Source organism: Neodiprion pinetum, chromosome 4, assembly GCF_021155775.2.
Source record: "Neodiprion pinetum isolate iyNeoPine1 chromosome 4, iyNeoPine1.2, whole genome shotgun sequence".
Classification (NCBI taxonomy): domain Eukaryota; kingdom Metazoa; phylum Arthropoda; class Insecta; order Hymenoptera; family Diprionidae; genus Neodiprion; species Neodiprion pinetum.
In genome coordinates, this window is record NC_060235.2 from 30029295 (window position 1) to 30269101 (window position 239807).

Here is a 239807-nt window from a genome sequence, read left to right on the forward strand (position 1 = left end):
ACCCACCCCGCCTCCTCCTCGTCCACCTGGTCCTCCTTCTCGTCCAGCTCGTCCTCCTCCTCGTCCACCTCCGACCACCTCGGGTAATACCTGGAATAGTAATGAATATTTTTAGTATAGGAACACATCAAAAATATTGTGTAAGGATTATTGTAATTAATCAATTAATTAATAATATAATAAATTCCACAAGATTGTTCATAGCTACTGAATATGTGATTGCACGAAAAATGAATTGAAATAATCTATTGTAAATGTGACAAGTTTGTAATATTTCAGATGAAATATAATTACAATTGCCATCAAATATTATAAAAGTGTTTTACTCACCCAGCAACCTTATCCTGGAAGTCGAGAAATTGTATTAGCGGACTGACAGCTACCGAATTTGGGGTTGCGCGAAAAACGAATTGAAATAATTTATTGTAAACATGAACCCGGAACCATGGAGCGCTTATCCTGGAAGTCGAGAAATTTTATTAGCGGACTGACAGCTACCGAATTTGGAGTTGTGCGAAAAACGAATTGAAATAATTTATTGTAAACATGAACCAGGAACCACGGAGCGCTTATCCTGGAAGTCGAGAAATTTTATTAGCGGACTGACAGCTACCGAATTTGGGGTTGCGCGAAAAACGAATTGAAATAATTTATTGTAAACATGAACCCGGAACCATGGAGCGCTTATCCTGGAAGTCGAGAAATTTTATTAGCGGACTGACAGCTACCGAATATGGGCTTGCGCGAAAAACGAATTGAAATAATTTATTGTAAACATGAACCAGGAACCACGGAGCGCTTATCCTGGAAGTCGAGAAATTTTATTAGCGGACTGACAGCTACCGAATTTGGGGTTGCGCGAAAAACGAATTGAAATAATTTATTGTAAACATGAACCAGGAACCACGGAGCGCTTATCCTGGAAGTCGAGAAATTTTATTAGCGGACTGACAGCTACCGAATTTGGAGTTGCGCGAAAAACGAATTGAAATAATTTATTGTAAACATGAACCAGGAACCACGGAGCGCTTATCCTGGAAGTCGAGAAATTTTATTAGCGGACTGACAGCTACCGAATTTGGGGTTGCGCGAAAAACGAATTGAAATAATTTATTGTAAACATGAACCAGGAACCACGGAGCGCTTATCCTGGAAGTCGAGAAATTTTATTAGCGGACTGACAGCTACCGAATTTGGAGTTGTGCGAAAAACGAATTGAAATAATTTATTGTAAACATGAACCAGGAACCACGGAGCGCTTATCCTGGAAGTCGAGAAATTTTATTAGCGGACTGACAGCTACCGAATTTGGGGCTGCGCGAAAAACGAATTGAAATAATTTATTGTGAACATGAACCAGGAACCACGGAGCGCTTATCCTGGAAGTCGAGAAATTTTATTAGCGGACTGACAGCTACCGAATTTGGGGTTGCGCGAAAAACGAATTGAAATAATTTATTGTAAACATGAACCAGGAACCACGGAGCGCTTATCCTGGAAGTCGAGAAATTTTATTAGCGGACTGACAGCTACCGAATATGGGCTTGCGCGAAAAACGAATTGAAATAATTTATTGTAAACATGAACCAGGAACCACGGAGCGCTTATCCTGGAAGTCGAGAAATTTTATTAGCGGACTGACAGCTACCGAATTTGGGGTTGCGCGAAAAACGAATTAAAATAATTTATTGTAAACATGAACCAGGAACCACGGAGCGCTTATCCTGGAAGTCGAGAAATTTTATTAGCGGACTGACAGCTACCGAATTTGGGGTTGCGCGAAAAACGAATTGAAATAATTTATTGTAAACATGAACCAGGAACCACGGAGCGCTTATCCTGGAAGTCGAGAAATTTTATTAGCGGACTGACAGCTACCGAATTTGGGGTTGCGCGAAAAACGAATTGAAATAATTTATTGTAAACATGAACCAGGAACCACGGAGCGCTTATCCTGGAAGTCGAGAAATTTTATCAGCGGACTGACATCTACCGAATTTGGGGTTGCGCGAAAAACGAATTGAAATAATTTATTGTAAACATGAACCAGGAACCACGGAGCGCTTATCCTGGAAGTCGAGTTTCACCGCGTGGCGGACCCGGAGCGCGGGATTCGAGAGGTTGAGAACCCGGTACTCGAAATACGTAGCGGACCCGAAGCGCGGGATCCGGGAGGTTGAGAACCCGGTACTCGAAATTTGCGGAGCGCGACTCTCATCCGTCCGCTCTACTGCGCGGTTGTTTCCAGACTGAGGAATTCGGCTAGCTGATTTTGAATTGGTGACGTCACTTTCTGAACGTCCGACATCCGAACTATGGTTTCGAACTTTGATACTATGTATGATGATGTATGATGTACGATGTATGATGTATGATGTATGAGGTATGATGATATGATATGATGTATAATGATTTTAGCTTTCACATTTCATACAAGAAATACGCACTTTATCTCTCCTGCCGATTCCAGACTCAAGCGGCCAGGCCCTTCGATGGTCAGCCGTTGACTGAAGATATATTCTTCAGTGAACGGGTCGGCTAATAACGCTGCCGTTCTGCGACAGTTGGATGATGAAAAATTTCGCTCGTATCTTTCAAATGTGTGTTAAAATACACTCGAAGTGTTAAGAAGCTTCGTTCTTTCTCTCCCTATCACCTTTCTAGGTCTTTAAACCACTACGCAGCGTTAAATACCGTCTCATATACGAAGCATCCGTTTCATCTCGTTCAAAATTAGCGCATCCGTGATGTATTACAGTTACTCTGAATTTTTTTCCACCCGAATACTTTTCGAAAAACAATTCTGCTCCTCTACCCAACGCAGATACTTCACTTGCGACCAGCTAAAACAACGTTTCGATTCTATGCCTACGAAAATTCAAGATCGAGAGAGCAAATGAAAAGTTGTTGGAATAATTATGAATACTAATGTTATGGAATACATCGAGCGCGCGTCGAATAGAATCCCATTTCGAAATGAATAATTCTTCTCTTTTCATATCATAGCTAATCTGGTAATATAGCTAAATAGGATGGTCGGAGGTGTTCGGAAATGTTAGGAGGTGGTCGGCGCTGGCAAAAGGTGATAGGGGGTGGTCGAAAGTGGCCATTGATGGTCGTAGGTGGCAGGGGGAGGTAGGAGGTGTTCGAAAATGGTAGGACATTGCAAAAGTTAAAGTCGACGATGATCCTGTGCATCAATTTTATCGTATATTTTATAAATTATTCCTAAATACATTGAAACATATGTATTTGTAATGAAATATCATGCAATGGGCTGTGTAAACTATAAACTATAATTTCTATCGAATAGCTGCTTTTATGTCAACAGGGCTTTGAGACTCAGTTCAGTTCGTCCTCCTCCTCGTCCACCCCCAAGCACCTCCAACAATCGCTAACCACCTCGAACAACCACCGATAACCACCTCGGGTTGTACCTGAAATAGCAATAAATATTTTCAGTATCAGAACATATCAAAAATATTACGTGAGGATTAATATTTAAAAAGTGCTGGAATAAATTTTTTCTGGCACTATTCGGACGCAATTTTGCGAGACGAATCGATTTAGCGCAGTCCCGATACGCTGCGATCAACGCATCAAAAGTTACAGCCAAAAAACGAAAACCAGTGATTTCGACATTTTTCAGCAGGTGCTTTTTCCTTCGTGATTTCTATCCTGTTGATCCCACGCTGTTTTCGCTGCGTTTTCTGAGTTCCTGGGGGTCCAATTGGTCAGGAAAGGGTCATACAAATCGAATCGGAGAATACAAGTTTTTCAGTCAAAAAAATAGGCATAAAGTAAGGCTAACCCCTTGGCAATTTTGTCAATCAATTATTACGGCCAAAAAATCAAAGATTTCGATTCGACTTTCCCTGCTTCTGGTCCAACGCTTTTCTTGGTGCCAGCTTTGCATTCTTGAGGGGCGAATAAGTGGAAAAAGCCTCCTGCAAAACGATTCTGAGACAGACAGTTTTTGAGCTTCGAAAACCGCAAAACGCAAGGCTAACCCGATTGCATTCTGATAATTCCGAAATCCATTCGCAGCTCTGTACTCTTAAGGTCGCATAAAACGTCACGGCGAACAGAATTCCTGCGTTTTGTCGCACTCAGATATCGTGCTCTTTTCTGATATATAGTCAGCCATCGTTTTTTCCACCGACGACACATCAAAACCGGTTATATGTCAATCAAAAAACCGACAAACAAAAAAAAAACTCACAATAGTGTATAGGTAGGAATCGAAGAGTACATAGTTGAAAAGAGCAATCAATACGATGACAGAAATCTGCAAATAAACAGTATTATTCGGATTTTTTCAATATATATATATTTCGTATTCAAAATATAATAATAAACATTACACATGATGCTAGCTCATATTGTGGCAGTCAGCATTGACTGGCACTTACAGTGGTACTGTGTAATAAACTAGTTAATTAAACGTCTAACGTCCAGTAAAAGCGGATGCGAGATCTGAGCTAGGTAACATACATTTAACAAAAGTCGTAATTTTTTAATACATTATGAAAATAGACGAGTTTGGTCGTGATAAATATAAAAGTACTTCTCAATAGCGCATTTTCTTTCGTTTCATGAACTACTAGATGTAATATAGTTTCGGTCATTCACGTAAGTTGAATAATGCTAATTGTAAGCTGCTAAATGATCGATTCATTGTTGTGAAGAATAAATCTATGATATCGTATGGTCCAATTAGTAATGGTCGGTGTCTTATCTTGATCAAGATAACGAAACGAATATGTAAGTAAAAAGTTGAGTGACTGGTTGAATATTGCATCTGCTTATAACTAGACGTTAGCCTCAGAGTTTCTTACATCTTAGGCGTACAATATTATAATACATAGTCATTTAGTTACATAATTATATCCAAAGTAATAAGGTAGGCAAGCAGAAGCCCACACGATTTTCAAAAGCCCCAAAAAATGAATTATTATACATAACTATACAGTGGCAAGAAAAAACAACACTCAAATCGTCTTACTTACTAGAATTATGTAATCATCACAGTGATAAACGAAAATATATATATATATGTATGTATGTATATATTTATATATACTTTTTGTTTAGGTTTATTCTCAATTAATAATTAGTTAATCAGTTTTCAAGGAGCGTCTTTCAGTGGCACTTCATACACTTTTCAACACTTTGTTCTTCACTGATTCCTGATACATGTATATTTGTTTGCTTCATTTTATTTCATTTATTTAAATTTCTTACCTTATATATCTTAAAATTATCCATCCCAGTTGGGCACAAATTATTTTACATTATGCTCGTCCTCCGATATTCTCAGTTTCATGTATACAGTCACAATTATTATGGAATATAATACCGTCAAATCGACGATTGGTTCATTTTACAAAAGCATAGAGGTATACACATAATATTTTCGAGTAATCCCATGTTTCAAAAAATCACAATGGTAATGACAAATTACAACTTCGTAGGATAAGGTCACGAAAATTTCATTTTTTAACAATCGGAACTGCTTGGGCACCGATTTAGGGAGGCATTTACAGATACATTCAATACCTACATTTATTGAAATTTGAGTTGGTCACCGACTTAAAACATTCAATTGTGATTTCAACGCATTGTAATTATTGATGACTGATAATTATGGACTAAGAATTTCGGAATCCAGAGCATCAATAGAAAAATGTACAGTTCATATTAAAAAAGTAGTTTAGATTTAGTTTAACATCAACATTTTTGGCTGCGCTGCTTGGATTTATACAATAAATGCCACAGAATTATTGAATATCATATAATTGCACTCTGCTATCTTTTTATTTGTTCGCATGATAATTGTATGTAGCATATAGCTCGATGATATCGTCTGATCGCAGATTTATATTTCAATATTCACCATTATGCGAAATTATTAGGTAGCTATTAGTTTCAAAAAAGAACTGATTGTGTCTCAATTCGAAGAGGAATAGTTAGATCTTGAATATTTGAATTTAGGACATAGAAATTAACATAATGTCATTGGTTACAGAAAGTGCAACGATATCGATATGAATAGACATATTATCGATACAGTAGTTGTATATTCAATAATTTCGTGATCAAATTCTAAAGCAGCGTATTTTATAAGTACAGTACACTCCTCGAAATTCGTATAAACAGCACATGTCAAAAGTGCAACATTGTCAATAAGGCCATTTGGCTCAGTTGGCAATGTTAGAAATTTAGTTTTTCAAGAATATCTTGAAAAAAGAAACATTTCACTGAAACTGCGCGCACCAATCCACGTATCTAGTTGCCAAGTACCAGAGGGCAGCATATACTTCTTTTAAAATATTTTTAATAACAGTCTTTATACAATTTTTATTAAATTATTATATCTAGCTAAAGAATAAAAACTGTTTTTTCATTTGTCATTTATATAATCAGTAACTAATTTAATAGTTTAAACCTTAAATTCATATATCAATTTTCACTCGCGAATTAACCAGATAAAATATTGATTACTTATACCCTGATCATATTTACAGCGGCTTGGCGATCGAATATACACCAACAATTTTTCATTTATTTATTATTATTATTAGTATGTTTTTCATATGCCCAACGTATTTTAGGCTAGTAAAAATTAGTTGCCGTATTTTCTCTCTTTTTTTTTTGTTTCGTATAAGATTTACAGGTTATTTGAAATATTCAAATTCTATTTATCATTTAAACGAAAGTAGTGTGTAAATATTTATTTAAATTTTGCAATTGCAAACATTGTTTTACGGGAACTGGTTTCAGACAAGCAGATGCCATGCCTATGTTACTGCCTCACATTAATACTTCGAATAATCTTCAATAGATCGACTGTGAATTATTATACCACGACAGGTTTTCCGGTGTCACAAAACACCCAACTTGTATCATGTATGATAAACACAATGTTCAATTAGCTTGTTGGTCGTAGGACCGCTTTAGTTGTTTTACAATTTATTATTATCTGTTCAGAAGTTGATTACGTAATATTTAGTTGTAAAAAGAAGGATTATTTAGGATCACCGCACATCATCTTGAGAGCAAAGTACATAGCAAAGCAGCGCCTGCTGACAACACCAACGATACTCTCGATAAGGATGACGAAGAAGCTGTACTGGATGCTGCTTTGGTCAAATCTTCACAGACACCTGTTTTGAATAGAAGTAAGTATATTATCAACAGGTGTAATACATTATTAAAAAAATTCAACTCAACATTTAGACCCAGTAGGCCCACTTTATGTTTTTGTTATTTGTTACATTTATGTTAATAAATATGACACAAATCATTATAATTTCAATATTTATATTGTCATATGAACACTGAATTAGTACTTTACTTTTTTTTTCACTTAGTAATAGATTAAAAAATGGTTAAATCAACCCAAAAATTTGAGTGAACCTGCTGGTACATTTTTTCTAACCGTATATCTACCCGTAGGTGAATCGAATCAAAGAAACAATACCTTGACTGGTCAGACGGTAAGTCCATTGCTCGGCTAAGCTTCTTTGGCAAGTATGAGAGCGTGCGGAGAGCCGAAACTCTTGTTCGTGATGATCTCCACTGCTGCTGCCTCGTCCCGTCATTTTTGACGGAACGTCACTCGTTTGCATTGAGAAACAGTATGTTTGGCCTTGTCCCGACGTTAGCTTACTGTTTCTAAGCGACGCGATAGTGTACCATGTTCCATTTTCCTCCCAACTGCCGTGACACAGGAACGCTGTGCGGAGGTAAGTAAAAACATACATTTACATACATCTGTCCCAACAGAATGTAAAATATAGAATGGGGGACATAGACTTTTACATTTTCCCCTATCGATAGCAGTGCCAGGCTGTCGAGAGTTTAACGAAAGTTTTGGTTTGAATGTCAAGAAAATTTTTGGAATATTTCAGAGGCTTGGGATGTTCTAGCATTGGTTTAATACACTGTCGAAACAAACGTTTCTCACCATCTTTTTCTGTTTCGCAAGAGTTGTCAATGCTCATTTCATTCTGACTAGTAGAACTGCAGCCGATTTCAACGGCTCCATTTTTACACTCGTCTTCTTCGCCCTCATCTTGCCAAGTCCGTCTTTCAGCAGTTCGCATGGGTTTCATTGAACGACGTTGTCGTCGCGATGGCGATGGCAGCATTTCTGACAACCCATAATCAATTATGGTGTATCTACCCGGGTGAGGACATTTTCTTTGATGAAGCATTGATGCTGAAACAAAAGAGGAAAGCATGTATACATATCTCTCTATTTACCTAAAAGCTTGTTGATTCTATAGAATGGCGTGACAAGTTTGTCCCGATAATAACTATAAAAGAGACTAATCCTCATGTAGAGATAAAGACAAAGGGTCCATTATTATGAAATATGCAAGGGCTGCGTCGAGTGATGGTATATTTTAATAAAAAAAAATACTCACTAACTAGCGTTGTATAAGGCATTGTCGAAGGATCCCAAGACTCGCAGGCTTCTTCTGGCATGATTGCTTTGTGATCTAAAAAGAAAGTATAGTCATGTTGATATTATAGACAAAGTAAGTGATAGGAAGACGATGGTGAATATTTCTGTGGTTTTTATTACATATAAATACTGTTGCGTATAACAGTAGTACCTGATTGCTGAATTTCAATTATATGACCGTCCCTCTTATGAAACATCATGCAAACGTATCCGCTGTCACTGTAAAATAAAACACAAAGACTAATAAAACCGTTAGGTTATCTAAAATAAACATAGAATCAAACTCTTTCCTCGAACTGTTATTCTCATCGTTCTAAAGCACATCTCTAATCTCCAAGAATTTGTTGTACGTACCAATGAATGGTGCGAATCGACGAACAATGGTACAAATTTACAATCGAGACTAGGAGGAGATACTGAAAATTAACACTTAGCGTGATACCTTCTTGATTGCTAACGCTATGAGAATTTTTTTTTTTTAATTAAGCTTAGTGGAAGGTGCTACGTCATTTTTGCCTACCATCCGCTTGATATGTGAGCAACCAGCTTCACGGTGTATCCTTGCATATTGTCATTGGGATATAATTTCTGCAAGTTATGACAGACTATTTTTTCCTCGTGAAAACTGTCGTCGTTGTTGTCCTGCGCTCTTACTTTCAACGTTGCATTTCTAGCTGTGAAGTGATAAGTCTTTGATCCGTTCAGCGAGTGCCAATCGTGATGCTGCGTCACCCACGACGGATACGTACATCTATTGTGCCCCTTATCCACTGTAGAAGTAAAAAAAATATGAAAATCCTCACCACGTAAGAAGAGGTATCTTATATTGCATTAGCTTTGATATTCTACAACGATCTTAAGAATTGCGGATAATAAATTGAAGAGTTTTATCAATTAAGAGAGTCATAAGTCGCGCTTTCAAAGTGTTTCTGTAATTTATTGTGAAAGTATTCGTGGATTAATTGCAATAACGGATGAGTTATGGTTATATCAATGGAGCCATACATGCGTGTAATCACTCTGTACTACATTATTGTTTATTCGTTAATCGCTCATTCCGATATATGATAACCATGTGGACTTTGTTCACCTTTGGTCAGTTTTATGGTCCGCGCTCCTTCAGCGACGGACGTCAATCCGTTACAAGTTGCATCCTCGGATTGAGCTAGGTCGTAAACCACTTTTCCTTGGTGATGCGGAGTTTTTTCGTAGAGGAAGCATCTGAAACGTGTTAATAATGAAAATTCAGGCTTTCCATTGAATGGATGTATCAGTTGACGAGTGAATTCACTAATTGATATGCAAATTTTGCCATTTAATAACAATTATGCGTAATACGGTTAGTAAAAAATTTTTTATCGCTTTTGACAGCAATGAAATGAAATGCTACGGAATAAATATATTCAGAAGAAAAAGAGACACGGCATTCTGACTCGCTGGAATACTGGCTAAAATTGCCGTGTTATAACAGCAGACGAATCCGGTCGATGGGATGATAAAATTAATTATAGAGTGGGAAAGAACATTATTATTAATCACCTGAACATATCCTCGTTAGACGCAATAATACTCCGTCCGACGCTTTTCACCGTGCCAACCAAATATTTATTCCTACCATCCTTCCAAGTCGCCAAACACTGCAGCTCCTCCGCTAGAAATGTAAGATAAAAATAATGAAGAAACGTTCCTACATTTTGAACTTGATTATATTAGCATATGTTCGAATGTATAATGCATGGGAAAATTCTTGTGTAAAAACGATGGGAAATATACGTATACATCCGGCACTAAAAATCCCATGCATCGAGAGCCACTGTGCCATAAAAGTCCGGTAATTCAATTACTTTTATAATCCGTTTAATGGCTTCGATCCATCGATGCGTCCGTACTTTTGCCCGTCCGTCCATCCGGATATTCCGGTCTGTCTGTACGTCGGTAGCTCACCTCCGCTCGATGTTTCATCAAGCCGCGATCCGCGACTTGCAATCCGCAGAAGCCCCGCCGCTACCCTCGCGCACGCTTTGAACCATCGACTATTTTTCTCTTCAGCTTGACCGAACCGCCGCGATTATAGGCCGTCACATATTCGTTAACCGCACGTTTCCCAAATAACAACTTTTCACATTTTTTCCTTCACGGGGCGAGCATCAATTTTCGATTATTGAAGTCTTGAATTCCATCCAGCCGAATAAATTTTTTGCTCGAGTAACTGTTATCGTTACACATTTTTCTAAAGGTGCAGAATATTCTCATGAAATTTTATCCCTTTTGAAAAATCATTTACGTTAGAGGCTTCAACTTTTTTTTTTAGCAAACTACCTTTCTCCGAAATCTTTGGCGTCATTTTTTATCCGAAGTATGCAACAATAGTAAGAAAAAATTAACTGGTAAAAATCCAACAATATATTTAAAAGAGAAATCTTGCCTTTTAGGATTAACCAAAAACTTTCATCTATTCGCGCGATGGATGATGGATTTTCAAATAGTTGTAATCAATTGGCGATGATCGATAACTCGATCCTCGTTACGGAAAACCTTAAACTTTGTTAATTTCGCTGACAAATTTTACTAGTGAAGAAACCTCGAAATTTCTCATGAAATATTTATAAAGCGGCTGAATATTTATTATCTCCATTTGTCGAAGCTATAACCGATCATTATACCGCCGGTTCCCTTAAAGATTCAAACGAGAAGAAAAGGTTAACCAGCAGCTGTTCGATCCCGCGGGACATTGTTACAGATGAGGGTTTTCGTTGATTGAGAATATCCGTTATCCCTTCAAGTTCTGTAGAGCGGGGTACAAATTGCGGCTAGCTAACAACTCGCAACTGGAGAGAGTGAGTGTACACAGATCGATGCGGTTGTGCCGGAAGTAGACAGGTGGCCATTACAATTAATAATCTTTGGCGTCGCACGTTTACCATGATGAATGGGTTTGCGACAGAGACACGCAGGTTTTATCGACTTATCTGCGTGAGCAGGCAGAGCCCTATAATCGAAAAAATTGCTCCCCTCTTGTCGCGCCTCGAGTAAATTTCCGCTAGCGAGGTGAATATTCTGGAGCCGTTAAAAAACATCATGAGTAACCGTGAAAATAAAGAATACGTATGAGTCCGTGGTCAGCGAAAGCGCGAACCTTTCGAATCGCGGTGATCCGAATCACCGGACTCGAAATGCACCCTCGGCCGTAAGGAAACGCATAAAGACACGCAGCGTATCAATATTTACGGCTAAAACTGCGATATCTCGGCAGATTTTATACTCGGTCTGCCGTAAAGCATGTTTTTGTCAAAACATCCCGTGTACGAGTCCTGATGAAAATCTGACGAAACTATTTCTCGTATCTACTTGAACTCGCGATAAAGAAAACCCAGAAAACAAGTCATGCGTGGTTGTGCTGATTAGTCAATCACGGGAATGCACTCTATTAAAATCCGTTAACGTTTCAATTTCATTTCACTGAAAACAAAGCCAAGGCATCTGCTCGTAAATCGATGATAGGTACATAAAGAGTCGCGTGAGGCGATCGGCCCATTTTCAGAAAATTGCTCACCAGAAAAAGTAATAGTTATTGTTTCTGGAATACAGAAAATAAAACTTGCAATGTTTCAGTGACCATCTTCCACGTGGATCCATATCGCAGCTTAGATTTATGTACGTATAATAATAAAAATAATCTCAAATACAAAATGACGTTAACGCGATATTTGCAATTTTGCTATTTTAACGATTCGTGGAAATTTAAGGTCGATGAATCTCTAGAATGTCAAAATAATTAAAATAACCACTTTGGCCAGTTTTATGTTCCATGAAAATGTATAAAAAGATAATATTATAACTTGATTACAATTACAAGAAAAGACAATCACTTACAAAGGCGATTGTTTCGAATAATAATTGTCTCTTCCGATCCGCACGATTATAAGGATAGTTTTCTACAATCGTTCGAATTTCTCATTTGTGTAAAAAAAAATTGAAATTAAAATCGTAGTTTTATATTACCTAATTAGAAATAACATCAAGTTTTCCTTCTTCTTTTTTTGAAATATTACATTCAGATTCTCCGTCCAACAATGTGCTATGCACTGTGTATCAGTGTAGCTGTTTCCAAATGTGAAGTATAAAAGTTAGAATGAATCGTTTTACAGGCTGTTCATTTTTACGTCATCAAAATCGTCATCATTTTCGCCTCCTTGAAATAAACGTAAAAGTTTGTCGTAAACGTTTAACCCTGATAAAATATTTCCCCGCAATTTAGAGACTTGGGGATTCGAAGGCCTCACCAGCTGTGCGGAAACGTTATCGAAGAACATTAGGTACAGCACTACTATACACCTGTGATATGCGGGATATAATAATTGCGGTTAGTATGGGAAAACGCGTCTCTGTCACGAGATTTTTAGATGGTGGCGCGTTGTTCGCGGTCGTTCGTAAAAAAAAGTCGTTTCTCGTTGATCGTTGTCGTTGGTTAGCTACATCACTGCCGGATATTACCCTGCATATACCGACGGATATCGAGGCTTACCTACCCTTGGACCACATAATCCGGGTGCGTCATAGACAGGCAACTATAACATCCCGCAGATCCGTATACCCCGGACACTCACACCGCGAAGAACTCAAGTTTTATTAAACGTGGATGGCTTCCGACAAACGCGACGTTATCCGCGGACCAGGGTTAGGGATATCCGCACATACATCGGGTCGTCCGCCTCGCGACGTTTCTCGGTGTTCGGAAGGCCCCGTCACTATGGAACGGTGTTTGTACGAAACTTGATTTTAAGACCGTTTCATTTTTATCGACCCCTCACAAGTTTTATCTCGGCGTCAAGGGGGCGTAAGAAAGCGTACTTCGGGCACCCAGGTTTCGCCGAAGTATCGTTAAAGCGGCCGCGGCCAGCTCGGCAAAGTGGAATCTCGCCGGTTATATCCTTGCCCGTATAGCGTTCTCTTATAGCGCAATACCCACAAGCCACCACCACCCCGCTCCGAATAACCTAACGTAACTGAAATCGTCTCCACGGCATGTATACTCACTGCTACTTTCCGTCCTCTCGACATCCGGACACGCCTGATACTTCAACAACAGTTTACTCTCGTCCGTACAACTTTCCGCGTGGCTTACTGGATTCGTACACTCCCCGAGTCCTCGGCTGTACGAAAACTTGAATGGCGCCCCCGTGAAAGGGCAGGCGATCGGCCTCGAATCCAGTCGGAACATCGAGATCAGGCTCTCGTCCGACGATATCGAGTTGCACATTTCCTCCAGAGGTGCCAGAGACCTGCACCATAATTCTGCAACAAAAGAAGATACAATTACTTTTCAACGAACATCATTTTACATGTTTTACTCACAGTCAGATATCATACCGTGGTGATAAAAGTTGCGATCACCGCTGGAAACGTTTGTCATTACGTTTCAGGCAACAAATACACTCCACGCATTTAGAATTACAACAACTATCACATCGCTATCCGCTTCTATTTACGTAGAAAAATCCTGACTTCCTCTCAAAGTACATTGCCCGATTAAAAAGAATAGTTAACAATTTGTGTCGCACGACGCAATAAACCCGGCTGTCTGTACGTGTATGTATTACGATCAGCGGCGCAGGGTGTAAACTTATGGGGTTTGCGGGGGTGATAGGTGTGCGCAATACTCGTAATTGCCCAAGCGGGGTTTTGAAACCGAGGGTAGAAAATGCGACAATGATTTGACTATAAATTTGATACACCGCCCAAGTATTCCTGCACCATTATGTTATACGATTTTTTCACAAGCCCGGTCGAAACTTTTATCACCATAAATTGTCCAGATCTGCTGCTACACGGCTATATTTACACAGAGAATGATATTCGGTCGCAATTCTGTCTGGTAGTTCCAAAGGCGCTGATCGAGTAACACGTAGCTGATTCTGTAACCGGATACAATAGGATAAAAACTCTTGTAGATCATCTACTGTGTAGACTCGGACATTACGGCCATAATGCCAGTGAATTACAAGGTGTAAAATACTGCTGTGCAGGTAGCGTTGATTGCAGAGGAACAAACGTAATTATCGTCAGCGAATGACTGCGTCGTTGACTCGCCATCAAAGACTAGAGGCGAAGGGGATGGCGACGCGATCGAGCCGAAGATTATCTTGTTTACCGCCAGCTCTGAGAGGTTTTCGAGGTATGCGTCACGCCTTCGCCCTTTTGATAATTTATGCATTTCGGGATAATCTTTCTGTAAAAGATAGGAGCTGGCTGCTGCTTCAGTCCCGGCAGAAGAACACCGCCCCCTGCCTTGCGCCCCACGCAGGCAAGTTGGTGCGCGGTGAATGGGAGGCGGTGGGAGACGAGAGGCGGAGAGGCGGAAGGACGACGGAGGACGGAAGATCGTTATAAGAGCAGCATGCCCCAACTGGGTTACGGGGAAGCTTAGCGCTAATAAGAAATTAGTAAAACAAAGACACGACCCTAACAACCGCCATTTTGTACCCTTTATCTTCCCGTGCCATCCCCAGCGCTCGCCATTCTTTTCCAAGATGAATAACTCTGCCGCCAGTGTCTCGCTCCGCCTTGTCCGACGAAGCTGGCAAAGGCTTATCTCTCTTATACTCCTAGGAACCGAAAGATGTTTTTCAGTTTCGAAATACCTCAAATCCCCCCTTCCGCGGAAGAGTAATCCGGCAACGAGGATCCCGTGAGACTTTGTATGCACGCCCGAGGGATTGAGCCGCCTAATTTGAAGATGAGCGATGTCTGGAAAGCAGTTACAGTACGAATCACTTCATGATCATACTCAGTGCTGAACGTTTCACTACGGAAATCGCAGCTTTCGACTATGTCAAATTCAGTCAGGAGCTTCTTGCTCGTTTCCTAAAATGGCGAGGCAACAATAGGCAGTACCTATTAGACCAGGATTGAATGTTGGAAAATTGTTACTTGTACCGTCCAGAACATCGAGGCTATACACCTATACTTGCATAGACCTTTTTCCCGAATATTCCAAAGGCGTCTTTCAACCTCAACACTAAGCTGAGAATAATTTAAAAACTGTTTCGGAGACATTATGAACATTTGCCAATGCTACACATACCGTAACGATAATCAACCAATCGGATAAACTGAATTGATTGTTCTTTTCACCGCAGCACAAATAATGGTATATCTCAAAGGCATACGCAAAGCTTTCTGTATCAGCAACTGATTGTAGCAAAAGAAGAATCTGAGCAAACAACGGTGGTGAAAATCTGCCATTGTTTCTGTTTGAAGCTGCGGCTATGATTACTTGGCTGGCGGATGGTATCCGAGTAAAGTGAGTGCATGAGGAGGGGGTGGAGGTTCGAAGCTCGGGGTCCTTTGAAATGTAAATGCTAATTGAAACGTAAAAGTTTGCGACCTATATCGGCTGCCAACTCGACTGTTCTAACTTGCGCCAGTCATCCGAGATGCACAGCGCCGCAGCCATTTCCTACAAATCTTTTTCTTTTCTCTTGCATAATGTCTTCCACCTGTAGGTGTACCGCCTTCATCTTCCACCGCTATTTCTCCGGTTATAACGTAACGGGAGAATAACGGTAGCTTTGCCTCGGGACAGAGTGTACCTAAATCGTGCACGCTCAGTTCAGCTAGCTTTTTAGCTAGGGGTGGTAATGTGGAAGGCACTAACACGAAATTCAACTGTGATCGAATCCTTCATACTCTCGACACGGCGTCCTTCGGGCAAAGCCGAGTAAATACAGGTACAACTTATGTAATACGTATTGAACCCTTCAAGTCGAACTTGGCCAGTAATACCGGTTCGTCCGAAACTTCGTGCGACTGTGGATTTTGTGCACCGGTTCTGGTAGTAGCCGAAGTTCTACACCTATTCGCGTGTCTTTCAGGGAAAATGCCGGCCGAGAATTTAATAAGCGGGAAAAAGTGGTTGCAATTAACGAGAATTGAGGCGAGGCGGATGAGGAGGTTCTCTGGATATCCGCTACCCACTCATGCACCGAATTCACGTTCGGTGAATACTAAAGCTTCCTGACCATCCGCGTATGCTTTGCGTGTTTGCAACTCTGACATAACCGGGACCGGGTAGATGAAACCTTTGACCCCGGTAAGGTATAGTTCAAAACGGAAAATTCGGAAGGAATAAATGAAAAGCGCAATTGTTTCGCGTTCTTACAGCTCATATTTGGGCCGACTATAATGCGTATAAAAAATGTACGAAATTTTGCATACAAAAAATCAGAGAAGTGAAAGATTTTACTTATTTTTTATTCTCTCATAGTCATTAATGCTTTCAAGCGAGGCAAGACTGGACTCAACGTATTTCTTTCGTGAAATTACGTCAATATGGGGTCTGAATGAATCGGTTTCAACGTCTTCCAAATATGGACTGGAAAAATTCAAATGTGTTTTCTTTTTTCGAGCAAAACACTTTTCCTCTCAGAGACGGTTCGAACAACCGATTCTAAACTAATTCGACCCTGAGAATCGCAAAAAAGATATTGAGAGCATTGTCGGACCAATAGATGAGAAAATACGAAGAAAATACGGAAGAATTTCACGCTTTTTGACCGTAACTTTTGATCCATACGTCGGTTATCTGCGTAGCTATTCAGCTTTTACATTACCGTATAACCAGCGTTGCTGTCATTGTAAGATAAGAACACTCGATATTTCCACCGCCTGTAGCAGCATCGGCATTTCGAATGGCAATAAGTGCAAGGTGGCAGCTCTCAATGACGTATTAAATCAGATATTTGCAATAGTTTTTATTGATGTTCAGTAATACGAAGAATGAGCATTAAAGTAAGATTAACTATGCTTGCCAGGCATTCCTGAACGTTGTTGAGTGAAATGAGAAGAACTTCATCGTCTCTTAAATGGAAAACATCGTGGACGAGGTGAAGTACTGCTGCGGTTAAGGTAAAGCAGTCTCGGGAAATCGTCAATTTTATTATCTTCGCGAATTTTTAATATGGTGTAAAATTTTGTATAGCAAAGTTTTATTTCGAGCGAATATCGCGTGAATACGTGAGAGGCGCGGGAGAGGAAGTTAAGTTATGCACGGCAGGGAGTTTGGCTGGCGTTGCCATCCAGCGCCACCCCGGGAGGCAAGAAATTATGCCCAAGTGCATAAATTATCAAAAGATCCCTACGCCTAGCATAAATCCTGGAGCCGCGGCAGACCACGCGGCTGCCATGCCATGCCCTTGTTGGATCAATTGGCGATGCCTAAATAAATTTAGGAGCCCCAGGGGTCTCGACTAATCATTCGGGATTAGGACCCGCTAATGAGAAGACAAAGGCTTTATTCCATCGCTAAATTCGATACGGGCTTACGTCGCCTCTATTACAGCGTCAACGAGTAGATACGTGTACACGTTGTAATTCAGGCCGCCTTTTCGAACACCAGATAATGACTCAAGTCGCCGAATGTATAACCAGCATGAATCAGAGATTGTAGACTTGATTTATAATTCCCACGGCTCTTCGTCGCGACTAGTCTACATAATACCTACGGCCTTTTTGCGAAGATGTCAAACGCTACCGGCGATTTGACGAGTCGTGAATTGTTTGTTGAACATTTGTCATCGCCAAAGACCGCCGTTGAAGCAGCGTTGTCGCGACGCCTCGGGTATCAGCTGAATTGCATTCCCCGTGGAATTCCTTCTGTTTTCGTACCCTATTATATACATCTATACCAGACTTCGGCAGACTCCGCTTCGGGGCAAAGTCCACAGGACTCGAATTCTTAATATTATATCTTGTCTATGTCTACCCGAGACATATATTCAATAAAACGTGCCAGTATTCCGTCAGGGCTCGGTGCTTCTTTGAGTGGGCAGAAATTCTGTAAACGAAATCAGCTCGTTTACTATGATCAGTGTTGTAAGTTAATTGACGATGATCCGTCGATGATAAAAATCAGACTTTTGGTACGGAGGCTCGTGAGGGGCGTATACTTTGAAGCCTGACGGCTACTCACGATCCAGCAAGCATCGCGGCATATTTAGGTATATCGGGCCTTTGGTAACAGCGCTGATTTCACGCTTTTTCCCCTACATCCTTCAACCCTCGAGGACTTTGGCGGTGAATCCGATTATAAACGATGGCAGAGTGCCCGGAAGATGGAGTGGGAAGGGTAATCCCAGTCCTTGGAAAGAATAAAACCGTGGCCGTCACTGCAGTTTTGAGAGTACGTGCGTGAAAATTATCAGCGAATACGAATAACGAATAAGTATGAAAATTTTCTCATCACTCGAGCTTTACAAAAGTGGGAAAATAATCATAAATTACTCGCAATACAAGGGTATCAAACAATCCCAGGAAATGTGTTATCAATATTATTTTTACACTCGGTATCCATGTATGGTACACGTAACGTAAGCCCGGGAGAATGAAACTCAGTTTTGCCGAGTAAGGTAGGGTAAAAGGCCCCACAGGCGTGAAATAATAATGAATATACGTGTTATTTGAGTATGGAAGATCGATGACAAAGACCAGGCAGCCCGAACGGGGGGCATGAGAGGGGGCGGCTTTGACGCAGGGACGCAAGAGGCAAGTAATCAAATATTCCGTTTCACAGGCACGCGAGTTCGTAGTATTCGTTTTATAAACGTAATTATCACGATTTCACGAGCTTGTATTCACATCACACGTGAATAGCTGCTTGTATTGTAGTGCCTATACATATAGTTTTGGGCAAACAGAAAACTGTGTCAACATCGTTCATTTCCATCAGCGATCATATGTATATTCTTCACACATTGTGAACTGATTTTCATGACAGATCAATCGTGCGGATTCTTGCAGAAGCAGAAAATCTGTTCAACCACTACATCGGTAAAATATGATGAGCACAATGATGTGCGTAATGAGATTGCACGTATAACAATTAATTTTTCATCAGTCGATTCAACGAACTGCGGGACTGTAAATTTAAAAGAATATTCTCGATGCTATTATTCAATTTCGTATATAGGTTATTTTACGCCGCACAATCCCTTGGCCAAAAAAAAGTATCGAAATGATTTTCGTGGCAATTGAAATGCTATCTGCAACCGTGAAAAAAAAAGAAATGTTTTTTTTTTTTTTTCAAAATTCATCCTAACCAGCGTATGATCAATTTTCCCCGCAGTCTCCCCTATCATAAATCACACGAAACATGCAATACGCATGTGTGTACGTATCAAGTTGGGACACCGCACGCTACAACCTACCCCTCACTGAATTTTTCCACTCCGAGCAGGTGCACAAGAGAGGATTCGTGTTTCTCTCACTCTACACGTTTGCTCACATTTTCGTTCATACCTATATCTTCTCGCCGTTGTTGCCGAATCGCATTTGGGCTTCGGCATATCAGAGACGAATCGCGAATGAATTTTAGAAAAATTTGCATATCGCAGCGACACGTTCCTCTTCACCTGAAAACTAGTCCATTTTCTTCAAACAATATAAATTTCCGAATAACGACCGAGCAGAACGAACCTTCATAATTTTCACATTCCCACAGCACAGGCTTACAAAATCGTAATACATCTGTAAAGTGTAAAAAGGGCGATGCACGTGATGAGGTGCGACTTTATTTTTCACGGCGAGAGATTTGATCTCGCCTGGAATATGGCATACGGCCAAGGAATGCGTGTAAGAGCGCAACGATAAATTATCGGTTCTACGTATGTATCGGCAGTGATCCGAAGAGGGGCGCAAAAGCGCAGGAGGGCAATCCGGGGAACACGGCAATAAAAGCGACGGGAATCAATTATAAGAAGGCCGAAGGTGGCTAGAGGCTTGATCAGCAAGACTCTCGTCACATTTACTATCTTCACCCCCATTCCTATATATCCCGAGTTTCACCCCTCCGAAACCGGCCCATTCGCGGCCAAACGGTCTCGCTCCCACTCAGGCGAGATGTCGGTGCCTCTCGCTACAGCGTTCCCAGCCCTCTTCAGTCTTCGCTTCTCTAACCCGCCCTTAGCGCTAGCCGATCAGCAATAAAGGGTAGATACGCTGAAAGACTATAATCTCACCCGGCTATTCCCGAAAGTTGATCACAGCTCCGGCGCAAGGGTCGCTCACCCTGCGTGTGTGTGCTGCCTCTATACGTGCCCGAGTCGATATTCGTGTTTTTTCCTCCACGCGGGTAGGTGTAAAAAGCTCTGCGAAATTCGATTCGCGCGTCTAGCGGTATGCATTTATTCACTACAGCTTCTGCACGTCCACATTAAACATGAATACAACTATAATGATTAACGCGGCGCAGTAAACGCATTTCTGATTAAAATTGTAATCGTGGTAGTTATTTCCTTTTCCATCAAAAGAATCGATAGTAAGTAAATCACTTTTCCACATTTCTAAGCACCGTTTCAACGCTCATTCGTAGTTCGATTGTTGAAATTTTGAGGGAACGTAAAGATTTACCATATAGTTGAGCTGTGGAGGCTGAGAAAATGTTTTCATTTTGTGAACTTGGACTTGGGATATAACGCGGAACGCAATCATCGAATTGGCGATGAGTAATAGCGGTGGACCGGAATTGAAACAAAAATTGATTTATGAATCATTGTCGTTCGTAGCATGTGAATCCCGTGAGTGATAAAGGTATTAATTAAATTCCGTGTTCTACCTGTGTCGCATGTGTAATGCGTATATGTTATATAAATGTATACATGTATAATACAGACGGACTGCAACGCGGGAGAGAACCACCTCTGCATCTGAACGTGATTCACGCGTGTACATGGGCGTGACTATTCGACGCCGGTCGACCGAGCCGAACCTGAACGTGAACCTAAACCCTGAACCCTAAACCCGAAACGAAACTCGCCTAACCTACCTAACGAATTTATGGGCGGAAATGGCAGCGTATACGCAAATGCTCGATACAACCGCGGTCACCGGGGGGTCGCTGCTGCTGGGGTGGCACGGCAGTGCCAAAAACCTATTATAAATTAATTTGACCGAGTTTGCGGGAGGCTACGAGTGGAATGTGTGCGAAGAGTGAACGCGTCGCCACCTAGGTAGGTACCTCACGACTCTTTCGCTCGTACCCCGCGCATAACTCATTAGAGCCCAGAATTTGAAGGCATAAGTCCCTAATTAATTGACAACTACAAGCTACTCTCAAGTCGTTTATATGAATTACACCCCGCTCTGGCATGAATATATGTGTGTGGGTAATGCCGAGAGTGCGTACGCAAACATTAGGTTATTTGTTTCTTGCAGGATTCTCTCCGACCAGCTCACGGTAGACGAGAGAGAGTTCAGGGTAGAACACTGTAGGCATACTTATTAATTGGGAAAACGCGCGCAGCAGCAAGCCTTGAAAATTGATACTTCCACCCCCGAAGAGTAGAGAGCGTCACGTAGCTCGTCTCCTTGGCTTCATCCTGTAATACATAATGGCGGGACATTATAACCTCGTAGTTAAGAGCTTTCCAAAGGTATACGACTGGGTATTGGTGTGCGTGTAATACTTGGCTCGTTTCAACAAGGGACGTAATTTTTCGAAATTCCATCAGGCCATCGGAAACTCGATACCGAGAGGCGGAGAGAAAGAGAGGGAAAGAGAGAGAGAGAGAGTGAGGCTAGCGCGATTTCTTCCGTTGTTTCTGTAGAGTATGCAGAGCGCCGGCGGTAATTCGATCCTCCCCATTTCATTTTTAAATTACCCCATCCTTCCACGTTTTAAATACCCCCGGACAGGCAGGACTCGACTTTAATCTTGACATTTCATTCCAATTGCGATCGTCTCCCGGATTCTTTGGGGGGCGGCGTGTTTAATACCAACAGCCATGCAGAGGCGTGCACGCGTGTATTCTGCATCGTCCACGTGAAACCGGAAACCTGTGATTGCGGTTTAATAACACTCTAATTAGTGCTTACATTATTGCAGTGTAATACGCGGACGCGGGTTTCCCCTCGTGCAACATCAATTCGACTAATTCAACCGGCGTATATAAATTGCTCTGTGAGAACCGCGCTTCGCGAGGTTTTCTTAGAGAACCGCCATGTAAACCGCAACCGCCGCTCTTGCTGCAGTTCTTTCCAGGTTTTACTGGCTCGAGCATGAGGCGAACAGGACTAACCTGCTGTAATTTTTCGCAGTACACCGACAATTTTCCAACCGCCTCTTCACTTCACCCACAGGTGACTCACTCGTGCGACTAGCAGTGATGGTTACGAACGTCGCTCGAGTGTCGAGCAACTTTCGGACCCTCTGATGCATTGGGTTTTAAAGAAGAGACCGTATCCAAAAATTAATCAATTTCGTGTAAATAATCGATCGGAGCTGCGTTTGCGACACAAACGTTACTTGAAATCTTTTTTACTGGGCACGTATAAATCATATTTACATCTAAGTACTCAAAGCTATGTTTTTTACTTCGAAGGGCTTGACTGCAAGAATAGACCAGCTCAGGGAGCGAATACGCATTGGATAAAATTGAACTAGTGTCCACATGTTGGTAGTACCCGAGGAACTTGTCACTCCACTCAACGCAGCATTGACGTTTTTGTGGGCTATCCTGGGAACTAGCCACGTGTGAAAGATGTTCCGAGTACATACTTAATTATTTTTCGTCACGAATAGGGCGTATATCAGATAGGAAACTTTTCCCTCCTTTATTCGAGCGTTATTCGTATATTTACGCCGAACCCAACAGATTGGTTGTTTGATATAGACGTACAAGGTTTCGAAGCGTGCTTGAAGATCCATTTATTAGACAAACTGTAGTAACGAGATGGTAATCATATTTCTTCTGGTATGGAACGAAATACGGTGTTATTTATTCTAATTTCTCTCTTCCCGTAACGACGAATAAATATCATATTACAGATATGCAAGAAATTTGTGTGTTGAGTATTTTTGTCGGAACTCTGAGGCAAGCTTCTCTAAAGGTAGCTTACCCGACTGAAAATTATTTGTCCGAATATTGAAATTTTGGTACTGAAATTAACACGCTTTTGTATACCTAGATGGTTGATTTTACGTTTCGTATGCGTCGTGTCGATTCTCTGAAACCTGCGTTACGCTGTTTCCGTTATTTCAGTGAAGCGACGTCGTGAAATACGAGTAGAAGTAACACTCGATTCAACTCCTTTCGACTTGGAATATTCTTTGTGTTTCTCAACACACCATCGAAACGTAAAAGCAAACAACAAAATCTGTACGATATTCGTAAATATCACCTATTGGACATTCAAATTCTCTCGAATACGGAATCTCTGTTTGACGTGGATGAAAAGAAAATGGATGTCTACTCGCGGGGTGAGATTTTGAAAGAATGCTCTCCTCGGTCTATCTCTCTGATGAAAAGGGTCAGTGGCTACTGAGCAGCGAATGAGTGACCGGCGCGGCGGCCCTTCGACGAAAGATCGAGGGGGAGATAAGAGCGAAACCGAAAAAAGTCTGAAAGAGAAAGAGAGTGAAGTGAAACGGTCAGCGAGCGGAGAGGGTGCCGCAGAGGAGGCTTGGCGGTGATACGGAGGGCGAGAGAAAGGAGGATCCACGCCGCGCGAACGCGAGATACCAATCAGTAATCTAGTTTTTGTCTCCACGGATTCTACGACGTCGAGCGTAACGCACCTATCCACGTACGTATGTGTCTTACGCGTGTCCGGCGTTCACACGGCATCGCGTTATGCGCGGAATATCAAAGCCAGAAAGGCCGTCGTCGATCGTAATAGAGGATACTATCTCGCCCCGAAAATCTCCAACCAAAGTGTCCGAGAAGGGCCGATACAACGCGACGGTTTGCGCCTTGGATCACGAATAATACAACAGCGCGAGCGTCGATTTTTGTGTCCCACGTCCGGTCAATCACTGTCGGTCAATCATCGTCAGCCGCTCGAACAATCCTCCGATATAGATTTTTTCCTTCTTTATTTTTTGCTTTTCCGTACTCGTTAGAAATACTCTTGTGTCTTCGGCGTCTTTTGGCGAGCTCGCCTCGTGCGTCGGTAAACAAATAATGTGAGCATGTGCGCAACTCACCTCCATCCGTTCCCGCTGCTACCCACGCTCCCGATCATTATTTATGGTAATCCCACAACGTGATACCGGAATGACATACACGCGTGTATTTTGTCTCGCGTTGGATTAGGCGGGGCTCCGGGATAAGGGCGGGGTGCTACGTTTCGGCTGAATCATTGCGCAATAAAGCCTAATAGCGATAATAATCACGGTACCCGATGACAAAGGGGGATAGAGAAGGAGAGATCGTCACCCGGCTCGCACCCTGCGTGCGGTGAAAAATACACCGCCACCCACGATTCCTCCGTTTCACCGCAGGTACCGAGGAGCGTGCGGTCGGGTTTATTGAAAAAATAAAAACCCAGAAAAATGAAAAAATACTCGTTGCGGGATGAAAACGGGAATGAATCGGTAAGGTGTAGAGAAACCGATAGCCAGTCCGAGGCTCGCTCATTGTCAGATAATATTTCCGTGGTTACGCTCCGGCGAACGAATCAAAAGCCGATATTAACGACCTGCGGCATTCGAGGTGCACGGGGACGCTCCAATAATCTTCGATGACACCGCGCATTTCCAGATTTAATAACGCATAACGGTTGGACTCGAGGTTCGTTCGAACAGAAATCAACGTGTTGCGAATTCTAGTTGATATTAGGCACCTCCGGTGCCGAGGAAAACTTGATAAGGCCTGCGGCGAGGGATTCTAGTCGCGGAAGTTGGCGGGGTGTATTTTCTTAATGGTTTCGATGCAATTTATAGTTTGCAGTATTCGAAAGACTATCCATTACCAGGCTCAGAATGAACGATATTTCCACATAGTTCGCCGATCGTCGAACTTATAGATCGGTGAAAATGATTCAACCGACTTTACAATCGAGAGCTTATTCGTTACCTTTAACGTGTCTAAAAATCGCGTAGAATCCGATACAAATTTCACGATAGAAACGACGCGGAAGATAAAAATCGCAGAGTCGAATTGCGGTGCAGCTACGGTATACATCTGTTACTTATACGTATCCAGCGAACCTTCGTTTCGATAACTTTCGAGCGCCCAGGGTCAATTTCCGGCCGCTAAAAGGTACTGGTATCGACCTCGAGGAAACGTATTAGGAAATATAGGTATATGGTGCAAGGTGTTACGCGACGAACGCGTATGAGTATCCTCCAAGTGGACAGAATGCGCGCGGTATACGAAGCAATTGATGCCGATTGACGTGGAGTTGATTTCAAGGTGTACGCAATCGAAGGACGACGAGCAGAAAGCCGGGATTCATTGTTGCGCGCGGAATGTGTGAATATAGCGGTAGAATGCAGAGAAGGCGGAAGGGAAACATTGAAACGTTCACTCATCTGGGAAGTGAAACAGCCAGACAGGGAGACAAGGAGAGACAGAGAGCGATCCTTGCGCAATCTGCGTTATCATTGCCTCCACGCGTGCACGCAGCCACATTAACCGGGGAATGTCGAGAGGCAGGATAATAGTTGGGTTAGGTTTATAGGGCGGTGGAAACCGCGAAATACCAGCATTCATTATGATGGCTCATTTCTGCGGCCCTCTCACTCTCGGAATTACCATCCTAGGTCGGCGCGCCCCGCGTCGCTATCCTGCCGCCGGTTTCCCACTTTCCGGGTCCCGCGTCGTGCCATGGATTCCGAATTAGTTGAACCGGACAAGAAAGTTCGGAGCCCGATCGACCGGGAACTCGGGAGTCATTTCCGGGCCGACGAGTATTCGCCTCGTTACCTTTTACAGATTGATTTTAGCCCCCGACGAGCGATTAGGATCGTGAGACGGTATAACAACTCATTTTCCTCACTGCATCGTGATTCGTGAAAAAGGCCAAGAGGGGTTGGATTTTTCGACCCCACCGCCGGATCGGGGAGAGCTATTTTTCCCTCGGACGATCAGACACTGCCTGAAAGTACAACGCCCCGTGTCTAGAATGAAATTATAATACCGAGGAATCTAGAAATTTCAGAGAAGTCATCTAAGCTCGGAGGCGGAGGAGACGACGCCGACGGTGAGGACGAGGACCATACCGTACGCGTGTCACGAAATTCGTTAAAGGTGGGAGGAAACGGGTCCGCAGCTATCATCCCTCAGGACTTTACCCTGAGAATTCGCTCGCCTGGAAAATGACATTTCTGATTTAACATAATAACGCGTCAAGGGTTCAGAGGTGACGCTTAACTTACTTGATGCTCCCTCGTACGGCGTCGACTGTACCGCGTACTTCCACAAAGAGGAAACTCGGCACGGGGTGCAGCGTCTACTTATATTCCGACACACGCGAACACTCGTGCAGGCAACGGTGCTAAATTGAAAAAAAGAAATCTACGCTTCGTTCCGAATTAAGCCAGGCAGCAATTCGAAGTGTATGAGAATAACATGAAGAAACGAAGCAAGCACGCAGCGTTAAGTGCATCACAATTTTAAGATGTGCCGCACGTACACCTCCTATGTACCGTTGCCGCGTATAATAATTCAGCAAGCCAGTGTATGCAAATTTTGATAAACATTTTAATTAACGTCGGAACTAATAAGCTTCGGTCTTGCGAGGCGTCGAGCGGCTTACCCAAGCCTCACACTCACTTCTGTCTTGCGATATGAAAAATACGAGTAGTAATAAAGAAGCCGTTTGCCGCATTACGTTTTTCTTCAACGGGCGATGAAATATAGCGAGAGAATCGTACAGTCACAGACGCCGGAAAAAAAAACGCTGGCAATCGTTGAGGCCAACATTGAAGATCAAACTCTTTGAGACGATATTTTTCAACTCGAAGTTGAAAACTCGCGGGTTCTCAGTATCTGAGCGAAACTTATCCCGTAGGATTAATTCGAACCTTATTTCTCAAAGATTATAGTCGAAAACGTTGACCCAGTTTTCGGCAACAAGTTATACTTACACTGGCATTTTTAATTATTTGGATAAGCCATTCAGCTGCACGACGAGCTGCTTGTAACGATTGAATGCCGCGTTAATTACTTCACGGTGACAATGCCGGATGCTCAGAGCTTCATTATGTACGGTTGTCGGGACCCGAAATTAGATATAAATATATTACGAGGGGAGTAGAAAGAAACAACGAGAGAGCGAGACTGGAGCGAAGATAAGGAAGACGAAAGTCAAAGCTTGGCATCCGCGATCCTGAGGGTTAGGTTTATTACGGCCGTTCAAATTTCAGAACCCTTTAATTTCATCTGGGTAGCATTCCTCTAAACTTCTATGAGTGAATAAATTCGAACCTGCGGCCATGCACGGGGAGATTTACGCGGTAGTAAATCGTCTGGACGCTAAGAAGCACCAAGAGGGTTGCGTACGCAGGGGTAGCTGCGGGCCTTTGCCCGGATTTAATCTAAATCGACTGTGAAAGAAACCCAAGTATGGTACAAGGTATTCCTCGACCCGTTTCTTGGCAATCAGTGCCTCCTCGTTCCCGCTCTTATCACGCGAAGCGGCGAGACGGCGTTCGGTGGAAAAGCTTCCACTTGACTAGCTGTAAATCAAGTCTCATCACCGTCCTAAGGAGGACGATTAACCAGGATATAATTATACTCGCAAATGAATTGAATCGCGTCAAGCTCTCCGAACTAAGGCGGTCCAATTATAAACTGGTGTGGTCACGGTAAACGATTCGAGTCAAGATCGACAAAGTAATAACGAAACGATGAATGGAAAAAGATGATCGCAGGCCGGGGGTACAACAGGTGTTCCGAAGCGGATTGCAAATCATCTTGCATCACTTACGCTTCAAGTGCACTTCGTCGAAAAAAGGTTCCGTTCCACTTTTGACGAGGAGTTCGGAAGGCCCGCAGCGGTACCTAATTCCTAAATTATTATTTTTCCTCCGACTCTTCTGGTTTCCCATCCCATTTCCTTCCTGACAAGCCTTCGAGTTAAAGTTTCGAGATCGGCCATATGGCACTCGCGTGTAAAGTTTGAACGAACAAGGTTCGGCAGCAGTTCATAATCCAGCCGGGGTTACAACGTTTCTAGAGTGTTGTGTGTGTCAGGGAAGCGATGCGGCTACACAATGGACGTCAGTTCTAGTTACGGTACGCTCGTCAACCTCGAGTAACAGCTCGATGGGTCCGAAAGCGCCTTCATGACGATCTGGCCGCGGAGGAGGGTCCGCGGGACCCTGCAAAGAGGATGCCTCCCCGCCATTGTCTAGGTTCACGGGTGCGTGGCGATGCGGGGAAACGACGATACGCTGACCACAATGGATACGCATACCTCGGCTGCACGTGAGCTTCCAGTTCGTCCGATATTCCGTCGCAGCGAGGAAAATTTTCCAAAAAAATCAAACGCCCTGCTACCCCGTTTTCTTTGTCTTCGAGCACACCCCGGTGTCCGGTCACAAATTTATAATCCATGAAAAGGTGTCGCGGAAAGGTTTCACATTTCATTGTAAAAAATTCGCACCCAACAGTCGGTATATTACATCACCGAGCGGAGTAGTTAAATTGCCTCGGTCAATTAGAAGTAAAATTGTACGAGGAGTTGTTGCGAGAGAGTGTCGGTGAACCGGGTAAACATTGTTTTATCGTCGATAAGGCACACCTATGTTGATAATGCATTAGCGTCGATAAGAGCGGAATAAGGGCGGTTGCAGCTAGGCTAGGTGCGAGTCGCATGCATCGTCCGGGATATTACGCGTCGTATGTACATATAAATGCGCTCGATGGCTGGGGTCGTAGCACGCGGAGGAATATAACGCCTTGACAAAGTCAACCGCTTGTACGTTACACGGCCTCTATAACTCTCGACGTGGGCTTAGTTCTCGGTTAGAAAACGAGTGAAACAACAAAGTCTTAGTTACGATCTGGGTGGAACCAGAAGAGGTCGACAACCCCCCGGGTTCATACTACTTGGGAAATAATCCTATCAGGAGTCAGGACTTCCGTCTCTGGAGTTAGCCGATGCTGGAATAGCACCGAGCGGGCGCAACTTCAACGGGGGAAAAGAGTTTTAAAGAAGCCCTCTTCGAACTCGCCTTACGGAATACGGTGCTCTGGTTGACGGGTAATCAAAGACCATGGATCAATGAAAATGGCCAAGACGGACGAACGAACATCGCGGTTACTAACGTGTATCATAATCAGTTACTCACCCTCTCGGAATTGTATCACGTTCTCGTGACGTTCGTTGATGATCATGCAGCGGTAGCAGTTCTCCTCCCTGAAACGTGAAATTTGAACAATCCGTTTACATACAGCACTTTTCACGGAACGGTGTACGAGAATTTCCACGAGAAGCATTCTATTGGTGTTCTCAATCTGCTGCGCAGTGTGCTAAGGTGATGAAATTTTAACACAGCGATATACGCTGAGCTTCGTCGTACGTGGCGACAATAGAAGGCACATATATGCAAGTGGGTGAAATTTGTATTATGTCAGTTTTCTCTGGACAGGTTAGTGTAAATAATAGAAGCAGATTAAAAAAAATTTGTTCGTTGTGAAATTTGATTCTGTACGTCTGTATGAAAGATACACTAGATATCTCAATCGTTGCATTATGATAAATTACTGGACTGCAACATATTGACTTCTACGTGAGACATTAGAATCATGACAAGCATTACTTACGCCTCATGAATGATGTACATGTCATTTCTATTCTCGTGACACGTCCTGTTGTTCAGTATTGTCGAATTCACGAAAACTGGTTCAGGTTTACCAGTCTGAAACCAAAGGCCGCTCCAACTGGCTGGGAACTCGCATAATCCTGTAACAAAAAATTTTTTTTCTCTGGTCAGATGTATATGCGGAAAGAAAAGTGCTCAGTAATGGAAGAAAAAGGTGAGGCAAAAAACGTCGAGGTGCAATAAAATGGGGCTTTCTCGACAGCGAGTGCTGATTCATAATTTCAACACAGACAAAAAAAATTGTTGCGCACTATTGTTATCCGGATTTTAACGTAAAAATTCATTCCCCACTTCACTGAGATCCTCCAAGAGGTGAAAAGGCAGCCTTGTTCCCCTTATGGGACCTTATAGTCGTCGCGTGAAAAGGACTCTACTGTCTCGAGTTGAAGTTTTTTCGAGTTCTTGAGCGTCTGATGTAGACCGCCTGGGCAAAACGAAGTCTTGCGGAGCCGGCACAAGTGCTAAGAATACTAAATATAGTTTATTATGAGGGAGGAATGGTTGGTTGGATCAACGGTATTGCTTACGACTCAATTATATTTTAAGCCAGTGTCTAAATTGCGCCTTTGAACGTGTGGCTCGCCTTGATTACTGCCATTTGGCGCAAGACATAGTGTCACGTATGCCTGGATGTCTGTATTTTCAAACCCCCTGAAAGTTGTGACGCGGTGCTCGGGATCATCCCACCATTGGCGCGAGAATTCCGGCATTTACAAATTCCTCGATTTCGGATGCAGGGCAAAGTCCTTCAGGGATCGCGATCGATGCTGTAAAAGATGTCTTCGCGGATTGAAGAGCTCGCGTGTGAAACAAGTTGCGGCCTACACGTAGCCTCAGGCCTTGTGATCTGGCAAACTGGATTAGGAATTACGGTATCGTTCTTGTTCGCCTGCGAACGGTTCAACGAGTAACTCTTGTACCGCCACCCGGATTAAGCGACTGCGATGTGTTCTTCGGAGGAGATTTTGCGCGTCTATACATTACGCCCCTATTCGACAAACTTCGAATTTTCCAATTGTTTAATTATTATTATAAGAGTATATATGTATAATAAACACACACACACACACACACATATACACAGGACGCCTCCTTTATCCTCGACGCTTACAAAACTTTTCAGCAGTCGGAGGAGGAGGATGATGCGAAGTTTTCTCGATTCCAAAAGCTTTCAACTTTCTACATGAAAATTATAAGGAACGCTCTGCGCCTTCTACGGATTACGCGTCTAGAAGTTAATTTACGACAAAGGGAAAATATCGACTTCGTATACCGTGTTTTAGGTGCCTATGTGCCGGTGTATTTCGTTATACAAAGACTGTTCGATATCGTTGAATAAACAATCGGCGTAAACTTGACTTTAGATATACTTTTATACGCTCAAATTCAATAGCCATCTGTCTAACTGCGTTGATTCACGCGTATATCAGAAATACGCCAAGCGAGATAATCGCGGCGCGACATCGCGTACGTCGGGTGGCTACCGCAGCGTAATGCTTGATCCAATTTGCTACACTTGCCACAAAACATCTGCTTTCGTTATTGACGCTATGCAACGTCTTGTTTAGCAGGTTACCGCATTTGTTGTTGACGTTACGCGCCTACGTTATTAAGAAAGCTATAATTGGCCGAGCCGCGACTCGGACACTAATCTCTCTAACTAGACTTACCGCCGACTCAACGTCACGTACTTATCAACTATTACGCTGCCTAACGCACGCGAATCTTATATAGGCACGCACGCCTGCGCGGTAATAAACTGTTTAAATTTCAGAAGCGTAAGACGGCGTAGCGAACACAACAACAATTCCGTGCTAGCTGATATGATTGCCGAGTTAAGTAGTTGAATTATAAACTTAATCGAGGTCGAGGTTTTCCATACGTATCTATAAATTTTCTGTGATTTATCATAGTCAACGGCGAACAACGGATGATATCGGTGTAATCTCAAATCAGGTTACATCATTTTGTCCAAACGGAAATTCAGCTTCTCGCGATCTTTTCTTATAAAATTCACGACGTAGATGAAGATGTTATTCCAAGATCTTGCAATTAACGCTCAAGTGAACGAAAGTTTCACAAATTGTGAAATGCTGGGTCCCACGTCACCTTGGTCTGCTCTCATACTCGTTGTCAACCGATCTCGTCCCTGACTTACGTAATTCACGAAACTCTATACCTTAGCTCGAAAGATGATATTTTCGAAACTGTAACACACTGCGTAACCCTGTCCAACCTTCTGAAATATATCTTGTCGAAATTTTTATACCTTGTCCACCTTGACTACATTCAGCCAATTCTATATTTCTCCTCGTATCGGCATCGGTATCGGTACGTAAATTCCCGAAAACGAAGAAACGAGGAAAAAACGAATGAAATCCAGGTATGCGGAGTTGTTGTCCGAGCCAATTAGCGTTTCCTCGTGTCTTACTGACTCTGAACGTACACGCGGTTACCGAGGGAAAGCCGAACGGTGCATGTCTGGACTCGACTGTACATATACGGTCCTGAGGTGGAGAACGCGGGGGAAGCCGGGCGTGTATCCCTCGGGATAACATGTCCCACGTAATAAAGGATCACCCGTAGCGACGGAAGGATGCCATAATGATAGCCGAAACATAATTACAAGCAGTAGAATCCGCGTGGGTACCTATACATATAGGTACATGCGTGTTACACGTATGTGTATCTCCAGCGGTTTATACATGTTGACCCGCAAGTCCGCCGCGGACGGCGAGTGGCGGGTTCGACCTCAAGCCAGACTCGCCGGTTGTTTAGTCATTTTCTCTCAATTACGACCAGTCGCTGTTTGTAACGAGTAATTGAAATCTCGCCGGGAGCAGTTCGACCCTTCAACCCGTGGTGAATTACGATTCCGGCTGTCAAGCTGTGCCGCTAAATTTTAAAGCTATGTACCCGAATATAATTATTGTCCCGCCTAGAAATTCCGATAACTTCAACACCCTCCTCGGTTAAGATCAATTAAAGTCAAACTTTGCATTTCTTGTATTTTCAATGTTATCGTTAGCCAAGGTAAATTTTTATCGCTAAATATGCCGGACATCGTCTTCAAAGTCGTGTATATATTTTCGTCGACCAAGTCAAAGCGAATACATATTCATCCATTCTGGTGAAATTTCGTTCGCAAGTTCAGTTAATTAAGTCGAGTGAATAATGTGTGAAGCAAAGAATAATGGTAAAGAACATTGATCGAAGTGAAAAAAAAATATACCATGATAATTGAGACGCGCTCCTTTTCGGAAAGGTGCAAAATGAGCTAGGCGAAATCAACTGCAGTAGATCAGCAAAAGTGATAATCCGAGATAGATTATTAAATCGTTAAAGAATTTCCCTCGTACCCAGAGAATTCCCTCTCTTTCATCGGAGTTAACGTACCGTTTGACAAGGGTCTAACATAAGAGACACGGCTATACACAGAAGCAGAAGAGTAACGAGTTCATGACTATGGGACCGGGGCATCGGGCACGCGCGATGCTATTAAGAAATCGTCGTCGGGAAGAAGGACGGAGCTGACAATAGGTCAGAGAGAAGGAGTTCGAGACTCGACGACGATGTCGACGAGGCTTTGGGACACCGAGTGAAGGAGTGATCGTTATATTTGGGGCGGCCGTGCCGGGACGAACGCTTGTCGCGGGGCAATCTAAATGCAGTTGGTTCCAATATAGTCGTTCCGATGAGTCCCCGATAAATTCGTTCCGGGAACGAGGCTGCGCCCTCGTCATGGCGCGTTAGGCGAACACGCGACAGATAACAGACGTTTGGAGACGAGCCTTTCAACTTCGCCGAATTTCAAATTCGTCCCCAACACCCGGGAATCCCGGTTAAAAATATAAACGTCATCCCGGTTTTACGTCCTTTATTTCCGATTCATCATAAAGCACCGGCTATTTCCGCACCCGCTGCAGTCTTCGTTTGTTTATTCAATTTCAAACGCTTTTATTCACGCTGCCGTCACCGTTGAATCAAAGGTTTCTGGTACCTACTGTCAAAAAAAAAAAAACATTCGTCAGATGGAAGGAAACTTTTCACAACAATTGCTGCAATTGATACCAACTTCATCATTACCTCGTGGAATGATATAACTTTAAGCATTCACTTCCGAGAATAGTTATATCGCGTGCGGATGATTTTTGTAGCGTGTTATTATTACATATACCTTGTGAGAAATAACGTTGCATAACTAAAAGTTTTTCAAAATTATTTGCATTGTATACATGCGTACAATATCGACAGGTAAAACTTTACTCGTTATAGTTTCGCGTAATAGGACTTTCGAGAGAAGAAAAACTTCGTCGATAGTTGAAATAATGAATAACTCGGACGTCGAAGACCGATTGTCTGACACAAGGGGAGCTACCGTACAATAATGAGCGCTGAAAAGAGCGTCTCAATTTTTTGTGCTTGATTCTATGACTTTTGTCCTGCCGTTTTGCTCAGAGATGGGCAGCCTGTAAGTACATTTGTACTTAAAATAACCTTAGTAATTACGAAGTACATTATACTTATGTATTCGATATCGTCTAAATATCGAGTTTTCATGTACTTCGCACTTTGTGGAATATAAAATACTGAGTGCAAATATATTTCGCACTTTTTGAAACAGACGATGCTAAGTACAAGTGTATTTTGTATTTCGTGAAATGGAAAATACCACGTACCAATGTATTTTGTACTTTGTGAAATAGGAAATGCTAATTAAAGTCGATGCAAAGACTTACATGCTGATTCGGCATTTTGTGACATTCCTAAATACCTGAAGAATACTTTGTATGAGAAAATTATCACGTGTTAATTCAAAATAGTAAAAAATAGTTGCAACGTAAATTTTTGAGAAAGAATTTGTTTATTTTCGGAAACATATAACAGTAAAAACAATATTATATACATCAATAAAACATCTGCTAGCATGACCGATACAACCGCGTAAATTTAAAATGATAAAATCACGTATACTAATGTTTAAAAGAGAAAAATACAATTTCCTATTTCTCGATTTATATACTCTGTACTTACAGAGCATTGACGAGTATTATAAGTACCTCAATATTGTTGTACTTTGAAATTACTCGAATTATAAATAAAAAGTACATCAGTACTCATTGTCAGTACTTATTGCATTGCTCGATACAAAATCCATTTGTACCGTCTGTAATTGATAATTTGATCAGTACTAAGTAATTTTTACTTCTGTACTTTAGACTCAAAAAATACAAATATATCCATCCCTGGTTTTGATACCTCGTCTGCGTTTCGCCAAGTAGAATAGTTCGAAATCAAGTGATTTCATTTCGTCTCAATCGATAAACTAAAACGCCGATTTACCAAATCAGAAAGATCAAAGAATTCGATTTATAAGCGTGGGCTTCTTTGAAAAGAGGGATCTCGCGTTCGTCGAAGGATATATTATAATACAAGCTCTGCACACTGCACCCCTCGTAAAGTTGTACAAATAAAAATATCTTTTTTATCGTGGAATCCCGAGGCTGTATCGGATATTGTGAAACGTAGAGATTGTGGTTGAAAAAAAAAATGGATCATTTTCGTACCAGACTGATTTCCACATAGACATAGCCGTAAAGCGAATGTTTTCGGTAAAAATGGGTGTAAACGCGATTCGAGTATTTGCAAAATCCGCGTATTCAATCAAACCCCCGGCATGACTTTACCGAAACGTTTCGCCGACCGTTTTCGGTAATTCACCCCTGAATTAGCTCGGGTATATACGTCCATCGAAAAGAGCCCACCTCACCCGGCTCGGTACGCATGCGATTGAAATCAACACGCAATCCTCCTCCGTGGTCTGTATTAAACACGACACCCCGTGTATATCCCTCGTGTATCCGTGTAATACACGCGATACCGTTAATTAGGAGACAATGCAACATGGCAGACACTAGCCACACATACCGGGACGCGGGTACGGCGTGGAATGGTTTCGAGATGAATCCGCCCGTCCATCCGTCCGTCTGTCCGGCGGTTCGCGGAGCCGGAGGGCAGATGCGGTCCTTTCGTGGGAACGAACCGTGCTGTCCCCCCCCGGGTTGCCTTAGGGCCAGTATTATCCCTCCGTCCCGGAGTGATGAGTGGGATGAGGCGCGTTATCGCGTGATACGTTATATAAATTACGAAACATACATTTTCTCTGTTGCGAAACTGTGGACAAGGGTCATTCCGAAGGTTCATTAATTTGATTTAATTCTTCACCTTCCCGTCCCCCGTTACGCACGAACAATTCCACTCCAGGATTTCTCGTTTTATACATATGATTACAAAAATGAAACTAACGATCCCCCACCCCCCTTCGTCATTTCCCCCATCAAAAAAAAAAATTATCGCGCTTACTACGCTGGTCCGAATTCTCTGCAATTCGAGGATTAATGCCGCGTACAGAACGCACTCGGAGAGTTTTCACATTCCGAAAAATATAGAGGGTGAAATAATGGAATGTCTAAACAGTCTGCTGAAGAATCAAAAAAAAAAACAGTCAATTCACTGGAAACTGGAAAATTCTTGCCCGATGAAATGTCTCGTGAGCTGATTCGCAAGTTTTCAAGAAACTTTTCAGAATCACGTAGGTATACGAATAATTTTGTCAGGTTCAATAAGGAAAGGAAAAATATGAGAAGAAATGCCAGCCATAAGTTAATGTTCATCCTTCAAATCTAGGTATCTGGTCTCTTTTCTGACGATAATTTTTCACACGTTTGACAAGGGCACTTATCGATCGTCGCTTCTGTTCATAATATTTGCAACAAAGTATTTAACGTCGAATTGACGTGAAGCCGGATAATCGAAGGGGAAAATCCGTGGCGATTGATTGCGATTTCTTTTTCGTCGAGAACCAATTTCAAGTAAATTCGAATAATGCAACGGCGAATCGTTCCTACGAGAGGTAGGCTTTGGTATTCAAGAAGCGAACGCCGCCCCTCCTCCGCCCCGCTATAGAGCCATCTAATCGCGATATCCAGCCTCATCCGACGAGAGGGGTGGTCGTCCTGCATCCGTGCTAATGAAGACAGACTTACCGCGGGAATCGACGTCTCGCACTACGAGTCACTCGTGAATTAAGATCGGAAAAGAAGTTTGAACTCCGACTCGGCCGGGTCACGACATGCTGGAATTTCCATATTTCGATCGAGTTGCATTATTCATAACGATAATAGCGAGCTATAATTCTTCTTGAAATACTCCGTTCCGCGATAGCGAGCAGGGCAGGGACGTGATGGATTTGAAAAATTTCCTCAAGAGTTGAAAACAATTTTTCCACAACCGTTCCGTGCAACAACGCTACGCTATATGCGATATATTATCGTGCATATTATGTACAACAACTCAAGTGATACTTATCGATATACCGCGTTGAGAGCGGAAGAAAGTTGCACCATAACGTTTTCTTCAAATTTGCTCCAGTGTTTTCGAGAATTTTCGCTCAAAAGCCCGAGTTGTCTGACGACCTGTCGATGTTATACGAAAATTCTCAAGCGTAGTTAAAAAATCTGTACACTTCGATAAAATCCCAAATCCAAAAGGTCGCGTCGAGACGATATTCGCAGAGCGTCGCGGCCTCGCGTCCTCGGTATCCTTAATTCGACCCGTATATCGCGGTTTGAAATTTCCACCGCAAGATAGGCTCATCAGGGACGCGGATAGAGGGATAGTCGCCAACGAAATTTGTCAAATAACCAAATTAGAGGGTATATAGAATATTCAGCTTGTCTATGATCACTTGGTGCAAACACACTGAGGCTAGAGTCGGTTTTACAGTTGCACGAGAAAGCTACATCGTGTGGCCGGGGGTTCGTTGTGCGGGCGTTCGCTCTAATATGTATATTATACACGCGTCGTCTCCAATCAAGCCAGTATTCACGTGAAATTCATGAAATTATAGTCACGTGCCAGACAGCCATGCAGGCAGCCGCAACCGGAGCTTGTGTATCGTTCCGAGTTTCACTCCACTCTGCAGATGGATACAACGTATAATGGCGAGATCGTAAGTGGATTGCGACGTTTGTAATTTCTCCTTTGTCAAATTATCCGCATCTAACAAGATGACGGAGGTTATACTAGACTTGGCCAAAAAAAAACGAACAATTTTTTTTTAATGCCGGGTCGATCATCAATTGCCGACGCTGCAAAAATTGGTTCTGGCACTTTCCTTCCCGTCCAACTCACTTGGGAAAACTTGCGGATTCCCACTCCTCTCCGTTCTCCTCGCAGAGTTCATCAATTTAATTACTTCCATTTCTTCAAAATATCATTTGATTCTCAGCCTCGATCGTCCCCTCTTTCTTCTACAAAACAAAGCCGATCTCCGATGTGATTCATGTGAACTCTGAATATATTGTATACGGTGTGCAAAATAATTCGGTCGTTGCGATAGAAAAATCATATTCTCATATTAACCATCCGCAGGTTTTTCTACTGGAGATCAAGGATGTCTCTGTTGAAAATCTCGGTAAGAAAGAACCTAAGTGATTGATACTAGTATCTTTCAAAGTCGTGAAAATATTCTTTCTAAACAGTTAGTCAATGGCAACACGAAAGAGGGTTCGTAATCGTAAACAGAAGTCGTGAAGCGTTGTCGTTTATTTTCACGCCTTCATCCGATACGGCAAATGGACATAATGAATCCGATGAAACAGATTAGAAGTAAAAAGCGGCAGGTTAGGCGCCTGGTTGTAATTGGAGGTAAATTGAAAACAGGAAGTGGGAGAATCCCGAGAATTTATGTCCCTCGAATCCCTCCCTCCTCCTTTCGGTATATGGGAGAGTGAGTAGTTATACGTTTCTCGTTTCTCGTTTCTCGTTTCTCGTAGGCTTGGCCCGGCGTCGGTAGGTCAGACGGACAGGTCCGGATAGCCGTGATACAAGCCTATCACCCCTTCCCTAATGTATTCACCCTTTCAACCCCTGTAGACAGTTGTATGCCCACGACAGAATGGCCATTTGTTGGGCACACGCCTCAACCCCAAAGTAGATACGTACACAAGATCATACGACCAGATATTGGAGCGGCCAAAGGAATTCGAATACACCGACACTTCTCCGTGTCAAATTAGCGTTCACAGATTAGCCAGGAGATTTTCTGTTCTTCAAACTTTTTGATCTCGTAGTTTTGCAGCAGCTACGAAATGCGGGTGTCACTTTTGCGTCTCCATTATTCCAACTTGAGAGTTATGCTTTCAAATAGCTTTTCAAGTCTTTCCTTAAACTCCGGTGAAGTGAATTACACCTTTAAAAAAGTAACAAGAAGATAAGTCGAAACTCAACTTAAGGCGGTTCCAAACTGTTGATAAATCTGCATCGCTTAAACGTGAGCGTTGTAACAAACACTTCCAGTCAGTATCTTCTCTGCTTTTTTCTCAGTTCGAAAGAAAGAAGAAAAGAAAGAAGAATTCGTTGAAAAACCTTCATGTGAGCATAGATTTTCACTGAACCCAACCCAACCCAACGCAGCCAAAACCAATCGATTGGACAAGGATTGTTTAGCTTTCCCTCGCTGAATGGGTGCCATGGTAATTTGGAGCCTCGTTTCTTTCCTCCGTCTCGATTCACCCAAAGTACATTACGAATGCACGCCTCACGCAGTTCTGAATTTACAAATCCCGTACACATGCGAGTCGCCGTCACCGAGTGAATATTAAACGTGCGGCACGCGTCGCTCCGCGTAACGCTGTTACGCATTTTTTAAACCATTCAATTCGAAGCTCAAGGGCTATCGCACACGTGCTGATGCACTTCGCCCACAGTTTGTACTGCCTACCGCAGCCTCTGGTTTGTTAGCGGTCTTGTTTGAGGTTTCAAACCAAGCTGATTAATTCTCATTACGCATCCTTGTTCAGTTTCTGTATACAAATTAACGTTACTGGCAACTAGCCATTGTCAACGCGACTGGCGTAACTCGGCCTTGAGACATGTGAAAAAATACACTGCAGTCAGCAATGTGATTATTTTCAAATAAGATCCATTTTCGGATCGAACAATAAAACTCGGTGACGCGATAAATAAGATCCAAACTTTGTATCATTTTGGTTTACGTAGAGAAAAGTTATCGAAAGTCATTTATTTTCACACGATAGAGTCGTCGTTTCTAGGGAGTTGAAAACCCTTGAGAGCGATGGTAATTTCTTCATTTTTGCACATTGTATAGCTATTGTGAATAAATTTTAATGATCATTGAACAAAGCTTGCTGATTTTATACAATAATCTTAGAAATAAAGGTCAGCAGAAAGTAATAAAAGCGTGATTGAATACGAAGTGTAAAAAAAAACCTCGCAATATCGAAATAGCGAAAGGGCGATGCATGTCAATGTAGCATAGGTTGTTTTTTCCTTGCTCTTTCCCTTCTTCGGTCGCCCCTGCAGAATTTTCGTTTTGCGCGAAGCAATTCGTCGGACACGCCCCGAACCGGGTAGAAAATTACTCTGCCGAGTCGGAGAACCGCGTTGAGTCAGACCCTGAGCAATGAAATATCTAGGAACCGATTCTAGCCGGCAGCAGTTTCACTTAGCGACCCCCAAGGCCAAGGGGACCTCCACCTCCCCGTCCCACGGCGTTATGTTCTATTACGCACTATTTTTCACACACGCAGGCGTGCATGCACGCAACGATTAGACCTATCAATCCTCGACAGTTTCGCCTGGGGAGTGGGAGGCACTGAGAAGTGGAAACACGGCAGTCAAGGGTTCGGGATACGATACGCAATGTCAGACGGAACGAGGGTTTGGGAAATCCAAGGAAACCACCTAAGGGAATTGGGTGCCAATTAGAAATGTCTGCCGGATCGATAATTTTCTCTCTATATGCCGCTGCTGTTGCTCCTGCGCCAGTCACACGCAGTTCAGACTCTGCTTTAATTACCCCTCGACGACACCTGTGGCTCTTCATCATCGTTACGAAACTCGTAAAACAGTTTTTTTCCCTCCTCTCTCTGGAAAAACCATCGCAGGGACACAAATTAGAGTACCGAAAGAAAGATAACATGTTTAAAATTGAAGACTAACGTTTTGTCGACCGAATCGGATAGTGTTTGTTTATTAGAGATGCGATTGTACGATACATGTAATACTGCATGTATGAAGATAATAAAAAAAACTCTATTCGATCAGCACAGTTGTTTGATCAATTAATTTTGTTTAAGTGGAAAAAATGTTTCATCTTTGTGACAACGGTACTGTTTTTCGATCAGACACAATTTATCCGCTTGACAGTTGATTGGCGGATAGTTGTTGACCAGAACTAACGAAGACGTAGAATCAGTTACTAATAGCGTCAGATTCTTTGATCCCGATGTTTTGTTTATCCCAGCTACAGGATAATCAGTCCGAACTCAGCGTTCCTTCATCCTGTCTCAAGTTACGCGTCGCACTCTCCAATTAAACGGTAATCACAAACAAAAATAAATCTCATCGTTTGGGGGATAAAATTCTATCGAAACTTGAACTGACAAAAGCAATTCTATCTCATTCGAAGAAACAAATCCAAGTTTATTTCAAGTACGAATATGTGAAGGCTGATCGTACCGATTTTGTTGAGTCTAGAGAAACTTTGTAGGCAGTTCATTTTACGATCGCAGATGCTGGCTCGCGGCGGAGCGAAGGTTCGGTGATGAACGTCAAAGAAACGGATCCCCGATCTTAATCCAATTGTAAGACGTTGGAAGTTACACATCAGCTGCAATAATTCCTGTTGCGTTTTTCGGGACACCCCCTATAGAAACTGCGCAAGAGGCTGTGCGACGCCGTGCGAGCGGGGAGCGTGGAACACAGTCAAGCAATAATAGCATACTAAGGGTGAGTCTTGTAGGCGAAGACCAAGGGCTGGAAATGCTGGCAGGCCTGAGTAACGGGTATAAGAAACGTCAGAGCCGCACGAACGAGCGTTGGATTGTTTAACAAGCGTTGGCGTCGAGGAAAAACGTCCGTCGACACTGAGCGGGGAATCGAATTACTTCGGAAAATAATGGACGCAACGTTGACAACAGAAGCTTGACGAGATTGGAAATTTTTCGAAAGAGTACCGCAGTAGCAAGTCATCCGAACAAAATGGAACGCTCGAACGCGGAACCTCCAGGGCGATTCATCATTCAGAAGTTTATCGACACCTCTGCCAGACGAGGTGTTTGACGTGTTTTGGTGAATTCAGGTTAGTTCGTAGCCTTCGCTATCCGCCCGCCCACCGCCGCCGCCAATACTCGAGGCCAGAAAACTCGAGACTGATCGAGATTGATGCTCCGGATCAGAGAAGTTCGTGGGCAAAATTAGAAACAAAGCCCGGAAGGCGAAAAGCTACCCGGTGGATCGACTGCTTTGCGGATGCCTCGCGGGTGTCGCTGATTAACACTAATCAATGGAAATCGGTGAATCAATGGAAGTGATTAAAGGTCATACCGTTCGTTACTTTCCGCAGAGCAAATTAGATTCAATACGATAAATCTGTTTACGCGGTGGGGTTGCCAATTCCTTGGATAGTCCTTCCCAATCTCCTCTAATCCTTTGTACGGGCGGAAAATTGCTTCTGTAATGTTCGATTGAAGTCTTCTTTATTTCCAGTCCCACACGCCCCCAGTTTAACACGCTCGCGGTCTAATAAATAAGTTTCGCGTTGCGGTGTAAAAATGTTTCGATATAATTTATAATTGCCTCTTTGAATTGTAAAAGAAATTCATCATCGTGAGCAGAGAACGATACTTTTCCAAGTGTCAGTCTCTGTACCCAGGTGTGAAAACCGTTCCAGAAATGAGGTAGCGAACTAGAGTGGAAATACAGTTTTTTTAGTAAAGCAGAGGAAGGAGGAGGACGAGAAAAACAAGCTGAAAAAAGCCGACAAAAAAATTATTCTGACCTGTAAATTGAACGGTTCATCTATCTAACGGTTGGCCAGCCGAGCGGCTTACTTATACGTATGCGCGTTTAGTCTCGCTGCACGCATGGTGCACCCGAAGCAGTTCACGCACCACGTACCGAGCACATACACACTTTGGTAGGGGAAAAAGCTTGAAGCAGGATTTCCACGCAATTAAACAGCTGTTTACAAATAAATCCCAAAGTTTCGCTCGCTCCCTAGAGAGAAAACGCTATTGTCAGCAGCAGCAGTTCCCTTGTTGTTTTTCAAACACTGTAGTGAAATGAAAAATAGAATAAAAAAAGTGGATTAAAAATTTGCTACGGATCGCTGCGACGTTCGTTTCATATCGAAGCTTATACTTCGACCGACGCTTTCCGTATTATGTTTAGTATTCACTGTAGAACAAGATCACAACACTAATCTGTCTGGAGTACCTGGACAATTTAGAATTTCATTCGAATCTCAGACTTTCAAAAACTTGCCTTTGTTAGAGGAAGAAGTCGTAGCTTTTTGTTTGAAAGTCCCTCTGTACGGTGTTTCAGTGAAACCGCAGAGTTGTAAAACGTTGGGAAGAAATAAATGAGAAATGAGAAGTAGGAGTGTTGAGACGCATACCAAAGGTACGGTTAAAAGTATCTCGAACTACGGCATACTTGGGCGTTCACTGTTCTCGGAATAATGCATATGGCGTTGGCGAACCGTCGCGTGTTGGAACTCGGAACGGAGCCTGTGAAACGGGCCTAATCGGGCGACAAGTTCGAGATATCACTGGGGGTTGGAGCAGAGGCGTTACACGAGGTGCTCGGTTCTTCTTGCACCCGCGGCACTTATCTCCGCAAGCCCGTCGCCCGTTGCGAGTGTACGTTGCCTCACCGCGGAATTGAGTTATACCAACGGATTATAGTTGACCGGTTTCGTCCTGCCTGCGCGAGGAATTGCCTCAGCTCCATCCGCTCCAAACTTAATTACTTTTCGAGCTTTCATCCTTTTTAAAAAGTTATTGGACCTGGACGGTTCGGTGGTAGACAACGGGAGGTTGACGTCAATTAGGCGCAACCCGTCCAGCTCTTCCGGCTTGCGACCCACCGTCGCTGCCTCGTCTGTTGCGAGCGTAATTAAGCCGAATGTCCGGCGCAGATGCCCCCGAACACCGGTCCATCCCTTGGTTCCCGCACTGATAAGTGCCCACCGAAACAAGCGCTGCACTCGACTCGCACGAACACAATTGCTCTGTTCCTCGCATTATCCGCATCGTAGAGTTTTCTTCATTCCTTCGTTCTCGTCGCAGCGGGCGCGGAACGAGTGGAGAGTTTGCAATCGTCGTTGATGGCCAGCGGCAGGGTCGATACTGATGAGAAATATGGCTTTGGCGGTAGTGTTTGCGATTCGGTTCTGCAGAAATCGATATCAGAGGCCATCTCGCGAGAATAAGCGACGTCGGAACTCCGCGGAAGGTATTCTCAAAGGGCAATATGGTCCCAGGGGAAAAGTCCCTGGTGCAGGTATAAGGTAGCCGGGAAGTGACTCTCCGGCTCAAGGAGAACTCGGAAAGAAAACTATAGGAAAGGGGTTTCCCTTCCTACCCTCCCCCACCTGATACAAAGAACAAACGGGACCGTATCGAAGGAACTTTGCCATTCCGGAAGGGTCTCGAACCCTGGTAGAGGGAACGAGAAAAAGGGGGTAAAAGAGATCCAGGAAAAACTTACTTCAGCCCCGCTCGCTGCCTTGACTCGGTTTTCGGCAACACGTGCTGCTAAGTGGTCGCTTCCTAAACCAGCCTCCGTCCGCTCCTCGCGACTGATTTCCTCCCTGGCGCCTATGATGGAACGCACGAGTGCCTCCCTCGCGAAAAGTGTGACTCCAACCAGAACCGTGTTCCCGTTGTAATTATCTCGAGCCGAGAATTCGACGTGTAATTGGGCTTCGGAAAGCAGAGATGATAGATCGAAAGAATGGAAATGTATTGTTAGATGTGTAGTGGCAGTTCGTTAATGATGCTCATTTATCAAAATAAAAATCAGCACGAGTTATTCGGTGGACAGATTAGGCCGGCATGTTGGTATCAAATCCCAAACAGGCTTCCTTGCAGACTTAGTAAACATATTCAGGGTGAATACTCAACTGTATACGACATTCCGGTTACATGAGCTTTTTGATGACCAGCGTCAATTTGAAGAATTAGTAGTTAGAAGCTCCTCCATACAAATGAATAATCGACCACGTCTGAAATGTGGACGGTTTAAAATAGCTTGCAATCACCGATGTCTACAATGTTTAATTATCAATGAGGTTACTCAACAGGGTTTCCAGATAATCGATGACTAGACGAATCGCTGCCATTGGATTGAATTTCATCGACCAGGTTTGAAACCGGCCGAAAAACAAAATCCTCTTCCAGACATTCCCGCGGTCGTGGTATATCTACTTTCGCTATTTCGTGTATCTCCTTTTTGGATGTGGACTGAAGCAAAGTGACTTTTGACTCTCCAGGGACGGAAAGTGAGAGACGAGAGAATCTCATAACATTGCAGCGCAGCTCTTCAAAGTAGTGTACGTTGATCTTTTGCTGGGCAGAGCATCTGGCTCCCCGAATTACGCAACTACAGAACGTGGAATTTCACCAGCCACAGCTGGATATGCATTACCCACCCTCGTCGATTCGCGAAAGATGAAAGACGAAACAATTGGGTTGTTTTGAAAGCAATCTCCATTTTTGATTTGTATAGTATGCACAGAATCAGAAAGTAACGGTATATACCTATGGCACACTTTCGTATGATCCGTAAATTCTTCGTATTCTGGATGAATTCTGGGAATTTATCAGACTATTTCGATTCATACTTTCCATAAGGAGTTTCTCGTGCCCCTTCGAGTTTTGGCGTGATTTTTGAATGATTCTACGCAGCTTCGACTATACATCAGCATGGATACACTCGCCCCGATTGCAGGCGAGACTTGACAGGCCTGGTAGAACTCTGAAAGGTACGAGGCGAGTTTTTCCGCCGCTACTTTTCCTCCCTCTTCGACTCCGGTGAGTGCCTCTAGAGAGTACGAGCCTCGTCGAGCCAAGGGGAGCTTCTTAAAATTCTTTTTTGTGGCTTCTTTTATTTTTATATTTCATATATTTTTTTATTTCTGCCATGCTAAAAGCTCATATGAACTGCTATTTGAAGACGGATACGAACGGTGCGCACGACATGTTCAGATGAAAGCGCGTCTAATACGCCTACTAGCAGCAGGTGTAGATGTTATACCGGTCAGTCCAAGTTCACGGTTAGAGAGGTTAAGGAGTTTCGTATTTTAATTAACAACGTTAAACGAGCACTTCAAGTGCCCTATGCCAGGAATTAAGCAAGAGCCGATCAAAGTACAGAGTGAAGCACTCGACTGATCGTGAAAGGCGGATTTCACCTGGAAGATTAATGATCCGATTGACTTCGACACCCTGATTTGTAACTTGACGTGACGACATATTGGATTTATTGGATTTCTCGATACCACCAGGATGACCCGAGTTTAACGTAACTCTGCGGGATTAAAAATAACCGCCGCGTCACGTACGGAGAGAAACTCCTCGAGTTTCCGGGGACTTATAAGAAGAGCGAGCGGTACTAGAGGTCACCATACTGGATGAACGGTCGTTGAGGCAAACAGGAGCCTCGTGGAAAATGGTACTTTGGTGTTTATTGAAACACGGGATATCGGAAAACGGTGGCGATATTGGCATGCACCCCACGAAATTCCGCAAGCCCCAGCGACCCAACGACGACGAGCGATCGAACACTCGTGCCCACGTGTAAGGAAGGCGAGGGTGAAGAGAGGCGGTTGGGGCGGAGAGGAATCCTTCCAGGACGAGGAGGAGAGCCACCCCTGCCCCCTCTGCAGGACTCCGTGAACGTAATCCCGAAGCGAGTTCTCGCAGCGCCAGATCCCAGCTGCAACGGTGCCGTTTTCAATTGTTTTTTCCCCGTCTTCCCGTTCCCGGCAGACATTCGATTATTTTTTGTCACGACTATGCCGGGTTGTTGGATGCCTTTGCATGCGGAATTGATCGGCCGGGATCAGTTGTCGTTGAACGACGTCATTGTCGTCTCGACGATGCACGCCGCGAAGACGTTCCTCCTTGGTGTAGGCGAGAGTTTGCCTCAGCTGCTCGGGATGTCGGGGAAGCTAGAAAGCGGTGGCTTGCCAAGGAGGCGGTGGTGGTTTCTCTACGTCATTCTTTCGTATCATCCGACGGAAATATTGTGATTTATTGTGGATCTAAGGCTTTGCGACGTGGAAAAAATAGGATTTGATAAGCTCCTCGATACTGTCCTCGTAAATCTTGGAAAGAAGAATATATGACGTATGCTCAACCAACTCTCGTATTCGAATTGACGCCCGGAGACTTAGGCACAGGCTTACCAGAGTTATGTCCCACTATATTCTCTCTACTATGTTTCCACAGAATGCGTGTTTTGCTTTAGAGATATTCAAAAATGGAAATACACCCACAACAACTATTTCGAACAAATAGCCGTGATGTTCTCAAGCGTGCCAGGAATTGACAAAAATTCAGCACTGGCAGACCCATCGAGGGAACAGAATAGGAACAGAAAATCACTTCTACTTTAGTTCAAATCAACGAACCCTGACAACAAGAAGAAACCACTCAAGTTATCAACGTGCGCAAGCCTATATCACCATTTGACATTTGCGATCAAAACAGAACATCCACGATATTCCTCTATATTTCTGTCATACGCATTAAAAGCTTAGCAAACGGCTTATATCGAGCAATATATATAGACAGTGCCGTTTGATTCCCGTAGGGACTTGGCCGACTTCCAGAAACGAATACGTACAAAAAAGAAAACGAGGCAAAGAAAGAAAAATTTCCTCTCTCTCAGCGGGGTGATATTTTTTCCTTCACTTAACGAGCCCGCGATATCGTGCTCATCGTTTGTTAACTAGGTATGTTCGGACGGGCGAACATCCCCCCAAAATTCCGGGTAGATATACATCGTACAGCAGGGGCAGCAGGTATTTAACAAGGTATTCTCCGAGCAAAGAAGACAGTAGCGAAGAAGTCGCGCGGAAGAGAGAACCAAGTTTCGTTGCTCCTCTTTCAGCGGAACGAAGAAAGAAAAATGTAAGAAACCGGAGGTAAAAAGCTTAAGCGGCGATAAAGTACCTCCCCCCCTCCCATCCCCCCCACCCCGCCCCTTACTTGTGAAAATTAAAAACAAGTAAACACATTACGCTCTTCGAGTTACCGCTGGCTCTGTTTTTCCTTTCACTCCACCTTCACCTCCATCTCCAGTTGCTGCTGCTCCTCCTCCTCCTCCTCCTCCTCCTCCTCTGTTTCTTCTCCACTCGGTATTCTCGATTGTACTGCAAGCTCGAAAACGAAACGCAAAGGGCGTAAGAAGCGGCAGCTTCGTTGCAGTGGGCGAGACTGAGAGACAATGAGAAATATTATCCCTTTTGCTTTTGTCATTCATTCCGGGATGAAACAAAAGGCATCCACCACGTCGTCGTCGCCATGTTGGCAGCAAAGTGGATCGAAAACAAAAGCCCGGTGCACCCACGGGATGACGACGACGACGACGACGACGACGACGACTACGGAATCGCGAGAGTAGGTACACACAGAAGGAACTCGACTTTCCAACGAAGGCACAGAGACACCGCCTGCCCTGCACTTCCACATGCGCCATTGTTGCTACACGGCGCGAATGTGTTTAAGCGTCCGCAAGGCGTATAGAAGAGGTAGGGAGAGGAGGATTTACACTAGTAAGAAAACAAGGTTTGCACCCCGTTAAGGAAGCTGTCCGCGGTGCATTCGCGAGTGGAAGCAATTGCAAGCATAATGCTGCATGCGAACCGTTGCGAGGTGAATTTTCTCCGTCAATGACGTGCTTCGTTCCAAGGGGATTTTGATGAATGACATTCAAACGCATCTACAGATTGTAAAATGCTCTTTACGGATCATTCTATAAGTCTACTCTTTCATAAGAATTGATTTCTCGTAGTTGTATTGCGTGTGACTGTATTTTTCGCAAGGAGATTGTGGTGAGGTTAAATGTAATTTATGGCCAAACATGTATCGAAGTTTAAAGGGAAATCGTTAATTCTCAATGAGAATCTAGAACGCTAAAATTTTGATACTCCGTCGTACATAGCATAAGCTTCATGACTTCACGAACAATTAATAACTTGAATTTTGAAGAAATCTATTCGTCATGAGTATGCAGGTAGCTACGGCTATCTTGGTTCAAATTCTACATATTTTAGTCTTGTCGCCAAAAAATCAAAAAAATCGTTCCATTGTCATTGTTCCTTTTCACACGTTGGTGGGTATACGGGGGTGGACTTCGCGCTACACAGAAGAAACGCAAAGAGCCATTCGTTCTAGTAGGTGACGTTATCGTTTTACCGGTTTAAAATTCACCCCTCCCTTCTCCTCTCGGCGGGCACGGGCGGCTTGTGTAGCTACGAATAAATCCTGAGATATTGCTAGGTAATACTGTCGCCCGCGTTCCACTACATTTCACTGGCTGTATCGGTTCACGGAAGGGGGTTCAGAAACTGTCGGAAGGAAGAGAGGAGAAAGAGAGGAGAGGAGAGGAACGGAGCGGAGTTAGGATGAAATGAGGGAAGAGTACCGACGAGACGAGACGGAAGTTTACCAGACGAGAGACACGCTTAGGTTAGGTTAAAGAGGCTGCCGCCTCGCTTCACCCTCTTCGGGGGAACTTGGTGCCAGCTTACTTTTGTGTTAAACTCGAATGCGTTGGCTAAACTTTCCGAGGTGTTCCGTAAATACGAAATTCTCCTCCTTCCGTTCTCCTCATGATTTCGCTTCTTCTTCTTCTATACTTCTTCTTTGCTTCCACTTCTCCTTCTTCCTCTTCTTCTTCCTGTTCCGAAGACGACGCAACGGTGTGTTTGTCCCTTAAGCGCTGACTCAATTCCTCCTTGGATCGCGCGAACAATTCCATCAGCTACCTTCCTTTCTTCTTCTTTCGTCCGCGATATTATTTACCAGGCACATGATCTATGGCTGATGGACTCAACTCGACTCGACAAGAACATTGTTACCGGCCCGATCTGGCCGAAAACTACCCCTCTTGATGAATCCATCAATCCCCGACCCACTCCGCCAATTACTCGGTCTACCAGATTTCACCCAGCCAGCTTTCTTTTCTTTGCCCCCCTCCCTTCCAAATTATCGTTAGACCATAATTACCCGATGTAGTTACAGTACGTCGATCCGCCAGCCAGTTCTAGGCCAGCCTAGGTTAGATTAAAGAATACCGTGCTTTCACTATCACCAACTTTTTTTTGATCAGCATACATTGCACGTGCTGTGTTCCAAAGAATTTATCAAAACGATAAATCATTTCAAATGAATTTCTAATCCCATTTACTCATCACAGTTCAACACATACGCATATACACTTAAGATTCAGATGCTAATCAATCTTGGACATTTGTCACACGCATTTTTACACTCATAAAAAATTACTCAAGGATTTCCAAGGATGAACCGGTTTCGCTGTTCATTATCTCACTGCAGGTGTTAGAAAATTGCGAATATTCACAACTTCAAAGATTCATGGTACACTTGCTACAGGTGAAAAGTTAAGCGGCTATTGTCGCACGCTTCGCATAGAGAGGCTGATTTTTCATGCGCAAAAGAAGAACCTGGAAGACAAATCGCGTCAACCAATCGCGCGAATTCAGCATAAGCATCTTTGGCGAATCCTTCAGGTGTGATTTCAACATTTGCTACAGCACAATGCGGTTCATCTCCTGTTTGTACAAATGACGTTGACCAGAATTCCTCGGTAGATCTTATCGAAGTATTAGACCTCGTTTCAAACCTTTTCTCACTTTTTAGAATTGTGTAGAAACATACACAATTATAATATCGTATTCCATGCAGTAGCAATGTAGGTGTGTACATTTTTTCGTATCCTTGCTACACAGGCAGACAATCCCACGCAATTTCACCGTGTTTCGCATCGATGACTGTAAGGGTGCGCGTCATCCCAGATACCCTGCAGCGGACAATGAGACGTTTACCCCTTAATTAGGGGCGGTTTGTGCTTCCGGTTGAAAATTAAAAGAAGAAGAAGAAAAAAAAAAAAAGAAACAAGAAGCAAAAAAGATACCGGGCCGGAAGACTGAGATAAAAGCGATTATTTCCTTACTCGGTAATCTATCGTCGTCCCCCGCAACCGTCGGCTCCTGGTTTCACACTGAAATCCTCTGCGTTGTCTATAGACAGTCGACACAACCGTGTTACCCCATATTTCTCGACTTTTTTTTTCTTCCTCCTTCCATTCACCTCGCTTTTTGTTTCAACGTACACAGCGTATATATATTTTTCCCTCCCCTTCCCAATTATAATAAATTAGCCGAGGGCTGACTGCGCGGCGTACAGAGGTAATTCTGGAAAAAGAAGAACCGAGTGTGTCAGTCAGTTGGTCGGTATATAAGGTGTATAGATACAGGCGCACCCGAGCAATTTAGTCCAAAGCAACGCCTGCTTTTTCATTTTGTTTTTACCATTTCATACGATTTTCCAGTATCCGCTGTTCATTTCGTTACGGTATACGTACGTACGTATAATACAGGATAATTAAGCACAACGTTCGTCGCTCTTCTTCGTCTCCGCGATCTTTCGTGATATAAAAATACCACTGTGCCCTGATCCCGTTTATGACACGGGACAAACAACCCATTTCCTCTTCGTAATCCTCGGGATCTTCACAATTCGAGATCTCGCCTAAGCTTACGCTCGACAGTCTCGGGCTACACTGCCTTCTTATACCTCCACGGCGCGTATGTCGGGCAGGAAAGCACTTAGAACGCTGTTTCGAGAACGGAACGGCGAAGAGGACGGAGAAATATCTCGCCCTCTCACTCGGAGTCCACAACACCTATCTGCCGTATAGCGATGCACCGCGTTATTTTTAGTCCGGCTAACTAATGCCGCGGCTTATTTGCCCCGCTGTCATCCAATATTTTCACTGATTAACTCTGTTTACAGCTACGTCGCCAGCGTTTAGTGTCCAATTTATATTTATTTTTTTCCCGCACAATGACCGCGGCGTAAATTAACGAAACTTAAGACCGCGATCCGGAGGTCTCGAGATGATAATTTATCTATAACCGGTGCGAGGGCAACACCGTCGTATCGAAATACGATTGCAGTGTTAATCACACCGAGGTTCTACCGCTCTGACTCGCGATAAAAATAAGAATGGTCCAGAATGAGCTGAAAGCTTGATTGACGATACGTCAGGCTTACAGCACGACAAATAAATGAAGAAAACTAGAAGTTGGTTCGGTTGAATTTTGTTTAAAGAGTATTTCCTTGTTATTCTGAGAGAAAAATTGAAAAAATTTAAAACTGCGTTATATCAATTTCGATAGATTTAATTTTCATCCTGCCAGAATGTATAAAATTTAGATGAAATTCACAGGATTGAAATTGTTTGCAATGTTGAAGAGATACCGTTCCGATTAAATTCACCTTAACAGACTCGACTCGGGAGTTTTTGACTCTTTGTTTTATTACTTTCCAGATTCGTAATTTTTTCATTCGATCTCGACGCCGGATTTATTGTATTAAAAAAAGTTTCGTTGCAAAGTCAAAGGTTTGCGAGCGGGAGACGCTCGACGCGTCAGGGATTAATTTGGAAAATCGGTTCTCTGCGTGGATGGCGTTGGCGGCGTTGAAATAATTCCAAGCGAAATAATTCAACGAGACGTATACACGAATCCACGAAACGAAACAATCGTTCGAGTGGCGTTCAACAATGCTTTTAGGGGTTGCCTAAGCCGCGCATTGTTCGTTCGCGGGGTGCAAGCAAGGGGCTCCTGTCGCTTCTCGGTCCACTGCACGCGATCGCGTTCGCACGTTTCAAGACGTGGGTACCACGCGCCGGGTACGCGAATCACCCCCAACGAAACCAGGAATGAAAAATAATAATAACAACAACAACAACAGCAACAGCAACAACAACGACGAGGACGACGACTATGGCATAAAGAGCAACCGCAATAATAGCAATAACAATAACGGTAGTAATATAATATTTTAATTGTCTCCTCCTCCTCCTTTATTTCCGGAAGAGAAAAAGGATACGGAGGGAGGAGAATGGAGGTGCTGTGACAGCAGAAGAAGCAGAAGAAGCAAAAGAAGGAAAACCGATTGTTCACAATATCCCGAGAGAATAACGACCAGAGAGGTATGTATAAGGAGGGCAGGTCGGTACCAATATAGGTATATCGTCGCAGTGCGAGACGCAGATTCGCAACTCGCACGACGAGATTTATATCTTCCTATTAACTGTACATAAGCGCGAAATAATCTACGTTTAGTAATTTGTCACGTGCGGTTGGTGTACGCAATTCGTTACCGCGCCGCGGCAGCGCAGCTCTTCCTCCGACTGTTCCTAACCTCTGAAAACAAATGTCTTCGTTAAGGGGGTACGCGAGCTAGCTACCTGATTGTGCACTTTGAAAAAGGCATATTCGACGATTCTTTCGAGTTTTATCGTAGACAAGAAAACTATCTCGATTACAGTTTGACTAACCGGTGATCGTCGTAACTCAAGAGCGAGCCAAAATGAAAGCTCAATTACACCACCGTACGCTGCATATCATTTGGACGGATTAAATCACATGTGAGGATAATCGCGGTAAGATTGTATAAATACTAATTTAGGTACACCTTCACTTGGCTAACCGTTGCGAATTTTTACAGGTAAGGCAGGGAATTTTGAAGCGAATCAATCCTGGTTACAGTCCTCCGAGCGAATGAGCTTAGGGTTTCAACTCCATCGTCCTCCTGGTCACTGACGGAGTATACGATATCGATAAAAGTATCCGGCGCAAACGACTCCAGAGCTGTGTGCACGATGGTAGACTTTTAGAGATATTCATCCATTCTGGGTGACGGCGTACAGGCCGAGATCCAACTGATCCTCCTCGATCCCCCGCAGCATTTTTTAGGTCTGCTTTTTCTTCTTGTCAGTTTATATGGAAAGATATCCCGACTTGAAAATGAAGCTTGAAAATTCCCGACAAAAATCAACGGTATATTGAAATTCGGTGATGGTCCGTTGTTTCTCCTTTATTTTTTTCTCAAGTAACGAAATTACGTTTCTCACAATATTAGCGTATACCTACGACAGCACTTTCTTCTTCGCAGTGAATTATTTCAATTTCTATAATATTACAAAAACAATTCTTTACACACCGCAATTTATCATATATATTTTGCTAGAAGAACGATTGATAGTACTTGTCGATTCGGAATGATGGATTTTACAAAACACGAAATATTCTAAGCAGAAGCATTGTATACGGGCAGACTTGAAAAATCGTTATACGAAAAGTAATTAAGCAATATTCACATAAAATATACACACGTGTATATATACGGTAATTGAAACAGGCAAAATTTCATCCACAGAATTTGAAAAGTTCGTTGAAGGCATTCGCAGTGTGGGTATGCACAATACATCCACGTCAGTCGTCACGTAGCGTGCAATGTAAATTGTTCAATCACAACAAGCTCAACTCCGTAAGCTCGCCCCCCCCCCCCCCCCCCCCCCCAGGCCGCGGTTGGGTCGTTCCGGATTTTCCATTCGTTCGCTGCGTGGAACTTCGGTCCCGGGAAAATATTAAATATTTTTTATAGAAAACCAATCCGTTTAGGGGAAGGGCGGTTAAGTTTGTCGGAGACTTAGTCGTCGAGCACCTCTCTCTCTCGAGAGAGAGAGAGAGACTCGAAAATATTGTCTCGCGTGTACGTGTATTACAATATTATATTATACATGTATCTGCGAGACACGATATTACAGCAGATGGTGCAGCTGCTCGTTTTATACGCTTGTTAGTACGTCGTACTTTCGTACGTAGATCGATGGTGTAGTACAGTAATTTTTCTCTTTTTTTCCCCTTCTTCTTTTCCACTTTTTTTCGATACCCTGTTTTTACCAGGATTACGCGAGTTTGATCGACCGAATACCTCGTCGTTTCGCTCATCCATGCTCACTTGTTGGTTGTTTGCTTCAAATAATCTTGCTGGAAAATTACACCTGATGATATCACCAGGTCAATGTCCTTACGCGAATACATTGGGGAGGGGAAAAAGAATTAATGGGGAATTAGTGTTTCCTTTTTCAATTCTTCTTTGTTACAAAGTACGTATAAAGAATCGATTTCATCCGTTTGGTGGAACAATTTTTCGATTCATTTTCTGTCAACCTAGATTCGTTTTCCAGCTTCTTGTACCTCGTGAGGAAATCAAGAGTAGATCATACGTCGGCTCAAATTGTCAGATGCGACGGTTGTTAGGAATCTCGTTACATTTCCTCAAACCGAGCATATAACAATCCAAGAACCGACAGGAGTTTATAGCAGAGGCCTCGACAGCAGAGCATGTAGGTCAAATTTCGTTTTACAGAATCTTTCTCTCCAGTATTCCCATCCGCGGTCAGATTTAATCCGAGAAAACTGTCGCACACGGCCACGCAGGCTGTGCACAGCCAAAGAGAAAAAGATAAATAAATGAAATTGTTTTCGCGTACTTAATTAATAGTCCAAGTTGTGCGACAAAAGATTAGACGCTAGTAACCGAAGACAATTCTTTAACCCGAACTGGTTTTCGTTCTTCTCTTCTCTTTCCTCTTCTTCTTCCTCTGCCCGGCATGCACATTAGCATATAAATACAATTCTGATACCCCCATATACAGGTGGAAGCGAGGCAAGACTTTCGTCCCGCGAGGCAAGCGCGAGGAGGGTACTTAATCTAAACTTAAACTTGGCCAGTTAAAATGTGTTCTAGAGGCTGGAAATCCGCGTCCCTTGCACTTTCCACTTTCCAGGTATAGGGTATACGTGTAATCGCAGGCAGTAACCCACATTCGAAGAAGCCGAAGCGCGGAGCGATACCGAAAACAACCCTCGAAGAAAGTCTCACGAGCGCAGGGCGGCGGTAGAAAATTCTATCCTCGGCAATGTTTCAGAGCATCGTCCCCGCGGCTGAGTTATGCGTCCTGCTTGACCCGGGCAATTTTTCAACGGACGACGATTTTTTCGAAAGGTCGGGTCGTTTGTAACACCCGGGCGAGAAGGCGCTGCGCCAAACTCACGTCTAGCCACTGACGTCTCAATACATCACGCATACACTTTCTGTTTATTCTTCATATTTCACGCGTTCGGCTCGGAATATCGCGCCTCTCTCTCCGCCGCCAGCCCCCGGGGTTCTATTCCCCATTATCTATGTATACATACCCGTTTCTACAGAGAGAGAGAGAGAGAGAGAGAGAGAGGGAGAGAGAGTCGCGAGCTGAACGCCAATAACGGAAACCCGGAAAGATGACGGGAGGCATTTTTTCGGTAGGTCAATTTGTAGGCAGCCAGTGAATCGTGTTTTTTCAATCACACGTGATATAACTTACACTAATACACTGTACGTAAATATGACCAAGAGTTAAACGGAGAGAATTGATGAACTCGGGATTCCGGGGCTTTAACAAATCTGAAAATAAGGAAGTTGCGTCGATTACCGATCTCGGCACCGAGTGTCTCGCTTGTCAGGAGGAGTATGACGATCCATCATCCGGATACTCGATCCTGGATACGAAAGTTGCGAACAACGGTTGGATCGAGTATTCTCCGTGTCGAAGCTGTCAACGTGAAAATTCAAGTTTATAGAAAACATTAGCTATGCGGTCACTGTAGTCACTGTTGCTGTGATACTAGAATAATCCAGATCAATTTTGAAAAAATTTAATAAAATGAATTTGCACACCATTTCCATAGTATACCTCTTATATATGTATATAATTACATACATTACACACCTAATATTTGAAAACATAGATGTCTTCTGAATATTTCTTCGAAGTGAGCCCGCAGTATGAAATGCCGAATCGAAAGACATCATCAACGTTCACCGCCCTCCTCTGTACATATATGCGTGCCGCTTTTCAGTAGGTACATACTCCAAGCCCCTCGACACCCTTTACACCCTTCTTCTCCGCATTACACTCTCTTAGCTACCTTCGGGGCTGACGACGCGACGCTAACCGGTGATGAAATTGAGCCTGGAGGGGCGTCGAGTGTGGACTCAATGCAGTGTCTTCCTTACGGACTCAATTAAGATGGCGGTTTTATAGAGCCCGACTACTTCCCGGTATCAGCGGTTTGATAATATCTAAAGGGACTGTGGGAGGACCTGAGGGCGCGGGGATCAATGCCTCGCGTATGTTCGACGGTCAGGACAATGATGATGCTAATTGAGCGGTGAGAGTCACTTGGTCGCTGTACCTTATACACGTGGTGCTGATTAGACGATTACTTAAGAAAACTGCACGGGAATGACTACCTGTTCTTGAAGCTGTGTATACCGCTTGATCCATTTTAACGAGCAAATACTTCATCTAAACACACACGAAATCGACGCTTCTGTCATTAATTTACATGCCGAGATTCAGAAAACTACGATTCATGTTTGCAAAAGTTATTACAGGTTTGAAGTTCAAGAACGTCCGACTATTTCAATACAATATGTACGATATTTTATAATTTTACACGGCATATTAATTTGCAGGTAAATTATCGGTTTAGTTTGTACAATTGAAATAAAAATAAATCTGGAATACAATTATGGTTGAAGGTATGATCAGAAGCTTATAAACCCCTTCGTATTACCCCTTTAACGTAGAATAAGTCTCGACGCAGTTCACAGACTGTTGCAATATTCTCATGTCAGTTGTTAATTACCTACAGCTTTGATATAAAATGTTTTTTTTTCTTGAACCGATGTATACGATACGCTTGCTTGACTTTTTTCTCTGATTTATCTAGCTTACGTAGATTCATTTTTTCGCATCCTCAACCACTGTATGCAGCAAAGATTTATTGAAACGTGACTAATTGCCGAGAGTCGAACGGAATAACTAATTAGCGCTCCGGAAGAGGAAGCTGCAGCTAACTCGCTCGGCTTAATCTTCTCATTGTTAATATTACAAAACAAGATAGGTATTACAGTAGTCGGACACAATGCGAAACGTCGTAATCCGACGAGAAGTGTTTATTCAATTGCCGCATTCTCAACCCCTTCCGCGTTCTAGTCGGTCCCGTCAACGAACGACGTCCAACAAAAATAGCCAAAATCCAAATCCCGTTCGCATTGTCGGAGAGGCGCATTTTATACGCAGAATAAACACCGGGCAGCCGTCATCGTCGCAATGCCTTACAACGCGCGCATTACGGACACACCAATGGTGGTAGATTTTTATCTAAATCGCATTACCAAAATCGGGTATAGAGGTTTCGAGGGTGCAACGAGGGGCTCTGCAGGGTCAAACGACGATTTCAACCTAACCAAACACAATCAACGCCCGTGTAAAGCGACGAACTCTACCTGCCGCGAGCTGTAAATTCTTCTTTCCGTCTTTCGTTTTGCCGCCTGCTGCATTCCCTCTGCATACCGTCGGCCACGCACGTACGACGAATATTTATAATGGGTGGAACCAACGCGTGCAGCGAGACAGGGGCACCACCTGTAGGAGAGCGCGTAGAAATGTTTATTTAATTTTATGGAGGGATTGTTTTCCGAGCCCTTAGGTGTCGGAACCGAACCTCCCGGTCCCGCAGGGCTAAACTAGCCAGCTGTCGCTCGCTCCGGCGCTTTCGAGTCGGCCGGCAAGGCAGGTAGATATAAACCGAATACCATCGTCTCTGGGGAAGATCGAAACTACCCGGGGCTGCAGCAGCCCCTTCTGCACTGATCTCTGCGATCAGGAAATTTTCCCGCTCTATTCACCCAGGTATGTACATATTAAACGATCTCACCGATTGCAACGGCACATCCTGATGTCGAAGCGCATTCACGCTTCGTGACCAGACCAAATCAAAGATTGAAACAGCGTCGGAACGGAAGAATTTGTTAAACGAACATTCCGTGTGATGAGGGAAAAATTTTAAGGAAAAACAAGCGCACGATTTCGACGTAAATATAAGGAGCGATTAGTTGAACACGTTTTTGAGTTTCATCACTCCTTTCCGTTTTATCGACGTACTTTGTATTAAACTGGATAAAATCTATTTACAAAATGTAGAAACGAGCCTTCCCGTTTTACAAATCAGCCCAAACTGTACGAGACTGGATTTAATTTCGTGTGTAAGAGAAGTCCGGAACCGAGGTAGCGACGTGGAATTATCATGAAATGGAAGTACGGAGTGCTCCGGTATTTGTTTCGAGTAATTAGCGTGTGCGGTATAATTTGTCCGGTTGATACTTAATTAAAAGGGTGAAGAGATTATCGGCGAGGTAAGGTGTCTCCGAGTTTCGTTTTAAATTAAAAATAAAATGATAAAATAAAAAGTAAAAGTATAATTCAAAGAAGATCCTTGCCTTTCCTTCGCCCGTTCCTTCCTGTGTACGCTCTATTTATTATTTAATTATTTTCTGCACAGGCTCAGGTGTGTCTGCGTGCTTCGCGTCTTTAACGTTGACACCGCAGCCATAGTTTGCTACCGCAAGAAAGGGGACCGTCCGTTTTATTGGTAGAATTAAGAGCCTTATAGCGGCTTATACTTTAATTAAGAACCAGTCTTCTTATTTAGTCCACCGGTTTTATTGGCCCAGGGGATATTTACTGCAACGACCCTTATACCGCGATCAATTTTACTTTTCGCACGACAATTTCCAATACGGCAACCGGTACGTGTAAGAATATTACACCTAGGTAGCACAGCGTGCGCCTGAAAATGGGGATAGATGAATCGTACCTCTTCATATGTTAAAGAAAAAAGATCAGAGTGAAAAACTTACAGCTTCCTGGGTGACGGATAAAAAAAATGTTGCGCAAAGAAGGTCCAAATCTGCTTTGCTGCATCTATACGTACCTGAAACAGAAAAGAGAAGCAATATTTTAGCCGACTGTATTTTTATTTTAAAAATGTGAAATTAACACTCATTTGCAGCACATATTTTACGCGGTAATGTCGCGTACACTCGTAAGCCGATAAAGATCAGTGTCAACGGTTTTGTACAAGGCATCGATTTCCTCTTTTTTTCTTCAATCCTCTATTTTGCCTCATTTTAATTCAATTTCGGGGCACCCATTAGCGACATCTGTCCAACGTTCAATCGAGTCAATCGGCCTAATTGAAAGTGCTCTAATAAAGCTCGAGTGACGGGTTGATTGAAATTTAGAGCGCCAGTCTTTGGGACTTGGCGCTGCTGTAGCGGTCGACGGGGGATTAAGATCGGTGCAGCGTGGCTATAAAGACGGAGGGAAGAAGGAAACATTTTTACCATCCGTTTTAAGAGCGACGAGAGAGAGAGCATCTTCTAAGAGCATCCTAAAGTGCTGAGAGAATTATATTTCTATCTATTTCCCGCATTACGCCGCCGGCAGGCACTTATATAACGAAAGTTTGGTCGTCGTTTTCTCTCAAACGAGATAACAAATTTGAATCTGATTTTATACGACGAGTTTGACTCAACGAGAACCGCGAGAGTGTAAGCGAACGTCGGGGGAATTCAATAAACAAGGCGATAAATCTCAAGTAGCCTGGCTAATAAGATATCAGATTATATGGTACATGCCTTCGTTTATAAATGTATATACTTATAGGTGTGCGTACAGCGAGCGAAGATGTTCTGACAAACAGAATAAAAGGAGGTAGGGAAGAAAACGAAAACCGAAAGAGAAGTTTAAAAAGAATGACAGAGAGTGGGAGGGTGAGGATGAGGGTGAGAGGGAGAGAGCAACGGTTTAAGTAAAACAAACGTTCTTGAGTTTCTCGTGGCAGACAGTTAATTATTTCTCTCTCGTCTTGGAAAATGCGAGAGGTGGAGGAAATCGCCCCCGCCTGCTGCCTGGACTATGGCCCACGTTGTATGCCGGGAAGAAGGAAGAAGACGAAGAAGAATTAGAATCCTGATATACCGCGAGCATGGAGACGAAAAATAAACGCTGCGAGGAAAATCGAGAAAATCAACGACCCAGAACTGGCTTGACGCAATTTAATATGCGCTTGAAACAAATCAAGCTAACGTGAAAATTTTATTATACCTATAGACACGCTGTTGCTGGTTGTGCTGCTGCAGCTGGTTTTTGATTTATTAAAATGTGCGGCGGTCGTTTTAAAACATTGACCTCGGTATTTTCTTGTCCTTTTTCGTCGTCTACCGAGCGCAATGTAGACTAAAATTTCAAAAAAAGGTTCCCAAGGAATTCTCAGTTTTGTTTTTTTCAATGAACTGGCATAACTTTTTCAGGAATAATATTAATTTTGTAATTGTTTATTCGTTATACAGATTGCTCAAACGATGCTCTTCATTTCGTAGAATCATTAACACAATATAATGATGCACTATAACGCTATTCCTCTGAGTTTCGTTGAGCATGATATTACGAAGGTTAAAAAAGAAAAAAAAAAAAATGTACAATCGATTAAAAACTTCTGAGAGATTCGCAGACATATCCTGTACCTCGTAAATTTCACTAGAAAATTATAATCCCACCTCGACTGAATGAGCGAAAAGCAGACGCAACGAGATGATTTGAGGATTTGAAAGAATTCGAAATTAGAATATCCGCTGGAACGCAGCTGAACTGACCCGAGTAGAGTCAACTATATGTATCTGGCGAAAGAACCGAAGACCGTAAAGCTTCCGTCTCGTTCGTCTTTTCCCGAAGTTTCGCGAGCTGCGGCAGGAGGTAAAAGTGAGGCAATTTTGTAATTACTTTTTCTCTCAGACGGTCGTTTTTCCCCCGAGCATTAGGTGCGTATGTACATACTTTAAATACGGCCATACCGAAGGCTACTTGGCGGTGTTCGTTGAGTGAAGAGATGTCGCACTCTGACAGTTCCGCCTGGTTCCCAAGGTAGGTACGTGGTATATATACTCACGGAAGAATTCCTCCGAATTGCTGCCTATACTAATTTTCTCTATCGTTGTACATATATAATGTATGTATAAATGTGTATGTACCAAAGTAAGAGGACTTGCTCGCCCCGGCCTTTTAACCCCGTTACCAGCGCGTCGTTCCAAGCTTCAAAGGCAGCACGTCGTTAGTTTCGAGTGATGCGAAACTCTCTACATTTCAATTTTTCCCAAGTCACGCGATATGCCGAAATTCCTCCGAGCCGCGGAGCGATCGGGGCCGCGAATAAGGAGGAAAGTGGCAAGTGGCCAGCTGCGCCCTCCTCTTCGGAGGGCGGAAAATGTACAAAGAACGACCCGGAGGACTTAGTCCGAGTCGATCGTCGGCGGGAGCCCGTAGAAAAGTCTGCGGCGAGGGGAGAGAAGAGATTCCGTGGGATTTAGTGGTTGGGACACCTGGGTGCATTGAGCGAACGAATTCAGCCCGCCTCGTCTCGCCCTTGGGGGTTCTTAATCCTGGCCGACGATGCACTCTCGGACGTTATTTCTTCATTTAGCAACCGCCTGCCCCCCGCCGGCTTAATTCACTTCATTGTAAGCAACGAGAGACCGTATAATACACTCGGTCGCGTCTATTGCAACCACGGAAATAAACTTCCACGTTCCAGCACGCTTCGCTTACTTCGGCGGTTTCACGCGCTCGCGCCTTTCTTCTCCTGCTTCTATTCGGTTGTCCGGAATCTAGAATCATCCGTGCGATTTTTTGGAAATGCTTTTTTTGGTGACAACTGCACCGACTGAAATACAGCTTCCATGGCTTTGACTTGATCGAATCACGTATCGGAAGACCGATTCAAAAGCCATTCTCATATGGCGAATGCACGTATTCTAAAAAGAGAATTAAAAAAAAAAAAAAAAATCTGACTATCAGCACCCAAAATCGTGAGAGAAGTATGCGTCAGAGAGGTAAGAACAAAGTTTGCCCGTGACCAAGCATCGAGTTAGCAGGAAGCAGCAGCCATAGAGAATCGATATACCTACCCGCGGGGTGCAGCAGAGCGATTCGGCTCTCGAAAAAGCGCGTACACCCGGCTTCCGACCGGGGCATTTTTAATCCCGTTCCGAAACCGTCTGTTTTCGACTTATCGTTCGGAGTCCCCGAGGCGATGAGCGCTCTGCGCCAAAGCTCGGGCCGTACCTCTCCGGCTACGGATTTTCCAGCATCGAATTTTTCATCGTAGATTTTTGGTGAATGCCCCTTAATTTGAGTAGCAGCGCCAGGTTCGCGAGGCGAACAGACCGTCGAACAGGGCGAGGAAGTGAGAAGGAAGCATGACGGAAGGGTGTTTAGCCTCGAGCTGGGGCCGCTCTCTCGTTCTCCGTTAGAGAGCCACCGAGGGGTTGAGAGGGTTCTTGAATATGAAACATTGCAAAGCCGTATCCACCCGCCCACATCCCGAAGCCCGACTCCCCCGAAACCCTTCCGCGAAAACGGGAGCGCACATCGACTGTTAAACGCGCTTCAAAGCATCACGATAAGCTGTCGCTTTTCATTTCTCAAACGATAGATGTCGCGGATGCTTGACCTCGCTGCCGCTTTAAAAACGGAGGGTGATCAGTCAGCAGAGAAATTTTTATCGTTCGCGTATACGTTACGGATGCGTTGACACGTTTTTTTACATCCTTACTCTCGCGCCAATCGCTTCACGTCCGACTCACAGTCGGAGGAACGCGTCGTCGTCCCTTTAAAGGTCCGCAGACGCGGAGTTAAGTATCTCCAGGTGAGGCCCCTTTTTTCGGGGCTTGTGTTTCACTCTTTTCTCCCATCACCTGTCATGATTTGCACTTTCTGCTTTCGAAGGCCGGGTGCACAAAATGAAGATGTAACAGAGAGTGAACTTGCAGGTGAAAGGTTCTAACCCCGTGTCCAGGTTCAATCCCGATGTGTTCGATACTCGTAACTTCGATATTATATGACCAGGTTTTATCGGAAGGCTCGAACAGTTGTTAAAAATTTGACGATAATAAATTTCAACGAGTGTTTCTAAGGCAGCGTAAGACCAGAAAAATATGAGTTTCATGGTTGTTAAACCTGAAATATTCATTACAGAGCACATCAGAGATAAACCGTCGAGTATTTGGCTCGAATGGTTTCACGTGACACGGTAGCTACATCAGTTATATCTTTGCAAAGGCTGACAATTGACGGTCGTTAGATTATAAATCCTGGGCCATAACCCGAAAACTAGATATTAATCGTGATATTCGGAACACAATTGGCAATAACTCATGTTTGAGTATTTCAAGAAAGAACAAGCGGACCGCCTCAAACAAGTGATCCTCGGTGATAAAGTAAGGACAGTGAAGCACTAAAAACCAGCTACTTTACGGCGATTGCCACCTTTTGTGCAAAGCGTTGCACGCAATCGCCTCGCCTTGTCCTTTCTGAAGGTTCCTCGTGACCCGTGCCGCACAATTTCAAAATCCCCGTCATAAACTGCCCCTCTTTTTGCTCACCCACCGTCGCAGCAGCGTCATGCTTCGAATGAGCCCCGAAAGAATTGCACGGGACAACCGGCCGGGCGTTTTATTTACTTTGCCTGGCGTAGTAATATAATGGGTGGGTTCGCCTAGGTGAGTAGGCACCTAGGCCGCGTACCCTACAAACTACCAGATGGCTACAAATTATTCGCACGATGCAATTGCGCAGTGGCAGACCCTCTCAATAATGCATTTGCCTAGCCCAACATTAACTATAGGGGTTAATCTATTGTTAACGAAGGATAGTTATAATTCCATCAGCGAATAATTTTATACGCCTAGCAAAATTTACCAGCCTCGTCTTATATGATCCGGTTATGCGAACATTACCGGAGGGCGAATAAAATTTTTTTTACGGTTCTGAAATCATCATCGTTATCATCGTTACTGACATTAGTTATCCATCTAACGGTTTGAAAATTACCCGATGGCTATTACCGTCCAGGCATACCATACGTATCGCTGAATATGATTCGTCTGATTATTCGTAAGTCAGTTTTCCGACGACGAATTTTTTCGATTCCGAATAATCCATTATTTCGGATAATAAACACGCGTTGTTTGATGAAATCATTCAAGTTTATATTCGTGATACAGTAATCGGACTGTAATTTTCCTACGCAATAAATCATTTTCTTAATTCCTTTCATAATTCACTCGTAACACAGATAACATATCTAATTGTTCAAACACGTTTCTATTGGAGTAAAAACTTAACATACGCGTAACTGATTGCACGTGATCTCCAAGATCACCATATGTATGTGTATCATGTATACACAAATTGATACACAAGTGACCCTGAATCGTTTTCAACGTTGAAGCATTAATCACAGAGTCATTGAAAAGCTTCGCTTCATAATGAAACATTATTGTTACACCGGGCTTCAGGATGGGGTACAACAATGCGAAAGAACAAAACGTCGACGGGGAGAAATCCCGAAAGTCAAACTACCAACAGTTAAAAACGTAGAAAGACCGTAAATACGAAAAGATGACTTGAGGGAAAATATGATTTGAGAACGTAAAAATGTATAAATAAATTTGTACCGGCATTTTTTTTTTTTTTGATTTTTTTGAGAATGACCAAGATTACGAAGGGCAAAATACTGAATTGCGAAAATACCGAAGAGTCAAAAAGTCGACTTCGAAATGTCAGACTAGTGCCTTTGTCGAAAATCTACGAATCCGAGTTTATCAATAATGACTGACCAGACTCGAAAGGTCGCAATTCCGAAACTCACTAAAGACAGAATGGTTGAAATACCGAAAAATTGGATGAAGTCAGGAACCCATGTATTCTCTGCGACGCCAGACGTACCCGATAGCCGGTGTCTAGTGCCATCTAGCATAAGTCTACATAACTGTGACAACCGTAATTCGGCCTTTCGGCTTTCTGGTAGTTTTGCATTTTACAGATGGTAATTTTGCTCTTTCTGAACTTTGATTGTCGACAACTAATTTTTACCGTCTTGCGGTTGTCGAAGTATCAGCTACTTTTAATTTCGGAACTTCCATTTTTCTGTGCTTTGGTCATTCGGAATGCCGACTGTCCTGAAATACTTTTTCGGATAAGAGAGCGTTGCGTTAAATGAACTTTCGGGAAACCAGTTATTTTAATGGGTGATTTATCGAAAATCTCAATTCCGTTACGCTGATCATTCGTTGTTTTAAAATTCGTATCTCAAAAATTTCGCGTTGTCGACCATTCTCCTTTTTGGCCTTTCGGAGTTTTCACCCCCACCTGGGCTTTATTGTTATTGAAATTGAACAATTACCGGAACTGAATAGCGAGTAATGAAGATAATTGAATAACTCCGCGGGCAGCTGCGGTGAAAAGTATCGAGTTTGCTGCTTATTGACAAAACCGCAACCGAGCGATAAGATCTTACGCTGCATTGTAGTCTAGGTAGAATTGTCCGTTCCCTGAACGAGCGATAAAGGGTCACTCTCGAACACGCCTCGGCAGATAGGATCAGAGCAGGTGAGGAGGGCGCTCAGCGCACGTAGTGGTCAGCGTGTTCCGGGTAGAATTCTCGTAAGAGAAAGCCGATGCACGGAGGAAGGAAGGATGTGGACGATATGACAAAGGAGCGAAGACCTATTCGAGTAAACGTGCCGGACGGCCAAAGACAGCCACAGCCATTCCAGCAATGTTACACAATTCGTGGCGTCGGCAGCAGTACATATACGGTGTAAATTGTAAAACGAAAACGGTGCGTGCGTAATTCGTGTCAGGATGATACCCCTGGCGATAAATTTCGACGCGTTTCCGGTTTCTATATCGCTGGAAAATCTTCCATTATACAACGCTCGAGTCGACCGGCAGCAGCTGACTATTGCCCCTCGAGAAAGTTCAACTCCAGGGTACGAGCGTTTACTCTTGTATCCGCCCATAAGACAAGCAGGTACTACACGAATATTTTCAAGCTATCCTCCTCGCCGCGCTTACGTACGCGTGTCGACACGAATTCCCGTCTTCGTCCTTTTGCTGCAGAGACAAGATCAGCTGGACGTAATTCGAAAGAGAAAAGCCTGGCAGGGCGGTGTTGACACAGAGGGTAGCGTCGAGGCGGACATGCAGAAGCCTTTCGCTCGGCGTAACCCCAACCTTCGCGGCTATTACATGCTTTATCCTTTTTCTCTTTTTTGCCAGTACGACGGCATAACTTATTTCGTCTTGAATTTACGGCCGTGATCTCAGATAAATGTGTGTCAAGATGCGTCGCGTGTGGAGTCGGGGGGAATGCGTGCTACTTCTCTGCCTGTATATTTCGCGCGGCGACCTTCATTTCGATATATTTATGTAACGGCCCGGTGTCCCAGCCATCTTGATGATGTGGGTATCTTTCATAATGCGTAGATTAACGACACACGGCTGCCTTCGCCGGGCAGTGACTTCGCGGTAGATGACTAAAAATTTCCTATTCAAACGACGAAAAAAGAAAGGAAGTGTGAAAAGGACGAAACCGGTCCGAAGCCTTATCACACCTCTGTCTCGTTTCGAACATTCCGTGTCCATGAAGCACGGTGTCGGAGGATTCGATCTAACGTTGCAAACGTGAGACCGAGAAACGCGAGTCGTTGCCTGATTCGTCGAGGCTAGCAACGTAGATATGAAAATTTGATTCGACGAAGGAAAGAAGGGTAGACGCGGAGAGTAGAAGAAGTTGGGTTTCGTTACACCGGTAGTAGGACCTTGGACTCGGGAATCGTTTCCTGGTGTAAGGGAGCTAAATTTCTAGTCGACTGCCACCCTGTTATCGCGAACCAGAGATTTAATGGAGCAATAATACTTAGGTATCGGTAATCGATAAAACGAGCCAAGTCACGTGATCACCCATACTTCTCTGTCCGCTTAACGACCACCAGGACAATTCGAACGTTCGCCATGAGCCGCGACGTGGAACCGAGAGACCGAGAGACCGAGAGCCTGCAACGGAGACTGCGGAGCACACCGACGTCGGAAACGATCTCATATTGTTCGACGTTTCTCATTCCACGATTCTTATCAACGAGTGGCAGCTCGCCCCATTAGCGGCAGACAGCAGGCAACAGGATACGCGGACATTGCGGTTCGGAAGGAAAATACCCGACGAACTTTACCGCGTCCACGTGAAATCGACAAGAGACTCGAACACGCGGCAGCAACATGCGTAAGATGGACTAGTGAGCAACCGAAACGACGCTTATGGAGGAATTTACGCTAGGGTAGCTCGAATTCAACGATCAGTGCCCCAAAGGTGGAAGCACAATATGAGGGACGTCAGGGGCTCCAAACTTTGAGTATCCAGATATGTACTCGATTACGTTGCACGTCTGAACTACATCCTGCACGAATAAATGGGAGGTTTGAATTTTTCATTTTCAAGGATTTTCGAACCCCCTACCACCGAAATTTGTATTCACCCGTTAAAACACCCGAGCGAGTCGATTTGTCGCTGTACACCATTCAAGAAATTATGCGTCCTTTTTATGGCGGTTAATTCGAGACCAGTTATCGCTGCGATGCATCTCGAATACGAAAGCGGATCGTTGCGTTCCGTTCGACATACGAGGACTACCGCACCACCGCATGCATATTCAAAAGTGGTACCGGCTACGCCGCGTCCCGACCCGTCGTGTTGCCAAAATATTTACACTGCCCATTTTTATATTTCTCTTTCACGAAACGTGCCAATTTGGAAAACTCTTTCATTAGCTTACTTAATCTTCCATTCCCGCTTCTGTACATACTCGTTGCGTTAGATTCATTTGAATTTTCATTCGTGCCAACTTTTTCCCGCAACAAGTAGATACTAATCGCTTACAATTTCCAAACGCGCGTAGAATCTCGCTTCAATACTCGAAGCGACGATACGATTTTTTGTTTGCCTAGAAGAAACGTTGTCGGGTAAACGTAAATTTAGTTGACGTGCAAGTATATAGCCACCAAGTGCTAGTCACACATACAAACATATTTGGACCAACTTTATACTCGGAACTTTAAAAGCTGATTATACGAACATAATTTTCAAGCTTTTCCAACTTTACGGCACGTCACATGACAGCTTAGGAACTGTAGGTATACCCAATTTTCCCCTCTATAAATTTTCGCACAATTTAAGACAGTACTGTCTTATACTGTTGACGATGCACCCCAAATAATTACTCCGCAAACTTTCCTCGCAACGTTTAAACTCGTTAAGACAACGCTAGCAAAAAGCTGTCATTTATGTACGGCGTACATTATAGAGCGAGAAGAAGGCGTCGAAAGTTACCGCTACGCATGGTCCCGGCACAAATGGCGCCCACAGCATACCTAATGAATCATATACACCACCGTTTCATTACTCGACCCCTTTCACGTCGAAAATACTCCACATTTAAAAGCCGCGATGAGTGTTCCAACCTTCGACCCGGACGGTGGGTGTATAAAACCGTGAATTAATTCGAAATCCTAACCCCCCCCCCCCCCCCCCCCCCCTCCCCCCCAGGAACCGGATGCCGGGATCTTCGTCACGGCTCCGATGGCAGCTAGCGTTAAGCGACGCGGAGCCTGGTGCAGGCGGCCGCTTGACCACACCTTGAGGTGTAGGCAGTAGCCCCGCCATTGTCTTACGAGACACGGAGAAACGCGATTCTTTTCTCCTGCCGCCCGGCATTGTTCGAGATGTGACACCTACTGCCCACGAGTTTGAAATATCATCGCAGTCGGTACCCGTGGGATGGAAGATGGGGTTGATTACGAACGAGCGTTTAAAATCTTCAATCCGACACATCTTGACACCGGGAATGAATTACAACCGGGAAGATTTCAATCTGAAAATTATCATCGCGACGTTGGAGTGAAGAAGAGTCCCCAAGGTTTTTCTAACCCTGTCCCGGTGAGTCGCAGTTGGCGAGAAATTAACCGATGTCCGGGCTTTCAGCGGCCGAATCTTCTCGATGCGAAGTCGTTGAGGCGTGTTATGAAAGAAAGCGAGCCATATAACCACAACCCTTACCCTCTGAATAAGGCACGGGATCCCTAAGAGCGCGGTTAGAGCACCTAGGGGTGTTTATAGTTCGTAATTTGAATGATAATGATCGAGGGCGCGGAATCGGGACAGATAAAAATCGACCCTGTCCTCGTATGTGGTTGTACGTAGGGCAGAGGGCCTATTGCTCGACGGGGGAAGCGGAAGGGAAGTCACAACCGCGACCTAAGAAGGACAGTGCGTGACTACGGGGTTCGTAACCGGGTGGGTCATACAATATTCACTTCGGCTCATTCCATCCCAGCAGACGTCAAAAACATGTCCCAGCAACCACCTCGGCTCGATCTATGTGGCGGTCTTATGTACGTATATGTATGTATATGTATATACAGTTATATACCGTATGTACGAAAGATCTCGACTGCCACCCGCGGCGCAGTAAAGCCGGCCCCAATGTTTTTCGCAATTATTCTCTCTTTTACGGTGCATTGTGTCGGGCTTGCGGAATATAAACTGACAAAACTAAACGTCTCCCGGTACGCACCGTCGTAATTACTCATCGTTTGGTGCCGCATTGTTTTGCCAGACGGACGATAAGCGCGAACATTACGACGCCGGCGAAACGGCTCCTTCGTCGTCATCGTCATAGTCTCGTTGCGTACACAGACGGGAGTGAAAATTTCACCGCTTATAAATTGGTTCCAAACATCTCCGTTATGAATAAAGTATCGCGATCGTATTTCGACAATGGTATACCGAACATCTCCGTTCCGTGACATCTTAATACCGTCTGTAGCCGGGATCTGACCGCTCCTCGGAGAGGCACGTTTCATTGGTCATCGGTTCACGTGCGGAAATGGCTGTCGGTCGAATCGAGATTTCCCTGCGTAGCATCGCTCCCCAGGGTGTGATCTGCGCCGACCTGACGAAGGGTCGGTACCGAACCAGACTTGACCAGTGGATGGAGGGAGGTCGGGACGGAGGGAAGCGGATGAGGTTAAGGCGGAGAGCAGACATCCTTATACGTGCAGGACTCCACACCGGGAGTGGAGTGTTAAATTATGAGATGAGAATCCGTAGCTGCCGCGGTGCCTGTAATATATCCTCCGAAAATTCGCGGACCCGAGACATCCGTTCCCAAGATCTTGTCGGCGGGGAGTTTCACGGTCAAAGTTACCATCACGTAGCAATCTCGAACCGGATAAATCCGGCAGCTCTCTGACCACCTCGAGGAGGAAATGCTTCTTCGCGCAGGAAGCTGTACACCGCGTAATTCATTCGGGGCAAACGAGAGCCAAGTCGAGTAATATCGATTCGAGAAACCCGGCGCGTGGGGGAGGGGCTGTTAACTTTAGCTGTACATAGGGTCAAAGGTTGAGATCACGACTCGTTGCACTTGTTGCGGGATGAAAAGAAATCGAAGAAAACCGGTACCTACGCTGTAAGAAAAATGCGGCGTGGACGTACTTTTGTAGACTACAATTTGGTGTGTCTATATGATACTATCTCTGACGTCAATCGAACAATATCTTACGTTGACACTTCGTATCGACTACAAAATTTCTCGTACAAAAGTTTACCCCGATCAATTTTGATCAGTTTTAACCATATAATTTTTTACAATGCAGTGCATAGCAGTGAGTGGATCTAACCGAAAGCCCATCAGTTACACCTACTACCTTGTAACACGCGGATCACCCACGGCTGGTGAAAAAGTCCGCTCGTATCTGGCAGTCACTTCTGTTTTTTTCAATCATTGTTAAAACCATCGAGAAAGAAGTAATCAATCATGTCGGGGCGGATGATACATTGGGTAAAAAAAAAAGAAAGGTTGTCATGTCGACGTAGTGGGAGCACAATGAATGACGAGGTTTGATCGTACGTTGCACGGGTGGGCTTGCGTAAGAACGAAGCCACAGATGAATTTTCTTCGAAATCACCGCCCCATATTCCATGGAGAGTGAAAAATTCGTTCCGGAGACAAACCGATCGCCGTAATTACTCTACCTACGTCAGACTGGAACAAGTATTGGATTTCGTTGAAGCGAAAGCAGCAATATCGTACCGCTTCGCAATCTCAGCTTCGTCCTCAACGTTCAATCGGTCGACGACATATTCTGTGCACACAATCCACCTTATTGTAATTAGCACGGCCCTCGATCCGATTGTAGAGATAAATTGACCACGCACAAAGAAGAAGCAGCTACACCGCGTGACGAATAAGGTGCCGTAAGAGGCGGTAGTCTGTAACCTTCGCTACGCTGTGACGTATGGATAACGGTATGCGAGAATTGAAAGTGTTATACGCGCAGATGCCAAGGCGTTTCGAAGGAAAGAAATAATTCTCTGCATCGCAGCACCGAAGAAGACGAAAATGATCTCGTCAGGGTTTACGAGACACGTGTAGAGAGTTTGCTTTATTTTCATCCCATTCTTTGACGTCGCGGATTCCCCCACCAGGGAACAATAACTGTCTGGTAGAATTCATCAAGCTAACCCAATCACTCCCGATATTTTCGTTGGGCTCTCTTCTCTCTCTTCTCTTTCTCTCTCCATCCCACTCATGTCGCGGCGGTTGCCTCCCAGTTTCCAAATCGATCCTCGGTCTTCACGAGACCCTCTTCCTTTCCCTCCACCGACTCCCTTCCTATATCCCGTTCCGCCTCCCCCGTCCTCGTTCGTTCGTCAGTCGGGACATTGTGGTTTTTTTCTCTTTGTCGACAGCCGAGATCAGGAAATATCGAGTCTCTGGTAGAGAGTCCGTAGTCTTTTCCTTCCTCGCCCGATCTTTCCCCGACCACATTCCGTACAGCTCCGTTCGTTCGTTGGGTATACACTCGATGAATTACGATCAAGATTTTGACCGATGTCGTTTGAATAATTCACCATTTCTCTACCCGAGGCAAATATTTTCCTCCAGCCATTACTTCCCTTACTTCGCGACGATTATTCTCTGACCCGACATCACGTTCCGTTGTCGAAGTGTAGCCGGATTGGATGCTGCAGTTACACGGCCTCGAAAGGTATAACATGAAAGAGTGACTCTCTCCAGATGTCAAAGGCGATCGGGGAACATCTGTCGAGTCATTCGATTCTTTGTGATCGCGCCAATCAACCGGTTTATCGCTTTCGAGTAACGAGCAGGCGGACGACAGGTCGTGGAATCCCGGACGCCGATAGATGAAACAAACAAGCGTGTTCGAAACTGTCACACGTCAACGCGGCGCGTCAAACCGTCCGTTCGAACGTTGTAAGCATCGAAATTATTTCGATAACAATTTTTCAAGAACAAGTAGTTCTTTGTACAGCCGTTTTATTTATAAGCTGGTCTCATTCGCGTTTTCGTTCATGTACACGTACCTATGAATGTTTCTTCGCGTCGACTTTGCGCGGCCTCGTATAATCCGATCTTTGTCGTCTGCAGCTATCGAGGAAGAAAAACAGCGACAGATAGAGGGAAATAAAAGATAAAGGAGGGCAGAAATACCGCGTGAAATCGTCGACACGGAGAACGAGGAAAAAGCTAACCCCTTGTCCTCGGTGCTATCGGAATACGGTTTACATAACGATACGGTGACAAGATCAACGGTTCTAACACGAGGAGGCAAACCCATTCCTACATGCGCGACTGATAGAGCGAGCACGTGAGGAAGAGAGGGGAATAGGAGAGCAAAGAGGCGACCAGCTGCGGTGGGGATATCGAAGCTAATCTAAAATTGAGACAAATCTCCCTTATCTCTGTCCCCGTTTATCATTGATTTATTTATTTCGATTATAATTTGTTTCTGGCTCGTGGCATCGGCATCGTGTCGTCTTTCCTACTTTTCGTCCCCCCCTGCAGCAGCGGGTCAATCGGTTGAACCCCGAGAAATTGAGAAATAGCTTCCATCTCTCGCACAGCCAGCTGTTGTTAGGAAGTAAAAGTTCACGAGTTCAAACACGAGAAGAGTGTCGGCAACAAATATTCGGTCTCGTTTGATCCCCTCCTCGAAATTGTTGAGTGAGAAGTCTGACGACGACTAAAATGGACCGCGGATCGTATCGATCTAAAATTTTCCGAACAGTCCTAAATGGCTTGTGAAAAATATTTTTCACCCACCTTCCCACATTGCGAGGTACTTCAAAACGATATTGGGCTAAATCAAGGATAAATAAAATCAGAACCTTTTCCTCGTTCGAGGGAGCAGCGATGATACGGTGGAAGTGAGTCGTCAAGGAGTTTAATTATCGGTGGCAAAGACGAGTCGGTTTGATTCTCGCAGGGGGGGGGGGGGGGGGGGATCAACACCCCTGACCGAAGGGTAGGCACAGAGAAGGAAAGATCCGCCAGCTCACCATTTGTACCCGATCTACCTGAGGTTTCTATTATATCCTTTCGAAGTTCGGTTGCCTCCCCGGTCGCCACTATTTTCTCGCTGGTTTCTTGGGCGGACCGCCAGCTGGGAAAAGGTAAGGCCACTTTTTCTTTCAGAAAAGTTATACCCCGGGTTTTCCAAGGGAGCGAGGAAGATGGCAAATCCACGCAAGAGAGATCTTGTTCAAAAGGAGTGGGAACCATTCAGTCGTCATTGTTGGTCGAGTTACTCGAACCGACGCGAGGGGCGAAAAGCTCCACCGGGAGGAATTCGTAAAAATGTTTGGAAATATTAGGCGTCTCCGGCTTACGCGGAATCCGTTTTTTCTTCGTCTCCAATCACTTGAAACGTTCGACTTGAACAAAAGAGACCGCGAGAACGAGCGGACGAATAAAGAAGGAAGGAAGCGTTCGTTTCGACACTCATATTTCATTCTTCACCGTTCCAACGATCCCATCAAACGGGCATACGTATAGGTATGTACGTGTATGTAACTGTACATCTACGCGTAGACGATACGTATATTTAGCGATAAGTTTCAAGTTTCAATGTGAAACATAATAAGCGTATTACAGTCAGCGATAACGCGGAGCGTAAACCGTAAGGTATCACAACGCTAACTAGAAATACCGCCATTCGTATGCACGTCCCATTGTGCTCAGTTGCAACTCCGTTAATTATATCAACGCAAAGTTACCACTCGCTTATTATACGTGTGAGATGAAATGCAGGTATACCTTGCGATTGTGTACCCACATTGTGCGTTGCACGGCGGCGGATCGATGACGGTGTTCGAACTGGTAACAGGCGCTATTGTTCGCGAATAGAGGAAAACTAATATCCACAAGTTGTACGATCGAACGTGAAAATAGTGACAAATTGTGCTCAACGATTGAATAATTCACTGCCAATGCATCGAGCAGCCCTCAGTCTCGTTACGTTCCTACGCGTACGCAGCGCTTGACATTCAAAAATCCCCTCCATGTAGCAGTTCGGCTGATCGTGATTATTTTACCGGGTATTGGATAGATACAGCTTGACAGTGAGCGGCTAGCCTGCCGCTAGCATGTACCGTGAAATTCTCCTCCGCGGGCGAAGAGAATATAGCGTTGCTCAACCGCAGTGTTCGATGACACAGAATGAACCGGACGGTCTGGTAATGTGATCTCACAGCGATACGTGACGCCAATGCGGGATCCGTGCCAGCCATACCGTAGTGACCCTTGAGTTACCCTTTGTGAGCGTAAATCCAACCTTTGAACAAACGTAGATCTCTGTTCCCTCCCCTTTACAGTAATCCCGCTGTTGCGCTTGTCGCGCTTGTCGATGGGAAACCAAGCGGTGAGCACCTCTACAAGTGCAATGCAACCGATGGAGGGTTAACGACGCTGTTGCATCGCCAAGAAACTGTTGACGAAACAATTGATGAGGAATTTTTCGCGATATACGCGCATCGCGACTGTTGGCCAATCGATAAGTGCAGATATATGCTCCAAGTCATTCCTGATTGTCACCTGTCGACGAATAGCCGGAAACACAAGGCCGTGTAAGTTGTAAATCTACGATACACCGAGCCTTTCCTCGTAAAATAACGTGGTGAACGATCGATAATACTGCGCTACTGCAACGTGGGAATGAACGAGATAAGTTTTATCGTTGACATATAGCTGCGAGTTACTACGCACGGGAGAAAGAGAAGCACTGTCTGACGTCGGGGTGTGTGAATTTTTTTTTTTTTTTATTTCTTTGTTATCCATAAAAATATGAAACTGACGGTTTTCTTGTTACAACGATAACGCGACTGACTCGATAAAGCTTATGAGGATTCTATAATTACCCACATCCTCGTTCCATAACCACCTATGTGAAAAATTCGTAATACAAAAAACTGCTAACAATTTTCACAATTTCACGGTGCAAAATGTCAGTTAAAATAGCACAAACTATTTGTCATTAGAATGAAACATGGCTGCGGAATCACCGGAGAGCATTTATTGGCAAGATTGGAAATCCGAAATGGCGAACGGAACTTTTCACATATTGAATTTTCGCAGCTATGGAGGGGTGTAACATCATCAGGATCCGACGGTATAACAAGTCCGTGGGAAACAACTGATGCATCGTTGATGCCTGCCGCGCTACACGATTGGATTAGCCAATTGGTAACGACGTGACAAATACAGCCAAAGTGACGGTGAAATTTTATTCGAACGCCCGTCAGACACCAAGGAATGGACAACGCGGGAGATATGATCATAATACAGAAACGCGTTACCGTCCTTCGCGTCAAAGGTTCGGCGCACATGCATACCCTCTAGCATATGATGTGAACACAATGCGTATATGTATGGAATACACGAGTGACTTGTGAGTATTTCGTGACGGCTGTCTCGATTCATTTGTCGATTGTCCGGAGCGATTACATCTCCCTCCGCGTTTGTTTTGTTACCCAAATGGTGTGTGCCTGAGTAAAGCTGGTTTCGCTTTACAATCGTTCCACATAGATTAGAGGAATGATTTCCAAGTTGAGCCACGCTTACGTTTGCGCAATTTTAAAGGGACTTGACAGTGGCGGAATGGAATGAAGGGTGCGCTTCGCGGAATTTAAAAAATGGTTTGACATTCTAGCCCTGGATACAAGGATGTATCGCGACGCAGAGTACGGCTTTGAAATCTATAACGTCTCTTTTCCCGCATCTCGATCCTTCTTCATTTTTACTTCTATTTTCAAATACCGGAGCGGCATAAGACGTAGAGAAAAAAGAACAGGTTTGATTGGCCAACATTATTTTTAGTACCTAGTGGAGTTGTGGAATCCGGTTATAAATATGGAAAGGTAGAGCGACAACGATCGGCTGAGGTAGATAAAGCCTAATTTGCATTAATCTAATCAAGCAATTTGTTTTTATGAAACCAGGTCAGAGTAATGAAAAAGTTTGCGAGGCGATTAGATGCTCGTAACGGAAATCCCTTGCGGAAGGGCAAAATACGTCTAGTTTTTCGCCTGCGTAACATAAATTAGTCGTTTAACACTTTAGTCGCCTGTGAAGTACTCACGGTGTGCTCGTAAAAATACCTACAAGTCAAGTCGTCTCCTGTCGCGTATTTTATCATGCACGTGTGTACACTTCTTCGTTTTAATTTATTTATTTCCTTTTACTGGACGCTACCTTGACGAGTGATTATACCATCGTCCAACGACTAAACTTGTAATTCAGAGGTAGGATTCCGTGCGCGAGGAACTTTCATAAATGGAAAATGATTTTGTAGCAGAAAAAAAGTTTGGTGAAAAGAGAGAAAAAAAAAAATAAATAAATCCACACACCAGCGTTCAGCGATTCTCGGAAAATCTTGCAGCCCAATTCCAAAGTTCAACAAATCCTTTTGACGCAGCGTACAACATAGTCAAGCACACAAGGACTGTGCCCAATGGTCAGGATGCATATGGCGAGAATCGAGGAGACGAACAGCTAACAACGACCTGTAATTCCAGCACGGAACCCCCGCTGAGATGGGAACAATAGACGTGACGCGGATTCACGTCGCGTTTTCGAGAAGGAGCAGCGGAACCAGAACCCCCGGAGAATCCCGGAGACGTCTCTATGTCCTGCAGGTATCCCGGGGCTCTCAAATTATTATTTCGTGGCATCGAACACGAAATTGTTCGTCAAGTATGAGCACCGCCTTAGTTTCCTGCGCCGAACACCTGTGCAGTCCTGCAGATCGGACGCTTCGGGGCAAGTGCAACGATACAGATACCTTCATGAGAAATGCATGAGATGCGGCGAGAAGAAGCTCCGATTAACGATTCCCAAACGATGGGGTTTTATCGATTCACGCGGCGAACCCGATTGCCGTATATTATTTTTCCACGTCCACGTTCGTTAGACCGAATGGATAAAGAGTGGAAACATGGCAAGGAATAAGGGTTGCATGGAGTCTCGCGGGGAACTACAAAGCGATCCGCAGGTGATTCTAGAGCGGTTAGGATTTTTTTCCAGAGTCCTCTTTCCTTCTCTCCTTTCTTATTTTTCTTATTCACTTCTTCTTTTTTCACCTCCAGCTCTCTTTATAATTATTCTAATACCGCCAAAGGTTGACTCCACTGGGAACGGCGCGTCGTCCCGCTGCCCGTAAAATTTCAAGGGTTCATAAAGCTACTTGCGCTCGTTAGCTTTGCTTGGAATGCAAAGGGGGTTCCCCGACCCGGGGTGTTTCCCAACCGTTCGTTGCTGCTTTCCCTCCCCTTCCCTTTCCTTCCCTTCCCTTCCAGAAGCCCGTCTCGCCTCGTTTTGCCCTTCCACTGCATATACACGGCGGAAAGATATTATCAAGATATGAAAACCCCGATCGAGCTTAAACGCTAAAAAGAAATGGCTGTAAACGACGGAACGAGGAAACAAGGAAGGAAACTTGCGGAGACATCGTTATTCGTTGTGAACGAAATACCAAGTCGGAGAAATAATGAAGACCACCGGGCGATTTCGGCCGATATTCCTTAACGATTTTCTGACCACGTCCAAATGGCAAAATATCTGTAAGAAATTCATGACGTTCAAACAAGAATACCGCTGCGGCGATAATCATCGCGACAGTTTTACTTTTATCGAATGATTGATTAATGGTAAAATAACAACGTACCAATCCGTCACCTTAATTTCAGTCCTACAGGGAGAAAAAAATATAACGTACCGTATTGCCTGCTTACCTACCAACCTACTGGTAAATAACATTAGCTTGAATATTTTATCGGTCCGAGAAACGAAGATCAACGGAATTATTTAGTAATTATCCTATTCCGTGACCAACATTTTCGACAATTAGAGGTATCGAAATAAACCATCAACTTGTGATTACGTGAAAAAATTTTGCTCTGATTGCTCAAAGTCTGATTCAATAATGAGATAATTAATATTTCTATCGCGTGGAACAAGAATCGACAATACACCTGGTTTTGAGAATAAGGCTTTCATTCTCTGGTAATGATATCACGTTTTAAGACTATACAGAAAATGCGAAATCTGGTCGACTATTTTTTTTTTTATTTTCCACATTACTCATTTAATTCCTTTTGCCAGTATTGGAAAGGTTTCTTTTTTCGCACAAGAAGATACGTTAATAAATGAAATCTGACAAATGATCAATGCGAAGCCTTACGTACCTGAACCCCTAGCTCGTAAGAAAATAATTATAATCATATACTTTATATTCGCTGACGGTCCATTATTTAGAATGAATATTATGGAGTCGTACATAAAATGGAGATGCATTTTTTTTCGTTTTTTTTTTTATACACTTGATCAAAATTGAATGTCTTATCGATCAAATAGTCGAGCTTGAGTTTTTTCTCTATCCTCTACTTCCACTAGCCCAACGTAACTGTGCGATATAGACGGCTACTGACGTTTTACAGATCTGAGACGGTATAAAACTATAACTATTTTCTTTGATTGCGTTTTCCCTCCGACGCTAGTTGCGGATACGTTATACTTTTTTTTTCTTCTGCCGACTCAAAGCAACCCTCGACAGCCTCCGGCGTAATTCCAACTTTCTCGCAAAGAGCTTGATTTTTAGTTTTTAATTTAATCTTTTCGTTCCAGTTCCATTTCGGACCATTGCCTTTTCTCTGTCAGCTTTGGCCCGGCGCTGCTACAAAGACATGAAAAGTAGCGAAAAGCATTGTCACGCTCTCGCGTCATTCAATCTAAAGGAGCGAACGCGGTCAGAGTACCTTCTCGAAGTAAACAGCGGCTGAACAGCAAGCAAACTGACGCAAGAGACCGAGACAGATATTGCACGTATAAAAGGAACTGAAAAAACTGTGAAAGCAGCGAATGTGATTATATAAAGAAACCCGAAAGTTCCTCTAGGCGGCCGACGGTGTTCGGCTTGAAAAAATATTTTCACCAAAGTGTCTAAAAGTTTGCGAAATAAGGAACAACATGATCCGTGATCGCAGAATTCGGCTTGAAAAAGTTTTCAATAAAATAATTGAAATTTTTATTGCAACTTTTGTATCCCTACGAACTATAGAATGCTGTGAACAAGATAGCTAGATCCAGCGTTATTTTATTGAATATACTACAGAATTTGTAGACACATCCGATTGTCAGATTGGGTAAAATTGAATACCTTAAAAAGCATTTATTTTTGGCGTACCAACTTCCTTTCAACCGTGAAACTTGAAACTGTCCCAAGGAGGCCAGGAGAAACATATGCGGTACGCCTGCATGAAAGCAGGATATCATTGGCCGATTGCTTCGGCGTCACACGTACGTGTATAGTACACGACTGAAGTCATACCCGGAAAGTCGTACGATAAAGAAAAAAAAAGGGGGGGGGGGGGATTGGTATAGACTTCAAAAGCCATGCAGGGCCCGCATGCAGGCGCGAAGCCGAGCGACGTAGCTGCGTAAGCGTTTCTTCCTGGGGTTGCAGGCGTCGCGACGCCTCGGAGGATATCGAACCCCCGTTTATACCTGGGGAATATATACACGTCCCAGTGCCCCGTCAGCTATCGGCTGAGTTAAAGAACGCCGCCATCTGAATACTCGAGGCTTCCCACCGGTGACTGCATGCCGTTAAAAAAAAAAAAAAAAAAAATAATTGTCCGTCCCGACAGCCACGTGGAGTTGGAATTTAACTCAACTTGTCATTCATCTCTTCAAACCCTCTCCCGAAGTTTGGTAAAAATTTAGCCCAGAGGGTTGTTGGAAATAGATCAGGTAAATAGATCAGGGCGCAGCGCGTATAACGCGTGAATACTTTGCAAGGAAGTATCAAAACAAAACAAAAAAGGAAAGTAAGAACTTGCGTCACGCTTCCGGGAACGGGGTTAAAATAACTTTTCCTTCTCCTTCTTATTTTTCTCCACCCCGATGCGAAAGCGAGTACTTCACGTTGCACCCGGTATACCTGCAGCCGTCCATGAATTATTCACATTCGATTTATATGCCGTTTGATGCGTAGACGGAGGAGGAGAAAGAGGAGGGGTAGAAATATCGGTGCGTCGTTATCCGCGCGTCCCGACGGAAAATGTCGAGTACAGGCAAGTGGTTCCATGCTCCCGATGACACTCCGAAAACGAGTCACCGCATTTCGTCGTCTCGTCCGTTGAGTAAATAATGGCGAGGTTAACATTCATCTGCGTAAGTGGTAGGCGCTTAATTGCCAGCTCATTGAGAGCCGAAACCGACAAAGTGGAATCCACGTTGCGTCACGGCAACAACCACAGGCGTGGAATAAGAATAACGCCGCAGCGTGCAATGGTCAGTCTGCGTGACGTTCGTTGAGCTCTGCATCGTCCGATGAAACTCTGAACGTGATCGATTTCAAGGGGCGGGACGAGGGGAGAACCCGCCGGGAATGAAAGAGGAACAAGAAAGAAATTGAGGGAACAAAAAGGACAAGAATAAAGAAATAAAGAAATAAAGAAAGAAAGGGGAAAAGAGAGAGAGAGAGAGGGGCTGGGAGGGTGGAAGGGAGGGAGGGGGCAGAACACAAAAGAGAGCCGGCGAACCGACACGCCGTCAGCACGCGGGGTGCATTGTACGTCGGGTTCTGCACGTACGTGAATCTAGCCTTCCGATAATGACGACGCTTTTCTTACCGCTGCATACCTTGTATGAGATTTGGTGCGTCGTGCGAGAAGTACGTAGATGCATGTTCGAGGTGCCTATAACAATCTCCAGGCCTCTTATAACCCTCCTCCAACCATTATCGAGAGGCATTCTCGTTAAAATTCGTATTGAAATGAAATTTTTCATCTTTCTTTCCCCTGGAAGGACAATGACGCCCTCGCGAAAAAGGCATTATTATGTTAAAATGGTAAAGTAAAAAGATATAGCATTGGTCCGCGACGTTAAGGGGGAAAATCACGGTAAAATTTTCAATTTTTCGAAAAAAATTTTTTTCGCTTAAAAGGTGCTTTAGGGTCTTGAAAATAATATACGAAATGATGGAATACGGCAAAAGTGTCCGAGTGCCCAAATTTTCCATTCTGCGGTAACGCCTCTCAGGTATGCTCCGAGCGCCTTTTGTGGAGGTCGACGAAAAGCGTATCAAGATAGCGGAAAAATCTATTAGTGATGGCGCGAAACAGGCCCGACTCGACTTGAAAAGTATGCGGAAAGAAAAAGAAGAGTTCGAGATGGATTTAGAAGGTCAACTGTACGGTGCAGGCATTGCACATTAGAGATATATGAAATTTTCATACGGTTTCTCAGTGCTTAAAACTTGAAACGCGTTTTTCTCGCAACCACTTTTTTTGAGCTCGCCGAAGACATAACTCGAGCAAATCTTTACCGATCGACTTGAAATTTTGACAGTAGCTTCGAAATATCTTTCTCCGCGGAGCTACGTAGGATTTTTTATTTTATATGGCTTAGTTTTTTTTTATCGACGATTTTATGGCATTTTTTTTTGTTAAAAATTTAACTTTATTTTTAAACATGCACCATTTTGCGAAAAATCAATATATCGAAAAAATCCTACATGGCTCGCTAGCTGTTGTTATATGGAAACTAAAAAATTTTTGTTTTTTCTTCCAGGTCAAAAATTAAGGAGTCCACGTCTTCGGCCATCGACACGCTTTCAAAAATAGGCGCCTTGGGGCATATGCTGCGCAGCCGCCATTTTTAAATATTTTTTATTGAAAAAATTACATTTTATACTTTTTTAGTATTGCTATAAAGCCTACTTTACAGATTTTCGATTGATACTTTCATTCAGCCAAAATTAATTCCCGTAAATATGTCTATTTTTTTTTGTGCTACTGTGATTTCCCCCCTTAAAATAATCAGTAAATTCAGCGAAAATCAATCGAACGTTATTCTGCAGCTTCCAAAACGGACCGTTCTCTTTTTTCTATATCTCGTACTTATCTATCTACTCATGTATCTCCGTTAATCTCGCACAGTTCGTAACGGTTAATTAAATGCATGGTTTAAAAGCTGCACGAGCTGATTATATCGTGCGGTGAAGTAATCATAACGTACGCTTGAATAAAACTTTTCATTTTACCGCTTGTATAAATGCCCATTGATCGCGGGGTGGAAAGAGATCGTCGAACATATATGGATACAAAATATTTCCTGAAATTATTAGTATAGAGCTTTTTTTCTTACAGTGGCGATAGGTAAGTCGTCAGTTTTCGCGATTTCCTATATTTTCATCTTCTAAATTGTCATCAGCTGAAAACCAACAAAATCAGCGGTAAATCAAATTTATACGCAGCTTCAAGAAAATTTTACGAGTGAATTACTTGTGAATTATCTTTGTCGCGGTAATAGATAAGTAATTAATCAATTGTTCTTTTTTTTCGTATACCATGGACAAGTAAAATTGAATACACGTAATGCTATCGCACTTTGAATCATATTGCTTTCACAAAATATTAATAATACCATATTCCATGAAACAATTTTCCGTGTAAGCTTTTCAGCTACAATATTACACGGCGAATTGCAAGATCTGGTATTCCGAGAAAGAGAATTTAAAATCGTTTAAAAACAAAAGAAAAAAAGGATGAAAACAAATTAATCAAGTTCCGTGAAATACATTCACAAAGATCCATTCCTCGGATAAGATGAAAAGCGTTTGAAAATGATGCTCATGTACTCTTATCGCGGCGATTTCTTTTCAACAGGTTAAAACAGCAATTCTACGACCCAACATAACCAGATCCTGCATTCGTTAAGGCGATACAACACAGAAAACAAATGTAACCGCATCATGAGAATACGTGTCAGGGCAGAAGGAGTGAAAGGCTAAAATAGCCAGAGTAGAAAACCACGTCGTCGAATCAAGGGAATTGAATTTTAGGAACCGAATCGTAATATGCCTCGCAGAGGAATGTCGAGTGTCTGGCTGGTTATACAACACCTATACAAGTTGATACCTTCTCCGAAGACTGATATCGACACATCACAATCTCGCGCATGTGTACATGTATCATATGTATGTAATCAAGTGTACACGTTAGGGTGTCGCTTATTTAGAGTGTTGACGAATTTTTACCGGCTCACCCCCCCAGATCAACTTTAAATAATTAAAAAAAAATTGCCAAATTTTTTTGAGATATTTGCCTCGACTCTAACCCGTGCCACCAACAAGATGAATCTGTATATATTTTATTGTAACAGTAATGATATTGAAAAAAATCTGTAAATACGAGGTTTCAGTAGGCATTAGTGCTACTGTCCTGAGGAAAAATTCACATCATTACAACGGGCAATTTAGACGAATTGCACTTCCTTCGAATAATAAAAAATGAGATCTCGAGGGTCTGCAGTTCGTCTAGATTGTCTGGTATAATGATGTGAATTTTTTCTCAGATAGTAACACTAATGCCTACTGAAATCTCGCAGTTGGAGATTTTTTTTAAACATCATTATTCTCACAATAAAATATATACCGAGAATGTGTCCGAAGCAGGTGTATTTTAAATAGGGAAATCCACCCTGTTCGTGGCACGGGTTAGGTTCGAGGTAAAAATCCGAAACAATTAGGCAATTGTTTTTGATATTTTGAGATTAATTCGGGGGGTGAGCCGGAAAAAATTCGCCAATACCCTAAGTAAGGGACGTGCGACCAGGCACGTAGAAATCAACCCCTCGTATTGTGGCGGTACGGTACCTAAACTAGAGGCAAGGCTGATGTGACCCACGTATAATTGTCGATGGATGGGTTATCTCCTTGTACAGCCTTCGCGCACCGCTATTCGTAGTACATGCACGCCTTAAGGCGAAGGTTTTACGATATGTATCACGTACGTGCGGCAACAGGCTCGACGTACAGCTACGCGGTTCAAGTTGATGAGAGCCCAAAGTCTATAAAGCAAACCGAGTAAAACACACAGACTGTATTATTCTGGCAAATTCATACGGCCGCGAGAAATTCTGATTCGGTTATTTTCCCTAATTATGGATTCACGACCAGGACCGCACCGCCGGTTGTTATTACGGCACGTCTATTATTCCAGATTTATCGTCCGGCACTACCGCCCGCCAACGCTGCTGCTAACGAATAATCTAATCCGACGACCCCGTATTGTGTTTACGATTCCTAATTCAATGACTCTGGTTACCGCTAAACTAATCGCCTCTACCGTCCATCGACGCGGCGTGCGGTCCGACGCTGTCTACCGCACTGTTGAAAATTCATAGGACGACGCTGAGGAGCTGCCATTTTTTCATTACGAAATCGACATTAATTACGGCAATTTCAGATTCAAGTGATAATCGAAATTGTACAAGACAAGGTACTGCTTGCACATTTTTTAAAGCGGCACGCATGCATCCTCAAGAAGAGACAGAGAGGGGAATTAGCTATTATACGTGCCTAACCGAGTCGTCCGTAAACTGGGATACAATAACCGTCACTTTTACGTATACCTAAACGTTGCCCTTGTAACTCAGCGAAACAACCCGCAAGCCCCTTGAAACAAAGTCAGAGTATAGGGGGAAATAGCGCCACGTGCACTAGCAGCAAAAACTGCACACATAATCCGTAGGTAAGTAGGCATCGCACATCGCATGCATAATATAACGCAACACGTGCGATATATGGCGAGATTCTTGTTGCAAAGAGCGGAGAGGAATAAAAAAAAAACAAGAAATAAACTGGAAAACAACAAGGAAATAAAGGAAATTAGGAAAGCGTGTAAAGAGCAGAGCGCATAATATATGGATTGGACCGAGCCCGGGTGTCTTCGGGATCGAAATTCTTGGGGCTAATATTAAACCCTAAGGCACGCGGTGGGACGATGACTCTCGGGAGACGAGGAGCCGGGTCGCAGGTTCTTGACAATAATATATTTAATTCGCGACACCCACTTACGACCCGAGAGTTACATCCACCTCGTTCGAGGTGTAACGTGGATTATTACGCCTATATCGGCTTGATACCGGAACGGAGTGTAACGCAGGCACGCACTGTATAGGGTTACTCTTTGAAACGAAACTCAAGTTGAGAAGAGTAGTGACTCGCTCTCCCTCCTTCTCTGCCTTCCCGAAAGGCGAGAAACGTTACGCGTAATCCGAATTCGCCGTGTCAAATTAATTACTGCAACGGTTAATTATGGGACATTTATCTCTCGGCCTTACTGCTGTTACCGCCGCAGTTGCAGACCGCGGCGCGTAGGCGGGGAAATCTTAGAACCGTGGAATGTTCAGAAGGGGGGAAAAGGGTTCCTAAATGTATGTCAGATGGGGGAAGATATCCCCCTGCTTCGTCTCGCTCGCCTGCCTGCCTGCCTGCCTGCAGCCACGGAATAACCCTTATTGTAGAGATTTCGACTCCACCGCGACGCTCGTCAGTTTAATTAAATAAATTCGTTAGTCAAGCCTTTCTCAAGCATTCTTCAGCCTCGCGCCTACGTTGCAACCACCGCCACCTTTTGCCTCCGTTCTTAGAAACGAACCATCGTGATTTCCCCTGCGCGGTATTCAAATGCCAGCTTGTATACCTGCACTGCGAGTTTCAAACTTCAGAGAATAAGAAATCATACCTTGAAAAATCTTCTTCTGTGTACAGGAAATTCAAGTATTTCCTTTCTTCGCATCGCCCGCCACACGGTCGAAAATTTACACTTTCTTGCGAGATTTTTGACAGATTAAAATTGTATAAAACATATCCAATTCCAATTCGAATTCGCACCGTGGTCTAAAAACTGGGAAATCAAATAAGTACACAGGATTTGAAGAAACAGAGCTAAAAATTTACCTCCGAGGTGAAGTGACATTTTTGTTTTTTTCAACTAATGCTGGATACGCATTGCTTCCTAATAGTTCTGCGAAGAAGATTGGAAGAGATCCCGGGTGCTGACAATCAATCGGTATTTGCGTCGCACGTTAAATGATCAAGAAATCTCGATTCGCGACGATATCCTCATATTAGAAACAGTAAAGTGCAACGCATGGAAAAAGTAAAGCTAAAGCAAAAAGAGGAGCAATGAGCGTTCAAAGGATTAGTACGTCAACGGGGTGGTGCAGGTCAACGACTTTGGCGACCCTAGCTTTCGGCTGTGTACGCGTGCATACAATATACGTGTGTGTGTATTATATATATGTATGTACGTATACGTATAACCAAGGCTGGCAGGCAGTGATTCTCGACGCAGAAAAGCTTTCAGAAAGCTGCTTGGTCGGTCCGACCTTTGCGGAGAGAGGCTTTTGCTTCGGAAAGCCTTCCAAGTGCGACGTACCTTACGGTACGCAGCAGAGTTCCGCTTCATGCACGATGCGGTGCAGTTTGCGGGGAAACGACGCAAGTGTCAATTTTGTTGACAACCTACACTTCTCATTTGGATAGGAGAAAGATTCGCTGAGAAACGAAGAGACGGAGAAAAAATGAAAACGTACGGCGTATTTGAAAAGAGGAAGGTTAGAGGCTTTTCAAAAGCGTTGTGAAACCGCCGTTTGAATTAGGAATGCGAAAAGCGGCCACCACCAGCAGCGAACGATGTTTCTCGGTGGTTGGAAATGGCCGTTTTCCCGAGTGCATAAAATATGACACTGCGGGCTGTCTGACGCAGTTATAAAATCGTCCGTTTTTCACTCTAAATTTCAAATTCACTCCTTTCTAATTCTTCTTTCTACATGGTTAGGTACTTGGCCGCCGGTGGACACATACCTACACGATTTACTGCAGCTGAGTGTAACGCCGGGTAATTTCTGGTCGAGTTGGTCAGGCACGTTTCCGAACATACGCGTCTAACCAGGCGTTCTATCATTGGTTTAACGTGATGTTATTCCAACGGAAGAAGTGTGAGTCAATCCGGAGTAACGGGGTTAGTGTAGGTACAAAGCCGGGTCTGTGAACGAATCGATCAGTGCGATTGACTGTTGAATAGTTTAAGAGATACAAAAATAGCAGCTTATCCAAGTAGGTATAAATGTTCTTCGGCGCAAAATCGAATCGTTCCGCTTAGAAGAAACACGTTCCCTCGTTTCCAAACATCCACGGTAACGGTAGCGGTGCTTTTCTTCTCGCATTTTCGTCGATTCCCTCCAATTTCCTCATTCGTTAAACGTTATTAGCCCGATTTCACGAACACATGGGTATGTATTACACACGCAACAGTAATGGCATATCTGTCGGCGGAAATAGTTTAGAGAATATAATGCGCGGGGAGATTGATCGTTGGCTTTTGATTGTACGGTGATGAGACATGTCGTTGTTATCGTGATTGGAATTGTGCTGTAATCGATCAGCACAAAATGGACAGCTTAAAATACCCTGATTTCTTACACCGATCTAAAAGAACACCCCGTTATCGACAAACGCATTAAAACATTCGTACACGTCCTGTGAATTTTCGTCAATGTATCTGCTTCGTATCGAATAAAAAGACAAACAGCAACCGTTTACACTATATGTATAGACAATGCTTTTAAAGCGAATGATTTTCGAGCGAGACAACTGGAAGATTGATGCGATGTGATCGGTAACGCGTGTAGCATAACCGACGCCTAATCAAATTCTAATCTGAAAATAGCCAAGCTGGCTTGAGTGAATTTATATTTCTCGATGCAGGATCGTGCACGTGCGTCATGTGGGGCTGCGAGAAGACTAGCACAAGCATCACCGGCGAAGATACCATAAAAAGACGACCGACGGTGATCGGGCGGGAAAATTTTCGACGACGCGTACCCTAGGGGTTCGGTTAATACACTTTGGGGTAAACAGGGAACAACATGGCATCGGAATAAATGGTAAGCAATTTTACTACGAGGAGGAGGATGGCGGAACAGGATTCGGCTTCGCCTCGCCTTTACATCGCCGAGTTGTAGGACGACCCGAGTAACGATCTCCGGTTGAAGCGACACTTTCAAATATCGTTAAGTGCTCTCCGTTCGGCGAAAAAGCCTCGGCAAGGTAAGCGTGGCATTCGCGGCAGAAGGCACGGGGGAAGCATCGGGAAGAAGCGTAAGAATTCATGATTCCATTTGACAATAAATTCACCGCAGCCACGTCGTGCACGAGTAAGAGTTACGTTCGCCGTTCGTCGTTTCGGACCGTTCCTCGCACCTAGTCGAGAGAAAATATATTCCGCGGTATCCCGCCTGCGGGGAAACGGAGACAAACTACGACTCTGGTGGTTAATTTTGGAAAATTTCCAAAACAGACCGCGACAAAGGGAGGGGGAGCGAAAAGAAATTTAAATCAGAAGGAAGGAAAAAAACTTTCACACGAACGTCAGACTCTCAGTTTCGGTGCAGTCGTCTCGACTGAGATTATAACCCAAGACACATCGAGTCGACTCGCCTATAACCGAATCAGAGTCACGCCATTTGTCGGCACCTCGACGCCGTGTTTAAAACATTTCTTATTTTACTTTGCCTTTGCGACGCGACGCGATGCGATGCTGATGGTCGTGGTGGTGGTGGTGGTGGTGGTGGTGGTGGTGGTGGTGGTGCTTTGCTGTACCGTGCGTTGTAATGGACGTCGCGATAAATGTACCGGAACAGCGAAGGGGTTGACAGCGAAAGGCGTTGAGCAAAGAGGGAAAAAACCGAGAAACGGGGAGTGGAAAAAACGTATACATCCAGACGTACACGTGGTGCTTGTAAAAACAGTGGAAACACGAAGCGTGTCAACTTTTTCAAAATCATCAACCCTGCGCTATACAATACGCGTGGATCCGTTTTTAATTCTCAGCTTCCCGATACACATATACCTACTTCATCCATCAATTTATGAACCTATTAGATTGTATTCCAGGAAGCGTGAGTACCAATGTTGCGAAATGAACGACGAAAACAGGAAATGAATAATCTCCCACGAGATCGAGAGCAGCCTCAAATGTTGCGACTGCGAGTTGATATACCTACACTCAAATCTTGCGGTACGTGCACAGCAAAATACACGTTACACAGCAACGCGTAACGATATTCGCCAGACGCAAATTCTCCATCCAAGCAACTGTAAAAGAATGAGTATGAAATTATAGGAATAAAATTTTGGCACGTTGCCGAAGATGGTTTTGAAGAATAAGACTCTGAACGCAGAAAGAAAGAAAAAACTTAAAAACCACTTACGACGAAACGTTGAATGTATATTCTATGTGTATATGTGTATATATATATATATATATATATATATATATGTATATGTATGTATATGTCAGATATGATTGGCGGTGTAGTATAAATGTCGACAATTTGACAAAAGGTTTTCAAACTAGGCACCGCTCTCAACCGAAAAGACCTTTTTCAATTCTATCTTGTATGCAAGGTAAAAACGTATTTTGGCACGCAGAGAAATATTTTGAAAAGATTTTTTTGTTTAATAGAGACTAACAGAACCTGTACGTGAATCTTGACGATTGTGACATTGTGTCGTATAGAATGTAAGTTCGAAAATTTAGAAGAGACGAATTCTTAACGCATTGTGTCGTATGTCGGATGTAAAAAAACGCAACGAATCATTTGCGAGAGAATTGCTCGCTATGTACTATCGAGCACAAAGTGCATGAATGCAGCGATGTTGAAATGAATTTATAAACGGAATGCCGTGACAAAGAAACGAAAATAACCAGAATACGCAACAGAATATGGATAGGTTATAGGATACGGTATATGGAAAAATAAGTGAAGGAAAAATTGATTTCATCAATTTCCGCCTCGCGTTTTGTATATTTATTTTCCTTCAGCATCCTGCACGTAGGTATCCTTACACATACATACACGCATATGGTTGATACCGAAGTTTGCTATTTCATTGGAATCGCGTTTGTACGCATACGGCGTAAGCGTCGTACGTCCCGGACGTTCCGCGTTACTCTTCATTCAGCAGTCAGTCCGATCGTATGTCAGCTGAAAATAGGGGCATGGAAAAAGCAGCCTGGAATATGAGACAGCTACAGGACCAGCGGCGAAATTAATTTTAAAATACTTTCGGAGACGAAGCGGCGAACAGAGAGAGAAAGCAGGAGAGAAGGAGATAAGGAGTGAAAAACGGAGTGAGAGAGCGAGCAGAGACGCGGAATACAGCGAAACGGAGCGGAACAAATACAGCGACAGCTATGTGCACGCCTCTGCCGAGAAGAGTAGAGACGAAAACGGCTAGAAAGAGAGGCAAATCGGGGGGGGGATGCAAAAGCACCCGTAAAGTTAATTTAGTTGTCAGCCAGACGACTCGCGCGTTGCGTTTCGTTTGACGGGGTGGAGTACGTACGCAAAACTATTCTCATTCCTTTTGGCGAAGCAGCGCGCAACAAGAATTCGATCAACAAATAAAGTACAAATATTACAACATGAAAATTCTCGCATTCAAACAATTCTTTTAAATTTATATATTGGTTTTTATTGCCTTTAACATTCCTTTTTTTTTTTTTTTTTTTTTTTTTATATAAAATATACATCCACGTTTTAATCGCAGTCGTACTACAACGAAGACTCGTTAAATATCCACCTTTGAGAACTCCTTTTCCCTTACAGCCCGGAGAGCTGTATTTTATCGAGAGTCGACAGCCCAGTCGGAATAGCTTGTTTGCGCACTTGCAGTATTTAGTAGGTCATTAAATGGTAGAGAATTTAATCAAAACAGGCAGGTGATTGGTTATAAAAAAATTTGTATTATTTTTTGATTATAGAACCTACGCATGTAACAATGGTACAAGTTTGAGCAAAAAAACGAGCGTCATTTCGGTCAGTTTTGAATGAACTCTTCACGTAAGCGATTCTCAGTTTTTTCCTGCTGGCTTTTTCCTGCCGCCTTCGGTTCTTCTTGTTCCATAATTTTTTTCCACATCTTATTTTCGTATTTTCTTAGTTGACAACCAGCCAGTTTTATTTTACAAAGCTTTTCGGTACTGCAGAGAGGTGAACGTCGAGACGCCGCGACGAAGTCCCAACACCGAGTGTGAAATTAGAAAACAATAATAATGCCGCGTGTGTATATATAGGTACGTAGATGGTTGAGTAGGTGTACCTTTACACGTATGTAAAACACAAGTCCGCACGTCTGACCGCGGTCTATCCTCTTAGAATATACTATACGTGCTATATCCGGGCAAGATCTCGGCCGCTTGTCAGGCTGAACGCAAGCTGATTTCCTCCTTGCACAATCGGGCAGTTTGCATAACGATCACGATATTCACGATCATTAGGCATTCGTTGCAGCATTGCGAAAAGGATGTACAGGATACGTGCGAAATCTTGAACAGGCGTATAAAGCAAAGGGAGACAGTGAGAGAGAGAGAGGGAGAGAGAGAGGGGACAAGAGTGCAAGGCAGATAAGAGTCTGTGAAAAGCGTCGCAAAATGAAAAAAAAAATAAATAATCGAAAACGGACAAATATAACGACCGACGAGAATGCGTATACGTAAGGCATGTTACGTGATACACAGTCGTCAGAAAAAAGCATTTTTATCGGACGGCGTTGTATGTATCACGTATCAAACAACGTCGTGTCATAGCGTTACACACCTTTACGTGCCCGGTTCGTTTCAACATCGTTTAATTCCCAGAACTCGAGACGCGTGACTGATTGCGAAAGAGTGCACAGAGGCCGAGTTCGCTGATAAGAATGTATATACGTCTTTATACACAGTATGTATGTATGTATGTATGTAGATACGCAAGCAAAAGCTTACGATGCACATTGGTGCGTAAAAGACTTACACACCTGTAACGGATAAAACTGTACATAATCGAACAAACGATTCGCGGTAGTGGAAAAGGTATTTATACAATCAAAGTCATCCTAATCGCCGATGTATAATAGCGAGAAATGCGACTCATCTTGTAGTCCGTCTCGTACATGGTGATTTCTTTTTTCGTCTTCTAACTATTCCTGATAAAAGTTTCGAGCTCACGCATTCATTCGCCGCGTGTTTAAATTTGTGAAAACAATTAATTCTGAATCCTAATTTGGGTACCTAAGATTTGAAAACATTTATGTATTATTCATTCGTGCGATAATTACGTTTCGATCAGGGACGCAACATACCGACCTCTTTTTATCCGCTCAAATGCGCGTACGGATTGCTATACATACGCGAACACTGAGTATATAACTCGTCGCCTCGTTCCCTAGTTTAGTTTCTGGTCCAGACGACATCAGACGACACCAGACGAGAAGACGGTGGCAGGGTATATACATATTGGTATATAAGTACATAGATGTATGTAGGCTTATGCGCGTGGTGCCCAGACCATTAACGCATTCCACCCTCTTTCCTTCCCCCTCCGCTCCGTCCTTTGCTGCCGTCGTGAATCGTGAACCTCCTACGCGACGAATACGAGGTAACTGTACGTAAATCCGATTCCACGCCAAATACAAGTACATGGCTACGTATCTGAATTTTTAGCTCGAGAATATAAACAATCAAAAATATAAATAACGTTTCAAAAAAATTGAAAACTTTCTCAGTACCTTCGAGCTTTACTTCGAAACCAAGGATATGCGCTTCTTTTCACATGTCATCAGTATCGGTAGATGACATAGACTAACGATAAAACGATTTCCGGAAAGAATCAACCTTTATTCGTATAATCGGAAATTTTTTTGACCATCGTTAAAAAAATTGAAAGTTTCCAACAATAGTTAACTGAGTACTGCTACTGATGCTGCAATCCTTTTTCGAAACGATTATATTTTTTATCATAAATGTAGATACGTATTTTCAACAGGATTGACTAAGCAATGCAGATTGTTAGAAACGTGTCTTCCTTTACTCCATTTTTATCGTATTCACATCTGAATAAGAAACGATTGTTTCTTTCCCCTGACAGATACAACGTCGTACTAGCCGCAGAAGAAAAAAAAGGAGAAGCAGAAAATGGATAAGAAATAACAGAAAGCCAACGATTTCCTCTGAAGCATAATACATCGTCTTCGGTATTCCTCTTGTGGGAATGTAACGAACATTTTCTCTTCTTGCTTAAATACAGCAAGTACCAGCGATGAATATTTCAGAGAGAATACCGCTGATACAAGAAATAATCATCCGAATACGACGTATTTACGCGAATAAATTTATCGATGTCTTGGGTCATTAAATATACACATCAGCCAAAAGGACAGAACGACGTCATGCCGACAGATTCTCACCACAGCGATAACATTCTGAATATACAATATAGGGCAAAGCTAAATGGTAATTGATTAATTAGCATGGTAATACCGTTAATCAATTAATTAATATGCATCCATCGGTGATCGGAAAATTCCAGCGTTCCGGTTAATTACATTCTGTGCGGGGGACGCGCGTAAGTCGGTGAAAACTTTTCACCGTAATCATTTTTCAATTTTTCTTTCGCTTCTTTCTCTCTCTCTCCTCTTTACTATTTATCTTCGGGTTAAATAATTTTACGTAAATGTATAGGCAACCGTATAAAGTGAGCCGACATAATTAGATATGCCCATATCAAAATCAACCGTGATGGTTGAAGAGTAGATATGTATAATTTGAGACACACACACGCACACACAGAGACACACACATATATATGTTTAAATATATCAGGCGATGCATATTCATAAGGAATACGATATCACGCTGGCACAAGGTCTATGCGCGTATAGAATATACGAAAGGCAATAGACTCGTTTTCGTTGAAAATTGTGAGCGTTCAAAGGCCCTTCGTTTCATTTTCCTCCACGCGAGCTCCCCCCTCCCCCCGCTGCCGCGCATCATCCACATCAAGGAATAAAATACATCCTACACCCGGTATCCGTTCAATCTATTGACTTCCAGGTACAGGTACCCGATTATTCCCGCGATCCTTATCGATATATATAGCGGCTTATATACACACACATATATATATAAGCTATCAAGTTAGAGAGTGTTCGGTTAATTGTAGAGATGCTAATGGCTTCCATCTTCCATCTCGTCCAGTACCTTTCCGGCTCGTTAGAAAGAAATCCTCGCGTCGGGATGCGCTGAGTCGGTGCGTAAGGGCGGATAAGTTTCGTCCAAGCTACGTGTAAATGGTGTCATTGATGTTAGATAGGGCTGATGAAGTGATAGAGTGTAAAATAAACCAGAGTGAGAAGGTGAAAAGGAGAGAAGAAGAGAATAGGGAATGCCGCCGGAAGGAGGGGGAGGCAAAGGGGATGGTAAATAAAGCCAAGATTTTAACTACTGGGATCGATGGTAAACCAGCTCCAATGTGCGTTCGTATGAACGCAAGGAAACGAAAAAGGAAAAAGAAATCTCAATCGTGGCACGCAAGTCGAGTTTTGACAAGTGATTAAAACCAATTACAGAACCCTCCTAAAATCCCCAGCAACATGTAATTCACAGAAGCGTCGTGAGTAACGAACGCACGTATGGGGTATGGAATACGTATACGTGTAACAGCTTTACACCTTACTTTGCTAGGCGATTGGATAAAGGCGAGTCGATTGTACTGATATTAGCTATGGGTTTGAGTTGCGCGATGCGACATTTTATCGTTTTACGCATTCACTATTTGTGGATTTCGGATGATTTTGCCTATCATGGGCATGTCCCTGCATTACGATACAAATACTGAATAGAAAAATTTTCTTTAACAGTTACACGAACGAAGCCTGATGATAAGGATCGAGGTTTTTGACAGACAGAAGCTTCTACCGGTACGAAAGCTTCAATACATACGAAAGAACAAACTGCACGAAATTCTCTCGGGTAGCGAAATCATTTTAAATAATCGGTCAACGTAACACCATACGTGCACAGCAGGTGCATGGTGGCGGCACATATACCGCAGGGTACGGGTAAGTTGTAGGTATAAGTTATGTGAGCATGTGCGCCCATTGCATACAATCCCGACAAGAAAGCACGAGACGGGAGAGTGGACAAACAATTTTCAAGTGCGTAAAATCGCGCCATTGACACTCGAGGGTCAGAGACGAGGGTGCGGAAGGGGGCAGGAGAAGAGGATCGGGTCCACGGGTGTGCACAAACACGGTTCACGGACCGAATGACGTCGACTACACCGACTGAACGAAGGCAACTAATTAGTAAATAAACAATCATCCTAACTAACATCACCTAAACAAACAAAACGGCACCGCGAACCGGCCGCGATGGACCACAGATGAGTGACTCGAGTGATTGTAAGTGAGGTGCGTATATAGTCGAGGGTCGCCGCGAAGTTGGAAGGCGATATCCGACCAATTCGTTCGATCGTCGACGACGATGCCTGGCCTGTGAGGATGAGGCTTGCCTCGGGGGGCCGCGGCAGCCAATTAATATTCCAGCAACCAGCTGCCATAGCATCGTTTTTACCCCCGGTTAATTAACAAACAAGTATAACGCCAGCGGCTCTGAGACGGTAATTGTACGTGCAGGTATAGGTATAAGAACCCTGTGGGTGATATCGCAGAACGTTGACTCGTTGCACGCGACAGGGAAGCGTCCTGTAAATGAATTTCAATTAGAAATATATCATTTCACGTATGTTGTCCGCCAAATAACTGCAAAGCGCCCCAAATTCCGTCAGAGATGAATCGTTTGATGTCATCGGCACGCATCGGTTCGTCTCTGATCTAACCACTCGCTCTATTTCGTTTCAATTTCAACGCAAAATTCACCGCGAAACCGGTACTAATTAAATTGATAGTCAAACAAACTATTTACTCGCCGAATTTCCGCGTAATTAGCAGTGGCGGTAATTAGCAGGTTTCTAACACGGCTGATGTGCATCTCGTTTATTACATTACTGTAACTGTAACCTTGTAGATTATACTTGTTTAACTATTGTTTAACTATATTTATTAGGACCTTTGACGATGATTTTTTATATTCGGAGGAGCACCAACCGGATGTTGTATGAAGATGTGCTCCCAGGTAGAACTGTAACGGAAAAATGGCAACATCTTCGAACTTCAAATGATGCACTCATCTCTGAAAGTCGCTCGAATTCTCGTAATCCAGTTACTCGAAATCGTCCATAGAGTTCGGTCAAAGTCGTCAGAATTCAACTTGAATACGCCAGAAATTTGTTGAAGGCAGGTAGTTATCGTGACAAAACAAGAACAAGAATAACACGACAATATTTTCTAAAAGAAACCATCTTAATGCAGGGTATATATAGCCCTGTATGTGAATTCTACCATGCATGGTTGGAGCACAAGCAACGACACAAAAGAGACGCGTTCCACCCGCAACACTGACGATGAGGAATCTGCACCACCGCGGCACCGTGCTGCAGCGACATGATGTATTAAATTCACGAAGACAACGCGGCACCGAGACGCGGACAAAGAGATCAGTAGTCGTTTTTCGTTAGCGAGCTTGCCTTGGTAAATTGGTAGTAAAAAAAAAAAAATGCGTTAATCCTCTGGGCAGCTGCGGTACGCAGAAATCGCGCGTGACAAACTCCAGGCCTTCCCTGCCGCTAGCCCGCGAATATATGCCATGTGTATATGTACGTGCGTAAATATACGTATATGTAGTGTATATAAATTACAGTCTGAGAATTCAACCGAGTAACCAACCGCCCGCTTTCAAATGTCGGCGATATCATAGTCAACGAAATGAAATGAAATTAAGTGAAGAGTTGAGAAGAATATTTTGTCCGGAAGACTCGTGCATCAAAAATAATACACGACAGTTGAATCGCATGGCGTTAGGAAATTTGCAAAATTCAATTATAATATGCAAGATCCATGTTTACCAGAAGAAACTGGCTGACAAACTGATTTAAACCATCTCTGCTATCACGGTTCAATTTTCTTTGAATACGTTTTCTTACATTTTCCCAAGTCTTTTGATTTTTTAAACTCATCCTGAGGAACGCGTGCCGCGCATTGCACGGGCGCAATGTAGGCAGGGTACTACGGTGCTGTAAAAACGCGTCAACCGCTGCGGGGTGGTAATAAAATGAAATGAAGATAGAATGAAACCTAAAGAAAAATGTTGGAACTTTTAAATTCTCTTGCCGCAGGGAGGCATGGCCATATATACGAATTCTTCGGTCTTAATTTCACTTTAACGGTCCTAGGGTTATGCGGCAGTATAGGACGAATACAAGGGGCGCGAAGGGTCCGGCAGTTTTACAGGGGCGGTAAGCCAATCCAAATACGCCGGCGATTAACGCGTTGAGGATTTATTTTTGGATTTTTACTCAAGGAGACGCAGTCTCTTGGAGAAATGCCATTTGTCTCGTTACTTTTTTCGTTCCTTCCACGCTATCCAACTCGCGGTGACACGCTTGCATACGGCGCGGTTCGACCGGGGTGTTTAGACGTTTTGACTTAGCAGCGGTACAACACAGGATGCAGAAAAACTTGTTAACAAGCTAATCTACTCTCAAATGACTTCCAAATATTTTCGAAACGGCGGAAATACGAGACTCAAGAAATTCCATCATCTTCAATAGACGCCGCCAGCGTCTCCTTCATCAACCCCTACCTGCCTCCCCTCGCGTTAAAACACCGCGAAACCCACCAACGCACGAATTGCTTCTTCCCCAAATGTACGTTCCGTGTATCGGCACAATCAATGGTCTGGTCCGTGAACCAATGAACCATTATTATACTGAAACTCGTACCCCAAACTTCTCCAATTTCAATGGAATTGGAATCACACAATTCCCGTCTTAGTCAAAACCTTGTTCAGCGAAGTACATGATATCGAAAGACAAGTAGGTGTGTCTCTTGATGAATTTTGGAGAAGATATCGAACAAGAGTCTGTCTTTCATTTTTTATTCTTCCATACCAAATGATACGAATATCTTATCACCGGCGACAGCTCGACTCAAACGCGACTGATCATCTTATTATAAACTAACAATAAGCAGCACCGTATAGACCGATACAAAGGGAAGGTGCGGTAACTACCGCTACTCGAGGTAACGAAATGCCATTGGAGGGGAAATTCGGCATCGAGTGTTCCAGTTACGAAACAATTGATTAGCAGATTACGGGACCGGGCACATGGACCGATGATTATCAAAGTTGAAACTTGCGCCAAGAAAGTTGGCAAACTGTCGCGTAGTTAAGGAGAGATGGGTTATAGCTGCCATCCAGCCAGCGAGTCCCTGCAGTGCGGTGCAGTGTACCGGGTACCTAAAGGCTAAAGTTCGAACAATTAGCTCACGGATACAGTAACATCAGTTACACACCTATAACATCCCGTCGGCTATTGAAACTTTTTCCGAAATGTCCCAATTCTTATACGCAAAAATTATAAGCTCGTAAGTTCGACCTTTACCGCCGCAGTGGACGAGATTTGGTGGTTGGAATGGAGGACGACCCGAGATGCTGTCTCAAATCATCAAAAACGCGGTATAGTAAACGAGGTTCCAATCCTCGTTGAACGTAGAGGAACTGATCTGATTGTGAGATCATTTTTTTTTTAGCAAATATGATCCAAGCCAGCCTTGGGAAGTTTTCGACAGAGATAGAATGAAGAAGTTTTCAATAAATTTCAATTTCGTTGTAAAAGATTGCTTGAGGTGACGTACAATTTTTTTCGGTTTTGTCAAAGTATAAACCGAACCGGGTTCTTGTTACGACGACGACGACGACGAAGGTGTGAGACGTAAACGAAAACGACGACCGTTCTTAATTATTTTAAGACGCAGAGGAGCCAAGAATGAGAGATTTTTTTCTCTACTTTTACTTTCTCCTCTTTCTCTGTTTTCTTTTTTTTCAACATGAAGAAACAAAAAGAAAACCAAGAGGAAAGTGGGGGAAACGTTTTTGCTCCAAGTAAGCTATCCGCGTACGAGTAGAGGAAATTTTAATTGCCTTCAACCATTTGAAAGCATCGGTTTTAATGCCCGATGAGGAAATGCACGCGTCACACGATTAGGTGCGGTAAAAAATGACGGCGCCATGTGAAAGAGCAGCAATTAGTTATAGTGTCTTAATTATCCACCAAATGGGTGCAAGCGACCGCGGATCGTTTGAGAGGCTGCAATTTGAATAAAAATTCCGAGAGATCGCCCATGTAATAATAGCAAGTCGTTTTAAAAGGTTATCGTACTTACACCTGTGGCGAAAACGTAACATCCTTTCCATCATTATAAGTAACTCACCTGAAACAGAAAAAGGAAAAAACGAGATTTAAAAATCTGTGTTACATTCAACTTCGACAGGAAAGAAGAAAAACACACTATAGCGTCTGTCAAGGTTCAAGTTGAATACTATGTGAATTATGGATTTATACAAATAAAATGATGTGTCGAATCATCCTTATTGTATAGCTCACAAGGCACACACAGCGTACAATATACACAATTCATCATTCACGAGAGTTCAATTTATATTCGATTTAGTTTATTGGCAATCATGGTGAACAGCGACCCAGTGGCGTGTGCTTGGTGAAAGAGGCAAAGCATTCGAGTCTTCAAATGCCGTTCGTTTTTTTTCCGACGCGAGTATTCATCAACGACATGTTTCTCTTTCATCTGTTTGCTTCTCTCTCTCTCTCTCTCTCCCGCTTTTTTCTTTCTTTTTGAGTTCAATTCAACCACTCGATTAACACCGAGCATCACCACCGTGTACATCGAATAAAGATCGAATATTTCAAGGAAAGGTGGGGGTTGTACTATACAGAAGAGAATCGGAATGATGGATGATGTCCCGGGGAAATGTTTTGGAATGTTTGGAAAACATTAATTAAGAAGTCGTGTTGGGTTTTTCAACGCCCATTCAACGACGACGACAACCGCGCTACCTCCTCCACCTCCTCACCTCTACGAGCTGACGCGAGCACACCGTGCCCACAAATCAACTAAGCCTGACACGTCTTAATTTAGGCGCATTGCGCCCAAGCTGCACACGTGTGCACTGCCGCCTACTCTTCAAATCATCGCCCTGCGCCATGCGCAACGCAATGCGTTAGTTAGCGCCGCTTCCTCGTCTTTTTGCCATCCATAAATTGCATACCCTATCGGCGTTGCGAATGGGGCTTTAAAATAAATCGGACATGGCGTGTTGAAAACGTCAACAACCATCACGTCCGCAATAGATAGGCGCTTTAGAGTATCGTTATAAAATATCGGAGCTAGATCAAACGGTCGACTTGGCAATTTATCATTAGCCTGAAGGAACGGTAATTGGATAGGTGTGGAAAAAGGATGCCGGATAAAAAAAAAAAAAAAAAAAAATCAAGAAAACTTCGCTCGGTATTTTTCCTCTTTCTTCCCCTTTGACTTTTTCCATTTGGAGGAAGAAAGTTGGACGGTGCAAGGTCGAGACGCTGAACCACATGTCGAAAGCTCCTCGGCGCAACTGCTGCAGGGAGAATGAGGAGCAGGAAAAGGAGGAGAAGGAGAACGCGATGAGTCCAAGATTCCATGCTATAATATTTCAAACGGAGAGTTCACACATGTTCCTCGATGACAGTTCCGTAATTTACGAGGTACGATATTAGCGGGCGCCGCCACGTTTAAGCTTTCGGCCTGGCCTCATTTACCACCTAATGTAATGCAATTGCTTTCGAAAATCCGTTCGTATATGATTGCGTACGGCACGTCATATCCGTACATGAAACCGCGGTGCATATTTGTGCATAAAACTCAGCGTGGGGATCACCAGGGAGCGAAATTCGTTGTTATTTTTCATCCCGGGGAAACATCGAAGACGACGAGGAGGACGGATGAAGCACTCGCATTTCATGTGAATAATTCAGGCGCCCATAGAAATCTTGAGTACTTACTGTGTACTCTACCTGGCTTGTGCTGTAGCCCGACTGCTGATCACTTGCTCCCGCTTTCCGTTAACGGTAAAATGTAAAGGCATCCAACCCCCAGGGATCTCGTGCAATTCGAACTTCAACGTGCCGAGAAGTGTCGTTTTTTACATTCTCTTTTTTCGGTTCACATCGAGGTAGGAATACGAAACAAGGGAATAACTATGTATGCAAATTCGTCTGTTAGTTACAGATCTGGAAGGGGATGAAAATTGTTGTAAACTTTGTATAATATTAGTTAAGAAAGATAATAACATTTTCAATTCATTGAATTATCATTCATTTATTTACTTATATTTTTTCTTTCTTTCAGTTGACGAAAAGGCACGACTAATCATTGTTCCACATCTGTAATCTTCATGACTGCAGCGCAAGGTATTCTGAATTGAAAAAAAAAAAAAAAAATACATCTGCACACCTATATTAAAACGCGATTCTAAACGTTTCACCAAAACTAAACGATGTGAAAAAATGTGTGTGCATGTATGTATATACCGATTTACGCGACATGGTTAACTAGAAACTGGCTGTATATAGGTATAACGCAAGCTGCAGAGATGCTCATGGGACATCGGCGAGAGCGTTTGGTACCGCGGTAGTTATACACCCAACCGGAAATGTAATTTTATACGCGGTGACAGATATTGCTGTGCTGACAGCAGCCACCGTAGGAATAAATTTCAAGTTAAATTGGTTAGAAAAACGCTGTAGACACGAGTTAATTCTCGAATTGACATCACGGCTGCCAGACTGACAAAGGCAATTTTGCTACTCGTTATCTTCGAGCTGGTTGGAAGCTTTTGCAAAAGTCTCTCACAATTTGCAAGGTAGTGAAGACAATTGTCGAGAGCAACTGAGTCTCTGTAGTCACGTCCTTAAATATCGTCCGATTAAATAATCAACGTTAAATTTCCAATGATAAATATGAACGAGACTCTGATCAAACAGTTTCTCGAGTCTCGCGATTTTTTATTCTCTCCCACTTTTTGTTTCTTATACATCCAGCGAGGAGAATATATGCGAGTCATTCGTCGCTTGCGTATGTCGTAAAACAGCTTTATCATCTCTGCACGGTTTACTGCACGTGCGACGAATCATGCGGATACCCACTAATTGAATAGCTATAGCTATAGCTATAGCTATGACTATAACTATAACTATAACTATAACCAAGGGATAAAGATGCGTGGGTGGTTTTGAAAAACGAGTGATTCAATTTCACACCGCTAACGACCTGCTTATAGGTATATAGCTATATAGGTATATGGATATATGAGGATTTAATGGGTTGGAAATGCGGCGCCTATACATATAGTAAACCGATAGTGCAAGAACAAAGTTAGACGGGTCGACCTATAGCGACAGGTTTAACAGCTTGAGAAGATTTTTACTGCCTTGTGATTGAAAGATGCGAACGATAAAAGTATGGCTGTGTAAAGTAGGTACGCGAAAAAAAAAAACTACATAATCTTTGAACTATGTTTATCGTTTCAACTTTGAAAGAGACTTTAGGATTTTTTTTCTCACTTTTTTCCATTTCAACGCAATATAGTTTTATAATGTACAATTTCGATACGAAATATGGATATAAGTGAAAGGTGAAGGAATTTTTGTTTTTTTTTCTTCCTCATATCGATTCAAAGATGGTCGGAAACATTGAAAGTCTGCTCGAATTCAAGAGCAATTTACATAACGTAAGTCAATTCGATTCTCTCCTGCCGCCTTACATCCGATAGCTGTGTAAGAGATATACTTTGAATTGTGCCTATAGGCGTGCACCCGTGTGCATACACGTATAGATACACCGATGCATGTATACATATGTATGTATGTATACGCATATATTGCAAAAAAAAGACGCAGTCTAAAGCTCGGGACATACAGGGACGCTTGTGCCTTGAGAATAAAGCGCGTGTGACTTGTTTCTTGATCTTAGATGCTCTTCGGGGACCGGCTAAGTCACCTGGGGGAAATACGGTAGCGTAATGGGGTTCCCTTTTTATTTCTATCATTTTTGTTTTTCTCTTATACATATACATACATATATATGTATATATATATATACATAGATCTACGTGCGTGTATATATTTCTCTATTCGTTTCTTACCATTCTTTGTTCGCGAAAGTGGAAATATGAAAGAACGACACCGCATACCTAAGGATCATGGTTCCGACAACGATGCGTTACACTTTTTTGACGAATCGGAGAAGGCGATGAACGGAAACAGAAGTAAACTGGAGAGAATAAATTTACACAAGTAACCTTAGAAAGTTATAGGTGTGTAGAGAACTAGCGATAAAACTGCAGTCTTGTTTGCGAACTTATGAAAGAGTAGCTGCGGTGACTGTTGCATCCGGCGCTGATGTGAATGTACTGTCGGCTGCACCGCCGCAAAAATTTTTTCACCGCAAAATTTCACAATCAGCTCGACAGTTTAAAACTCATTCAATACAGACACCAAGCATTCATACGTGACTTATGACAGAGATATACATACATGGGGAATTCCATACGGTTTTACTCTCGAATACAACCATACGTATTTTTTGTTTCTCGATGCTAGTCTCTGAAGAGATGTCAGAAGCCGTTTATCATCGGATTTTCTGACGGATTTGAGAAATTTCAAAAATTACACAAAACTTCTTATCAAAATTATACCTGAATATTTGAAAAGCTTACAAAAAGTGTAGTATCCAATTCCTGAGCTCGAAAGTTATGAATTATTTACTACCATTACAACTCAATTTATTGTTCCAGATTTTTCGGGACGGTTTGAGATAATCTGACTGTGAGATAAAAATTATATAAAATTTTCAAAAAAAAAAGGAACTACCTTACGTAGGGTTTCTCTAAATTCGTAACGGTAGATATTGTCGAGAAACAAAAAGATACGGATCATTGTACTCCAGAGTAGCATCGTATACCTACCTTATACTATACTCTAATTGTAAGGTTACAAGAAAATTGACAATAGCGATGATTCGAGGCTCAAGACGAAATCTCATGAAATCCCCCGTACATGCATGCGAAGAAAAAAAAATTACCAAGTCTACTTTCATCCGATATTTGTTGAACCTGATCTCGTAAAGTTTAGAACTCTGTAAGGACTCATCACTCGTCGAAAAATGCGTGTAAAGAATTGGTCGAGACGGGCGTTCAAGTTGAGTAGATACATCAGGCGACCGTAGAAGGTAAGGGCAAGACATCGGAATGTCCGGACTGACTGAGTGGTTGTAAAATTTTAGTGGAAAAGTAACCGGCACGAGGGATGTTCATTTTGAAATACGAGAGGCAATAAACGTATATATCATCACGGGACGGCAATATATTTGTGCGTAGAAATGTCCGGGATGCAGTTGACGTGATCCCTGTAATCGAGGTTGACAATGAGATCTCTCGACGGTTTTTTACTGCAAGAAAACGTGGATGCTTCCCTGAGACACGGGGCTAAAGGAGAAGAAGAAAAATGGGAAGAGAATGTAAGAAAGTCCCGTGGAGAGCATCGGCGGTGCAAAAACTAAATCGAGGTATTAACTTTTCAACGCAGTCTGACCATTTCGATAAATTTCGAGGTAGGTTAGGTGACGGAGGACGCCGCGGTGAATTTACGGATAAGTTTAATTATTCAAGAGTTACCTCCGTTCCAGTAGCGCGAGTCAAACGATTCGTCGTCGAAAGTTGCGACTCCCGCGATACTCGTGAGTCGCACACCGATGCGTGTGTATTATATTACAGGCGACGACGACACGCGTGTGTCAAACAGCCCTGCACGTGGATGAATGGGCGAGAAAGCCGTCCCTCTCCTCCTTCGCCAGAGGTGCTTTTTACGCGTCCGGAAAATGCCTCTTCGGGGACCCGGGATCCCCGCTTCTTTCTCCCCCTCGATTCTTCGCGTCTTTTGCGCCGTGAGAGGCTGCTGCTACTGAGGCGGAGTTTTACATTTTTAAAACGTTTAATACGTAATAAACTGAGAAAAGCCTTGATTTCTCCGTTTACGCCTGCCACGACTGTAATCTCCTAGGGGCTGAAAACAGAGTTTTATACCCTTCCCTCTCTCTTTCCCTCAACGCCTCGTTACAGGAGAATTAGGAATCAACCGATCGCCTTTGTAGGTATAGAAAATATCTGAAGAAGTTGGAGTTGAGTATAATAGTTTTCATATTCGCCCTCACTGCACCCAAACGGCAATGGTCACATAAGTATCGCAAATATCATAGTACAGAGTATTTAATAACTGACGAAATGGCACTAAGAAGAACTCTTCGACATATATAGAAAAAAAAAAAAATAGCGACCTACGAACGAAATGCGGTAAAATGTTACAACTGACCCCGACCTTGGGGCAGTCCTTAACTCAAATCAAGTTTTAATTGAACTCGGAGGCTCAGTTTTTGATTAAATTGTTACAACGCACCTGGAAGAACTGTTACATCTAACACCGGATGATTTTTCCAACTAAACGGTCGAAATTTCGATCTTTTTCCCGAACCGAAAACTTGAAGAGCCGTGAAACCTGTCACGAAAACATTCAATCAATCATATAAAAAAAATATATTTGATATACAACATATAAATCTAGATATCTGTGTTAAACTGCAAGCGTAAAAATTTACTTTGGGCCCGAAAATATCAATTCACTACTCTAAACGCGTCTGCGTCCCGCGGTGAAGTGCGGCGTACCGATAAGCCAATTGGAACTTGTTACACACTTCGTATGTTACCGGGATACGAACGAATTTACCACACTTCGAGAGATATTCGCCATGTTATAACTGACCCCGGTCCTACTCAGCTTTGATTTGTCGAAATAACCTGATCACGTTGGTACCGCACACTGATGAAAGGCTGCAGCTTTCCCCGATGAACACTGGACGCGACGCTGGTGTTGCAGTTGTGACTGTGCGTTTCGAGCAACTGCTAACTAACAACAAGTACATCTTTGGTGAAAAAGAGGGGGACAGAGAGGACTGAGAATAACGACGGAATAGGATTATTACGCTAACAATGGCAGGGAATGAAATTTAATCGGCTCGAGCCAAATACCATAATAATTTCTATAAAAACGTATGATAGCGCTAATTGTAAGCCGCCGATGAAACGCCAGCTAGCAAACGGATCAAAATTACGCACCGTCGAAAAAATCATTTTGTTAAAATCTTCACGCGTTTCATTCCGTTTGACGTAGTCTGCAGACTCGTCGATTCGAACGACGCAGTTTTTCGCCTCTCGTCTCATCGCCGAAGTGAGCTTTACTTTCTGTAAATGCACGACGAAATTATATGTAAGCTGTTTTCTTCGGATTTTTGACGACGAAGTTACCCAAAAGTTTGAGCAGTTCGCTCATAGCGGTTGCGAATACTTTTCGTATACATGTACCGACCAATTGCAAAGAATTTGTTATTCATTTAAAAGAATTTTCTCCTAAAACGTCATTCAACAAAAAAGTTACAAATTATCTTCACTCAATAACTCGAATTATACGACCAACAATAAGAGGGGGATAGCGTTTTAAAAAACACATTACAGACGGAATACCGAAGTCTGCTTTACAAGTTATCAGTGAAAAAACGTGCCACTCAACATTTCAAGCATATCGAAAATCAACAAATTCAGTAAAGTCGATACAAATATTACCAAGGGAAAAAAAAAGCTTTCGAAAAAACAGCCGTATAGGTTGTTCTAGGATGTGTATACACTACATACGGTTCAATATGAGATGCAAAAAAGTAAAACTTAAAAAAAGAGAGACGAATGTAAGAAATACGCAGGTATACCTAAAAAGCGAGTCAAGCTGCAGATCCGTATCTTTATTTTCTCCTGCACAGGTTCTTGGCACAAAGGTGATATAAGCATGGTCTGGCAGTAGATGGCGAGTCGAGGGTAAAGAAAATCAAAAATCAAGATAGCCACGCGCTAGCGAAACGTTGAATATAGAATACCTGCGCACTGAAGTATGATGAAACTTGATAAAGCGAGGAAATGGAGAGGCGCGTGAAAACTAAGAAGATCTTCTAATCTTATTAGGCGGGCAAGTAAGCCCGAGAAAATAGTCCCGCGATCACTATGTCGCGTCACATGTACAGTTTCGGTAACGAAGCAACGTGTAACCAGAAACGTGGAGGGCGGATAGGTCGAGGCTTCACGGTCGAAAATCACTCTCCGTAAGTTCGCGATCCTTGAAATTTGAAACAAAAAGATACAGCACGTCAAGTATAACGATGAGACGCGGTCGCTTCGTTCCTCGGCTATGCCGGGGTTCCGGGAACATCAACTTTGCAAACCTCACCATCTCCCAAAATGTCGCATCTCTCTCTCTCTCTCTCTCTCTCTCTGTCAGAATTGTCAAAGTATACCTCATTTTCGAACTTCACATATTTTTCGCTTTTAGAACTTTTAGACTTCAAATAAGTTGAATTCATTTTTAATCGTTCAAACGATGTGCGAATAGTGAGATTACTTTCTGCCGAGGTTTCCTTTTTTTTCCTCTTCTTACCAATTCAGCCTACATTCAAAACTCGTTTAATTTTTCATAAAATTTCCCGCTTTGTTGCCTGGTTTACCGCGTGTTTCTCCGTGCCTACGTAACACCGCGTTGCGGTCTCTCCTCTTTTCCCTCACCCTCTCCCTTTGGCCGCAGACTCTCTGCAGGAACTAAAAACCTCCAGATCCTCGGTCGGGCAGCACCAAGCAGCGTCACATACTTTACTATATCGACCGACGCCTCTGCCCCAGAGAAACGGAGGCGGGAAAGGAGGGAAGCTAGAAGCTGGAAGCTGCAAGCTAGAAAGGGTCTCGGCTACCCTTAACCTACTCCGACCCGAGGGTCCCTCTCTCTCTCTCTCTCTCTCTCTCTCGCTCTCTCTCTCTCGCAGCCCTCGAGGCGTCACTGGGTGACCGGGACGCCGCGACGGGAGGGTTCAAGACTCGACCGAGGTGACGGAGCTGTCTGAATTCCACGCGTCGACTTTCAACTCTCGTACCTACCTACCCCCCCCCCCCCCCCCCACCACCCGGCCCTCCACCACCAACCGATCCCCGCGACGACGGCGTTTTCGCCTTCTATCAACCCCCTCCCGCCCGGTCCTCGCATGCTCTTTGTTCTCCCCGACATCCCAGCTGCGACAAGTGTCATAGGTAGTACATACTTGGATCTGAGGGTGTATTTTCATCAAGGAAAAGAGTCGTTTAGCTTGGTGAGAATTATAACTTGTCGAAATGTCAAATTAGCAATTTTACAAAAAAAAAAAAAAAAAAAAAAAAAAAAAAAAAAAAAAAAAAAAAAAAAAAACGCTTGTACCGATGCTGCGGCTGTACTGATAAGTACCGGATTATATTTGGCAAATTTTAACGTGGAGTAGTATGAAGTGAAAAAAAAAAACGACGCATATTGCGGGTATATTGTATGAAAAGGAAATTTCAGAATAAAAATTTTAAGGAAAAATATTTCGTCGATTTTTTCCCTCGTCTTCTTTGACGACGTTTAAAGTTCTACTTGACTTTAGTCTGATTGAACCCTACTCGAGATATTCTAAGAATTGATAGGTAACGCGCGGCAAAGATTTCTACTTCAGAGTCTAGGAGAGACGCCTCAATCCACTTACCGACAACTCATTTGAATAATAGACGTAAAACGATGAGGTTTTTTTTAATCCTATAAAACATGGCGTGAAGGTGTCGTGTATAAGTATTAGAAACGGAGCATCGGAGAACTCAAGATTCACTTTGTATAATGCAACTGTTTCTTCTGGCTTTTAATAAATCTTGAAAATTTTAGTGTCCAAGTCTCTCCTCAAAAAAAGAAATAAACGGTGCAGCAAAAGTTTATAAACTGCAGCTGAAGTTAGTCGAGTTGAATTTATGTGAAAGAACATCTTTTCAACTTTAGAACGAAAATTCGAAACCGATGACTTCCAAATATTCTGTAACAGCATAATGTTTGACAAATTTCGCAAAGTCGAATTAATTTTTTTATAAATTTCTGACACATATTTGCCTCGCCTCTCTGTTAGTTGTTAAAAAAAAACACTGTGTGAATTATAATGATGGATTGTAACTAAATAACATGCATTTTGTATATTTGTTTTTTTAATTGACCCTGGTAACAAAAAAAAAAAAAAAATTCCAATCGCAGGATAATTTCATTTTCTTTAACATACATGAGACAGTGAAAATTACACGTTGAGAAAATGGACATATGAAACAAAATTGCAGTTAATCAGCTTTGATGCCAGCGGTGAAATCATGAATTCGTTACGTTTTTGTTTTTAGGCTCTTCCGAGTTGTAGTTTTTCGTGAGTTTAAATTGTAAGTCACATGTTTCATCTGATCGATAGAAAATGACATACGTGTAGAGAACTCGAGACGGAATGAATTTCGACTACGGACACACACGTGTCTGGCAGTATAAATATAAATATATATTTTTATAGGTACCTAAACGTATACGGAATAGTCTCGATTTCCGTTTCACTTACGGATCTCATTGCCGAGCTGTTGAAAACAGTCAACCTGGAGTAGCGATGACAGGCATTTGGAACAAGACGTCAAGCCAAATGTGATTTAATGGACCGCTGTCACTTTGGCATGGTTGGCCAGTCGAATCACGCCCTGAACTGCGTCGGGCCGCGTGCTTTTTTCTTGATTGATAGCTCGCTGACAGATCCCATCGTTTCCATTCGATCAAAGGAATTGTAATCGCAGCTCGAGAGAGAACGAAAGAAAGAAAAAAAAAAAAAAAAGAAAGAAAGAAAGAGAGCTGCACGCCCGAAATTTTCAATATCGCTAAAATTCTTTTGCTCAATCAGAATCGTTTTAGAAATTAGAGATGAGTCGCGTCTGCGATTAGCAAGTTTCAACCTATCGATCCGATTTTTTTCGAATCCAATTATCTTTCACCGATACGATCACTGCGCCAAGTCCTATCTATGATGCTTTCTCAAAATCTTAATATCTCCGACCGATTTAGGGACTTAGAAAATTACATTTGCGTTGACAAACATACATATGCGCGCGTACGTGTGTGTGTGTGTACCTCAGAGGTGAATAAAATGTCGATCGATGTACACATGTAAGCGATAAATGGAATTCCAAACATATCTATGTGTGTATATGTGAAGCAGAAAATATTCAGGTCACACTTTTGGTCCCTGCCGATTTCGCAGTTATACTTCAACGGGGGATTTTTTTTCCTTACGCGTGTTTGGAAGAAGGTAAAAGGAAACGGAAAATAAAAATAAAGAAGGACAAGGAATAAAGAACTGTCGGCATACCTGCCGCTACACCGAGTCCCCGATTACTGATCAAAGGGAACCCGCGATTCGATTCGATTCCGTATGTACAACTTAGACAACCGAGAAATGTACCGGGAACAAAGCTTTGTCCGTCTCCATCCGTCCGTTTGTTTCTAACGAATTCTGAACCGGAATTTGTTGGCGTGTGCAATACCTTCGAAACGTATATGTTTAAAATACACCTAAACCAGCTATTATCGTACAATCGCTGAAAGGGAGAGTAAAAAAAAAAGGCAAACATGATTACAAAAACAGTGATTGATGAATACGAGAAGGTCATTTATGTATTACACGCCAAATAACGTGCATCGGAAATAATTTCAGAAAAATGTAAAAAAAAAAAAAAAACTTTTATTATTTTCATACAAAATAATAATAGAAATAAAAAAAAAAAGATATCGTAGCAAATTTGCTAAATCGTTAAAACTTAAGCCGAGTATAAAAGGATTAGGTAATCGGGTAGAGGTAAAAATAAACGAGAGACACGAAAGGGTGCGGAGAAGATAGAGGAGAATGAAATTTGAAAACACACGTAAACCACGATAAGGTTAGAAGCTTAAAGAAAGACGGAAAAAAAGTATCACGACTATCGGCACTCGATCGCTTCCTCGTAAGTGTTACATCAATTTATACAAGCTTAGTGTTGAAAGCTTTTGTCTAAAAAGGCTATTCATTTATCCGTGAGAATGAAATTGGATGGGAGATTATGATTGCCGGAGGGCTGCAAGCACCGAGAAGAATCGAAGAAAAATTTCCGTTTGCTTTCTTGTTTTCTGTTTTATTTATTTTTATTGTCTTTTTTTCCACATTTTATTTCCAACGGAAGAACAATTCGGGGATGAAAAATTCTGTCGTCGAAAGCTCGAAAAGGCAGAGAAAAAAATTCCATGTCAAGCTGCAATATACAGCGGTGTGGACAAGGACAAGGCCTAAGGCGAAAGAAGGCAATAATGGATCGTGAGTGAGGAGGAATCCCCGCCGATCCGAAAGTAGGAAGGCGGAGAGACGTAATTCGGTATTTGGTTAGACGCGCAAACAGCAGAAAGAGAATTCCAGAAGAGTGTGGCGGCGGCGGCGGCGGCTGTCAGGCGGTGAGAGAGGAGCTGAGCACAAAGTGGGGATCCCTTATTGGTTCTTTAAAGAAAACAACTCGATTTCTCGAAGCGAGAAAGAAAGGAAGAAAAACGCCTAAAAAGTTTTTCCGATCCTTGCAGAAACTGTACGCCCTCTAAGCTTTTTAGGCTGGGAGGGGTGGGGGGGCAGTTCCAACCTGTTTACACAGAGTTAGAGGCAAACCAGCGTAAGTAACTGACGATTCAACAACACTACCGTTCCTCCGGCTTCCGCCTATCCCTCCAACCCTTGGGGGTAGCAGGAAAAAAAAAATCTCTGGCCGAGGGGGAGGGATAGAAAATCTCGCCTTTAAGGGAGCGGAACGAGAATGATTTGGGGCGACGGCATGCGGTGTTTAATTGAATTTTTCATAGTTATTTTCTATCAAACGAATTTGCCGATTTTCCTATACGAGGAGAATTCAGTGGATTTTTTGTTTTAACAAGCTTTACATTATACGTACCTATCGACTTTATTAACCATTTATTTTTCGACTAAGCGATATTCGAGCCGGCTGATTGACTCTAAAATCGTTACTGTCTAACAATAAGACACAATGTTATGGCAACCTGCTTGACATCGCGCGAAGCTTCTAGGAACAAATAAAAGAAACATGGATTGGTCTGAAATAACTGAAAATCAGCATAAAATATTTTAAATTCGCAATGATTAAAATCATTGTACAAGTCATCGCGTATTTAACCAAAGTGCAAAAAATCGTTCCAAATTCCGGAAGATTTCAAATTACTTATCACTGTCTAAAACTTCGGTCGGGCTGATCAGTATACGAATCAGAAATATGGAATTCGTCCAAAATCGTGAAATCGCAATCGCAGCTGTTGCAGAGTAGTATAAAGCTGCATCTATCCAAGTGGAACTGCAGAGCAGCCGGAGCATCGAAAGAAAGACAAAACACGCTTAGCGAGGCGCGAAAGCTTTTAACTAAACACGTTAAACCCTAAAGTCCCTAAACCGTCGAGGACGCGGAAGAAAGTGTACAGACCTATACATATATACATACCTACATGTAATGCGAAGGGTGGGCCTAGTCACAGCTCGGCAACGCGATATATTATCTATCTTTGACGTTCGGTATATGTTACACGGATGCAAAGGAGCTGAGTAGAGGGAAGAAAGACGGAAAGAAGGATACAGGGATACGCGAGTCGCCAAGGCAGGGAAAAGTCTTAAATTCTTCTAATTGTTTCCCCGTTGACTTTTATCGTCTATAGAGAGAGGCATTTCGGTCGGGTCGTTTCACCTTGCCTAAACCGCGTGTCTTCGTACAGACAAGAGTTTTAGATAAAAATGTAAATGCTTATTTATTGAAACGAGGTATCCCGCCGCGCAGCGAACCGACGTACAAACGGGTAACCAACTCCCCAGGTATCGATTCGATATTGAAAATAAATAGTCTCGATCATTATACGACAACGGCAAACGAAACTGTACCTATACGCAATTATTAACGAACAGGACGGAGAAGATTAAAGAAAACGAGTATGAGAACCGTGATACAGAATATAAGGGAATGTATGAGGACTGATTACGAAGATTTAGACGGAGGATTATCTCGAGGTTCATTTCTCATTGTTTCATCATCGCGTGACCTAACCAACGAACCGACCGACTGACCAACTAATATCCCCGTGTACATCGGGCATTTAATGAACACGCCGCTTCCCGGACGTTCAGGTAAGCATCCAGCCATCTATGCTAACGAGGGTTTGAAATTCGAACTATAAAAGAATAAGAGGAAATGGACGGATAAGAAAAAAAAAAAAAAAATTGAAAAAAATATCGGGAGGGAAAAAAGCAACAACGATGGTGAAAAACAAAATGAAAATAATCACACATACAGGCACGCGCACACACGCCACGTCACGATTCACTCGGTAATTCTATCCCACCGTCAACGGTTTAGCATTTCCATCGTGCAGCGTGATGTGCCTTACAGGTATATGCACTTACACAATTCAACCATCGTCCAATTAAAACCTGCTGCTAATAAAAACACTGTGAAACAAATTACGGGAAAAAAATAAGTAAAATAAAGCATTAATTTATGTTACACACGAAGGCAGCGATACGTGATGATCTCGTCGTCGCTGCGATTGTGGTATTAAAAATTTCGAGAATATTGAAGAAAACGAAAATACCAGTTTCCACCTTGCATTCGCATTTTGTAAGAGAAAACACTGTAAAAAATTAAATACCTACTCAACTGCTGTCAAAATTTCTCAGATAAAATATCTCGTTAAGTTGAAGAAGATAAAAATTGGTGAAATCAAATTTTATTTATAGTCATAAAACAAGCTCCTTTTTGCAATGTTTAGAAACAGGTAAGGTAATAAAAATCTTGAAAAGATGTTTTGTACCGATCATGATATAATTATAAATTAATATATATATATGCCTCTTGTTATTTCTGGCTATTTACTCGTCAATTTTACAGGCCATGACTACTGCCGAGCGATTTGGCTGATCACATGATTTATTATATTAATAAAAACCCTCGCTTTAACCTGGTCAATGCGATAGAGGGTGAAGCACATAATGTCGACAAAAAATCAGATCCACAGATAGAAACATACAGAGAATGACAATGGAAACAGGGAGAAAGGAGAGAAAGAAAGTTGGTATAAAAAGTGTAGCAACAGAAAATCCTCCTTCCGTCTAAGGTATAAAAATACACCTTTTTACTCCTGTATAAGTCGGTATATATATATATATATATATATATATATATATATATATATATACTTATACCAACATGTATATATACGCGCAAGCAATACCAGAGAAGAGAGGAACCGATTTGGCCGGGATTTAAGGCGATGTTCTTTTCCCGGAGATTTATTGCGTCCATTAGTTTTATTTGGTGCATCCAAGAGAGCCGATTCTAATCCCGTATAAGGACAGAAATGGGAAGAAGAGATACAGAAACAGAGAATCAGTTCGAATGCCGGTGGACACGAAATAGGGAAGGTATGCTTGTATTGGTTGTATAACTTGGGGTAGTCGTTTTTCATTGTTAAAAAGAAACGAGCCAATGGAATTAAACGAGCGAACTGAAGACAAAATTGTTGTATCCAAATAAAACCGAACAAATGCAGTGAATAAATTTACATTCCATCGTCTTCTTCATCGTCATATATTTTCCATTCATCTTTTCCACTTCTACTCTTTTAGCCATCGAAAATCATCGACTTAGGAAAGTTGGAATTTGTGATGAAAAATTAATATGAATGTTAATCACAGGGTACTGAAATATCGTAAACGTACAGAGACTTGAACGAAGTTAATTCAATCCAATTCACTTGTTTCAACGACGACGTAATTTTCATACGTACATCTACCGTCGACGCTTTGAACTTTTTCCCCTTGTTTCAACATTTCCGTTTTCTTTTGTTTCCTCGGTAATAAACGAAGAGCGAATAAATACCTTTAGACTTTGATCTTTTGGGTTGATCTTCTCGATCATATTCATACTTGATACTTTTTTACTCTGTTTTTAATTCCCCGCTGATGTGATTTTCTTCTCCGTTTTCTTCTCGAATTAATCGAGCAAAAATTAACTCTCGGAACGGAGACGCGGAGCGGAAATAACGGCCGGGTACTTGTTGAAAACTTTTTTTAAGCTTCCAGGAAGCTGATTTTTCGTTTCAATGCGGAATCTCTCGTCAAAGTTCAGAACAATTATACTTCAAGCGCGAACAAAATCCAAAAAGCAGCTCTATACCTACAACATCTATATACCGATAACATTGCATATATCGATTGCAAAAGGCATTCTCCTTTCCTTAAGCGAAGCGTTCTAAAAATCGTACATTGGTTTGTACAGGCAAATATTGTTGAGGAACAGCAACGTGGAATGTTTTTTCTTGGCAGTATGATTAGGCACGAAACAATTAAAGTAGAGTAGAAATACTGGCAAATAAAACAAAAAAAATAGATGCAGTAAAAGTAAAAGTTTGCAACCAGGGTACAATACGTTGTTTTGTTAAATATACACTCGCACGCAAAATTGTACGTACAATTTATTTATTGACAAAATAATAACATCAAAGAAACATGATAATACGTATATATAAAAAAGAAAAACAGACGAAAACTTGTAAGGAGATTTTTCTATCCTCAACCATCAATCGTCCAGCTCATTAATTAGCGAACCATCGTCGCGCTCAATTGACCAAACGACATGTTTTGGCTGCGTAGAGACGCGTGATGAGAATACGTATGATTTACCGAACCACCGCGATAATATTACGCGCAGGAGTTTCATTATTTGCCAAAGCGTATCCCCGTGTATACGCACATGCATTAAGTTTGTGCAAGGCAAGAATCACCCCTAAAAATTACCATTCTGGTTAATCGCCCGTAGCACAGGCTTATGGTTATGGGGTAACAGGCCCATTATGTGAATCCACGGCAAGGCTGGACGGAACATGGAACATGGAACATGGAACACTGAACGCGGAACGCGGCGGCGTACGAAACGCGCAAGCCCCGTGTGGGTATAAACAGCCAGCGAACAACCCACCACCACGTGTACGGTAAGTATGCAGTGCCCACCCCGCACCTACACACATGTAAAAAAAAAAAAAAAAAACTATGCGCGTGTGTGTGCATACGACAGGCGTATATACGCTACTCCTCAATACGCCACGCGCTCGCGCAATGTAGCCGTAGGGGGTGGCGGATATGGGGTCACGTTGTATTGGCTGTCAGCTCGTATACCAGAAGCAACGGTACTAGGCACTCCTGGTATATCGGTAGGTGTGTATACATGTATAGTCGCATACTTTCATGCGTTCACATGCGGGGCGATGGAAAATATCCCCCACCAAACCGACCAAACGTGGACCTATGATTGTCATTTTTATACCCGCGTATAACAGAGTATACTACATGAAATCTATGTCTTGTAAGTATTATTGATATATAGGAATATTAGGGCGCGGAAAAGGGAACTTTTTTTTTTTTCTTTTTTATTCACACAATATCAAGTTGCTCGATACAGGATCTGACGGTTGTTTTTCTTCTCTTTGTATAATACTTGTGACTCCCTCGGTTCTGATAGTTTTTATACGAAAATTAATACGACCAACACTAGGAGGCTGGCTTGCTACGTCGAGTCAATTCAAGTCGTTTAAATTCATTCAAATCTACCTTAATAAGTTACATGAAGCCAATTGCATTTGGGTGAAATCAATCGGTAACACTTTAGAAATCCAACAAGTCACAGTAAACAAACATTCCGAAATAGACGAAACAAAGGAAAGAAATGCACTCACTTCAAAGATCGTTGTTTACGTGTGACTGTTTCTAGTATAACGAGAACGCTGCAAACCTGAGACAAGATTTGATTTTCCACCAACTCGGCTGCGTAACAATAATTGGGGCGACATTGATACCACCTCGGGTATCCTTTTTGTTTCTCGGATACCGACTCGGCAGGGTCGGCGAACGACATCCTATGAGAATAAGGACATAAGGAAGAGAAAAGGCAGATCTTTGATCTCGGCGTTTCGCCTATAAGCGCGATATTCCATTAACCGGGGGGTTGGAGGAGTGTGGGGATGCCGCATGGTTCTGGCCTTTGGCTGACGTCCACGTCACCACGTGACGACGGCACCAGTGGAAGACGTCCCGTCGACAAACTCGGTTACACGGTTATCAGCCTAATCACGGTGGATCTCATTCGATATATATGTGTGTATATATACACGTACTGACTTTGCCGTAGATAGCCGGGACCTTCCTACGTCCGCCTCTCTAGTATTCGACATCTTCTTCTTCTTCTTCTTCTTCTTCTTCTTCTTCTTCTTTTTCACCAGGGTTATACTCGGTGGGAGCAATATAGAGAGAGTCGTCAATGTAGGAAAGATTTATGGCAACAATCTGTGAGTAACGACGACCGGGGTACCCAGATCGCAATTAGTATTGTATAGCCCTTTGTATTCTACCCATCTAATTCTCTTGGTTCAAACGCAGAGCGGCACTAGTGCAATGCGCATTGTGCGACGAGGAGTATGCGTGCGTGGGAAAATCTTTCTTTGCGCTGTACAACGTTGTAAAATTGTTAGATTAAATGACTTTTATGATAATAGAGCAATGCCTTAAATTACACATAAAATGATCTACGCATATATTACGCTGATCGCGAATGAATATCTGTAGGTACCTGTAATACCCGCTGCACTGAAAAAAGACTTGGTCTGACGTTGATTCGTACGATATTTAAAGGAACGATCACGTCACATCCGGAATACACTTTTCGTTGTACGAAACGTTTCAAACTACGACCATTTCCGTTCTTAAAATGGCTATACTAGACATCTCGAGTCTTGAAAAATTGTTCAAGCTTAACGGTTACTCGTGAACATCTTGATGAAGTATAGACGCGTGCGTGTGCGTGTGTAAGTTTGTGTGTGTAAGTTTGCGCGTGCGCGTGCATGTTTGTCTTCTTGACATCGATCTGGATGCAATTTTTACAACGTACCCTTGCCGTCATTAACGTTGAATGGTGAATGTGAATGGTGGCGCTTTGTAATTTCAGGGTAAGAAATTTTATAATGTTCCTTTAACGACGATAAAATAAATCACCTTTCGGTGTGTGCACCAAAACTTGTGCAAAATCAAATTTTCAAGTTCTACATTCGTCATCCGGAAAATGTATTTGAACAGGCGATATTAATAGGATATTAATTTTCCAAATAATCCAATGAACCATTGATATCGGTTTTGATGCGCACATACACACACACGCTAAATATAATTTCAATCTGCTGCAAGCACAGTCAACCGAGCATTGCATGATTTTTTGTTAATCGATGTTGACAAAAATTATATTACACATATTCTACATGCTTCGCAATGGATTTCGATAATACACTTTGATACATTCGTGCAATTGAATTTCTTCACCAATTAATATCACTGTGCATATTATACAATACGTATACATGCATATAATATAAAAAGTTTACTCGATATTTCGTTATTTTATACACATTTTCGCCAATGCACATTTTGCGATATAAATTCGCTCATGAGAGAGAAGCGGGCGGCTTGCGAAATATAATTTCACGATGTACAGTATATTGCAAAAAACGTTCAAATAAATGGAATTAGAATACAGGTACACATTTCACATCGGTGTATACATATAATACCTACATAATATTCCATTACGCTGAAAAGCCAGCAAGTCGCTGCGAAAACAATTTGCGTAGTTTGCATGTAAGTGCCTACATAAATCGTGCTGCATTGACATTGCCGCGAAAAATATTGTCCCGTTGCAGAAAAGAAATAAAAACTTACAAAATGGATATTTGCACAAATAACGTACAACACTACGTATATAACAAGTCACCTGAGTCACAATAATGTATTAAATGTCGCAAATTGACCAATAAATTAATGATACATCGTATCCTCAATACCTGTAGAAGAGCTGACGTGGGAGGCGAGGGGCAAAAAATACACGTGCATACCATACATATTGGCCTTCGGGGGAATTCCACGGTCTGGAGCACATAGGTGGTGTATACATGAGCACGAGATATTACTAGAAATATTCTAAACATGTCCCCCGTCGAACAACCGAATATAATACTTCGGCTAATTAAAAACGGAACGATATATATTATATACGTACGTACACATATATGTCACCCCAAGAATTATATCTGACCGCAGCAAATTATGAAATTCCAAAATCTACCCCTGCATGCGAATAATATTGGTCCCTCTCGTCTCTAATTCCCTCTCTCTCTCTCTCTCTCTCTCTCTTTCTTGTCATCCCCTCATATTTATACCCACCGGACGTCGATCACTCTGCCATGACGGAACAATATTGCTGTCAATATCGCTCATAGGGGCGAAAGGAGGAATGGGGGGGGGGGGGGGGGGAGGGTGTCAAGTGAAGGCCGCTAGGAACGACGCAGACGTACGCGTAACATGCAGCGTACCTAAATGTACTTGGGCTAGGAAACATGCGTGCAACACCATGGCGCGCGGTGCACACACCATACGTGTGTACATTCGCATTGACATACGTAGGTGTATCTGTGTGCGATACAAGACCTGTGACTATTATTATCATCATCATCATCATCATCGTTGTTGTTGTTATTGTCGTTCCTATCATCATTGTCGACGGGATGCTGTCTAGCTGTCGGTGAATATGAGGACGGAAAGACCGCTATTAATTGTACGTTCGAAAGAGCCGGCCGTACGGATTTATACTCCAGCAAGCCAACCCAGCCCAACCCATAACTGGGCATATCACGCAGTACTCGCACTGCACATCGCGAGGTATACAGAACAACGGAGAAGCCTATCCGTTATCGCATTCGGAAGTATACGCGGACCGCGTTGCGTTCGAATCCTAATGGGGTTGTTGTTCGTAATGGCGTTAAAAGCTCCGAGCGTGGATTTTAACGAGCTTTTCGTTGACCTTTCCTCCTCAACCTTTTCTACTACTCGGCGACATATTACACCCCGTCGCGGCGGGATCCCGGTATTAGGTAGAAGGTATATCCAATGATTTATAGATACCCGGGAATCATTAGGGATTCCCGCCGCGGCCGAAGGGCTGCAGCCTGGACGGTTCTGCAGGACCACGCGGCGGCCACTCGACTTGTACTGCACTCAGTGGCCGTACCCTCCTTCATTCGTTCCTATCTTCCTACACCTACTCATGCAATCGTACCCATTGTGCTCTGTCGGTGCATGTTCTTTCCGGAGGGGAATTTTCACAACCTTACGTATACTTACTATACACATGGATAATTAATCAATATAAACGGCGGTTCCGTCAATGCTGCCGCTTCACGTCACTCGGCACAATTACGGTGATTAAAGCTTTTGTGTCCGACCGATTCCCAACTTTATAAGTCGATATTTATTGGTGACTCAAAGACTCGGAAATATTGGACGCTTTTCTTTACCCCCGAGAAACTTTCTCACGTTTGTCAATATGCCGCGTTATTGGAATACACAAATAACGAATTAGTAAAAACAAATATCTATAATTCAGAAACAAGGATACCACGAGCTTTGATTCTAATTTTGAATCGTTTCAGTTTAACGTTTCAAAGTTATTAGAATATCTTTTATCGTTCGTCAGACATGCATATGATATAGATGCCAGACAAATTTTAACCATCTCAATTTTGCAGTTTGCAGACACTGACAAATTACTTTTGAATACAATTTCAATGTCGAATAACTTTTAAAGGAGTGAATTTCATGAAAAATGTTAAGAGACGTTTTTTGTAGACCATCAAATTTCCCACAAAAATAATGGTTTGATCTATAAAAAAAAATATTGATTTTTCTGGTAGTTACAAAAGTCAAAAATTCAAACAAAAATTTGAAAAAACAAATCAATGTTTAAGGCACGATTACAAGGAAACGGCTCGATCTACGTCAATTTAGTAAGAGAGTTTTTTTGTAGGAAATTTAATTTCCTTCAAAAATATGGATTGTTGATATTTTTCAGATTGATAATTGACGGATTTTGGGTAAAAAAATGCGGTCACTGTTAAAAAATCAATAACTGTAACGATACACCCCTTAATATTGATATTAAGGGCTCAAACTTTCAGGATAATTTTTATTTTTCGTCATGAACAATGTGTTTACAGTACCATTAAAAAAAAATTCTTCGTTTTTTTTGGCCCAGTCTAATTAACATACATTCGAACTATTTTAGTCCAATGCCGTTATAGCGTCTTGTCATCTGGAAAAACTCTGATTACTACGAGTTTAACCTAAGAATATCTCAACGTAAGTATACCAGGCCCTATATGAGCTTGAGTGCTAAAAATAATAATCATCACAGTGAAATTCATTACATAAAACGGCTAAAAAAGCAATTTTTTTCTCTATTTGCAAAACAAAACTAACTCCCCATGATAATGAATTCATCGTAATTTATATTGAGTTATTTAAAATGCATCTGGTTCGATTTCCGAGTACTAAACAAAATCAAAGGAATATAGAAATAAATTAATCCCCCAAAAACCTTTCACCAAGTACATTAAAATTGCGGTCATTACTAAAAGCATGATCGAATCTTTACCCTTACTTTTCACATCCTTCTGAAATCACACTGCTGCCACACTGGGGTCAGACTGAGCCTAAACTTATTCAACTACGAATGATAATTGTCTGTGAACAAATAAATAGAAGCAGCGCCCTGAATCTGTAACCCTGTACGTAATCGATTCCCGCGTCGTACCAAACTGTTTTCATATATCAGACAAAGCGATGTTTCATACATCAGATCCGTTAACTAAAACTTGCGAGAAATAATGTGAATACACGAGCGCGTTGTATGTCTGATTGGTTTGGCTTGAGGTGGAAATACAATAGATTAACGAAATCGCGGTGGTTCCAGACAAAGTTTTGAATCAAGATTTTGGGACGTTAGCCAGGCAACGCCGTTGCGGGGTACCGGATATTCTTCGTTGACGTCGTCATAGCCAGGCGTCTGCATCCATATTCGTACGATAGAGTGAAGATTAAGGGTGTAGGCGACGAGGAAACCCGCTGAGTTATCCACGACTACGAGGAAAACAAAGAGGTCGGAAATCCTGGGAAAGAAAATATTTCTACGCAACGTCGTCTCGGCGAGAATTAAATCTCATCCAGCGTGACAATTGTTACACACAAGAATATATGCACGAGACGATTTATTCCCGTCGGTACGGCCTAAACTTGAGTCTTCGGAGCCGTCTGACCCATAACGGCAAATGGATACAAATACCGCGATCTGCTTTTCGAATGATTGTCCACGTGGATTATACGACAGAGAGAGAGAGAGAGAGAGAGAGAGATAACGAGGGAAGCCGAGAAGGCGGATCGGCAGCCATCCATCCTACAGAATGAGAAATAGGAAAAGACCGAGCGGCGTCTTGCGACGTTCTCGTCCTTTCCCCAGCTTTTCAGTGAGATGTGGAAGCTAGCCTGCAGGAACCCTGGATTTTTTGGCAAAGAGGTCAGCAGGCGAGAGAGGAAAGCAGGGGAGAGGAGAGGAAAGAGATTTTCTGCTATGGGAGGAGGAGGGTGAGACAAATATCGACAATCAAAGAGCACTCGTACCCCTCGACCCCCCTTATGAAGGTCCCACCCTTTTCCTATATTTCTTTCTCTGGCGAACACCTTGACACCGCAGTAAATCTGACTCTTGAACGAAGAAACAAACGAACGATCGAGTCTTGCCGTCGCCATCGGGATCTTTCCGTCGGCCCTTTGCATATGTGGAAACTTAAGTGTTTGTCTAGTTTTAAAAATTTGACATTCAATTCGTATACGTAATACGAAATGTAAAGAAAACCTGATAAATTTGTGTCGCATAATTTTAATACAGATATAATGTAAAACTTTAAATAACACAGAATGAAATACAACATTTGCACAGAAAAACGGAATAAAATTCCTGGCTGACTGTAAGTTCAGGTCTATCGACATTCGAATACTGGTGCACAAGCATTAGATACCTTAGATACAAGCGATCGGCTTTCGAATCGACTTCTCGCTCTCTCGCCCGATATTTCTCGCGTTCCACCTCGAATCCGGATTGCATTGCATTGCACTGCATACGGGTTTTACCAACCGACCAACGAATGCCTGGACGTGTAGGGCTGATTGTGAGTGTAAAAAGAATTGCTCCGCATGTGAGAACCACGGAGACTTGACAAACTACTTTAGTCGAGAGGAAAACATGGCCGGACGCCTCGGCGGGGTTAAGGACGAACGAAAAACGGTCGGTGGGGGTTGAAAGGGGGACGCGAGTCGTCGGGACGACGTTTTCTCAGACGCGCACGGAATTGCTAATACAAACAGGAACCCATATAAAGTCGTGACTCTAGCCTTGACGACCGGTGGACGGATATAATCAGAACAGACGATTTCACCATACATAAAGTCACGGTCTCCCGTAATCGTCGTATAACGATAAGTTTTCACAATAGTAAATCAGCAAGAGTCTTACTTTGAGAAAATGACGTGAAAAATGCCAACAACCAAAAACCAAAAAAAAGGCTGCATCAGAAGCGCGTTGGTTTTTTCAACGATTCAAACATTAGACAACAACAACGCGGTGAACGAGTGTGATTTTTAACAAGATTTGAATGTGTACGTAAAACTGGTCGAGATAATGCCTTTCAATGAAAAACTAAACAAAAAAATTTTAAACTCCTACACAAAACTCCAAACTCGTAACAAAATGTAACGTAGATATCATACACGTGTCAATTTGCCTCACGATGAAATTTCTTAATATTGAAAGATTTGTAAAGGTCAAAAGTTTGGCCGGAATATCCGTAATACGTAACAAGATTGTGAAGGGAGAAAGCGAGAGGAGGAAAAGAGAGTAACAATCAAGTATAAGGGAAAAGAGATGAATCCTACGCACAAAGAGGTAAAAGGTCGCCAAGTTGACCCCGTGGAGGAAAAGTTTCGTTTTTCGAATGGGGGTGTCAAAATTAATGAATTACAGCCGAGTTCAAGTTGCGTAACTGAAGACGTCTGAGAAAGGGTAGACTGACATTAACTCCTCGTTTTATCCACATACCAGCAACGCTTTGTATCGCAGGTATTCAAGTAAAGTCAGAAGCGAGAGAATTTTCAATACCGAAAAGTTGTTCAGCACGATATTTTATTACAAATGTGTATATGTACACAATACATCTTTATTAGACTGGGCCAAAAAAACGAAGAATTTTTTCTTTAATGGTACTGTAAAAACATTGTTCATGACGACAAATAAAAATTATCCTGAAAGTTTGAGCCCTTAATATTAATATTAAGGCGTGTATCGTTACAGCTATTGATTTTTTAACAGTTACCGCATTTTTTTACCCAAAATCCGTGATTTATCAATCTGAAAATTTTATCAATCCATATTTTTGAAGGAAATTAAATTTCCTACAAAAAAGCTCTCTTACTAAATTGACGTAGATCGAGCCGTTTCCTTGTAATCGTGCCTTAAACATTGATTTGTTTTTTCAAATTTTTGTTTGAATTTTTGACTTTTGTAACTATCAGAAAAATCAATATTTTCATAGATCAAACCATTATTTTTGTGGGAAATTTGATGCTCTACAAAAAAGGTCTCTCAACATTTTTCATGAAATTCACTCCTTTAAAAGTTATTCGACATTGAAATTGTACTCAAAAGTAATTTCATAATCTTTATAATCTTTATTAATCTGACGAGAGAATTGTTTCTCACCTTCCGAGAGTTAATACCTAAAGTGAAGAAAAAAATCGATGAAAACAATATCATCGAGGTGTGAGATTGCACTGAAATTTTTTTTCCAACTAGACGACCTGAAGCTAGGTGTAGGTATGCGCAAAGTATACATTTATTCAGCTTTGACGAAAAATGAAAAAAAAAAAATTTAATTCTCTCTTTTTTTAGCGTCCTATAGCCAAACTTTCCGCAGCGTGACTGTCGCGCACGATAGCGTTATAATAAGGTTTTTTAGCTTCGTACAGTGAAACTTGCTAACTGAAATACATTGTCGAGTATTAATGGCCTTAACCATAAACTGCATAAGCGTCTGTACGTCTACCTTTATGCAAGCGGTTACTTTTATCAACAGGTTACAAAGGTTGAAAGCATGTGAATATCACAATTTCTTCAACAATTATATATTATACGTAGGGAAACATGTACCTACCCAGGTCTTACAAATTTCGGGAACCATGAGCAATTCTGACAGATGAATTACAGCGTGATAAATCGTAAAAGCATTATGAGAAATTTACTGGTTTTTAAATTGCAGCCCGATTGTTATACACGCAACAAAGATAGATACGCCATGTAATACCTGACGTACATTCATAACGTACCTGTATCACGCAACCAGTCGATCTGAGAAAACATATAATCGAGTTTCTCTCCGACAACGACGGCAACTCAGCGATCTTTTAACGAAGTCGCGTGTTATACATGCCGCAGCTTCGCGTTTTTCACATTCTTTACAAAGTTGAATACTCGCGATATCCCGTCAGATCAGATGGTACGTCGTTCAAGCTGCCTTATAAACGTGTGTAACATTGGAATGTTTTAATATAACAGCAAAAATGTTAATGAAAATGTGTTACAATCAAAGAAGTACTTCAAGCTCTGAATTTTACCAGTCAATAATTGTAAGAGTGCACATCTCTCGAGTGAGTTTTAAATTCTATGAAAATTTAAGATTTTCTCCAGATCAAGGAGAGGGTTGCGCAATCTTTTCGAAACTTGGCACTCAAAGTAGGTATTGAATAATTCAAGCCACGGTTTTCACCTGAAACTTCGTCGTTCACTTTTTAAGGGAAACTCGCTGGTTTCGATTACCTCTCGGCGTCGAAAAAACACATCTCAAATATTCCATGGTAGAAAACAACGTCTCAGTTATTTCCACGAATAAAATTAATTTTCCGTTAGCTATGTGCGGTTCAAACAACTTCGAAAAATTGTATTCATGTGGTGAACATTCAGTGTTAATTAATCCCACATTGATATTTTATGAATATTGACAAATTGTTCATAAATATACATGTATAAATATGTTGGTTACTAACGTAATTATGAAGATGCATGTTGAGGAAAAATCATCATTTCGCAAGTTTAGGATTGTTTAGAATCGAGTGAACCGTGATACAGCAAAACGTACTCATCTTTTGAAATCCTGATGCTAAAGTGAATGTAAATTTGGAAAATAGTGCCTCGTAGAAAATGAACTCATTTTGTTTAACAACTCAATCTTGCTAAACAAAGAAAAATGTATATTTTTTCTTCAGAATCAAACTGTCCCCACAAGTAAAAAGGACGCGTAGTTGAAATTTATTCTTATTTGGCATACGGTATTGAAGTTTTCTTCAGATTATCTGAAAAAGGAAAACTGTCTCAAAAGTTAAAGGTAAAACAAAATAATTATAATTATAATAATACTAAAAATTCCACAAATAAAGCCACAGAGAGATGGTCAACATTGAAAGTTGATACAACAGCCGGGTTGGCATGAAATATCGCGGAACACTATTTAAAAAAAAAATCTTGGAAAAGTCTCGTGTCGTAATACAAACACTACAATCAAACGCACCAGCGCGCGCACCCGTACACACACACACACATACACACACACAAAATATGCCCTGAATTTCTGGGTGATGATCGATTCGAGAGCGAAGTAGTTCCTACGGTGCGGAATAAATTCGCCGTTACGGCCGCAATCTAACTGCGCTAGGTCAACATAGGATTAGACTCGTATCTCCCTCGCGCACTCCTGCCGAGGGTTCGTTCGAATGCAGAGAAATACGAAGAGACGTACATACACGCATGCATACATACGTGCTTAAGAGACGTGCGCATCCCACAGACGTTGTAACATTACTACAATAGACGTATGTTTTCAAAGAAAGGCGATACAGTGCATGGTTTGCATTTGTATATCCACAGACGGAATGCGAAATTCTTGCAAAACAGAAAGCACAATTTCTCCGTGGCCTACTGGCCTGCCACAATGAACCGACACCCACACGTTATACGTAATTCGAGGGGATGAAACGGGGTGGAAGGAGAGGAAAAATAATACACATTTCCCAGACCCAGCCCCAGTGCAAGGGTCGGATGCGAAAGGGTATCTATCTGCAGGAGTTGCAAGTTACCTATACGTATAAATAATACATAGGTACTTGTATCTCGACACGGACGCTGCACGAGTGTCGGCTTATATCAAGATATAGTCGAGACGTCGACGTTAAACGGAAGTAAGTTATTTAATCCTCTTCGCGATGTCGTCGTATATATTTTGCATTTTCAACTTTCTGCTTCGGTTGTTTTTTCCATTACATCTTTCTTTTCTTACACGGTTTTTTTTTTTTTTTTTTATTTAACACTTCTTCCCCCACCATTATTTTGTTTCACTTGCCAACTTTTCAATTCTTACTAGAAATATTATGCGTTTATACTCATATCTAATTTACACTCCCACGACATATATACGAATGAAAAGTTGGGGGCGCAGGCATCCGATGGAAGGGGGGAGAGACGAAGACGGATACGATGCGAAGGACGCAAGGGGTGAATTCAGGGTTGCGCGTAGGAGGGTCGACTGACTGACTGGCGTACCGAGGGATCCGAACTGCATCTCGTCTCGTCTTTCACCGATTATGAATATAACAGCGTGAAAAAATACATCATATCTACAGCTGTATCGCAGGATTGATTGATCGGATCAAGTGCAGGAAAAATGGAAGATTATCTCTTTTTATAATGGATTCATCCCCGTCTAATATTGTTAAGATCATCGCCATCACGGTTGTTACACATGCGGCGTGTGTGTAAAGAGGTTTTATTTAGACTTCTCAGCGTTCCTTCGATTAAGCGGAGATGAATGTGGTTATATTTCGACGCAAGTCGTTCCAATGATTCTATGGCGTTGCCTGTATAATACACCGCGTAAAGAATCTGTAAATATTTACGGTACCTATCGGTTGGGAAGTAATTTTGTCTCACTGATTGATTAAGCCAATTTCCGCAAAGTTTCTCGCCTCGTGGTCTGTAGACGCAAACTGTCAAGACGATACCGTATTTGTCACGAATCTACGTCGAGTTTCGATATAATTTGGTAAACGATTCGCGGAATTGCTCGAAGAAATTCAATTTGAGAATTGAGTGTAAGATCAACACGACGCGCAAGAGAATATTGAAAGGTAATATTATTATTCAACAAAAACCCTAATCATTGATAGTATAGCAGCGTTTATTGAATGAAATAAAATTGCAATCTACTCGGTTCAGCTGTGGCGTTCTCAATAAACGAAAACATGTGAGTGGAAATTGGAATAACATCATGAAAAATAATTTACCGATACTCACGGATTTGATGAATGATTTTCAGTATTTCAACATTCCTCATAATATCGAAAAAAGAAAACCATAAGATCCACAGATTGTGACAATGGGATTGTATAAATTAAAGACATAAACCTCACTTCCCCGACATCTTTCACGAGTATAAAACGTTTCTTTCCGCATGGTTTCCCCTGACTATAAGGTAGAGATTATGGGTACACACCCCATACTGAGTATTAAAATCGGCGAAAAAAAAAAAAAAACGCGAAAAGGAAAGTAGCTGGTAAGAGGCTTACTTGAATTATTATTACCATCATTATTACGATTATTGTTAGGCAAAACGAACACGTTCATAGGTATATGAAAATTAATGAATGCGCAATGCCTTCGACTCCCTTTTGATAAAAAGAGAAGAGAAAAAAAAAATCCCATCATCCCCTCGCGATACATCCCTCCGTCTGTTATACGCAGTAACTTTGATCAAAATTTCGCCCCATTGACGTATTATGGGTAAATAAATTACCAACAAACCCACCGGAATATATATACACATACACATACCTGTACATTCTGAAACTGCGATAAAACTGCAAGCGGGGCGTCCACGGAAAGCAAAAGATTTTTCGCAAAGAGTTCGCGGGTGTTTCTCTATTATTTCCGATATTATTTCCTCCCTCCCTTCCTTACAAGGCGAAATTTCGATCCCCAGAAAACTACCCTCGCCACTCGCCGAATGGGGTGGCGGCTGCCGCTTCTAGTACCCGAGGCCTTCCTGCCTTCCTGCCTCGCGATCAGCATTACACACCATCGAAAGTGACTCACCGTTTGCGAGGGGTAGGAGACCAGCCAGTAGCATCGACAGCAGCAGCTTCTGCGCCGGGGCCCTGCGATGCCCTTCACGATGCGCCGATCCCTGCATCCTGAAACACAAGTACAAAACACTCTCAGAGAGCTTGATAACTACCGGTTGCATTTTTAACGGTTCGCCAACATTTCTATTTCTCTTTCCCTCTCTTTCGTAATTATCTTCGATTGCTGCACCTATTCGACGAGGGAGTCTACAGTGCATGAGTCAACTTCGACGAGTGATGAGCGTATTGGTTCTTTCTCACGTTTTCATCACACTTTGCCAATAATCAAATAATCGTAATTATATAAACGGTGAGGTTGAATCTGAATCTTCGTCAAAAAAAGATTAAATTTTATCAGGAAAATCACGTCTCTTCTTTATATTCATCAGTATAAACTTCAAGCGACTCACAATCAGTTAAAACGGACCCTTTACGATCCTTTTCATCCCTCTTTTCGAGGCTAAAAGTTGTTTAATAGGGTATTTTGAAGTTTCTCACAATTACGGGCGGGTAGGGAGAAGGCAAAGATCGAATTTCGTGAATGCTCAAAGAGATCCACAGTGTGATATTTCTACGCGACATAATCAAGCAGTTTACATATCTCGGTCTAAAAACCACAGGTTAACCATATTTTATAAGAACAGCTTTTGATCCCGGAGAAAGAGTGTGTCACACAAAGGGTTTGTGTGGCGACCGAAACCCGGTTAGGAGAATAATAAATTCTAATTACGGCATGTAGGTACAGTGCGAGCATGGGAGGCAGGCGCTGCCACCGTGACAAGCTGGTTGTGACTAATTAAGAATCGGGAAGTTTTCCCCCGCGTCTCACACACTTCGTGTCACTTCTACGACCTACTGTAACCCACCACAACACGACGGTATAACACTGCCCGTACGTACTATCTTATCATTAATCGCAGCGCCTGCAAAAGCCCCTGAAATCCTAGCGTGCAAGCATGAGTGTTGCGCTTGTACGAACTCCACGAGAGACGGGAAGGGATACATGTCCGAAGGATCTGTTGTTTTTTTTTTTTTTTTGTCGTTCCATCACGCGGGGAGGCCAACTATTCGCGGACATTCGTAGAGAATACGAGAAACCGACCGACGATGTGGGCACACGTTATACACATATACCGATATGCGTTTCCTCGTACCGTGGTCACCCTGTCATGTGTGATGGTTGAAGATCGAAGAGGGCCATGCCGACGGTCTGCTGGGTGAACCCTGACCGAACGAAACCGTCCCCTCCGAACACGGTACGCTGTAGAAGTAGTAAGTAGGCGGAGGGTAGCAAAAAGAAGTGGAGTCCAATGGTACACGTTCCCCTTTGCAATGGAAAAGCCGGGCGAACGTCTTTCCCGGTGGAAGAAGTAAGCAAGGAAGTGAGAAAGTGAGAAAGTGAGGAAGTGAGGAAGTCAGTCAGTCAGTCAGGCAAGCGGGCACAAAGAGAAAGAGCGATGAGATCGAGATGAAGATGGAGATGCAGAGAGAGGACGTGTCCTGGGAGCTCACTCCCCGCGTCTCGACGACGAACGGACGGAGGGATTCTCCTCTTGAGGAGCAGGAGACTCGCGGGGATTCGGTCAGCGTCAAAATCGGCGGTACGTAAGATCTCTGCTGAGCGTCAGCGGTGGCGTCGGCAATGGGAGGATGTTTCGCGTCATCAAAGGTTACTGCGCGACTTTTCTCCCTTCCCTCAAAAGGCAATTCGAATATCTGGCTATTCAGAATTCCTTTGCGACTCGGTCCGCGCGGATTCAAATCTCAGAGGTCATTTCGCTGCCCTTAATCCGCCTAAGGTGGATAGATTTATTTTTCTTCGTCGTATGAGAAAAAAGACCCTTCACCTGCGCACACCGTAAACTATTTGCTACATGTACAACGTAAATGCATGCGAATGTTATACTGCAGACGTAATATTTGCGTTTTACGATCAGTACCGAGTTCGAAAACGGAACAAATTCAAACACCCCTTTCCCATTCGACATTCGGTAGTTATACTTAGTTCTCCGAGGATGCGTATAACTACACCATTGGTAACCACATTACACATCGTTCTTGTTACGAAGGTTATATCGAACGGGTCTAGGAACAATACAGCCTTCGAGATTCTATACGTGTGGCAGGTTAACGCAGTTAGACGTGTGAATGCGTTGCATAAAAAGAACCAGGATGTTGGTGTTGTAAGAATGTAATCAGTTGTGCGAATCCGAGTGGTGCGCTTTTTTTTTAGAACAAGTATTAAAGGATTGGTTAGTCTTTGACCCACGGAATCCAGTACAATTCTGACGAAACGTTGCGATCATAAGGATGGTCTGTACAATTATTAAAAAAAAAAAGATTCAATTACCCCGGTGTTAAGATTCGATGCAACGAGTTTTGCAGAAAATGAGATGGTGGGAGACTTATTGAAATTCTTTCGCGTACACAATAATGCCCTCAAGTGGCAAACTTAAAAAATAATATATAAAAATGTATCTACATGCATATATGTATGCATAACGGTAGAGTTTAAAACAAGCCCCTCGTAACCTAAATAATAAAAACCTTTTTCATTATCGTCATTCCGCGGGTCTCGTTCATTATATGTATAGACCCGTGATTAATTGAGCGGAAATGACAATTGCAATATTATTCTACACATACAAACGGTAGGCGTTTCATTTCCACGAACAATTTTAGAGCACAAACATTATAACAGTGAGACTCGTAAAAAGATAAGAATGTACACGAAGCGAGTAGTTCAAAATATTTTCAGACGCGGATGACTGACTACGGCTTCGCTAATAAAACAAACAGGTTGGGTTGGTAAAAAATAAAAAGTAAAATGTAAAAAATAAAAACCAGTAGCCTTGATACAACTATCGAGCATGACGTCGTCACCGCCGCGTGACCAAGTGGTCACAGTGCGATCGTTACAACGTGCACGTAACGTATACCACACAATAACTACGTATGTACTATCGATTGTTATCTGTGTATCCGGACATTTCGTTAGCTTTTTATCAATATAACTTGCGAAATCCCGCGGTTGGTTAATGCGTAAAATTCGCCCATCGTACCCGCGCGTACAACAACTATAGCCAATCGAAATAGCTCACTACGGCTGAACATGCTTGACGTCCTCTCGTGCATTTGCTACCGTGACGCGGGCGTTTCGCGCAACGTCCAACCTCCAATAATATTTGGCAACTATCAGTTATCGAGCGAAATTGACAGCCCGGGGTGGTCAACGAAGCCACCCCCAAAGACTCCCCCTAAACGCACGCACGCACACGCCGTGGAAAATCCAGCATGCCGAGCAGGCTAGCAATAAAGTAGAATTGTACGCTCTGTTGACTTAGGACGTAAATAGGAGGCTTAATATCTGTCACTGTGGTCACGCCCCGACATATCCTCAGGGCGAGATGAGGGGATGACGGGCGGAGGGTGGAGATATGTAACTAACTGTCAACCACGAACTGTCAAGCGTCGCCTGAATTAATATGAAATTTGGCAAGATTGCGTGAATGGTGAGTGAACGCCGGGGAAGACATCATCTGCAAGTTCAGAGCCGATCAGGAGCCGTTCGCTTGAAAATTAAATGATCAGCGATTCCAATTCATGAACATCGATTTTAGGTGACTTCGATTTTATTTTACCTTACCACATGATCTTCCTCAATGACAATTTCCAGTATCCCGATTGATTTCTATAATTATTTCCGAGCATTACAAACGTTTTCATTGTTTTCGGAATTGGATAGAATCACACGTGTACGTTACAACACCTACAACGTTAGGAACTCGTTGGAAAAGAATGAAAACCTCTTGACAGCCCGAAAATCAACGAAAGCACACGATAGGATAGAAATCAACAGAATGTCAATGTATTGAAACGATTTTACATTTACCGCAAGACTTTCGACGCTTGTCGCACAATTCTTTCAACCACGTCACGTGAGCCCGAATGATTTGGTATACGAGTTACAACGTCTTCAGTAATCTCGATCGATTCATTCCTCGTTATTTAAATTTTGAATTGAAGTTGCTTTAATTTACAATTCGACGTCCAACTGTCGAGTTTCGGACGCCTTTGAGTTGAATCGCCTCTCGTGTAGACCGGAGATTTTTTCAATCGACCCCTGACAGCCAAATAGATTCCAGTGCAAAAATGATTGAATCTTTCCCGTAGAAAAGTGCGATACTCACATTCCTCCATTGTATTTCAAACATCCTAGTACAAGCAAACATCATCGAAAAAAAAATGACTCCAATATATTCCACGTCGGAATGAAACGAATCTGTATAGTTACGCTCCTGATCGACGCTGTTGGGCTAATATTATAATCGCCTGAACTGCATCGAGTTCATAGATTATGAATTTGATCGGCGAGCGTTGAATGCGCCCCCATGTGCATGAATGCTGGCGGTACGTTGCAGCCAGTTTTCCACCAAGTTCAGGGAGCGGGATGAGGTACCATAACTTTGAAGAAACTGGTACGGTAGGAGTTGATGATGTGGTTTGCTGGAGGCGAGTCTGCGAGACTTCAAGACGCGGCTCTCTTGCTCGTTCGCTTCGCATGCCGGAGATTACAGGAGAGAAGACGTGCTGCTCGTGCTTTCGGCAGGTAGGCTGCACTTCTTGAGCCTTGGCATACCCAGCTGGCCTTCACCTCTAGGTACTAGAAAATCAGGCAGGTAGCTCCCGAGGCCCCGAGGCTGCAGCAGCGGAAGATGAAAGGGAGGAAGATGGATACGCGGATGAAATTCACCGCCTCACTTTTACCTGCGTTTCTGTTTTCACGTTTATATATATATTATTGGGTTTTTTTTTTCTTGTCCCTCCCCTCGCTGGCTATTTCAAAATTCTGAAAAATAATTTCTAGCCAAACCGGATATTACCAATTCGGAGCCGGAAGGGAGAAATCTTGCGCTTGGATACGTAATCCCGTGAGAATGGACGATGGATTCAAAAATCTTCCTGTTTTCGTCGACTTGCGTAAACGTAGAATGTACTAATTATTATGTCTACATAGAGAAGCATTTGCGCGGCACATACCTGTACTTTATTACACAGCAAGAGCAGCGAAACGACCGAACGATCTCGAGACCTTGTTATGGCCGTAAGCGCTTATTCGATTAACCTAATGAACCTGATATCTCAATTAATTAATTCAAGGATCCTGAAACCATGTCCCTTGTTCCTCCTCGTAAGTCCTACGAAGCCTGCGGCGAGAGAGTTTATATTCCTGGCAACTACAGGTACATGACGTAGATCAAGAGAAACTCGAATTCGGGTCCTAGGGATGATCTTCCCATTTTATTTTACGATCATCATTCGAATCAGCGAACGAACACGAACAAACGGTTAGAGAAAGAAAGTCACAAGGCGATTCGAGACCAAGGGTTGGATATTCGCCAAGAGATGATATCTGCGGATGTGCGACTAACTGAAATCGTTTACCGATAATAATTCTGTGTTTTCACGCCAGCCTCTCGTCTCTTTCTTTCTTTCATTCGTTCCCTACCTCTCCCTCCCTCCCTCGTACGTCTTTCTGTTCTTACGAAATATTATCATCCCGAGTTACAGCTTCGTGTAGGTAAGTTAATACGTGTTTAAATAACGAACGTAGGAGACTCGCGACGCCTTCCACCAAACCTCGAGCAACCCTACAGCCCTACACCCTCCCAAACGGGCGAACGCTCCCTGCACGATGTAGCCGGCATGCAAAGGGTACGGGAAACAGATTATATAACAGAGATACGGAGAAGAACCATTCACAAGTTCGTGTTCACCTTCATGTAAATGGAAAATGGAAAATGGAAAATGGAAAATGGAAAATGGAAATGAGAATGAGAATGAGAATGAACACGAAAATGAAAATGATAATGAAAATCATGCCTACATTCGTTTGATTATTCGAATCTGCCATCCTGCCTGCCTGCCTGCCATCTGTTTCCGCATGTATAAAACAGAACCTGTAACCTTGTATATATGTATTTCGTATACCATACTACGACTCTTATATATGCCACAAAAATTGACCTGCAGAACTACCTGCTTTCAACTAGCCACATTTGAGGGACCTTAAAAATTATCGGACACAGGACCAGAAAGATATTTACAAAGAAAAAAATCCCTCGATCCTGTTCTCTGCGATAGATGCCGTGAATAAACTTTATGTAATAACGTTGAGTAGTGAAATATTTGCCCAAGTATATGATTAATTTACAGGAAAAACACGTCTGTCTTCTGGTAGCAAAATGTTTTCGGCACAGCAAAAAAAAATAAAAATTTTGCAATTTATTAGTCAAACATTCGTCCTGTAAAAAAATACCATAGACTGACACGAAAGCTCGAGTATATTTTTAGAAACAATATTTATTCGCAATGAAAGAAACATGTTACGTACGTATTCGATGCGATCGCGATGCACCTTGACCGATCATACAAGTTTTATTTCCGTTATAGCGTTACATGTACATTGTATAACCTACACGTATACGGCACTGCTTTATAAAGTGAGACGAATGAAAGCGGAAAAATTGCAAACACGTTTTGAAGTAGGTCGGACCACGTATGCTTGACTGAGTGGGTTGCGACCCCGATGACGAGTGTAAAGAACATATCGATAGTATAACCTAACCTTATGTAATCCGATGACGAGGAATATAGGTAGAGTGTATTAATACTTATCGTTGGCCACAGTCTAGACGTGGATCGACGTAGTATAACTAAATAAAGAAAACCGTATCAATAGGACACAATTAAAAAAATTAAAAACACAATTTTTCGTTCCATAACGAATCAGTGTGCATGCATGTATATCTCAATATTCGTACGAAATTATAAAACGACCTATAATAACAATGTGTTTACCATAAAAACCGCACACGAAACCTACAAATTACAATAAGCATTTCCTGCACCGAAAAAAATGTCTAGATGTGGTTACCATGCAATGCTGAACTATAAATCATGTTTTTCAATTGGTGACAAATACACGGTTCTGGATACAGCATATGGAAAATAAATTTGTGATTGTAAGTGAAAGATCTTGTGTATTATTACGCTGTCCGGATGTAGTCACTCGCGTTATATTTTTTTGCGATCGAAGTTCTGGGTATGATAAATAATAAAAAAAATCCTATAATAGACGCATTCCAGACGCGAGATTAGGATAGTAAGCGGCACGCGGCTCTAGATGGTTTCGCTTGAATACGTAATACGGAAGATTGGGTATGCGATCATACGCGGACGCGGTGCAATTCCCTCCGAGTGTATAACGTCGGCGGTTAGTGTAATACGCTTGTACAATGACAATATAAAACCGGAAACCGAGAGGCGCGTAAGTTTCTACAACCGCTTGCATTATTTAACAAAGTACACGTGTCCGACGGTGCTTTGACAAGCTTCCATACGAACGCGCCTGTAATAAATATGAGAGATTGTCGTTCAAGCGTCCGTCCGCCGGCTAATCGCGCGAGATTACGTAAAGTTCGTCTTGTCGATTTGACGACGAATTTCTATTAAAAATGTTCGCCTCACGATTTTAGATCTCTCTGAAATTCAATCAACCCTAATAAAGCAAAAAATATTTATATCATTATATTCTCCAATTAACTGAACTCCATCAAAATCATCCTACAAGTAGCAAGAATTAACTGAGATTTTCTCATAATCCTTTCGTTACGTTAGCACCACGATATAATTCAACTTCGTCGGATTGCAGTGCCACTTTTTTTTTTTTATTTTCGTTTTCTTTTAAAATGCAAAAAAATTCTTTACGGATCTATCGCTAGAAAACTAGTTGACAAAAAAAAAAAAGTGGGAAAACATGCACGATTACACTATCGTATTGCGAAATTGTGTTCACGTTGCACTTTCATATCATGCAGGCGTAAAATATTTATTCAGCGCGCACTCAATTTTCCGTAGGCAGCCAATTGTTGTAGCCGCAGTATAACGGAAATCATCATCATTATCATATTATGACAATTTAGAAATTAAATTTGACCAGTAAATATCGATCAAAGTTCACGGTTGTGCCGTAAAATACTTTCCGCAATGTACATTTAATTATACATGAAGCGATTCAAGCTATGGCTTCGAAGAAGAATAAAAAAAAAAAAAAAAGTACAACTGGGAGCTAACTTAAACTTGCTTGATTACTATCGCTAATAAATATTGAAAAACTTGTTCGTGTATTCGCAAAGTTGTCAAAGAAAATTAGCGAACGCACCGATCGAATCTGTAAGGCAGGAATGTTGTGGATCTTATATTTGATATCGGAATCGGTTTAATAACTCCCGACAGGAAAGGAGATAGGTTGACACGGCTGATACGTCTCGGAGGCAGTTCCTTGTCCCATGTTATATACGCGATACATATATACGTACATTAGACTCACGTATATGTACGGTTGAAAGGGATAATCGAATGGCTTCGTCGCCACACGCACGAGGCGATAACACCGATCGTTTCCGGACCACGCGGACGACACCTTGATTTCTGCACTGTTTTCTCAACCCCTCGATGTCAAATTATGCTGGGATATTATAGGTATATCTGTACACAGTTACGATGTACGTATACGTACTTCACAGGCCACGTAGACTAAATTTTTACAAGTTGCGCAAGATTTTGATTGGACAAATATCGAAGAAACGAACCGGATCTGTCGTTACATAATTCGTATTCTGTGGTATGACAGCTTTCAGCTTTCAGATACTGCGAGTTATCAAACCCCCATCTGACTATATAAACATTTACATGTGTTAGGCAATATGATTTAATCCAAACAAAATACGTTTGGAAGAATTGTGGATGGTCGTAAATCGTGGCGCAAGACCCGCCTATTGTAAGTTATGTATCCCGCAAGGTAAAGGAGAGAAGATTTCGTCCCCGATAAAAGTATATTTGCACTGTCTGCCAAATAAATTATTAGTTCTTTGCATAAACCTATACCTATTGCGCGCTAAGAAAAGGCGCCTTAGAGAGAAGAAATGCGTGCACGGGTTGTCTAAAAACTTTCTTTCTGTTAGAGAATCGAGGTAGACAAAATTCTTCATACTTACCATGATACTCAAATTGTATCATGAAGTACACCGAATATGTATTTTCAAATTGTTTGTGTTACATGAAATTTAAGTAAAATTTTCTAAAAGCAATTATCGATACATTATAAATAATTTACATTCAATAATTATACCGCACAAAATTTTTTTTCTTTGTTTTTTTTTTTTTTTTATTCGAATCTCGTTGTCCTCTGCATTATTTGTCGGTTAATAAAATACAGCCAACATAACCTTTAGATTTTTATAGAATTTATATTTCTGCTCGGATCGATGTGTTAGAAAATATCCCTGAAGCTGTTGCCCGGGTCCCGAAGGGTTTATACCTAATTAACATTTATTTAATTTAAACGAATTCTCTTTTTATAATTGTCCTGCTGAGCTGCGACCGGGCGTTAAATTAACTGTCACACCGTTGACAGTGACGGCTGATTTTTATCACGTTGAAACACCCCTCAGCACCCCCCTTATTAAGAAATTCAGGTCAGGTAGCGAAGAGAAGAAAAGAAAATAAGAGAAAAAGAAAAAGAACCGAGGAAGTAGGAAAAGAGATCAACAAATTGTCGATATTGTATATCGAGCACGGTAAATAAAAAGAAGCCTTTCGAACAAATTCAACGACGAAGATATTGTACTGATACATAAGTTATATACATACATCTATATACATATATATATATACATTATACACGATACACGTTCTCTGTTTGATTTTACTTCGCTTCAATTTTTTCATCCACATCGATTTTATTTTTTTGCTACTTTTTTTCGCTCCGTTCTACTCCAATACCGAACACCGATAACCCGTATCGGGCTGCTGCCGCGGGATATATATAATCACTTTGGTTTCAAGCATCGTCTCTCTCTTACGAACGACGTCACCTTTCTCCTATGTAATTCTCGCAAACGCGTTTTCTTGTTGTGTCCAGCGACTGACTAAACAAACATTGCAGCCGCCGGGAGTATAATAAGGTACAGTACCTACGGTTGAGATTGTTGAGAGTAGTGCTCGCTCTTTGAGTTAGTTAGGATTGAGTGGCATTTAAAAATTATTACGGTAGAGGCGGGGCGCGGAGAAACGAGAAGAACCCAGCTGCAGTTGCGCGGGTACGTTGTAGAGAAAGGAAGAAACCTTAATCTTCGTGCTGCTGCTGGCTCGAGGAGAGAAAAAATAATCAACTTCTTCCTCTTTTTCTTCTTCTTCTTCTTCTTCTTCGTCTTAGATGTGCGACAGGCGATAAAATTTTGGCCGTCGTTATCCGAGGTAGCGATTTCCCTCGTCCCCCGCATTTTCGTATACAAAAGAGACGACATTGAGGGAAAAAAAGAGAGAAAGAATTTCTTTTCCTCTCGATACGTATATTTACACAGGAACACGGGCTTCAATTACATTCAATTCGGTAGGGATAAAAGGTAGGTATTAATTACTGCCGAACGAGCATGAACTTTTTTTTCTTGCTCTGCAGATACGTACGCGACATCAAGGCAAGTGCGCATAATGATACAGCTCTTTTAAACTCGAATGAAAAAACAACACGGTATACACGTATATGTATAGCGTAGAAGCTGTTCGTAGATATGTGCATAGATATACGGGTCCGAATCGTGGCAAAAGCTTATACGTAGTTTGTTTCAATTATCAATTCGCTTATCGCGCGCATGTTAATTCAAATCTTGAATACAAATTTTTTACCTACACCAACTGTTTCTTTTTCCTAATTTTACTTTGTTTTTTCATCAGTTTTAAAACTCGTATTTTCACGTTCATGTACCTACGTTGTGTGTAATGGATCGCAAAAATGTAAAATCCCACCAGCGACCAGACAGATCGCGATGTAATCTGAACGGTATGAACATGTATACAATAAAATATACGCTAAGAATGTGTCCAAAACACGTGTATTGTAAATGGGGAAATCTGGCCTCTTTGGGACGCGGGTTAGAGACGAGTTAAAAAGTGAATAAATTTGGGAATCTTGTTTGAATTATTTAAAGTTGATTTAGGGGGTGGTCCGGCAAAAATTCGTCAACATCCTAAATAACGATCACCCTAATAAACATTGCTCTCAAGCATCAAATTAATTTTTTCAATCCATTTTAGTTAATGAAAAAAAGTAACTGGCAAAAATAGGTGGGTTTTAGGGATAAATTGATGGCTTGAGAATACATTTAGGAGAATCTTCCAGTTTCAAAGTGCTTATAGGGGAAGAAGAAGAAAATAGGGTACTTTAAGGGAAGCAGGGGACCCACTGGGTAGCCTATGTTTTCGGGCAGAAATTAAATTAATGTTTCAAATTGAAGAATATTGTTCACGTAATCACGAGTTTGGACGTCTGGTGTATTTTGAATATTATATACATATGTGGGTGCGTAAGAAAGTTCTACAAGAAAAATACGTCCCTTTTGAAATTACAGGTACCTCCATACAGTCAAATTTGACCAAATCACATGCAAGTAAGTTGTTGGACGAGGAAAAGATACGACCGGAAAGAGCGTAGAACAAGGTGTGAACGTTGTCTTTCTCCTTTTATTACAATTTCACATCCACGCGTCAAAGCAATTTACATCCAGAATAAAATATAAGCGACGACTTACGGCGACGGATCAACGCTCGAGAATAAAACTATACGATTCGAAAATTACCATCGTCATTGTACGCGAACCGCGTCTGCATATTGGGATAAAAATAATCGGATTATACAAACTTATATTTTTACTCATAATTCATTCATAATAATTATGGAAAATGACGAAGATGCGACACACGTGTAATTCAATTCATGCCGCGGCTGAAAAATATTACGAATGAATGCGGTTACGTAAAGTATCTTTGAGAAATAATCATTTTCATAAGATTATCACTGCGACGTGTACGAAAATTTGGAGGTAAATATATGAAATCAGGACAATTTTTGTCGTGCACAGATATTAAAAACTTAACCACGTTCAACTTTGTGACATATTCACGAATATTTATCGTCCGCAATTGCAAGCTATTCGTGCGAAAAAAGAACGCGAGAGTATCACAAGAATGGCAGGAAAAATTGAGCAAATCGTTGTCGTAGGTAAAAGGACGCCAGGTGTTAGGCGAGAAAGGCAAGATACAACAGGCAGTGAATGGTCAGAAATTTTCTGCCGCTTCAGCCTACCTCGAAAATCCGTAGATATACCGTCCCGATTACCGGATAGATACAACCGTAGAATACAATGCTCCGTGCGGTGACGGCGAAGAGATTCGTCGGTTTATTTACCCAGGTTCCTCTCGGGGTCTTGAAATTCAAAATAGGTAATACGTACCGGCGTGAATCCCGAGGCTTACAACTCTCGAGATATGCGGAATACGTTTACCCGGGACAATAAGCATACCTGCACAAACAAGGCGGTTTAGCGCCCTTCATTTTTTCCCCCTCATCGAGCGATAATGATATCATCCCTGTGCAGGGCTTTCCTCGTATCACCGCGTAGCGGTCGAGGATAAACAGACACAAGTGGATGTTAATTCGCGAGGGAGATTCAGACTCGGTCGTCAGGTCGATATATTCGCCGTTGAAATAAAGGGAGGGGGGAGGCGGCGTTTTATGAATCAAAGGAACCGGGGGGCGTGCGACGGGACGGCAGGTGAGAGCCGCGTGCGTGCGGCCGAGATGCGAAAGAGCATGGGAGGGATAAATAAAGAAGGACCCTTTCGACTGACCTTGGCATGTTTGATTTCGTTCGATAGCCGGTGTGTAGAGCGAAGCACAGCAGCTCCGAGGGGAACACATTCACATAATGCACCGCCACAGCACCAAAAACACTTGATTTCGGGACTCGGTCGACGCGAATCGACGCTCGGATTCTACGACGTTACGTTGAGGTAATTCACGCGGGGGGACGGACGACGTGTGAAATAAAAAGGAACAAACAAACCGAAAAACACTCAACGACGGAGGAAGAGAGATCGCGAGGAGGCGAAGAAACCGACACGCGCACAGGTGGATATTGAGATTACGTGTAACGGGTATACTTTTTGACAAACGTAGAGCAGCACCACGTTTCGCGGAGAGCGTTTGAATATCCGAGCTGAGCGAGTATCCGGATTTCGGGCGAATTTGCGAGTCACTTTTTTCCCCCCCTTTATCGCGTGTCACCTGCCAGAGGTGATTTACTTTTTCTAACCTTCTCGTTTTTTTTATATTATTTCTTTTTGTTTTTGCTCTCGCCAAGGCGGAACGCCGGCTGAAATCCGAGTAATAATTAATCAGCGCCCTCGGTGATAGCCGGCGAGGAAGGGATGCTGTCGCACCGATATTCAACTGTCACTGTACTTCCAACTAAAAAACAAACGAGCGCCGCCTCGAAGGGGCTTGGTAACAATGGCGTCGTCGGGTCAGCGATCAACGAAACGGCGCAACAATGCGTACACCCGACCCTCGCGAATGCATATCCAACTCTGACAGCGACGCGAGGAGGCTGCCGCAACCAAAGGCGAAAGGGTGGGGAATCCGAGAAGAGGGGAGGGCGAGGGAGGCAGCCGGAGGAGTGGAGGGGATACGGCCGGCATCGCGGCAGGGAAGGGCGTCGCTCGATCGCCCCGAACAACGGCTTCGGCTCTCTTCGGCTGCGCTCGGGACGACCGAGTGACAAACAAACGACGCACGTGCGCCCTGATCGAGATGCTGCCATCTCGCGGACGAGCTCGGAGTCGAGGAGGACCGAGGCGCGGGAAAATGGGAACGAGAGTTCAAATTTCGAATGTTTTTTATACTTTTATTATTATGTACCTGAATGGTTAACGAAGAAATAAATGGGTCGTATTTTAATTTGTAGAATGGAAAAATATTACAGCTTGTATGAGGGATTGAAAATAACAAAGTTGAATGGCAAAGATATATTTGTGCGTAAGGCAAGATCGGAAATTTTATTTCCTGTAACATTCGCAGCTGTTACTTTTAACAAAATAGAAAAGGTACCTCGTGATTATTTCAAGTTACTGTAGAAAATGTACCTACTTATTGACACTCGAAATGAAAATTTACGATCAAGGCTAATTAAGTAGTCGATAGGTTTCGCTCGTGTTTCAAGTTTTCAGAAGATTCAGCCATACTTCCATTAGTGTCCAAAGGCAATGAATACATAAATTGTGATTATATGATATTTCATCGTTTCACACTGGATTATATTCTATTATTTCTGACATCGGATAGTCATCTGCCATTTCATACTTCTTGTCCCCTCTTTTAAAGTGAAGTGGAAAACATGGGCAAAATTATACTGGTGAAAGGTTTGTACCATCTATGACAAGAACGTACGCAGCATCTTTTCAAGTGATTGCAAGTGGTTTTGAATAATTTTATCACGTACAACCAGCAAAAGAAAGAAATCGATTTCAAATCAGTGATGGTTTTAGATAATTAATTTGTCCGTCAACTGCGAAACGTGACAGGCAAAAAGTTGATGTTCACGTAAAAATTGAAATTATTATTATTATTACATATTCATTCCAGAAGTTACTTACTCCGTGTAAACTTGACTGATATCTCCGAGACTTCCACGTTTCCAGCATCCGTGACCATCCTGAATTTGCCAACTGCGCGAAAGTTTTCACTGAAAGCGTATATTTATAAGTACAGCTATCCGTTACAATTAATTTGAATCAAATAACGTGAATCGTAAAATCCTGAAACCATATTATCAATTTATTGAACTCACAGCCCTGTTCTGTCCAGCCATTAAAAATTACCACCGGTTTTTTTCAGTGTGAATAAATAAAAGATCAGATAACAATCGAAATTGATTTGACCCGAGAGTTAAAGATTATAGAGTTAAAGAACAGCAATTTGTCGATTGCAGGTCAATTACACTCTATTAAAGGCCAAACAGCAAACTTGACCGAATGCATTAGAAAATTGCATTACGATACCACAATATTATTGATTATAAATCGCATATAATCGTAGTATCCTTCTCACAAAATACGGCATGATATTCATGGTCAAACCAATGCCGTAGGTATACAGGTATCGTTATAACCGATGCCATAGAACCGCTACGGTACAAATATTGCCACGTCGTTGAAACATTTACTCCATGGTAATAATTGCAGAAGCACTTGACGAAAAGTACAACTCTTCGACTTCTGCGGGTGTATAAATTAGGTGCAATAAATCAGTGATATGAAAATATTGAATACGCGTATAAACAATACAAGTCACGTGACAGAACATAAACCATCCGTGTCGAAAATGTTGATGATTTGAATAATTGTGATCACTGTGGTATGATACAGCAATAGTAGCAGAATTGCGCTATTGCAGTAATTCGCGAATAATGTATTGTACGATATTTGCGACGTATTGCGAAACCGGCGCTAGTCTGAAGCGAGCATTTACTACTTGATTGAAACGGGCGGTATAATTTTGTCACCCGCGGAGATGTTTATAGAACTGGTTTCGGCGTTAATATATCCTCGCGTGTTGCAGGACTAGGATGGCCTAGAGGGTCCGCATCGTTCCGGCGTAATTTCGTGGAATGCATTTACACCGGCTCTGGTACCGCGTTGCATGCACGTCCCCGCAGGTTTTCGAATGTAAATAGAACAGCGTTTCGCCTCATTAAAAGCGACGGGCGGCGTCGGCAGTCGAGGTCCAAAAAACACATAAGTAAGTGTTTTAGAGCGTCGTATATTTCGCTTGGAAGTCGACTCAACGACGTGATAGAATACCGGGGCGTCTTCATTTCAACGGGATGCCGAAGGGGGAAGAAGATTCAGATTCGCGGCAAAAACTTACTGCGAGCAAATCGGGTTCGCTCAACTCCTCGATCCGTTAATTATCTCCTTGTCAGTCGGATAAATTTTAATCAACACTGATTTCCGTACGACTTGTATACACTCATAATGCGAACGATGTCTATGGCGCAAATCACCCGCTCAAACGTTCATTCGAGAGATGAAACGGGGGGAAGGATTCGACTTGGGAATGGCTTCGAGCCGAAAAAAGAGACTGAAATACCGCAGACTCGAGAAAAGCTTCGAAATTTGACGTAATCAATGGAATAGCATTCAGACAGAGGGCGCTTTTCCTTTCACTCAGCCGCCGCTGAGTTCTTGTCGGGTAGGCGATGCTCTGCGGGGGCTTTCCTCGAAAGCCGCGTCGCTTTCAAACCGTTCTAGAAAATCGCAGAGCTCCGCGACGATGAGAATTTCATGGAAAAAAATATGTAAATAATTTGCGGAAAAAAATATAATGCGTATAACTCAAAGCTACCTCCGCTGACTGGAAATAGAATATATTGCGTGTATATTATGTCTTCGAAGAAGCTCTTCACAGTTTATACGTATTATACATTGAAATTTTGTTCAAACGCGTAGTTGAGACGCAGTTACGTTAGTTTTTTTTTTTTTTTATTTCTTTAATTCTTTTCTTACGTAGAAAAATCTAGTCCAAAGGCATGCACGTCTCGCTTTGCTGTTTCTTCGGCATGAAATTGCGGAAGCAATCTTCCGATTCGGGATGTGTCCGCGTTCGTTTGTCGAATTCGATTCTAGCGGACAACATTTTATAAAAAACTTACACTTATAAGCATACCGCATCTTCTAAACACGATACCTGCAGACCTGTGTGGGTTGTAAAGTTTGCGACCAGCGGGACAGCTTCAGGGAATTTCAACCATATACCTTTGCTGCGAGATGAAGATAAATTTAATAAATTGAAACCCTTTCAAACTCATCTTCTTATTCCTTACCTCAAATCGATTTCAATAACCTGAAGTAGAAGCAGAGATATTAAGAGTTGAAAGATAAACATCCGACGTCAAACAAACAGCAGTTTAAATTAATGCAAAAATCGAGGTGTCTAAATTAGCTGCAACGGAAGGTAAATTATCCTGAAAAATAATATTCGACTCCGTAATCAGCTTGAGAATTTTTTAACATTGATCGGATTTTACGGCAAATTTATAAACAAAACTATAGGATAAGGAATGAATTGCGCATTTGTCATTGATAACGCGAAAGAAACGATCTCATTTGAATTTACATACCCCAGAACTCCGCAGGTATAGTCTGGAATCGTATCTAGTGTTAGAAGTGCGCTGTAGGCTAGATAACAAAGATCTTTTAATTAACTTCGACCGCATGCATATAAATATGTATGTACGGTGTACACACGTATCGCATACAGACAGGAGAGATACAAGCTCGATGGAATATTAAAATGCATAAATATTGAAGTCGAAAATCCCATCGCCGAGAGCTGAGAGTATAAAATATTATGAATGATCTATCCATCTATCTTCCGGCGATATTCGTCATTCCATAAACCGAAATCCATCGTTCTTGAATATTGAGATATTGATGAACGAAATCAAACAAGTCCCTCATCTTCGTCTCGTATTTCCACTCAGCATCCCCCCGTCCGATTTCGGAATTCTTACCCGATACTCGGGCCCTAATATCACCGCTTATGGCTGCTGGGAGCGCTTCGGATTCCCGTAGAATTCACAGGACGCGGAGCGAAGGAGAAGTGAAGCTTCGCGAACGAGCAGAATTCGACGAAAACGTATTTAAAGGGTACCCTGGTCGATTTCGACGTTGTCGCATATATCTCCAAATATCAAAGTCCACGTATCTCAAACGCAAAAAAGGGCTTAACCGATAAGAAACGGCATGAAGTACACGAAATTAATATTTTGATTTCGTAGAATCCATGCATGCGCCACTTCTTCGTATCTGTGATAAATGAAATTGTTTTGGAATTATTTCTGTCTAGAATTGCGTGTAGAATGGGGCCGTTAAGCCCTTTTCCGAGTTTGAAGTACGTGGACATCGATATCAGAAGATGCACAAAACAACGTCGAAATCGACTAGGACACCCCATTGAGCATAAATAGGGCTTACCGTAATACAGGATAAAAAATCGTTTAGAAATTCTCCAGCAGGTTATTTGCCATGCCAGCGACGATCAACACAAATGAAACAACATTCCTCCAATGTACCTAATAAAAATGTAGAATATCAGGAACTTGATAAAAGATATTATAATTTGCACGTTCGAATTTTTCTCCAATTAAATTTCATCAACATTATTTTCTGGTGATTTTGTAAATGATATTATACTCTCTCTTCTCCTGACGCTTGATCGCATCTAACTCACAATCAAATCGATCGATTGATACTAACGACATGGAAAATTTTACCCATGGATCGGTGACTGCGGTCAGTTGCCCGCAGGGCTGCACATGGTGGTCGGTTCTATTGGACTTGTAGTGATCAAGAGGTAAAACACGCCGCGCCCTGAGCCCGCTACCTGCCATGGAATATGGGTGCATTTAATTGCGTTTGATAATCCGGCGACGTTATAGAGTCCGGCGGTTTGTCAGCCGAGGAAAGGTAAAGGAGAGAATAGAAAAAAAGAGTAATCGTTTGTACTTCTTCGTTGACTAGACCGGCGGGACAGACTGTGTGCTAACTGTTCCCGTAGGTTTCCTGCACGCTTATATGCAGACCCGGTAATATTTACCGTCGACTCCTGTTTGCCCACCGCTGGCATATATTTCGCCCTGACCTTTTCTGCCCCCGGCCCGCAGGGGCACCAGATTTAAATATTTAAATTCCATTTTTGAAAAATATAGCAAGGTTCGCTCACTGTTTTCCTCCAAGAATCGCCGCACGCCGGGCGTAACGAACAACTGGGGAAAAATGAATCGGGGATGAGGAACACTCGGCGATAATTCGGACTTCCTAGCCGGCAATCAAAAGTCTCTCAAAGTCTACAAAGAATCAATCTCTCCTTCTTTTCTTAACTTCAATTTCTCACACGCGTATTACTATCGAGGCGATCGTGAGAGATTCTTCAAATTTTTCCTTATTCGAAATCAAATCTGCTGAAATTTTGAGTCCGACTGGGAATTGCACGATCAGCGCTTCTCGTGAGATGCAATCGCGTTCCATACATCCACTGCGATTGTTCGTTATCATCGATCAAGTCACTTCTGCGAATGACTTCAAATATTTCACTATGACTGATTAAATTCTGCAGTTTTTTGGTAATTTCCCGTAACGTGTATGTGAGTCGATTTTTATTACACAGGAGGATGATCCCAAACTTTCCAGCTTTCATTCAAAAGGAACGTTTTCAAAAAGCAAAGAAGAATTGAAAAGTTCTTTAAATACTAATTAAAAGTAATCATCATGCGCAAATATTTTATTGTTAAATCGGCCGTTTCCTATTTTCAAGTATCAACTCTTGCATCGCATTATGTAATCATACGTAAACACGTGTCGAAGTGTCTCTATTTCTTTACGCGTACTTTTTTTTCCACCGAGAGTTAGCGAGGATCGGAACATTTTCGCCTCGTTTTTTTCTTTGCCGCCTATTCTTTTCCCCGCTCTCGAAACCGCTTTTGCAAAAAATGGTACGACAAGAGCCCGAAGCGAATGACTTCGGGATGGTATCCAGTGCCTGTACTTCACGCTTCTACGAGAGTACAATGACTAATTGTAGGCCAAGCACACACTTTCGTATCATGAAACCTCAAAGCACGCGTTTTACGAGCGCAGAAGTCTGTGTCGTAGTGCGGGAAACGCATTTAGTGCGTCGTTAAACGTCGACGCATCGGGTAAAGAGAATAGATCCACCGTTATTTTGTTTCCCTTTGCAGCGCGGGTCACAACCCTCCTCGCTTCTCAGGGGTTAATTTAGGACCGCGACCGTGTTTTCATAAATAATCAGGAAAAAGTTATCCTTCCAGACTAGACGCTATACAGACACATGTACCGGGGAAAATTCCATCCAGCATCGCAGGCCGTTGTGCATAAGCGAAACGTATCTCGGCTGGAGATGTAAATGGATGCGGTATCAATCCGAGTGCATTGCTGGATAGTCGAAGTCTCAGGATTCTGCAGAATCCCGCGATATCTCATATCCGGATATCGGCATATCTGCTGCTGCTGCGGCTGGTGAACGTCGGCGAGGAATTTCGTTGAGCAATATCCAGCTGATCGCGATGTGAACAGCCGTCGGAACTGGTTTCCGGCAATTTTGCAATTACGGTGATTTCAGCAAACTGGAAACGCAACGTTTTCGGAACCCGTGAAACGCGGTCACGCGCAGCTGAGCTCGTAACGAAGCCAGGCACACCCGCAACTTTGTGAAAAACTTTGTAAATTCTGCAATAATAGGAGCGTAAGAACCGCGGCCGCGAAATCTCGGCTAAATCTCTGGGCTCACCGTAACTCTACGGGGCTGCCTTAATTGAGCTCATCCCGATTATTTTCATTCGATTTTAACGCCCCGTCGTAACCTAGCCGGGACAATGCCGCGGGATGCGTGTATGGATGATGGCGGAGTTTACAACCTCGACTCCCTCAAGCCCGCCTCGCTGTAACGGCCTGTCCATACACCGTCTATTATCCGCATTCTGTCCCACATTGTACGTCTCGTCTTCGCTCGTCGGGCCAAAGCGTAGCCGCGCAAGCGGCGCTGAAGGGTTAAATTTACCGTGGTTGATTGCAGGGTAGAAAATAGTGCACTGTATCAATGCGTAATGGGTCAGAAGACGCGGGTTATTGGGTACCGACCATTTCACGTTTTGATCCGCCCGCCCGTTCACGCTCGTTTAAATTAAACGCGGGCCAACGACGAGGTCATGCCGTGCAAATTCCTCGTTGAGCCCATCGTCACCTCTCGCCTGAAAATCGGCCTTCCACCTCCTCCGAAACGTTATAGGTACTGTAAATTATCAACGAGGTCCGAGAATAACCTGCCGTTATCCGAAACTTCCCACATTACGGAAAAGGATACCCGCTCGCATTGCTTCGTTGGCACGTGTGGGCGTGTTATCCAACTCTTGGGTATTCCGTTCCAAACAACGAATCACACCGATTCTCACCCCATGTTTTAGGCCTCGCAATAATTCACATATGTTTATATACCTGCTCTAAATTTCACGTTAATAATCATTCCCATCACCTGGAGCGTTCGAGAATTAAAAGCAGACCAATTTTTCGACAGTACAACGTTAAACTGTGTTCTCTTGGCTCCTCTTCTCTCCGCGTGATTGAATTCACGAAAAAAACTCGGAACTTCTCAAATCGGCAATTCATTCCAGAGTGTTGAAAATTCATTGATGTGATCTCAGAAACGTAGTACGAACCGTACAATACACATCGTGAAATGAATCTAACATACGGGAACACGGTTGGTAATTTCGAGCAAATCAATTTGTATGCTCTAAAAAAACGTTTGTGATAAAAGAAAAAAAATTGATAAACGACATTGAGAAATCTTGTATGTACAAACGAGCCATAGCGTTGTAGAAGCGATTACGTTGTGCGATTTATTCGCTGAATCAATTTTCCTTCGAGTTTGAAACAGAATTAATGTAATTATAATAGATAGCTATTCGATGCATACTTATAATTTAAGTGTAGAGAATAAACTGAAAAAGTGGAAGGATGGCACGAAAATCCTTGGTTACACGCGCGTATACATAGCAACGTTGAAATTAGTATAACTCTCGCGAGGTAAACAGAACCGAAAGGAAAGTTAGATTGTCCCTAAGTATAACCAGCTGCCCAGGTTGTTTTAGCTGTATAATTAAATTTCGCCAAGTGGTTGGCTAAAGTTTCAAGAGTTTATGGTATACAGGGCTTAAGCATACCTATATACATATTCTCATATTAATTTCGCCGTTCCATTACGATATATCTACCCGGACGGCGATCGGTTTTCCAACACTCAACAATACGATAATGCGCTCACCGAGCTTGTATTACGCCGTCATCCGAACGTTGTACGAAAGTTACCGAACAATATCATTGCAATTTGTCACGTGTTACATGCAAGCATAAATTGCCTCGTGACGTTTCAATTTCCGGCCGAATCGCCTTAAGTGTGGTAAAAGAGAAAACGATAATTTAAAAACAAGGAACCAGTGAACCGCGTCACGTAGGTAAGCTCTGACCATGCTGAAAGCACCGTAAGCGCGAGCGAAGGTAACACACGCGACTCAGATGGGCTGAACCGAGTTAATGGGCCGGTGAAAAGGCAATGAGGATGTATCCGAGCGGATTGACTAAACGCTCTCCGAGATGCCTCCTCGACGATCTAATGACATTTCTATTCTAATTACGTCATTCGGGTGGAAGGGCGCGGGGTGGTGAGAAGGTGGGAGGGGAGGAGGGGGGGTGGCCTCCACGATCCATTTGAGACGCGCTGACGTTGATAGGAATTGATTATAGTTCCCCGGCCGAGGGCTTGAATTCCGGAATAAAGAGGTCACTCACCGTTCTCCCGCAACATCGATACACGCTTGAAATTCGTGGATGCGTTCTTCACTTGTGACACGGCACGAGGTTTTCTCGCCCGCTGGGTAGTTTGTCGCGTACCTCTACATACATGCCGACACGCAAAGTAACTTATGGCCTCGGAAATTGTCCCGATATACGTGAAAACGTACGGGCATTAACGGTTTTAAAAGTTTTCCTGTGTTTTGATTAAAGTCGCGATTACCCGTCTCGTGTTTCCTGTCTCTAATTCCTTGTCTTCCGGCGTAACTCGCGTCGTTGCGGTGCTCCCGAGGCTTTTTCGCGCTGCACAGGTACGTAAGCCGGAGAGATTCGCGACCCGTGGTTGTCTTATTAAAAGCCGGAATAGTCTGTTTGTTTCTCCTCACGGGTTTAGCGGAGGCTGGCGGGTAACCCTGTTATAATTCGTCGGTAGGTAACTGCCTCGATTTAGTTCCTACTTCCTTGGCGGGGGCGGCCGCCTCCAGCAAAGACGTCGCAACGACATTCAACTGTTTACCCGGCAGCCCCTAATACGCCCCGACCCAGCCCATAAGCCGCGATGCCTCGGTGCCTCAGTGCCTGAGTTTAATGTTAACGACTGTAGCTGCGGAGTTGATAGTACGTTAATTAAGAGGCCTTCGCTGCCTTCGAATCCCGACGCGGTTTGAATCATCTTGTTACCCCTACTCCGCGATATCCTCGAGGTCCGCGCGCTCCGTCCCGGTCCCTTTGACAATTTTTTTCTTTCCCTTTCCGTGCGGCTTTTTGCGGTGACGAAATAAAAATAAAATAAAATACTCGTATGGGCATATAACCATGTACGTATGTATACCTATATTCCCCGAAGAGGCGAAACCGGCCGTGCGCAGGTATTATTAATGAATTCGCAGTAGCGGCGCGTGGATTCGCCCTTCGTCAGACAGGCTCGCCGAGCCGCGCCGCTGTTATACGCATAAAGCGATGTGTCAAGAGATGAAAATCATCGCAGAGCTTTTATTCGATTTTTGTCCTCCCATTCTTCGTCGTCTCCTCCTCTTCCTCAATGGCCTCCCAGCTACATCGTTTTGTCGGATTCTGCAGGTCGCCCCGCTTTCGTACCGCGGCTCGGAAGCCATTTGAATTCATAATTGCGACCAAAACACATTTAAAATGTTAAAACGAACAATTCAAAGTAATCACGGTAAAAATGGAAGAATAACAAAAGGAAGAACTCGCTCTGACGATGGAAATGTACGGGGGGCGGAAAGAGAGTGAGGGGGGGAGAAGAGAACCACGCAGTCTGTGAGAAATATTACGTCATAATTACACTTTTGTACATATTTGATGCGACGACGAGTTGTGAATTTTCTCTTAAACCGGGCGGCGTGCGAATGAAAATCTAAGGGGAAAAGAAGAGAAGAGTGAGGGCGAATGAAGCGAATGAAAAACAGTCCAAGGTAAAAAAAAAAAAGCATTTACTGGAGTATCGAGCTTGTTTTCTGCGTGGTACGTTAAAAAATCACAGGTCAAATTTCTCAGGCGGAAGAAAGCAATTTCTGAATACCGCCATTTTTTTTTGTTTTTGTGATGTTGTCGATGTCTATTAATATTGATTTGTACTCGAGAGTCAAGGTCGGAAAATAGTTCAGCTTTGCAGCATTTGACCGGCGAAACAAACGTAGGTATATACGCCCGTTTGGCACGTTTAGATAGGAAATCTATAACATTGTTTCTGATAGAACGCTTCTCCTAAACGGTTCATAATGGAACGATGAGTTCATTCGTCGCAACAATACAGGGATTGTGTTTGTTACTCAAACAATTATTCGCGGACTGCTCCACTGTAAACAATTGCGTCCCAACAAACTGTGCGACTGGTGTAATTGATCTGATCAGAAGCTAGGAAATTCGGATATTACGCGATCCGTTTTGCGAGCAATCAAAAAGCCAGCGATTGATTCAACGGAAAACATTGCCAAAAATAGCTTGCCATGGATAGAAATTCACGAATGTATCGGTGTTTTCCATATCTTCAAATGTGAGAAAAAAATCTCTTCTTTTTTCAACGACATAAAATATTCGATCGTCTTACGCCGTCTTCGGAGTAACAACGATCTCGAATATCTCTCGAAACGAATCTCCGAACCATCGTTCCAGAAATGAATACTTTCGACCTCAGCGGTAAAATCGTAATTCCAGGTACCACGATGAAATGCCCGGGAGGATCTCGATACCTTGCAGCATAAGGTCGACCGATACAGCTTGTAACACAATATATCCTGCTCGGGATGAGAATAACGTTTGAAAAAGTATTCAAGTCGAGACGAAGAAGGAATTACTGGCCGTGGGCGGCGGTATATCCAATTCGCGTCAAAGTTCTCGAGGAGCTGTTGCCGGGCGGTGGTGGGCGGATCTTCACACAGGCGCACGTAGCTATTCGTTAATCGCATCAAAGCCGGGAGAATCTACGCGGAGTAAATATCCCTCGACGCGAGGGGTAAGCGTAAGGCAGGCATTAGAGGTATAGGATGCGCCAACACGCGTGTAGTTTCTTCATGGTATAGGTAGACAGCACGGCACCCCCAGCGGCCGAATCTGTCCACGGCACAAAGCGGGGCCCATGGGCTACTCCCCGATGCCTCCCTTTGCGTTCCCCTTGATCCCCTCGTCCGCCAGTCCCGCCGTACACAGTTCTTAACCTGCGGCCGAGGTAACCCACCCTCGCCGCAGACCGTGCAGCAAACTTTCGTATTATCAACGCCAGCCTCCGCTTTGTACCTCCTAAACGTAACTGTGTTTTATGTTCTACCGGGGCGAGACAAACAGCCGGGCAATACATCCACGGCCTCTTCTTCTTTCTCGGGCCAACGGCTCTAATTGAAGGCCGGAGTTTCCCCGCTTGGAAAATTGAAAACAGCGCCGCTGGATGGGCAAATGATGAAGCTGCCCGGAGCAGCTCACCCCTGAAGACATCAGCGTTTCTCCGCCTTTTTTCCCCTTTCCTATCGTCCCACTCGCTTATTCTTCTCCTTGGTTTCTTTTCGTTGTTCGCTTTTTCAATCGACGATTTTTAATCCATTCAACTTTACCTTGTTTCTTGCAAGAGTTGGTCGGATCAAGCTGGAGAAGTAATCCTCATCATCACACTTTATGACCAAGAATTTTCAACCGCCAATTACCCAGCGTAAAGCCAAAATCAGAGATGAGTCGAGAATGCCGCAACTCATTGTCAGTTGATCACGGTGAACTTTTTCAACGCGCTTGGCAAACAATTGGCTCTGATATACTTGATAAAAAGTGTTATGAATCCACTTACAGTCGCGTAAAATCGCGACTCGAATCCGTGTGAAATTCACTCCAAATTTGTGTATAGATCACTTCAATCAGTGCCGAGCCACTTTTTCCAGTCAGGTAGAGCTATTGGAATTAACCTTGGTCCCTGAGAAGTTACTCGAATCCGTATGAAAGGATGTGAAGTTAGTTCAAGTCTTTAGAATTGACAAGAGCACTCGAATCCTCGCGGTATTGAAGCGTAGGGCTCGATCGTGGAATGGTCGACCCTTCGCGAGTCATCGAATGACCAGATTGCTTTCGAGTTAGGCGAACCGCAGAGATAAGCGAAGATTAAATCTGGACCATCGGATTTATCTTGCCGCGGGTCCCTGCCGTATGTTTGTAGTTGGGTCCCTGTCGCCGATTTGCAGGTTCGTGCTTGAACCACCGTGAAACGCGTGGATCTTTGATGGGAGGATGCATCAGCATCAGCAATGGCAGCGACCCTCGTACGAAAATATTCAAGATACTCAGACAGAGAGGAAGAGGGGGAGGGAGAGAGGAAAATAAAGGAAAGAGACCCTCGGCTCCTGCGAGGCTATGAATATTCCCCGTTTGAATTATATGGAATATTTATCATATTTTTCTTCGATAAAGATGGCGGACAGATACACGTGAACCCCGGGTGAACTCGAGGTGCTATCAGGGCGCTTTTGGACGAGACACACAGGCGTAACACAAGACCGACGGCAATAACTTTTTGCGCACGAGGAACGCGGGACGGGAGGTTGAGTCGGTTGGAAATAGCCCGTCCAACTGTCACTTGAATATTTATTGTGTCTCCAAAACGGGCGAGTCAAGTTTCTCGTCCGCCTTATTCAAGGTAATAAGAAAATTCCTGGATTCTGATATTCTCCCGCGCGTTTTTCTCCCGCGTCGTGGTTATAAAGTCGCTCGTTTCCAGGATCGTGTATCCGAGGACGCGTGTCTAGTTTAATTATCCTGACATCCCTCGAGGCCTCCGCGGCACCGCGATGATGCCTTGAAGAGATTAGAGACGTCTAACTCTCGGCTGAACAAAATGAAGCAAGCGGAAACCACGGGTGTCACAAATTTTTGGAAAGCTCGACCTGTGCAAAGATCAGGAATCGGCCTAGGCGGTATTCGTTATTGCAACACGTCACTGGGTAAATTTTGCAGTCTGTCCGAATGTCGGATTTCAAACTGTCCTTGATGCGATTTATCTGATTTTTATGAAATCATCCGTTATGTCGGTAACGAGACAACTTCCAATCCTGCCTTCGACTGAACTCACGATTGATCACCATGTAATCGCAGGATATCAAAATCGAATCAATATCGCAGAGTTAAGCCCCAAGTCGTGTACCTTGGAAATCGTACAAAACGGAAACACCGGTAATGCTATGCAATAATACGGGCAGCTAATGTCGAGACTTGTAATACTGTGTATTACGTACATAAATGACAACCGTAATTGCAATGTAATTATGGGTTGTTCTAGACTGCAGCTATAAAAACATAGATACGTTTATTTATTACCATAAAACACGAACGATGCGTTCCCAAAAGCGTCTATTGTCGGAATTGGACCGGCCGGTACATCGACGATAAAAGGTTAACGGTGTTAGTTTGATTACTTCTGTCACCTTGTAAAAGTTTTCCGTTACGCGAGCCGCAACGCAACGCCGCATCATCTTTTCCACCCATCCTGATGTATTCCTGCATCGGATGAATAATAAGACTGTATTCGCACGTCTTCCACTATTTGAGTTGAGTAATCGGTACATTCTTCGGTTGTAAATACGAATCGATAGAGGCAAAAATTGCATTCACGATGGACATACACGCGTCCGCGTTTCGCCGCCCGCCCCGAACCGTTTTTCCCAACTGGATCGAAGGTTGCCCGATCCGCGGCTCGCTGACTACTACTAGCCGTAGAGTGAGTGAACTTTCCGTAACTTCTCGCGAGCCGACTTCTCGCCGGGATCGCGTCCCTGTGAGAAAACTCGACCACCCTCGGCACTCGGAAGTCAGGAAGTTACGGCAAGTCTACTGTGTATTCGGAGCATGATGAAAGTTAACCGTAAAGAAGAAGGCGCAGGTATTATGTTACTCACCTACAGCGGAAACTAATGAGATTTAGAAAAACTGGTAGCTCCTATCGGAGGGTTGGAGGGCGGGCGGCGAGGCGGGGGCGGTATGGTTTATCGTAATTAATTTCATTTTCGTAATTTACGCTTGGAGAACGTTGCCGGCTGGGGGGAGGCGAGGCGACGTGAGGAGAAACGGGTGAGACGAGTAAGCTCGAGCAGAACCGAGTTCTCTGTACTACGTGATCCCGTCCGTCCGCGGTAGCTGGGTAGAGGTACTCAGGTACTGGAGAAACTCAAACATAATCAGGCCTGCCCGCGGCTGTATAAGAGTTCCGTATATTAATTAAACAACTCTGTTTTTTTTTCTTTTTTTTTTTTTTTTTAACTCTTTGTTACAAAACATCCCCGCAACCCCGAAAAGAGGTACAAAAACAGAACGAAAAAAATTACCCTTGACGCGTTCGCAGGAATTTATACACATGTTTTACCGAGCTTACACCTAGGAGCATTTTTTCAACCCTTTCGGAAACGAGCGACCGATATCATCCTTTGAGAATGAACAATATAAACGATTCCAATCAAATGCAATATAACGGAGGCTTTTAAAGTTCGCTAAAGCATGATGAATAATGCCTATAAACGGATTTTTTAGATCAAAAAGAGAGTCGGAATTTCGAAACTGCCATAAACGCGCGACGGCGTCGCGGGATTCTACGGATACGCACAATTATCACCGACGTCGATTCTGCAATCACTGCAGACGTAAGCATGGAGAAGGTGACTACGAAGCAGTCGCAAAGCTTGACGGTTGAATTGTAGGGCGAAAACACGTTACGTACAACGTATAAATACAGCCCGGGTTTTTCGCCCGGAATCCCGTCGACTCGGTTGCGGGCAACCCCACGGAGTGTATATACAACAACCTTCCATCGTCACTGCCCGTCGCGTCGGAGACCAGCAATTTGAATAATGGGGCGTAATTACTAATTTTATTACCACGTACTGCATACTTTCCATAGACGTTGTTAGATAACAAGATAGGTCGAGGGGACAGGGGCGCCTGCCCGCCTTCTGCATATTAAACACCGCTGTCAAGCACCAGGCATCTGACAAACTCTTGAGCGTTGCTTCAAGGAAAGCATCGTGAATCCTGCAAAATTCAACATTCGAGATATAAAGGCGATGTACGATAGATTACGTTCAAGACGAAAAGGCCCGGATTGCAGAATATAATGTATGACGCGGAGGAAAATAAAAGTGGCATTTGCTCGGCGGCGGCTCGTTCTCAGTTAAAGAAAAAAAATCTCTAAATCCAGCGTCATTTTTACAACATGCGTATAACGTCACGGTGGCTTGACTCACTGACCGAAGCTACGTTGTACGTCGATGTGCATGAAAATTGGAACGCACGGCAAAGCGCGTAGGGCGCCTGCGTGGCCGCGGAATACACGCTTGACAAACTCGACGACAATGAGTTGCTTAAGGGGGTGCCCTGGTCGATTTCGACGTTTGCACATATATCTCCATATATCGAATTGCACGTATCTCAAACGCAAAAAAGGGCTCAACGCTCCCGTTCTATACACAATTCTGAACAAAAACACTCCAATATATTTTCATTTGACGCAGAAATAAGGAAATGGCATGAATTCTACAAATTTACTATTGCGATTTCGTAGAATCCGTGCCATTTCTTTATTTCTGCCTCAAATGAAAATCTATTGGAGTGTTTTTGTTCAGAATTTTATATGGAATAGGGCTGTTGAGCCTTTTTTGCGTTCGAGATACGCGGACTTCGATATTTGAAGACATATAGGACAACGTCGAAATCGACTAAGGCACCCCCTTAAAAGCGAGGGTATGACCTGGGATCGATATATCGAGCCGAGAATTAATAGAAATTTCATAACTTGAATACATGAGCAGCAGAGCGCCCAAGCTAATTCTTAGGGTCTCTCTAAATCTTTTGCGTGTCTTCAAATTTCTTGAAAAATTTTCATTTCCTGTATATTGTTTCAAGCCACAATCAGATTTCGGTCTGACGGTTTTCTCTCGCATTTAATAATTACATAAACAGATGAAATTCGTTACCATTGATCAATAGAGAGTTGAAATAATTTGCAAAATACAGCCAAATGTCGACGCTCGTCAAATTAACGGCCTGTTGTAGCTCATTTAAATATTCATCACGCATCGAGATAAAAATCGGACGGTACGATGTCCTATACGTTTATAGGTTAGGTTAGGTTAGGTGTATGCGCATTTTAATCAACAATTATAATACGTATCGTTAATCCGCCACGATAATTGGGGTCGTTGTCAATTGATACAAGAGCACTTTAATTATGCGTTTCATAACTTTAAATTGAGTTTCATGTTTTTCTCCCGTTGATCAAACATTTATGTATACAATAATATATTAATAATGCTTACTTCTTCGGGATAAAAATTGCCAGATGGAGGATGGAGACGCGACGGTGGAATTTCAATCACAGAATTTGTACAGATCTCGATCAAAATTGCAAAATCACGAAGCTGCGTGAATGAATCGTAAGTTGTTCCAATCGATTCTATGATTTTTGGACAGACAGACATGACGCGCAAAAAAAGAAATCCACGTCAACATTTTCGAGTGAATTGCGGAAGGAAAGTAGGAAACACGTAAGGACAATTACGGTCATTCATTTTCAAGAGTAGCAGGTGCACGTACCTCATCCTCGTGTCCAGGGTATCTCCCTTGGATATAATAACTCCGCACGATGCCGCAGGTACACTGTACCAATTACAGTACATCTGCCTAATTAACAATTATCCGACTTTCATAAAGTAGCGTCAGAGCTGGTTTTACGATGTGAGCTGCGGTGATATGCGATGTGATATGCGGTGTGCATCGCGATGTTGCAAGTACCAAACACTGAATCGAGCTTTTACCGAGAAATTTGCAATTGTGTTCCCACGCGGTAGAAACCATCACAACTTTCGAGCGGCGTTTAATTATATGAATATCTTTTCACTTACAATCGGACAAGATCTAGCCCTTGAAGATCCGATCGTCTTTGGATAACCTAATTAATAAAACGCGTAGTTGGCAAAGCGGACGAAAGGTCGCGAGCTCCGAGCCTGAAAGTTCCGTGAAATAAGTGTGGGTTGTTAGGGGAGGGGGGGAATTTCGAGGGTCATAAAGAACAATTTCGTCGGTTTGCTTAGGGCTTGCTAAAACATCGTCGAACGTGTCGGTCCTCGACACCCTGGAGCTTCAAAGTCATTCTCGTCGCGTAGTGTGTCCGAAGGTGGTGCCGCGGGGCCGAATGACGCCGGTGTTACGCTGCGAGGCCAATACCGCATGTTTGCTCTCCGAAGCGCTTTTGTTTGTATTCTATCCTAACGTTTCCGGCAATTAACTTCGAGATACTTGAGGGACCCGACCGAGGAAATTCGCGGGTATAATGGGCGCCGGGCTACACGTGTGGAAGCTTGACTGACAATGAGTGGTATCCTCTTTAAAACGCTTGTTCGCGGGATAGGACGCGATTTTTAGAATTTCATTCTCTCCGGCGGCCCGGCGGATCCCTACAGGGTTCAGCCGAGAGCGAGATTAACCCAAACTCTTGTTAGCACAGCCTGAATCGAGTCCTATGCATGAGGCCCCAAAAATTTTACGGTTTCACCTAATTACCCCGTGAATGTGTTATTAAAACCGGCAGTATAAACCAACGCCGAAGTACAATAATGGCTGGTGTACCGGTGAAAAAGATTTTCAATTTGGCCCAATTACCCCGGGGAAGCAACTTTTTTCGCACACTGCGATACAGAGCTTTCACGCATGGAAACGAATCTAGTTCGAATAGAAAGACCCTCGTGAAATCTGGAGAGAGTAAGAAAAAAACTATTCTACGGCTCGAGGAACGAGTCCCACAGCGTAGGGGTTGAGAACAAAAATATGTATAAGTATGAGCTATACGAAAATGTCGATTATCTTGCCATGGCTCCCCTGTACCAGAGCGGAACACACACACAACCCCAGGAAAACGACCATCGCGTAATAGTGTCGACCAATGTGGGTGTATCCAGGTCACGCGGTGTGTCTAAGCGCAGGTCTGGCGTGTGGTGGTCGGTACCGAAGACCCCCTGCACACCCCTCAGGAGCCGACCTTCCCTACGACTTAGCGGCGTCTGGGCTGGAACAAGTCGTTCCTACGCCGAGTTCAGCCCGCGGTGTTGTTCGCCGCTACGCATTTACACCCCTCGTGCATATTATCTTTGTTCCATGCGTTGTTCGCAAACATGTCGTAGGCAGGATGTATGTTGTATAAAAGTGCGAAACGAGAGTAAAATCAGACTGTATCGCAAGTGGAAAGTATAAGTGGGTGACTATCGTTGTGCTCGAGTCTGCACATCGCCGTGAGTGATCCATTAGAAATCAATAATCAGATGAGTCGTGTGTCAAAATGTCGGCGAACGTGAGGTGACCAGTGTTTTTGTGCAGCCTGTCCACAGCCCGATTTCGCTAGTCAATGCGGTCGTTTCTCTTCTCGGCTACCGCCGGTGTGCTTCGGCGTAATTCTCGTTTGCCCAATTTTCCAACCGCTGTATCGCTCCTCGAGGCTTCGTAGGAAAATAAAAAACGACGGACACTCGATGCGATCGATATATACCTGTGACGACGCGCGATATAATAGCGCATTTCTGTCGATGTTCGATGTAGTGATTCTATTGCGTTGCAATCTAGGCGTCCTCTTTTTCCCCGATTCGGTCAATAAATAGTCTCCGTCGCTGCATGGTGACTTTGATTTATCGCCGCTCCGTGGCGGCGATAGAATTCAGTAAACCCACCCACCAACCCGCCATCCCTCGCTACAGACGGCAATTGTGTTTTATCAATTAAGCGCCGCAGTGACTTGAACTGCAAAACCTCGCTCGTATAACAGGTAGCGGAATGAAATCGACACGCGGTACGACGCGACGCCAGGATCGATCCTTCGAGTCTTACCGATCACATATTTTGGTTTCTCTGATTGAGCTGCCGTGGATGGCAGGATGCGGCTGAACAGCACGCGGCTTCATCACGCACGGTTATTACTACTCGCATCGATTCGATATGAACTTGACAATTTTTCATTCTCAAGGAGAATTTCCACTCCGCGGATACGGGTTTTGAGGGGAATTTCCGATTCACAGGAGAAGGGAGCGGGAAAAGAGAAAGCGTGGAAAACGCGTCACTGTCTGATACGCAAATCAGCGTCTTGCCGGATTTTCATTTGCATACGAACCGTGTGCGTACAGGCATGCTTATATGACGAGGAAGAAGAAATACACTTCGTATACCTTGCGGGGGTGGGAAAGCCCCGAGTGATTGATATCGCGAGATAAATAAAAACCTTCTCGTATCATCGTGGCCTCATTTATGACGGGTGTGCTTCCTCCTCTTCGCGAGCAACGATAGGTTTCATGTCCTTCGGTCGCTGTGAGCCTTTTTGTGCGCGTATCGCTGATGTATAGGAATATACAAAGCAACGAATCAATACTCACGTTGTAACAATGCCTTAAAGAAGGACGTTTCAAGAATAAACGAGCCCTGCTCTAAAATGCTAATTTGGCGCGAAAATTAAAATAACCCAAATATTGATTTCAGGGTTATTTCGTAACAAGAGGCCCAGTCCTTCCACGCCTATGTGTCCTAATCCGTTGATTTTTTTTTCACGTTCCCCAAATAATATGCGAGATTATAGAAATGTTGTAATCAACGAAAAAAATTCTGCCGACAGACGTATGAATTTTTAACGATTCGAGTAACAACAAATGCGAGTTAACCGTAAAAATGTTTTTTCTCTTCATCCTGAGGGCGAGAATAATTAAATGTAACTTCTCTAGCACGTTTATTACGTGAAATTAGATGAGGAATCTGAATTCAGAGTTCAAAAATGAGTTAGGAATCCTCAAACAGTTTTACTCATAAAAAAGTGCCGGAGAAGTTACTTTTAATCGTTCTTACCCCCAGGAAAGGGAAAAAAGCATGTTGGCAATCGAATCGCACCTTGATTGTTTGTTATTAAATCTAGTGGAAATTAACATCTCCGTCGGAATGTCTTGTCAAATCTAATATTCGGCAGAGACCTCATACGTATATTGCAAAAATAAGGGCACCCCATTTTCTTCAACAGTAAGAAGTAAACAATTGTAGTATAATAATTAAGAAGTAGATCGAGGGCAATCAAGAAAAAGTCTGGACTTTATGAAACAGCTAACCTAAACGCGGGAACTTCGAGTTGAACTCAATAACCCCGAGAAAATCACTGGCGGTGCGTAAAGTCCGTGCATAAAATTAAGATATAAGAAAGTGCGCATGCGCCGAGAATGCCCTAATGTGTGAAATTGAGAATTTCAGTGAGCGCGTACGCCACTGTCGTTTTACCGCACTGTTTAGAAATGGGGCACTTTACGCGCGATCACAGGCTTCGAAACTCTAACTTTCCAACCATGCCACGTATTAGAAACAAAGTTTTCTGTGCCCTAAATGTCAACTACAGCAGAATCACATTTAATAAAATATCCCCAACGAAGCGTATATAAACATATCCCAACTTCACAAGGTTGGCTCCATCCTCAGTGTATTTGTAAAGAATCTACACATGCTGTATCACGAATAGTACCTATGTTGAAAAACTTCGGGAACTACGGTGGATGAATATTTCATTCACCTCTGTACCTATGAGGGAGGAAACTGGTTCACACCCCGAATGGTTGTTTTTCCCTTGTGCGAGGGATTCGCCAGTAAGTGCACAAACCGGTCACGCAGGTGTTGTTGGGCTTCCGTAGTTTCGAGAACTGTGGCTCCGCCGATGTTGTTTCCCTCCATTTTTACCGCAGTTTCCGTGTACCGATAGTTTGAGTGTTTCTCACAGTTGATCGACGATGCGTGCTCCGCGGCCGTCAGCGAGTACGCCTGATGCAGTACAAATACACGTTATACGGGGGACGATTCCGTTTCCAGGTAGCTCGCGAGGAGTTGGAAATCATATGATTGCGTGGGTCGGCAGCGATGTCGTACTTTAGAACCTGGCGGCGGTCATTGTCCTGAATAATATATTGATGGCCGTCGATAAATAGAGCCACGAGGGGCGGTCAAGTCCGGGTACATTTAACGGACAAACGACTCCGCCTCGAAAGCAATATCGGTCCAAGTCCATCTCGGCTCCTCTTTGTTCCGCGTTATATCTCGCCGGCGTTTGAGGCAAACCGGGAAAGCAGTCCCTCCGTTCTAAATTGCTTGGCAATTATTCACGAGACTGTCATTCATTTTCAATTAATTATCGTCAATCTGATGCCTATTTTATTCGTAAAAGCGCCTCTTCCCTCCAATTAATCAACGACCCGTTACTTGCAGGTTCCGACGATATAGGTATATCATACCTGCCTACCCGTGATATACCGGCGTAAGTTTACCCATCACCATTGACTCGACAGCTGCCCCGTGAAAATGTTACGCTCCTTGTCGTCTAGAGGAAATTTTGACACGAGGCACAGCTTGAAACGCATAAGCGATTTCGTTATCAAATAATACGACAACGAATTTCTCGTCGCCCTTGCTGCAGAACCGTTCCGTAGCTCAACGGGATCTCCATCGTTCTTCGAGGATACAACTCTGCCGGAAAATTTACAAAACCGAACGATTAAACACGACAAATAAACAAGTCAGAGAGGGAAAGGACAAAGCGGTGGAAATTTGAAACTGCCGAAGAGAAAGAGCCTGAAGCATGCGGTACGCGGCGCGGAAACGAGGCAGCTACCCTCGGCAAGAGTAAACGAATGTAGTTACGAAAATTGGCTTAGCTTAATTCAAAATGTCTTTCTTCGGCTGGGGTAAGAGCGGCAGCGGCACAGGCGGCGGCGGTGGCGAAAGTTCCGGTGCCGAACAACCAGGACGCAATCTGCAGGATGGACTTTTCCAGATCGCTTCTCAGGCCTGCCACATTCTGGTTCAAGTGAGTTTCCGTCGACCATCCGCATGCAGGTAGACCACAGGTGGCCATTCACCGTTTGCCACAGTTGTTTGTCCATTCCGGGTTTCGTTTTTTTTTCGTTTGCCACGATAAGGTTACATTTTATCCTCCACCCTGCACTCACTGCCGTACGAACCTTCAACTTTGCGACGGCACTGATAATGAGGGACTCGTGATGCCGGATCTTGTGCAGAGATGCCAATCTGACGCAGTGTGTATAGCGTGAAGCACGGAAGGCTGCGGTACGTGTATAATATACAAGTGGAGTAATCAAAATCTGCGATACCGAGCTCGTATATTATATACATTATAATAATACCTGCAGCCAACTTCGCGGTCTGTCTCGGTACTATAATTGGCACGACCGTCGGGTTTCTGTTTGTATAGTCAGGGGAAATGACATTTCCGCTCGTTAAGCTCGGTAACAAGAAAGTCAAAATACAGAACCTCTCTTTTCGCAACTGCACAACCAGGTCAACAATACGCACAACGTCTCGTACGGAGGGAGCAACAACGTCACCAATGTCGCTTACTCGAAACATTCAACGGCCGAAAGTTCGACCACTCTGGCGTCATCTTCCTCGGCTGTCGGCGGTTCTTCCACGAGCAGGTCGTTCCCCGGGCAATCAGTGCCCCGAAGCAAGGATCAGGACGTCGTCGTCTTGCTGCCTCAGCACAAGAGCCGGACCCCCAGGATCAGGCACAAATTATCGGTAAGCTAATTTTCAGCCTGTTACCATTGATGTCGCGGAGTACAAACGATGTTTCAGCTTTTACTAACACTCGGCACAAATTCGTGATATTTGTTAAAATTGTTGATTGTTGGCCGTTTCGACACCTTATCTAGACGCTCACATCTAGATTGTGCCGTTAATTATTCAGTCGCAATTCATTGCCAGCCACGACAGTGCTTCGTTTTTTTTTCTTCCAAAGCCCTCGAATGAAACGACCGTCTCACGAACCCATTTGACAAATTACACGTTGCGCTAATATCGGCACGTTTTATACACATATCACGCTAGAAAGGCATACCGATGAAATTTCATTGTGGATATCTAGATCTCGTAATATTCTCTCATATTGCAAGCACACAAACCTACCGTGTCATGTGTGATGAAATGACAAACGGTAATCCTGTCAAGGATTCACTTATCAAGCCGATCTACTGAAGTTGTTAAGCAGAAGAAGACATATGATTCGACTATGTAGAACCTTGTTTCTTGCAGGACGAATGAATCTTTAGACTCACGAATTATTTTGTATGTATAGTGCGGAGGTAGAGCTAGATACTGTAAGGCAAATGTCACAAATTTTGGACGTAGTAGGTTCGCGATCAGCTTTAAATCCAAAGGTTAAATTGCGCCTAAAAATCAGATAATTTGACCAAAGACACTGCGCACTGAAAATGACCCACGCTCCGTGCGTGTAGATGCAAATAGATACATCTTACCCTGTAGAATTGACGACTGCACAGCCCACGCATAAACATATGTCCCAGAGAATGCTTTGAACTACATGATAATCAACTCCTTGCGTAAGCTCCAACGATTCTTCCACATCCTGCAAACTCCTAGCGCCGTCTTTGCGCAGCCGTGTTTCTTAGGACGAAGAGGCAAGATAAAAAGCACCCAACTCTACACTTTTCATTCGTTCTGTACACTTAATTAAATTAGTTTTTCAACGCTCTACCTGCACTCGCCTGCGGCCTGGCGTGCGTTTGGCCGCGGGCCTGATTGGATGGGCTGACCATGTACGCGGTGCAGCCACTGAAACGTTCAAGGTAGAGAACAGTCTCGGACTGTTGGTCATCCCGAGCCGATAGGCGTTGCGTTGCCGACTTTCAGGCAAGACGGAATGAGATGAAGACGTGTCCTTACGTTCAAGTCCCAGGAGCTTTTCGGACAAGGCAAAGAATGCGAGAGGGGAGGAGCCGCTTCCGCTACGTCTCATTTGACTCACTCTCGACACACCGTTGAGCGTTTCGTACTGATTGGATTGCTCAGCATGTACGCGAAACGAAAGAGGGAAGAGCCACGGCGATTCACCCTTGGAGAAAGAATAAAGAAAAGAACACGAAGAAACGGGAATAAAATAGATGGAAATAAAAATCTCTTTCGCGTCTGCAGAGGATTGAACAACTCGTTGTATCCCGCGAGTTGAGCCCTGTTTTTATTTTCCGTACTCCATACTCCTCAACTCGCGGTTCATATTGAGCCGTCCCTCCGCTGTACTGAACTGTATTGTAAAATCGAAAAAAAGAGAAAAAGAAGAAGAAAAAAAACTTTACGAGGCAACGAGCAGATGGAATGGCCCTGTTTATCTTCCTATCGAGCAGCTATTGCGCCGCTGCCCACCGTACTTTTTGTTGTTATTCCCCACTTTTTCGTTGTCTGACCCGCGTTATCCTCTCTTCAACAGCTCCGTATCGATACCTACTCGAGTAAGAGTAAAAAAGTTTTTCTAAATTTTTCAACCATGCCCATAGACGAGCGTCGATCGATCCTGCACCCCAGGGTCTCGGACTATTCTTATTTCGTTCTGAGAACCGAATGCAATTCGAGTGAGCATGTCGTTTGGAAAGAAAAATAGCCGCCACCCCGACGTACAGGGACTCTCGATATGAATTGTTCTCGTCAATTCGGAACCTGAATCATTGATGCCGCGTTGACCAGTTTATTCACTTATTCATGACACATTCCGTCTCGTTTATCTATTTTTTTTTTTTTTATCTTTTTTTTGTTAATATTACGGCTAAGCACCGGTAATTTCGTGCTGATCCGCTTCTGTACACCGATCCGTGTAGACCGTCGAGTCCGGGGAAAGCGTCTTTGACATTGCGTGACGAATGCTCATTCGAAGAAAACTAATACCGCGTACGTATGTCTATGTGTGAGGTGTAATGCCTACCCTGTGCTGTAAGTCCGAGATACGAAAGTTTTCCGTGCCTGCTATATTGCATTGGCGAGAGAATTGGCGCGCAACGAAAGGATAACCAAGTCGACTGATTACACCGTCTATAACAGGAGGTGCCTTAATTCGCATCCATTCCGCATCCCATTATCGGCGTATACGTACACCTATATATGTTAGGTATGCCGAGAATAGTTCAGGACTATCGACAGTCACGCGGAATTGAGTTAGTAATTCCTAGAGCCCAAAGATTAGTTGAGCGAGTGTTTCAGCCGCCGATCCACCATTATATGAATATTCCTTCTGTCTGCAAGGCGCAGCTCACGCTTTTACTCTTCCCCCTCCCCCTTTGCCAACTCGGCTCTGTTTGATGTTCCTGGTACACGTTATTCGGATTTTCGGATCTCGCTTAAACTTCGGGCTTAAGCCGAATAGAATTTTGATGAAACTCATCATCTTTCCTCCCGCAGCTCCAACGTAAACCGAGAACGAAACACGTTCGAAAGGATCATATTTTTTTGTTCAGCCTCTGTCACTTCTTCCAACAACTTTATAGAATCTGGAACTTTTCCATTATAGGCTCACAGATTTGCTAGTACTGGTATAATATTTTCTTCCTAATCTCGACGTTCTACGACCTGGATGGAATGGTTATTACAGCGCACCAAGATTGCAGTATATTTTACGGCCTATAAACGACACCTGAATTTGCTCACCGGTAATTAAAATCTTAAAAATTTTATTACGGAGTCAGTGCGAGCGAGTGGATTGATGTAAACAGACATTTACAAAGAATACACTCGATCAAACGCTCTACCACGAAGTGAAATAAAAATAAGTAAAGAAATCTGTGATCGTGCTAACTGCGGTTATTCTCGGCAACACAAGTAGCATTAAAAGAAAAATGATTCAAGAATCGGAGGGAGGGTGAGGAAAAAATAGAGTGAAACAAGATGAAGAGGATCGAAGAAAGAAGATGAAATGAAATAGCATATTGTGTAAAAAGGAGGTAAACTCTGCCTTCTCGAGCCGAGCGTAAGCTTGCAACGTGAATCGTAGGTGAACCGAAGACAAGTATTGCAAATACGCGAGGCGAAAAGACCCTTGCTTCCTTGTAGCACACGACTCTTTATATACCTAGAGTATGTTACGCGTTTTTTCGCGAAGCACAAAATTGAGGTTAGGGTCGCGTAATGTCAGATTTGTTCGCGACAACGCATACGTGCAGTACAGAAAAGACCACTTTTAACTCGTAAGCCTTAAAAGTGGTCTTTTCAGTACTCCGAAGATACGCAGTCGCAGACTCGCTCGATCGTTATAGAAACGGGTAATTTGTGTACGGAAAACACGCACATCGAAAAACGCGTAAAACATGCTCACGTTAAAACTTACTTATCGCCTAATTGATTATCTTTGGTGAATTTGCGAAGTTGATCGATTGCAGATCTTCGCCTTTACTTTCATATTTCACGTATATAATATACGTAGGTATACGCGGCGCGTTTTTCTTTCTTTTTTTTTTTTTATATTGGAGGTATACCAACGGCTCATTGCGTGAGCGGTAGACATAAACGTGGAGAACGCGAGGATGTTATTCACACCGAAATACGTGGAAAAAAGATTGCATCTTTGGTAAGTACGGGTTCGGAGAGTGAGGGGAAAGTCGCCTTCTCCATCTGCTCATCCTTATGCCGTTGTACGTGTATACCTATATATATAACTGGGGGACGACGCGGGTAGGTACATAATGTTTTCCAGTCGGGTTCGAAGAAGTGAAGGAGGCAAGAAAGAGAAGGAAGGGGAGGTCTGGAGTGAAATTAAATTTGTTCGAAAATTATAGAAAGGGAGCAACGGCTGACATTAGGGCAATTAAAAATTCACGGGTCTAATAACTGTGCCGCGGCACGAATGTCCTTATCTTACGCTTATTACGTTCAATGATTATATATTATATATGCCTGCATTTTCATTTCCAAGTCTCCCTCAACGTTCGACCGTCGCACACCGTACTCGTTGCACGAGTTATAGATTGGAGAACTTGCCAATGGTTGTGAAACACAATGTTACGGAGTCGAAATCTCATGGGTCTCGACTTACATCACTCATCTACCCATGCGCAATGCAGGTATGGATACTCGGCGATACCCGCATACCATGTATCCTCCTCTTCTGCGAGGTCTTTGAACTCCGATCCTTTCGGCATAGCTGATTATATGAATGTCGAAAGTCGATCAAGTAACATCAGTGGGCCAGAGGTTATGTTATTGCCTTCGTTCGATTTCCATTAGCCACCTGTCGCTGGGCAATATGAGCCATTCCTGCAATGGGCATAACACCGAAGTTGGAGGTCGCGACACTTTATGAACTATCGTACCGGGGGATAGACGAAAGTTCGATACTTTTTTCCCCTTCAGATCTCTCGTCCACTCCAGTGTTCGACGACCCGATCAGTGAATCGGTATCTCCATGGTTCAAGTTTGAATCAGTCCTAATCAATTAGGTATTGACTGCGTAGATCGCATAACGAGCTGTAGCTGAAGCTAAAAATTTGATTGATTCCCACGAAAAAAAACATCTAGAATTTGACAATCGCAAGGGCCGAACAATTGCCTTCCGTAACTTAAAAATTAGAGCAGCTGAGTCTCATCCTCTGGGGTCATCAGACTTCGAGCACCGAGACTACATTCTTACGAATTATTGAATCGTGATGCCATGAGAAAACGGAAGAAGCGAAATAACGACCAGAGCCCGTTTCCAGTTTGCTGGGACAGGAGGTGCCGCTTAAGGGGCGCATGACGAGATGCAATAAATACGGGAATCGAGCCTCTGGGACATCGGGCGAAGGTCCGCGTCTAAAATTACAGGCATCTAGCATCATTAGACCGCGGCTTCATTAGAACAAATGTTGATACTAATCCCTCCGAAGAATAACACGCCAGCCCTAGTCCCACGGTGCCCGTCTCTCCCGTTCCTTTTTCCCGGCCTCACGCGTCTTCCTCATCCTTACAGCAATGCTTTCGTCCGAGTCGCAGAGCATGGCGTGACCAACCGCCGTACCACAGAAATTGAATGTTTCATTACCGACATTTTCGAGTGGTGCGCGTATTTAATGTAGTCTTCTCTGATCTTCAATTTCTTATCATAAGGTATTTTCGTAAGCGAGCAAGTCACCTTCTACTATTTTGTGTAGCTCGCAAGGATTTGCATTTACCACTTGAAAATGGGCTGTTCTATTCAAGATACACACTTCGTTGTGATGTCAGGAGCAAGTTTTCAGTGCGTGTTATACGAAATGACAGATTTTCTATTGCAGTATGACCAAGTACTTGTTTATTGAAATTGACATCATTCGTCACGAGGTGCATTCGACATGGGGAACAAAGGGCATTCGGGCGTAATAGTAAAAAAAAGAAAGGACAAATTATTAAGCCGCTATCCTACGGAGATTGGACAGTTATAAAGTCTGAAAATAATACTGGAGAAATCGGGTATAGCACTTGCTTGTTGCTTTCATACCCTACCACGTACGTACGTGGGTATAATAGGAGTTTAAATGAGGCAAACTATCGTTTTTACTGATTTACGTATTCTTCTTTACGATCGAGAAGTTAAACGTGAAATTTCTCACGATCCCGTGATGAGATTAGTACTCCCCGTTATACCTCACTGAATTTGTCTCATTACCAACAACAAACCGGTTGGATAGAAAATCTATGGTAAAATGTGGGAATGAAAAAAAGGACCGATCTTCGCAGCTCTATAAATAATTACCCACCTTGGGAATAAGAACTTATCACATGCAATAATTATGCTGATATAATAATGAGCAAAACTAGATAGAGACAGATCTCTAAATGGTTGAATTTTACAGTCCGGAAATTATGAAGAAATTTATAAAGCCGTAAGTTTATAACGATAAAGCTTCGCATAATAATCAATATCATCCTCAAAGAAAAGTTGCAGTGATTTTATCATTGAAACTGATAAAGATATGGAAACTTTTCCTAATTAATTAATTAAATTAATTACTAATTATTTCGAACTAGATTTCATCTGAATCGATCAATTCTGCTATCAAAAATCTACAATCTAATTGCGTAATTGATTTCGTCTGATTAAATCCATTCGACTAGGTTTGAAACACTGAATTCGAACTCATTACACAGTATTTGAATTCACTGTCAACAATCCTAAACATGTCTTCGAATCCGCATCAAAAATTTGATATTCCTTTTCAAAATTACGTGAATGCAAGCGGCCACGTTATCTACGATACACCTTTCTCGGCGGATCTTGCAATGCAGCATGTTATCGCGGCATTCCAAAGCTAGGTCAATTCGATTCAGCCGTTACAAGCACGATAAATGCGCTCCAAGTTTCAGATTTTCAAATACCTTACCGTGCGATTTGCAATTAGAGATCCAATTACCGTACATATATATATATACACTATACAGATATGTATTCCAAGTGATCGTATGACCCAGTTACGTATCACTATTTATATATGCTGCCCGCTTACAGATCTTTGTGCCAGCGCGAGCCAGGGCTATGCGACCTGCAAAAAAAGCTAACCGAAAACGTAAAAAGCTGTCTTCGTTCTTTTTCGAGGAACGCATGGTGTCGCAGCATGTTCGCAAAATCTGCAAAGTGGCAAGATTACCCCTCGCCGCGTAGTATATGTATAGTAAAGTATACTCAGAGACGAAAATTACATCAGCGATCATCTTGCCTTTTCGGTCGGTAGCCGCGACCCTTAGCCATTTCTACTTATGGTCCATCAACTTTTCATTCGGGGCGTTTTTTCGAATCTTTTTGCGTATTAAGTTAACGATAGTCATTTGTCTGTAGCACTGCGGTATAAAGAGTTGTGGGAGAGGGGGGGGGGGGGGGGGGAGGGTATTCGTTTCGTTGATGCCGTCGAGACGCCAAGCTCTAACTGCGTCCATAAGTGCTTCCATAAGGGTTATTTTTCCAGGCAGTTCCCGAGCTCATTAAATACCGATCTCCTCATTCGGTAACGTACTTACAGGCATACTGCAAATTTCGTAAAAAGAAAAAAATTGCCAACAATGCTAGGCTGACTCGCATTAAGAATTAACAGGATATTACGAACCGATCATTTTATGGAACGGTTCTGTTAACGGGGTGACTGATCGACTTTGTCTCTGTACGACAATGACGACTCGACTGAATTTGTCAATGGCATTGAATTTGAGGTGTTCCATTAAAAATTTGTCATCAAGGGGGATTTCGTTGCAGACCTGTCGCGTACACTACTAGCTCGTGCTAGGCATAATACAAGACTGAAGCGATAATTAACGTAACGACTCTGACGTTTTTTTCGAAATTCCCATTCTAAAATATAAATTTCCACACTCAATGCACGTCACTCACCAAATGTGATAATCTGTCGTTTCACTTTTTCGAAATCACCAGTTCCACGAAGAGTTGCAGAAAACTAGTCATGGTGGGATGAAAATGAAGACAAACCGGTCAAAGAGAATAAATAGTGAATTTAATTATTTCCTACCCACGTAACTTTGAGCTTCGGACGAAACGTTGGTGTAAGCGCGCCCGAGGATGGGCTTAATCAAGGTAATTGTCCTGCTTCGGCCTGTTCCTAACTCGTATTAAAAACGCATTAGTCTAATGGCTGTAGCTGATGCAAACTTTGAGGCAATAACGCTTATCTAGACCAGTATCCCACCCACCCCCGTCCACACCGGTTATCCACACTTACATTCACGCCGACAACTTTCGCGGAACCCTGTTGCTCAATACGTAGTATACACACATTCAACAAGAATACGAATTTTTATCTGGTGTGATCTAAGTGATCTATTTAACATTTATAGGATAGTCTAAAATCCAGTTTAGGTACCCTGATTTTTACTATGATTTAGTGTACATACAAAGAGGGCTTTTTGAATACACTGAATGCATAAAGAATGAAAAATCTTTTTCCTTGAAAATCCTTCATACCGAAGAAGTTACTTGCTGGTTGGAGAATCTATGAGTCGTTGAGAAATATATGTATGCCCCGAAAATATAAAATATGAACTATATTCGATTGAAAAATCGATTTAACTATAAAATGAAAAAAAAAAAAAAATTTCCAACTCGAATATCCATGTATAATTCACACTTTTTAACTTTTACGAAGCAGCATTGTGGCCCAAAGTGATGCTACGAAGTGTACTTGAACGACGCGCTGCTTGCCTACTATCAGGCGTCCCCGAGCGTTCCACCAAAGCTTGAAGTGTTCGATTTTTTAACATTCAAACGAATGGCCCTCCATAGGGATAAGGCTCGATGACAACTGAACATAATACACAACAATCTATCGATAATACTCTTCTCAAACGACCAGCTGCTCCCTCCCCTGCAGTAAAGTAGAAAAGACCATCAAATATGCATCATTCTTGAAAACTAGCTTTCAAACGTGACGCGTGAAGCTGGGCTAAGGCAGCGTTGCCACAAGTTCAACTTTCACGTTGCACACTTGTGTCTGTCACGTTGTGCCGTGCTACAACCTTGCACCGTGGCTGTGGCTGCGACTGCAGCCGCATATCGCATATCAGTAAGTCCAGACACGCACTTGTGTCGCATGTGATTCATTCCGCGCTTGAATTTTGCGTCCATTTCATTCAGCGTTAAAGTGAAAATGACGATTTTAAATGTCAAACGATGTAAGAAAACGCATCGAGCAGCAGAGGTGAGTACAATTCTTCATCGGTTTAATCGATTCTGAACCGACCATCTCGACCATGTATATAATCGATGTACAAAAATGATTCGCAACAATATAGTTTTAAAGCATTTCCGGCGCTGTGTGATAAAAATAAAAATTGTCGAAAGTAAGCCAACGAACATTTATTTACAGAACGACGAATCTCGCCAATATGGGAGGATAATTACACTAGTAAACGGGTGAAAAAATGAGTGAATTTTGAGGATTCACATCTCGACGACCAATTCCTCAATTCAATTGAAATTTGTTTTATTCAAGAGTATCTAAATCAAGCTTCGTCTCTTTTTTTTCATTGAAATCAATGAATAGGAATTAACCATCGTTATTGACGTGATCGCCGTGTCAGTGATATCTCAAAAACGCCTGAAACGACTTACTTTAAATTTAAAAACAGTATTTTGAGATGGTTTATTCTTTTTGCCACTGTCCTAATTTTTATTAGTTACGAATGTTTTTTGTTATATCGATAAATAGGGTCGTCATTTTTGTACGGAAATTGAATCTCAATTTCAAACAGTCGCCAGTGTGCCAGGAAAACACGAACAAAAATCGGATTGTAGCAAAGTGGATAAACCATCCAAGAATTTCATCTGCAAATTTGAAATTAGTAAATCGTTTCAGCGATTTTTGAGATATCGTAACGATACATGTTACCGAGTGAAATAGTTGACGTTGTTGTGGAACAAGAATGCATCCTGTTAATTGTTCCTAATAAAAAAAAAACTCTAAGTGAAGCTGAAACTACACATTTTTTAATAAAACGAACACCAATCGAATTTATTGATTTGTTGTCAAGATACATACTTCCAGAAGTTATTCATTTTTTCAGCCGTCTACTCATACTTCTTAGTTCTTAATAAATATAACGCGAAATTTTCAACAGATAATCGACATTCTGCGTCCGTGGCACAATCGGAACAAACATGTCAAACGTTTCTGCTCACCCGGTAAATTTTATTGCCAAACTTGGATGGCGGTGTGGCTCTGAGAATTCATTACCAGCAAATACGACATCGCCATTTCTGAGCCTCGTAACGCTCTAGTAACGACTGATGAGAATAGTTAGCAAATACACAAAACGGTGATAAATGAAATGAAGAAAAAATGCATATGTAATCGCTGTTTGTTACAGACGGTATCGGAAAATGCAAGACTGGACGTGAACTCACCGAGTGGAGGTGATGACGACCTTGAGATGTGGGATCAGTCCGGATTCATGCTGAGGGGTGATGCCGACGATCCGTTAACGAACTCCAAGTAATGCATCTGTAGAATAATACGAACATTTATAAGGCGTGTTATTTTACGTCTCCTCCCTAGAATTTTGTATCTGCCGCGACACTCCGATGTCAAATAATGACGTCACAAAGTCTTGAATTTGAATATATGATCTCGGGATCTCATTTATTCTCTCGAGTCGAAGGTACGAGGGAACAAAAATTGAAATTCAAAAAACACTTCAACGATTTTCAATTTCCATCATAAGTTTTCGTAAGGTAATTTGTTTGGCAAATAACCGTTACGTATTTCTGCATGTTTCGGATGAACGGTCTTCATTCGTGCTAGCGAATGAATAAACACTGTTTACCGACAGCAACACACTTGGTATACCGAGTAATACCGTTACCTGGTGAATAAATATCTTAATCGTCTGAAAACATTTTTCTGTACTTGTACCTACGGATACTTCAAGTTTCAACAACTGATCGTACCGCAATAATAGCGCGTGCGCAGAGTGATAAACGCGGTAAGAAGATCACGTGCAATGTGCGAGCAATCCACAGACCAAGGGTTGTTGAGATTGCTGAGGTTGTAGAGTTGTTCGCTAGGTCGCAGCACTTCTCGATAGAACGACTTCGCGCGCCTTGTTGGCTGCAGCTTGGGGAACGTGCGTGGTTTCTCAGTGGTAACCGGCTAACAGTTTGATCGCCGAAGAGCCACAGGGTAAAAGGGATGAACGCTGTCCGGATAAACAAAGTGCACCGTCGAATTTAATATCACAGACCCTTGGAAAAGTACCCAAAAAGCATGAACATGCATTAGATACATTCTGTACAAAAGCCGAGCAGCGAACAGGAAGCGTGAAATTGAAACATTTTCAATTCCGATGGTCAAGTATTATGAGAGCTTTCGAGATCACGGATTATGACTACAGAGTCAGATTTCGAAAATTCCGACCAGTATTGTATTTGAAACTGGAGTAAATGCGGTAAACAAATTATTCCAATTTTTTTATTATAATTGAATTGTATAAAAATTACGGTGGGAAAAAACTCTAAAATGGAATAATTTTTTTTAAATTCTTTTTCCATCACCCCGCAAGTTTTGAAATACAGCGTTTGAAGATGTGATAAAATTCGATCAGAATTTTCCATAATTATTTTTGCTGAGAATTTAACCGTTTATTACTCAAAAAAAGCAAGAAATAATTACTTTCAATACTTATCCCGGAGAAACGGTTCAAGAACGATCAAGATACCGTGGACACTTTTAAAGAGCATATATTCATATGCAAATCCAGCCTAATTACGAACCGATAGCAAAAGATGCAGCCGAGTAACGTATAAATGAACATGAAGACGAAAAACTTACATGTTATTTAAATGTAAAAACTTTGGCCGCCGTGGGGCAAACTTTAGGATCGCAATTGAGGGCTGTCAATTTTTTGTGATTTTTTTTGATCGATATGGAAGTGTTTAGGCCGTTGGGAGCATAGAAATTGGGAAATAACCTTTTTAAGGACCACCCTAATATACATATATATATCGCTTTTTTCATTTCTGGGGTAAAAAATATGATGACAAACTTGGTGGCGAAAAAATTGATTTAAAATCATTTGAGGGTCAGGACTGGATAGCTAGGAACAAATCCTACAAACTTGGTACCCAGTATTTTTTTCTACGACTCGAAGTATTCAAGTAATTCAGCCGTCGCCAAATTTTTGGGGCACCCCAAATAGCGGAATATGTATCTAACTTATATTGTGCGAATATCGACATTTTATATTACCTGATATGTATTGACTTGTTCTTATGCCCATAGAAAATTGCCACCACGTGTCTTCAAAATTCCTCAGTTTATAAGTTAAATATCCATTCCAAACATATAATACACTGAGCATTTATATTAACTTCTTTTTAGCGTCGTTTTTACCTGCATTCCGTGCGTCAATAAATGATTTTTGTTGCAGTACAAGAAAAAAAAAAACAATCGATTACGCAAAAGTGTACTTTTTGTACTCCGCTATAAAAAAAATTTGCAAGCTACACTTTTGTGACATAAAGTATCGTGTGTACCATGGAGGCAGTTTTTTTCACCTCGCGTATTTGCAACACTCATCATCAGCTAGCGCACGAGCTTGCCTACGACTCGTACTACTGCAAACTTACCTACGCTCGGCGCAAAAGGACTTTATACTTTGCTTCCTTGGTGCGCAATTTACTATTATTACAGCACATCGTCGCTCATTTCAAACCCGATTTATTGCAGTTTCTGTCGAGCAACAGAAACTGTATTCACTGATGGTCTGTCCTTATTAGTCCTATTCCGCCAATCCCGCGTACTTATTCCCTGAGACGTAAAATTCAGGCACACATTAGGCGAATCGGCCAGGCAACAAGATTGCATTCTCATTCCGATTTCAGATGGGGAGCTCAAGGGTGGTGCAGACCTAGCTGCATTCCTATCACTGTCATCCTAATACTTATCGTGCTCGTAGTCCTGCTTCCCCTACTCGACCACGCAGGGGACAAACACTCATCGAACTCGACGTTCGGGAACGACCCGGGATCGACTTGTATGGACAGTTGTAAGATCAATTTGGTGGAATCAATTCCGATCGGACTGGTTTATGCCAACAACTCAGTCCAGCATCGGAGCACGTACGATTCGTGGATGGAGTTGATCGCATCGGCGCAATCATCGATAGAAATCGCAGCCTTGTACTGGACGATGAGAAGACAGGATGTTTATCCCGACGATAGTGCCAAAGAGGTATAATCATAAGTCGGTGATGAAATCAGCTAACATTCCTTCTTTGCATCCGGGGTCCAAGGTTCTGAATCTCCTTCGCAGGGTGAAGACGTATTCGAAGCCTTATTGGAGGCTGGGAGAGATCGAGGACTGCGATTAAGATTCGCGCAGAATGTTCCCTCGCAACTGACTCCCAATGACGATACGGAGTATCTGGCGAAGAAGGCCAATGCCCAGGTACGTTCCAACTCTCCATGGGTGTAACGTTAGATCCGACCTTACAAAAGTGAAACGAAGGCCTCGTTTTAAGGTTTGGAGGCAGGCAAAAGGCGGAAGATAAATTATCGAAAATGTGTAGGAAGTTGCCGTTCTCTGACGAGTTTGAGAACGGCGCGCAATCAATCGCCCGTCAAACAACAGGGAAAGACTTATGGATTTCACGTCTAACGCGGGATAAACCGCGGTCTGAAAACCCGTGAAACAATCAACCATTTGTAAATTATACCAGACGTGCGGGTACAAGTTGGGCAACTTTGTCCTCCGAAGCACACTTGTGATAATCCTCACTGATACCGGGGTACATATGGGGCATTCCACCTGAAATGGACCTGGGTCTGAAACTTGACCTCTCCGATTTGGCTCGCGATTTTATAAATGTTTGGTTTGACTCTCGAGTGTTCATTTTTTTTCGAAATTTGTCGAATCCATTGAAATTAGTTACGATTTTTGCAAATGGCCATATTAATCGACACAATTTAAAAATTTGATAAAATTCTTAAAAAATACACAAATGTACAAGTAACAGCGCATCGCGGACTGACTTTTACTTTACAAAAAATATCTTTAAAGTAAAAGGAAACGCCAGTTTACCATGGGCTATTGCTTGAACATTTGTGTAAGTGCCACTGGATTTTCGTGGATTTTTTCAAATTTTAAATTGTGTCGATCAATATGGCCGTTTGCATAAAATGTAGCTAATTCCAATAGATTCGAAAGATTTCGAAAAAAAATTAGTGCTTTCGTGAGTCAAAACAATGAAATAAAAAATCGCGAGCCAAATCGGAGAGGTCGAGTTTCAGACTCAGGTCGATTTGACGTGGGTTGCCCTATATAGGGGAAGGGGGGGCAAAACGGGGTACTTATGGAAATACTAAAATTTTGTGAACGTAAATGTGTTAACTTTTCTTTTTTTTAGTTGCAAACAACGTAAATAATGTCAATTTTCAATTTTTAGTAAGAAAAAAATTTTTATTTCTTTTATTTGTATTTTTTCGCAAAAAGTATACAAGTGTTTTTTTTTTCTAGCTTTTAATAGTGTAAAATGATGCTATATGTCATTTTTGACCATTTACGAAATTTTTGGGGTACCCCACTCTGCTCGACTACCCCGTTTTGCCCCCCCCCCCCCCCCCCCTTCCCCTACATAGCTGTTGAACCTTTCGCATCGAGAACAAGTGCCGACCGATGGTCAATGCTAGAATCATAAATTTCTCAGATACTTTTTGCTGATCTTGAGATTAGTGATTAAAATTTATACCGCAAAGAAGACTGGGCGATAATCACTCAGCGTGAGGCTTCACTCATTTGAACTGTTTTTTTTTTCGCCTTTTTATTCTATTACATCTTATAGTCACATCCTCAGCCGCCGACCCACGTCAATGTTAATAGTCATACTTTATTTCGACTTCGCGTGACAGGATTTCACAATACAAATTCTGATGTAATCATAACCGAAACGGAATAAGTACAAAAACGCTAATACTCAGATCGATAAACTCGAAATGTAAAGTTACTCGAGGTTTCAGTTTCGATTACGCGAAAAATTTCATGACGCTTTTTTGCTTGAAAAACAATCAAGATATCACTTACGGTTATCATTTATCGTACGCTAAAAGCGATCAATGTCCATTTCAACAAACTTAGCAACAGGATACGAAAAAATACACGCGTGAGTCTTTCCTGACTCTGAGCATTCACGGTACGGTTAATTGCTTTTAGGATGCATAAATTATTACTGACGTTACATTATTACATTATCACTCTGCAAACAGTTACGCAGATGGTTTTATATTTATTTTTTTGCAAATCATGTAATTATCTCCGGAAAGGTTCAAATCGGCACGATTTTCAACAGGTGAGAAGTTTAGACTTTCCGAGGCTTTTGGGAGCTGGAGTTCTGCATACGAAATTGTGGATAATCGATCGTACCCACATCTACGTTGGATCCGCAAATATGGACTGGCGTTCGTTAACCCAAGTCAAAGAACTGGGATTGGTCGCTATCAACTGCTCTTGTCTGGCTAACGACATAGCAAAAATATTCGACGTGAGTGTAATTAGCACAGATATTTCGTGGTCAATTCTGCGTAAACACATTTGTACCGACGTCTTTGATTATTCATATCGTTCGTTTGTCCTGGTGTCTAGGTTTACTGGAAAATTTCCGAAGACGGCAAAATTCCTGCGGTTTGGCCAGATTCTTTGGCTACGAAAACAAACGTCAGCAACCCTATGAACTTTACCTTGGGTGGAAACAAGTACAAGGCATTCATTGCGGTAAGAGAAAGGGACGGGAGAGCGGGGGGTGACACGAAATATATTTCAATCGTTCGTTAGGTCCACGAAAAGCACGAAGAATAAGAAGTGATTTTGCGCGACTGGTAAATCAAGGTCGCTAAACCCTATTCCACACCAGAAATACGTTACACGTCTCGGTTGCCACAAGCCTGAGGGCATGTAATATTGAACCGAATATTGAGCTACAAACTGGTCATGCACGTTACTGGCAATTATGATACGGCTTGTGTGGTGAAAGACAAAAAATTACAGGATGTTATCGAGAACACCACTATAATTACGTAGCTGCGATAATTACGTACAGCAACTGGAACGTCAAATTTGTTCACGTCAATCCACAGATAGAAAGAAAATTTGTTAAACCTAGGAAATATGGCTATGAAATACGGCGAAAGAGATTTTTTGTCAAATCAAATAAATTTCGTTTTACTTGATGACACTAATTGTTGTTCTGATAACGTTTTTTTTTTATCAAATAACATTTTTGTGAATCGAGAAAACATTTCTTTCGCCAAGTTTGATGGCCATGTCTACAAAATTCCAAAAATCCCTTCCTTGTATGTATAGATCATTTGTTTCTTTCTACATAGAGCTCACCACCGCCAATGTCACCTCGAGGAAGAACGAATGATTTAGATGCGATTCTGCACTGCATCGATAAGGCTGAAAAATTTATTTACATATCGGTAATGGACTTCTTCCCGCTGACCATTTACACGCCTAAAACTAAGTACGTATACACAAAAACTTTTTTCGGCGTCGATTGCCGTTTTTTCAAACCACAGAGCATGAGTCATAACATTGATCGCTAATCTAGTCCTCGCGATGTTATAGGTTTACCAAAATGGGATAAACCCACTCTAAAGACCCCATCACTGACTTTTTTTCCTTCCAACTTTCATAAATATACCTACTTTCTTATATGCCGAAAAATATCTCCTATAGGAACTATCGACTCCTTTTGAATTTCAAGGCTGCTCCGCGCCTACCTGATGAATATTTTGGCAATATTCAGTAATGGGCACGCTTTGCCGAACTATACTTTCCGTTCTGTTACGTAAGATCGTTTACGGGTTACAATATACTGTCATCGAAAATACATGGGCCCCGCGAAACTATAAAAAACCCGACATTTTGTGTTTTCTTTCTTTTATTTTCAAAAGTCAAGTAATCATTCCAACGTGATTAAATGAAAACGTTCGCCTTCACGGCTTCATGAGTATAGGAACCGTTCTGTGAAATGCAGTCAACGAAACATTAAGCACAGGATCTATACTTAAAACTTGTTTTTTCACAGATACTGGCCAATTATTGACGATGCTTTGCGGTCAGCTGCAATTGAGCACAAGGTCCACGTCAAACTGCTGATATCTTGGTGGAAACATTCATTGCCATCCGCGGATTATTTCCTCAAGTCGTTGGCAGTTCTTACGAAGAGTTACAGAAATGTCAAAATTGAAGCAGTTAGTATATGAATATCAATTTATATTTAATATGTTCATAAAGTAACTTTCGTTTCAATTATCGAGATCATTTGTATGTCCGTGAAAATTTTTTTAAACCAACGGCAACGCAAAGCGAACGATTTTTTGTCTTTACTCCAATCATTGATCAAGGAATGTAAATAATTGGAGAACTCGTATTCAACATAAAAAAATTATAACATAATGAGAGGTGGACTATGCACTTGAAATCTCGCACACATCTGCAATCAGTGGAATTCTTGAAATCATTTGATATCACGTGACGAAACGTTTCCAGATTCATGATATCTTCTGATACTAAAATATGATTTAAAAACGTCAATTTTTATCAGTTCGTAATGTTTTTTTTTTTCACTTTAACACAATATTACTCCACGTTACATTCCTTCTTCTGAGAGCACATCTCCGCATTGCCCGTAGCATTATCGATACATATCACGACGAATTCCAAGGTATGACGAAAGTCGAGACTAAGCTGAAACGAATATTGACGTAATGATACAGAAACGAAAAAAAAAATTATACAGCTAATCACTGAAATAAAATTAAACACCGATAACTGCCCCGCAGCTGTAATTCGATACCAAGCTAATCGCTTCACTCCTGCCTTTTGTATTTTCTAGAAGAGATTCATCGTCCCGACAAATCCAATTCTTGATAAAATACCGTACATCAGAGTTAACCACAACAAATACATGGTGACGGACAGCGTCGCTTACATAGGCACAAGCAACTGGTCCGGCGATTATTTCATTTCCACAGCAGGCAAGTATCGAATAGTTCGCGTACAGTGACACTTGCGTCGTGATTTTTTACCGGGATTCTCGATAATTGTTGCAATTCGATGAAAAGCGAACTCTAATTTGTCCCACAGGGATTGGAATGGTCTTCGAAGACGTCGGTAACAAGAATGAAGAAAGCATACGACAACAGCTGGAAGAGATATTCCACAGAGATTGGAATTCCCAATACGCCCACCCCTTGAACGAGACTTACGTCGATAGGTAGACGAGGCAAAAATACACCGTGTTGGACGATCGAATGACTAATTTGACGTGTGGGAGCCGGATTCAACAATTCTATCTCTAAGACTTAAATATAGATGTAACATTCGCATATTCAACAACGTCTACAAGACATCGCGTCCCCCTGTATTTAATTGATGCGATATCGACGAGTTTTTACTGGGTCTCCAAGTTTTCAGGTCTAGAAATGCGTCTCCAGCCATTTCCAGATGGAATCCTGGGTGCGTTTGCGTGTGTGTGTGATCAATTTTTTGTCCGACGATACCACGAGAATGAAAGAATGGATTTTGGAGGATCTCGGTGTTAATCGACACCACTCTTCTTAACTTAGAAATGATCATATTTCAGATTCAATCGATCCAGTAATTTTCAATTTTTTCAAGTAGCAGAATTATAAAAAAAAAAAACATTCTATCTGACGACTTTTTCGAACTTTGCCACACATCCGAGCCAGAAGATCGTAGTTTGGCCGGTCAAGATCAGGGACATTAAAAACCTGTTCATATTTCTTGTACAATCAACCAACTGTATTTTGCCAAATCGTCATCACACCCGTTTCGAAATGGTTACCGAATTCCATACTGCAGCATGAGTAGAACCATAAAATCGTCGATCAGGTGGACGCAACCTCATCATTTGGGCATTGTTGAATGCACAAGTTATATTCTTAACTTAATCGAACAATGTGAAAAATGATTTGTTACCCATCACAGTAGATAATCTAGTAAACAAACGAGATAGATTTTAGTTAGAAATATTATACGATCGTTCAGTCGGAACACGTGAAACTCAGTTATCGGTATTAAATACTGTTATTTAAATTACATCGTTTAGGGTACTAAGTCAATGAAAACGCTGACCAAATTAACGACGTTATACATGAAATCACACAATTAGAATCCATCTACCACTTCATTCAACACTTTGCTACCTCTAAAATGAAGTAATGGCATCATTAAAATGACATCATGAAATAATTGGCAGCAATATCAAGGTTCAACTATTGACTTTTCTCCTCGCTTTTCTCATCACTTTCATCAACATGACCGTTATTCGTGTACATGTTTCTTTCTTCGGTGAAAGTATCGACTCCTAAATGCATTTCGAATTCGATACTGAGATCAAAGGACCGGAATTTCACAGGGTACTCAAAAATTTTGGTTTACATCCGAATCTGAACCCCAACATTCATAATCATAGCTACGTGGTTTATGTATGCGTAAAACTGTAATTTGACAGTGACAAGTGTGCTGTCGGTGTTAATTAATTATACGTTAAATGACGAAAACAATTTAAGTAATATTCACGTGCCTTATATTAAGTGTCTATTAATGAATTTTTCATGAACATATGAAAATTGGTGAGACGAGATTGACGTTATACGATGCTAATTGCGTAAAAATTATCGTACGTGTGTTATAATCCATCAGCCGACTAGTAAAAATATCTTTTTCATATCTATTATTTACATGATGATATTCAAGGGCGGCACATCGCAAGCAGATATTTTCCACGCATCTAGTTGTACGCAATCTGTCAAGGTATAAAGAGCAACAAATCAATCCCACGAGGAAGTGACTACAGTTTCGTTTATTATTTTTCACTTTTCATTCTATTTTTCTATCTCTTTCCCTCTCTCGAATCTTAACTAATCCTGATATTCAGGAAAAAAACGATTCAACAAAACCTAACAAGGCCATTTGTGAATATTTATTTTATATAATCATACATGTCAGACTTTGATGTTGAATTTACCTTTTTTACTCTTGAGCTAACCTAAAAAATCGCAAGAGGGGTTTCATAAAAACTGAGTAATTCAAGATGAGCATACATAGCTCTTTTATTAACATATAGAAGAATGATCTCTTCACGTTCACTGATTTTCTTATCATCAGAAATTAGGGTAATTGACAATCATAACACATTGGAGTAGAAATGAAATCGGCACTAATGAAAATTAGTGCTTACACGTGGATCCGAGCTATTCGAATATCTAAATTACTCGGATCCGTCAGTTATGAATCTTCAAATCCGAATACTTCGAGTACCCGAATGATTCGATCATCCGGGTAGTTCGGATATCCGGATAGAGTGAGTATCCGTAAACTTCGAGTCCCCGCATAGTAAGTATACCCAGAACATCTCATACAAAATTTGAAAATAAATTAGGTTCACGCCAAGTTTAAGAACTTTAAAAAACAGTTGTGTATTTTTGCAACCAAGTTTTACGAGATTGTGAGTCAAGTGTCGAATTCATACGGAATGTAGGACAATTCCACTTCTCTGTAAAGAAATTGTACTCTTGCTCCACTTCTGTGTAGAAAGTCTGTAGTAAATTGGCAAACATTTTCAAGAGTTTACATATAATAGTAGTTATAACTAACACGTAGCTGTAATACTTGTATTGGAACTAGCTTAAAAATATTCGTATCATTCGGATGGTTTAAGTGTCCAAATAAATCAAGTGCTCCAACTATTCTAATAGTTCGGATAGTTTGTACAGTATGCATACCCGGGTACTCCAGTAACTATTTGAACTATCCGTATAGTTCGGATATCCGAATTTGAAGCGTTGGATCTGGTGAATCCGGTATATTATACCTGGTAGTACGCTTTATTATTCAGGTTTGATCTTTATGACAAAAGAGTACTCACTGGAAATGATTGGATATTAATATATTGTACACCAAGGGCGAGAATTGTGTTTTTTGAGGTCGGTGAAGAAGTATGGAAAACAAAATAAATGAAGCGGACTGCGATTGACATTCATTTTGAGACTAAAGTGCACTTTTCAAAACTTTATACAAAACAAATCTTCAAGATTTCAATAAATTACACATATCTATAAAAGAGAAGCCGCTATTCATCGACTAAATCTCATAAATTTAGCCTAACACGATATAGATTTGGATTGCGTATAAACAGCATGGGCTAAGCATGGGAATATAGTATACCACCGATGTACTCTGTGACGTCAGTCACAGCGTCAGCCAATCAGGAACCGTTTAACCTGAAGCCCGTTCCTGTCGGATTGCTGCAGATTGTTTGCGAAATTGAATCGTATGCAGCAATGACTGAAGATATCTTTAGTCAACGTATACAGTACCACGTGAGCGTAGTCACGGATTTTGGCTAGACGGGTATACATTTTCAATTCCACGCAAGTTTCATATGTGTCGAGCGACTTTCCATATCATTTTTATATTCATAAAATTTCGTTTCTATCATCGTCCAAATATAGCAAGATCGACACCCGCTCTTATTTCTGTCTCCGTAAACTTCCCAATGATCCTACATAGATTGTTGTAAATTCTGCATGGAATGTTGCCTCTCCACGATATATTTACAGGATAGAGTGATATTGTTGGGTGCGAAGGTCGATGTCGAAATAAACTTTTATTTAGAAAAAATCAAAACTTTTCGATTGGACATGGCCAGCCATCCTCAGTTGAGTTCTTTTTTTCTATCGCGCGTCAAGGTGTTAGATATTTGAAAGCGTCCCAATGGAGAAGTGACTTCAAAAAAGAACTCGACTGAGGATGGCTGGCCATGCCCAACCGAAAAGTTTTGGTTTTTTTCTAAATACAATTTTATTTCGATATTCTCCTTTACACCCAGCAATATCACTCTATCCTGTTCGCTACAAAGATCAACAGCATTTCTCAAAGATATCTTCACAGTCATACAACTTTGAAGCGTATGTTTTATGTCTAGTCAGAAGGCCAGACGACGAAAATTATTCATAAGCTAACTTATCTGTAAATCGACTTTGAAATCTTCTTCATAGGTTCGAACGGGCGATTTCGACGAAGTTACAAATGTTACAAATTATATATTTCATTGAAATAGATATTAAATGAAGCTCTTCAAACGTACGTTTTAGTTTGAATTGTTAAATGTCGCAGTTAATCGTGACATGGGAGAAATATGTGATAATATTTTCGCCATACAGGCCATAGCGTTCTGTTCGCAGTAAAGAAAGGCATAAATTTGATATACTTTACCGCGCTAACGATAAGCGAATATCTGCAAAATAGATTCCACTTCTGCTGTTACGCTGTACATGCACATACATTTTTCAGGTGTATATACATATATACCTAATATACATATACTTATTAACTGTAATCGAGTAATGTATTGTACATATCATTATACCGTATCATATTATATTACATGATACAATGAAACAGCTGTATGCAATAAAATAATGTTTAAGAAATATCGAAACTTGAGCTTTTCTTGATCTCAAACAGCGTTCTATACATAGATCCTCCGTGAGCTTACTCACGCCATGCTATGTTCGAATAATACGATCGCCGTTGTAATTTCCAATGACTTACGTATGGAGCAACTTTGTCAGATTCCCAAACCACGATCGTTATTCTTATGGAACCGAGATGCGGTTAGGCTTTAACTAAGAATGATTCAAAATCTGAGGAGAATTTATGAGAAATGATTTACATATTATAGACGCGACGCCTCCATTCACAGGCTTGAAATCAGCAAATGGAATTTACATTTATAGGATGCGTAAGATAATTGATCCGTTTCTCCATAAATATTTGTATTGTCCATTTTCCAATGAATCATTGGAAATCACCAATCTTGGGAGACCGTACACTTGTTACGTTTGTTCGTTTATAAGTACGTCAGCATCCGGCAACAATGTTTCGACAACTTTTTGCAATGCGAAAATAATCTATCAATTTGAACATAATTGCATCATAATTGTATTGAAAAATATTTACGAATGTAGTAGACACAATGGTTAGCGTAAACCGTTATTTGAAAAACGTCCTTCGCGATGACCACTGCTGCTCGGAAACAAATCACGTGAATTAAAAAAATCAAACGAATTTAGTTTTCGTAGGAAATTATCTAGTGCTTCATCAAAGGATTCAATAATATATTGATTTTTTTACGGGGCTCAATGCGAAAAATTGAAGAACCCCCCCCACCCCGGCAATTTCATATAAAAAGAAACGTCGATTGCTGACCTTCGGACGATAAATCGACAGTAGACATCTGAAAGCTGGGTTTAAAAAACTCCTACTTCACGTAGATAATTAGATTGTAGAATAGCGGGAATTTTATGGCAAAAGTAGTCCTACGTTTACTTCGAATGAAAATAAATTCATCACAATCGTACGGAACCTCTTATTAATGGCCATAAAAAAAAATTAAATGTAAAAAATGAGACATTGACTAACCAAAAAGATAATGGAAAGCTCCTAAATCAGGCTATTGAGCACCTAAATCTGTTAAGGTCCTACGCACGATTACTAACTAACCTACGTAAGCGTGGAAGCCAACTGCAGAACGTATAGTTAGCGCGATAAACGGGAACTTCCAGTAGCTCACCATTACGGGTTAACCTAACTCCCTATTTAAAATGCACCAGAGCACAGAGTGCCGGTGAATTGAAATTATGATCGATAATATTAAACAAAAACATTAAGTCTGCAAACTTCTTTTTACTTCTGAGCGTGTGAAGATTTAAGCGACTCAAAATTGGGACCATAATCATGGTCCATGAGATTCATGGGGGTACCCAGACGGAACGATGCGAAGCGGAGAAACTTGTGCTGAACGCGTTTGAAAAGCAAGGAGAAAGACTGTTGGCGAGGGGACCAGTGCTGTGTATAATCATGGTGTCCTGTAAAAAGTCCGTGAAAAATTAAAGGACATTTGCAGGACATTTTCAGGTTATTCAAGGACATTCGGAAGAAATAAAAATACACGAGTGCAGAGGATAGAGAGCACTGTACACAGTCGGCGCGACCTACGATACATACGTTATTTCTACTACAACCTGTTAGTAGGGAAAACCGAAAAACGTGATTCCAGACGGGAATCCACTTTCAAAAAAAAGTCACTCAGTGAAGACAAATAAATATATCAGTCACAGCAAACCTTAAAAATAGAATATTTCCAGGACTTTTTAAGGAAAAACAGAATTCAAGGACATTTACAGCACCTCAAGGATTTCGAGTACCACTGGATACCAGGATAATAACGCCAGCGCTCTCGAATTATCGAAACTGCTTGCAACACGCATAACGTATCCTAGTATCCTAAGTGCTGCCAAGATGCAAGAAACGAAGTGGCGAATGTAAGAAAGCTCGTTATCGTAGGTGACGCCTAGATCACGTACCAAGGAGACATTCTCCAAAGGGATATTGTTAGTATGATATTGCGTACAGTGCTTAGAAATAGAACGGGTAAGGTTCACGACGTGGCATTTCGGAACGTTTAGAAACATTTCATTCAGTTTACACCTCTTCCCGATATTATTGAGATCTGGTTGAAATAAGAGAGGAGCCTCAAGCCATTTAAATACACGAAAATTTTTCACGTCACCCGCGAATAGGAGAACATTAAACTAACTCACAGCTCGAACAATGTCACTAATGGAAATATTAAAAAGCAAAGGTCCGAAATGGCAACCCTGAGTAACACCAGAGATCGCTAAAAAAGACGGCGAGACTGCGATTTCACCTTGACTGTTTACAATCGTCCTGACAGGTAGCTGCGGTTGATATAATTTTTCCCCAGAACAAAGAGCTACTTTAACTTATAACACGTCAATTCTTATCCGACAAACCGCAACGCCACTCACCTTAAGTTTAAAACCGCGGAGCGTCACGGGGATTTTTTCGTAATTATCACATATTCATGAGTATGTTTTGTTATAAAGCAGCGTGTTTTACCGGTTACACCTTCAAAACTTGTGGTAAAAACTTACGAACCAGTTAAACTATGGATTCCGCTCACTGGCAACTCTTCACTCAATACTGTCAAGATCAAGTCCGTATTATATTGAATGCGGTTAACTAACAACGACTTAAAAATAATTACATCTTGCCAGTATCATATTTGAATAGAAAATCCTTGAGTTTTGAGAGCAACGTCATTTAAATTGGGCTTAATTGATATTTTTTTCTAGGTATACGGTCAATATAACCTGCAAATAACAACTTACAACAAAGTAACCTGTGATGAAAAATATCACGGAAACGACAGAATAACCTTAATTAAAAGAACAGGTAGTTTAAAATAGCCTGCGTCAAATTAACCGCACTAATAGGAACCTTCATCAGTAGAGAATGGATATGTGTGATGGTAATGATGTAATGAAAATTCGATTATTAGATAAACCTAACGAACACGATTCAAAATACTTACTTACGACACGACACAGTCCAGAGGCGACGCGACGGAACGTATATTTCTGAGGTGTGGAGCTGAGTGTAGGTGGGAGGGTTAATTTGGACTAGCACAAAATAACACCGTTAAACTTCTCAGTCTTTCTCATACAAAGTACACTTTTATATTTCACTTTGACATACCGAAAATTGCTTTGCTGCAGTTGTTAAGGTTGATGAATTCGATTATCAGAAGATCAAGATCTAATTCTCCAGTAATATCTTGGTGAATATGGATTATAGCTGCGTCGTCCAAGTGATCTTGCAGCATCGTTGATGTTCAAGTAATTGAAACAAAATTGAATTCGTGACAACGAAAGTTTGAGAAATATCGTTGCACCGTAACTTTTGTATGATCCGAGATTTAGTAATCCGTACTGGAGCGAAACGTAATCATGTTTTGAAAAGTTAATTCTTTCAAAGTCACAGTAAAATATCGAAACCGTGATTTTTCCTCGCTCAGTGTTCCATATCAACAACGTGACTAACTTGAACTCGACAAACAAATTCGACAAACAAACTATAACCGTGCAGATCAAAATCCTGAAAAATACAAGCTTGATTCCCCCCTTTGGTACGATGTCCTAGGCAATTACCAAGTATCAATTTATAATTCCATTAAATTACCAAAGTCTTCGCTGGGTCTTCAAAACATTCGTATAATATATCCCATAAGCCGGTATTATTCACGACGTAGTGAATCGGCGTTAAAGCTAACCGAGTAGATAAAGCCCAACATCGAAGTCGCAGATCGTATCCAACCATGCGTCACGAAATACGGGATGTAGGTATACAGTCAACTGAAAATACATTTCTACGTGTGCCGAGTTGGGTAATCCCCTGTATAACGCGAAGAATCCCAAGTTGAACCTTGACGATCTTTCCACGTAATCTGACAACGATTTTCAGGAATACGATATTCAGTCGATAATTGCGAACAATTATCGTCACAGGTAATAACTGAGATTAACAATCACATTTGGCAGCTTGGGTAAAAGGTGAAATAACACGGTCGAAAATATTCTTCGATCAAAGAATTGCTTGACTGAAAATTCCAATCAGCAGCTTACATCAGATACGTTTTTATTTAAGTATGTGGAAAGATTTGAGCAGCGGTAAAAGTAAATCGCGATCAATAAATTCGAACGGATTGAAAGTTTATCGCCGTTGAATTACTTTGCGTTCTGATCGATCATAACAGTTTATGAGCCACTTCGGTGAATACCGGGACAATATGCTTCACGTCGTAGCCGAAGATTTAGTGAAAATTTAATTACCACAGCCATTAATAGGCAGGAAACAACATATTTTCAAGCTTCGTAAACTATCATCGTATCGGGTCATCTTTCGTTCTGCCGATCTCTGGATAGTTTCGCTGGACTGCGAAGTATGCCAGTGGAGGAAAGTTTTCGGTTTTCAACATGCCCGCGCTTAGATCGTATAAACTCGTTTCACATTCGATAGCAAAAAATGATAGAGTAGTCATTTTTTTCTCGCCATTGATCGCGAACCCTGCGAATTTATACGTGGTACAATTTGATCGAAAATTAAGCAGCCCGGGCAAATTGATTATCTAGTTGAATAATAAATTATCTGATAACCATCCGTTACTTTGCTTGTGATTTTTCACTAACCGCAATTAGGGGTGATTGGAATTTGATTTTTCCTGAACTGACAGGCTGCTTCCCACAGCCGCTTATGTTTCTTCGGAGATACTAACAGCATTATTTTTACACTCTTCATTTTCCTCACCATTCGTACGGATCATCATGCTCATTGTCATTCAGCTCTCAATCACTTCTGCCTTATTTTCCCCTCGTTCGTCGAGACAACGAGGAAACACCTGGTGTATTTCAATTCTCCTTATGTTATTACCATCGTACGTAAAATAACAAATTGGCGCAAACAAATGCGCAAAAATAAGCCAGCTGGAATGGTTGACATTATCATGCATAGGTACATTTGAAGGTGGTTATTAATTATTGCTGACAAACGAATTTACTGAGCTATCAGTGAAGGAGGAATGGTCCAATAGCTGATGACGAATTTGGGGAAGGTATTTTAGGCAATTTGAAAGTATAAAAAACAGTAAAAAAATCAATGTTACTGAATCTCAAATCGAGAGTCTGGAAGGGCGTTTGCGGTCATTTCGTTACTGCGCAGCAATGCAAATGAGATTAGCAATAAATTAATTCCAAAAAATATTCTTCGGGGACTTTATAAATAAAACAAAAAATTTATTTAGCATTTATAGAATCCAGAAACAAAAATCCCAGACTAGTTGGACAGTTTTGAAGTAAGACCAGACTGCCCCGAATTTGTTTTATTCATGTACGCTAAAAATATGCTTTTTAGGCATTCTGTGTTTTTTTTTTAGCAGATTTATAATAAACATCGAAAACATGTGCAAAAAGCCAGACGAATACGACGGTTATAAATAATTACCTGGCACGGATATAGGTATCGAATGAGTGCGACAAAAAAGTCTTATACGTAGACATAGGTACGAGAGAGAAAGGCACCTGCCGGCAGTTGCTGAAGCCCTGGCTCATCGGGCTGTGATTGGTTGCTGAAAGATCACGTGACTCGAGTTCAGCATGTACCTCGGGCTGTGTACACAGCATTTTGAAGCGGTTTATTCTTTTTCGAGCAATAACAATGTTTTTAGTAACTGTAATACAACAGTAAAGTAAAATTAATTTATATATTTCATCATTTTTTTCTAAAAAAAACCTATAAATTTGTTAATGAAAATCATTCGAAAAATTTATATTTCCAAACAAAGCAATTTATTTCTGTAAATTTTAAATTATTCAAACTAATTTTTGTTTCATACGTAACTTTAATTCAGACAATATTAATTCACATAGTTGAAGACAATTTTTAATATTACTTAACTGACATCAGATTCATATAAAATATCTAAACAGATATATTCGCTCTATAGAAAGGGCAGGCGTTGTTGACGAAAAGATTTGTTTAGCAATCAATTTTCAAATGCTGAATCAAAAAATTTCAAAACATCCAAAGTGGTTGAAGAATATTTTTTGGAATTAATATTCTGCTAATCTCGTATGCTGTGTAATAGCGAAATAACCGCAAACGCTCTTCCAGACTCACTGGCATGGATATAGTACCTTTTTTTAATTTCAAACTGCCTAAAATACCCTCCTCAAATTCGTCACCAGCTCTCCGACTAGATGCGAGGACTTTCATCTAGTTACCAATTCCAAAGTTCAACCGACTTAAAATTTTGTGATACATAATCAGGGAAATTTCAATGGAGACAAAATATTTATACAACAAATAGCCACAGAAATATCGGGCAAGGAAGTTACTACAATATTTTTTAGACAGGTTTAGTTCCTCAGGCGTCAACGTCTTGACGACGAAGCGCATAATTAATTGAATTATAGGTCTCACGGTGGTTCACATTATTTACTTTAATGATTGTTCCTTATAATTATTTGCCATAGACAAACTTCCGGCTCTAGAAAATTAACATGTATCAGTCATCCTACGGTAATATAACTTCTCTTCTTTTTACTTAAATGTTATTTCCGGACGAATAAGTTTCAACTTATTCTAACCAGGCAACGTAGAATTACTCTATTATAGAAACGACCAGGGTAGGAACGGTCTGTGTAGAAGTAAACTCTGACAAAGGATTTCTACACAAACCGTCCTCTATCATTCATTCACCATGATTGCCACATTATATTACCTTTGCATCCGGCCTCTCCGGAATTACGTAAGTTTTTCAAAGTCTGCATGTAAATGAAATACAATTTATGATATCAGCATCGTCAGATTGTAACGAATACATATAAGGAATAGCTAAGGTAACATAATTTAACGCAAGTATCACCACCGACGGTTCTAATATTCATGAAAAAGAAACTGAACTTCGCAGGAACTCATCGTGGTTAAAAATTTGTTTATTCTATTAAGGAGAATAAAAAAAAGTGTGAAAAAGAGGAGTAGAGCCAGACGCCTAGGCATCCCCTCCATTCGCATCCGCTTTCGGTCCCGCTGCCGCGCTGTCATTTCAACGCAAGTTCTGCAGAGCCTCCAGCAGACCAAGCTCGCTCTCATCTTTGCGAAGAGCTTGGGTGATCGTCATTCTTGAAGTGGCAGCTCAAGATCACGAATCGCTTTGGTAGCGGTTGTGCGCTAATAAGTATGCAGCAAATCGTGAGAAAACTCGTACCTAAGTCGACTGCAGAGTAATATATAATAACTTGTATACCACCTACCGGAGACGCAAATATCGCCTTTTTGTTATTCGGCTCTACTTTTAGAAATTCCTAGTAGTTTCGCTATACATTTTCACACGTTCTTGTGCAAATCCGATAATTTTCATCAAATCGTGTGAACATCGTGCAAATTTTCTTATTCCGAGTGAAGTTCGTGTAAATTTTTGTGAGCTCTTCTCTCTTCCGTCAAGGTTTCCAAAATCCCGTACGAACTTCGAATTACACGAACTCTGTACGAAAATTTTTAACAGTGTATTGGTACGAGTAAATCGCGTCGCAGAAAATCAAACAATCTTTGCTTAGACTGAAAACATTTACATATAAATTAGAAGAAGTGCTAAGAGAGTATCCGCAAACACTAGTGAAAATATTTTCAGCTCTCGTGGGCTTCCTGGTTTACTCGGGACTTCAATTTTAGGTGAGTAAAATTTTAATTCAAGTTCAGTTCGACTACTTAGAACCATGTTCCTCGTACTTCGGTGTACATGTTTCCCCAATTTTAACCGCACGTACCACTCATCCACACAATCAAAAAATATATCCATCAGTGAATCGTTTCAAATTGTTGGAAACGTTATGAGTACAAAATTTCCACGATCAACAATTTATTGCAATTATAATTGGTCAAGTGTTTTTTGCTAAACTGATGTAATTTCTCAACACATTGGATATATCGACCCTTAATAAAAATGTTCTGTTTTCGTTTTATTAGCGAGCAAACCCGTGTTTCTTTCATTTTAGTATTCCGTCTATTAATGCTGTACGAAAGGCAAATATATTTCATTAATGAAACTCAACGGCTTGAATGAATGGAATTTTTTTGACAGAATTGTAAGTGAATCGTATACGGTGAACGAAATGTTTTGGTAATTCAGCATGTATATTATTATCAAAACGCGTAACGTCTCCGAATTCATCGTTTATACGACACACATTTGACAAATTACAATAAGCATCACAGGTCTGGCCTATAACCTCGGTATCCATTACCGTGGTTCTAAATACACGATTGTAGTAAGACGAATATGTTAACAATATGTTGATTGTCAGACCAATACGATTTCCGGATGTCTATATTACCAACACGAGTGTAGCCGAAAATTTCCGGACACATAATTTGCTCAACTCCCAAACCTTGTAGTACTAACACTTTTTCATCTAATTCATAATATTCGGCATTTTCTTGCAAAATTTCCCTCCCTGAATATCATGAAAGTATTATGCGTGTTAGCGAAACTGAAATCCATGTTTCGTCGGTTCCGTGCGTTAAGTTTAATTCTGGTTATAAATACTGGAAAAATTTCGAGTCCAACAACAGAAAATTGACCATTAAACCTTGCAACTTATTTTTTCGACTTAAATTACGTCGTTGGAACGAAATTTGAATCAATTTGTAGCACGAAAGTTGTCTGGACAAACATTTTGACAAGTTCCATAGTAGTATACGAGGGATGTTTAGAAAATAACGGGAATTTGGTAATTTCGCGTCTTGTATTAATCCGATTCACGCGATTTTTTCATTGCTGTGTTGGTAAACTTGTCAGAAAGGTCGCTGTACTGTGTTAGCGATACCTACTGGATATTTCGTCTATTGTCAGAAGTCAAAGAGGTTACATGTGTTTCGGTAGGATAGGCGATTTTGAAAATGGATCAAAGAATGTGTATTAAATATTCCTATAAGAGTGAAATAAAGTGCGGCAAAGTTTTAGAAATGTTAAATATTATTTTCGGTGAGTCTGCTATGAGTAAAACGAGGTTCTTCAAGCAGTATAATCGTTGCCAAGATGCCCGTGAAGACGTTGAAGATGAATTTTCTAAATACGAATTTTAAAACAACGAACGATCGGCGTACTAAAGTTGGGATTTTCGATAAATCACCCATTAGAATAACTGGTTTCCCGAAAGTTCATTTAACCGAACGCTCTCTTATCCGGAAAAGTGTTTTTTTAACACCGGCACGGAAAGTTTGACTTTGCGTGCTGTGGCGGGTGTGCGAAGTATCCGATTCCCCACAGTTCATGTAATGGTATTTTCCTAACTGTTTTCTGAGCTAAACCGCTGAAATTAGCGCCATCTGACGTGATGACTCGTGATTAGGATCGCGTCCGTTGTGTTGCAGTACCGGGTCTACGTTTGGGTTAGACTACAATTTTAGATTTACAATTTTCTGAAGTCGAACTTCCTATTACAGGTGCTACAAAAATTATCGCGTGTCACGATTACGGGTTTGCGATTTCTGACTCGTGTGAATTGCTGCACTCGCCTTCGGCTCGTGAACCACAAACTTCGCACTCAACAGGAATCGCCAACTTCCCGCACTGGAATCACAATATACTATTTCAGAACAGTCGGCATTCCGAATGACTTTCGCATTTTTGTACCCCAACCGACGAGCGTTCTGGACGCCCCAGCCCATCATGACCCGACGAAGACGTGGAAAAAGTGAAGTGATTATGAATGATCGCCGAATCACAATCACCAAAAGCAATATTTAACATTCCTAAAACTTTGCTACACTTTACTCCATTGTTATATAGGAAAATTTAATTTAAATTCTCTGTGCCATTTTCAAAATCGCCAATCCTACCAATCCACACGTAACCTTTTTGACAGCTGACAATAGACTGAATATCCAATATAGCTGACACACCACAGCAACTTTTCAGACAAGTATACCAACACAACAACGAAAAAATCGCTCGAATCGGACTGATACAACACGCGAAATTACAAAATTCGCGTTACTTTTTGAACACCCCTCGTATTGTGTTACAATGGTGGAAGATGGATGATTTCTGACAAATGTGAAGTTTGCAGGCTGTAATAATACGAGTCAGACATCGCCGATCGACACACTATTTTTTCCAACACCTGTGAAAGAAATTTTGATTTGAGAAGCACCGAAGGTATCTCTAAAAACGCATAAGATTGGTATTAAACAATTCACCCTAAACGACGCAGTGCGCAAAATTGAGTTGTTTGAAAACGCGCATGCGCAAAAAAAAAGTCGTGTGTAAAATATAGCGTTTCAATTGCGTGTGTGCGCGAGCGTTATTTTATTACACGGTTAGGAAATGGGACACCTACGCAAGCTTCACAGACTTCGGAAACCGAACTATCCAAACAGATATTGGAAAAGAATTTTTGTTCTTTACTGACTGACTGATTTTCAACAAACGACGAGCAACATAATTCGCATAACTAACATTTATAATAATAACATTAATATCCATCCTGCCCACTTCTTAGATTGATGTTACGACGCGCGTAGTGGTGTCGTTCCAATACAAATACAAACGTAAAACATGTTCGAGAGGGATACGGAAGATCTTGATCTCTGCCAATGTCTCGTGAAATAATTGTCAAATTACAATTACAAAGTGTTCAGTAAGAAGAAAAAGAACCGTCAATATTGGCATAATTAAAAGTTAAGCTGAAGAGAATAACAATGAGTGGTTAAAATCTGCTCATTCAATATGTTCTCACGGCCAATGCATATGTTTTACGTTGCGCAACGGCACAGACATGCGGGGCACCATTTTCACAAGTACAACTACCCTCTCGTTTCACACGCTTCGAAAATCACGAATTCTCCGTCAATCGATCATCTTGATCGCTGCGTTACCCTTGTCCAAGAACGGTTCGACGCGGAATGTAGACGCGAGACATTAAATACGAGGCTGATCAGCTGCCACGTTCCGTACTTACAAACATCATGACTTGCTACTTGTCAGATTGATTGATAAATTAATTAGGCACCAGGAATAATTGCACGAATCGCAATGTCACGAGCAGTGGACTCTGGCACTTAACACTGACTGATGTGACGTATACCTGAATTCATGCAAAGGAATTTGAGACAAGTAACACTGTCCGCTGTGTACACATTGTACGTCACGGAGATAGGATTACATTCGTAGTGAATATTGGACAAGGTGTGGCTCAGATATTCGAGGCCAGAGGACAGCCTGTGGTGATTTCATACGCGACTTCCGCCCTGTTTGGGCGCACACACTTTGAACTGATATGAGCAAGCGTGTGAAATCCAGGATTGACGATAGGAAGTAAATACAGCAAGCGTTTCACCGGAATCAATACTTTGAATATGCGTGCATTTTCTGTTTAAAGTAATAACCCGTCGTATGAATTATGGATGACGCAGAACCTCGAACTATTCATTTGTGTCTAACAATAAATTATACCCACAAAATTTGTATGTCTCCTTCAATAAATTGTAAGGATCACGAATGAATGAAATGTAAATAACAGGGACTAAAAGACTATCTGAACGAAGTGCGTTTCTTGGATTGAAAAATTTGAATAATTAGTTGTCTGAATGACTGTCATTTATCAAGCGCCTCTGACGTGAAGTTGAGGTTCACGTTGAAACGAAATAGCATAACGTCAAAAATTCACTAACGGAATAATTATCAGTGTGTTTTTTCTGTCCAAGTGTCTTGCGTAATGCCTTCCTCGTGAAATTATCTGGGATGTGCGTAGGGTGTTTTTGGTGTCAAGATCGTTATGTTTCAAAGCCATCGGCATAGAAGTTGAACAGAGCCTGAGAAATGATATTTGTCAAACGCGAAAAATTTATCTTCTGCAATCGGATGGATGTTGGTTTACCTGAGCACTGGCGACAGAATTAACCTTGAAAGCAAACCGTTGATCGATCATGAAATCTATCGAATAACAGGTGGTGAATTAATCGTAAGAGAAACACTATGGGAAAATACGTCCCGAGCAATTTATAAAATTTCTAGTAAGCCGCCTGTAATGTTCATCTAATGGTAAGTCTGTCAAAAAACTTTGGCAAAATTCAATTGAATTTAAATAATGCGTACCTAATATACAAATCAAAAACAGACTCCTCAAACATGACACAGGCGTCATAAACTCACCGGTATATACAAACCACCGATAAATATTTAGAAACTAGTTTGCATACCTAGGTGACTACAGATACTAATTTGGTTAAAGGAAGTTAATTGATACGTGCGCAATATTTTTGTCACACGATGCGATGTGAATTCGTTTAGCGTACCGTACATTAATCAAGCGCTAACATTATTTCAAATATCTGATTTCATTTCCCATATCGCGTATTACGACTAGAAACCCAAAAATGAATATTTGATTCGGGATAGTCGAATCGTTTGTGCATTACTCATACTTTTCCATAATTGCTCACCGATTTTTAGGGTGAAAAATGTTATATTCACTTTCTGATTTATGAACATTCCCTCTAAATTCAACCATATGCAAGAAAAATATTTTGAGTAACGAATTAAAAAGAAAAAATTCGTTCAACGAACGATCCAAGCACATTAGATCCAACATTAGGTGTTGCCATGAAGTTTCTTTACTGAAATGTAACGGAGCTAAGTCCAAGCGAGAAGTTGGGTTTATACATTTTCTCGATGTCGTTAGTAACCTTTGATGGCAAAATCTGCACCGTGAGCGTACTCGTTCGTAAGCGATTCAATCCTTACTTCGCGTGTATCAATTGAACAAAAAAAAAAACATTTCAAAAAAACCGATTACGTAATGGAAGAATACACGTTCTCATGCGCAATAACCGGTAACTTGTCGATGTTTCATTTACTTCTCCGGACGTGGATGGTTATTTGCAATAACCTCGATCAATGACGCGTTATGCTTGTTAACTAGACCACGTTTTAATCCCATAAAATGTGAATATAATGTATTTGTCGAAATCAGTAGATTATCGCGACGTCACGGGTGCGAAGCACTGGTAATTACAAATGACGCATAGAATTTTAATTACCACGAATAGCCACGTAATCAGCAAAATATATTATGGTAATCCGAAAATGTTTTCGATGAATTTCATCCCAGAGAGATCCAGTCGTTACAATTTATTAGTCATTGTGTTTTGCATCGAAACCTTGGATTCTTGTGTCTAGACAGGCCAAAGTACAATTAGGAACCAGTTCGAATATTTGGGAGCTGTAAATGAAAGGATCCGTATTCATATGCCGCGACTAATCCAGTATATACAAACAGGAAATGCCCCAGGGCCAAGGGTTCTAGGTCACCATGAGCAACCTTGGACGAAATATTATCCCATATCGATTTCAATGCTAGAGAGAAGATGACATTGTGGTAAAATTGAAATGAATTAACAGTGATAAAAATACGATTATTGCATTGATATGCGATCATCAAAATCGACAACAATTCGACAATCAAATTAGAACATGTTTCAAACATCGCAAGATACGAGGACACAACACTGACCGATGGATGTATGCACGAGCATACGATATAAATAACGAGCACCCGGCCTTCCTAAATATCTATAATGTCAAGTGAGCCAACGGGTAGGTGAACATATATCAACGTCGGTTATTGGGATTATAATAATTTCAGCGTCAGCAGCCGATAACTTATCACATTGGCATATTTAAAAGAATATCGGTATGTTATGCATAATTTTCAATGACATTAGTTCTAACGAACTACAATATTGCCATTGTCATCCGCATGAAAATTTCCAAGTCAGACAGTTTTGATCGAACAGTAGTTCACTACGTCTCATGCAGAACAATAGTACATGATTGTTTTAATTTGCTTATTAATTTTTTTTTTTTTCGTCCGCTTCTCCCCTCCCCAGTCTTCGTTCGATCTTGTTAATTTTCCACCGGTAGATTAAATGCATGCGTAATTGCAAATAGCATGACAATTATACCGATGACGTTGGTTTGAAAAAAAATGTGGAAACACAATGACTACTGGTTGTTTATAGGTAACCAAAATAATCGGATAGCGAGATTCGAATAATTTTCGATCAAGATAAAGATGTACAATCTTACCGTCATGAGTATAACGTGGTACCAAAAAGTCCTTGCAGATATTTGCACCAGACGTCGATTCTTCCTGACCAGTAATGAAATGAAATGACTCCAACCCAATTCAGGGATCGTGCCGACCGTACTGTAATAATAAACATTGAAGTTAGTAACGTTGACTTATTGTTAACGAAACGTTGACAAAAATTCACCGTCTGGCGTTCAATTTCTGAAGTACACGTCACTATCTTTTGCTTCGTTAGGGAGCTTACTCAATTTCAGACGATTCTTTAATTCTAAAATAACGGTTTTTTTCGAAAATGCATCATTAGACGGATGTTACGAACGTCAACCTTATCAATAGTATATACCAAACCTGCTTGAAAAACGTTATTTCCGTGTCATTCATACGATTGAGCACATGTTGGTATCACATATAATTTAAATATTTTCCCTGTATATTAATCGGGGATAAACATGTAGGTTCAACCGTACGATTGACGTCGGTATAGACTGCACGAATCCTCAGCACTCGCTCCGATGATGTTGATTGCATGCTTTTCCTACACTTACGTAACCTACCCGTATTTAAAACAAGTTATGTTAATCACGAATAAAATATACTTGATTAGTAACCCATTAATGCTGACGCGCAACATGGTTATTGTGTGTTTTGCTCACTTTCCGCTCTACAATTATGCTTAGAATTCATGAGCTGTAGAAGTCCAAATAAGTACAATGTATAATTGACACCAAGGTGGCCAATAGGGCGCATATGGAATGTCCTCGGAAATGACAAAGCAGAAGTAGAATTTCTCTGGATGACATTAAGTGATGACCCGCACAGATCACCCTATTCATTATATCAGTATAGGTTCAATAAGCACTCAGCTTTTACTGGCGTATTGCGCTATTAACGTCAAGATTACATATGCGTTAATCGTCAAGCTTAATGCGATTTTTACGATTTTCTGTGATATTTACAGGTGATTGTAATTTTCTTCGTATTTCTTTAACCTTGTACACAATTTTTTAACCTGTTATTTTCTCTTTCGATTTGTTATCACATTCCCATACATACGACATGCAGATTGTTACGTTATTGTATAGTGAAAACATGGAATACAGAGATAGCTCAAGTGCTCAAAATTATTGAGGAACAAAGATAAATATGCAAATTTTATAACGAGACCCTCCAATTGTGGCTCAACCACAGTCGGCGATTGTTACAAAAATCTGTGAAGTAAAATTGATGGTTTCGTAACAATTCTGTATCTTAAGGCCGCATTATTTTAGAAGTTTCAAGTCCGGCCTCCATTTTCAATGTTATAAATCTCTCCGAATGAATAGGTATCGTACATCCGAATTGGTTGATTGGTAAGATCACGCAGATAATCAACATAAATATCTTTTCCTTGAAATCTATACGTAATCGAATTCAAATTCCATGGACAACCTCGTGCCAAGTATAAATATCGAAATGAATTTGGTAAACATTTCGGATCAACTTGTGTTCGACTAATTTACTGAATAACGTAGCAACATTGAAATCAGCTAAAGCTACGCGTAATTGGGAAAGCTAAACGCAATTAGGGCGTGCAGTTTGCGCAGATTTACCACACATCGTGCGCGTGACAAGAAATTACAATTAGCACAAGTTATCGAAGACAGAGTGTCAGGCGCGGAGGAGAGACGATTATGCCTTGGACTTTGGAAACTTTGTATACGGACAAGCGAAAATTATACCGCGCACCGACAATATTTGGTATGGGAAGTAGAAGAGAGAGAAAAAAGAAATAAATAAAAAATAATCGCAAGCAATCCCACTGCACGCGAATAACCTCGGTCAAACTTTCGCCGCGAGGCGTCGATTGCTTAGTAAAATCTTTCCATTTATTTTTTTTTTTTTGCATATCTTTCTCTTTCTTCCTTTCGTTCTATCAAATTTATTTCCGAACAAGAAATTTTCCAAATTCAGAACCGATAGGTGCATCTAATTGGCGCGTCGCTGGTGTGTCACATTCATCTAACGCCCACCAATCGGAAAAGAGGTGGCGTTTTGCTTTTAAGCGGGAGCACCTGAAGTTCACGATCAACTTTCACTCCTTGCGGTGTTTCACGTCGGCAAGTACGAAGCTCCTCGCAACAGTCGATATCTATTGTGTAGTTTTATACATACAGCCTCGCACGGCTATAGGCAATTGAGTTTTAAACCCGGAGCCGCCGAGGCTAGACTACGCGGAGCGCCCGTCCAACACACGCGAGTTGAAAAAGTATTCGACTTCTTTTTTAATTTTCAAATCATTCCCACATCTTCGGTATTCGCTCTGCGTTTTTTTATTCACATTTCACCTCGGTGAGGGAGAATAAAATTTTATTACGAGTAACGTGTCAAGTGTGGAAAAAGGTTCGGTGTTTTCATTCTGGTCTCTGTTCCCATCCGCTGGCACGTTTTGTGCATCTTGTACATACAGTGACGTAGAGGGGGCGTAAAACATAAAAAAAACGGAATACTTATGACAGGGAAAAATAAAGATACTGCGATACTGACAGCATTACAGGAAAATCTATTCGTAACATTTGGTCATCATTGTTCACAGAATTTCGATCGCGTTATAGTAAGGTGAAAAGAACGCGACACAAGGAAAGAATAATTAATAACCGTTCGGCACTTGTCCCGAAGATAATTCAAGGAAAGGAAACAGGTACAGGATAATTATCGATACAAGCAACTACCGAATTTTGCAATGACGAATTGACTCCATCTTCTGGCTAATAGACGCGGGTCGATAAGTTTTTTTGTCATCAGCAAGTATGTAAGTAAATAATTATCGTCAGCGTGTAAGATTATCCGCCAATTCGAAATTGAAGATCACGTGAGCGGATGCTTCGCAGTAAATCTTGTCAAAATCGATCCGGAAGTATCTCGGCAAACACACCGCGAGGTCTGCAATCGGTTGATATTTATGATGTGATTATCAGAGTAACGCGACCCTCGACAAGTGGTCACATTGTGTTTTAGACATTCGCGTTTCGGCCCCGCATGATCGACCAAATCGCGCAGTACGTTATACGATTTAGATTGTAATATATGGCGCAGAAGTCGTTTCGACATTCGATCATGCGACGAATCGTAATCAGGAACGGTCGTGTCGTCTCCAATGGGCCAAGAAAACTTACCCAACTCATGATGCGATTCGGTACGCTTCGCTTCGACATGTGTCACATGGACAGTAAGAGTAGACGATGCTGTCTGTTGTGGGAAGTTCGCGTTGATTCTGGTTGACCAATTTTCCTACACAGCCATTTTTCCATTTATCAAAACAGTCACTTGAATATGTTCGAGTACATACATGTATCACGAAAATTTATATTTGAACACAATTTTGTCAGATCTAGACAAAACGCTTGCGAAAATATTTTTACCGCGTAACTTCATGTTATCGCAAATTTACATACTATCGGATATCTTGTGACATTGCGAAAACCAGTTCCCAGTAAAACTTTGACAAAAAACACGTAGATAAAGTACCAATTTGCGGAATTTGCAAGTGCTAATCGTAATGCCAATGTGCTAGAATGCCTGTACTCTTGTAAATTGAGAGAACAAATTTTTCCCGTCGTGCCAAAACATCCTTGTAATGATATAACGGTTGTAGGAGAAAAATCTTTGCTGTCCATCAGCAGTTGTTCTCCAATTACTTTTTACCGCCCATTCGGTTGAGAATTATCTTTTTACAACTTGGACGAATCAAGTACACTCGAAACCACATGCCGCTGGCCATAAAAACGGAGACACGTACAACGTGATTTTGTTTTTTCCGACCTTTCCTCATTCTGGGCAGAGGTCGATCGCAATGTTGTTAATTTCGCATGTAAAATAGCTGCTATGACTTCCACGTACGTAGCGAAAGTATCAAAATATGTGACAGCATGCATCTCTGATGAGAATGCAGAGCGCCAGTCAAAGTCACGGGTTCGTTTTGTGTTGCGCTGTAATGGGTAAATAACCGCAGCTTGAAAAAATATTTACTCGGCATGACTGAAAATCGTTGCATTGTTTATTTTCGAAAATGAAGGACAAGTGACTTCTACCATAAATGTATCATACCATTCGCTTCACGAAACAGATTGAACGAAATGTCAAATTAGCCCCTTATCCTAATGAATGGAATTTTTCGTTTCACAGAGCGTTTGATAATGGTGGAAGTTTTGATGGAATCCGGTGGACAAGAAGTGGTGGTGGCCGATAGCTGCGGATCGACGCCGGACACCCCGGCGGATTTTCCGTCAAAGCCAGTCGAGATGTCAGTTCCTCCAACGAAATTAACCACGCTTCAAGAGTTCTATACAGGGCAGAGTATCTTCATCACCGGAGGCACAGGATTCCTGGGCAAACTGCTGATCGACAAACTGCTGCGAAAATGCCCCGGGATCGTTTCGATCTACCTCCTCGTTCGCGCGAAGAAGGGAAAGGATGTGCACCAAAGAGCCGAAGAAATCTTTGACGATCCGGTAAACGCAGAATACGTATATTACTTGAGCAAATATTCCGGGTGTTAAGAGATTGTTGAGACGGCGCAATTCTCTAGCGGAGTTTGCTAACTCGCTTGCAGCTGTTTGTCTGCTATAGCCAACTGAGTTCAAGTTTAATTATCTATGTTAAGTATCTAGGTACTCAAAGCCCTCGGTGATATTTCCGTGACAAGACTTCACAGTCTTTCACATGTGTGAACACTTCGTTCCTCCTATTATCCGTTATAACTGATTTAAAGATACAATCTCAGAGCCGAGTGATCGGCATATGTGTGAATGCGCATGTGGTTAGTGATTGATTATCTCAATGGGTGCGCAATTAGTCAAGTTTAAAACTCGGACAGTCGATTCGCTATGCCTGTCAAGGAGTCGAAGCTAAAAAGGCAGGGAGGCTACAAAAACACTTTTTCAATTTTTTTTTTTTTCTCTCATGTAACGTCTGAAGCCAGTAGCAGGCCGAAGTACCGCACAACTTAAAATGAAACTGAATAGAAAGATATTAAGATTCATCAATCTCTTGCTCGCAACTCGCACATCTCTTCATTCCATCATGCTTACCACGCCATAAACGCGTATAGCATAACTCGATCTCCTAATGAGTTTAAATTTTGTTTCACCAGCTTTTTGAGCGACTCAAGGAAGAAGTGCCCAAATTCCGTCACCAAATTGTCCCCGTAGCGGGCGACTGCAATGCTCCTGGACTCGGACTGACACCGATTGACAGATCGACCATCACCAGAGAAGTCTCTGTTGTATTCCACGGAGCTGCCACGGTCAGGTTTGACGAAAAATTAAAACTCGCCGTCGCCATCAACGTTCAAGCACCGAAGGACATACTGGAGCTTTGCAAGGAAATGCCCAAGCTCAAGGTGATTCAGTTTTGTGAACTAACGATTGACATCCCTTCATTTCCGGGCTACCGTTCGCTAAACCTACAGATACCAATAAACGCCCCGATCAGGTTCCTAATACGACGCAATTTGATTTCAGTCCATCCTACACGTGTCGACGGCATACGCAAACTGCCCGCAGGAGCAAATAGACGAGAAATTCTACGACCCCCCGATAGAATACAAGAAGCTTCTTACGTTGGTTGACTGCGTAAATGAGAAATTCCTCGACGAAATCACACCAGAGTGAGTATCATCGGTTAGACAAGCTTTTTTTCTTCTTTTCTTAAATGAGGACAAACTATGCGGCAACGTGTTTGCGAAGCCTACATCTGCAGTTTGCGCATGCAGTCAGACTGAAGTTGACGATGAATAATTTGGTACTCAAGGCGATTTGAATAGTATACCTACGGTCGCTCGTATAAACGATGGTGTTTGTTTCCCGTACATAGCAGTGCGAGAAGATGTTAAAGTACACATACGAGCAACACGTAGTGTAGCTATTGAAACTGGATACGTTAACGCGTCCCTGTAAACACGTACCTTTCGAGGCTTGGCTTGGTTTATGAAACCTTCCTCAACGACAAACTTCACTTCTTGCGCATGCCAAGAAAATTCTAAGGATTTTAATGTACGTATCGTTTACGCGAGTTCAACATTCCACGGTTTACCATACCAGTTTCTTTACATGTAAAACACTATAGACTCAGGATAGAATCGCGTGTATCGAATGTGTAATATGCGCAAATAAAAGACAAAGATTCGACGCAATTAAAGAAAAAACTCAAGAATCGGATGGTTACAGGGACTCGACGACGTTGTTTCGGTTTCAACGCCGATACTGTAGAATTTCCGCTGTCCAGCACACGGAAAAGAGAACGATTATAAGATTTGCGTACTGGAATTGAAATTCAGATTCGATTTAATAGTCCACTGCAGAGTCTCAAACAACACCGACGACGCACGAGTTACCACCTTGTCGCTGCCAAGAATGATTCACACAACAGCGATTTATGTCGATAGTAATTTTTGCAAAATACTACTTATAGTTCAGCACAAAACGTTTGACTCTTCGAAATAGCAATGATTGCATATTGGCATTTTATCAGCCGTGAGCTTTTGTCTTTCTTGCAGATGAAGTAGCTTCGTATATATTAATGATGCTGCAAAAAAATTCTAGACGCGGTCTGACATGCCACTATATGTATATTATATGATGTCAAATTGGAATACCCGTAATCAGTTGCTTTTCATTGGTATGTTGTTTTTCACGGCGCATTGCTCGGTACCCAAATGCTTCGAAGATCTGGAGTAGAACAATATTGCGGATGCATATAAAATCGAGGTAAACAATACGTAATAAGGGAACGTTGGGGATAGATTTAAATAATTAGGCGTTATAATTTCGTTGGACAATCAATCGGTACCATCGGACAATGCAGTCTGCGCTTAACATTAAAATAATGAAGCTTCCGAGTAACACTTGCATGTGTTACACATACATCAATTAAAGCTAAAATAGTATAACAAAGAACAATTCATGTGTGCTTGTGAATTCACGCTCCGTTTGAATAATATATATAAAAGGTGCAAATGCAAATATTTCATAGATTTACATGAATCATTCCAGTTCATTCACTCGTACGCGAGGAAATTATCACACTCGATATATAATAAAGCGAATGGATATCGTTGAAGACCTTTTTAGTACGTACGAATAACAGGCCTCAACACGATCATCCGTATGACGTCAACCTATGCAATAATTCTTCGTTCAGTTTAAGGGGACACATCAGTGAAACTCTATAAACTAAAAAAACACTACTTTATGACGTCATTTCAAATAATACCTGAACACATTTGAAACATAATTAATTGAAACCAGATATAGAACAGTTTGTTTTTTAAAGATTGATCACAAGTTTAAATTTCAAGTAAATCTATTAATCAAATTTCACTGGTGTGTCCCCTTATAACGACCCAAGTCCTCATGACGCACCAATACCAACAAGCTATTGTCTCGCGGATATTGAATATCAAATTTTCATTTTTTCTGACCTGGTGACGACCTTAGATTAAGTATATGCTTGATTTGCAAAGAGGCGTCAATAGAACTTAGTGAAATTTAATTGTCTTGCGTAACTGGTGAGTCGCATATCTTGCCGTTCACATTATATTTCCAATAAAAAACAGCCTGTCAGCTCACATTCCCTTCCCTACGTTTCAGATTGCTGGGGAAATGGCCTAACACATATGCATACACAAAAGCGGTTGCTGAGCACGTTATCAGGGAAGAGGCTGGAGATTTGCCCGTTGGAATGTTCCGTCCAGCAATTGGTAAGTGTAGCAACACGGCGATCAACTGCGCTACAAACAATTAAAAAGCATAACGCGTCAAACGCAAACAAATGCATCGTTCCGCGTTAAGTGCAAGTGAAAATTCGAGGTTCTTTGCTAGATATAAACTGCGGTAACGGCGGAGCAAGATATGCAGTGATATGATTACTTCTTGTTATACACTTTTCACGCGCCGTTGAAACTGCATAATAAATGCATGGCTGTAACTGCGGTTGCTGTCGCCAGGCCTCGAAGGCGCAGTTAATACCAGGTTATCTTACGGGGACCGAACGCCTCATTCTTCGCACACGTCGAACCCTCCAAAAAATTGTCCGACGCGTAACACAAGCTACGTGTGATCGATCTATGCATAACTAGAGTCACAAAGGAACGTCCTACAGGATTCAGTCTTGCACGCGGTTACTACACAGAGCTTCACTATTTATATTTTTTACCGTAACCGACAAATATTATAGCTAATGGGTACGAAATGAAAATGACACAGTTTTATATCTTTAACCATGTAATATAGTATGTGGTACCATGTCTTTTAATTATTATCACTAGTACTGCATTTTCTTGACTATTAAGGTAATTTGATGTAACCAGGAAATTTGGTATCGACAACTATGATTACACTGAGTAGGTAACTACTTCTACCATATTCTCACGTAATTCCGATAACATGCCAACCGTAATTGTAACGGTTCCCGTTTTATTATAATTTGCTAATAACTATGTAACAAATAACATTTTTCTCAGTGTAATTTTCTTCTTTTTCTAGAATAAGTTAAGCCTTTGTTATACCGTCGCTTTAGTTTTCGAGGATTATCGTATTCCGTCTCTATCTAAAGCCACACACAGAGCGTAACTGCAGAGCGATCTCTTGTGATTTGAATTATGTACGGATCGAATTTCGAGTAGGATCGAATACGTAGAAAGGATAGCTTCTGATTTACAATAAGTAGGGCGAAACGTCTCGCTTGCTTTGAAATCTACATTTCGCAACGGTAAAAACCAGTCGGACTGATTAAATTAATTCAAATTATTCACTAAATAAAATTACTGATTGCCAACGAAACTTCGGACGTTGATCTTTGTATCCGTTTGTTGATTCACGGTTGATGAATTTTTTAATTGAACAACTTTGACTGTGTCATTTGTGAAACAGGTCTCAAATAACTTGAAATTTTGGTTTGCGGAGTGTTCGTCAAAGCTTTATTTACAATCGAAAACTGGTTAGATCTGGAATTGTTTGATTCAAGCAACTGCAGCGCAGGATATTGATTCGAGTATTATGATTTACAGTGATTTCCACATATCAAGAACCGATCAGGGGATGGATAGACAACATGTACGGTCCAACCGGGGTGGCAGCTGGAGCTGGAACAGGTTTGCTTCGATCTCTGCACTGTAACGGATCTATCCAGGCGAATGTAGTGCCCGGCGATATGACTGTTAACGCGATGATAGCCGCTGCCTGGGACGTGGCCGAAATGAAAAGGTAAATTATACCTAAAAAATTATGGGACCTCAAATGAATTTTCGAGCGAACTGCAAATTTTCGCAATACCCACGCGAAACATCGTACGAAAACGAACTATTCGTCCGGCTCCCCAGAGACTCGAATTTCATCTCATCGTTCTAGCGTGTCCCGTGCAAATATTTGAATATTTTTCGTAGCTTTTGGCGAAGGTCGAATCACTAAACAAAATTTCCTAGTAATTTGTCAACAAGCGATGTACCGTCCAAGGACTGAGTCAAAAAACTGCTGCGAATTATATTTGAACGAGTTTGGCAGTTAAATCTTAAACGAGAATCGATTTTTAATAATCATCACCCCAAGTAACACTCGTGTATTTCGTTTTTGATAAATGCAAACGAAATGGACATTTAAACATTCCGCCTCTCAGCACAGAAGTGAGTCGTCTTTTCATAAATATTTAGTAGCAGCAATATATTATATCATCTGAAACTCCTCTTCTACGCTAGTAAAAGATTCTAATAACAATCTTTTCTATCACGCAGAAAAAATAAAAACGGCTCGGAAATCCCCATCTATAATTACTGCAGCCGGGACAACCCCATCACCTGGGACGATTTGAAGGAAATGTCTGAAAAGTATGGGATCGCATTTCCCTCTATAAAAGCGATGTGGTACTACAGCTTCCGAAATACGAAGAGCAAAGTCTTTCACCTCTTTCTAGTCTACGTACTTCACCTTTTACCAGCCCTTGTGATCGACACGGCGACGATATGCGTTGGAAAGGAGCCGCGGTAAGGCATCATGGTTATTAAAGTGACCAATGAGATACAGATATGTCGCTCGTAATGAGCCAATAATTATTCGCGATGTTTTTTTCAACACGATAGAGTACAAAGGTAGAAGACCTTCGTCGCTAAATGCAAAAGAACAAAATGCTATATTTAAATGCTGGTAAAATTATTCACGACAACAGCATAATTTTTAAATTTAGAAGCCGCAGTACTTCGAGTTTTAAAAGAGTCAAAAAAGTATTATTTACTTTTGAAATATGCTAATATTTTTCGTATGCAATATATCGTTGCTTCGAAAAACACGGGGACTTTGATAAATGCGCGGAGTTCGTGTATGTGATGTGAGTATAAGTCAGTAGTGTACCTACACGGAATACCATTTAGAAAAGGTCAAAGCATCCTTAAGCGTGGACACGTACCTGACATTATAATCGCTAACGTAATATCAACAGGTGAAATAACGACGAGATATTAGTCAAACGTACAGCAATCTCGAATAGTTAAACTTCATATCAAGGGGTGGGGTATAAAAATGCGGAAGACCAAAAAGTCGACGAGACGAAATCCCGAAAGTCAAATTACCAGCAGTTAAAAATGTATAATGGCCGTAAATCCGGAAAGTTGTCTTGTAGAAAAATCAAAGTTGAGAACACAAAAATGTATGAATAAATTTACCGGAGTTCTTTCTACGAGAATGAGCAAGATTACGAAGTGCAATATATTGAATTTCGAAAATACCGAATAGTGAAAAAGTCGACTTTTCAAATATCAGACTCGTGTTTTTTTTTTTTTGATGTCCTTTTGACATTCTGGTCCTTCTGCATTTTACGAATGGAAATTTTGCTCCTGCCGAACACTGATTTTTGACAAATAATTTTTTTGGTTTTTTAGCTGTTCGAAGTATTAACCGCTCCCAATATTTAATTTCGGAACTTTCATTTCTCTATATCTTCAGATTTTGAGCTTTGTTCACTCAGAATGCAAACTATTCTGAAAATACTCTTTCGGATAAAAGAACCTCCGGTTAAATTAACCTTCGGCAAAACAGTTATTCTACCGGGTGATTTATCGATAAGCTCAGTTTCGAGATCGCACACACAAAAGGTCTCAAATCCTGGAAAACTTTATGAATATTTTTCTGGGTCGGTGTATACAATGTGCATCAGATTAACACCGTCGAAAACTAATTCAAGGTTGAATAGCAGGTGGCTGGTTCTGTCATTCTTGCATGTATAAGCTTTGGCTAATCAGTATATCCGTATTACATTTTTCGAATAATTTCAATTACGGTTTGCCCCGCGAAATGATACACTCTACATACAAAGTAGACGAAGTTTTGTACCTTTTTAAGACTTACGGTATGCCTGTATCATTGTACTGAACCAATCAACGATCACGTTACAGATTACTCAAGATTTACAAGAAAATTCACAAATTCATGACGGTACTAAACTACTTTACTACCCACGAATGGAAATTCTCAACGGAGATGGTTAACAAGCTGCACGGCAAGCTTGAACCGGAAGATAGAAAGATCTTCTTCTTTGACATAAAGAGTATCGTTTGGGATACGTATTTCCAAACGTACATGAAAGGCATCCGGATATACCTGATCAAGGACCCCCTCGACACTCTCCGACAAGCAAGAATCAGATGGCAAAAGTAAGTGCTCAATTCCCTGTTTCTCTCGTCGCATAATAATCGCATCAGTTTAATCAACAAGATGTCCTTTTTAATGTAACTCGTCTTCCATTTTAGATTGTATTGGATTCATCAAGGTTTCAAGCTGTTACTTGCCTATGTGTTTCTAAGAGTGTCGTGGCTTACAGTGTCTACGGTTCTTTCCGTTGTTGCTTAGTGGAAAATTGAAATAAATTAGGTAACGTTACATAAGAACCGTACAAGTCGAAGACATTGTGGCGTGTTACATCGGTGTCTTTGATGATTACCATTTATCCGTATCCATGTCATTGGGTACAGGACCATGTATAAAACTGTAAAGAAATATAGCTTTTTTGTAATTAAAAATTCTTGTAATCGAATTAATCGTAAGGTTGTAGAGATAAGCTTTTGCCCGCTTCGATTATCATGTAAGCGATTGTGTACACCTGTTATTTATATTCAATAAATGTATTTTATAAACAAGTCAATATAAACGGAGTTACCTCACACTAATAATTTATGGTGAATTTCAAAAATGAAAAACTACGGGTCGATTCAACCCATACTTCATTTCTAGTAATTAAACTGCGAAGATTTGCCATCGTTATAGATTTTTAATAACCCGATTGAAACAAGTTAAAGAGATTTTACTTACACCGGAAAGAAAACCTCTCGAATCTGGTGGCCGAAGAATGTAGACCTGACCTGTTAGTTTTAGCTTATTAATGATCAACGATGACGATGCTGGTTATTCAACAATCAGTTAACAAAGGTTCAAAAATTTTCCAATGAATTTAAATACGTATCAAATGATTTCGCAGTAAATTGAATGACTTAGATCTTTCTTTGACGTCACGAAACCTAGATATGTAATTAAGAAGAATTTCGGAAAGATTGATTTTACGCTAGATATGCGTTGGGTTAAAGACCAGCCACGATTTCAAACACGTCATGAATTTCACGGGCTCAAACAATAATTTGGCCGTTACAATGAAATGTTTATTGACTGGAACTCATATCCTCTGATATCTAATGGAATCATGTTCAATATAATCAGATTTAGAACAGAATCACTAATTTCTTATCCTTATGCTCGATCACGTGACATGCGGAAAGATCGAAGCGCGTGTTTGCTAGTCGATGTTCTGAACAGTGCTCCAATTCCGCAGCCCTGATTATCAAAGCAACGTTTAAAGATTTGGTCGTCACCATCGTGCTAAAGCAATTGTGAAACCAATATCACTCGCATAATGCACTGATTGAGAACAGGTGAATGCCCCGTTCTGCTCAGCGATGAATTTGCACAAAGTGACAGGTGATAATAGCCGTTGGTCTTTGAACTACCGTGAACTGGCAAAAACGTATAATTCATAATGGTACATAAATTCATGAATCATTTTTTACACATCGTAACAACATCATATTCACCGCGTCAGACATTACATTGAATGGTCATTCAAGTAGCATTATTCATGACTGCATATTTTCGCAACCACATTACTATGACCGGATTTATCAAAATTTTAGAACCTGAATACACTTTATATCAACACCTTCAGTAGGTTCAAACTTTTTTATGCCATGTCTCATAAGTGTCCTGCTATTTCGGCCAATTAATAAAGTCGCGGCAGTTCAAGTAAGAAGTGTTGATTTGTAACTATTCCGTCCTCACTTCACTTTCTAGTCTAAAACGTCCTCATGTATTAAGTTTGTCCGCTGTTCTTCGTCGCAGATCTAGCCGCTTGTCCGTGTCGCGCCACGAAACCGATCAGCTGATCACATGTAGTGCATCGTATACCTTCTGAAAATCATCTATGTTCGTCATCCATGGCACGTATGTCCTCGATTTTGTAAACTCTCAGTCTCAAACAAGTATCTCTCTCAAAATAAAGTGTATCGTTTCAATAAATTCTCGTCAGTTTATGAAATACCTTGTCCCATTTCACTCCTTTCAGCCATTCAACCGCTGATTCGTGAGTCTCGAGTCAATCCATTATCATCATGAATCTCTCTAAACAACTACGCACATCACTTTACCGTGCGTGCGTCATTTTAGACGCGACCGCCGAAGTATATTTGACAGCACTTCATTCGCTCCGTCATTCCCAAAACACATGATCGGCTAGATTCACATTAGTGCCAATGATGATCCTACTATTTGTTCGGCTTTTTTTATAGTAGAATTCAATATCTCTTTAAACGATTCATCTACGACTCATGACGATTATTATAACGTCAAGTGTTTGAAATTCCATAATTCAACTCTACAAACTGAATTCTGCCAAGACAGTTTAAACGTGTGTGTTTTTTTAAGTTTGTTCTTCCGTGTAAACTGAGCAACGTACTGTCGAACAAAATACTTTTTCATATAAAGGTCAAAATTATCATTAGCAGTTATGTAATTAGCCAGCAAATATTAAACTTATTTAAAAATCATTTTCTGTCTTCTCAAGAATCTAAATATATTGATCTTCAAAAGTGGTTATTTTATTCACGTTAATTGATAGTCTCGATATGTTAAAAGCGGAAAAGGATACTCTGCAGACTTTGCTGATATACCACAAATTAAACAACTATAAAAAATCCATCTACTACCCATGATCAAAAAAATTTTGTTGCGAGGAATACAGTAATTCCGTTAATGACAACATGGCATACATCACAAAACCATGTGTATCGGATACATGTGATATTTCGTTTGAAGCGAATCAGGGCCTGGGTGTTTTTAAACTTAGATTTTGTAATAATCGCCAAAAATCTAGCATATACTTTGCATCATCAATGCGCAGCTTGTCAACGAATTTTCCTCATTAAATCGACAGTTGGTTGCGAACTTGCTATAATTGTTCTTCACCGTCGCATGATTAGTTGCACTGAATTACTACACCTATCAGTAGAATAAGCTACCATCGAACGAGCAATCTGCGAGAGTAGTAGACTGAAATTATTCCCCCACCGACAAACTTTGTCGGACATGCAGTTTTGCCCATAATCGAAGGTCTTTACGCTTATCGTTAGATATAATATCTTCCTTACGGAAGGTGATGGCAGTGCCTGCAGATGAATGCGGAAGAAGAAGACAGACACGTTCACTGGGTGAACGTGGAGACTGGTTAGAAGGTACAAACTCTCTCACCCTCACCTCTGCGTAAAATACGCGAATGATAATCGTTTCTTTGAGAAGAGGATAATAATACCACAATAAAAGAATTGCAGATGTCAATGAATATACCTAATTGCATCATGCAAAGACAGTATTATCACGATTCGTATCGGCAAATAATTAATTATGAATCATACGAAACGTAGCTATAATTTGTATTTGAAATGGCGATTGCATGACGAGTTTAAGTTAGACATATAAGTTTTAAGTACCTTTTTATACATTTACGTAAAGCCTTTACATCAGATCAATAATATTATCGTTTACAATACGTAGATACGTAAATCCAGTTTCAAGACCTTCGACCGAACTCATAGGTTGATTGAGAATTTTTCAACAATAATTTCCTCCAAACGATTTCTTTTTTATACGTGGTTTACGTAATTTCCGACCAAACAAAAACAGTAGCTGACTGCAATAACAAGCTACAGCCGACGTCGTACCCATTTTTTCGAAATGATGAGGCGGTTATTATATTTCTTGTTTTGCGTTCCTCTCACTGAGGCGGTACTGTAATACTAAAAACTCCTAAAACCCGGGGCCACTCTGTTTTCTATTTATTCCACTGGTCAACAGTAGTTTTGTTGCCCTTGATACTTGAATGCCCTTGGTATAATTTGGTGTCAACGATCCTAGGAGTGAGCGTAGTCTTTCGATATTACCTCTAGTTACTTATTTTATTAAAGAAATACCACACAGCTCAACAAAATAATTTTTTTTTCATGCGCGTGAATTTTTGTGTTTGAGAACGTAGAATTTACGAACAAAATCATGATTGCATTAGAACCCCCCCCCCCCCCCACAATATTACGCTGACGTAGAAACTAGAGCCAATCTAACATAACCATGACTTTATTCGTAAATACTACGTTCTCGAACACCGAAATTCATGAAAAAAAATCAGGGCAACAAAAAGAAAGAATTTTTTTTTTGCTGAGCCGTGTTATTATCCTGCAGGTAATTCATACGTTGCTCAATGACCCAACGAGTTGTGCATCGAGTATGCGGTAAGACCGCAGGATGAAAGACCCGTTCGGAAAATGGAAAGTGAACCAGTTCAGCATACATACACCCTAATTTGCAGCGAAGGTGAAAGAGATTTTGTTTATTGCGTTCGAAGCTTCACCAGCATCGCAATTACTCGTGCTATGATTTCCTCACCTTATGTTTCGTTTTACCCCGTATAATGGTTTGTTTTAACTTGTGATATTACTTGTCGCAGGTGACGATCGAATGTCAGTGTAGACATGATAAAACTTCGGTTCGATGTCGCGGAGAAATATGGAAGGAAAATTCCCATCTGGATTATCGTTACCGCGAAATCCTCATCGATGAACTTGGCGATTTCTTGGACTGATCGTATTTACAGGTGGTAGGAGGACAGCGTTCTCCCTGTGTGGGCGGGAACTTTCAACAGGGAGGGGAACTCATTCATCGCTGTATAAGAGTGAGGTGATGACTGAGGCAGCTGGCTACCGTACAACCAAACTGTCGAAGAGAACACATCGGAATCGTAGCAGTTTTTCATATTGAGAAAGTTCGTATTACTCAAAGTATTTGCTTGGAGAACAGGATTCTCAGAAAGAAAATTTCCAGTGAACGTAACGATAGTTGTAAAAGTGTTTCATTTTACGGTGACGACATTTTACATAGGACTGGTATTATTGGATAACAGCTTCCAGTGAGTAAAGTCAATTTTCACACAGACGGTATCGCAAGCCCATGTGTCAATGGTACGAAACATTATAGAATCTATGACTGAAACTACTGTCACTGTAATCGTTGCATTATATTGATGTAATCCAGTCCGATAGATGAAATGAAGATGACTACCGCAAAATTCAATTAGGCGTATAATCCCGATTTTAACATTGTCGAAAAAATACTGAGTATCTGATAAACCGCGACTCCGGAGATACATGTTATTGCGACGTTGACACTTTATTGTAGTCTTTGAAATCGTTATTCCACTCACGATTGCAGGGTCAAGCAGAGCATCGATGTTATAATTATTCCTGGGTATGATCATTTACGGATTTTTTCATGAGACGGTAGATTATTGAGTTATCTTTGACACTCCAAGGGAGTAGAAATACTTCAAAGTAATAGCGTGAAACGAAAGTCGGCACTAGCTAATAATATCCAACATACATAGCATTTCAAACCATGGATAATTACCCGAAATTGTAACGGTCAATAGATTCCTAAAATTGGACGGGCGAATTGTAGATCATGTTCATATACACCAGTTCTGTAGGTACGCACTTTACACAGTCGCCTAAATTAGTAAGTAAGTTGAACAGGTTTAATTAAATTATTTAACGACTGCGAAATAATTCGCTACATGGGACGTCTTAAATTGAAAAATACATTTTTTTCCCTTCGCATCTTTATTTATAAGCTATGGCCAAATGGGATCGTCGCGTTCTTGAGTATTTAGAATGTCAATGATCGCAGGAATTCACATTAAAGCCCAATGAAAAGCCCACGAACAAAGATGTAAATATTTGATAATGAAACAGTGTGAACAGTTTTTGACCGGTCAATGAATTATTTCAAGTGCAATACACGACGGTCATAACCGTGTAATGGTCTCCATATTATGAAAAGATACGCGCGTCCAATTTTCAGAATATAAACGTCACTCTGGTAATTACAAAGTCTTCGATAGAGACGTCTTATGTGTTCATTTAATCACGAGTTAATAACAATAATAATAAAGATTATTATTAACAGAGATTTGGTAAAGTGGCGATGTCGCATTTCAAAAGATGGGTCAAAATCGTTCTTCGTTTCGTCCCGGAAGAATGATTCCATTTGCGAATAAACCAACCTCTGATATCTGAACTCTACTGAATCAACAAAAAAAAAAAAAAATACAGTTCCAAGATCGGCAAAGTCAGTATTAACATTTTAACGGCCTCCGGCTGCGGCCACCATACGATTATGGAAAGGGCAAAATTGTGACTCGAAAGCAATGACGAGGAGGAAGCTCTTTATTTGAGCAGAAATGCGAAGAAAATTATTTGCAACACAGAAAACGGCATCGTATCGGTTTCGAAGATCTTGAAAGATCTTCAAGTCCTACGGTAAAGAGCGGTGTTAACTTTACGCACGCATACGTACACGTTATTATTGCGCCAACTCGCCTAACATAATTCTCGCAGTTCTATACATGATACCGGCATTAAACTTTTGACAAGTATTGTTGGGTTTAACGAAGTCTTAAGACTGGGCGAAATACCCTAATTTCATAAATATTTTTAATAAATCCCATCGTGCCAACTCACATTCTGAAATTTGCAGATACCTGTACATGCTCAATACCACTGTACAATCAACATTAAACCACCTTTATCCATTAAATGTCACATATTCATAATTCAGCTTCGACTAAAATTCGTTTCGTCAATTTACATAAGGCCATTGATTTTGTTGGGATAATTATAATTCTTGCAAGCAAGCAAAATGCCTCTTATTTTATACCGGTGGATCACCTTGATGCTCAACTGCTACTACTATTGCAACTACACAAGCACCGTCTGACTGGACTGACCAGTTGAGAGTAGACGCTCCATGTGCAACAACAGTTCCACAATTACTCCGTATCCTAACATAAGTACAACTTGAGATTTTTGTTTAGTTTCTTATATTTTCAAAATCCTCAACGACGACTTTCGACACGCTCCAACCGTTAAAATTCTCTTCAAAGTAGAACATACTCGTAGAACTTGTCGTAGAACATACTCAGGCGAAAGTTGGACTCGATGAATATGTATTTATTATAAAAAAAAAAAGAACAAAATTAGTAAAGGCAAATCAGGCTTTAAATAAATTTCAGGAACCGAACTGATCGAATAGGAAGCATTCTCACCGCATTTTTGACACTTCGAAAAAGAACGACAACAATCTCGCCTGACATTGCAAACTTATTGCGAAATCGTTGTTTCAAAATATTTCACAAGTATGTTACATAAATAAGAATTCGTTCCGATGCTCGTACATACGCAGTACAGATTATTGTTATGAATTTGATCATTATTTCTCAATGTTTCACGGCTGGATCATATATCGTTTGTTTTCCGTTGCACCGGCCTCCACCTGAAACAAACACCAGCTTGCGAGTCCTGTGAATATCCGGTATCGAATTTTTGCAATTGCATTATTTTCAGCGTAAATCGTATAAACATATCTACGAGATTATCTTGTATCGGGTATAAACCAACCTTCGCATAACTGGATCACAAGCTTAATTACATGCTAGGAACGTTAAATCCAAATCTCGCAAACGGCTAACAAATATTAAATCGGGCCTGGCTGCGTAACGAAAATTCATTATAACCACTGACAGATTGCGAACTACGCCGGGGAAAGTCGTTTTACAACTGCGCGCAAATGTAACCACAATATCCGTGTACATTTAGACACACTTTTAGACATACCAAGCACACATGTACCGTTAACCGGGTAAAGTCATTCGTGCAGGCCGCAAGATGATTCAGGTTGAAATCTAATATGGGTAATGAGAGTATTTCCTTTCCATGTAATCTTCCAAGTTTTATCACTTACTGTATGTTTCATACACATCACGTAAGGATATACACGTAGTGAAAATTAACGACCAATAGCAAAGGAATAATAACGTATAATTAATGGTATCAAAAATGAAGAAATAAAAGTCTCGACTATCTAAACATATTCCATTTTTATGACCATAGGCGAGTTATCGTTCTTCGCTGTTTTTTTTTTTTTTGTTTTCCTTAAATTTATTACTCTATTTCCCAGAAATGACGATCATTGCGGATGATATAACGAGTGTGCAAAAAACCCCGATTCAGGAATTCTACGCTGACCAGAAGGTATTTATCACAGGTGAGTAAAAAAAAAAAAATGTTTTCAAGTATTTTGTTTTAACGTAAAAAATTTTATAGATGGGCATTGTATTCAAAGTCTATTCGCGACGGTTACTAATTTCAACAATATGTAAAAAACGTTGGAGAGTTTTGGTTATGTGACATACGATGCTGCTCGCTGAGCTACTCATTATTTTATAGTCCAATATAGCGGCATCAATTACTAACTAATCTGAACTCGCGTACGCACAATTCCTAATCTGTAAGTTTCATGAACACGACACAATTTCATATCTCTTTCTTCCATTTCCCTTTCCAGGTGGTACTGGATTTTTGGGTAAAATTCTCATCGAGAAATTATTGCGAAGCTGTCCAGAGCTGTCAACAATTTACCTTCTAATTCGAACAAAGAAGGGCAAGGACGTTCATAATCGACTAGACGATATCTTCAACGATCCCGTAAGCGAATTAAATCATTGACATATTGTCGCAACGATACTTTATCATGTACCAAAATTCCGATACTTTTTACCGCCTGAATGCTGCAATCGTCTCGAATACAACTCGTAACCCATTGCAATATTGAGCACAACCATTGGCCCACTTCTAACTCAATACTTAATTTGTAGTTGCGTAAAATTATTCTAATTTATTATCGCGCGAGTATTCTAAGAGAAAGAAAAAGAAACTTCCCGTGTATCTTAATCTGCGAATGAATCGACAGTTTACGACACTCGGACGATTTGAAATTTGTCTAGACATGTGTAACGACAATATTTGGAATTCTTTTATATAGGTACGCCTTGAGGCTGAAATTATTGTATAATTCATGAGTGTACACGAAATATCCAATACAAAAAGGTGCAGCGTACGTCAGTATTTCTGTATAATATTATATACATAATAAATTCACGCACACAATAAGTTGTCTGTTAATTGCAAAGTCGAAGTATTCTTTGCGTAATCTTCGTTTGTAAAAGGAATATGAGCAAATATTGAATGCGTTTTTTTTGGAAATAAACATCAAGTATGAAATATCTAAAAACATGAAATACCGAAACTTGTTTCAAGCATCTTAACGAGTCAGATGACGAAGCGGATCTCACAATGAACATCCATTAACCTATCCGTTAACCGAAATACATTAAAAACGTCATCATCAGGAATATGACTGTATATTACGATAAACATTAAATGTCATTATATATGGCTACACAGAATGAAGGATCTAAATATCAGGTGGACCATCTTTGTCGGCTAGTCTTTCCGATAACCGGTGATCAATCTATATACTGAAAATAAACCAACCCGAGTTGTGAGATTCATTTCTACTCTTCAACGAGACAAGTCGAGGTTTTGAAAAAGAAACGATTCGAAGCATTGATCAGAACTTGATGTATACATGACAAAAGAAATGCGTGTATATATGCAGCTTCAATTGTTGAACGTGAACCTTGCACTTTTTCGGAGACTGGTAGGACAAGTATGAAATAATTCAAGAGACAGACGATATTTTGTGTTTCACATTGCCAGTCTACCGCTGCGGTTTTTTATTGGATGCAGACAACTATAAAATTTACTGTCGTTAACAAATCCATAGCATAAGACCATCAATTTTAGAATATAATTCGACACTGAATAAGCTACAGAAGAAATTGTAAATTAATTCAGACTTTTAGCTGAGACGCCGGTCGGTTAAATAAATTTTTTTCGTATTAACATACCCAAGCATTCGTGTCTTTGTATTTTCGCTATAAACAATACATAAAACCTCGAGACTGGCTCGAGATAAATCGGTTAATACAGATCTTAATAAAATATACTGCAGTGACCCATGCGTCAATATTAATTACTGCTCCGAAATCAATGAACAGATTAAACACTCTATTTTTTACGTGACGGATACACGAAGCACCAAAGCGTCTGTTGACAATTTCTAAGTAATCAGACTCCAGATTCCTGCATATATGTTACCGAACGTGCCAAAGCAAAACTTTCTATTACGCGAGATCGGTGACCACACGGTCAAACAGTCAAGCTGGCCAACCTATGTTCAGCAAACGTACAAAATTTGTAAATCGAAGCCCTTCTAACCGGCGAGTATCTCCCCATTTTCAAAATTTTAATTCAATGGCGATGCTTTTCTAACAGATCTTCGATCGTCTGAAGTCAGAACAGCCCAAATACCGGCACAAGATAGTCGTAGTTTCGGGCGACTGCAGCCTCCCCAACTTGGGTTTGTACAACGACGACAGGGATCTTTTGATTCGTGAAGCATCCATCGTTTTTCACGTTGCCGCGACGGTGCGTTTCGATGAACAACTCAAGTATGCCGTTGCGATTAACGTCAACGGCACGAAGGAGGTGCTCGACATGTGTCGATCCATGTACAATTTAAAAGTGAGTATGATCGGCGTTCATGAGCATCGATCCATTCTCCACGGCTTCGTTTCCTCTACCAATTAACGCGACACTGTAGTCTGAGATCTCCGACTCTGTCCATTTTACACACGTGTATAATCGCAAGTTGTTTTTCCAGTCCGTTGTCTACGTATCCACGGCGTACAGCAACTGCAACCGTTCGATTATCGAAGAAAAAATTTACTCACCGCCCATTTCAGGTAATATTAATCACGTTATTTGTTTACAATAACATATATGTATATGTATATATACAACATGGTTGCAAATATATACACGTGTTTGCACAATAGTTGCGATGCATCGATAAACAGTAAACAAGTGTGATATAAATTCGAGCGTGAATAAGACAACAGATTGATCAGGCGATAGCGTCCAACAGCATATTCACGTAAAATAATACCATTATCTCCTATTTCTGGAAATTACTCACACGATACTATCGTGAAAACAAATGTCTTTCTAGTTTTCTTTTAACATTCAATGACACTTTTTACGGGTAGCTAGCACTTGCCTTTGGCGCAAACTCGGTTTAACCGCAAATCTGTACTTCAGGTGACACCCTGGGAAAGCTGACGGAAGGTATGGACGAAGCGAAGCTGAACAAAATTACACCCACCCTTTTAGGAGATTATCCCAACACCTATGTGTTCACTAAGGCGATCGCAGAGTCGACAGCTAAGGAATACGGCAAGGATCTACCCTTGGGTATATTCAGACCAGCAATGGGTAAGCGGAACGGAGATTTGTCATCGTTCCACGAATCCACCGTTTTCCGAAACCATTCGTTCGTGTTTTCGTGACTAAATGAAGAACTGATAATCATTGTGCTCATTTTATCAAATGAAACCTTATTGAATTTACACTGCACCAATATCCAAACCGTTCTGCTCAACGTTTTTTCGCGACCATGCAATTTCACCTATAATTTCTGTAAGGTTTTCTCGAACCAGCATAACACTAGATTACTACTGTCCAAAGTTATCTCGACTGCCCACGAGCCGATCGAAGGTTGGATCGACAACGTCTTCGGGCCAACAGGTGGAATCGTCGGGGCCGGTGCTGGCCTTATCAGAACATTCAACGTGGACAGTGAATGCACCGCAGAACTGGTGCCCGTCGACATGACCGTAAATGCGCTTGTTGCCACAGCTTGGGACATTGCAATGAACAAGTGAGTGGTGAATCTATACCTCTCGCAACGAACCCCGTTTTCTTCACTTTTCACTTTTCGATTAGACATTGAATAGAGAAAAAAAGAGCGTATGACGAGAGTCGGAATGTGCAAAAATACACACGGCGTGATAAATATTCGCTCACAGATATGATGTAAAAAATATCTCACAGCGTAAAATTATTCCAGAAACATAACGACCGAACCGCCAACTTACAACTACGTAGCGACGACGAAAAAGAAGAACATCACATGGGGCGAGTACAACAATTTCGCCCTCAAGTATGGAATACTGAGACCAAGCACCCGCAGTATATGGTGTTACGTTAACTACTCAACCAAGTACGTCATGCTTTACAATGTACTGACGGTACTCCTGCACCTCCTACCTGCGCTGCTTCTCGACACGGGTCTGGTTCTTACAGGACAAAGTCCAAAGTGAGTATGGAATGAAGATAACGATACGCCGCGGTACGTCGAGTTTGTTTGTCGTCATTGACTAAATAAAATTTTTGTATCTAGGATGCTCAAGATATACAAAAAGATCCACAAATTCGCATCGTGCACCTCGTACTTTGCGCGAAGATCATGGAAGTTCCAAACCGATAATACACAAGCACTTTGGGACAAATTGGCTACCGAAGACAAGAACAACTTTTTCTTTTCCATGGAAGATTTCGACTGGGACAGCTATATGAACAAGTATATCACCGGACTAAGAATATATATTTTCAAGGATGATCCGAGCTCGATTCCTGCTGCACGAAAGCGGATGGCCGTGTAAGAAAACCATCTTCTCTTTTAGAGTCAAGGAAACACCGCAAGTTTATATCTTTGCCCTCATCTTTTTTGTCAGCCGTTTTCACTACATGAACATTGTCGATATTTACAGGATGAAGGTGTTCCACAATATTATCGTATATTCGTTCCTGGCGTTCGTGATCTGGATCTGCTATAAATTAGTGTGGCTCGGTCTGTCCTTAGGCCATACAGCAGGAACAACTTACGTCAATGAGAACATCGCAGCCTTTCGGTAAATCGAAGGATATTGATAGCTCGAAACAAAATATGGAGATGCTTGCTCAAGCCGCGAGAGAACTATAACACAGTTCCATGGAACTTACGTATACGTGAAATACGACGAATGAACATGGTGTTGTATCGTTTTTGTACAAAGAAGCAAGACGTGAATATTTCGATTTGCAGTACATAATTTCAAGATTAGAAAGTGAGTCCCGCATCTTGATTCAAGATTGAAAGTACAGTAAGACCTAGAATAATATTTCGGACAACCGTCGTTTCAGAGAATTTCTTCATTCTGTCTTTTTTATTTCTTTCCCAAGACAGACAGTTTCGAGATATCTGGATTTATAAGCTCACGTGTAACAGTTCGCAATATTGCCGGCGGTTGCATGATAATTAGATAAAATGAACTCGAATAGTAATTTAGACACTCCCGAGTCCAACTTTCAAATTTCAAAGTTCAACACCAATTTTAAACCGCGTACACAAATTTTTTGTCCGCAGTTTCTAAACACTGAATTGGTCGCCTTTTTCCTCTGATTTGCCAACTGGCTTGGTGAATTATTTTTAGTCAAATTTCTCTGCAGTGGGAGAAGAAAACCGAACTATGGTCTATCTTTTCATAAGTTCAGGTATCAATGTATAGGTACAGGTCACAAGATGGCAATGAGAATAATTCACTCTCTTAAGGTGATGGTAGTTTGAACAGTTTTAAGAAGTCCCTCACATATCTGTGACGTGTAAAAATACTTTTAGAATAATATAGTATACAGCGATAGTGCGTGAAGTATCTATCGGATAAGAACCAATATGCACCAGTCAAGGATCGTGAGAGGATTTTTGAGTATAAAAACGTGCTACGTGGAAAGAATTTAGATGCACTTCGAACTTTTCAATAAGTATAAATTAATCACCATTCATCGTATCCATTACCTACCGTTAGTGCGGGTAACCTTAATGATTTCACGGAGACCGATAATTATTAAAAATATTTGACGGTTTGATTATGACATACCAACGTGTAGATCTGACTTTCGTTATCTTTTGCATTCCTTCCATACAAGGGCTGTTTCAACGAAGCGGTTGAGGCGTCGACATCATTGGAAATCACTTTTTAATCTCCGAAATGCCACTGAAATCAGTAACATTGAAACGAAATTCTGTATCAGTAATCATCAAGGGAATCATTGGTAGTCATGAGCAATCATCTACGATTACAGGAATTTCTTTATAATCTTGAGAAATCATAAGAAATTACGTAATTAAAGTAAAGCTTAATTGTCAAGTAAACTCTCGTAATCATTCTATAATAGTGGCAATTTTTGCTTCGGTAAAACATCCCTTGCTCTCAAATTTTACCAGGGCAACTTGAAGCTTTACTGTATACGAAATATAGTTGAGATTCAGGAAAAGTCTAGTAGCGCCGATAAATGGTGTACGAGATTATAAAGAAGATCTGAAAACCGACTGAGCTATCCTATTTATTAACTCAACATATTTACTCCATCCACGTATCGGTAATCGAATAATTTGTACAGTAGCATATTATCATACGTTTTATTTTATTTTTATAAACGGAAGGATTTTAGTACGACAACGAAAGAAAGACACTTTTTGCCAGTTTCCAAACCCCGTTTTATTCTACAGCTTTACGTGATATAATTTAATGTTTAAGGATATCGTTTTAGTTATAAGTTGCATACGTTTGTGGTTTATTGCATACCGATATTGATTTATCGATCAAATTATAAAATTTTGTAAAATAAATGAACCAATAAAAGAATTTATCCAATGAAAATTGTCTACAGTCTACTTATTTTTGTATAAGATAAACCCTTAGAAGAAAATCTTGTAAACTGCAACTTCGCATCATACATAGAACTTCTGAATAAGATTAGGTATGCATTTAAATTAAACCCTGAGCGAAAGCGAAAAGGGCAAATTAACGCATTTGACCTTCCACAAGACCAAATATTTATTTACTCTATTTAAATATCTTGTAAAAGACAGTCGCCGTTAGGAATATTTTCTAACTTTTTTTCGGCAACCACTTCGTAGGATAGAAATATCATTTCATTACCAATCGCCACCTGAACTAGGATACAAAGATATTCATACCTCCTGTTGTTGCATCTACACAGTTTTATTTTATCGACGCGTGCTTACTTAAAGAGAACCGATCAACCGGTTTTGGTACCGATCACCGTATTCGATATTACCAACAGCTGTTGGTGAAAAAACGATGATTTTTCTGACAGATGGCATGCAGAGCTAATTCCCAATCGTTGTTATACGATACGATGTGTGTACCAGTCCATCAAGCAGTTGATAAATCATTTTTTTTTTTTTTTTTTTCAGAAAAATCTGCAGTAGATAAATCAGAATTTTCATACGTAGACAAATAATACCGATATTCCAACAGTAATTCAAGTGCTGTTCTAATCGCCTTCAAGGTGCGATTTTCTAATAAACTTCAGTCCGAATTAGTTCGTATAATAAAGTCAGTATACGTAACGTTGTGGCAAATATTTCAATACATATACGGTTGGTCATGTACCGTATAAAAAAATCGGCATGGGTGTAAACCTCCACCAGCAGCGTCGCTATCTTTATACTAATAGTTAGGCAGTAATACAAACTGTGACTTAGAATTTGCAATAAGATTATCCATGTTGGAAACAATGTCTTACATGACGTTCTTCCCCACGTACTAATAGCTAATTATATGATATGTATATAATATATGTATACATATTATGCAAGGATTTTGCAACGTTATATGTACTATACGCGAATATGTGCATAACATCATATATTCAAAATATCGCGTTAAAAGGATGGACCGAGTTTGTCTTCACTGTTTAAAAAACTCGGCGTACGCAAACTTCGTTGTAAGGTGACGATTGCTGTACATCCTGGAGGGAGAGATCATTTTTTCACGCCTCAAGTGTATACCAGCAAATTATACGTACAAATGACGGCGAGTGAATATATATACAGAGATATATATTATGTATTTATTACATTATACTTGGTCAATTTTCCTTTCACGCAATATTTTAAATTCCCAATGAAATTACGCACACATTCGCGTCTGTTATCCATAGCGGTATAAAACCCTTACATAATGTGTATACAGCTTGTCTACCCACCGTTCGCAATAATAATGATACATATTTTAACGAAAACTTATATTTATTCAAGTTTACCGTCATTGATCGCTCGTCGTACCTACCTGAACTTAGCAAGTGGGTTTGGCCATTTATCATTCATCAACGCATGCTCTATTTTTGACGCAGATCACAATATTTGCCTGTACCAACGTACCGATTCTCCCAGATTACGAATAAAATCATCGGTAAATTTTTATCAGTTCAAATACTTCAATTGTCTCATTTTTCAAATATTCCGGCAGCTCACAAGTATCCGTGTTACAACACAAGAATCTTGTAATGCATCACATGACTGTCATATATAATTCGTTAACGTAACCAGTCTATATTATTATTATTACTGTTGTTGTTGGTTTTGTTATTGTTTTACTTGACATTGATAATAATCTCTTGACTTTTTTTAAATCACGTGGGATTTGTTATGGCTGTTGCGATATTTTCATCAATATTTTTTTATTATAAATTGTCGCTCAACCCTCAAGCATCACCAGAATAATATAACTAGGATACAGGCAGGTTGAAAACCCCAACCACTAAAATACCTATCACGAGTAAACTCCTGGTTATTTTAATTTTAAAAAATTACCAGAGAGTCTTTAGATTATCTTTTAAAAGAGAGTACAGATTATTTTGATAAAAAAAAATAATTAATATGAACAAAAAGAAAATTGGAAACTACAAAGAAATCGAAAAAGTACTATTTTTACTAAAAAAAAATTGAAATTCTTACTGAATACACTCAAGATATACTCCTTCGAGTGAAAAATCTTTTTATAGTGGTTGCTGATAAAAAAGTATTCATTTTAAGAGTTGAAGCGATGTATTTTAGTAAAAAAGTCATGACGCACTTTTACCTCAAACTTAGAGAAGAAGACACGAAATGAATGATTTTCAAAACTTGCGAATAATTGGTTAAGATATTTATTCGATTTTACGCACGTTTTATAATATTTTAGAATTTTAAGATGGTTAAACTGGTATTAGGAGACATTCCGGTGAGCTGAACTTACAATCTGTGTGTATGAAATATGAATAAGGTCAATTTCTTGAAACTCGCAGGTAGTAATAAAAAGCTGAAATTTTTAAGTTTCGGTGAATTGATTAATTAATGAACATAGATATGCAAGCAAAACTTTTTTCACGTGGTCAAATAACTTGATACGAAACAAGAAAAAATAATAAGAAATGAAAGATAACTGCCGATGTGTCGCAGTGTGATTTACGTGAGGATCGTTCGTCCTCTATCGTGAACGTATCTTCAACAATTGAATTCAAAAGATTTCAGTCTTATCAGAACTGTACTTATTTCTCAAAGTATAAGTCGTTACGTCCCGGAATATCTGAACTTCTTATAAGACTAATCGTGAAATAATCGTTACCACTTATACCTGTGCACTCATTATTGTGTATTATTCAAAGATCGTAGGGGTCAAGTAACGAGGTAAAAAAATCTCTCTTCTCGGTAACATCAATTTACCACATCTAGACACGGGTAGGAAATAACCGTAGACTTTATAAAAATGATCTGCAAATGAATAAATAATATAATCAGAGATACGTATGTACGAAAAACACAAATCTAACACTTCGGTGTAAAAAAAAATTGTCGTATCGAAGTGCAAATTCTGCGATAGGTATGGTAAGTGAAAAATGAAAATGAATAATAAATATCACGCAATAACGAACAAATAACCGCACGGCTAAACCGGCAACGTGCGAGAACATGATTGCCTCCGTCTTCGTGTTCGCGGGATCGTCAATTTTCATCACTGAATTAATTTCCGCAACACCGATATACGGATAGCTTGTAACTAATCACGCACTGCCGAGGCCTTCCAGATACAAAATGCAAAAGCCTAAACTCGTTATATGGCTCACGGCCTCTAATCCTTTACACCTCGGATTCGACGACCTTGCAGTAAAGCGTCAAGAACAACCCTTCTGGCAAAGGCGAGAGATCAACGAATCTTTTATAGGTATATACAACTATATACACATTGGATATCCCGACATACGTGTAGCCGATGCACACGAATTATATACAACGAGAATGTTAATTCATACGTTCCTATACGGCCAAAAAATTCCTCAATGTCATTAGCCGCTTAGCTATTCGTTCAGCAATTTCTAAATCGTTCAGGTGATGAGCGGTTAAATAACAAAATTGGCCGTGCAAAATTATTTCTGTCCGACCGCACGAAATCATCGTTAGACGAATAATTGATATTGAGAAAAAAAACAAACAAACAAACAAACAAACAAACAATACACACCTACTTCTCACGTTTCAATCAATTCGAGACCAAATTTCTCGCGGGATTATTTTATTCAGTCATCCACGGTTTAAAATCGAAGAAATCTTTACGTGCAACGAAGCCATGTCTCATTGTATATCGTATGTAGAAACATCGGAGCGTTGTAGAAGCAAAGAAGGTGTAACGAAAAATTACGAGATCCTACTGACAAGGTCGTTAGTCTCTCACCGAAAAAACATACATTTAGAAGTCAATGAATGCGTGAACGGACAACAAGCGTTCAACTTCAGAATTCAGTCAAGATTATTCTCAAGCCTTGAAGCGTCCGGTTGTAATTAATAATAAAACTGTGGCATTGAGTATACGAAACGAATGACATTTTTTTTGCCCCTGTAAAACAGCCGCAGAGATGATATGAAATGGACGTGGTCAAAAATTTGTTTTATCCTACGGGATCCCGGCGGTATTAGTGTCACCCATATTATTTCATGTTCATGTTAATAAAGACTAATCGTACATATCTAAATAAGTAATTGTATCCTGGGTTGAAGCTGCGTATATTTGGTTGCGTCCAGTCGAATGAAAAATTCAAATTCTCAATGCAAACGACAAGTCTAAGCAAATGCTGTCAACGATAGCTGTGTCCTTTGACACCTTTCAAGTTGTAAGCATCTCGAAAGACAGAAGGATGAAAAATTGCTCACCTATTAAAATCTAAATTTATAATTGGAATGCTCGGTTAAAAACGACAAGTTTTCTTCCACGTTTTTCAAGTTACAGCCTTTTTTTACAACGCGTTCATTGTATAATGACCGACTCAATACCATTTTTGCCCACACCTGTTCACGTAACTCAAGAGAACGTCACAGTCGTCCGCAGCTTTTACCGACTAAGTAAAATGTAACTTATTTTTACCATTATTAAAGCCTAGACATCACTGATGTGGACGCACTGTGGGTGGATCAATTCTATAAGCAATGCCAAACGAAAACATTGAAAAATTATTTTGCTTCTTACGAGAATAATTTCGAAAAATTTATTTCCGAATTGGTGATGCATGAAATTTATAATTCAGTTTCAGAAATTTTTTTAGGACTGTCGTTGCGTGTAACAAAAGTTGTCTTGAATATTTGTGTCCGGAATTGTAGGTATAATAGAATTTGTAAAAACCAACTATACATCTCTTGATGTCCAGAAATTCCTGTCTTCCCTGCGTCTCTATTATGTTTTTATGTCTCTCCGTATCTCACCTTGAACTCTTGCATACACCGCGGCAAAAATCGCTACATTACGTTCTTCATCTGTATGATAGGTAATTTTCAGCTCACTAACGGTAGTATAGCACCTCGTTACGTCAAGTTTAAGCCGGTGGTATGAATTTTAATAAATTGCTACGTAACGTACAATATATAATTATAATGAGAGGTGACTCGTTGGTATTGGACAATATAATTTTATTACAGGTCGACGTTTCGACCGAGCCCGGCCAGCCATCTTTATTATACAATAATTATACTGCATTACATTATACAATAAAGAAAACATAGTATAAGAAAATTATAGGATTGGGAAAATAAGAGAGAAACAAACATTTTTTACGTAGTAATCAGTACATGATCAGATAAGATCTATAATCCAGGATTGACAATCTGTTGTCTGTCTGTCTGATTAAGATTATGGCGCATATCCTCGCTACGATTTTAAAGGCAATAAAATGAGAGAGAAAAGGGAACAAATTAACCGTAAAATAACTTAGGGCTGATCACAACAATTTCTGAACAACCAGGCACCAGTGAAATTATTTACAACGATATTAGGTGTTAATTTATCGCCAATACGTGATAAATTGATTTTTCGACGGTTACGTTTAAAGATGAGAATTTTGTACAGAATCGAACTCGCATTTTGTTTGGTGTCTAAGACAAGTCAGCCGGGAGGTTAAGGCACTAATGAATATGACTGTACAGTAGATGAATGTGTGAGAGACACACAGACACTTTGCACAGCTAACCGCGAGTGACTTTGCGTTCCAGACAATGCGCTTGGATGGGTCAGCGACAGTTCCATTCATCGTCAGCTTAATGTAATATTCTAATTAGTGACACTTTCGAAAATCAAGACTTCGAACAAGTCGTCATTCGTTATTTTATTTTCGCATTTTTAAAATTTCGATATATCGATCATTCGAACCATTAACCGTTCCAAGTTTTGACCCCCACCCCATTCAGCTGTTCGCTGCAATTATGTGCAACAGTTTCTAATTTTATACAATCTTCTATTTAACTTTATGTTATTCCATTTTTACTTCGATATTTTATCGCTATTTCGGTATTTTGTCGGTAGTTCAGTATTTTGATATTTACCGGCAGGACAATACAGGGTGATTCGGTATGCGGGGATCACGGGGCACTCGCGGATTCCTTGCCAAAAAATAAGACTAAGATTGCTCTTGATAATATTTCTTCAAAGCAACTGTGTTCGAATTAGAGACGATTGAAACTAACCAATCAGGGCGCAGATCGACGACCGACGCGAGCCTTAAACGCGGCTAGCGTACGCCGTGCCGGACTAGAAAGTATCCTTTTTACAATTTCGTTTCTACAAGTGCCGGTCAAATGATTGAAATTAATTTAAATCAAAATGTACGAAATTGACAATTAAGTGTACGAGAAACGAACTTGTAGAAACGACACCTTCTAGCCTGGCGCGGCGTATGCTAGCCTCTATCTCGAAAACCGTGGCTTTGCAAAAAAATCTGAGCAATTATATTAGAACGGCGTTATGGAAATATGACGCTAGTTAACTTTTGCCATTCAATTATCCCCCCATAATTACATATGATATATCGGCCTAATGAATTTTTAATCGATAAACGAATATAAACGATTATCATTGGTAAGTACCCGCACGAAACGCAAAAAAAATTAATATTCACACATAACGAGTAAGTATTTAACCGGCAAAATAATATTTGAAAGATACAAATATTGATTATCATTTTCACCGTTATACAGATGGAACAAAAAGTATTTTTTACCATCCGGAAAAAGCATATGTAAAATATACCTGCAAAGTATGTACGTACATTGTATGGCTTGGGGCATATATGCTCTAAGATGTACAGTAATATTCATTAATGCCTTCCCCCTTGGGTTAACTTGTTTTCGGTCCGAAACAAAATGCGAGTTCGGTTCTACACGAATCATGTGAAATGATGTAAGAGATTGGGAATCATTGCCACATAATTCCGATAGAATCCAAGTCGCGTTGTGTTTCGATACGAGAGTAAGTTAGCCGGAAATAGAAAGCATTATTGAACATTACCGTAAGTGGTTAACTGACAAATTTAATCAAGGTATAGAAAACAATATTAAGACATCGACACACAGAATTATTGCTTACAGGACAAAAACACATGTATTTATCGTACGTTATTGACACAGTTTCGTGTATTTTTTCTTTTCTTCAATTTATTGATGTGCCAGCAAATCCGGGAATCAACCGTATGAATTTATTATGATACTGTGCGTGGATTTATTCTGAAACCCTGATTTGCCCAAACAGGTTTCAATGCCTTACGGTTGTCTCTTCTTTTCTTTTTGTCATTTTACTCTCACGATACACTAAAGCATTACTCGAGTTTGTGACTTTTGTTTTCTATTACTCTACTTTTTCATTCATTGGGTAAAAACAGCCGCGATCTCGACGCGTGTAATAGGTACGTTGCTTTTTTTTTCCTCTGCTCATATTTTTTTCTTCTATTGCTAATTAAGTCGCAGTAGCTGGGAACAGCAATAATTAATCAAGACCTCAGATACGCTGTGTGGCTAATACAGAGAGGTAAAAAAAATTATGCGATCTTGTGGTTAATCATAAATGCGAATCCGGACATGCAAATTGACAATACTGCAGCGGCAGCCCCCGTTTGTTTCCAGTAAAACGCGAGGTTTTTGGGGATTTAAAATGAAACTTTGCAATCGATTATTTCCAAATTATTACTCTATATTTTATAACATTTCAGATGTTCAAAAAAGAAAATGGGCAATTATTTTCATAAAATATTCTACCTGGATCGTGCAAGATGTCTTCACTTCTGGTAGGGTGATTGAAAAAATTCAAACGGCGTTTTAGTTTTTGCAAATGCAGCTTAGGTTGTGCAAATACAAAATTAAATTTTTTCATATGCACATAAAAATTTGTTTTCACCATTTTCCATTTCAATACCACGTAAAAAAGATGGATATCAATCTTAAGAGCTCATATTTGGATGAGATATACCATTTGAGATGCTCTATCGAAACCTTGATGCATGTTTGGAGAAAAAAAATTAAAAAGTTATTTTGACACACCCTAATGTAGCTATCGTTCGATGAATCGGAAAAAAACTCTTTTTTTCACAAAATGGTCACACGTTAAACTGAAGCGATCAATTTTGCGCACATATATTTCTTTAAAAAATTCATCTTTAGCGTACCTACCACTTTATCCGTTGATCGAATGGTCAGATTATGTATATTCTGCATTGGGTGGTTCAGAAAAACACGGCCTTCTAATTTTCTGCGCGTACGCGTCTAGAAAGATTCGAGATATAAAAAAATCAACACAACAATCAACTGTTAAAGGTCACTCCGGCTCGGTCACGGACTTTTGCCCTTTTGTCGTACTTTTTCTGTCTTTGCAAAATAAATTTTGAATAGAATCTGCATTTACAATTAAACTCGATTGCAAAAAGTTGTCCGACATGATATTGCCAGTACAAATTGTAGCCAAACTTGTATTATACTTAGTATTTTTATAGATATCTCTTACGTCTGAAGATGGCTGGCTGGACCCGGCTGAAATGGCGTAAAATATAAAGGTCGGTTTCCTCTCTCTGGCCTTTCCCAACGAAAACTTAAAGCGGCTTATACCTTTTGTCGAATAACCTTCGAATCAAATCTACCACGTATTCGTTTTAGAATTAAAAACATCGAGCACAAATCATTAGTCTATCCGCAACTGTTTGGTTGTCTGCAATATTCTCTTAATTTTTTCGTGACTATCATAAAGAAAAAAGATATCTGTCTGTCAGTAATATAATTAGGGTTGAGGAAATAGGTATTGTCAGTGCATAGAAATTTTGTACCTGTGAAATTCATATTATTTGTCACATTGTCAAGTTGACATAAAGAACGCTGTCATCCGAATTGTGTGGTCAAGTCAGTAGGCTTAGTGATGTTGTATCTTCATTAGTTAACTATCGAACGGATTGCATCTGAAAAGACGTTCACACGAGGCCAACTCAATCAAACTGCACGTCCTCCTTAATCTCAGGACACGATATTAACAACGATCCGTTACATTATCAGTTTTCAAATTGATACGTCACTTTCACGAGGTAAAATAGGCCGCAACTTCACATATCCGCATTCTTCTTTGGGACCATTCGAGTATTAGCTAAAGCTAAAACAGGGGTAGGCCATTCAGAGAAGCGTTATCAAATGTTACCCTATAGTAGTAGAAATTCCAGGCAAGCGTTGGCTAAAATTAACGTACATCGGTTATATTTTATTGAAAAACTAAAGGCTCAGTTTCCTCATTGAAATGTACATTCAAAAATGCTTACACAATTTCCTTTAAAAGGAGGCGTTGATATACATGAATTGCTCGATAATAATATCTTAGAAAATATAATGTTTATTGCACGCATTTAAGAAGAAAGATAATGTATAATGTATAATGTATTTAACATTCATTGAATATTGTATTCAAGTTTCACTGAACACGTTAATGTGTACTAATAATTAACATTTAATAAAGTTGGAATAAATTGATCAGGATTTTACTGTAAATTACATTTCTGCCATTTCCAGGTAACGAATCGATTTGCCATTAAACTTTTCACAAAGCGTTAGCTAAAGTTAACAAACAGTAATGGCCAAACAAGCAAACGATACCAATCGTTATCACTAGGGGTGGGATGCAAAATGTTTGCAAAAAAAAAACGCGTTAGCTAATACTTGAATGGCCCCTTTCATTCAGCCTCCTCCTCCTCCTTCTCTCAAATTCGATGGATCGATGAAAATGGATGTGGGACAACTTCGACTTTGAAGCCATGCTTTTTTATGGGGGGGATTGATTGACCGTGTTTTGATTTAAAAAAAATTAGCGTTATCAACTAGTTCATTACTGGTTTACAGCAGGTGAGTCAGGTTTGAAAGTTAAAGAGTTAGAAGCAGGTTGCCGATTTTTTTTGTTCGGATTAAGCGCAAACGCACGGCTTATTTGGCTGATTATTTTTCAGAGCTACTACAGATGTTTCTTAGTAATTGATTGATATTCCGTTTGATAAGAATCAATGTTCTTACGACGAAGTAGCATCGGCATGGTTAAATCCGACGACTCCGTCTTTAATGCAGACTCGTCGCTTTGGATCTCAGAGCTTGCCAACCATTTACAGCACGCGATTACGATGGGTAACTGATGAATAAGAATTCTCGACCTCGTATGTAATATATTATAGATTCTTGGTGATCGGTCAATTAAGAAAACGTAATTTTAGTTGACGTTTCGACCCGGATATGGGCCCTCCTCAGAACGATTTATTTTAAAAAAACTGTCAAAAATAACAAAAAAAGAATTTTATAGTATAAATCATGGTACTAGAAGTAATCGGACCTAATTATCGTAGATGTCATACTCTTAGAGCTATTAAATATTGTTGATAGTAAGACCTTATGATTAATTGAGATAAGGATGTTTTTTGGTGTTATTTACCTTTTGAATTAAGTAAGTGTAACAAGATGTAGTCGAATTCGCAATTACAATTGGTGGAAACAGTGTTCTTTTGAGTGACGGTAGACAATGTCAATCTTCAAGTTATTTTATATGTGGGAGTTAAAAGTTGGTAGTCATTAATTAAAAAGATTAAAGAACTATGTTTCTTCACAGTCAGTATGTCATAGTATTAAAAGGTAATTAAAGAAGGTCATTTTTTTAAAATAAATCGTTCTGAGGAGGGCCCATATCCGGGTCGAAACGTCAACTAAAATTACGTTTTCTTAATTGACCGATCACCAAGAATCTATAATATATTACGATGGGTACCTGGTTACCGAAGTTTTATATCGGATGATTCATCGGGCCCCACGAACAGCCTGACGGTGCCGATAGAATAACAATGAAGTATTTTATACGGGGAAATGCATCCTCGAAGGAAGAAACTAGGAGGACATTGCACCGCATGTACACGGAAGTGCAGGGAAGAAGTGCGGTGAGAAAAATTGTTAATACTGCTACTATATTATTGCAGTGTCATAATTTCGTCTCCATCGAAGAACCGCGACAGTAATTTCATCATTGATTCAATGAAATTATCAATGCAATTCCCC

General features: G+C 41.5%; 4 protein-coding genes across 20 annotated transcripts; 3 read left to right on the forward strand and 1 right to left on the reverse strand.

The window, feature by feature from the left end:
- Window positions 1-6606: 6606 nt before the first annotated feature.
- On the reverse strand, window positions 6607-203176 carry LOC124218071 (uncharacterized). Of its 5 annotated transcripts, XM_046624455.2 has the most exons (16): window positions 203050-203176; window positions 202698-202818; window positions 176509-176605; window positions 144537-144625; window positions 129955-130052; window positions 30022-30160; window positions 29547-29614; window positions 13511-13768; window positions 10013-10124; window positions 9564-9694; window positions 8994-9243; window positions 8625-8692; window positions 8433-8507; window positions 7970-8224; window positions 7484-7738; window positions 6607-7166 (listed from the first exon to the last, which is right to left on the reverse strand). In XM_046624455.2, exons 5-16 carry the CDS (start codon window positions 130049-130051, stop codon window positions 7048-7050), a joined length of 1827 nt encoding a protein of 608 aa, XP_046480411.1. In that variant the 5' UTR covers window position 130052; window positions 144537-144625; window positions 176509-176605; window positions 202698-202818; window positions 203050-203176; the 3' UTR covers window positions 6607-7047. The 5 variants fall into 5 exon arrangements, with proteins under 5 accessions (XP_046480411.1, XP_046480412.1, XP_046480410.1 ...); XM_046624456.2 differs by lacking the exon at window positions 144537-144625; XM_046624454.2 differs by lacking the exons at window positions 144537-144625; window positions 176509-176605; window positions 202698-202818; window positions 203050-203176 and adding an exon at window positions 142734-143459.
- Window positions 161860-187166, forward strand: LOC124218070 (5'-3' exonuclease PLD3). Of its 5 annotated transcripts, XM_046624449.2 has the most exons (12): window positions 161860-162076; window positions 165060-165657; window positions 166149-166388; window positions 176472-176596; window positions 178984-179332; window positions 179414-179548; window positions 181446-181637; window positions 181739-181867; window positions 182479-182618; window positions 183186-183351; window positions 183996-184137; window positions 184247-187166. In XM_046624449.2, the coding sequence occupies exons 2-12, from the start codon at window positions 165517-165519 to the stop codon at window positions 184378-184380; spliced, it is 1893 nt and encodes a 630-aa protein (XP_046480405.1). In that variant the 5' UTR covers window positions 161860-162076; window positions 165060-165516; the 3' UTR covers window positions 184381-187166. The 5 variants fall into 5 exon arrangements, with proteins under 5 accessions (XP_046480405.1, XP_068991084.1, XP_046480406.1 ...); XM_046624452.2 differs by lacking the exons at window positions 161860-162076; window positions 165060-165657; window positions 166149-166388 and adding exons at window positions 175175-175303; window positions 176223-176286; XM_069134983.1 differs by lacking the exons at window positions 161860-162076; window positions 165060-165657; window positions 166149-166388 and adding an exon at window positions 175085-175168.
- LOC124218074 (fatty acyl-CoA reductase wat) lies at window positions 195660-214858 on the forward strand. Of its 4 annotated transcripts, XM_046624464.2 has the most exons (10): window positions 195660-195785; window positions 196239-196279; window positions 206863-207188; window positions 207830-208078; window positions 208200-208345; window positions 210327-210436; window positions 211745-211940; window positions 212465-212713; window positions 214118-214375; window positions 214472-214858. In XM_046624464.2, exons 3-10 carry the CDS (start codon window positions 206874-206876, stop codon window positions 214569-214571), a joined length of 1623 nt encoding a protein of 540 aa, XP_046480420.1. In that variant the 5' UTR covers window positions 195660-195785; window positions 196239-196279; window positions 206863-206873; the 3' UTR covers window positions 214572-214858. The 4 variants fall into 4 exon arrangements, with proteins under 4 accessions (XP_046480420.1, XP_046480419.1, XP_046480421.1 ...); XM_046624463.1 differs by having other exon boundaries at window positions 195669-196279; XM_046624465.1 differs by lacking the exons at window positions 195660-195785; window positions 196239-196279 and adding an exon at window positions 204808-204946.
- A 4065-nt stretch (window positions 214859-218923) lies between these two features.
- On the forward strand, window positions 218924-228807 carry LOC124218075 (fatty acyl-CoA reductase wat-like). 6 transcript variants are annotated; one of them, XM_046624471.1, is made up of 10 exons: window positions 218924-219075; window positions 222324-222410; window positions 222711-222850; window positions 224543-224791; window positions 224931-225012; window positions 225368-225541; window positions 225794-225986; window positions 226176-226424; window positions 226509-226766; window positions 226879-228807. In XM_046624471.1, the coding sequence occupies exons 2-10, from the start codon at window positions 222326-222328 to the stop codon at window positions 227021-227023; spliced, it is 1575 nt and encodes a 524-aa protein (XP_046480427.1). In that variant the 5' UTR covers window positions 218924-219075; window positions 222324-222325; the 3' UTR covers window positions 227024-228807. The 6 variants fall into 6 exon arrangements, with proteins under 6 accessions (XP_046480427.1, XP_046480426.1, XP_046480429.1 ...); XM_046624470.2 differs by having other exon boundaries at window positions 219000-219219; XM_046624473.2 differs by lacking the exon at window positions 218924-219075 and adding an exon at window positions 219253-219271.
- The last annotated feature ends 11000 nt before the right edge of the window (window positions 228808-239807 follow it).

Bases quoted from the DNA above. Each gene is read 5' to 3' on its own strand.
- LOC124218075 (XM_046624468.2), top strand. From the start codon at position 221,115: ATGTGCAACAACAGTTCCACAATTACTCCGTATCCTAACATAA. The intron at 222,411-222,710 runs GTGAGTAAAAAA...TTCCCTTTCCAG, and splicing joins CCAGAAGGTATTTATCACAG to GTGGTACTGGATTTTTGGGT. The intron at 225,013-225,367 runs GTAATATTAATC...TCTGTACTTCAG, and splicing joins TTACTCACCGCCCATTTCAG to GTGACACCCTGGGAAAGCTG.
- LOC124218071 (XM_046624454.2), bottom strand. The intron at 7,739-7,969 runs GTGAGAAACGTT...ACCTCCGCACAG, and splicing joins TTGCGAAACAGAAAAAGATG to CGTTCCTGTGTCACGGCAGT. The intron at 7,167-7,483 runs GTATTGTTTCTT...TATTCAAAACAG, and splicing joins TTACCGTCTGACCAGTCAAG to GTGTCTGTGAAGATTTGACC.
- LOC124218070 (XM_046624449.2), top strand. From the start codon at position 165,517: ATGTCTTTCTTCGGCTGGGGTAAGAGCGGCAGCGGCACAGGCGGCGGC. The intron at 179,549-181,445 runs GTACGTTCCAAC...GATTTTCAACAG, and splicing joins CGAAGAAGGCCAATGCCCAG to GTGAGAAGTTTAGACTTTCC. The intron at 184,138-184,246 runs GCAAGTATCGAA...TTTGTCCCACAG, and splicing joins TTATTTCATTTCCACAGCAG to GGATTGGAATGGTCTTCGAA.
- LOC124218074 (XM_046624464.2), top strand. From the start codon at position 206,874: ATGGTGGAAGTTTTGATGGAATCCGGTGGACAAGAAGTGGTGGTGGCC. The intron at 208,079-208,199 runs GTGATTCAGTTT...ATTTGATTTCAG, and splicing joins AGGAAATGCCCAAGCTCAAG to TCCATCCTACACGTGTCGAC. The intron at 210,437-211,744 runs GTAAGTGTAGCA...TATGATTTACAG, and splicing joins AATGTTCCGTCCAGCAATTG to TGATTTCCACATATCAAGAA.